The sequence below is a fragment of the Strongylocentrotus purpuratus genome, unplaced genomic scaffold (genome assembly GCF_000002235.5).
Source record: "Strongylocentrotus purpuratus isolate Spur 01 unplaced genomic scaffold, Spur_5.0 spur5_scaffold_9, whole genome shotgun sequence".
Lineage (NCBI taxonomy): Eukaryota > Metazoa > Echinodermata > Echinoidea > Camarodonta > Strongylocentrotidae > Strongylocentrotus > Strongylocentrotus purpuratus.
The window spans coordinates 16,002,202-16,275,825 of record NW_022145615.1 but is presented as its reverse complement, the minus strand read 5'-3'; the positions used below and the strand labels follow the sequence as shown (position 1 = coordinate 16,275,825).

Below are 273,624 nucleotides of genomic sequence, written 5' to 3'. Positions count from 1 at the left end.
AAAGATATGTTTTATTATATATACACTTTAGTTGCATTCCATCTGTTTGTTCATCAAGCTGCTTCCCCCTCCTACATTATAACGGGAAGTTTAGACCTCTTCTGTATTTTGCCCATACACATTGCTACACACACTAACTTAAGTTTTATGTTAATATTTTAATGTGATTATTAGCATACAATGTTTTTTGAAGTTCCAGGCAAACATTTACAGGAAGAGAATGATGATGACAAGGGCGTTACATCACTTGTAACTCTAAAATACAGTTATCAGTTATGTGGCAAAAGTTAAATCATAAAACCGATGCACATGTATTGCATAATTGCACAGTTGTTCAGGTCAAGACCTAGACCTCTATAGTCAATACCTTTGCATTAAATTTTTATCATTGCAAAATGTGACTGCTACAGCGTCGGGTGTTACCTTTGTTAAATTAAAATCAGAAAAGTGAAATTAGTGTGCACAGCTTTTGAATTGGCAACAGAACGAAAAGGTCTCAATTTCTCCATCACCTCGAAAGGAAGAGGTTTTTGTTGAGATCGCATTGGCATCTTAAGTATGTTTCATACATAAAGTGATGACTGCTATTGCTCATGAACTCTGTGTGACATGTATATGGTTTAGGCCTGTGTACTAATTTATGCATACTTCTTGAATAATAGTTCCTCTAGACAACTCAAAAGCTTGCCCAACATTGCAACAACTAAATGTAAACAAAGTGCATACCATCCGTAGAGATGCCATTCTGCATGGCAGGTGAATGAAATGGAATGAAATAGTTGGCATCAGATGAGATGGCTCTAAGAAAAACCCGCATAAAATGAAATACATGTAATAAAGTACCGTAAACAAGTCTATTGAGCATAATTGCTAGAGTGTGCCACATTTTTCCATAAATAGGCCATTTTCATAATGTAACTAAATTTATACAAGAGTGCCTTTGATACAAATCATTTCATTCACATAATTGTAATTCAATAGTCCGAATGAAAATTGCATTTATTACGTGTTGCTAGGTAGGAAAATCTATAATGTTTGTTTTACATAGCAACAACTAACGTATGCAATTTGCATGCTGACTATTGAGATACAAGGTGTATGGATTAATTTGTATTGAGGCTCTTCACAAAGGCATATATATGCATAAATTTGGTTATTGCCAGAGAAAAGAGACATCTACTACAATGGCATTACATACAAGTATACTTCAAGCTACTTGGGATGAGTAATTGCATGTCTTTCAATCATTATTGTACTTTCTGATCATCAGTATAAAAAATGGGAATTTCAAAATGATTTTGAAGCATTAGCATTAGCATTGAAAAGAAACTCGTTTAGGATCTCTTAAAAATAAAAAGTTTAGCAATAAAGGTTTCAACTCAAAGTAAATGCAATATAAATAATAATGATAATAATATTAAATTTGTATAGCGCATAATAAATTGCAATTTAATTCTCTATGAACTGTACATTACAAACTTGGAGACAAATATTTGTATGTAATACAGAAAATGATTAACTAATTTAAGAAAAGATGGGTCTTAACTCTTGAGGGCTTTCTCAAAAACATAAAGATAAGATATATTCCTAACTGTTATGGTTAGGAGAATTCCAGAAAGCTGGAGCTGATGCCATGAAGGATTGGTTTTCATATGTATTCATGATTATGGGGTGTACAACTGGAATTTGTTCATGAATAAAGCAGAAGGCTACCTTGTTGTATAAACTTTGTTATACTTCTGTGAGGAGCTAAGGTATATAAATTCCTTTTCTCAACTTTCAAAATATCCCTCGTCAATTCAACAAACGAAAAATATTGTACATTTCTTGTTACAAAAACTTCCTGGTCCCCATATAGTGTATACAGTTGTATATGCAATACCTGTACATGTATATATGGTGTCTTTACACGTTCCAAGTTTATTGCTAATTTTGCTTTGAAAGATTTCTATTAATTACTATAAATATTGCTCAATTTTCTCCACGGATTACTTATTTTACAATACTACCCTAATGCTTTAGCAAAATTATGAGAACTCCAAAACTTTCAATACAATATGTTACCTCCTTGAACTATTTGTTGTAATCTACAAAATTTACCCATCTAATAATTATTTCATAACTTGGCGTCTCCTTTTCTACTTTCCTTTCAAGCCTAATTTGGGATAGAAACATTTTTTCCTGTTCTAACGTAATAATCCTATAATTATTATGAGGTAATATTTGCTGTTTATAATTAATTAAGTTCATGCACTTTTTATTGTAAAATCATTTGTAATTCAGCTCTTTAGCTGAGATGATGATTATTGAATATATACCATTATATATGTGCTTGCCATATCCTTACGGTACTCTACTCACTCCAATTTGTCTATTTATTCCCAAACAATGAAGAAAGAAGAAAAAAAAATAGTGTTATTTCCTCCTCTTTCTCATCTTTAAATCTCAGTTTGGCAACTATAAATCAAACTAGCTAATATTTTCTTTTCTAAAATAACAATTCATTTCGAAATTTGTGTCTACAAAATAACTGATAAAACATCTGTTAAATCTCAAACTACCTTTCGATGGAATAGCTAAGTATACACATTTTTTTTGTTCAGGATTAAAATAAAACATGCTCAAGCATATATAAAAACACATGAAAATTTACTAACTGCAATTTACAGGAATATTATATTTCACTGTAAGACATATGCCATGAAGTGTGACAGGATGAAGTGTGACAGGATGCATGATTTTAAACATTTAAAATCAACTAAAAGAACATTAAAATTATATAAAAAAATAAAAATGAAGAAAAAAAAACAAGCTTAAGATTTTTGAAGTATGAATTACTAGATGGAACTTCGACTGCGCGCAGTCGAAAATGATGCCTCTGTCATAAAGCAATTTTACAAACCAAAACAGAAGAAATTTTTAAAATTCAAGTTCAATTGTATTCCATTAACAGGTTCTCAGAATATCGTGATTACAAGCAATTTCTCATAAACATATATGACCCTTTGATCTTTGACCTCATGACCCTAAAATCTACTCAGTTCATGGGCTCTGCAAGATGTCCCGAGTTAAATAGTGATCCATCTGTCAGTTCTATTGAGAACGCGTTCACAAGCTATTTTTGCATACATGAGCCCATGACCTTTGACCTCATGACCCAAGAATCTACTCAGTTCATTGGCTCTGCAAGATACATACATGATCTAAGTTTGGCAGGAATCCATCAATCTGTTCTGATGATAATGCGATCACAAACTATTTTTGCATACATAATGACCCACATGACCTTTGACCTTGACCTCATGACCCCAAAATCTAATCAGTTCAACGGCTCTGCAAGATACATACATGACTTAAGTTTGGCAGGAATCCATCAATTGGTTCTTCAGATAACGCGATCACGAGAACGGGACGTACGGACGTACGGACGGACGGACAACCCGAAAACATAATGCCTCCAACTACTTCGTAACGGAGGCATAAAAAATAGGCAAGGTTGAATATATTTCATTACATACCGCATGTGTAGATTCTAGGCCTCTGATTGGTCAAATTTGCGGGCATGAAATTCGCTACAGACTGCCGGGCGGTATGGTGAAAAATCGACCGGGCATAGTATTATGTCTTTGTATGCGCGCGTAGCTATGGCAATTCAGATACGCACCATATCATAAATGTATACCCAACAAAATTTTGAAAGAGCGATCGATGAGAATTACATTATGGTACCATATTTCATCTGTCTATGAAATTAATTTCTGAGCTAACGAAGGATGCGGTATGTAAAAAAAATAGTGAGTGCCTTTTAGTCTGCGTTACGTTAAAAACCGTGGCCCTTGGTGATCTCGCAACTGCGTTATGCATAACACAGTTGCGAGCTCACCTCGGGCCATAGTTTTTTACCGTGCCCCTCAAAGCGGTCAACATTTGTATAATATATATGTGTATAACCTGCACTTTAGAAAATCTTGATAATGGTTCCATATTTCTTTTGCAGCCAGGTTAGTTTTAATAACACTTCACTTATTTTCCAATCTCTTCTATTCTATTTCATCTGTCTATCATGACGACATATTGATTACAAGACAGTCCAACTGTGGTCATGATTAGGGCCATCTTATGTAACAACTTTTTTCTGTAGGCATGTTGATATGTAGTACAACTAAGATGGTCCAAAAATAAAAATTAAAACATGTAAATTTGTGACTTTCGGAGGGAGTTTGAACTGATGTGTACAACACGCAGAGTCTCTTGCATTCTAAGATGCTCTTTGGTACAATCTGAGCCATTCTTTGAACCATTTCAAACAAAATTAATGATTACAATATAAAATGAAACAAGATAATGGAGTGAAGTGTCATTGGTGTCATAAAAATACTCTCCCACATTCTATGTAATTGTTCTCTGAACATCTTCAAGACCTGCTGTCACGAAAATCTTCTGTCAACATAGGAAGAACCCTGTCAACATCACTCCAATTATCTTCTGTCCATATCAATGTCGACAAAAGGCCTCTCAACGATGGCCGTAGTCAGAATAAGGCTCTTTTTCATGAGTGACTCCAAAGGTCTATGTGCAAACAGGCCTTTCCATCTGTCTGAATCTATGCATGCGGTTCTCGATCAAGAATTGACATATCGTCGCCACATACTTTGAAATGATCTGGAGTTAAAGAAACTGACAAAGATAAGCACTATGATGTATCCCACCAGGAGAAGAGAGAAGAGGTTTTCTCGTATCCATCTCTGACGATGTGAAACCCTTGAAGATGCCCTGGATAAATGACAAAATACATTAGACAATAACCGTCTTTGTGTCACTTTCATGATTGAAACAAAAAAGCAATAGGCCTATTTATCCAATTTTAATGGGGAATCCAACCTTTATAGCAAACTACTCTAGAGGGAGGCAACACAAATCAGAGAAGTAGACTAATCAATGTTTGAAAGAAATCAGATAAAATATAAGAAAGTTATGAATGTTTGAGCGTTGTAATCACTATAGGTTTGGACTCTTCAAATTGACTGAATCATTAATATCTCTGTGATGTAGTGACGGACAACTTTTTCTTTTGTTCCAACATACAAAATGATTAAAATTTCAATTTTTCAAAATTGTATGATTCAAGAGGAACTTTTATAGAGAACCTACAATGATAAGCTATCCTTAACATATTTTGAGTAGTACCCCCAAAGGGAGAAGCACGTAAGAGGAAAACAGCAATTAATAAAATGTTTGTGCTGATAAACGGGAGAGTTGTCTGTGACTACCTGTATGTCATAATCCAACTAGCCTATTTGAGATTTGCACTTATTTAGTGAAATCATATTTCAAACATTCATAACTCTTAAAATTATTGGTCAGATTTGTTTTAAACTTTCGCCACTATTCTGTTTTGTCTGCCTTCATATAAATGAACTTATTACAAGGGTTGGATTGCCCTTTAAAATATATATCATTCCTAAGCCTCATACATATCAAAGATTTTCTTCCTGAGGGCCCTTGCATTTATTATTACCCCAGCAATTGCCAGGTGCCCATTTCAACCTGGGTGGAGAGTGGCAAACGTGGATTCATGTCTTGCCAAAGGACATTAGTGCTTGGCTGGGATTTGAACCCCAACTTTAGGATTGAGAGTCTTGAAGTGAATGATCCACTTTGCAGTGAGACCTCCACTCAATAATAACAATGACATGGATTTGCATACTACTACAAGCTTACACTTCTTTAGCATAATCTATTACCTTTGTGATATCTTCTTGTCAACAAAGATGAGTAAATACTTGATCTGAACTGCTTCACTGTTAGTCACAACATAATATCTTTCAGGTACAGCGCCTCCCATACTGTCTGGGGCATGAGATCTGGAAGGAGATGGATGGCTCTGTGCATCTGGAATCAAAACACAAAATATTCAATCATGAAGGCCACTTTGTTCAAAGGCTCAAATCTTTGTCTTTTTCTTCATTCATTCATTTTAATCTGAATCTAATTTTTTTAAAGGACATATATTGAAGTAAAAAAAGATACAGGTGACTGTTTGATTTTTCAAATTACTGCATGGGGTGGATCTGAAGAAGTCTTTCGGGTAGAAATTTATAAAAGAATCAAGTGTGAAAAAACCCTGCAATTTCTACATCAAACAGTTTGTCTCTTTCATCATAAAGACATTGATCATATGAACATTAGTTTCTTTATAAGAATCATTCATATGAAAATTTCATATATGCCCACCTAATGCTGAATGTTTAGATTTTAGTTTATTGGACTGTAACTGGGAAATTATTTCAAACTAGTTGGAACAAGCTAGGTTTAGTGTTTACCCACACCATACTGACCATAGCAATATTATATTGAAAAGCATCAAAAGCTTGAAACACAACCTTTCTGAATAATTTCCCACTCGCAGGACATCATGATCATAATCTTTTTCCTTTCTCCCTGCAACATTTTTATAATGTTACAATGTACATGTAACAATGATTAATCAGTTGATTTCCACCAAAGTCTTCCAGATTTGATTCACAGACCACTGACCTTTGACCTGACATTTGACATCAGGATGATCCAGCATTGCACAGACAGCAACACAGCTCAGTGTGCTACCTATTAGACTCCGGGTCCAGCCTCTGCCTGCAGGGCTGTATGGTAACGATACTGCCAGGTCACTTGATAAATATGTGCCCTCACCATACAGAGTGTTCTGGGTAAGATGTCAAAGTCAAAAATCTTTTAAAAGTACACATGTATAAATTTACAACTACAAGGATAACAAAAATCTTTTTTTTTTTTGTTAAAGATATTAAAATTGCATTCATTGTGTTAACTGAACTGAGTTGTATTCACTGAACTTCATGATATAAAAGAAATTATATACCTCTCTTTAATATGTTGAATAAATATAGTCATCTGATTGGTCAAAATTGGAGTTGTGATTTGAGCCATGCCCGCCTACTGGTCAATAGCTTTTTTTAAAGATGCCTGTTGCCCTGGGTAACAGGCCACATAAATTGTGCTGAGATCCCCATTGGTTTAGGTGTAAAAAGTTTCTTTGTGCGAGCGCGGATACTGCATGTATACAGTGATTTTTGTCTGCGATTCCCAAATGATCGCTACATTCAGGTAATTTTCAAGTGAAGATTTACAGACAGTGTCTCAGATTTTCTGTGATGTTTTAATGGATAAGGTAAGAATTCTTTGTAGATTTGTTTGTGAATTCGGTATATATCTATACTATTCAATACTTTTTGACATTTTTGTTTAAAGTCATTGCATTGCTTATTTATTTGTTTATAAATCTTCCTAAGACTGTAATAAACCTTAGAAAAGCCATGCCTGAATGAATTTGAATAACACTGATTATATTCATACCGCTGTTTGAATAGCCCTAAAATAGCAGATTTCAATTCAAGGTTTATTAAAATATATTTTTGCAGCCGTTGATGCCTGAAAACATGTAAAATTACAAAATATACATATCAATATATTACAATGAACTTAGATTGGCATAAATTAAAAATAAAATAAAATATAAAATATATACCGGTAAACAGAATACCAAAGAGTTCAAATGTGATTTTCAGAAAAACAGGTTGTTCAAATTACATCAGGAGTTTAGTGATTAGATCATCATAACCAATCAATAAGTTATTTAAGAGGATTCCAATATTGTCACCACCTACATAATGTTGCTCTTTATCATCTTTTGGAATGCTCTTTTAACAAAGTCAAATTAAATAACTTTAAGCCTTTAGCAACTAGTGCTGTAGTCAAACGTTTAACCGTCCGGTATCCGACTGCCCATGGCGGATTCCGTTTTCAATTGGACGGTTTCGTTTTCCCGTTTTGTTTTGTTTTTGTTTTTGTTTTTTAAAAAAATTTTAAATTTTTTTTTCTTAATAATTTAAAAAAAAATTCTTTTTAAAGTTTTGATTTATGCCCCTCCACCTGGCACTATGCCTGGCAATGGGCCGTATGCATAAAAAGTAGCAATTGCTTGCAAGCAATTGCTTCAAGCACAAGCAATTGCTTGTCAAGCAAAAGATCAAGCTCAAGCAATTGCTTAAATCCGTATGCATAACATTTTGCTTGTGCTCAAACCTTTTGCTTGCCTCCAGCAAGCAATTGCTTACGATCTCAACAATAGCGACGTCACGCCGGTGCGAACATCATTCATGGGAGAACAAAGGCGGGTTTCGCCAAGTAGTGGAGAGTGGCCTCCATGCTCTCCACCGTTGTCAGACATCCTCCCCGTTTTTCATCATGTTCAGGTATGAACCTGTGTGCTAACCACTCAACGTTCTCTTTGTCGAAACAGAATAGTTTCCGATAGGTCTCGGGAGCAATTTCTTCTCGATTTATTCTACTCCTGTACAACTTTGGTTTTTCTCTAACGAGCATAAACATGATGCTTAACCGCGAACGTCCCGATTAAGCAAGAGCTCAAGCTGATATGACGGAGCTTGAAAAAACGTAAGCAATTGCTTATAAGAACAAGCAAAAGGTTCGTTTTATGCATACGTTTTTAAGCAATTGCTTGATCTTTAAGCAATTGCTTGCGGACATCAAGCAATTGCTTGTGCTTGCTAGCAAAAGCATTTGCTTGCAAGCAATTGATTATGTTTATGCATACGGATTCAATTAAAAGGCTAGCACAAGCAATTGCTACTTTTTATGCATACGGCCCAATGTCTCCCAGCTCAATAATCTGTGTGTTGACTCACCACTCCAAAACTAGAACAACACTCCAATTTGTCTGTCATCTTGGTTTGAAAGTAATCTTTGTAATAGATCTCAATATGTAGTTTATAATAATAATTCATCCAATTTTTACACAAGGTGTACCACAAGGTTCTATCCTAGGTCCTCTCCTGTTTTTAATTAACATTAATGATCTTACACATTCTTCTAAAAATGACATTGTTAGTTTTATTTGTGACAAGTTCACAAGCACAAATCGGCACTTTAACTGCATCTCGCGGTTAAATGAAAGTCCTTCCCGCTTTTCACACGGACCTGGCTTGTTGCCGACAGAGTCGGCCACAAAAAAAAAAAAAAAAAAAAATTAAATAGTTTAACCGAAAACCGTCCGGTTTTGACTGGCGGTTAAACGGAATTGGAGATATCCGTGATGTTACAGCACTATTAACAACTAAACTGCCCGAAACCGCCCCTCCTTTTACTCACTGAACCCGCCCGAATACGCCCTTCTGTTTTTGTCCGTTTTCAACAAGCTGTAGTATCCTTCTACAGCACAGGGTCTACCGTGATAATGTTATACATGCGTAATCCTTACAATGTCTACAGTAGGATTCTGCATTAAAAAATAGTGCATGTTTTATATTGTTCAGAACAATGTAAAAATGAGAGTAATATTGCAAGTTTTGCAACATCTTCCAGTGAGAAATGGGCCATTTTTTTCTCAAAATCTCTAGTTGCTAATGGGTTAAGGTACAATAACATTTCAAATCATGATCATTATTCCTAATACCAATAAATTAGACTAAGTAGAAAGGAGCTTCTATGTTCAATCAATCTCACCTTGCTCATGTGTGCATGAAGGCCATTGTTGGTGATGGAATGAAAGTTGTCCCATCTACTGCCATGGTAGGCATACAACACATCATATTGTTCACTCAGGGTCTTGAACCTCTCACCTGCAGCAGAATGGTACTCCACTTCAAAAATGAAGCTTGGTTTCACTTCATAGCTAGCTGCTCCAGTTAGCTCCTGAATAGCATGGTACTGTAACAAAGATGTTTATAATATTTATTTTAAAAAAAAATCTGACTCATCATCTTCTTCCTAAAAGCTATCTTTTTTCTTGAAAAAAAAAGAACTTGGAATAATCAAACCACACTCAGAATTTTGGGTGATAAAGCCACTAAATCTCTGATCAGTCTGATGTGCACTTATCAAAAAATTGAAATTTGCAAGTACACTATATTCATGAAGAGAGAAAAAATTGAGTAGTTGACAGTAGTGTGGTAATTATTGTTAATAACTTAATACCTTCAAAATCAATGCTGATACAGATGTTTCATGGCAAAATAGTATTCTGATAAAATGAGAATTGTGAAAGAGAAACTTTGGAGGTTTGTTGTGTCATTGAATGATGAATGGCCTAGTAAATGGTGCTGGCCAAAATGTAAGGAAAAGTTTGGTGTTCATTATCTATCCCATTAGATCATAGGAAACTGTATGATGCCCAGCATTGAGTTTCAGCAATTTTTTATGAGCTGCAGATCTACTTGCCTTCTTGTCTTCATTGACTGATTTGACAGTAAAGATGTTTGGTTCTAGGACCCACTTTAGAAGATCCCATTCATGCTGCTGCATTCCACTAGATCCTTTACCCTCTGATATCATCTTCATGTTAGGAATCCTCCCTGCTACAGATTCCTGATAAAAATAATCAGAGGTACCAACATATCAACATTACCGATGTCAACCATCATCTACACAAATACTCCAAATAGCATTCCAGACAACAGAAGGTATTTTAACTACCCGGTAGTCATATTTATAAGATGATGAAGCGGATCCTAATCAAATGATTGGTTGAGAGCGTACACATGACCAAGCATTTATTTTGCCTAACACATAATTTTACTAATGACCGGTCATTAGTAAAAATCATGTTATAAAATGAATAATACACATCATTTTGTTTGGGCATTAGTAAAATTACCAACACTCGGTACCTTTGAAACAGTCCACACACCCTTGACTATCGCCTCAGGCGTGTTAGACTTTTCCAAAGGTACCTTGTGTGGTTAATTCTTACTAATGCCCTAACTGCTGTGTATTATTTGTATATTAATAACCCAGTGTTAGATCTTGATATATGGTCAACATCCTCTGATTAAGAACTTTTAATGAATGTAAAAAATAAAATCAAAGATTAGAGAAGGGAGTCATGGACAGTCAAAAGTTGACAATAACCAGAATACCTTGATCTAACCCCAAACATGATGTCAAATACACAGGAATATACTATATTACAATACTAATCTGGCTTAATAATGTAAGAATAAAAAAATAATTTTTGGATTTATTGCCTTATCACTGGCACTGTTGCCACTGTCAAATTTTTCAGCTCGAAGTTCATGTTTTGGGAAAGATTCCGAGCAAAGCTAGTAAATTTAATGTCATTCTTACATACACTGTACTGATTAAAACAAAAAACTAATCATCAGAATATAAATCCTAAAAAGGTACCAGTCATGGGTTTACACTTTTTACAGGATTGGTGTGCATGCATGCCATCATTGATGTGTGTACTTTATTTTCCGATAGTAATCACATTGATTTATAAACTTTTTTGAGCGATTTCAAGCGTGGATCATTACAAAACATATGAAAATATTGTTAAACATACTAAAAATAAGATAAATGTATTTGGATGTGTGATAGGCAAGAGCAAGAAGAAGCATAGAAGTAATAACGTAAATTACTGGTAGTTTTTCTTTGGTTGTGTTCGTTCGCAAATGCGAAAACTAATCTAAAAAAAGACTAAAATACTTAAGGACGGGACTGCAATAAAGTGTCTTTTAGCTCGTTGGATGATCAACGGACAAACTGCATTTTGGTGGGATGTCCTAATGTTAAGCATGTACATGTATCATTTTCTCAAACTTTTGAGAGGGGTCTTCCATTGTTCCAATCTAGTCGTTTATGATTTGGACTACCTTTCTCTTTTTTTTCACTGCTGACAATAATTAAGGAACCTAGAAATAGCCTCCGGACACCTAAATATGTACATACATTAAGCATGCATAATACTTGTGCACGCGCATGCTGTGGTACACCGGAAGTACATAAGTCTCAGAAGTGGCCCGAAATTACATCCAGAGGCTACAAGTTACAATTTTACATAGAACTGTTATTATCTCCAAGAATGTGACTACAGTACTGAAGTAGCTTTAGAGATCCTGGAAGAATGAACCCATCAAATTTTACTATGAATCTCCTGTAGGTCTACCAGGAAATGATCCAGCCAGCTTGAACAGGAAACAAATTTTGGAACTGAATACAGAGGCAAGATATTCCTACGTTCACAGTTCAGTATCTTTTTTTAGGATGCTCTAATTTTAAATAAAAGAAAAAGGTTTATAAACTCTAAACCTGACCCTAACCCTAGGTCGTTGACGTTTATGTATATTAACCCTATTGGTGGGGTATTCTAAAGTTAAGCCGAAATGTGGTCATCTTTTATTTTTTTTACCAATGCAGAAAAGTCCTTCTCCCCGTCTGCTGTCAGTAGATGAGGGCCAGGCGGATATGGTCTCAGTACACTGTCATGTCTGTAGCTATCCAACGCTCCAATGAATAAGCTCCATCGCAGATCTGCTGCAAGAAAATCACTTTTCACAAGTTCAATTACAGTGGTTTGTATATCCTCCATTGTCCAGACTTCTTATCTATATCCATAAGGCACACAACTAATAAATCGTAAAAGCATTCACGCAGCACTACATCATAACACTGCACGTAGTCTACAGCTAGCTGCACTGGGAGCGAGATTTGCCGGTAATTAAATTACACGTCACAGTATTTTGGCGTAGCACTAGCTACATGTAGCAGACGGATAGCAGACAGACTGCGCAGCTTGCAGCATGCAGTGCAGTGCTGACAACTAATAATAGGGTCTATGCACTATAAATACAACGTTCAAGTCTGCAGAACCGCATTTGAATTCGATTCGAATTCCCATGCATCACGCGTCGTACTCTATTTCTCAACTGTACAGTGTATGTTAATTATTGCACCTCCACTTCGCGTAATTTAATTTGCATAATTTAGGGGATTTCCCCGGAAAGTTTTTCTAGTGGGCTACTTTTGGCGACCAATAACCGCGACCATGAATGATTCGGGCGAAGTTAGCCCGTTAAACAATAGAAATCGCGCTACGGTGTCTTCAAAAAGGGAAACAAAAAATTAATGTGTAACATAGATGATAAAGAGAAAATGAATTAGATAAAATCTTTTACGGGAGTCTTGAATGAAAATAAAACGTGGCATATTATATCAGAGCAAATACCATATAGACTGGCACATTTCAAGTGTTGAAAAGTTTAGATTATAAAACCAGTGGCGGATCCAGGGGGCACAGGGGGCACGTGCCCCCCCCCCCGCCAAAAAAATATGTTAAAATCAGCCCTAAATTCGCCCAAAATGTACTGAAAAAAAGGGACGTGCCCCCCCCCCGCCAAAAAAATTATTAACAATTTTATTTAAAAAAATGAAAAAAATGTCAATGGCTGACCTAAAAAGGTGACCTTTCCCCCTCCCCCCCCCCCTCCCCAACGGAGCATAATGTCAAATTTAAAAATTTCGTGACCAAAAAAAAAAAAAGTGTTCTCTTTGCAATTTTAGAACCACATTAGGCGCATTTTAAGGCACTATCCGGAGTAATATGACGTAAAATTGCTTTCTCCTACGTCGAGTAGGGATCTTTTGCAATTTCAGAACCCCATTTTGCGCATTAATGTCCACCGGCACTTCCTAGAAAGAAAAATGAGGCCTTCTTAGAATTTAGAGAAAAGTGATGTTTCACGTCGCGAAATGTTGTTGCGTTGTATATGCTTCGTTGCTGCACAATGCACAAAGACGGTGGTCTGGTACTTTATTAGTAGTACTTGCAAAAATTGTCTCGAGTGTAAAACTGTGTTGTTAATTATCAGAGGCGTCGCTAGAGGCCACCGATTACCGACAAAACTAGCCACCTATTACCGACGTAATATATTAATGCTAATGTCCCAATGTCTACAAATTTACTTAGTAATCCTATTAACACGGGCCACGGAACTAAGTTATTGTTTTCAGTCCCCCCCCCCCCCCCACCCTCCCGCGCGAAAGCTTTGACATTTCATTAAATTATTAGAGAAAGAAGACGATTCATTGTACTTTTCCTCGACTCTTAATTCTTGTTTCGCCCCCCCCCCCATCCCCAGCGCGAAGCGCAGAAGATATGTCGTTTCATTTAATTATAAGAGAAAGAAGACAATTCGTTGTACCGTTTTTGACTCTTAATTCTTGTCTGAATTCAGCCCCCCCCCCCCCGCGAAGTGCGGAAGCTTTGACGTTTCATTAAATCCTTGGAGAAAGAAGACGATTCGTTGTACTGTCTTCGACTCTTAATCCTTGTCTGAATTGAATCCCCCCCCCCTCCCGCGCGAAGCGAGGAAGCTTTCACGTTTCATTAAATTATTAGAGAAAGAAGACGATTCGTTGTATCGTGTCCTTGTCTGAATTCCACCCCCCAGGCGCGGATCCAGGATTTCTTAGGGGGGGCCCAAATTTTAAATTATGCGAGCCAAATATTGGTACGTAACGATGACCAACAGTGACGTAATGCGGAGGGGGGGGGGGTCGGTGCAGAGAGGGGCGAGTTTTCCCCCACCCTCCTCCACGAAACGCGGAAGCTTAGACGTTTCATTCAATTATTAGAGAAAGAAGACGATTCGTTGTACCGTTCTCGACTCAAAATCTTCGTCTGAATTTAGTTTTTCCGCTCCCGCGCGAAGCGCGAAAAATTTTACGACTTATTAAATTATTAGAGAAAGAAGACGATTTGTTGTAGAGTTCTCGACTCTTAATCCTTGTCGTAATTCAGCCCCCCCCCCCCGTCCTGCGCGAAGCGCGGAAGCTTTTACGTTTTATTAAATTATTAGAGAAAGAAGACGATTCGTTGTACCGTTCTCGACTCAAAATCTTCGTCTGAATTTAGTTTTTCCGCTCCCCCCGTCCTGCGCGAAGCGCGGAAGCTTTTACGTTTTATTAAATTATTAGCGAAAGAAGACGATTCATTGTAGAGTTCTCGACTCTTAATCCTTGTCTAAATTCAGCCCCCCTCCCCCTCCTGCGCGAAGCGCGGAAGCTTTGACGCTTCGTTAAACTATTAAAGAAAGAAGACGATTCGTTGTACCTTTCTCGACTCTTAATCCGCGTCTGAATTTAGTTTTTCCCCTCCCGTGCGAAGCGCGGAAGCTTTGAAGTTTCATTAAAACTATTAAAGAAATGTAGTATTTTCCTCATTTCATCTTTCTTTATTTCCCAATTTCATTTGTCACTTTGCTAACCCAATTTGGGATGACATTGCCCTCTGACTTATGCCAGGCACTGCCACCCCTATATATGTATCAACAAGTGTCAGCATAATGGCTTCAATGTCCCTGTACCTGGTTATCACCAGTGACTCACTCTCCCTTCCCAGAATTTCGTATAGTACCCTCTTTGTTTTATCCTGCCTCCCAAGAAGGATGAAAACAACATTTACTTTCTCCACTCCTACACTTCTCATAGTTCTTCGATGAAGTAACACGTCAATATGAGAATGTCACCTCTACCATCACAATTTGCTTCATGCATACACAAGGAGCAAATCCTTCTACAATTCTAACCTCCTGCATTTCAATTGGAGAATTCTCTTCCGTGCCTATCACCTCTTGTATGGCACATAAACTCTTTATCCTGCCGTCTTCAAAGGACTGGCAGTCTTGCAGTGGAACGCTTAAATCGGGAACCTACATGGCTCCTGATTCTCCGCTGGGAGCTGCTAGCTGCTTCGTTCCGGTAGCTCTCTTCACACCCGAGCTCGATTCACTGTAGCTCGTCTGAACTTTCATCAACGAGTCCATCTCACTGCAACTCTGATGATTTTCACTTCAAAGTCCGGCTCATCGATCCAGCATCGAGCGACTCATTGCTCTTCACGATCACCACTTTACCGCTTTGATGTCTACATTTCAACCTGGGCCTCCGACATCGAGCGACTCACTGCCTCGTCGTCGAGCGCCACATCTCTTCTCTTTTCTTCTCGCCCGGCCGATCGAGCGCTACATTCATCATCATCATGAGCGTCGGCATCGACATCGCGTTCTTCTCGGCTCTTCAGCCACGTCAATGAAGTCGCGTTTCCATCATCAAGCCTCCGCACAATCATCGCGTGAGCCCCTTTCTTCGTTTCATCCGTCATCATCTTCATGGACTTTCGACGTCATTTCTACCATTGTCGTAAGCTCTATTCATTCATCGCATTCAATTTATTCATGTCCATCTCATACACGACCATTTAAACTCCGTGCAATATCCACGATCCTCATTAATGTGATTCTCATTCTGAATCATTTATTTGCTTGTGTCTGCAAATCAGTACCCAATAAAATAACGAAAAGGGAATACAGTTTATCATGTATTTTATTGCCAGTGCAACCTTGTTTCCTCGTAGTTAAATTAAAAAGAGAGTTATGTTGTGTGATCAGTAAACACGCCTTTACAATTTCCATTCACAATTCATCCACACACTAATAATTCTTTAGAAATAATACGATTCGTTGTAGAGTTCCCGACTCTTAATCCTCATCTGAATTCAGGTCCCCCCCCCTAGCTTTTAAGTTTTATAAGATTATGAGAGAAAGAAGACGATTCGTTGTAGAGTTCTCGACTCTTAATCCTCGTCTGAATTCAGGTTCCCCCCCCCTCCCGCGCGAAGCGCGGAAGCTTTTACGTTTCATTAAATCATTAGAGAAAGAAGACGATTCGTTGTACCGTTCTCGACTCTTAATCCTCGTCTAAATTCAGTTCCCCCCTCCCCCTCCTGCGCGAAGCGCGGAAGCTTTTACGTGTCATTAAATCATTAGAGAAAGAAGACGATTCGTTGTACCGTTCTCGACTCAAATCTTCATCTGAATTTAGTTTTTCCCCTCCCGTGCGAAGCGCGGAAGCTTTGACGTTTCATTAAACTATTAAAGAAAGAATACGATTCGTTGTAGGGTTCTCGACTCTTAATCCTCGTCAGAATTCAGGTTCCTCCCCCTCCTGCGCGAAGCGCGGAAGCTTTTCATTTAATCATTAGAGAAAGAAGACGATTCGATGTACCGTTCTCGACTCTTAATCCTCGCCTGAATTCAGGTCCCCCCCCCCCCCTCCCGCGCGAAGCGCGGAAGCTTTTAAGTTTCATAAGATTATGAGAGAAAGAAGACGATTGGCTGTACAGTTCTCGAATCTTAATCCTCGTCTGAATTCAGGTTCCCCCCCGCGCGGAAGCTTTTAATTTTCATTAAATCAATAGAGAAAAAAGAAGATTTGTTGTACCGTTCTCGAAAATAATCCTCGTCGGAATTTAGTTCCCCCTCCAACCTCGCGCAAAACGCGGAAGCTTTGACGTTTCATTAAATTATTAGAGAAAGAAGACGATACGTTGTACCGTTCTCTATACTCTTAATCCTTATCTGAATTTCAAAGATTTTCTTTGTCTGCTCCTTTTACTTTCTACGTCCTCTTCCGATTTGGGGGACCGCCCCCCCCCCCCCCCCCCCTGGCTGGCTACGCGCCTGCGGTCAGATAAACACATTTTGATAACTTGTCCTGTTCCGGAAGCTCAGGGGTTTTAGGCGTTTAATTAAGGTCAGATGATCATTTTTTTTAGATACCTATTATTTTGTGACACTGGCAGGTCATTATTTGGCGTGGGGTCCAGGGGGCGGATCCCCCCAAAAGCGGGGTTTTAGGCATTAAATTACCGTCAGATGAGCATCTAAGGGCCCGCCGTAGCGCCCTAGGTGGAATCCAGGGGGGCAGAGCCCCGGAAGCTTAAGGGTTTTAGGCATTTAATCACGGTCAGATGAGCATATTTTGATGACTCATTTTTTAACACTGGCAGTTAACTATTCGTTCTTTCTTGCGCTCATTCTATTTTTTTCCTCTTTAATATACTTTTTCAAATAAAGTGGGGGGGGGGGGGGGAGGGAGCTCGAGGCTCCCGATCCCTGCCGTACCTCGGGCCCTGACATGTAGGAATCTCAAGAATCATATTTCGTGCCTGGCTGTAAATTTAGGAATATGTCATTTTCCAACAAACACATATACAAACGTATAATTTACTAAAAAGTGAGGACAAATCTCGGAAATTATGTCATTTCAGCATTATTTGTAATCCACCGTTGTGGAATTATAAATAAACCACGTTTGAATTTGATTTCCCAAAGCCCCCCCCCCCCCCCCCCATTAGTACGCCAGTATCTCCTCTTTTCCTTTTTTCTTTCCCTTTCCTTCCTTCTCTCTTATTTTTTTGATTGGAGGGGGGGGGGGGGGGGGGGGGGGGGGGGGGGGGGGGGGGGGGGTCAACAGCCTGGGAGGAAAGGCCCTTTCGGTCCCCCCGATCTCCTTCTTCCCCCTTTTCTTTTATTCTTCTTCTTCTTCTTCTTTCTTTCCCTTTCTCTCCTCTTTCCCTTTCCCTTCTTTTCCTTTCTTCTCTCTCTTTTTTTTTTTTTTTTTTTTTTGCGGGGGGGGGGGGGGCCAAGGCCCGCTCGGCCCCCCTGGATCCGCGCCTGCCACCCCCCCTCCCCCTCACGCGCAGAGCGCGGAAGCTTTCACGTTTCATTTAATTATTAATCTTAATCATTGTCACGTTTCATGAAATTATTAGAGAAATAAGACGATTCGTTGTACCATTCTCTACTCATAATCCTTGTTCTGAATTCAGTTTCCCCCCTCACACGCGAAGCGCGGAAGCTTCGACGTTTCTTTAAATTATTAGAGAAAGAAGACGGTCCGTTAGACTGTTTTCGTTTCTTAATCCATATCTGAATTCAGTTCCCCACCCTTGCGCGGAAGCTTTGATGTTACATTAAATCATTACTCTTAATCCTTGTCTGAATTCAGTTTTTCCCCTCCCGCCGAAAATACGGAAGCTTTGACGATTCATTAAGTTATTAATAATAGAGAAAGAAGACGATTCGTTGTACCATTCTCTACTCTTAATCCTTGTTTGAATTCAGTTTCCCCATCCTGCGCGAAGCCTGAAGGCTTTGACGTTTCATTGAATTGTTACTCTTAATCCTTGTCTGAATTCAGGTGGGGGTGTCGCACCCCCCACCCCCTTTAGCGATGCCCCCGGTTGTTATCCTATAATTCTTTTAAAAGAAATGCAATTTCTCATGCTCTCGCACATCTCTTCTATCTTTGTTAAAATTTCTTTTATTTGGTTCCCGTTCTCCTTTATTAAACTCACAAATTTTCTCTTTCCCTCCTTTTTCCATATTTTTTTTTTTTTTTTTTGGGGGGGGGGTTACGCCTGGCAAGAGGGACCCCATATTATGCATACTGCAAAATTGCGTGTTTCCCCCCGCCCCTTTCCCGGTAAAAAACCCCGACCTTATTATAATATCATCCCCCTTTCTTTCTTTTCTCTTCTCATTATTCTCCTTTTCCCCCTTTTCTCTCCTCTGCCTGGGGGAACCCTTTCTTCCTTTTCCGCCTTTCTTCTCCTCTCTCTTCACCTTTCTTTCTCTCCCCCTCCTTTTTCTCCGCTCCGGCCTTTTCTCTCCTCCCTCTTTTCTTTTCCTTTCTCTCTTCCCTTTGCTTTCTTTTCCCCCTCCTTTCTCTCCTTTTCTCCCTTTTTCTTTTTCCTCTTCCCCCTTTCCCCCCTTTTTTTAACCAGGGGCACGTGCCCCCTGTGCCCCCTGCAAGCGCGTAGCCAGGATTTCATTTTAGGGGGGGGGGGCGGTAGTGAGCACGCAAAGCGTGCGAATCACATAAAGAGCGCGCGTAGCGCGCTCCCTAGGTGGGTGGGTGCAGGGAGGGGGGATTCGCGCGGAAGCTTTGAAAGAAGACGATTCGTTGTACCTTTCTCGACTCATAATCCTTGTCTGAATTCAGTCCGCCCCTTCTGCGCATAGCGCGGAAGCTTTGACGTATTATTAGACAAAGAAGACGATTCGTTGTAGAGTTCTCGACTCTTAATCCTCGTCTGAATTCAGGTTCCCCTCACGAGCGAAGCGCGGAAGCTTTTACGTTTCATTAAATCATTAGAGAAAGAAGACGATTCGATGTACCGTTCTCGACTCTTAATCCTTATCTGAAGTCAGTTTCCTCCCCTCCCGCGCAAAGCGCGGAAGCTTTGACGTTTCATTAAATTATTAGAGAAAGAAGACGATTCGTTGTACCGTTCTCGACTCCTTTCCCTTTTTCTTCCTACGTCTTTTTACTTTTTTTCTTCTCATTCTCTCTCTTTTTTTTTTTGGCCGGCGTTTTTTTTTTTTTTTTTTTTTTTTTTTTTTTGGGGGGGGGGGGGGGGGGGGGGGGGCGACCGCCCCATCGCCCCCCCTGGCTACGCGCCTGCCCGCGAATTTTTTTTCCGTACTCGAGAGAGCAAAAATCCCATGTGCGCATGCGCGTGGACTTATGATTTCTCTGCTACTTCCCATACGAAATGTACATGTATTCGCATGTACTGTGCACGATTCGCGTTCTACGAGTAAACGATGGCATAGTAGTCTTCAAACACAGACTCTGATTTGCCAGTTTGACAAATCAATATGCGTATGTGTCGCGATGTGCTTATTCAAGTCTGTGTAGTTGTATGATTCAGACCCAGTAGTGCATATGGAAATACATTGCAACTTGTATAGAATGGTATAGTAGTCTGCAAGCACAGACGCTAATCTGACAGTTTGACAACATACTAGTAGTGTGCTGAGAAGTACTTTATTCAAGTCTGCGTAGATGTATGATTCAGACCCTACTGGTGCGTGCGTTAGAAATGCATCTCAATGTGTAGAGTGTAGTATAGTAGTCTGCAAGGACATAATAATATATTGTGTATTGATGAGTAATGATTTTATGCAAGTTTGTGTAGTTTAATGATTCCAGACCCCATGGTAGGCCTATGTATTGTGCCACTGCTCTCTCACACTCTTTCTCTCTCTCTCTCTCTCTCTCTCTCCATATCTCTCTCTCTTTCTCTCTCTCTCTCTCTCACGCACCAGTAGGGTCTGAATCATAAAACTACTCAGACTTGAATAACACTATTTTGTCAAACTGTCAGATTAGCGTCTGTGCTTGCAGACTACTATGCCACTCTGCAAGTTGAGATGCCTTTCCAATACACGCACCAGTAGGGTCTGAATCATAAAACTACACATATTTGAATATAAAGCACTACTCAAGACACTATGTTGTCAAACTGTCCGATTGGCGTCTGTGCTTGCAGACTACTATACCATGCTATTCAATTTGGGATGCATTTCTGTAAGCACTAAAATGTCTGAATCATACAACTACTCAGACTTGAATACTAGTACTATTGCTACGCACGATATATGCGTAATTGTTTTGTCAAACTGGCAAATCAGAGTCTGTGTTTGAAGACTACTATGCCATCGTTTACTCGTAGAACGCGAATCGTGCACAGTACATGCGAATACAATACATTTCGTATGGGAAGTAGCAGAGAAATCACAAGTCCACGCGCATGCGCACATGGGGTATTTGCCCTCTCGAGTACGGAAAAAAATGCGCCGCCTGCCCCCCCCCCCCCCCCCCCCTGAATCCGCCACTGGTCACACGCCGAAGCAATTTGTCTGGCCATGATCTTACTGTTTCAGATTGAAATTAGGGCTCAAACCGGCATATACGCGGGTCTATCCGGATATTGCGAGTATCATATTGGACTAATGCGTTTTTATACATTGAAGGCATTTTAAAACTATTATTGTATGAAATTTTAACTAAATAATGCTAAACACCCTGCTTAAGGTGAGATCTTACTCTTTACTCCCATATATATATTATGTCACATGTCGAAGCAATCATTGTCTGGATCTTACTGTTTCAGATTGAAATAAGGGCTCAAACCGGCAAAATATAGTTTACCCGCACTATCAGAAATAATTAGACATAAATCCGTTTTAAAATTTGAAAGCTTTTAAAACTATCTCATGACATTTTAACTAAATAATACATAACACCCTGTTAAAGCTAGTGAGATCTTACTCTTAACACCCATACACTGTTTCAGATTGAAATTAGGGCTCAAACCGGCATATACGTGGTTTACCAGCCCTACCGATTAGCTACTCCCGTTTGAAAATTATATATCACAACTATAATCTGAGATTTTCATGGTCGCAGCTATTTGAAATTTATCAAAACTAACCGGGATCACCGGTAAATTTTTATATTTAAATTTTCTCGAAAGCAGAAGTGTTTTGATTTTCTAGTGCTTATATTAATACATCCACAAAATATATCAAAATTGTAAAAAATCAATATCCACCCAATTGTCAAACTTTCCGAAAACTTTGTATTACCTTTGAGCCAGAGGTCCCTTCTGTCGAAACCAGCGGTGGCATGCGGAGCCAGGAACTTGTTCTGCGGAAGAGTATAGCTATTAGAAATCGATTTTGTTTCTGCATGCTACAACTTAAGTCATATTCCGCCACACCGCCAACAAACAAGACAATCACGATTACTACAACAACACAGAACATTATTATGACACACTAACATAAAACATTGAGAATAGATACCGAAATATCTGTTCAAATAGTTTACCAATATAGGCCTACACTGTGAAAAGGTTGGGCAATATTTTTTCAACACTTTGCGCCCAACGTTGCGGCCAATAGTCAACCTAACCATCTATTGACATTTTGGAATTCTTCCGATACGCCAGTTTGAGCCCTATAATTCAATCTAAAACAATAAAACATAAAGTTTCGACATGTGACCTGTATGAGAGTAAAGAGTAAGATCTCAGCTTTACATTGGTGTAGGCCATTATTTAATTAATTGTTATCAATTTGTTTTGTTTAAACATCAAAATATTTTTCTTTTACTCGATCTTGTGGCCGTTACCGTCAGCGCATATTTTTTTTTACACAACTGTTTAGCCATTTTCGCGAAAAAATTCCAAGAAGTGCTCTGGTGAAAGAGTTTAGTCGTCAGCGCACTTATTGTGCAAGCACGTATACGTACACCCATGCAGGGAAGGGAAAATGATAGAAAGGGGAAAACAAGGATGGTGGAGAGGATATGGAGAAGGAAAAACGAGGCAATACATAAGGAAAGAAAATAAGTCAAAGGAAGAACATAGAAATACATAATTGAAGAGCTATAAGAGGATCATAGATCTAGATCGACTAAGCTAGAAAAACAGGGACATATAAAGAAGGAGAATTAAAGGAAATCTATCAGATTATGACGAAGGAGAAAAGGATAGATTGAAAGAGAAACAAAAGAAATACATAAAACAAAAGAGAAGAGGTTAGAATGAAGGAGAACAAAAGAACAACAGAACGAAGGAGAACTGCTGGGGGATAGATTGCCTGTGGAAAAACAAAGAAATATATAACGAAGGAAAAAAAGGATAGATTGGAGAAAAAAGAAAGAAATACGTGACAAAAGAGAAGAGGATAGATTGAAGGAGAACACAGAAATAAATAATGAAAGAGAAGAACGGATAGATTTAACCCGAAACAAATAACGAGTATGTCATTATTATATGTGCAGCTCCAGCAATCCAACACTGCTAAGGGTAATGCTAGACGCTGTCTCTAGTCGTTTGCACATTTGACTGAAGTGGTTAAACAGTTGTGTAAAAAAAATATGCGCTTACCGTCAGCCGTGGTGCGTAATTTTTTTTCCTTTTCGGATGTACGATTTGGAGACACTGTAGTTCGAATATTTGGTCGCTAGCCTCCTCCTTATGAGCGCGTGTTAAAGATAAACAACTTTAGTAGACTCTACTGGTAATGCGATTGAATTGTGAAGGAAAATGTGTGGAAAGGATCAGAAACAGTTGATCATGTAGCATGTAAGTATTGGTGTGCACTGCAAGGTTCTGGAGTCATCAAAATCATAATAAATTTGACCGAGTCTTGGTAAAGTAACAAGCACTCACATAGAAAGCTATATATGGGACAACACACATGGTGTCGGGGCTAGTACTACCTTGATTTCCTTGTCTTTCTATGCTCATTACTCAGCCAGTATACATTTTCTTCCAAAATTGTTTGGCACATGTCATTTATTTGTAATCATGAACATTCAGTGTAAGTTTCGTTTGATTCTGTGAGATTTTTTTTTTTTTTTTTTACCATTAGAGGTCTAGATTGTTAGATCTAGACCCTCTACTGCCTACTGGCACTGGAGTTTAGACCCTATCTGATTGTGCATGTAATCATCAAGGCCTAGAATCTAGACCTTGACCTATTTCAGCATTTGCCCGATACCAGATGACTAGCTCGTTGACTATGTTCACGAAGAACCTTATTAAAGGCCCACTTAGCTACTTGCTTCCTATATATAGAAAACAATGCCTAATCGGTGACCATTGGTCCCCCATCGATCAGAGCTGAATTAATCAGCCACCTCCCAGAATCTTCCTAGCCAAGGCAAAATAGGACAGACGGCCTTCAGTTTACACCAAGAAAGTGGCAGGTAGCCTAATCATGACTTTTATAATTTGTACCTTGTACCTTATTTTCGTCTCTTCCGAAAGGTCCGCTAGGAACTATAACTGAAAGTAGATCTAGTCTATAACTTGGCGTGACGAGAGTAGAAATTTGTGTATTTCATTTGCCTTTGGTTTACTTTTTGTGAAGACTTAAAACCAAATTTTCTGTCTCTTTCGTTCGTTAGCCTCTTATTGGGGTAGGGTCGGCTCTCTCTTTAGAGACGGAAACCGTCTATACACATTCCCTTGATAACGCCACGGCCATTTCAGGTCGTATTGTTATGCCCCCAAAATCCCCCAAAATGTCATTTTACCTCGTGCATATCCAATTGTAAATTAGGCCTAGGCTATAATACATCGGTTCCACTTACTAACTTGACTGAAATAATCCGTTTAATGGTACCTTTTAAGGAAATTATGGGTCAAAATCGACATCCATGTTGAAAATCTTGCAAGCTGTGTTAAACTTTCGCTGCGCATGGAGTCATCTAAATCAATCTCATCCCTTCTAGTCTACGCCAAAGGCAAAATGATTATGAAGGAAAAACTGTGCGCCATCTACACGTTCGTAATGGCCTTATCACAGTTTTTCCTTCATTAAAGTTTAACACAGCTTGCAAGATTTTCAACATGGATGTCGATTTTGACCCATAATTTCCTTAAAAGGTACCATTAAACGGATTATTTCAGTCAAGTTAGTAAGTGGAACCGATGTATTATAGCCTAGGCCTAATTTACAATTGGATATGCACGAGGTAAAATGACATTTTGGGGGATTTTGGGGGCATAACAATACGACCTGAAATGGCCATGGCGTTATCAAGGGAATGTGTATAGACGGTTTCCGTCACTAAAGAGAGAGCCGACCCTACCCCAATAAGAGGCTAACGAACGAAAGAGATGGAAAATTTGGTCTAGTGAAGACTGTGCTGGATTTGATGTCCACGTTTGGTTGAGGTAGCTTGTAGCTAGGTCATTCCAGAGTTTTACAACTTCAGGGAAGAAGGATTCTGTGAATGGTGTTGATGAGCACTGAAAGACGGTCAACTGTTTATCATGTGTCAGTCTACTCCTTGATCCTTTCCTCTGGAGATAATCTTCTAGTGGGATATCTAGTTCGAGTTCTGCATTATAATCATTTTGTGGAGTGTAGTTGGCCTTTGGATTCGTTCGTTCGTTCGTGTCTCCTTAGATCAAGATTACTGTAATCTTGATCTTCGGAGTAGTTGCTACAACCGGCCGTGTCAGACACGTTGCCCCGGGGTGCGAGATAGGACTCTTGTAGCGTGCCCCCATTTAAAACAATTATACAGTTACAGTTAACAATACATTTAATTAATAGTATGAAACTATTAAAATTACTCTCACGTTACGGGAAAAAATATTGCATATACATATATTATGAATCAATTGATTTGGTCGATCCAGTTAGATGGCACAAACACGGCACTACTGGACAGAGATCCTAATAATTACAGAGCTTGGTCTTGTTGCTTTGGATTAGGCGTCTTCTCTCTACTTGAACCTTGAACCTTGAAGAATTACTCTCTTTAAAGCGTGAACGCTGTCCTGGAGAGGGCTGTGCTGTGTTGCGTGCTGTTGGTGATGTGCTGTTGGTGAAGTGATGGTGGTTGTTCTCCGTGCACTATATACAATGTGCAGGGTGCAGTGTGCAGGTGGTGCAGGTGTGTCTCTCGTTAAAACATCTTCAGGGGCAGGGGCGGCGCCATAGTCTGTATGATGGGTAGTGCCGCTCCCCTAAAGCCAAGAATTGTATTTGCAGTGACAGCGTTGCTTGGGAGAGTGTTCCAGACCCGGACTGCTCTGAGAAACATGCTGTACATGTAGCAGTTAACTCTGCAAAATGGTTGGGTGAATCTGAAGTTGTGGCTTTGATGTTGTGCTTGTTGCGGTCTGGTGATGCCTGTGATAAGTCGGATGTCAGGAGGCAAGGAGATCTGGACAAGTTTGTGGTGTACATGTACTTTGAAGAGCATTTCGCGTTGATTGAGCAAGCGGCGGTGTTGTAGCGTGTCCCAGCCAAGAGATGACAGCATGGTGGTAACACTAGATTCTCTGCTATAGTCCTGGAGGACGAATCTGGCAGCTTGTCTCTGTATGCTGTCTATGAGTTTGATCTCCTTCTGGGTGTGTGGATTCCATGCACTTGAAGCATATTTCAACTGGGGTCGTACAAGCTGCTTGTATGCAATTTCCTTGACTTTCTGCTCACATTTCCCAAGGGCTCGACGTACAACACCAAGAATTCTTGCAGCTTTCGCTTGGATCTTCTGTGCATGGGTGTTCCAGCTCAGATTGTTTGCCACTGTGACTCCGAGGTATTTATAGGAAGTAGCTTTGGGAACTGCTTTCCCATTGATGTTGAAGTCAAATGTCAAGGGATGCCGCTTCAAAGAGATGCACATGTGGGCACATTTCTTCACATTGAATGACATATCCCAAAGGTCTGCCCATTTCTTCTTTTATGTTTTCTATTTCTTGAATTTTATGTGTATTATTCATAGTAGTTAAATCCTTTTATTCTAGAACTTCAAGTCGTTTCTGCAGATCAATTTTGATTTTACAAGTTTCTAATGATTTGAGTGTAGATTAAGCCAAATTTTAAAGCAATCAGAATGCTTTGAGCTATGTTTCTCCATTTCCTTTAACAGTCGATAGGTTTCTAAAGAAAATCTTCACAAGATGCCAAAGCGGACTCCGAAGGGTATCTTTGGTCTTCCAAGTAGAAACATGCTCTTCTCCTTCACACCTCGTGTGGGTGATGAATGGCCTGATGAGCAGGACGATGATGGTGATGACTCGGACTACGAGCCTGGACGAGATCTCAACCTATGGTAGAAGACATACCCAGAAGCTCTGATAGGTAATTATTCTCATATCTTCCAAACTTTACTGCAGTGCGTAATCTTTGTTGTATGAAGTAGCATTTACCAAGGAAGAAGAAGAAGAAGAAAAGCATCTTCTTAAATGACATTCTTGTTTTATTTTTCATCATTGGAAACTTGGTTGAAAAAAAATCTTTTTTTTTTTTAGATCCTCATAGCTGTCAGGCATGATTTATTCTGTCTTTAGGTCCATGTCCATTTCCATTTCTTGTGTGTAATAAAGTTATTTTATACTCTCTTCTTTCTTGATGATGGCAGTGACGTGTCAGAAGAAGGGACATCCTTAGGAAAACGTAAGAGGAAATCAAAGACACCTAAGATCAACGAGAGAGAGAAGCCCAAGAAATCAAAATCACACATGAAAAAGAAAAAGAAAGCATCTGAAAGGACATCTGAAGGGAGAGCAAGTGTTGAAAAGACTGTGAAGAGAAGAACAATTGTTGAATCCGGTAGGGATATTACTGCAGTGGGTGAAGGGGATGATCTATGGGGCCAGAGACTGCCTGTGATTGTGTTAGAGAGGGTTATATTCTTTGCTGTATGTGAGACGGGTGTCGTTCCACTTCTCTGCAGGTAGGTGTAGGTACTTTAAGGGTTCTAGCCATTACATTATACACTAGATGCTCATACCAAGAATTTCCTCAGAAGCAAAATACAAAGGCGAAAACCTACCAGACGGTAAATTTTACCTCATAATTAAGGGACTAATAAAGTAATCACAGGAAATATATGTCAATACATACTTTAAAGAAGAGATGCATGATATTGCATTTGATTTTTACCTACTAAATTATTAAAATACCTACTGTATTATATTATTAAAAAGTTGTAATGTGGCCAGTATGGCACATCAATATTTCTAAAAATACTATTCCAGTCCCCTAAAAAGACCTCTAAATGGGCACAGGGAGATCAGCTCACTTGCTCTGCTGTAGAATTCATGCTGCCAGCACCAGTACAGAGGTGTACTTCACTTGCCTTGTTAATTATTAAATCACGGCAAACTATGTCGAAGTAGTGTGATTTTTCATATATTTAGGGCCCTTTCTTTGTCAAAACACAAAGCTCATTTCATTAATCACTTCCAAATCTTACTTACATAGGAATATTGACAATATAACCTTGACCCTTTTCCTCTTAGAGTTTCCAAAGTGTGTCGTTTGTGGAGAGAAGCAGCCAAGGCATCCTGCTTGTGGCATCATGTTGCCCTTGACAACGGACGGGTGAAAGCAACCGATGCAACCCTAGAATGGTTAACTGCAAACCGAATCCCACCACAGCTCAAAACAATCAACCTCAATTCATGGACCAAACTAACTGACAGGAGTTTTGTGGTAAAACATTTCTCTTATAGTTCAGACTGACCTACATATTCTTTTAAAATTGCCATTTAAATTTGTGCGTAACTAGACAGTTGAGAAAGATTTTTTTAAAAATATTGATTCTAGTAGCATACATTATTGTAAAATGTGAAAAGTTGTATTTCTATTCATGGCTCAACTGTACTTTTTTCTTTTAGTACCAGTTAAATTAATACAGATTCACCTTTTAACATTCTTTTTTTCCAAAGTTATTTTTGAACGCAGCATGCTTGAAGATTGCTTGTCATATCTAAAAAAAACTGGTGGGACTATGGAGCTCAAAATTGAGATTTCAGCTTTATAAGCCACAATTACGACATACAGTATACCAAATTTGGCCAATTTGAGGGGAAAATGTTTATCTCATTTGGCGGCCTACATACATGTATTAACATATAGGTGAATCATGTAGCTGTCATTTCTTCATAAGCTTCAAACTTTGACCCTTTCTATTCAGGCTCTGGTTGAAGCGTGTTCAAACATCCAGAATATCAGCGTTCAAAAGTGTGCCAAACTGACCAACCGCTCAATATATGCCATCAAAGATCACTGTCCGAATCTCAAAGAACTTGATCTGGGTTTCAGTGGGGTAAGTTTTGCCATATAACATATGAGTACATTACAGATGATGATCAATTATGTTAGTGAATTTTAACAGAGTTTTGTAAAAGATACCAAAAGGAATTAATACAAGTTTTGACTAAAATCTAAATGTTATCAAGCCACCTATTGTTTAACTAATTATCAAACTTATTTGATGAATATTGCATTTTTATTTTTTCAGAGTTCCTTGGCTTCTTCCCCCAGTGTAAGGGATTTATTAAAGGAGAGAGGAGGGACATTAGAGGGGCTTCAATTAGCTGGATGTTCTATCATAAGTTCAGCTCATCTTATGAGCTCTATCAAGGTAAGTCTACAAAGCATTTTTATATGGAATTTTCAGTGCTGTAAACTCCAATCCTGCCCAAATTAAACAGGTTTTCGGTTTGTTTTGATTTTAAGTTTTCTTTTCTAGTTTAAAATAAAGATATAGATACATTATTTTGATATCCTTAAACTAAAAGTGTTCCTTAGTAGAGGGAAATGGTAGAAGCATGTTTTTAGCAATTTTTGGTATTTGGCATCTCTTTTTCTTCCCCTTCTAGTCGTTCTGTCACAATCTTCGTCTGCTAGATCTGTCAAATTGTCATGTGACCATTGACTGTTTGATGCTGCCAATAGAAGAGATGCAGAAAGGATGTCCTCTCTTAGAGATCTTAAGATTAGCAGGGATTAGGGTTCAACCTGCTAATGCATCAGCTAAAGCACAGGTATATATATGTCTTGTTCATGAACTCAATAACTTCATTATATTGTCTGTTTGGAGCCAGTAAGGTTTTCACTGGTGTTGTTATCTTGAATTTCAATCCCATCTCGGACCGTCATGTAATATTTGTACTTTTTATAAAATGGGATCCCGGATCGTCCAGATTCCCAAAATTGAAAATACGGATATCTGTTTAAGGCCTACCTCCCCAATAAATATCCCTAGCCTTCAAATTGTCAAAGCCGGCACGCCTAGGGGTAACTAGTTCACAAAGTCTTTATTGCTGTTTAAACTTATACCAAAATTACTTTGTAAAAGACAGTAATTGTCCTAAAAATCCCTAAAATATCTGACCTGGCTTTTATGTCATGAAAGAATAAAGGTCAACAGCTTAAAAAGCGGAGAAACCCGATTATGCTATTTTTATTGCTCTAGAAATGCATCTACCAAATACAATATTACAAGTCTTCTAAAAAGAAGTAAATAAGTATCTACAAAATCAGTCAACTGTAAAGAGCTTGTAAAATTGTAGACATATTTTTAGGTATGAGCAGAAGCAAAGGTTCATTAATGGAATTATACTGGTATTTTAGAAAGAGGTCAATAAGTATGATAATAATTATATATCCATTTATATAGTGCAGCTACTATATGAATATATGCTAAGGTATTTATCACCCTGGCTGTGGCTGAGCTGCCTTGATAAGGTGCTAAAGCATTCAAGGAAATGCCTCCTTCACAGGGGCAATTGTAGATGAATGTCTTGCCAAAGGACATTAGTATCGCTGCGGGACTCGAATATGAACCCTAGTCCGCTGAAGTATCTATGACACCTCTACGTATTAAAAATCAATCAATTGTAAACAAATTGTAAGATTGTAGAGGTACAGTGTATATTACTAAATACAAAGTAGACGTGTCATAGTCGAGTGGTTTAAGCACTTGACTTGTCGTGGTTCGATTCCCGACATGGCAATAATGTCCTTTGGCAAGGCATTAATCTTCATTTGCAACACTCGACCCAGGTGAGGTATGTGGGTACCTGGCAGGAATTAATTCCTTGAAATGCTAGAGCGCTGTAGTGGCAGCTAGGCTAAAGCCGGGATAATAATAAGTGCGCCTCGGAATAGAATTTTTAGATAGACGGGGCTATAGAAATGCCTATTATTATTATTATTATTACAAATAGAAATAATACATGATAATCAGTCAATGTCATGCAATATTACAAGTCTTTTAGAAAGCATCAGTGCCTGCCCTATTTTTCAAGAAGATGTACTAGTCTATAACATGAAGCAACTTATAATGTCAGTTAATCACCTAAAGTGAATTTTTGTTTACAAATGAATCAAGATAATGATCTATATGCTACCTTTTACCTAATCTTCACATTCCCAAGAACATTCAGATCTGAAAATGCCTCTTTCATGAAATGAACAGAAGCTTTCTGTATTTTAATAATGATCCCAAACAGAACAAATGATGAAGTTTAATGTTTATGGTAGTTCCTTTTCATTGAATATTATTAAATGCTTTTTTTTTTTACTCAGAGGGAAGCAGAAGGATTCAGTAAACTCAAAGAGCTGAGTTTAGCAGTAGCCGATAATGTTGCCTGGCAGGTAGTATTACCTACTAACCTAGGCATCAGTGATGATTTCCTACGCAGAGTTCTCAGGAATTCACCATATCTCAAGCTACTTGACCTCAGAGGATGTACTTTGATTAAAGTGGAAACATTACAGGTACACATCTAAACGGATTTTACTGCACTTCAAGATAAAGACCAGTTACATGTATGATCATACGATTGCATTGTGAAAGAAACGTTGTGGAATGGATCAGAAAAGGTTGATCATCTAGCATATAAGTACCTTATTGGTACTGCAAGGTTCTGGAATCATCAAAATGATAAGAAATTTAGCCCAGTCTTTGTAAAGTTAAAAGCACTGTACACAGAAAGATGTATATGGGACCATGCACACATGCGCGACACGTGCATTTATCTCTCACAGTCCAATAGATAAACTAATTTACCAAATACATCAATTAGTAGGCGGTTTCCTGGCAAAAATTTTACCATCATGTATTAGTCAAAACATATTCTTTCACATGATTGGTAATAAAGAGCTTCCATTTCATTTTTTGAAATTGGGGCGTAACCAATACTGGTCTTTACCTTTAAATGTTAATTACAGGCATTATTCACTATCTAGGGTAATATAATATAATGCATTGGAAGTGTGTCGCGGTGGTTGTAAGTTTCGTTTCAATGAATTCCTTTTTTGCCTGAAATTCCTTATCTTTGGCCATCATGGTACCTTTTTTTGGTTGCACAAGGTTGGCAGCTCAGATGTAGCACCTCCATGACTTTGTGATTGTTCTAAGATGCACAAACTCTTACTTCTCCATGTTTAAAATATCTGTGGATATTTGGGGTCATTTGAACCATGTGCTACTTATAAACTGGTCCAACCCCCCTCCCCCCCCCCCCCCAAAAAAAGGGGGGGGGGGCCTGGTCAAATGTTTATAGCATAAAGGTCCAAATGTTAGTAGGTCAGTGGTTTTAATTTTTTTTTTTTTGGGGGGGGGGGAGGGGCTGGATGCATTACTTGGGAATTTCTTCTCATTATTATATATTTTTTATTTTTTTATTTCACAGGACCTGAATGTTGAAAACCTTGAGCAGTTGTACATATCTCGCTGTTCCTTCACAAGATCTCAAGGATTTGATGGCATGATCTCCTCTAAGGTATGCTTCTTTTTATATTGTTTATGCTTCTAGACAAATAAAAGATTATATGACATATTTTACAGTCAATTTATAACACTGACTTGTTTTCAAACATTACTTCTAAATACTACACTGTACATAACTCTAGGCCTAATCCAAAACTAATCTATTCCCAATCGCAACCAAGACCTTATCTTAAATTTTTGACAAAGCATCTTGTCAGGTCTCCAAATAGTAATTATAGCTTTGGTGAGATGTTAAATAGTTCAAGTTTGGAGAAAGTAACCTGGAAGTGTATTACTGCATTAATATTTAAATTAACTTTGAAAGAGTACATTGATTTAATCATTCAAATAATTTTATTTCCCCTGTCTTTTTGGTCTGTTTTATAGTGGAGTCACAGTCTAATTGAGCTGGACATATCTTGGAACAACTATTTCGAATCTTGCCGTGATGAATTCATGAAGTCTTTATCCTCAGCTCATCATCTTAGAACCCTAGACCTTAGTGGAACCAGTGTAACAGTCAATGGTGTCAGGTAAACACCACTTAATCTATTATCTCAATATTGCAAGGCCTAATTACCCTAGGAGATAGGGGGCTTTAATCCAAGATATCCCGGTAGGATGTGAACGTTCATGTGGTTGGACGAGCAAGTGTGCACTTGTAAAATGGCCACTGGATGGTATGCTCCCCAGGGAGTGGAAAATGTGCATACATTGTGTGCGGGTAAGCCTGAATCCGATGACCGGGGTAATAATATATCTGTAAAGTGCTTAGGCACATCGTCGAATTGATGTATTGAGCGCTATATAAACACAGAATATTATTATTATTATTATTAATCAAAAATTTTGGCGGGGGAGGATTGAAAAGCTTATCCGGGGTAAAATTTTGTACTGATTAAAAATGATTGATGCCATTCACAACATGTTGGTCAGCCTCAGGGGTAATTTTTCCAATGGTTATTATTAGTAAAAGAGATCTGATAGGCCTGAAAAAAATGTGCCCTGGTGCTAGAAAAATTAGTAGTCCAATTAACCACCATCAACAACAATGTCAATTTCGTCACTTTTTGACCCGAATTGACCATTTACGCAATTTCTGTAATTAACAAGAAATTTCACTGAGCAGGGAGGAATTTTATTGGTTTAAATCGAGCAGACTTTATAATTGGAATGATGGGAGAGATTGATCCTAGGTAATTTTTTTTACGGATTCCAAGAATATTATAGTATTAATGACTGCTTTGAGAGAAATAGTTGTTTTTATACGCTCTCGGGAAGGTTACAATTGTGCTATTGCCCGAGGCGTGCCGAGGGCAATAGCACAATTGTAACCTTCCCGAGAGCGTATAAAAACAACTATTTCCGAATATCGAAGCAGTCATTAATACTTTTATATACCGAAGAGTCAACGTACCAATCAACTGGTAGAACAGGTAGAACTCCGTAACTCAGCTGGTAGAACAGGAAGAACTCCGTAGAAAATAACTCAACTGGTAGAACTCCGTAGAAAATAACTCTATTTGTTAAAAATGTTTACAGTACAGTTGTTAAAATGATATGTGGGGGCTTGCACCTGCTGACTAGAAACATGGGCATGGCTACTTGTAGTCATGTTGCATGTGCGTGGGAAGTTCTCTGGGTTATTTGTGATCTCATTGAAAACGTCATTTAGTTCCCGCAGTTCCTGGCTTTCACTACGCTGACCACCAGTAGATGTTGATGACGATGGTACTGATTTCGGATCAACAGCTGCCGCGATACCATGACCTATGTTTGATGACGATGGTACTGATTTCGGATCAACGGCTGCCGCGATAGCATGACTCGTGTTTTCTTTTGCTGTACTGCTGGTCATAGCATAGTGTTTGAGACTGGTCTCCGCCTTGTGTCAGGAGACACTCATGATTTCTCTGTCTCTGAACCCAGCATTTTGTAGGGTACTGATGCTGGTTGCCCTTAGGCAATGGTTGGTGTAAGCCTTGGTACCTGCATGAGATGAAATTGTTTTCATTTTGTCTCCGATGCTGTTTTTCCCTAGGGGTGCATTACAGTACCATTGATCGGAAGAAGATGGATTGGATTTCAACTCACGCTTGGCCTGTGCATTTGCCGGTCTCTGCCAAAACTCTTACATTGTGGATTCAATTTATAGCGTAAGAAGGAGGCAACAGGACATCGTGGACCATTAGTTGGAATCATGACACCACCTTGGCTTTTCTGTAGTTTATCTGCACGGTTGTTTTTTGTGAGTGTATCTTTCAGAGTTATTGAGCATTTTCCCCCTTCATCACAAATGTCAAAGCTGTCAAGTGTCATTTCACGCAAATTCTCTCTACCTCTATTACAAAAATACAACATGACGTTCATAAATACCTTGTCTTGTAGACCTACAGGATCATCCAAATCAAGCGAACCTTGGATTTTGTCCATGTCTTCTGCTGAGATAGCTGGTTTGTGAGTTACAACACCCTTTCCTTCCTGTTTAAGCATTGCTGAAAAACACTTACAAACTCTCGTCGAGTTGGAAAAATCTTCATGCTTGATGATATCTATCTTGTTACAATTGAGGAAATGACGCTGAAGTCCGAATCTAATAGCTAACATTGACTTCTTCATGTAATAACTTCCGTTCTTCCGTCTAGCACCAGCGTAAAACTTTTGCAGTACATTGTCCAGCTCCGAATTTGAAAGTTTGTTTACGCTATCGAGGTCTGTGTTGATAACTTGCAGGAAGTCTTTGAATATTTTCATGGAGAATTTAACAGAATTTTTTGTGTTCTTGCTGTCAGCAGAATCAATCAAGTCTCGCATTTGATCTTAATCAAGAAGCTGAAATCTTGGGAGCGTTTCTTTAGCCATTTTGGCCTAGTACAGTCGGTCGTCTACGCTGTCCGCTACTAGGGAGTCGGGCTAACTCGCCCCACGGGACATCTCGCCCCAGCGAGATATCCCGACATGATTTATCGATCGAGAGATACCAGTAGTCTGCTAATTTACGGCCAGGACAAAAGAATGTGAACATACATCAGCCATCTCGTCTAAAATGTATAATGAGCACAAACATATACACATTGGTATCTCTTGATCGATGAATCGTGTCGGGACATCTCGCCCCAGTCTTTGAGGTTGGGGCGAGATGTCCCGTGGGGCGAGTTAGCCCGGATTCGCTGCTAGTTGTATTACAAAATTGGTAAAATATAGCGACCAATTCTTCGCACACGTACGGTATCCGCAATCGCTCAAACCATTTTCTAACATGTAAACCTATGGGTATTTCACCAAGACTGAACTATTTTCCCAGTAACCATGGTTACTGGGATTTTAGAACTATTACATGGGTTTGGAATTTGATCGGGGATTTTACAGGAATAGTTAAAGTTTATGAATGCGATTTCGACCAATCAGATGGCTGGATTTCTTAAGTGAGGTATATAAGAGGTCATATCGACCTCAATCTTTACCTTTAGGTCACTTACATGTAAATAGTTATTGGGGATTCAAAATCGAGGGTAAATGCACTCAGAACTATTAATGGATATATTGGTTTGTCACCAAATTTTTATGTTGAAATATGCACTGATTCCAGAAAAATCCATTCTGTGAATTTATTTACACCATTTTGACCACTCTTGCCATTTTGGAGTCACAATACAAACAATTTGAAAGAGGGATTTACATATCTCAGATATTTTGACAAAGACTATGCATCCTTAGGAAATAAAAGACATGCCTGGTGGACATTGGTAACTGTTTAGATCCCTTACATAAAACCCACCCTTGAATATGCTTCCATCATTTAGCAATTAGCACACTTCAATTACCTGCAATATGAGACCAATAAATTAGAATTCGTTCAAAAACGGGTACTCAAAATAATTGTAGGATATGTGCATTATACAAGCCCTTGCCACGACTAATCTTCCTACCCTCTCTTCTCAAAGAGATCCACTTTTGTTAAGTTTTGGACAAAATTTCTTGAAAATCAGATCATCACAAGCACCTAATCCCCCTTTGTAAGTCTGTTCTTAAGCACAAGACCATTGCGTATTTAAACATGGCTGGTTTTCCGACAACTAAATGCTACGTTTAGTATCTCATTCTCACTCTCTCCCTCTCCTCAGGTACCTCCCCCTGTAACTTTATATCTCTTTATCTCTTTGATATCATGTGTGTAGGCCTACTGATGCAGTGTATTTTCTTTGTATTTTTCATTTCTTTTGTACATTATTTTATATATTGTATTATTCTAGTTGTAAACTGGTCCATTCAGCATGTGCTGCCGGTCATTTCTTGAAACTTCTTATATACAAATAGATAATTCAATGAATAAATAAATAAACCCCCAATAATGACAAAACCCACCTATCCCTGGATTCTCACTTCAATGATGAGAGTGTGTGGCTATGTCAGCTACATCAATGTCATTTGGCTGACCATTATTTTATATTTGCCACTTTAGACCCAGGTGTAGTAAGTAGGTACCTAGCTGTTTTTATTTTTGAAATACACTGTGCACAGCCTAGGCAATAGGCAACAAAATCAAAGTACTATGGAAAAGATTTTATAATATATTGTGTCTTATTATCTTCATTAGATCCATCCTAAAGGGCTGCACAGCTCTGGTGTCATTGAAGCTTACATCGTGTCGAAGTCTGCCTAGAGGATGCAAGCGCTGCTATGAAGGAAAAAGCCTCAGGAAATTACTCAAAGAACTTCAGAATGTCAATGATGCAGATGGAGATGATTAGAATGATTTCTGTAATAGTGTGGTAGACTTCTCAGGGAGACAAAGTGTTTATATAGAAGTCACGTTCATGTATCTTGTGACAATGATGTAAGCATCAACAAATTATGCCAGGAACTTCAGAAAGCTCCTGAAAGCAGGCTTACCTGCTGCTAGAGAGTAGAGACACATGTAGGGGATTAAAGGTAAAGACCAGTTATGGTCATGCGATTGCATTGTGAAAGAAACGTTGTGAAATCAATCAGAAAAGGTTGATCATCTAGCATCTAGCATCTGCAAGGTTCTGGAATCATCAAAATGATAAGAAATTTGGCCCATTCTTCGTAAAGTTACAAGCACTATACACAGAAAGATGTATATGGGACTACCCTATATCTCTCACAGACCATGAGAGAAACAAATTTACCAAATATATGAATTAGTAGGTGGTTTCCCGGCAAATTTTTTATCATCATGTATTAGTCAAAACATATTCTTTCACATGATTGGTAATGAGAGCTTCCATTTCATTTTTTGAAATTGGGGCGTATCCAATACTGGTCTTTACCTTTAAGCATGGTCTACGAGGATAACTTCCTCAAGAAGTTATTAAAGGAAAAATCCTCTAGAAATAAAAAGATGATTAGAAACATTCAAGTAATTTGGGGTCTCCAAGGGGTAATCAATGACTGATGCAAGGGTATAAAAGCTTCAAGAAATTATTAAATGATCTTCAATGTGTTTAATAAGGTAGATGAAGATGATATGTAGAAAGCTCATACAGGGATTCTAATCAGTGATAGAAACAAACAGTCCTCGGTAAATTAGTCGAGTTGAAAGTGATGATGATGAGGATGGAAATGATTATATAATAGAGATGTTCACTTAATTTCATAACAATTCGAAGAAACTCTTTAAAATCTACTTGGTGGTCTTAACAATGTCAATGGCATTGTTTTAATCCTTTAATAAAACAAACAAATTCTGACTATTTATTGCATAACTGGTAATTTTTGGATATTGCTATTGATGCTTGGTGCTCTTATAAACCAGTGGACTAACTTTAATGACTAAGTAATGTTCAATCATAAACTTGTATGCCTTCATCAATACTGGCTTAAGCCTTTCAAATGTGTGTTAGGAATCTCAGGGTCATTTGATAAGCTGCTTTTTTCATGATGGCGTAACAACCTATTTTGGATATAAACACCAGATTGCATTTTATTTTCATTTTCTATAAGGTAATATTATATACATTGTAGATATTGACAAAATTTGTTTGTTGTTCTGTTTGTAAAAAGTTTAGGTGAGTTGTATCAAATTTTTCAAATAACACTATGTGACTGCATCATTCCTACTGTAAAATGTGCTAACCTGCATGGCTAAGATGCACATACCGTTATGCATGTCTTTGGTGCATACAAAGTTAAGCCATGATGAAATGCACATAGTTTCATATTTCAAGGACATAGGTTTTAGATGTGCAATCCGCCCACTGGAATGTGCATTATGCTGTTGGACTGTGTGATTCTTCTCTTTTTGATCAAGTTACGGTAGTTGCTTATTTCTCAACTTGATATTCATATTATAGACCTGTTTTTGTAAAAGAAATACATGTAATACATGCTCATGCATAGTGATATGCACTCCACTCGGTTTAATAAGTCGCAATGAGCCGAATAATGAACTTGAAAAATATTATGCGTTATCTGATTTAATCTGTGCAGATGGGATGCTGTACAGCTTTGTTGATGCTGATACAGCTTTGTTGAGAGTGTATTAAATGGGCATGTAGATGCTTTATAGGCTTTCTTGTACCAACAGAAATAATTTTATGTTTATTAGACAAATGATATGACAAATTATCCATGTATTGGTGTTTTTAATCGACAACAAAACAACATGGAACATTTGTTGCAATAAATGTTACAATTTAATAAATCTGAATTATAAACTTATTAAAATAAATGCAAAGCTTATTATGGGCAATGTTATATGCAGTCTTCTGTTTATCCACAATAAAGAAACGGATTACAGACCGTCAGAAATTTAGGATAGATTTATTCAAAAAAAGTGATTTCTACCAATTAATTTTTGGAGATCGTGACATTTTTTTCCCCTTTAGTTTCAAACTTGAAAATTTGGACCCAATAGCTTTGTTTAAAAAAAAATTAAAATAAAAGAATTTCAATTGCGAGACTGGGATAATAATCTGACATTATACCAGGAAATAATGAATCGCGTCAAAAAAATACACAGTGAATTATATGTCACAATATAGCTTTGTGTAAAACTTTGATATGGAAAGATTTAAATTGCATTCTACTATATTTATATGTATGCATAAGAGATCATTCCTCTGGATCTCTTTTAAGTTCAAATAACTTATTATAATAGACCATTTTTTGTAATGTTTTTACCAAATCTAACGCATACGTCTTTGTGAAGTGCCTCTATACAAATTATTTCATTTATCTGTTACAAATAATTGTATGTCAATAGTCAGAATATGAATTCCATAAATTAGCTACTGCTAGGTAGGACAAACATGGCAGGACCGAAGGCCCGCAAGACCAAATATGAACGAAATCTTTCTTTTTTTAAGTAAAGAAGTTTATATCGAGGAGTTGTTTCATACAAAATATGGCATTGTCATTGTTTGTAATTAGTGTGTTATATTTGTTGTATTTACACGGTTTGTATATTATATAATTATATCTTTATGGTTAAAAATGAGATGTCTGCTTCTGCTACGCGTCCTTTGTCTGCATATTAAAGGGAATGTACCGTGACGAGACTACGTGTCTTTCCTGACTCAGGGCCAATCGGGTATATTAGTGCTTTCCATTTAGGCACCCGACGTGGGCTACAATGTGTAACATCATATTTATTCCCTGCGCAGCTTCTGGGCCCACGTTCCCTTCCAAATCACATGACAGGAGTTGAGGGCAATTTCTGTGAATCCCCGCCACGTCGTGAAAACGGCAACGTGCAGTTTCCTCGATATCCCTGTTATCATTCTATTATTTTTTTCTTTCTATCTTTCCTATCATGTTCATCTTTGTTTTTTCCTTGTTTCACCTTCTCTTATTTTATTCCTTGTTTTTATTATTCTATTTTTTCCTCTTGCTATCCTTTCTTTCTTCCTTCTCTTATGTTATTCTTTGTTTTTATCATTCTATTTATTTGTTTGTTTTATATCCGTATAAAAAGACATCATGCATTCAGTAAAATAATAACAAATAAAATAATGAATTACAAGATAAAAATAAACCAGCTGGATAGCCCATAGAATGTTGTTTTTTATGTTTTTCTTTGTTTCTTCCTTCTATCACCTTCTCTTATGTTATACTTTGTTTTTATCATTCTATCACTTTCTCTTTCTGTCTTTCCTTTATGTTTTCTTTGTTTCTTCCTTCTATCACCTTCTCTTATTTTATTCTTTGTTTGTATCATTCTATCATTTTCTCTTTCTGTCTTTCCTTTATGTTTTCTTTGTTTCTTCCTTCTATTACCTTCTCTTATGTTATTCTTTGTTTGTATCATTCTATCACTTTCTCTTTCTGTCTTTCCTTATGTTTTTCTTAGTTTTTTCCTTGTATCACCTTCTCTTATGTTATTCCTTGTTTTTATCATTCTATCCCTTTGTCTTTCTGTCTTTGTTTTTCTTTGTTTCTTCCTCGTATCACCTTCTCTTATGTTATTCTTTGTTTTTATCATTCTATCACTTTCTCTTTCTGTCTTTGTTTTTCTTAGTTTCTTCCTTGTATCACCTTCTCTTATGTTATTCTTTGTTTTTATCATCCTATCACTTTCTCTTTCTGTCTTTCCTTTATGTTTTCTTTGTTTCTTCCTTCTATCACCTTCTCTTATGTTATTCTTTGTTTGTATCATTCTATCACTTTCTCTTTCTGTCTTTCCTTATGTTTTTCTTAGTTTTTTCCTTGTATCACCTTCTCTTATGTTATTCCTTGTTTTTATCATTCTATCACTTTCTCTTTCTGTCTTTGTTTTTCTTTGTTTCTTCCTCGTATCACCTTCTCTTATGTTATTCTTTGTTTTTATCATTCTATCACTTTCTCTTTCTGTCTTTGTTTTTCTTAGTTTCTTCCTTGTATCACCTTCTCTTATGTTATTCTTTGTTTTTATCATCCTATCACTTTCTCTTTCTGTCTTTCTGTATGTTATTCTTGTTACTTCCTTGTATCACCTTCCCTTATGTTATTATTTGTTTTTTATCATTCTATCTGCTTCTGTTATCCTGAGTGAATCTACCATCACAGCAGACCACCCACCACAAGGATAGAGAGAGTATTAAAGAGATGTAGAAAGAGGGGACAAAGGGGGCATGAAAACCAAAATCGATGTTTGTAATACTAACGTGGCATTTTACTTCTTACCCCCATTCTCTCTCTCTTCCTCTCACCCTTTTTTCTCTCTTTTTCTTCTTTCTCTAGCTTACTTTTTCAATCACTCCACTAATATAAGAAGAGTTGGGTACTTTTTTAAAATGTGATATTATAGGAATGTTTAATACTGGTTGATTATATTTCCACACACATGCAAGGTCACATCACAACAGTATTAACTGAAAAGCAAGGATATGACAAGGCAAAAAAAAAAAGCATTTCAAATCAACTTCAGGTTCTGAAGATTTTAATTAGGAACATATACTAGTAAATAACCAATTACTCTTAAAACATTTTAGTTCAATGAAAGCAAAGTGAATAATCATAACATTCTTTTTTTCCTCATCTTATTGCTGAAATCATTTTCAACCATTTTATTTTTTGTTCAAATATAATTCACTGCTGCTATTAATAGGTTGGTAAGACTAGATATTCTTTTTCTTGACTGGCATCAATCATAACTGCATAAAAAACATAAATGCAAAATCTATTTGCAGGAAGTTCAATGAAATATAACTGTGAAATTTACATTCTATACAAACTGTTACAATTTAAATTCATATCTTCTTTTCCTCAAGTGATGTTCATGACTTGTTTAATACAAGTTGAAATATACACAATTACATGTTTCTCAATTATTTTCACCGGCTTGTAATGATCACTCACATCATCACGTTATCAAATTTGTGAGTACTTTCATAGAACATGCTATCTGATCTACGAAGTGTTAGTATTTCAATGAAATGTTGGGTCACGTAACAGAACAGTGATGGTAATTGATGTAGATGATCACTGAGAAGAGACTAACGCAAAAGAATCATGCATGATTATCTGGACATGATTTTGGGTGCTTTCATAAAGGTTGCCTCTGTCTGAAAGTGAGAAAATACTGTAAACTAGACCAACAATACGTAAACTTTCAGAGTTACTTCCTCCATTTGTTACCGTACGTGCAGCAAGCATGGATATGGCTATATGTCTATATGCAGGCGCGGATCCAGGATTTCTTAGGGGGGGGGCCCAGATTTGAAATTATGCGAGCCAAATATTGGTACGTTATGGTGACCAACAGTGACGTAATGGGGGGGGGGGGGGGGGGCGAGTTCCCCCCTCCCAGGCTTTGACGTTTCATTATATTATTAGAGAAAGAAGACAATTCGTTGTACCGTTCTCGAAAATAATTTTCGTCTGAATTTAGTTTTTCTCCTCCCGCGCGAAGCGCGGAAAATTTTACGACTTATTAAATTATTAGAGAAAGAAGACGATTTGTTGTACAGTTCTCGACTCTTAATCCTTGTCTAAATTCAGTCCCCCCCCCCCTCCCCCTCCTGCGCGAAGCGCGGAAGCTTCGACGTTTTATTAAACTATTAAAGGAAGAAGACGATTCGTTGTACCTTTCTCGAAAATAATTCTCGTTTGAATTTAGTTTTTCCCTCCCGCGCGAAGCGCGGAAGCTTTGACGTTTTATTAAACTATTAAAGAAATAAGACGATTCGTTGTACCGTTCTCGACCCTTTATCCTCGTCTGATTTCAGTTCCCCCCCCCCCCCCCTCTCGCGCGAAGCGCGGAAGCTTTTACATTTCATTAAATCATTAGAGAAAGAAAACGATTCGTTGTACAGTTCCCGACTCTTAATCCATGTCTAAATTCAGTTCTTCCCCCTCCCCCTCCTGCGCGAAGCGCGGAAGCTTCTACGTTTCATTAAATCATTAGAGAAAGAAGACGATTTGTTGTACAGTTCTCGACTCTTAATCCTCGTCTGAATTCAGGTTCCCCCCTCCCGCGCAAAGCGCGGAAACTTTTAATCTTCATTTAATCATTAGAGAGGAAGACGATTCATTGTACCGTTCTCGAAAATAATCCTCATCGGAATTTAGTTCCCCCCCATCCCGCGCGAAGCGCATAAGCTTTTACGTTTCATTAAATAATTAATGATTCGTATTAACGTTCTCGCCTCTGAATCTGAATCCTCGTCTCGATTCAGCCCCCCCCCTCCTCCCCTCCTGCGCGAGAAAGAAAACGATGCGTTGTACCGTTCTCTATACTCTTAATCCTTGTCTGAATTTCAAAGAGGTGGGGTCGAGGCGGCGGAGCCGGCCCCCGGAAGCCCAGCGGTTTTAGGCGTTTAATTAAGGTCAGATGAGCATATTTTTGTGTATACCTTATTATTTTGTGACACTGGCAAGTCACTATTTGGCGTGGGGTCCAGGGGGCGGAGCCCCAAAAAATCCGGGGTTTTAGGCATTAAATTACCGTCAGATGATCATCTAAGAGGCCGCCGTAGGGCCCTAGGTGGAATCCAGGGGGCAAAGCCCCCGGAAGCTTAGGGGTTTTAGGCATTTAATCACGGTCAGATGAGCATATTTTGATGTCTCGAGGCTCTTGATCCCCGCCGTACCTCGGGCCCTGACATGTAGGAATCTCAAGAATCATATTTTTTGCCTGGTTGTAAATTTAGGAATTTTTTTAATTTTCCAACAAACACGTACAAACGTATAATTTACTAAAAAGTGAGGAAAAATTTCGGAAATTATGTCATTTCAGCATTATTTGTAATACACCATTGTGGAATCAGAAATAAACCACGTTCGAATTTGATTTCCCCCAAGCCCCCCCCCCCCCCCTCTATCAGTACGCCAGTATCTCCTCTTTTCCTTTTTTTTTCTTTCCCTTTCCTTCCTTCTCTCTTATTTTTTTTTTTGATTTGGGGGGGGGGGGGGGGGGGGGTTAACAGCCTGGGAGGCAAGGCCCTTTCGGCCCCCCCCCCCCCCGATTTCCTTCTTCCCCCTTTACTTTTCTTCTTCCTCTTCTTTCTTTCCCTTTTCCCTTTCTCCCTTCTTTTCCTTCTTCTCTCTTTTTTTTTTTTTTTTTGCGGGGGGGGGGGGGGGCCAAGGCCCGCTCGGCCCCCCCCCTGGATCCGCGCCTGTCTATATGTCTGTATACATTGCATGTCTATGTTATGACTAGTCTCAATAACAAGCACTTATCATTTTTTATTAAGTGGTAAAAATCGAATAGCTTGTATCTAGAAAAGTACTCAAACAATAACGTGATCACATGAGTGATCGTTAAGAACCATGATAATCTACAATGCCCTATATACATATAAAGAGTCTCCATACACTATTTACGTCCATTAGTATAATACATCTGATACTTCATTACACGAGATAGAAGGAAAACAATTCAAATGGATAAGAATAATTGATGGTATGTCCTACCTTTTCACAAATTAGCCATGATATACCCAGTATGCAGTACTGATAACTGGCTGTCATACAAGTTGTGATCATTATCATCTTTTCAAATCTAGACAAACTTTAGATTTGTCAAAATTATACTTACAATTCATTCATAAAAAATACACAGTTCAGTGTGAGTAATGCCTCTACATATAACAATGTCATATTTCATATAAAACTGCAATATTACACCTGTTGAAGTATTACTTAGATAAAAGTATTGTCTTTTAAAAGTCCACTTCTCTTTAGCATACACATTTCAGATATTTAAAAAAAATACACAGTTCAGTGTGAGTAATGCTTCTACATAAAATAATGTCATTAATATAAAACTACAATAGTACACCTGCGAAGTATTACTTTGAAAAAAATATTGTGTCTTTTAAAAGTCCACTTCTCTTTAGCATACACATGTTAGATATTAATAATCGGGTCTATCTAAAAGAGTAAACAATAGGCCTATTTGTTGAATAAAGAGCTCCATCAAGTACCATAATGATAATTCTATGATATGTAACTATGCTAAATGATTTCTGCAATGTGAAGAGAAAAAAAAAGAGTTGTAACTAAAAGTTGTACTACAAGTTCTTAATTTGATTTGTAATTGTATTGAGATTGCACATATTCCCTTATAGCAGGGCAGCTTTCATTTTATATCGAGTTATATTTTGATCCAGAACTACATGATAATAACGATGGTGGCGATGATGATGATGATGATATGGTAGTAGTGGCGATGATGATGATGATGATAATGTATGATCACAACGATTGAGACTAATGATTGTTCACACATTGTCAGTACAGCGGTCCATACATACATGTACAAATGTCTAGGACCATGATAATCTACAATGTAACTTGTAACTTCTATAGTTTGCATGTACAGGTACACATTAAAATATATCTATTCATTTACATGTACATACAACACTGTCATTCAAGCGGTCATCTTAAAGCATTCATTCAAGTCTTAATGTCAAATGGTGATTAGTCTTGTTTTCAAATATATAGGCTCTAAATACCAAGACAAGGAGTAAAATTGTTATTACATTACATTATCTGAGTCAAGATATTACTGAGATATAAAAAAAGAAATCTGAGACTGAGACTGGTATTGCCATATCACTACTAAACAGGTTATGGTCAGCTATGGTACGACATCAGACATCAGACAACAGAAAAAACATGAAATATAGAGAGTTGATTTCTAAATTCTAACAAACTACTTTGGCAAAAGTTCCAGGAAGACGGTGATGAACATATGGTGGGAATGAACAAGTGACCTCAGTCAGTCACAACAACTCTGAACAAATGATCCCCATCATTTATATCCGTTTTACTTTAGAACTGAAATATAGACATTTGTGGTTACACATTCAGATAAGTGTATATGTATATGAAATTTCTGTCCAACCTCAATCTTGCATAAAATATGCTAAGTAAATATTTGTTTTTATCTTTTCAACTCTTGATTAATTTTTAAAGAAGTAATAGCTGATATCTGCAAACAACTTTTATCAACATAAACAGTGAGGGATCATAACTTGACCCCCCTAAAAAAGGGTTCATTTTTACATATGAATGCCCTGAAAATTTACTTATTATTTCCTAGCCGTTTTATAAGGAAATAATATCAACCTTTGAACCATTTAAATATGATGCAAATTCTATGTGAACCATACATTCTCGTCCATGGTTCCAAGTTACATTTTCCTGGAAGTTGAAAGTGCCTTGAAAGGGGGAAAATCATTCCAACAAAATTGTTTTGATGATATAGGGCGTTTCATTTCAAAATTTTAATACATTTGTGAAAAAACAACACAGGGAGAAATCTATTAGTAGTGACTAAAAAGGTAATCATATTTAAATCTCTAAAGTTGTGTGAAAAGTGAAGTATTCTACATAAGAATAACTACACACTCATATTGGCAAGAGAAATCACATGAAAATAAATATGACATACATGTACCGGTATGTGCCTGACTATTGGATACATTACATTATGTAAAGGATATGTTCTTAGAGTTTTGCATACACATACTTGATTATTATTTGTCTGCTGAGGTTTTTAAAAGATAACATCCATTCTTCCTCTCAGCAGATGCTGTTTGAAAGAAATGTGCATAAATATATCATAATAATACTGCGAGTGCACTGTGCACAGCTACATATAAATATACATGTACATGTATGTCTGCTGTTCATTGCACTTCTGTTCCTTTCCAACAGCTCTTTTAAAAAATACGGCTGTCTGACTATCCATAGGCATAGCTCATAGCATTGTTCAATGAAAACAAAACTGATTGACAGGGTATATAGTGTTCAGTGAACAATAAATCTTTTTTTTTTTAGCAGATCATTTTGATTGAACACTGAGTTTCTCAGGATTTTTCTCTACGAATGTATAATCCTGAAATTTGAGTGGAAAATAGTTGGAGGAAGGCTTCATGAGTCCAAATCAACATGAGCTGGGTTGGTTTTTAGAAAAAGCATTGTTATACAAAAGCTTCAGCGCTAGTCTTGGTTTAAACTTTCCTTTAAAACAAAAAAAAAAACTTTCTGACTGGGGGCCCTTTAAGACAGTATTTGAAACAGATTTCTTCTGCTTTGTATGTTCCAAACAACCTTCTTTTTCATTCAACTCTTTCATCTATCTGAGTATGACTATTAAAATGGACTTTTAGCATGGGGGAATATTACAAATGAATGTTTGATCTGTTGGTTGGACTAGCTATGACTACTGTATTCACTAATCAACCTGCCGACAACTTTATTTACATGTAATGTACATGTATTTGTCTTTGTTAACAGCCGGTTTGGTTTAGCTATTTAAAGAGACACAAGTTTGAATTATAGAGCATATATTATGTGCATCTCTGAAGCTAGCAGTCAAGTAGTTCACATCATCACTTTCAATTTCATGTGATTGGGACTTTATATCTAATGCTGTTTTTAACTGCAGTGAGAGAGAAAAAAAAAATTGTGACAAATTGTATGTATGTCCCGTGTATAACAATTATAGTTCACAATAATATTGCTGCAGATGAAATATTTTTAACATAAGAGAGGAGAAGTAAGATGAAGAGAGAGAGAGACAGCGAGAAAGAGAGAGAGAGGGGGGGGGGCTGGGAGACAGAACAGGGGGATGAAAATAAAGATACAAATAGAAAAATAGACGTACAAAAGAGAGAGAAAAAAAAAGACCTCAATAATGTCATGACATTTCTGCTGCATTATACTGTGCACAAATCAAAGGCATATTCTTGGCAATAATGGCACACCCTGCACAAATCAAAGAAATTCAAAATCTATAATGTACCTTGTATATGATAAAGGCAAAACTTTGCAAAGTTTGAAAATCGGACGTCATGAAAATCGCTTGATATACATATAGATTTCAAAATGTACATGGTTTGCAATGGATTTTCTGACAATACTCTCTAGTTTACGTGTAATGACTGTCAAATACCTAACTCACTTTTACGTTCAAATGCAAAATTAGGTCATGGAACTTCATGTTAATGAACATGTATGTCAAAGCTCCATATACTACATGTATTCAAAAAGGTTACAAGATATTAGTCATTATAAACAAGATAAAATACATGTAGAAGAATAGAATAAGTTACATTTTCTCTAATAGATTACATGTACAAAGGACATAACTTTCTAAACTCCTAGCTGAAAATCACTGATCGACTGTTTCAGCATAGAAGATACATGTGGGAAAAGCTTCAATCCAATCATTTTGGGCTTTTGTTTAGATGACGCCTGAACAAAGTAATTAAATGTTAATTCATTTATTCAAGCATTTGAAACAAAGGCATCAGCATTGCCATTTGCAACCATTCTAAACGAGTTAAATCATCTGTTGGTATCTTCTATAATACTGATACAGCATGGGTACATGTAGTTCATCTGAGTTGGAATATACTTCACACCTCGCATCAATATATTAAGAAGACAAAAAGAAGAAAATATAATCAATACATGTATCCTCATTCTCTCTCCTGGAGATGTAGAATGGAATCACATTCACAAGACAGAAACAAGACATATATTTGGCTCGAGGGTAAATGAGTTGCAGTAACTTGAGATATATACAAATCTGCAGAAACTACACAAGACTGTCAAATAAGATGGGCAGAATACTCTGTGTATCAGTCCTCACGTACATCTTTCACACACTCAAATCAATCTGATGAAACTATGACATCACAAAGCATGTCGTATCCTTAACAACATCTTGTAAATTAATAACATTCTTCATACTTCCACGACCGAATCGTCCAGTTTAGCATCAGTTTTCTTGTTATATTTTCCCTTTTTCTTTGGTTTCTTTTCCTTTGATCCTCGTTTCTTTTTAATCTTCTCTTGAGGAGCCTGTGCCTCTGGTGTCGCTGAGGATGGTGATGAGGATGATGCTAGTGCTGCGTCGGCCTCATCTTGGCCCAGAAGCATAGAATAGCGTGCTGGAGGACGTTTCTTCTGCTTCGGTGCCCGATTCTTGTTCAGATGGCTTAGTTTAGAAGGTGAGGCAGGTGTGTCAAAGGTCACTCGTTCCTGATGAACGATGGAGTCCAGGTCATCAACACTGGAAGCATCCAGGTCATCTGCACTTAAATTATCGTCTTCGCTGGCTATCGGACAAACGTTCAGAGTTGAAAGGTCAGCTGTCAGATCATGCCTAGTGGAGAGAGTAAAGATATTTGTTTAAAAAAGGAACAACAAATGCAACCCTTAAATTATCCTCTTGGAATACATGCAATTCTTTAACATCTACTTCAAAATAGAGCATATTATATTTCAACAAAATCTATTCTAAAAATATTGCTTTAATTAAAACGATTTCTGTTAGCTGTGAACCAATCACTCTAGAAATACATGTGTATAAAGGTACATGTATACATGTATCACCCTCTACCATAACATACATCACACCCATGGGAATTGATTTGTATAACTTTAATGAAATGAAACTTACATTTTACATGTGACAGATTTAGTGAAGCAAACAACAAATGTCATTATGAGTCACAAACAGAAAGAAAAGTGAAAGTTAATTACAACTTTATATCACTTCCTTTCCGTCAAACAACATGCACAAAATAGATCAACTCAAACACCAATGCTTCTCCGCAAAAAAACAAAAAAATCCTCCAAAATGAGAACACATTTGGTATACAAGCATCTGAAACTAGAATTTGACTTTTGTATTAAAAGCACAACCTATTGCATGAATGAACTTTCACAAATATTGCAAGGGATTGACATAAGACTGAATACCATTCGCTATAAAATATTCCATATCATGACATGATCGTTTCTGTTTTACGGTACTACTTTGCTGTGCTAATGATACAGCTTGAGCAATGGATGATTTTTAAAACTTTTTATCAGCTTAACCCTATCTAGCTTGGGGGGAGGGCTTCTAAAGCCCCCCCCCCCCCCTCCCCTCTACATTTTTTGCAATAATTTTTCAACGCAAACAAATATTGCGCTGAAGTTGTAATACTTTTTTTCTTTAACGTCTTGCGCATCTTTTGAAACAAATTTTTCAAAAATCGGACCTACCGTTACAAAGTCACGTGACCTTTTGTCTTTGCATGTCAGCCCCAAAATCACTCAAATATACTTTGCAATGGGAGAAAAGAATAAATTATAGCCTTTGTTGTTTTTCCCCCTACTTAAGCCTCCTGATTATGGCTGGATTTTGTGCAACTATGCATTTCTAAAACCTTGGCCTAAACCCTACATAACCTTTACAGTAGATTGTATGAAAATGAGAAGATAATAACAATAATTATCAAGTTAGGCATCTGTGGAACCATTAGATGGTCTTGGTCTACTAGTCTGCTTCAGGATTTCCTATCAACACCATGTAGGGCTATCGCATCGACTAGGTGTGAGAGACGCTTAATTTCCAGGGTTACCTGCGCAAATGCATGCCCGCCATCATCCTCTTTAACGGGCCGCCTAAGACAACACTTACATGTTGCTGGGCAAGGAGAGGGGACGGAGGAAGGGACATAGATAGATAGATACATAGCTTTATATAGAATAAAATCAATTTAATGATTTACCACAATAAATCAATGTATCTACCTATTATTTGCTAGACCAGCACATATAAGAACGGGTGGCATGTCCCAAGTGAAAGGGGATAAATGGCAGACAATGCTGCTCTCAGGGATAAAGTCGTGAACAGTAAATCCCCAGAAGAAACGTCCCCAAGATAAAGAAACGTCCCCGAGATGAAAAGAAGTGAAAGGCGACCCTCAAAAAATCTTCAAGACCGATATCTTGAAAAAGAAAGGTTCTCGGGTGAGGAGGAAGAGCTTGTCGTCCGTACGAAAACTCTTGTTCCTGTCCAAGTACCATTTCAATGCTGTCACCGGGCAACAGACCTTGTCCTCCTTGACCAAAGAGAAGTCAGAGAGAGGGCTGAGGAAAACCACATTTTCCATGGGTTGTCAAAAAGTACAAAAGTTAAAAGTTCCATTCAAAGAAGCCATTATATACATGTATCAGGGATTATCTGGACTTTGATAACGATTTTCATTGTGAAAGTACAGCCAACATGGGTCACTTCCATTTCCAAATGAAAAGGATTTGACATATTTCCTCTTCATAATCAGTGCCACTCAGAAAGACCCTTTGGCAATCACAGTCAGATATCAGTGGTCTGGAGATGAAATCATTTCAAATTAATATAAAGTGGTGGCTAATTCAAAATTCTAAAAAATAGGGATATAGAGTCAATAATAGAGTCAATAATGTGATTTTCCTCTAATAATAATTTATAACAATTGCAAAAGGAATAATTTATATCTCTTTGAAAGACATGGAGAAATAATAACAGAGGGGAGGGGCGAGTGTACACCCAGCTCGAAGACAATCACTTTTGCATTTTTGTCTGCTCAGCACTGGACTTGAACCCACGGGCATGACGATTGTCACGAGAGTCAGACCAACTCCGCCCCCTCCTACACCAAAAGTGAAGTTTAGTATCTTCAAATATCTTATAACATGCGTCACTGAAGAAACAACAATAAAGATAGGCTACCAGCCACAGTAATTTAGAGTTTTCTAGTCTATTTATCAAGATATGCTTACACGACAAATTCCCGCAAAAAGGGACGGAAGGTTGCCAAACAAGACAGTAACATAATAAAATTGTATTTTTTTATTTAAAAAGTCCATCAACCCTTATCATTATCTGAATTAATCGTGCATTAGTGATGTTATCGTATCTGAATGCAAGGGTGATCCCTCAGACTGCAATCTTTGTGATATTCTGCAATGTTTGTGAAAAGTGTATCGACCAAATACGGAAGCATCGTCTGCAAACTTCAAGATGATGCATACAAGATCATCCGGAGCCCGGATGATCTCTTTGAACTCGGAGTTGACAATGTCCAATACGGCGATTTTAAGCTCCATTTCCTTGCCTAGTATGTTTCACTCAATTTTAAGGCTATGTTAGATTCCCGAATATTTCATTATGTTCGATATTAACGAAGACATTAATTTGTTTGATATTGACTCTTTTGAATTAACCCCATTCGAATTTGATAACAGATTATGTTCAAAGTTCCCAAAAGCTTTTACGATTTCTCATATAAATATTAGATCTTTAAATAAGAATATTGATGCCTTAAGATTATTGTATGAAGAATGCATAAAATCAAAATTTCATTTAATTGGATTGTCTGAAGTCTGGAATGTATCTTGTGCAGATATCCTTGGGATAGATGGTTATACTTTGGAAGTGAATTGCCGGGACCCTGGTTTAAGGGGAGGAGGTGTTGGAGTCTATGTTCATTCTTCTTTGAAATATAAAATGTTAAAATATGATATTGACTTTGCTGAATCACTATGGCTTGAGGTTCAGATCGGTGATCGTTCCGTTGTTGTAGGTGTCATTTATAGAAAACCAAACACTGATATTTTCCAGTTTCAAGGGAGTTTATTGTCTGTGTTAGAAAGGATTAAAGTTGATAAAAAGTTGTGTATTTTAATGGGTGATTTCAATATTGATTTGTATAATCCCAGCGTAAATGCTGAAATGTTAGTTACTTCCTTAGTGTGTTTGGGGATACATCAATTAATTAAGACCCTTACGAGGGTAACACCCATGTCAGGTTCCTTAATTGATCATATTTACACAAATATGGGTGCAGATCGCATATGTGCTGGTACAATTGTAACTGACGTTTCTGATCATTTCCCTATATTTGCTATTTTTGAAGATAGCTCAGTAAAATTACAACCACAAGGAGAAGTACGGTATAGAAGTTATAAAAACTATGAGAAAGAACAGTTTTGGGATAGTCTACTCTTGGAATCATGGGAAAATGTATATGAATGTACTGATGTTAATAAAGCATATGATATATTTGTACAATCATTCATAGGTATATGTGATCAATATGCTCCGATTGTTCATCGTCACTCTTCCAGGAGGAAAAATGATAAACCATGGCTGACTAGAGCTATTAAGAAGTCAATTAAAAAGAAACATAAATTGTATGGTAAAGTATTAAAATCAAACTATAGTGAAGATAATTTGAAAAAATATAGGACGTATAGAAATGTTTTAACTACAGTTTTGAGGAATGCGAAGAGGAAATATTATAGTGATGTATTTGAAATGTATAAAGGTGACACAGCGCAAACATGGAAGTCAATAAATAAGCTATTGAAGAGTGGAAACAGTAAAGTAAAAACGTCACATGTAGATAAGCTCTGTGTTGATGATAATGGTAGTAAGAAAGTTGTAACCTCAGGGAAAGAAATATCAGAAGGCTTTAATGATTTTTTTGTGAACGTTGGGCCTAACCTTGCTAAATCTATTAATGGTAATGTTGACGATGTTATTACATTTAAAGGTTATCTTAGTGATGGAATAATTGACTCCATGTTTTGGGAACCAGTTACTCATTATGAGGTACGGGACTATTTATTAACTTTAAATGTAAAGAAAGCTTGCGGCTTTGATGATATTCCAGCCCGATTACTGAAGGATGCTGCTGAAGTAATTGCAAAACCACTATCTTATATTTATAATCAGTCATTATTGAACGGTGTGTTCCCAGATGCAATGAAAGTAGCCAAAGTTACACCAATTTTTAAAAAGGGAGATAAAAATGTCCCAGGCAATTACAGACCTATTTCAGTTTTGCCTCTTTTGGCCAAAATATTTGAGAAATTAGTAAACAAGAGGCTACTTGATTATTTTGAAAGAAATGATGTCTTGTATAAGCACCAGTATGGCTTTCGTAAACATTATAGTACTAAGTTGTCTTTAATTAATTTGGTTAATGATGTGCTTAAATCACTGGATAAGGGCAGTGTAACACTAGGTGTATTCCTAGATTTCCAGAAAGCTTTTGATACAATTGATCACGCAATATTGGCTGGAAAATTAGAACATTATGGAATAAGGGGCCTTCCTCTCCAGTGGTTTAAAGATTATCTTTGTAATAGATTTCAGTTTGTGAACTATGATGGACATAGCTCATTGAAGCAGATAATAACATGTGGTGTTCCTCAGGGTTCTGTGTTGGGACCTACACTGTTTTTGTTGTACATAAACGATTTACCAAACTCAACAAATTATTTTAATTTTAGACTTTTTGCCGATGATTCTAACTTGTTTCATACGTTTCCACCGAGACAGAATTCAATTGATATGGATAATATAGTTAATATGCATCTTGATAAGGTGACCATATGGTGTAAGGTGAATAAACTTACAGTCAATCTATTAAAGACTAATTATTTGTTAATAAGAGGGAGTAGGCAATCAGTAGTGACTCAAGGGGTGCTAAAAATAGCAGAGACTGAAATAACCCAGGTTGATGTTGCATCATTTGTAGGAATTTATATAGGAAACCTCATATCCAAAGGGTTAATAAGTTTATTAGGAAAAGGGTTGGTGTTTTATATAGATTAAGACAGTTTGTGCCAAGGCGTGTTTTGTTGTTACTGTATAAGACGTTAATCCAACCGCATATGACCTACGGAATTGAGGTTTGGGGAAGTAATTATGAAATGAACATGAAGTGTTTATTATTAAGCCAAAAGATGGCACTAAGAGTAATAACGTTTAGTCCAATTAGGACTCATTCACAACCGATATTCCAGGAGCTAAAATTATTGAATGTGTATCAACTCTATAAATTATCTGTTTGTGTTTTTATGTATCAATTATTGAATGATAAATTGCCACAGTCTCTAATTCAGTATTGCTGTTTCATAGAGCACAACTATGAAACTAGACAAAGAGAAAGTAAGAAGTTAAGTGTGCCTAAAGTAAGGACAACGCAAGGTAAATTTTCAATGTCATTCAGAGGCACATGCTATTGGAATGATCTACCCCTTTCTGTAAGGGAGAAAGCATCAGTGTCTTGCTTTCGTAGAACTCTTATATCACAAATGTTAATAGAATAGTTGTTTATAACTTAGAACCAAGGCTCTTGCCTTTTTGTAAATGTTTTGTTATATAATTCTTCATCTTTTATTTAGTGTAAAATACCATAGCTTTGTAAATAAGCACAGAACACATTTACCCTAGATGTAGAATAGTTTGTAGCTTAGGTATGAATTCAATAGTTATTCATATTTATTCATTACATTCTCATTTATTGCTGTGATACTTTTTGTGTGTTAGTGGTACTAGACACGATTAGCATTAAATGCTATTTTCTGGTCCCATTTATCCTTTCAATGTTAATTAATCATTCACATTTGATTGTTATATTGATGTACTTTTTGTTTTGGATAATAAACTTCAAACTCAAACTCAAACTCAAACTCAAACTCAAACTTATATAAACCATGCCTTTTATGCCTTCAACATGTTGTTACATGTATATTGCAGCAATTATTGCAATGGTAGTGGGTTTTTTTACCATTTAAAAAAAAAGTGACATGTTAATTTATGTAATAATTGCAAAATGACTTGGTGAATGGTGAGTATATTATTATCAAGTTAAACACATTTTAATAATAACACAGAAAATAATTGTATATGTAAATCATACTTGTACAAATAATCCCAAAAGAAAGATAACTTACTTTTCTCTTTCTAATGTCCTCATCTGTTCTGTGAGTGCATTCTCTAGCTCATGACTTCCCTCTGATGAGTTTATACTCTGAGCTGCTACCGAGTCTGTGGAGGGCAGATGTCCTGAATCAGCTGATGAGTCTACAGGAGCTTTGATCTGTGTTTCAGGAGAGGGGGGAGGGATAGAATGCGTAGAACCATGATGTTTAGTTTGTTGGCGTTGTTTACATTTATTGCCTTTGTTCATCTTTCGATTGCCACCTTTGTTTTGGGCCTTCTTGAGGGCCTTTGTGTCTGTCTTCTCATTATCAGATTCATGGATCTCCTCACAATTGTTGATATGTTCGTTGACCTTCTCATCAACCTTGCCATTGACCTGGTTGTTGACCTCCTCAGTGACCTGTTCGTTGACCTTCTTTTCGACCTTGCCGTTGACCTGTTTGTTGACCTCCTCAGTGACCTTTGCACTTGACTTCTTTGAAGATTTTTTGTATTTACTACCAGAAGAACCCATGGTTAAAGATCAATCCAGTCTCTTTACTGCACTTGATCAATGTAAAGAAATTGGACACTGCTTAATTGATTGCAACCTCAAAACATTAAGCACCAAGACATACATGTAGATGATTCGCTTTTTACCCATTCCATTTCAAGTTATACAGGAAGAAAGGATACACATGCATATGAATTCACTTGTAGAGCCAAAGCGATAGAGAAACAACACGCTGTAAAATTTCCATTTATCTCCTTTATCCATTTAATGTGACACGAGTGAAATCATTGATGAGTCTAATGAGCATGATATATTCCAAGATCATTATCACCCATGCATAGAAAGAAAATCATTCCACCATAAGGCTCAGATAGAAACAGATAGACACAGACAAACATATATGTAGAACAAGCAAAGAAGAGCTCCTCACATCTGAAACCATCCACTACATATTACATGATGGATAGTGTTCTAAACAGCAGCGATACCAAGCACAGTGAGATATATGGTAAATCAGCCACCCACTCTTTACTACCACTGCTTTATCTATCACTGATGACCCTGCCTACACTCAATCATATGGAATACTGTCTCCTCAACACCTTGTCCTACTACCAGATATTTCCTCTCTCACGCATAACACATCCTTCCTAGAGTGAAGGTCACATGATCAACTATTTGTACATTTTCTTTCTGTCATTGGTTAGGTCCTATATCACATTATGATAGTGCACACATCCTTTTCCTGTTGTTGGTGCATCAACTGGTAGCAGTATTAAACACCTACATATACCGGTACGTGCAAGGTAGAGCCTAGCTGTCTTGAATTCACAGTATTGTCATGACTCATATATAGGGACATGGGGGCATCCCCCTCCCATCCTAAGAGCAACATCCATCTCCATAGATAATCATTGCTGTTCATTGGAATATAATAGAGAAAGCTTTAAACAGTTCCTTTCTCTCTTTGCCCCTCTTCCTATAATCTCTCTCATTTTATCTTCTAATCTCTTTCTTTTATTCCTTTCTTCTCCTCTCTTCCCCTCTATCTCACCTTCCACCCCTTCTCTCTATATCCCCCTCCCTCCCTTTCCTTTCTCTTCTTCTCTTCATTATCTTTCCCCCATGCACTCATCTAGTTAATACATGTACAAAAAGCTTGTACCAACTTCATGTCAAATGAATCTAAAAGTTAAAACATGTTTCCTTCTTATGATTCTTCATTTTACCGTCCCAGTTTGGATTGGATCATTTTAACCCAACATACTTTAGGTACAGTATTGTGAATTTCTTTCCCCTTTGCCTACATCCACTACCATTCCATGTTATGCCCCTTTCTTTTGTTGATGTGCTAACAAGGAAATTACTGTTTCTTTCTATTTTAGACCCATACCCTAACCACTGCTAGACAATAGCGATACAGCATCGTTCACACTTAACACATATTCCGAAGTCTAACTGCACTTTCATAACATTTGAGAAAACTCAGCTAAATAGATATTGTGTAAACATGCTGTTAAAAAAGGATATACACGTAAGGTCCTCTGCCAAATGAATTTTAATTTTCAAGGAATAAATTTCATGCAAGAAATTTTTGTTCTTTTCAGGAGATGCATATATTGGATGTCTTGATGTTAACAGGCCTGATATGTATCACAGTACTGGGAAGACTGTTCTAAAATACAACCTGTCTGACAACTTGTTATTTTTTCTAACTGAATAAAGCATGTTTTTCCTTTATATTAAAGTATCTATGGAATCATAGCCAACCTTGGGTAAGTCGACCTTGACTGAACTGAGTGAAATGTGTCCACTAAGGCACTGAATCTTGGACTTGTGTGTAATGCTACGGTCACAAAGGTTCGTGCGACCGATAATTTCGTACGAATCTCCCTAGCAGTTCGTAATGGCATTTGTGACCGAGGCATAAGTTGCAGAAATATGATTTACACATTTATATGTAATGTACTACATGTACATGTACATGTATGTTGTCCCTAGGCCTAGCATAATTGCCTCGTAGCCCTCAGACACCTTTCCCAGCCGTAAGCGCATGCGTAAAGTCTTGATCACAGCCCCTAACAGCTTGTGTCTGATTTCCAGATCATAATGCAATAATTGAACAAATTTGAAACATAAGGTTATCCTTCTAAACATCAGGGCAATGAAATATCTACCCTACTTACTTTTATGGACATTGAAAAGAGGAATTCTAGGTCATATGAAGCAAAATAGATCGTCCCTCTCTCCCTCTTATCTTCGTAATTGCCATAATCATGAATTTCAGTGGTTCACTAGTCCCCCGCCCCCCCCCCCCCCCCACTCAGTGTTATTTAGGGTACGCATATGCATGTTCCCTCCTTTTGAAAACACCCCCTAATTCCGGTGTGTAAAACGGGCTTTTGTGTAATACGAGCCAGACTTTGGTGCGTGAAAAGTACCCCTTTACCGGACATTTTGGTAACACGCATGGTATCCCTCCGATCACGGAGTGGGGGGGGGGGGATTAGTCTCCGCGTGGTAGCAGTTGTACCAGGAAGTACAGATGAGCTTTTGAGCATCTTATCCAAATTCATCTTTTCCCTTTCAAAAAACGTGTATGGATAAGTTATTCAGTTTCCAATCCCCCAAAAATGACTCCACGGGCATGCCTCATTCCCAACAAACAAGCACACGTTTACAAGTATGAAGTGTTCAGTCGGTGTTCTTTTAAAGGTAATGCAAAGTTTTGGGAAATTTTGAAAATTGGATGGATAGTAACTCTTTAAAATGTTGATATATTTGGATGCCCCTATGGTAGTATTAAGCACTATAGAATTTAACCCCCTGAAATACTTCGGCTTTCGAGATATTGAATAATCAAAATTTACCCCTGCTAAAATTTCAAATATTTCAAATAGTGCCTAAAGCCATTCCATGGTAGCTGCGACCATAACAATCTCAGAATATGCAGTTCTAATATATAATTTCCAAGCGGGAATAGCAAATTGGACGATTGTAAGGAAGGAAAAAAATGTTAAAACTAAAGTAATATCAGTCTCGAGAGGGACTGAAATATTTTGGCAGTTTGTTGTGTTAAGTTTGATTTCAATCATTTTTTTCCTTCAGTTTTCAATATCGAGAGGGAGCTAGACAACAGAGTTTATTATTTACATATTCATTACTTCAGGGGTGATTTTTTTCCCCCTCAACCACGGCCCCCTTGAGTAAAAAAGAAAGAAGAGGATTCGGGGGGGGGGGGGAATGGCATCTAACAACATTCCCCCTTTTGAGTAAGAAAAATTGGGAAATAATAGGGGAAAATAGGGAAGAATAGAGAAAATAAGGGGAAAATTGGGAAAATCAGGATAAAATCAGGGGGGGGGGGGGGGGGGAAAGTGGGTAAAAAAAAAATTATAAACAAAAAAATCAGGAAAAATAAATAAATTGGGAAACCGATTTAAATCGGGTTTTATCAGGCCTGTTACTTAAGACTCTATTTCAACCGCGACAACGATCATTGAATATTGTAAAATCGCTTATGCTTCCAACATGTTTATTTGAACCAAATTCATGACCCCATACCAAAACTTTGTAATACCTTCAAGTTTTAATTTCTTCTTCCATTAGTATCATTGAACTATTTTGGCAGTTTGTTGTGCTAAGTTTGATTTCAATCAATTGTTTTCCTCCTGTTTTCAATATCAGTACTTGAGAGATCTAGGCTGGTACAACAGAGAGAGAGAGAGATGCTGGAGAGAGAGATGCTGGAGAGAGAGAGAGAGAGAAGAACGGAGGAGCATGCGCCGCAAATCTGGAGTACAAAGGTGTATTGTGTAATCAAAATCATGGCATGGCATGTGATCGATTGTACATTACTGTCTTACTTGACTTTCCGAATTCCAATATGCTTTCTCTTTGTAACTGTTTTGGGAATTGGGTTGATTATTCCTCTATAAAAAAATATTTGTATTAACTTCTTCTGATCTAATAGATGAATACAGGTCTAATTTCACACAATTATCACTCAAGACAGAAATACTATGAATTAAAAATAATTCATCAATATCTATGGTATTAATTGGGTAAATTCTCCATCATTTGATATCAGTTTTCTAAATATCTGCACTTCCAATTCAAAAGCCATTATTTTATATTGTTGTTGATTTATTTATTTCCATTGGGAAGGCTGAATAGAATCCCAACAGAATACAGGGCTTATATAGATATATCAATATCTCTCTACAAACAATAATTTATTGATCTTATTTGCAAAATATTAATACAATTTTCTTTTTTTTTAAAGGGTAAAACGTACCTGTCTATAGATACATTTACATACATATGTATTAGCTGCCATGTGTGCACATGTCATGCTATTGTGAAATCTGGAAATATAATTATATTCATGGCCTTTGCAATCCAGAAAACTTGCAAATGCTAGTTCAGAAACTGTGCTTTAATGGCAGTGTCTTAACATAGAGTGATCTCATGAAACTCTTCAGCTCTCCTTACATGAACAAAGCTGGAAAAGGCTGGCAAGTAAGAGATACAATGATAACAAGGCAATTCTGAAATCGTATACTATTAGCCTACTAAGCCTCATATATAATTATTTTTTCACTATGATGACATAGAGGGTAGCTACAAGTTTTTCTCTCTAAGAAATAACAGCTGGACAAACAACTATTTCCTTCATTAGAGTGACAAAGAGCGTGTTGAAATGACGATTTGGGCTGAAAAAACCTTGTACAACTTTTGGTTTGTATTACACTCAGGAAATCGCACTGTCAGACCAGATCTATACAACAGAGCAAGGCCTCCATTTCTCTTGGAATTGGTGCAGGAAAATGTTTTAGTGTTTATCCTATTGGGGTAATATTATACAAACAACGCACGGCCCAGCGTGCGATAGGGGTAAATGCATGCACGCGAGGTTTCTTTAGATTGATGCCACCTCTGTGCACGAGGCGATTCTACCTTAGCTTTTTTGTAGCTTCCTTAGGGGGGGAACTTGAATTCATGTCGGGCAGAAGAAAAGAGGAAGTACATGTATTTGCGCGGGCATGGTCATATATAGGGGATTAGGTGAGGAGTTTTGCAGCTGTTGCAGGGGCAACAAAGGTCCAAAGAACTTTTTTCAGTTACTGGGGACAATTCTAATTGGCATTAGAATAGCAATTATGAAATACATAGCTAAGTAAAGAGATAATTTGTCAATTCTATTTTAAAGTAGATATTCATTGAATTTAATAACTAATTTTATGTTCATTATTGCAAAGTTGAAACTTTGATTCGACAAGGTTATCAAAATTCAATGCTTGGAAACATTTGAAGTAATGATTATTATAAATTACAAAACGCTTAAATACAGCCACGGCATAGCACCTGAAGAGCTCTCCGAATGCTGCTGAGATGTGTGAGATCACAGTATGGACATGATTTGCACAAGCAGACGATGTCCCATGACATCTCACACATTTTCAGAGCCTGTGTTTTCATCTTTTCTTGAGTTCTTTCTCTTACTTCAGTACCGTCGGGCTAAATTTATAATCTATTGCCTCACTCTAAACCCCGCGCATGGTTTTATTTTGATCACAAATGCAGCGATACAAAAATAAAGGAATCTGTCGCTTGTAAACAAAATAAGACACCACTGTATATTCAGCTGCACCCACCGTGGTATGTTCGGCGTTCCAAGAGGGAACAAATGCCGCCCTTAGTATCATTCCGGGGGTTTTTCAATTTGAAAGTCTGGTTTCTTTGATTGTTAATTAACCCCTATCCTGTGTATTTACAGGCAAAAGATTTTAGTTATCAGAATCGGGTCATATCCCCTTTTGAATGGTTTGACATGCCATTACATTTATATACACTAAACTCATACATGCCAACATTTGAAAATCAGAAATCTGTACAAATTATGCTATTTTCAAAAAAAAAGAGGAACAATCCTAACTCTCCTATTCAATACTACAGACAAATTTGTACAGGAAGAGGAACACCTGCATTAAAATGATAATTATCTTCTCCCAAAAAGAGGAATGTTCCTCTTTAATCTGAACAGTTGGCATGTATGTAAACTCACTATAATTTTGACAAATAATAGCTTTGCAATTATGTTCATTCTTTATGGGATGTCGTCTGCTTGGGCAGTATTGGTCCATATAGTGACGTCATTAAAACATCATTATTTTCCGGCGAATCTCTCGTATATCCCAGCTGCTATGGAGGTGGTTGTATTTGTATTTTTATAAATCACCCGATATGTAGTTGACCTAAAACTTGTACGATGGCCATCGGTTAGCTTACCAGTTTCTAGGGATACATTAGTTGACATATTTGTGATTTTCTTTGAATTTCACCTTTAAACATCCCCTCACCATGTAGAATCATACTAGTACATTAACACATCATTGCTAGTACCATAACTAACGTTGTATAAACCGCCCTCGTGTATTAACCGCACCCCTTTTTTTCGCCCTTAAAAAAAAAAAATAATAATGTAAGATCATTGATGTAAATTAAAAAACAGTAGGGGACCTAGGATAGAACCTTATGGTACACCATGTAATAGAAGAAAAATTGGAGGAATTATTATAAACTACATATTGAGAGCTATCAGAAAGATTACTTTCAAACCAAGATGACAGACAAACTTGAGTGTTGTTCTAGTTTCCGAATGGTGAGTCAACACACCGATTACCGAGCCGGGAGACATTGCCAGGCATAGCGTCAGGTGGAGGGGCATAAATTGAAACTTAAAAAAAAAAAAAAAATTGGTGTACCGTGTATAATCCGCACCCCGACTTTGAATTTTATTGGCAGCAAATAGGTGCGGTTAATACACCGTTAATTACGGTATTACATAAATTAGGCAGAAGATGAATCAGTTGATAAGACCAAATAGTAATTCCACTAGCCTTTACCCAATTAACTGGAAAAGGGACCCAGATGTTTCGGAGTCCCATGTAATGAAGCCTGAAAAGCAGAAAGAGACTAAGATTGAGGCAAAATCCTGTTATTTTTATCAGTACAAATCAGATGAACCAGGCAGGATGGGCAATACTTTATACAAAGCCAGGAAAAGGAAACATTGTTATCAGGTAGGTCCACAACTATGCAACAATGTTGATCAAAGAATGACACAATATTGTTCCATTGAAAAGAGACTAAAGATTCATATACACTGTACTTCATTCAATCAATCTCTAATTTCTCTTTGTTGCCCCCTCCCCCCCCCCCCCCATCACGCATACAAATTATCAGTCAATTTTACATCCACCTAATAAATATCGTTTGTAGACAATCTTTATTGCCTCAATCAAGATATTTTATGCTAAATATATTACTCATTGCGGATATACATGAAGTATCGAAAATAATAGGCCTTGTCCGTTATTGTTCTGATTATTTGATCGGTCCACCCGTAGAGTATAAAACACGCTTGCTTACAAAAATATTTATCACCTGACGAAGTATAGCAGTGGCACACGAAACGTCGTGATCTTTCAGATCCCTTGTTGACCATACATTGCGAGACAAACGAATGTCACTAGCGATATTATTTTCAATAAGATATTTTATGTTCAGCCTTTTCAATTTGTTCCAAGCAAAATGCCAAAATGCCCATCACTATCACACTATGCCACACTCAATCTTTGATATCACTTTCAAATAACATTGCATGTAATGCAAGGCAAAAGCAAAAGGAATAATGATTTAGAACTTTTAACCACCAATTGCAGGAAATGAGCGTCAACTGATTTTCAAAAAAACTGATGATCTCATGCTGCAATCCATTATGCTAACCACAAAGTCATTGTCTTTCTTCATGAAGTACAATAATGAAGTTCATTCTATTACTTTGTTACAAAGATATTTCAAGCACAGGCAGAGTATTCAATTCTATCTGACCACAAAATACGTCATCAGTCACATGCTTGATACACAATCAATCACAATGGTTGAGCTGATAAAAAATTCTAATATTGGAAAAGTCTTCATAACCGTGTGGCCCATGTGTATTTCTCTGAATCTGAACCACAACATGAAGTAACCACAACAATCCTGCCAAACTGGATAACCATTCTCATGTATCAGTTAAAATATAAAAAACACCATGTTCTTTACACTATTACATCATTCTCTATTATATCACTATTTATCACTTCATTACATGTCATTTATACATGACTAATATGAAAGACAATTTTTTTCCCCTTCCATATCTGTTTAATCTCACACATTTATACATATAAATAAGAATTTTCTTAAATTAATTTTGTATGTACTGTACAAGTGTACATGTAAGTGTCTGTAAGATAAGTATATGAAATATGTCTCAAAAAGCTATCTACCGGTAACATAAAAATAGATGTTTATTAAAAACAATTTTACACTAAATACCAAGAATTAAATTGATGGAATGAAAATAATAAAACAATGACATTACTTCTACCACTGTAATCATAGTTCATATACAATACAAAGTACAATTACAAATAATGATTGTGTACTTACCAATGAGTTACGTATATCTGTTAAATGCAGTGAGGCTGAGTTAAAAGCTCGTTCTATAGTTGATATATCATGCAAGGCTCTCTTCATCTTTAACATCTTCTCATGGATAATGATCTCAAGACATCTACCAATAAAATCAAAGAAAATGGTCAGTTTGGTTTCGACAATGCAGATACCATATTTGTGAATATTTAATTTCAAAGTATTTTCTAAACAACCTCACAAAAACTAGAAATCATCTTCAATAAAAACCAGAACTCTCATTTGCACAAAGTGACCTGTGTTATATAAAGCACACATGGTGCCATTCTTTCTATGCCCCTATACAATTTCCTCCAAAATCGTTTGGCACATGTCATTTATTTGTAATCTTGAACATTCATTGTAAGTTTTGTTGGATTCTGTGAGAATTTGTTTTCTATCATTACTAGAAGTCAAACTAATCTTTAAGGCTTGTTAAGAATGTGACACAGCAAAACTACTGCGTTTTTTTAATGATGGCGTAAATTTTAATACTATGGAGCCTAGTGAATAAGAGCAAGTCCTTTGTTGCACACAATTACACATGCTAAAAAATGTGGCTTTTTGTGTCGGTTTACCGCGCCATATCTGACAAGCCTTTATGAACCAGAGAATCAAACACCCTAAAATACAACCCCTAGATTTTTAATTTTTAATCAGTGATTGAATTTTTACATAAAACTAGTTTTGTCACTGATCATATTGAAATATTATCACAAATATGTATTCGATTTTTGCTCTATTGATTTAAAAAAAAACATTTCAATATCTACTGGTATGTTATTTGAATATGAATACACAGTGTCACTCAAAACTCTTATTACATACAATACATGATATGAACTCCTCTAAAAATGTAATTATGTACAGGGGAAATTTCCCCATTTCTCATTTCATTAGGCTGACCATAAACCCTCAGATGATATAGAATTTATTTTTAAAAATTAGGCCTGAGTCAAACCGTTTAACCGACGGTTAAACGACCGCATTCATCAAAACCGTTTGGCATTTCTCGCTCCGTTTAACCGTTATTTGTTTACATTTTGGAATGTGCTAATAGCCGATAATAAAGATAATCAAAGGAACCACAGTGTAATGTTACACCCTGGCAGCTGGGCGCCAGTTGTCTGGCAGCAGTAATCTCTATTCTATGAATGAATTTGTAACCAACCATGCGCCCTTCTCTCTTAATCTCACCCTCTTTATTTCCCTTCTCTCTGTGTTCATCGCTCATGTACCTTTTCTTATTGTTGCACTTTCAGACAGTCAGTTCCTCTCACTTCCCTTCTCTCCGAGTCTCTTTCTCTCTCTCTCAATATTAATATCAATCCCTTGCCGACTCGGCCCCCCTTAAAATTGTATAAATAAAATACAAAAATAATGATAACAATAATAATTGCATTTTTAGAAATATTAATCAACAAATCAACAAAGTCTTGGACATTGTGAGTAATTTAAGTTTTTGATCATTCTTCAATTCACAGCCACCCTTTCTCTAGCCTTTTGACAAGGCCTCGTGACTCTGGCTAACCGGCTGAGATGAGTCTAGATACCCGGAGTGAACGCGCGACCGAGTGACGAATGTCACGAGGCCTTTTGGAAATTAGGTTTCACTGCTCTGCATGAATTATTCATAGACACATATTAGCATGCCAATACACCTACTTTGGATTTATTGACCAATCATAACGGCGATCTCCCAGTTGGCTTCGTTCGTGATTCGTTCCATGTAGAGGTCAGTGGTCTTAGCACGTACGTAATAGTTAATAGTAGGTCCATGTTCGTACTACGTAGAGTTTACTGTGTGAGTGTGTGTGTGTGTGTGTGTGTGTGTGTGTGTGTGTGATGGATACTATATGCTGACGTCGTGCGAGGATACGTTCGCTGATTGGACGTTCCATTTTCTGAAGCGATTTCCAGTCGGAAACAATGGTTAACATAAGAAATCCAAACCAGATTGATAAAGGCTACATGTACTTGGAAGGGCTTCTCGCTCTCTCGTTCACTCAGGTTTTCGCGATTAGTCTCGTACCCTTTCTCATGTTCTATCTCACTTGTCTTACTTCTTCACTCTCTCCATGGTCCATGCAGGGACATGCTCTGTCACACACACACGTACACACAACACAATCCACCTCAAACATCGGCGCCCAAATACACTGTACAAACTTTCATCATACACACACACATATGGCGAACATGTGGCTTTTTGACCTCGCACTGAACTGGGTCCATGACTCCATGCACTTCGGTCACCAACCTGTAATTTATGCTGGTATCAAACTCCACCCACATACCTAGAGATGCTTCCTGATTGGTCACTAACATTGATCAGCTCATTGCTGGGTGTATCTTGGGTGTGTGTGATCAAGGAGGATACACAAGCTGGTATCTCTTTGGTGTGATACACACATCCACATTCATACAGCAATGATACATGCAAACATGATTGCAGAGGCATATATAAACACATCACAGATCAAGCCATCTTCACATCGACTTTACCTCAATATTATTGTTTAAGGTAACTTTGCAAGGCTTATCATGATATCAGATGACGAATAATAAGATATGTTTATGTTGTTTGTTATGGTCTCTGTTTACTGGGTTGACCCAGTTTGTGATGCTCAGCCCAACGGGCTGAAGACCAGCAGGTGTTCCATTCAGCTACAGCACTATTACAAATTCATGTATTTTCATAACGGTTAAACGAAACCGCCCATATACTTTTAACGGTTAGACGTTTAGCACAAACATCGTAATGACTCAGGCTTAAAACAAGGGAAACGCTCTCGGCGGTCTCGCCTGCATAACGCAATTCAATATGATAAACCAGAACGTCAATGACGTAGCGCTCATCCTCATCTCTCAACAACAAATATTGTAAATTTTATGTGGTATACTTTTGAACTGGTCAAAAAATAAAAATTTGATGCCCTGGAAGGGACATAATTTCATTTCATTTGCATAAAGTACCATAAATAATCAATGGAGCAAAATCTCACAATTCTGTGTAGAACTTTAGTGAACCAAAGTTAGCTCTAGGATATAAAGCAAACCAAATCAAAATCGGTCGAGAAATGAAGGAGAAGAAGCCTTTTTTGTGATTTTGAATAAATTTGCATAAATTAGCATAGATAATGAATTTCACGATTCTGTGTAGAAATTTTAAATCCCCCTCCTAGCCCTATCATATGAAAAAATCAGAATCAAAATTGGTTGAAAAATAACGAAGAAGAAGCATTTTGAAAATCTTAATGTTGATGCCACAACAAAGTCTAAGTTTGTTAACCTTAAATGACCTTTGACCTTAACTTAGTGACCTGAAATTCTACTCACATGATTGGGGAGACTTGATAACCCTATAGTCCAAGTTTCATTGACTAAGAACTTATACTTTCAAAATTATATCAAAAATTCAAAAACTTAACCTTATGGCCCGGTCCCACTGCACTTACGGATGCAAAGAGGATGTAAAACGTAAACAAAATCTTGCCATCCGTTGGAAAACGCTATGCATCCGTTGTGTACTCATTGCATACGTGTTTCATACGCTCTATCCATCGGGCATCCGTCCACTGTAATTTCATCCGCGCAAAAAGTTTTGAGCTGCACAAAACTTTTAGAACGGAGGAACTTTCCGCCGTGTACGATGTAAATCCGCGACAAATACGAGCAACAAACGTTCTATGTCCGTTATCATCCGTTCAACGTCCGCTGTATCCTCTCTGCATCCTCGCAACTCACATCCGCTGCAGCTGTAAACGGAAAGAGGGAGTAAAGATAAGGTACGTGGAACGTCTATACATCGTTAGTAGCACGGAAATAGAAAGGATGTAAGCGTATGCATCTCGTATAGAAAGTATTCAAAACGGACAAAGCGTTTGTATCTGGGATGTATCTCGTATATTTAGGATGTCTAGAGTATGTAGAAGGACACCTAGCGGACAACCGATATTTTGTATGAAAAGGGGGAGAAAATCATCTGGATCTTGGTATGAGTCGAGCAGCCGTGGTGTACAGACCTCATCACCCTTGGTCTTGGTCTTCAACATCATCATCAATTGTTCTCCACCATGGATGATCAAAGATTCCATATGATAGCTGCACTCATTCAACAGCAGAACCACAACCTGTTCAGACTGTATCAAACAAAAAAATGCAAAGTTTTAACCATTTTTTCAAAGTTTTTACCAACACTTTATTGAGTAAACAAAAAAATGCAAAGTTTTAACCATTTTTTCAAAGTTTTTACCAACACTTTATTAAGTAAACAAAACATTTGTATAAGTAAACAATTCTGCTCACAAGTGTTCACAACAAGTGTTTCAAAGTTTTTACCAACACTTTATTAAGTAAACAAAAAGGTATGCAAAGTTTTAGCAATTTTTTCAAAGTTTTTATCAACACTTTACAAAGTAAAAAACATTTTTATAAGTAAACAATGCTGCTCACAACAAGTGTTTCAAAGTTTTTACCAACACTTTATTAAGTAAAAAAATAAAAAAATGCAAAGCTTTAGCCAATTTTTCTAAATGTTTACCAACACTTTATTAAGTAAACAAAACATTTGTATAAGTAAACAATGCTGCTCACAAGTGTTCACAACAAGTGTTTCAAAGTTTTTACCAACACTTTATTAAGTAAACAAAAAGGTATGCAAACTTTTAGCCATTTTTTCAAAGTTTTTATCAACACTTTACAAAGTAAAAAACAATTTTATAAGTAAACAATGCTGCTCACAACAAGTGTTTCAAAGTTTTTACCAACACTTTATTAAGTCAACAAAAAAATGCAAAGTTTTAGCCAATTTTTCAAAGTTTTTGCCAACACTTTATTAAGTAAACAAAACATTTTTATAAGTAAACAATGCTGCTCACAAGTGTTCACAACAAGTGTTCACAAGTACAACTCGGTCTCTCAAACTATTCTGAGTCACTCTGAGTCATGTCCATGGTCTCAGCTGTGAGGCGTAAGGCAGTGACTGTGGCTGTGCTTGGCCTCGAGGGTACAGCAGGTGGTGGTGTGGTCAGGAGTGGCTCTAGGGTGGAGGAAGGGTTGGGATGAGTGTGCTGGGGCTGTCTGGTCTGCAGCTGGGTGAGGAGTGGCGTCTGTGGCGTCCGATGAACATGGGCCTGGACTGGAAAGTTCTGCTTCTGCTGTGGGAAGTCGTGGTAGTCGTAGCCTTGGTAGGTGAGGGGCTGTTGAAAGCCGTGGAAGGGCTGTGACGTCGCCTGGGGTAGAGGAGCAGACCTGTACTGGGTAGGACAAACTTCAGCTGGGCCTTGAGGGTTGTGGAAAAGTGCTGTGATCTTCTGCTTCATCACCTGGTACTCGGCCTCGGGCAGGTCCCTCAGGGTCTGGCTCACGTAGGTGATGAAGGGCTTCCGGGCCGAGGATGCTCTGTCCAAGTCGACCAGCTGAGAGAGAAGTTCTGTGCTGGTCTTCATTGTGTCCCTGATCTCCAACAGCACACTGTCGTCCTGTCCCTCCAGTCTATCTCTCTGCCTGCGTCCTCTGGATCTGGTGGTGGAGGTGGAGGTGGGTTGGCCTCTGGTGGCTGCCGCTTGTTCCTCCATTTGTGACAGCACGGCGTCATCCTCCACGGGATCCTCCAAGTTCGGCACCATGGGGAGTTCAGCTGTCGAGGGCTCCTGGCTTGAAGATGCCTGGCTGTCTGTGGGCTGTCTGAGGGAAAGGGGTCTCAGAGGGGCTGCTCCTCGGTGGCGGATCTCACCCTCCAGGAATCTGCACTTGGCCATGACGTACTTCTCCCGGTCAGTGAGCTTGACGGCGGCCTGCCCGGATTTCTTGAGGTGTAGCTTCCCATACCAGGAGTGCATGTGCTTCCACCATCCAAGGAGTACTTCTGCAGTGTACCCCAGGCTCTCTGCCTTGTCTCTCCAAGCTGCCTGCTTCTTCTTGGTATCCCGATACAGTCTGTGGCCCTTTCTCCAGAGGTACTCGTTCTCCCTCAGCCATTCCAGCACATCGTCCTCATGCTCCTCGGAAACGGTGTACTGTTTCCTCTCTCCCTTCTTCTCTAATTGCCTCTTCCTCCCTCTGGCTGGAGCTTGTTCAGGGCCTTCAGGGGCTTCAGCAGGGCCTTCATGTGCTTGAACAACAGGGCCTTCAGGGGCTTGGACATCAGGGCCTTCTGGGGCTTGAACATCAGGGCCTTGAGCAGCAGGGCTTTGAGGGGCTTGAGGGCCTTGGGGCTGGTCCACCACAGCAGCAGCAGCTTCACCATCAGAGTCAGTGTCAGGGGGTAGGGTGCTGGTTCTGGCCTTCTTCACCTTGCCAGGGCTTGAACGAGTAGGCACGGACTTCCTTTTCTTGCCTGACTGACGCACCATGGTGTTGATACAAGAGGTAGTATAGAGATGTATCAATGTAGCCTTCTTCAATAACGAGATGTAGTAGAGATGTATCAATGTAGCCGCCAGCACGTCTTTCCGCTTTATGCTGACTGCGTGTATGTGTGTGACCATGGACGTAAATCTGTAATTGAAACCTATTGTTCAGGGGGATGATCTATTCATTCATCCCCCCTGAACAATAGGTATTACGTAAGGATTGAGGCCCATGTGTGTAATTGGGTTTTTACGGACGTGTATCAATCAGATATGATTATTTGCGTCTGGGGACCGACCTTTTGTGCGTGCTGCATCCCTTTATATCCACAGAGTGGACGCAATTCATACTCCCCGCATGCGCAGTGAACGGTTTGCATCCTATATACATCCGCTCGGCATCCCCTTTGTTTCCGTTAGGCGTACGTGATGCATCCGCTTTATCCGCTATGCATCCGCTCTTTCCGCTATGCGTCTGCTTCGTAATTATCTCCGGTAACCCCTTCGGAGCTGTCATCCACTTCCATCCGCTTTCATCCGCTAGGCTTCCGATGAACATTCGTTCAACATCCCCGCTACATACTACCCACGTCCGTTCTTTTCCGTTCTGTTTTCGCAAATTTTCGCAAATTTTGTCCATTTCTGGAGCGGATGAAAACGGATGGAGCCTCCCCTGAAATTTTGCTCGTCCGCTGTGTCCGTTATGCATACATTTTGTGTCCATCGGCCAGTGGGACCGGGCCTTTAGGTTAAGTTTTCGATGATGATGCTACAACATAGTCCAAGTCTGTTGACCTGAAATGACCTTTGACCTTGACTTTGTGATCTGAATTTCTACTCACATGATTGGGGATACTTGATTACCCTATAGTCAAAGTTTCATTGACTAAGAACTTATACTTTCAAAATTATATCAAAAATTCAAAAACTTAACCTTAGTTTTTGATGTTGACGCCGCCGTCACCGCCATCGCCGTCACCGGAAAAGCGGCGCCTATGTCTCGCTTTTTGCTACGCAGGCGAGACAAAAAATAGATGGATCCTTGACTGCATGCAGTCGAAAATGATGCCTCCACCATAGAGCGATTTTACAAACCAAAACAGGAACAATTATACAAATTCAAGTTTGATTTTAATCCATTAACATGTATGACCTTTTGATATTTGACCTCATGACCTTAGATCTAATCAGTTCATTGGCTCTGCAAGATACATACATGTCCATATATCTTGCGATGACGCAATCATGAGAATGGGACTTACGAACAGAGGGACAACCAGAAAACATAATGCCTCCAGCTAATTTGTAGCAGAGGCATAACCTGTCTACAGGGACCGCCCAAGGAAGTGGTCTTTGTAGACAGGTTCCTTTAGTACATGTTTCAATGTGAAACCAATTTCAAGGAAACAAAAAATGTGCTCGTTGTAGACAGGTGGTCACTAAAGCAGGTTTGACTGTATATTACATTTTTACATACCAACATCACACATTGCTAGTAATGACCATTTAATACAAAACACAAATATATAAGATTTATAAAAGAGACAATGTTCTTGTTCCTCTTTCTACTGTGCATATAATTAAAACATGTATATGACAAAGAGGCAGTAAATATAAGAAAAAGATTGTTACTCACTGTGCTTGTTTCTCAACGTCTTGTAATGATTCCCAGGCATTACCAACTTTATTACTCTTCAAGATACATGGAGCAAAGACTATGGCAAGGTTACTAGCAGACATCTTATTAGTATTCTCATTTTCTGCAATCCTGCAAGAAGAATTAAGAAGTTGCAATTAAATCTGGGATACATCTACACATACTATTACTATCAAAAGAGTTTGAAATAAATCAGTATTTTCAAAGGGTAATAAAGCCTGTGTTAGTTAAACTCTTGGAATTTTTAAAAGACATGTTTTTCTCTCTGCATCTCTTCATAGAAATGATCTCAGAACCAAATCAATAACCTTCTCTATTAAAGTAGCCATACAAGCCAAAATGATAGAACTGACCAAAGAGACCACCTAAATAGATAACTTTCCTTGACAGCTAAAATAGTAGAATTAACCTCCTTTAGAGTTGCCAACCTGTCACTTTAAAGAAAGTATCACTTAGTTTCAAAAAGCACATTTTAATAGGAAAGAAGTTTTTTTGTCTTGCGGCACTTAATGTCAGTTTTTTTCCCCATATAACCTGTCTTGCGACATGGTCCGAGAGCTTTGTTTTACTTCAAATAAATTTAAAGTTAATAAACCTGTAACAAATCCCCAAAAAGTTTTAAGTTCAATGTTTTCTCCTCAGAGGTACAAAGATGCATATATACATTGTAGCATTACATCCATTGCTAATACTTTTGAACCGCTTCCCTCCTCCCTGCACCCTGCATTGAAAAAGCCTTCATACGAATGAGGTTAAGCAATCACACTTTGCCATACTTTTCTATCTTTTTGCTTTTTCTACATACAGCAAATTTAAATAACGATCATAATATTAATGACAGTTCATTATAAAGCATTTTACTGACCAATGTGCTTACTGTATTATTTTGACCCCAATTGCTGGATTAAATTATGATTCTAGAGTACAAACTCTCCACTCCACTGGGGAGCATTCTAGCTACCATATCAAGAGATGTCATATCTCACCTGGCTAGATGGAAGATAAGTCTCTCTAGAGCATCATAATTCTCAAGAGGCAGCTTCTCAATACTACTCTGTAATGACTGTAGCTTCTCATGTTTATCAACAATCTCTGTAGCCCTCAGGAACTCCTCATACAGCTGATATGTCAGGAGAGGCTCTGGCATTTCCCTGAAGAAGGACTTTAATACCTGGGCAATCACTAGCACACTGTAGCTGCCAAAGTCTATGTTATCAACATCTAAACAGATAGAAAAGATAGAGTTTAATAGTTAATCCAGCCTATATACAGTTTACATGAACATGTATTGTGCTGTCATGATAATATAGTATTAATGACTGCTTTGAGAGAAATAGTTGTTTTTATACGCTCAAGGGAAGGTTAGAATTGTGCTATTGCCCGAGGCGTGCCGAGGGCAATAGCCCAATTGTAACCTTCCCGAGAGCATATAAAAACAACTATTTCTCAAATATTAAAGCAGTCATTAATACTTTTATATGCCGAAAACAAAAGAGTCAACTAATGACACCACCTTGGCCTTTCTCTAGTTTATCTGCACGGTTGTTCTTTATGAGTGTATCTTTGAGAGTAGACTAGATCTAGATTCTAGTCTAAGCAAGATATTTTTACAATTTTGGGGGTGGGCCGGCCCTGTGGGGAATATGGAGAAGAACCTGCGGTTTCATATGACACCTCGCTTATTGAGTATCACCTTCAGGATCACAACAGATTATAAAGGTTTGAATCTCGAATTGAAAAAAAAACTTGACTTTTTTTGCATGGTCGCGCAATGCACGTAGACTGCATAGAGACTGCATTGCATGCAATCTCTATGGGAAGAATTTTCTCACACAACATCGGGTGCGCGATCAGACACCCTGACTACTAGATCTATTTTTCGTCTACGTCTATGCTTTTTCAGCAACTAAACGAACATGTTTATGGATAATTTCATGTACCCTTTTTCTTACCGACCAATTCTTCGCACACATACGGTATCCTCGATCGCTCAAACCATTTTTTAACATGTAAACCTACGGGTAACCATGGTTACTGGGATTTTAGAACTATTTTTTAGGACTATTACATGGGTTTGGAATTTTACCGGGAATTTTACAGGAATAGTTAAAGTTTATGAATGCAATTTCGACCAATCAGATGGCTGGATTTCTTAAGTGAGGTATATAACATATGATATATGTAGCGTAAGAGATTACTGATAAAAATACGACTACTAGTATTAGGACTAGTAATAGGGATGGAGGCAGTGATAAATCTCAAATGTAACCAGCATTCAAATGATGATGTTAGCCTTAAAGCCACACTGTCCTACTTGTATCTACTTGCTCCCTCTATATAGAAAACAATGCCTAATCGGTGACCATTGGTCCCCCATGAACCTCTTTTTCTTATGTTAATTGAGAGCTGAGTTGATGAGATAACCACCTGTCCAGTGACCTTGCAGGGCGGTCTAATCCCTCCTATAAACTAGTACAGATAAGCTTTAAAGCCCATCTGCACTAGTTTGGTCAGGAGCCTGGGATTAGGCCTCCCTGCATGGTCACTGGCAGGTGTTTATCTCATCAAATCAGCTCTCAATTAACAAAAGAAAAAGGGGACCATGGGGGACCAATGGTCACCGATTAGGCATTGTTTGCTATATAGAGGGTTAAAGTAGCTATAAGTAGTGCAGTGGGGCTTTAAAGAAATATCCCTAAACAGGTCTGCTACTTATTCCTTTGCTATCAGCAACCCTTTTATAAATATACTTTGCCCGGTGTTTCCATTACAACCAAATATAAACACTCATCATGTGACTAAACAGCTACAATTTTCACTTTCTCCGCAGAGCAAACAAGTAAACTATTCATCCTAGTACAGTCAATCCTGCCTTAGTGGCCACCTCTCTATAAAAGCCACCTGTCTGTAGTGGCCATGCATTTTGTCTCCCTCAAGAGAGAAATGTATGTTGAAGAACCTGTCTAGAAAGGCCACCCGTCTTCAGTGGTCACCTTTTCTGTTTCCCTTGGGTGGCCTTAATAGACAGGTTTGACTGTATTTATTATACATGGAATACAGAGATTTACACCCCATGAAAAAAATATTTTCCTTAATACCTGGTTCGCTGTTAATGAGATGTTTGATTTCCCTGACCTTGGCAGCGGGACCAGGTTTACGATAGATACCCTCCGTATAGAGGCCGTTGACCTCCACTGCAGTGATGAGGCGCTCAAGGACGATGGGGATACGAATCTCCTCATTGACAAGGTCTTCTAACCTAGCACCAATAACCATCCCTTTCACTCCCTGAGGCTTACCACGGCAGATCTGAACTGACTTTGAGCAACACTTCTTGTGACAGGTGTACTTGCAGACTGAGGGGAAAAAATATGGAGTCATACTTAAGTTCTGGTAAACCACTCTTTCTCGTTTTCTTTATTACTTTTTTTTTGGGGGGGGGGGACTTTAGATCAGCTAAAAAATAACCCATGGTCTTACATGCTACAGTACATTGCCAATGTGTTGGCTTTACATTATTTTCATATCAGGTTTACAATTTATCTTTGACAGGCTTACATTAGGTGAAAATATTTGACAGATTAGGAAATATATATGCAGATCAATACCATAAATCTCTCTGTATACGATACATCTGTGTGTAAGATGCACCCCCGTTTATAAACACAGCCAAAAAACAAAAAAATTGTTGTAAAACTAATACCTAGCCATTTTTGGTGATTTTACTCACATAAAGTTGCTAGATATTGATATCAAAACACATCAGTTTTCCATGAAAAATTGGCTTCTATTATTAAAAGAGAATACTTGATACTTTTCCGTCTTTCTCAGCGAGTGTTGGATGGCCGCCATACTGCACAGCACTCGCTACGATAAATCATATTTACGCCAAGAGATGGCGCTGCTCAGTAATAATTTTTTTTGTGTGTGACTCCGTTGGCACCAAGCCAGGTTTGTGTTTGAAAACCCATGCAGGGAGCACCAATTTGTGCTTGTGAACTTGTCACAAATAATAGTAAAAATGTTGATTTTAAAACTAAAGATGACTGACAAATTTCCTCCAGAGTCCAAACAGAAATCCAGACATTGGCAGCTAGTGTGGTTCTAGTTTCCGAGTGGTGAGTCGACACCTGTGTGTGACTGAGCTGGGAGACACTTTTACTCATGGTACCATGCTGGTGTGTTCCGGGCAGGAGTAAGCATCGCTCAGCACAGTGCTAGGTGGAGGGGCATATATTGACACTAAAAAAAAGTTTATTACTGAGCAGCGCCATTTCTTGGCGTAAATATGATTCCCCTTCAACTTAGAAACGCAGGTTAACTTTAAATAGTATTCTTTATTTGCATTATGTAATTCACGTTGAGACACAGAGATGGTCGTAAACCACTGAAAAATAGCATTTTGAGGACTCAAAATGTCTTGTGCCTGTATATTAACGCATCCCCGACCTTATAATTTTTCGGGCCGAAAAAAAGATGTGTGTTATACACAGAGATTTAGTATTTAGGACTCAGTATTTTTTTTTAATAACAATAATTTGTTTCTATCAAATAATAGTTATTGAAATAGATTCAATGTAATATTAAAATCTATTTCATGGCTGACATGAAGGTCTTTAAGCAAATTATGATAAGTTTCCAAAGGTATACGTCCCAAATTGCAAGGTTTAGACCTGTTTTTTTTATGTGATATTGTTCTTCTCACCTTGACATACATAGCCTTTCTCCATGAGCCACAAGAAGTTCCCACACAATTCACATGCTGTGTGAATACCTAACTGAATGCTTAGGAACTTATGGCCCAAGTGTTCAAAGGTTTCCTCCTTCTTCTCCTTTTTTCTCTTTGGTTCTTTCACCTTTATAGTGGAATCAAAAGCATAAGAATTTTACCATAATTGAAAGTTTATTCCAATGTACATTTCATAACACAATATTATTCTCTTTCCTTTTTTCTCATTCCTCTATCACAGGTCTTGACCAATTAAGTTGATAACAATTTATCAAATTTCTTGATGAGCAGCATAGTCCATGTAATTGTTTTCAGGTACATTCATGTACATCATATAGTTGTATTGAATATTGAATAACTTCCACTAAATAAACTCTGAAGCAGATTTCTTCATAATTGACTACAATGCTCATATTTACCTGGCTTAAAATTGAATTTTTTTTAATTATTTATTTTTATCAAAGAATTCTCTGTCTGAAAGGTTTTTTGTGTGTGCATGTAATATATCCACGTTCGGCGAATGAATGTACAAAAACACACATGCAATTCCAATGCATACACGCACGCGATCCCAATGCACACACACACACACACATACTTGTAGATGCCCTCGAATGAGGACCTATGAAATAACTCTCGCAAACATGGACTTTTTAAATTCCTTGTAAATGCCTTCAAACATGGACTCATGAATAAGGCCGTCAAACATGGACTTGTTAAATTCCTTGTTAATTAGGCGTTTTAACATGAACGTATTAAATCCCTTGTAAAGTCCTTTGAAAATGGACTTGATAACTTTAACCCAATGAAATGGACCTTTGACATTTATTATTTATACACATACATATGTACCTCCGAATGTGGACGTACTAGTTTGGCTAGGAGGAATTAGACCACCCAGGGTGGTCATGACAGGTGGCTATCTCATCAACTCAGCTCTCGATCAATTAACATAAGAAAAAGAGGATCATGGGGGACCAATAGTCACCGATTAGGCATTGTATTCTATAAATGGGGAGCAAGTAGATACAAGTAGTACGATGGGGCTTTAAACGCCTTCAAGAATGGACTCAGTAAATAAACAGTACAAGCATGGACCTTTGACATTCCTTCTTATACATAACTTCAAACGTGGACTTGGTAAACTAGCATATTGAACGTGGACTTGGTAAACTAGCATATTGAACGTGGACTTGGTAAACTAGCATATTGAACGTGGACGTTTGACATTAGATAACATACCGGTACTGTCAAATGTGGATTTTTTAAATTAATCCAGCAACTATGGACTGCTTACTTTCCTTGTTGTTTGTTGTACATGGTACCAGAACAAAAGCAAATTATTCATAAATAACTATGTGAGCGTTATAGATGTGAAAATATATATTACTGGTATATACATTCTACTACGTTTGTCATGAAACCATTTCCGAACATATCATATTCTGCATGTTATACTACTCTACAACATAATGGACAACACGAAAGATTAAGGGTAGGCAACAATAATGGCAAATGCCATTTTTTAATCAAACAAAATATGCTTACGTTTTCATACACATAATCGTATGAAGTACATGGTCACAAGCTGGAGTACGTGATATAAAACTATCAAACACAATGATCCAAGTAGGGAACCAAATGTCAAGTTCAAAAATTTTAAACAAATTACAAAAACATGTTTTAGTAAGAGAAAAAGTGACTTGCATAACAAACATATATATAGAACTCATAATACATGTATGGAATTTCAACACAATTAAAGTGTTCCTTTGACGTAGCGTAATAGATGCCAACGTCACAAATATGCTGTCACAATTAAGACTGTTTAACAGGTGCAATGAAAGATATAAAAAATTGTAGGTGACATACAATAAATCATGTACATCTTCATAATATTTCACAGGCTTCAAGGTCTGTGTGAATGGAAATTTATCTAGCATTACAAGAAATTCCTTTAAGAGCAAAATATCTTTAACAGGATTCAAGCTGAACACTAACTCGCTAGCAAATGGCTATAAAAGGCATATAACTATCGGTACAACTGAAATAATTAAGTGTGACCTCCGTTTAAAGCTGTAATTTGCATTTAGGACAATTCGTATTAATTTTCTATTTCTATTTTTTCTTGCCAAACTGCATGGATCTGATTTTGTGCGGCTGATTGACCGTTTGCAGCTATAAAACTCACCAAAGAAAATTTGTTTTCTGCCCCCAAGCCAAAACAGTCTGTCCCTGAAAGGTTCAATTTAAAGTTATATTTCAGATATCTCCATGAAAAGCATGGTCTTGCTGGGCGCTTGCAGCCCTGAGTTATTGCACTATATAGGCTTACATAGTTCTCCGTTATGGGTTATAAACTCGAAGGGTTTGATTCTTTTCTTTTTGTTAAATCCTATGAACACGATCCCAATAGTTCATGAAAATTTACCTATATTTACGGATGTGCACCCTGAACCTTAATGATACCAATGACAAGGTTCAATAGTAGTAGACCAGTATACATTAACTCATAACAAGTGAATACAATAGTTCATCACTAGGTGGGAGAAGAGGCCATCAATATGAATACATTTGTGGACTGGTGTATGGTTAAATGACAACAAATTACAAACCTTACAAATCACATACTCCTAATTTTCTTCTTCACAAAACACTTTTAAGGAACAACTGGAGTTTTTACATTGTTGTACTTATACAAAAGAACTTAAACTACACATCAATGTACCACAGGTATAACTCGCTAAACTGCTCATTGGGTAGCTAGTAACAAGTAAATATTTCATTTGGTGGCCTCAAGAATTTCATACTGTTTTTTTAGACTCGAGATAGGTTGTGACTACAAGCCTTCAAAGTAATTGTCCATCAATAGAAACTTATAAATACAAATAACAAATATGCCTAACCATTTTTCAAAATATACTGTTAACACATAACCTTTTTTGTAAATACAAACATAACACTGACAGTGGCAGATTCAGGAGTGGGTTTGGCACCCCCCCCCCCCCCCCCTCAGAAAAAATTGTGTTTTTCAATCTTGTCTGTGTGTGGTTACAAGAATATTTTGTGTGAGCCTGAATTACACCCTTGTTGTTGTTGAAAATGTAAGAACCTTTGTATTAAATTGTTAACCCCCCCCCCCCCAACCCCCACCCTAGCTAAGCAGGGTTAGGACTATACAGACAGAAACAAGTTCATTTGTTCCGTGTAAATCAGTCTGAATCTGTCACTGCCATTATATTTTTAGTAAAAAGAACTACATAACACATAAAAATTTTAGCCCAAAATTCTAACGTTGAAAGTGCAATAACAAACTGTATGACTTGAGTCATAGAGCATATATTGAACTACAAAATAAATGTGGGATTCACACTTAAAAAGTCAAGGAACCAACTGTTTCCTTTCATACTGAACTGAAAGATAACATATCTCTAACAATTTTAAAGTTATTCTAGACTTATAAAATAATCTCTTTTACTCAAAATTATGGCTTTTTTATCATTAAATATATCAATTACCAAGAGATGTAGATTAGATCTGTCAATCAGAGTGAAGTAATTTTGTTACTATCAAGTTGTTAGCATTTTATCTCACTCCACAACTGTAGTATAAAGGACGTCCATATTTGTTGTAATATTTCTAAAAGCCCCAGTGCATATGAGAACCTCTTTAACAAACTTAAGATGATTATTTTCATATATATAAACGTTATAATGCGTTGACATACAGGTACTGTACATGTTTATTCTTTGCCCCTAAATCCTGGTCAGCATACTGATAAAGCTGAAAACTAGTTTACTGATTAAAAAGAAATTAAACATATATGATCCATGTGCTTTAAGTAATATAAAACGATACTTGTGACATAATTTATGTCTTTAAATTCCTTGCTCATACACAGTATACATACAGTCTTCATTTATACCATATTACATCTTTGAAATCTACAGTGCTTAAATCAATTGCATCAATTAAATGAGGTGAATTGCTATTAAACGCATTTATCTACACAAAATAATGTTGAAGTCGTACATATATTATGTGGAGAGGATTTATATAACTTTCATTAAAAACCAAATGATGAAACTGTTAGGGAACATTTGTTTCTTTCATACTGATCTAGAACAAATGAAACCATAATATATAAATTTAGATTTCAAGTGAAGAGCATGAAATATTCTATATACCTATAATTATTGCTTCTCTTATATGAAGTTCCCATCCATCACCCTTCATATAATGAATGGGCAAAGTCATGTCACCAAGTTGCTGAATTAACAGTTTTTCACTCGATAGCTTTTTACTTCAATAGAGCTACACTACATGAACTTCCATACCGACTGTAGATATTTTACATAAACAAAAGGAAATCTATTTGTTGGTGCAACATTTCTCGAAACCTAATTAAATGTGACTACACATTTTCAAAGTCTCAACTTTAAATAGAATCACAAAAGAAACAGGACATACAGCTACTTCCATAATATGAATCTTTCACGTATGAACTAAAGTAATCAATGAAATCAACTGAGGGTATCCCACATTTAACTAGTGACTGCATTATCTACTCCAAAAAAATCAACAATAAATTTTGTCTTTAGGGTTTGATAAAATCTCATAATGCATACATGAGCAGCATTACAATACATTACACATTTCTCCTGTACATGTATATCATCAGTTCTGAACCTAAACCTTCATGTATGAACTTAACAAATCAATTCCAAAAGGGAGGAGGGAGAAGGGATCTTGCCGAATTTCAAGTCAGGCAACAAACATATCTTTTTTCTGTCTAACTTAAGTGCCCCAATTATTTTGCATATATGTACAAGCACACAATGATAACAAATCATTTGGCAACAGCCTGACACGATAAGTCCATTGCCACATCCCCCTCCCCTCCCCTTTTGGGAGAAATGTCACAATGTCTACAGGTATATATAATATGTATCATGATGAGCATTCATAAATGTACTTTACATCTTCAAGAATCCCATTACATCCTTCTTCCGAATCTGGTTTCGAACGAAATCTTTCACGTTGGTCCAAGATCGATCCCGAAAGGTTTGTGGCTCTGCATTGAAGAGTTTCAAAATATGTGCCTTTCCTGGTAGGGTACGTCTTAGGAGAAATGAGCCCAAATGGTCTGCGACAGTTGTCTTCTCTTTCAAAGTCCAGACTTTCCTGATTGGATGATTCTCAGAAGGACTTTTTGATTTCCCAGAGTAGGCACTACAGTCTGTTTACCAAGGAGAATATATATCTTTTAAACCTTCAATCAGAAAATATATTTCATTTTGAGACAAAACAGCACATATAGCCCTACGTCCATGCCTTTGGCTCCCAGATAGAATAGAGTGAAACTGTCATGAAACATAAAACTAGAACTACATGTATACATTATTCAAGTGAAAATACCCAGTACCATTTTTTGGTGGAAAATAATATAACCCTACATGTTGTATTAACAGGAAATCTCTCTCTCTCTCTCTCTCTCTCTCTATATATATATATGTGAAGTATATGTGAAGAAAATATGCTTCGGTCGATTCATCAAGTACTGGGTGTTCTATTTTTGTTAGGACAAATAATGAAACGTTCAAATAGTGCAACTGCATTCTAACAATCATAATTCAATCAATTAAAGCAGCCCTGACTCAAAGAAACTATATGCACCACTGGCTTTCAGCTACTGACTAGGATTTGACTTTCTCTTGTTTAACATACCTTCTGTCCTCACAGTCACCAAAGGTGAATCATCAGACTGCACATCTTCACCCTCAGAATCTGACTCGGCATCAGTGATGTACTCTACAAAAAATCAAAAGAAATATTTATAATTAGCATAAGTTATGTTATATCAGGCCCTTAACAGTGTTTTTATGTGTATACAAATATTCTGAAAAAGTATTTTTCTACATGAAAGGAATTAGCCTCATAGAATTATTTAGGACAAACTAACAACAGGAATGAAATTCATGCATGTCTTATATATAATTAATTTATAGTTTCAGTAATAAACATTTTAATTCATTATGAACACAACATGGTTCGACATGATTACAATGCTTAGCTCACGACAGATGCATGCAGATTTCTCTCTCTTTCAATCTTTTGGACATCTATCAAACAGTCTTGCACAAAATCGCCAATTATGCACCCCCAAAAATATCTTAATTATTCATCTACTTTTTTTCTTTGTTAAGGGTCCTACGGTTCTGTATCCCTTTTTATAAAGATATATTGAATATGAAAAAGAAAATCAAATTTATTAGTTTGAAATTGCTGGAATATACATGTTTATGTTCAATACATTGTTGTTGTGTTTTTTCTGTTACTTTGATTGCTACTATTATGTACATGTATTCATGAAGGACACCATGGAAGAACAGCGGTATTATATTGATACTCAGCTGGAATGGGCCATCCGCCATATTTTTTATTCAATTTACACTATGTATTATGTATTATTGATTTATGAAAATAAAAGCAAACAAAACCTGCACGTTTTTCTACTCTAGTTGTTCTTTGCAGTTTGCATGAAGAATTCAAAAGAAAATATTATGCACTTTACCTTCACTGGGATCCAACTGCACTTCCTCTAGTCCTTTATTGGCAAGACCTTCAAGATCTCCCCTCTCCATCTTCAGAAGAACTTTTGAAACCTTCGCCAGTTGCACTGTTGAATCTGGGAGTCTATAGTATTCCCGATGCGTTCTGATGTCATGCCCAAGGAAATTAGCTAAGACATCTAGCTCATTTTCCTTTAAATTCATAATCTGGGCTACAGTGGCAATTTGCTTTCTCAGATGTGTTGCTCTGAGATGTTCTGGATGTTCAGCATTACATTTGGTGGAATGAACACGGATAGCATCGCATGCTCTCCGGTGCCCTTCCCCTGATCCAGCAAACACATATGTGTTGCTCTCCTCGATGCCAGCCTCACATCTCCTCTCTTTCAACAAGTCCATTGCCCTCTTCATTGTCGTTGTCAAAAGTACAGGCACCGTCCTCAAACGTTTTCCCACGATTTCGACTCTCCATAGAACTCGACAAAGTGCTCTCTCCCACTTGCTGAGAGCACCATCAATTATACCACCTTCTCCTTGCGAGCAATTTTCATAATCTTGCATGGTCATTTTTGAGACCTCTCCAGGTCTTTTCCTGTTGAAGACAACAATATGTGCCAGCAGTACTTCAGAAAGATTATGCCATTCATGTGCAATTCTGTTGGTGTTGCTCTCTTTCTCAAGCCCATTCAATTTTGCATGCATTTCTCCCTTGAGATGTTTCGCAAATTTGACTACATCTTCGGTAAGTGGCAACAACTTTGGGTTATTTCTTCTTCCTTCTTGAAGACTTCTTAGTGCATGGTGAGTTACATAGCTCCCCCATTGAAGGTCATACAGGGTCAAGAATGCCTTGCAACTTTTCTTGATGGCAGAGTTCTGCGTCATAATGGCTTTTCCTTGTAGAATCTCGCAACAAGTCTTCAGACCGTGTCCGATCTTTAATGCAAGACTGGGGGTTTTGTAGACATTGTTTTCAGCACAAAATCCTGCAGCCAGTTTTGTAGCAGACGTCACTGCAACAAACTTCTCAGGACGTATGAGACTTGCAAGATCGACATTGGTCTCCCCTGTCATTGATCTGTACTCGAGGACCATTCTTCCTAGCTCCCTTGACCGTTGCCTGATATAGTTCTCTTGGTCTCTGCTATGTCCATGTTTCATGGTTAACTTCTCAGCAAATTTTGTTATTAGGTCATCCGACCTGACCACAGCGGCTATATTGTCATCGATCATGTTCGACAGGATTTCAATGGTTCTCGTATCCACCCCAGGAGTATTTGGTAGCAGCATTTTGGCAGCACGCACTTTTCCTCGTTTCTTTGTTTTCCCAGATGGTATACTATCAAGTATCTGGCTGCACTTGTGTTTCCACAATTCTGTCTTCGTGATAAAACCATAACAGTTTGAGCAGGGAACGTAATCTGATGGATCTGACTTGTCTGCTGGCCTATGAACAACAATGAGTTCTCCAACTCCCTTCTTCAGGACAGAGATATTGTGTAGGTAGTTTCCATAATTGCGCATTAGTGTCAATTGTCTCACTTTATCCTTTTGGTCTTCACTAGAAAGCCATTTCTGCACCTGTGGTTCGTTTCTGTGTTTGGGAGTTTGTAAATGGCGAGGTAATTTCTTCTGAGGTTCCATGCAGAAAGGACAATATTGGACTTTATCCCAGCTTTTACTTCTTCCATTTGCTGTGGCATTCACTTGTATCCCTGAAGACCTACTGCAGGCATGCAATACTGCTTTTGAGGTGCTGTCTACATGATTCTCACTGGTTGATGCTTCATCTTCATGAGTGGGTAGACAACCACGATGAATATTAAAAGATCCAGGGATAGGAACGACAGGACTCATCTCCCTTTCCCCAACATCATCATCAGATTCCGGTATGTAATCCGGGTCAGAATCATCTGTTAGATCTGTAGTAGTTTCCGACAGGTCTGACACCTCTGACATGGCCTGAAAAAAAAACAGTAAGAGAAACTGAAATTAGAGTCCATATAGAAAGCAAACATCAAATATCTCCTGCTGAATTGGTCAAATGTAAGTACACTATTAAGGCAAATTATGTTTTATAGGTCCCCTGACATGCATGTTTACTTCTATGCTGGGTCTGCATGATAGATCAACAAACCATTAACTGTTTTATCTTAATGTGTATTATGTATGTTTTTAAAGATTTTTTGTGTGCATTTTTCTAGACCCTAATTGTTAAAGTCCCACCCTGCAAAATCCTCCAGATCAAACTGTGCCTATTGTGAAGTTTTCTGCCAGCTTAGATAAAAGAGTACAATATTATACACCAATAATACCATAGGTGCATCATCAACTGGTTCTTGAGATAATGTGATCACAAGCTATTTTTGCATACAGAATGAGCCCTGTGACCTTTGACCTTGTGACCCCAAAATATAATCAGTTATTGATTTTGCGAGATACATACATTGATTTTGCAAGATACATACATGAATTAAGTTTGGCGGGAACCCATCAATCGGTTCTCGAGATAATGCGATCACAAGCTTTGTATGCATACATAATGAGCCCTGTGACCTGTGACCTTGTGACCCCCAAATCTAATCAGTTAATTGGCCTTGCAAGATACATACATGACCCAAGTTTGGAGAAAATCCATCAATCGGTTCTTGAGATAACGCGATCATGAGAACGGACGTACAGACGGGCGGACAGACGGACAACCCAAAAACATAACGCCTCCGAAAACAGTTATTAATGCATTGATCTATAAACCTATTAATCACCACACCCAAAATAAAGGGGATTGATTTTCCTCAAACAACACATGTGTTGGTGTACTGGTGAAAAAAAACCTTCAAGTATGGACTTGCTGAATTAATACGACAAACATGGACCTAGCTATTTAAAACTGTTAAATTTCAATTGGTGTGATTTAAAACCTTCAAATGTGGACTTGCTAATTTAAGCAAACAAACATGGACTTTCACATTCCTGGATATTTATTACTGTATACAATTGCTAATTATGGTAGAGAATGTATTTGTAGTGTATAGGCAAGTAAATATTTGTCCTAAGTATGTTTACATCATTGCCCACATGCAAGGAAATTTATTAAAAACATTCTTCTTAATTAACAAAACATTTTAGAAATACATACATCTAGGCCTTCTGGTCCCTCTTCACTTCCATCTATGACACCTGGGGAATCTGAGTCCGGGTTATAGCAGGCATCAACCTGGCTGCAAGACATGCTGTTACTCAGGGAGTGTACCTCTTGCCTAGCTGTCCCATTATCATCGGATGTTGGTGTGCCACCCTCTTGAGAGTGGGGTAGTAGTTGACTGGTGGATGGTGTTCCTTGGATAGGACACTGGTGAGAGCTTTGGTTGCTGATGTTGTTCATGATTGGTTGTGATGCTGGCTTGGATGTTGCATCTGGCATATAGGGCAGCTTATTGGTGGTAGTGGAGGTGACAATGTCCATGCTGTTGGGTGTCGGCAGCTTGTTTATAGCCGTTTCCTGCATGTTACTGGAGGTGTGCTCCACAATTGGTGTGTGCAATTGGGTCTGAAATTTAAATTAATATTTGAGTTGAGTTTCTGATACACTCTGAAGTAAAACATTTATTGTGACAACTACATAACATTTTGTCTTAAGGCTGCTGCATGCCGAAAACCTATATGAAACATATGAAAAGCATTAATGGCTATATCGCAATATCATCAGCATACCTGCAGTACTCCAGATTTTGTACATGTATGGTGAAAGCCTAAAATCATCAAGAATAATTGGCACAATAGTTTTTTATTTCCTTATAGCCCCAGAAAAGTTAACAAATTTCCAATGGTCCACCTAATTTTATTTCAAACAACACATTTGTTTGTGTACTGGTGAAAAAAAACCTTCAAGTATGGACTTGCTAAATTAATACGACAAACATGGACTCATTTACATGTATTCTAAACTGTTAAATTTCAATTAGTGCGATTTAAAATCTTCAAATGTGGACTTGCTAATTTAAGTAAACAAACATGGACTTTCACATTCCTGGATATTTATTACTGTATCAATATTGCTCATTATGGTAAAGAATGTATTTGTAGTGTATAGGCAAGTAAATATTTGCCCTAAGTATGTTTACATCATTGCCCACATGCAAGGAAATTTATTAAAAACATTCTTCTTAATAAACAAAACATTTTAGAAATACATACATCTAGGCCTTCTGGTCCCTCTTCATTTCCATCTATGACACCTGGGGAATCTGAGTCCGGGTTATAGCAGGCATCAACCTGGCTGCAAGACATGCTGTTACTCAGGGAGTGTACCTCTTGCCTAGCTGTCCCATTATCATCGGATGTTGGTGTGCCACCCTCTTGAGAGTGGGGTAGTAGTTGACTGGTGGATGGTGTTCCTTGGATAGGACACTGGTGAGAGCTTTGGTTGCTGATGTTGTTCATGATTGGCTGTGATGCTGGCTTGGATGTTGCATCTGGCATATAGGGCAGCTTATTGGTGGTAGTAGAGGTGACAATGTCCATGCTGTGGGGTGTCGGCAGCTTCTTGCTAGGCGTTTCCTGCACGTTGATGTTAGTGTGTGGCATGACGTTTGGTGTGGGAGGCTGCAATTTAAATCAATACATGAGTCTGATTTTGGATACACTATGAAGCAAATGTTTATCATGAGAGCGATGTGACGTTTTCTGTATAGTTGTTTGTATATTCCATTATATCATTATTTGCAAAATCTCAATATCGTATAAGAAAAATTATAGTGCTGGAGAATCTACAGTCACCTAAAGCGTACATTTAAATTATCGACTCTAGAGTTGTATGATATTATTGACATAAATATTTGAATACCACTTGTACAAAGTAATTATATAATATTCTTTTTCATCATCTTTTTTTGAAAGTTTTTGAAGTGCTCTCCTTAAAAGGCCCAAGGATTGATAGAGTATAGGGCAGCGTGGAATAAGGGCATCAAGGAAAACTAATGTCCAACATTGTGCGATAGTAAATGGAAAGAACAATAATGATGGAGGTGGTAAATTAGCTTTTGCAAAAACTGGATAATGTTCATATTTCACCAGTAAATACAAAATAAAACAAAGTGTAATATCGTACCTGCCGCCATGGCAAATCCTTAGTGCCGTAATCGTATCGTATTTCCTCCCCCACCTGAATATCGTCACATGCAAACAGACACAGATGTGGACTTGAGTCATGCAGGATGATTTTCTTCATTACAGAATTTGGTGCCTTATGATCATCATTAATCCAACGGCCTAACCCCGCCTCTGGATCAGATGCATCAATGCTGCAGTCGCAAGATAAATGAAAAAAGATTGCATGCTTAGAGGTAGCATGAAACTATACTGAACAAAATACAGCTCAAATAGACCTGTGTACAAATGTTAGAGTTAAGGCTCATATTTCAAAATAAAAGTTATAACTAATACATACCAGTATTTTTGTTGTTGTAAATATTTGCAAGCCCTGGCATTTCCAGCCCTAATTGGCAAGTACAATTAATGAAGAATGGCATGAAATTTATAAGTGACCTATTTTATCAATAGAACGTCGGAATTTAATGATGAGAGGGGGAAATGAAAAGATTTTTGGTTAATCGATACAAAACTATGACCCCCACTATTTTCAGTACCAGGGTGATTTTTTTGCCCAAATTTGAACCCTCTTCTGAAAATACTTGAGAATAACATACAAAATGCAAGTAAATCATTATTCCACCAAATTATAGCTACATATTACCCTTCGTGATCACATGCATGGTCTAGCTCATTTTCATCATTGCAGAAAAGGTTTTAAATACTTTGATAAGGCACACAGGCCACACCTATTCCATCATATCTTCTTAAAAAAAACTCTACAAATGTTTATGGTATCATTGCAGAAATCATGAACACAAATAATTCAAGTCACTATAATTGATCTGAAATATAAATAGCAGCATACAGTATGGTAACAAATTGATGAAATAACATAGTTGTAGTTTTCTTTATTTTCATTTTTCTTGAAACAGAAATTAAAGAAACTTTACTAACCTGTAGTTCACACCTGTATGAAGAAAATGAAATGTGTAGTCATTGTCTTCATCTGCATCTAATGTCTCACTGAAAATCCCTCTGTATTCTAGAAGAAAATCACCTTTCTGGAAGTGTTTGCATGTGAAAAGTCCATGACCTGAAGTGGAGTACACATGATATTTTACATTCTAAAGCTTACAAAAATATTCCTTACAATAGTCTGGAAAGTTCGGCTTCGTAAGGCATTAGCTGTTAAAATGGTTCAACAAAGTTTTATGAATTAAATGCGTAATTTGGGTGGCATAAGCATTCCACATAAAGCCATCTATGCCCTCTAATATCCACTACATTTGTCTTCACTCTGCTGCTCTGAAGTTTAAATCTACTAACTTATGAACCATAATTTTGTGAAATCAAAGCTTTGCATTTAATAATTGTACTGGCTTATAATTAATTGCAATTAAGGTACATGTACATGTATCACAAATAGTTAAAACTGTTATAGAAATCGTTCCAATCTACTTTATCCCAGCTCCAAATTACAGTTAATTCGTTGATCACTTGTAAAACATGTACATATATATGCATGTCTAATAAAAATAAAATCGTCTCTGGGAGTTAATGCAATCAAATATTTTGATTTCACCCACCTATTGTCTCATTCACAAACTTTATTTCAAAGCCATCTGGGTCTTTTTCAGCCCTGCACCATTTCTCTACCTGTTGATGCGGTGCAACACGGCGGCGTCTGGTTGTCATCTAATGATAAAAAGAAGACAAGAGAAGGTGATGCATGTAAATCATAAGTTGGGTCTGGTCTAAGGACCATTCGCAATTTTCAAGACTATCTTTCCTTGATATTCTTTCTTGCATGTAGGCCTAAGTCAAGTCTATATATCTAGCCCGAGACAGTTATACTGTGGAAGCAGGATTGCTCTGCTAATTCTAACCAGCCAGCTTGCATGCATGGACTTATGACAGACCTTGCAAAGAGTTCAGATGCTCTTTTGATGACCAGAATGAGATCCAAATCCTAACTGGGATTACCTTTAATTTAGTTTGTTACTGTCAACAAAAGGAACATAAAATACATGTACAAGAAGCATTTTACAAGCTTTAATTTGTAAATTAATATTTTGTAATGATTTTGTACATATAAATCTAGGAAATGTTCTTAAATCACATTGTAGTGTCCTCTATTCTTCTTCACAAACTAGTCAATAAAAATGTGTACATGATGTGAATGCAGAAACTTAATGAGGTATGTAATATTGCAATTACTGTCCAAATGAGGATAACTTCATTAACTTAATAGCTCACCTCAACATATTTTCTTTTGGAGAGAAGAAAATGGATAGCTAGTATAGCAGGGATAGAAACATTACGTTCAGAACATGCATACACAGACAAAGAAGATGAAGACAAACATTTAAAGAAAAAGATACGATACGACCATGATAATGTAAAGAAAACAAAGAATGATCAAGAGATGGAGAAAAAAGAAGACAAAGCACTGACAAGACAATCCATGTAGTGGATCATCATTTGCAGAAGAAGAAGCATGCAGGGGCAGAGAAGATGGAGGATGACAGGGATGAAAAGATGGAGGATGACAGGGATGAAAAGATGGAGGGTGACAGGGATGAAAAGATGGAGTAGGGCAAAGACCAATGCTGGGGAGAGTAGAAGAAGGCAGATCAGAGATAGAAAGTTCAAGAAGTGAGGGCAGTGACTGAGTAGACTGATGAAGAGATGGATCGGAAGGTTTTGAACTGCTTGATGTAACAGACGGAATAGAAGACAACGAAGAAGAACGAGAAGGAGGAGGAGGAGGGGGAGGAAGATCATCCATAGTCATTGTTTTAGCTGTGGAAAATAAAGAGGGTGAAAATTTGAAGAAAAAAAACAATAAAAACCTAAATTTGACTGTTATGATTTAGGGTTGATTCTAAAGTTAAATAAATGCTTAAGACTAGTATTAAGTTAAGCCAAACAAACTCTAAACAACAGAAACTAGACTAGGTTTATAGATCTATCTCAACCTTTTCTAGTGATTGTTAGGTGGGCATCAAATATCGTGCAGTCTTTCGCTTCAATAAGGATCTAGATTCTACTGGTCTATAAGTGATGTTCCTTCTAAGCTCTTACATCTGTAAAAGTTCATTTTTCATCATTGTCAGATTGAAGATAAACACACTGCAGATATCAGAGTGGTGTGCAACGTAGTCAATAATGCTAATGGCGAAAACAGACTTCAATTCAAATGCAGAAATTAATAATAATAATAATAATAATAGTTTGTCCTTATATAGCGCATTTCAGGACCACAGGCTCTCTCAATGTGCTTTACAGATATATATTAATACCCGGGTCACACTTTGTATGCATATTCTCCGCTCCCTGGGGAGCATTCCAGCCAGTCGCCATTTTACAAGCGCCACTTGCTAATCAAACCACATTAACTTTTGCATCCTACTGGGTACTCATTTAACACCTGGGTGGAGAGTGGCAAATGTAGATCAATGTCTTGCCAAAGGACATTAGTGCCGCGGCAGGACTTGAACCGCGGACCTTGTGATCCACAGCCCGGTGACATATTCACTCGACCAAGACACCTCAAATTAAGGTAGAGGTCTAGCTGGTAAAGATGAAAAATAAAGAGCCTATATCTGAGGTGAGGGGGATTTATTATTACAGGTTTAGATCGATCTAGATCATGTTTATTTTTTTATCTCACTGGATCATTATCAGTTCAATTCATAGTCGGATAGAAATGTGTCTAGTCTAACTTTAACTAACGTACTGGTACGTGCGATGACATTATTGCCTAAGAAAAGTTAGATTCAATCCAATTTAGATATGATTATGAACACCTTTTTTACTTATTTTTCAGTCAGTTTCTCCAATTTATACATTTACAGTGCATATAAAAAAAAGCCGATTATACTCCCATTCAAATCAATTCCAGACTAAGTAGATCTCGACTCAATCTACTTTAGATATGAACACCCTTTTTTACTTATTTTTCAGTCAGTTTCTCCAATTTATACAGTTACAGTGCATATAAACATAAGCCGATTATACTCCCATTCAAATCAATTCCTGACTAAATAGATCTAGATCTAGATCTCGACTCAATCTACTTTAGATATGAACACCCTTTTTTACTCATTTTTCAGTCAGTTTCTCTAATACAGTAACAGTGCATTTAAAAAAAAAAGGCTGATTATACTCCCATTCAAATCAATTGCTCTTTTGCATGCATACAAAAGATAGAAGAAAACCGTGGACGTCCACCTTTCCCGGGCGTCCATGGTTAGAAGGTATGTATTCCTGCAAATGTCCACGTTCGCAAAGAGGCCTACTTAAAATCATATTGCTGATTTTATTTCCCCTCTTCTTTTAATTTGGCGCAAGCCATTTTTGGCACTATGGACAAAAAAGGTCAATGTTAACTCAAGCGAGAAGAAATATTTGTTATTTTAGTGGCATTTTATAGAAAAAAAAACTAGGCTTTACTCTATGGCTAGGTCTCGAGCACGTTTAAAAATGCCCTTCCTAGACTATTTTGAAAAGTAATTTTGACAGATTTGTCAAAAGTGTTTTAAAAATACGTACTGTATTGTCCCAGATTAAGACCTAGCTCTATACTTTTCTTCCATCAAATATATAATTTTACTTACTTTAATTAAAGATATTTGTTGACCATCCGTTTCGGCATCGCCATCAATCAGCATGCAGCTAGCGACTCGAAATGTTACTTGTAGAAGACGGGCACCGCGCCGTTAAGCCGCGGGGCGCGTCCCGTGCAGCTCAGGCCAGAGTACCCGGAAGTCCGACGTCCCCGTCAAGACCTCGCTAACGCGCGTTATCTGAAATCACAAGGTAAAACAGGGACTCCCCTAAACTGATCCAAAGCTGGCAGCAGACGGAAATGAAATCCGCCGATCGAGTAATTTTGTCCCACCGATCATTAATCCTAGTCGGTCGTAATGATATGCACACCGGTGTATCAGATTTGTTAACGGTTATCGTGGACCTAGCTCCAATCGAGTCTCCTATTTGATATGGTACTTGTTTAGCCGTAAAAAGTCATATTAAAGATAAAAGAGAACCGTGGACGTCCACCTTCGCCGGGCGTCCATGGTTAGAAGGTGTGTATTCCTACAAAGGTCCACGTTCGCGGCCATTTACAAACGCACACACACACACACACGATCTGAATGCCCACACACAGTATATAGTGTGTACGAAGGCTTGCAAGATAGGTAGCATTCACAAACTATGATTTGCACTGCTAAACGTCATGTGAGCTACCGAGCGTGAAATACATATATGTATATGCAGATTATCCATGGATTTAGGCTGAGAAGAGTCACGCCTCCCTAATTAGCCGAGTCAAAAAGTGGGGGAAGGATATTTTCAAAATGTAATCGTATGTGATCCCTGGGAGCTAGCGAAAAATAAGCACATGGATATATTCCTTACGTCTGGCCCAACTTAAGCCTTAGGGGCTCAATTCATGAAAGTGGTAATTCTCGGAGCTATGATGGAAACAATGTTTAAATCGCTGTTTTTTATTGAGATATTTTTAGAGTTCTGAGTTGAGCCTTTTGGGGCATATCGATAAAAACCTGCCCTTTATATGACACCTCTTTTTTTAGCATCACATTCACGATCTCGAGTGATAAAAGTTTGAATCTCAATTTGGTAGTAAAAACATTGCCCTATTTTGCATGATCGCGCAATGCACATAGACTGCATAGGGATGCGTGCAATCTCTATGGGAAGGGCTTTTAGCACACCAAACCGAGTGCACAATCAGAAACACTACCCTAATAGTAAGAGGTGCTTCTCAAATCTTACATTGCAGCAAAACAGAATTGAGATTGGACTGGAATTCAAGTATGCTCAGCTAGAATACCTTTTTGCGATTGTCTGATGGTTTATACTGATGCATGAACTCATCTAAGAAACCCCTGAAGGCATTGATACCCAATGTGAGAGGGAAGGTGGTGTTGTTAGCTTCTTCATACTGCTTGGCTACTATGCTCAGGACCTTCTCAAAGTTGGACATCAGATGTCTGTACTGCAAGTTTACAGCATTACCATCCTACAGAGATGACAACAAAGTGATAGGGTTATAGACGAAATGACGAATAGATTGAATACATGACTAGCATATGATTGAATGAGGGATAAAGAATGGAGGCATGAAGTCAGAAGTGAACCCCATTTGTAGCGACGTATGTGATGAGATCAACATATATTTCAGGACAGTAGTCCATAGATATTTTAAAATGCACACTTGAGTTATAGACTCCTGGTAACACTATTAATACAAGGCTACAACATAACTTTACAAGGACTAAACATAAAAATTATGCCATTGGTGTTGCCTACAATAAGCATCTAATCAAATTGAAATGGTATAAGGAGACAGATATGATGATACTCACATGTAAGGTAACTGAGTATGTACTGATGAGGTTTTCCCTGAATTTCTTGAGCGCTTTCTTGAAGACGACATCCACCTGACTGTACGTTTGGCCCATCTCATTTACCTGCCATCAAATGTGAAAAATAGTTCAAATAACCTACAACACAATTTAAAAACTTCACAGTGACATCTAACATCAGATGCCTGTCTCTAACCTTGCAAGGATAAACCATCAAAGTATACTATGGACCCTCATTCCTTTAACTGCACTAAGAATAAAAACAAAGCATACAATGCATATTTTTTGTAAGCAGCGATAAACTGTTGAAATAGAATGAAAAGAAATGAGAATAAGTATGCAAAAACAGGACAAATTTGAGGGCTACATGTACATATTTTGTACAACAATTTCTTATCATTAATTACTATTTTGTTATGTTTACTGCTAGTACAGATCTGCTGTAAAGAATATCAAACTTTGAAATCATATGCCATCATTCAATAATGGTCCTCTATGAAGTATATTTTACCTTAGATTGGATGAAGACATTCATCTGTTCCAGAGCCTGAGCATCATTGATGAGTTGATCTGTAGGATACCTCCACTGTGACATCCCTTGAAAATTAATATTACCCTGATTAGTACGAGTTCTTTTAGGAAGGGGTGAATTCACTGTTCCAGAATTCTTCCTCCCTGAAGGGGGTTTCTGTTGCTGTGGTGGTGTCCTCTCACCAGTTAACTGCTTCTCGTTGGTCTTGTCATTGAGGACACCAGACTTGGAGCTGGAGTTACTCTTGATGCTACTCTGCTCCTCGATGAGTAGAGTCTGGTCCGATGGTGATCGTCTGAACCGTCGCTTAAACTTAAAGTTGTGCTTGTAACGTTTGAAGAGATTCTTTGGGGGTGCGCTTGGTGATTCTGGAGTTCGTGGAAGACTGCTATCCTGGTCAGACAACAGTGGAGATCTAGGTGAGGTAGGAACCACCTCATCTTCAGTGGCTGATGAATCTGAGATTACAGATGAAGGCCTGCCTACAACAAAATCAACCTAAACACAAACAAATAACACACATCACAAGGTTTCTTGGTTTAAACAAAATATCTTGATCTTGAGAAGCTAGCTCATGACTTTCACTCTTAAATCAGATTGAATGGAATTTATTTCCACATTTGCATTAAAAATACAGAACGGTATATATAAAGTAAACAAACATCAAATACATGCAAATTAAGAAGATAAAAGGGATAATTTACACGATTGGGAAAACATACAATGTAAATGTGGCGGGATCAAAATAAGTTTGTGTAAAACTTATGTCCATGATCCCCTACTGTTAAGAAGCATTTATACAAGTCTAAAGACTAGAACTCAAGTATTTACAAACCAAAAAGACTTATCTGTTTTCTGTTGTTTACTGACATTTCAAATACAGGCTCAACATGTTATATCATAAAAATATAAGCTTTGAAATAAATTAACAAGGTATTTCTACTAATGCTTTGGGATCCACACTGATGTCACAATCTGTTATATAAGAAATATAAAGCTCTAGCATTACTAGTTTTCCTTACTCTCAATGACAATGTGTTGTGCAAAGACTTGTGTGGGTGGAGTAGTTCTTACTGTCCAACCAGGTCTTTCCTGGAATTAGTCTACCTCCTCATGTCTGCGTACAACACAGTATCCGTGAGAGCAAGGCGTTCCCTGGCATTGACAAAGGATAATAAAATGGAATCTCATGCTCACCTTTCCCTTTGGACTAAGTGGTGGTGATGGTCTAATGGGTTGAACCTTATCCCTTTCTTCCATCTGCATCTCCTCCGCATCATCATCTTCTTCCAAGATGATGTCATCTGTTGCTAAGACAACCAACTCTTCTCCATTAACCTCAGCTGCCTTAACTGTCGCCTTCTCCTCCCCTGCTGTATCCTCCTCCTCCTCGTCTCTTCCAAATGGTGTCTCTTCTAGAGAGTCAATGACGCTCTGTAGATCAGCCAGCTGATCTACTAACTGCATTGATTCTGTCCGTGAGACTACGTTACCACCCTGCATAGGCTTCTTGATGGCAAGTGCTTTAATATCAAGCTTGTTTACAACAGTTTGAGGAGTTCTATTTGGACTTGTATTGCTCTCCATGGAGGAGTCTGACGATGTTTGTTTGTTGGGGCGTTCACTGGAGGAGTCTCTATCACTCTTACGATCCTGGGAAGATGAGCGTGAGCTTGAGGTTGCCCTTGCCATGTAATCACGGGCCATGTCCCTCACCTTAGTTTGTCTGGCACAATAAACAATAACAAATAAAAAAACTTTATATGTTACCATACCTTTCACAGCAAAAATGAAGAATCTATCAAGGCAAAATTAGGAATACAGTCTTATTTTGTATATATAAATAAGAATTATTCCTCCAAAATAGGATTGGCAGCTATGTGTTACTCACATTGTACATTATAGTTAGAGTTGCTGTACTTTTTTTTTATCATTACACCTTACTATCTTCCTTGCATGATACAAAAACCTTCACAAAAAGATATAATTCAAATATAAACTATTAAGGCATTGACTTCTGAATTCTCTCTCATTCCTAAAGGCCTTAAATAAAGGGGTCACCTCGTTCCTCTGCCATAAATTAAAGTTATAAACAGCAGTATTACTTAATTTGAGATTATCACACTATAATTTATATAATATTCAAAACATACATGAAAACAATACATGAATCTCAATTAATGACGAGACAATTTTGTAACTATTCTTTCTTGTGATTAAAAACCTGATTAGTGAAGGGGTGACTACCTTGCAAGAGATCTTCTGAGAGGGGACACATCTGGAATGGGACTAATAGGTGGTCCTACTTCAACGTTGACACCATCATTGAATGACGGTGAGAGCAGTGCATTGGGACTTGTAGGACTTGTCAAACTAGTAGAAGAGGGATGCAGGCCACCGGTAAGGGTGAGGGAGGGACCAGGTGAAGTGGTTGGTTCATCTAATAGGAGCTCATCTGAACCCAAGGATCCCTCATGGACTCCACTGCTCCTATAGTGTTAGAGTAACAGGAGGAAATTACTGCTACAATGTAGGAGAAGCTTGTACAATCTTTTGGATTATTTACCCATTCTGACCAGAAAAGTGGACTGACATGATTATCTATTGGAATTTAAAACTCATTTGAACCAACATAACTAAAATGGTACATCATTTGCAATTATATAGTTTTCAAACAAAATGCAAATTTCACTATTCTTTGCAAAAGGTTCCTGACAAAGCAGGATGAATCTAAATCCTGCAATATATGTACACTGGAACTTGCTAAACATCTACAGGTACATGTACGCTGTTAATCATATAGGTCAAATTCAAGTCTCAAATTAATTTTTTGTCCACGGGGGCTGTTTTAGTACTCACGGGGCTCTTTTTTAATATAAATTTCCATTGAATTTGTACCCATGATGCTCCTAAATTCTTGCTATTCCATCATAATCATTTATTTAAGTCGGCATTTTCCCTCTTACAAATTTACAAGTAACATAGGGGTTACTGACTTTCATCCCGTGATGACATTCTCCCCATTTCTTCCCGTTTTGCACATTATTTCCTTCTCATCATTCAGAGCAACCTTATTTTCATTCATTTTTTAGTCTTTACCATATCGTTCCACAACAACTTTGGTCTTCCTCTACTTCTCAATATTGATTTACTGGTCGAGGTTCATTATTTGCCCATCGCCCTCGTGTATTTTGAGCCTTGGTCAAATTGCACAACTACATGTAGATGTACTGAACTAAATGAATTACAATGTAATTATCAGGGAGGGGGGATGTGAAGGTAACTACTCTAAAAACTACATGATGATACTACTTACTTTTTTAGACAATGGATCATGCAAGCACAGCGTTAATGTACATGTTAAAGAACTTTCACGATTAAATAACAACTATTCAGCTGAACTTTTAAAATCTACTTTTTATAGATTTATAGAGAAATAAAAACAAATTTTTATCCCACAAAGCAGTAGATAGTAAATTAGTCACAAGAACTTACTCTTCTGATTCCATTGTGGTTGTTCTGTTCCTCTCATAGAGATCGTCCTCGATATCATCTGTTGTCAAGATTCCCTCATCACTGATAGCAGAATGGACATCATCAGTCCTCCTAACACGATTCTTGACTTGCGAAGATGACTCATCATCGTCTCCTCTTCTCAAGCGAGTCTTCACAGGTGTAGGCTTCACGCTTTGCTCCTTTCTCAGTAATATACATCTGTCATGATATGAAGAAGACTTAGTCTATACTCATTCAAATTTAAAATGCATGCCATTTAACTCTAGATTAGACAATTTTTTTAAGCGCCAGGAACGTCACGGCGTGACACACATGTGCGCTATATAAGAAGTCCCCGTTATTATGTCATTTGGTAACCATAATGCAGTTTGAATATTCCTACAAAGACAATTATTTGTCATAAATTTATTTCAAAAAATGATTGTGTTACTTTAAAGACTTTTTCTTATGTAATGACATTAAAACAGATTTTTTTTATTGTACAATATAAGTATGTAAAGACCCTGCATGTATATCTAACCTACACAATTTCTCTTACCCAATAATCCATAACGATTTTCATCAAAGCACAGACCAGTAGATTAACATTGTATTACAAAGTGCCATCTGCTCAATATAAGATGTACCTACATCGCATCATCACCTGTCTGTCCTACATGTACCTCCCACATGTATCTTACTTAAATGTTTAATGACAGGCTATGGACTTACCTCTTTCTTGTCTTCATGCCCCTTGTTCTTGACCTACACATGTATCTTACTTGAATGTTTAATGACAGGCTATGGACTTACCTCTTTCTTGCCTTCATGCCCCTTGTTCTTGACCTACACATGTATCTTACTTGAATGTTTAATGACAGGCTATGGACTTACCTCTTTCTTGCCTTCATGCCCCTTGTTCTTGACTGCAACAGGAGGATACCCCTCCTTAGTTTCTGGTACTGTCTCTGTTCTAGTACCATTCTCCACAATGCTTGAATGGTAATTGCGGCCTTCCTCTGCTCAAAGTATATCCTTCTATCAAGATAACCTCGCCAATTTGCCTACAAAATAGGACAATAATATAAATGTTAGAAAACCTCTATTTTTTTTTCTATCTAAATTCTTTTCAACATCTTACACTTTTTAAGCCCCAAAGCCTGAATAAGAGGTCTTGTAGAGAGTACTTAAATCATCAAAATGATCCATTACATGCATGTACATATGTCACACAGCTGAGTGTCATATAACCCTGAATATCAAAGAGCGACTTCTGACATAACCAATGGATACAGTTTATTGTAACATTGTCATCAGAGGACTTGCAATTCATTTAGATCAGTCAAATTAATACAAAAACAGAGTGCAGGAAATAAAAGCAAATAATTATCTTGGAGATATATTGCCAAAGAGATATCTTGAACAGTGTGAATGGCATGCATCATTGTGTGGAAAGCTCTCGCCATCGATCAACTCCTCACCTGTAGTTTGATAATGGATTCTCTTGTCTCCCTGTAGCGTCTCCTAGCTAGGAGCCCTCTGTACCACCACTGGATCTTACAGATACGCTGGAGCACATGGGCATGGAGTGCTTCCTGGAGCTTTACTCTCTCACTTTCTCTCAAGAACACCTGGAGAAATAGTTAGAGCACAATAACATGTGACAATATACTTTATATTGTACACATCAAAATGTTCACATACAAGATTTGTTGGTAGATAACAGGGACATATACACTTTTTTGTGAGATATTGTTTTTGCAATAATTAACACAAGCTATTCACACTATATATTTCACATGCTTTGCCAGCTCACTTTATCATGACCCTACAAAATTTTACAAAATTCAAGAAAATAAACCCTCATGAAAAAACAACTCCTTAATTTAAACAGCATGTGGTTTTGTTTAAAGGCATTGTTTAACAACGTTAAATCTGAGATACACGGCCCTACGTGTTATCAGTGTCTGTGATATGGTGTAATATTGAAGCCCTAAAAAAATTGCGCTTCAAAATGATCAAGAAGTGTCTCCAAAAAGTAAAAATCTTTGAGTGACCGGTTTTACCATACTCGTTTTCCCCAATAAACTGTAGTGTTGTGAAAAACGTTTTGCAAACGCAAAATTTGGTTTCGATTACCAATCATAAATATCATGATAATCAGACAGGCGATCGGCTTGTAAAAGTCATGGGGTTCCTGACTGACCTAAAGGTTTATAATTATCATTGCAGCATGAGCTAAATCCAGGATTTTGTTTCAGAATCTGAGACAAAGTTACCGGATCCCTTTAAGTCACAAATGTATGTAAAAACTTGTGATAATGATTTGTTTAAAATCCATCACCTCCTTGCACAATAGATTATGAAGGCCTACGCTTTGATGGAATATGATCATAACAGAATATATATATTTTGAATGACTTTTTCAACCTTTCAGAATAAAACATTGAAGAATGGTTTAACATCCAGCTTGTCTACCTGACAAGATAATGTTATTGAGTGATAATGATTATACTAACCTTTGACTTGCCAATCTGATAGTTGGTAGCATCCAGGTCCATAGATACAAGGAATGTCTTTATCTCTCTGGCTGAAGCCTTCATCTGCTTTGGTAGCAACACTTTGTACTTATGACAGAATTCCTACACAGGAAGATTATTTCAAAGAACATACATGTATGTTTCTGGTATATTTTGTTATTACAAATCTGCCTAAAATTCACTTCAGTTTGTCTCTAAGTCTGGTTTATTTTATAGTCTCTAAAACCTTTTCTATATTTCTCTCTTAGAATTTCTTCTGTCTGAATTTTATATTTTACATGGCAGTTTCAAATATCTGCCTTAAGTTTTGCCTGACTGTTTTGGTAGTAACACTTTGTACTTATGACCGAATTCCTAGATAAGGCAATCAATAAACAATATATCAAAGTACATTTCAAGGTACATTTTGTTTACATTATTCTGGCATTAGATGTCTTCAATCTGTTTGTATATCTATGATTTCTCTCACAGTCTCCTACTTTTCAGTAATTCTCTATCTTTTCCTTGACTATTTGGTTTCATTTACTATTCAGTACTAAATATGTTCATATGATTTGCTAATTATGTCCTGAAAGTGCAAAATTAAGCAGAGGTTCTTAACATATGTTCAGATATCTGGAACAACTTGAAGAGATCAACATTATATACACATGAACTTGACAATGTTCAACGTGAGCAGAGGAACTTTTTTCAAGAGGCCTGAATCAAAAACTTTTTTAGCATGAATTTTGACAATTTCAATGAGTTTGGAATTCAAACATATGAATATCTGTAACGGTCTACATACCTCAAATTTGAGTCTGACATTATATCCAGACTGTCTTATCCTGACAGTCTCCAGCATACCAGTATATCGTAGCTGTCTCATGATGAGTTCTTCATCCAGACGACATGGCTCTTTCTGTGAGTTGGACTTGATGCACCGAACAAAGAACGGATTGGCTTGGTTCAAGGTATCCATCAACTTACTCAATGAAGACTGCCAAATACAGACAAGTTAATGGAAGGTAATATTAGTCATGTTCATGGATTTGGTGAAATGTGTTTCCTCTTTAGCTAGGCTAAGAAGGGAACAATAACAGAATATTTAGTGCTATTCAATTTCATAGATTTTCTTCTAGCTGGTACAGGACTTGTTTAAGACTTTTCTAAGACTATAACAAGAGCAAATATTCTTGAAATAAAATAAATTGTTTTTCAATAGCTTTTAAAGCTTCATGAGTACCAATTTCACTCAAATATATGTACACCTATTCCTGTTCCTGCTTACTTCCCACACATATAATTCAATTTGGATTCTTTTACACACTAACCCTTTTGTGACAAGGAGTTTAGAACTATTATTCATAAGTGAACATTTAAGATTGAAATATAGACATCTATGAGTAGTTTATTAGTCAATTGGACCTAAAGTATATTGCAATAAAATACACTTTACAATAACTCTTGGGCTGGATTAAAGGGGTTACAGCATCTGAGGGGTTACAGTGTAAGTGGTTGACTGTGATAATATGTTTACCTGGAACTGTGCACACACTGTGGGGGGATGTTTCTTGGATTTCCTACGGTTTGGAGAGTACCGTCCAGCAATCTTCTTCACTGACTTCAGATCTCTTAGACTCTGCTTAGCAATGGTTAATAAATCATCAATCAAATACACATACAAGATAGAGATGATATACACTGTAAACTATGGAACAGTGATGGTCATAAGAAAAGATTATAATCTTTAAAAAGGGGTACAAAATCAATATATAAATATTTCTACATATCAGGAATTTGCTATTAAACAGTCACAGACATGCATCTACAATAATTATACTTATTACTGGCATCTATTCCATTCATAACATTTGCAAATTTAGATATGCAAAGAAAATTTGTTACATTTCTGTACTTTTGACATGGCTTACATGCATGTGATTCATTATAATGCCTTTTGATGTTCAATCTACTGTCCATTCAATATGCGATGTTAAGTAAGTAAAATATATAGAGATGAATCATTATTTCAAAGATGTCTGCCTTCAATCATCACTTCGTAATAACTAAATACACCAGTTTACGGTTACTTCAGTGCGCATGCATAGACATGGACGCCATTTTAATTGGCTTTTAAACAAAGTCAATGACCTAGAGTACAGTGGTTTATGCGTACATTAAGATTGCGCCCATGCAAATTATGATTTGAGCGTACAACACAGCGCGCAGACAGTGATGTCATCATTATTTGCATGGGCGCAATCTTTAGGCATAAACCACTGACCTCTAGAGGTCATTTGTAAATTAAGATGGCGCCCACAACCGTAAACTGGTGTATTGATTTTGCTTACCTTAGAGGGCTGGACTTGAGCTCCACGGAATGATCGATTTCTTCTGCTCATTGGAGAGAAAGGGATCAAAGAATGAGTCATAGCATTTACAGACACAAAGCAGATAATTATCATTTTATACAGCATTCCTATCAGAATAGTGCTTCAACCAGACACCCTACATGTATGTACTATATAAAATTGTCATGCTTTTGTTCTCAGGAAAGAGACACAAATTTAAGGTAACAAAATGTGATGCATTATGAGATGATATTGGGTGAATAATTCAATGCAAAATTACTTCTAGGCTCCAGTATTTATTTCTGAGCATAAAGTTGTTTTCTTCCTTCTCTCAACCTAATGGATACCACGCAATAATGGATAAAGCACATATTTTCAAAGGCTACAGCCGGCATTTTCTCAGACTATCAAAGAGCCTTATGCCAGCCTTCAATTTTTTCCCTCAAAATATCTCCTCTGCTTTTAAAGGACTCTAGCGTCCAATTACTATACTATAACTCCAACTTTTAGTATCCCTACCAATTTCCTAGTTATTTTGCAAGATGTTTTTTAACCAATCACAAAGTCTCAACACATTGTCCATATACATGTGCACATAATTGTGTATTTCAGATGAAATCAAGATTTTCTTTAGCAGAGCAACAGCAAATAACTAAAAGCTCTATGTAGTGAATAAAGTATTTTTTTCTTTCAGTTTGGCAAGTGCAGAGTTAGTTATTTCAGTTAGTCAGACACTAAATTGCAGGTGTTTGTTGCAAAAGTCCTCGGCTGGTAAAAAAAGTGTTTTTCTATTCTAACCTTTGAGTGCTTAATAAAGTAAAGCGAAAGCACCGACATGAAATTTTCCTCCCTTTTTTAATGTTTCAAAATTGAAAGGGATCTATGTACATTACTTGATTTATACATTGGGAATGAATGGATAGGTTGACTATAAGTATATCAGTACACAGGAACGGTTCTGATTATGTATGATTTGTAATGACAAAGGGCGTTTTTACACATGTTCAATACTCAGCCAAGATGCATTAATATACTACCTTGTATGCAACATGTATATTGCACAACTGTATGCATTCCAGGAATGTCAGGCACATGCCATATCACTCGATATTCATTCATGGTTTTTTTTTCTTCAAATGAGAACAGATGTTGGCATGCTACCACAATATATATATACAATTTTCATTCTACAAACACATTTTGGACAAGGAGAGGATTAATATAATTAATACTTACAATCACAAGACTGATTTCAAACTACCATATAAGATACATGTATGTGTAAAATATATTTCTATGATATTTGAACCGATTTGGACTATCTAATGTGTTGATCGACAAGTCAAAATATGGTTGGACTAGGTAACAGACAATATTTTCATGGATGTTTAAAATAATGTTTTTCATGGGAGATTTGAAGAAGAAATATTCGCTCAAAATAGAAATGAAATAGTCTCCAACCTGGTAACCAGTATTGATGTATTGTAAATGTATGTACATGTAGGTATGTACATGTATGTAGGTATGTATGATTTAAATGACTGGATGTATGATGTTGAAGAGGGAGAATGGTAAGCAGGGAAGATTTTATTTTGAATTGCCATGCTTATTTTGTCAACTTCAGAGGTAGCCATTTGTCCCCAAACTATGAAGAAAAAAATAAAACTGTAAATCATCTCTATTCATTTGTGAATTGTGTAATTACGGTTGGCATCATGCAATGCAGCAACACACAAAACTACCCACAAAAATCATATACATGTAGTTCCTAAATTGTTAAAGGAACATTATTTAAAATCAAGGTTAAATAAAGTGTGAATGTCATAAAATGCACATATCCTAGTTTTAGAGGATTTTTCTTTGTTTCGTAGAAAATATACATTTCCATAAAAGCAATTTCATCTGTTTCCAAAAGAAGATTTCCTGCTATGTCACAATAATTTCTCCTGCTGGTATTTATTTCAATAGCACAAGAATAAACCCTACGTAAAATATGCCTTTGTCAACTAAAGCTGAATTTGAGGTATTTCATGCTCATTTGTTGGAGACCATTTTTCTAGTGTAGCAGACCGGGAGGGATTGAGAAGACTGAGATGAAACCAATGACGTACTTGACCACTTTGGAGGCCCTGAGATAATTCTCCCGGTAGAGTAGATTTGGCTTCAGTGTACCCAGGCTCAGATGAGATGTAGGACTAAACAACATTGGGCTGGTTAGTAGGGGGGATACCCCACGCGTCGTCAGGCTGCAAGGCAGATGATAGGCCGGCAGGGTGGGTAGGCAGGAGGGTGGGGTGTGGCACACATGTTGATGACGATGAGGCAGCCCGGAAGTGGCAGGGGAATGGGTGGGGTATGGGTTGAGGTTGGTAATACAGATGGGGGAGGGGGAGAGGAGATGGTAAATATATGTTTTTAAACATTATCATTTCATGCCAGTCATGCAACTCAAATATGTAAAGCCAGGGTGCGCTCTTGACAATGACACACACACACATAACACATTTCAGTGGCGCTCATTGATTTTTATCGGGTGCAGGGTTCAACATTTTCTGTACTATCTAATGGTGCAATTATTTGTAAGCAAATATTTCAGGAATGTGCTGTGGCAGGCAAGTGTGATTTTATCACATAAATCACCAAAATAACTGAAATTGACTGTGCAGAGCATGCATTTTCAAGTTACATCGCACCCTGTCTTCCATGTACATAAAACAAATTTTATAACAATCACTTTCTGATGTAACGTTATCACAATCAATTATATAATACAATACTTGGATATACAGATAATTATAAATTGTCACACAACCATACACAGGATAGATGCAACAGAGAAAGGAATAGGAAGGATACAGCAGGATCTATGTAGAGCAATGTATGTATGCTTCAAGGGAATGGACAGGTATATAATGTGGAAACAAGTACATTTTTGTGGGACTAATTTCATTGTATGCAAGTTTTTATTGGGAGAATGGTAAACATAGTTTTATTTCAGGTGTTTGCATATAATGTATCAATCTTTGGAGGTGTAAATATGTGTGTGATGTAGAATTATGGTAACACTGATTCTTTTAATCACTGGGAAAAAAAAGCAACTACCTTTTTTTTTTACATTAATAAGTACAGGTATGATATGGCCCTAACAAAAAGATAATTAGCTTCATGCCAAACACTTTTTCTTTAATATAACATGCTTTTTGCCCACTTCAATATGATTAATCAGGGAATGGATAAAAATGGAAAGATTGTTCTCCATGCAAAATTAATTGCTTTACTTCAATGCTTTATAAATAATATACATGTACTCCTAAGGAATATACAACAGGACTTTAATATGTTGCATAGCATACAGAAAATCCATAATTTGATGCATAAAAATAACATTATAAAAAAAATGATGTGATGCTGCTGGGCACTGCACCAAACAATCCTACTACATAACTAGATCTACGACTGTGCGCAATCGAAAATGATGCCTCAGCCAGAGCTATTTTACAAACCTTACACATTTTTGTAATTTATGTTTGATTGTAATCCATTTATAACAGGTTCTCATAATATCATGATTACATGTACAAGCTAGTTTTTCATATACATGTATGACCCTTTTATCTTTGACCTCATGAACCTAAAATCTAATCAGTTTATTGGCTCTGCAAGATACATACATGTCCCGAGCTTGATAATAATCCATCCGTTGGTTCTAATGATAATGCGTTCACAAGCTATTTTTGCATACGTAATGAGCCCCATGACCTTTGACCTCATGAACCCAAATCTAATCAGTTCATTGGCTTAGCAAGATACATACATGTCCTGAGTTTGATGGTAATCTGTCTATTGGTTCTAATGATGTCATCACAAGCTATTTTCGCATACAAAATGAACCCTGTGACCTTTGACCATGTGACCCCAAAATCTAATCAGTTCATTGGCTCTGCACGATACATATATGACCTAAGTTTGGCAGGAATCCATCATTTGGTTCATGAGATAACGCGATCACGAGAACAGGATGTACAGTCGTACGTACAGACGGACAACCCGAAAACATAATGCCTCCGGCTAGTTAGTTGCAGAGGCATAAGAATGGAAATATCAACTCTGAATCAAATATTTTAGAGAACATTTTGATAATACTGGTTAACGTTTTGTAATGGGGGAGGATATATTTGCACATTCATAGTCAAGCAAAACGCGAGCAATAGTGTCTGAAGGGTGTTGTGAATATATATAAGGGATGAGTGAGGGATAGGAGTGCATGCCTAGTCTCTTTCTCAACTCACTTGATGAGCGCCATTATGCGGTAACACCTAGAAGCTGTGTACAGGTTTCTGGGAGACAGAAACAAGTGACTGGGGATAAGAGTCTAATCATCAAAGTCAGGTGAGCGGACCGATGTGTGCCTTTAAAGCGTGCGACTTTTAATTTTTTCTCATTACCTATAACTATTAAATCTTGTGAGATATTCTTCACACTATCAAAGCATTGGACTAAAAACTCATACAGCTTTGCATAAAGATCTACAGGTAATACATAATTGTATATGAGATAACATGAGGCAACTTGAGATCTCTTTAGTTTAAAAGCAGCTTGGGACAAACTAATATTATAGGACTTTATTTCTTTAATGAACCACATCTAAAAATACTATATATCTGATCGGACTAAAAAAAGGTTTTGAGTCTGAAATCAAAAGAAAATAGTTAATTGATAAGCCCATATTTTTATTCTTTTCATTTTAATAACAAATAAGGCTGCCTGAATTTAAAAAAACAAAGAAAAACATCTATTAATTATGTCCTTTTTAATAAAAATATCTTGATTCCCAAATATCTATCTAAGGACTACTCCGATATGCCATTTTTTGATAAATCGGTCTTCCCTTTGTATAATTGCAATTGCTCTTCAAATGAAGCAATTATCTTCTCCTTTAAGAGTGCATGGTTAACATGGTGATGAGTAATCTCTGTGAAGTACTTACATAGAAGCACAATGGTGCGCACATCTATTGACAGGGGATTCAAATAATTCATTTTAAAAAGTTTCACAAAATTTCTTTTTGAGGGGCAAGGGAAATATTCACATTTGAAGAGACGCAGGTCATGAAAAAATACAATAAACAGATCACGACAACAACATTAACAGGAGGACAAGATTTTGGCGGCTTTGGTCTTTATATATCTATGCATATTTTTTTTAGAGGAAAGATAATACCAAAAATTCTACAAATCAATTTGGAAAGGAAAGATAGTTTTTATAAATTGTGTGAGTAGCATAAATCTATAAACCTAATTTAAAGAAATTGTATCAAGAAAGATAGAAAGGAAATAGACGAGAATCGAAATAACATACACACATATTTAACACTAAATTAATATCATTTAAAGTGTCTGAACAAAACATGATAACAATTCGAAAGTACCATTTTCAACGAATATAAAATTTATCAAACATTTCATCACAAATATCAGGACCATTGACAGAAAAAAGCAAGCCCATAAGGACAATTTGGGAGAACCAACAGGAGTTAAATAATGGACCAACAAAATGGATGTATACATTTTCTGCAGGAATTTGGATATTCACATGTTTCACTGACATTCCATTTGTATAACTGTTCACATCACCAAGGAGAGATTATAGTTGGGGCTCAATGTAATAATGCATTCATTCATTCATAACCAAAGTTATATCATTCTGGGCTAATGATGATTTTTTTTTTTTTTTTTTTTAAATTTTTAATCCAGAATATTACTCCAATGTTATTACGGAAGGGGACATAATTTAGGTGTATCAGGGTAGTTCTGCTCTTTATAACCCGATACTGATAGGGATTATGATTTATTGCTTCTGAACATATTGTTGACAGAGAATGAATAAGTAAACATATAGCCTCTGTGATGCATACCTGAGAACATTTTCATCCTTTCCATCAATGCTTAGGCTGAGGTTGGGTGGTCGCTTCTTCCCTCTTATAGCTGCAAAGATTTCAAAGAATAAAGGAAAAAAGACATTAAAAAAAGAGAATCAAATAAAAAGTGACAAAAAAGAGAATTAAAGATTACATGTCTATCATCAATAAACAAGTTACTAATACTTTCAAATGATCAAAATATGTCACCATCATTACAATTTTCTTCTCAAAATATCAATAATATCACATTGTGAAATAATTGCTGAAAGAAACTGGGATATAGCATTCAAGCTATAAAATGAAAATCCAGAGATGTAAACCATGCCTTAACCCTATATAGCCTGGTTGGGGCTAATCCCCCCCCCCCCTCCCCCCTCAAATCTCGGCCGTTGATTGACCGATTTCGACGGAACTTGGCATGTCTGTGTCCCATCATGTATTTCACAAGAATGCATAGTCAAATCTATGATATCTATTGTTATTCTTAATTTTTGCCTAATTAATGATGCAAATATGCACAATTTTTCTAGAACCTCATTTTTCCAGTCCCCCCCCCCCCCCATTAATGGAGAAAATGCAATCAAATTTTGCATGTTTGTAGCTTTTCATAGAATCTAAAAGACAGCTTACCGGTCGTCAGATTAATGACATGTATAGAAATTCCATATTTATAATTGTAATCAATTATGCAAATATGCTAATTTTTCTTGAAATTCTTATTTTCTGATTCTGATTACCAATTCAGGGCAGAAATCTTTTTTCTAGTTATAAAATGAAGAAAAGGTGATGTTTAGTGTATGTTTTAACAATCTATGATTGAAATATGGGAAGTGATTATGCAAATTAGATATGTGTTTCTGAATTCTTATGTTTTCTTCTTTTTAATTTCTTATGTATTTCTTTTTTTTTAAATCTTGTGTTTTTCATTTTTTTATTATCTAGAATACTAAAGTAGTTGATGATGACCCAAAAAAGGGTTGTTACACTGTATCTGAGGAAATACAGAAAAAAAACATTCTTCTAACAACACTTCTTGTAAAAACCCATCCGTTGTACACACAAGATCATTGGACTCCGCCTTTTTTTAGTGACATTGGTCACGAATATGTGCTATATCTCTGCAACCGTACCCCCGATTTCCGCGAACAGGGTCGTAAAATGTGTTCGAGATGTGGACAAAATAGTCATGCTATTGAGGGTTAAATAACATATAATGTTCATATCTTTATATCAAATTAATAACTTGTTGGATAATAGATGTAGAGTTGTCACACTCTTCAGCTTCGGAAAAGACAAATATGTATTGAAAAAATTATATTGAACAAAGATATGCGGAAGCGTTTCATCCTGCATTCAACAGAGTCGAGATACAAAAGATGTACACAAAAATCAAATCAAACTCTACAAATGCAAACTAAATTATGGATGTGATCTACATTTATTTACTCACTTGCATCTTTACTGTGGCTTGACCCTGCGATCTTGAACGCACTAACCGATCTGAAGAATGCTCTGAGTATAGCCCATCTGAACACAGCTACAGGATTCTTGCCTACAAGCTCTCCAACGAATGCCAGTCTACTGTTCTTCAACACTGACACAATGTCAATCCTCATCAGGTCAGTGTTCTTTTCTCGGAAATCCTGTGCAGGTCAATGGTTAAAATGAAAATATGTATCAAATACAAGCCTTCTAAGCTTCATATGCTTGGTTCTTTTCTAGCTGAAAAGCTTTATGATATCAAAATACAGAGAATATCGTGATTTCATTGGCAAGTTAATTATAGAGGTATTAAGAATGTCAAAGTTTACTTTTTTCTCTTAGTTTCTCTTAATGACAAAATAAATTTTCTGATACTTTCCTGACATAGCAAAAACTAATGCCTTGATGTTGTAATTGACTTTCCCAGCATGGTGTTGAATAATGAAGGTATGTTCTTGCAGGGGTACTGGAAGTATTTGTTACCACAGTGCATGTATGCTTAAACCTTAAATCTACTGATTGTGATACATGAGGTACAACTATTGAATCTACCTTGTTATGGTGTTAGCCTTACCAGCATAGTCCTAAATGATGACAGCATTTTCTGGATGGTACTTACTGCATAAGATCTTATGCCTTTGTATGCATGAACCCTCAACCCACTGATTGTGATACATGGGGTAGAACCACAGTACCTATCCTGATGTTGTCTTTGACCTTCCCTGCATATCGTTGAAAGATGAAAGCATGTTATTGGATGGGTACCTGCTAAAAGAATCTGATGCCTTTACATGCTTGAACTCTAAACTCACAGATTGTGATACATGGGGTAGAACCATGGAACCTACCTTGATGTTGTATTTGACCTTGCCAGCGTAGTGTTGAATGATGAAAGCATGTTCTTGGATGGGTACTTGCTGGAAGTATTCATTACAAGAATGTTCTTTCACAAACTTATTCAGTAGGTTGCTACCATCTGTGTCTTTGGCTGGGAAACTGGGAAAATATTAAGATATTGCAAAATTATATATCAAAAGGAAATCAATAAGTTACATTACAATCAATTTGTATATAAAAATTTGAATGCTGTCCCTCTCTTATATATATGTTAGGTTTGGGCTTATTGTTGGCTATACCTGTTATTATTTGTATAACTAGTAACACATAGATATAAACTGTCATCTAATATGATCTGGATTCTGATCATGTTTCATATCAATGATCTCTGTGCATGTACAGTAGATCATTTGTATTTACAAGAATGTGTTTGCTTTTTTTTACCCCAGCCTTAAAATGCCTCTAAACGATAGTTACTGCCAAAAATATACCTCACATCTTATGACTGCATAACCTCGTTATCTCGTAATATTGCCATAACTAGCAGGACCCGCGGAAATCCGCTGGATTCTAGAGGGGGGCGGGGTGTAAATAGATATATGGAGACTCTCTAAATTAGAACCACCAAGAACTTTATTTGCCATTTATAAAAAATTAAAAAAACCGATCCAACTGTACCGGTAGTTATTCTTTAAGCCACTGGAAATGCAGAGAGTTCCGTAGTGTGGCGTACCAACTACGCAGAAATTAGGCTGCGTATTAATGGGAAAATAGTCCCTGCGTAGGTTATGCGTAGGCTGGCGTACAGGTTTGCTTATGGTTGCTTATTGTGTGGAAAGCTTTTACTGCTATGTCGATCTGGCGTAGGGTAGCGTACTGTTGCGTAGACATGTAGCGTAGTGTTGCGTAAAAAGGCATACTTTCTGCGTCAAGTTTCTACGCCAAAAGTACGCGAAAAAAATTAAACATGTTGAATTGCTTTCGTTCATCTTGCGTACCCCTTTCCGTCCCTCAGCATATAGTAACGTAGGCCAGCGTAGTTGGTACGCAATACTATGCAACTCTACGTATTGACCCCATGCCAATTAGTGACCTGCCAGTGTCACAAATAAAGTATTAAAAATATGCTCATCTGACCCTAATTAAATGCCTAAAACTCCCGAGCTTTCGGGGGTTTATGGCCCTTCGAAACCCGTGGACCCCTATATTGTATATACACTCAACTCGCTGGGAGCTGATCTCCCCCCCCCCCCCCCCCGACTTTGAAGAACGTAACCCCCGAGCTTTCGGGGGTTTATGGCCCCTTGAAACCCGTGGACCCCACGCCTATATTATATATACACTCAACTCGCTGCGATCTGATCTCTCCCCCCTCCCCCCCCCCCCACTTTGAAGAATGTTTCTTGGAGCCTGCATGTAACATGCAAGAATGGTGCATGGTGATGCAGATTTACTTTTTCCACCCCCCCCCCCCCCCCCCCCAAGGATTTTACTCATTACGCAACTGGCCGTTTTGCAATGCATGAAGTCACATACTTCTGTCTGGTTGATATTGAACTATTAATATGTAAATGTACAATTCATAACCTTATTTAATGCTTTCTTTTAATTTACTGTAGAGTAAAGACAATAATAGTCTCCGATGGCTGAGTAGACGTAGAGTCGTACAGTTTTATAGCTGTATATAGGTGGACAAAATTATGGCACTTCGGCCCGCACGCTGTTGTGTTGACGGGTTCTTCGATGGATGGATAGACGTATGGGTAGTTGTATAGTTGTACGAATATTGGCCTGCTTGGCCCCAGTCAAAGTCCAGGCCGCGCGACAGCAGCAGCACTGCACTGTGTGTACTGTACGTGTGTTGACTGAAGGCAGCTTGCGACTGAACTGTCAGTCCAATGATTTTCTTGTGAAAACTTTCCTTTAGAATATGATAATCAAAATTCAGTAAACATGGCCGAAATAATCACAAAATAAGCTTTGATTTCATACCTCCATTCACGAAAACTATATAAAAATCGCGGCAATCATGATGGAAATAGGTCTCTAAGTTTGAACGTCGACGGGAAGCCCCGTGTATCTCTCTGGCTTGTGCAGCTACTACAAAGCACACCCTATAGAAAGATGCTTTACTCTGGGTAATCCCGACGCTTTGCATTGTGCATTTCATACGCAACATAATGTGAGTTGAGCGTCATCTGTCGTGTGTCTCTTTGATACAAATGTAATGTTGAATATGCATGAGGTATCTCTGTCGTCACATATATCATGCATTATGCATATCGCGACCTCGGGTGGAGTACAGCCAATTCCACAGAGTAGACTCTCCCGTGGACGATGGCACCGGTACCCCGAGGGGAGGGTTCAGGAGGAGATAGCTGCACCAACTTCGGTCAGCGATCTCATTAAAAAACAATAGAATACAAAGGCTCGCGGAGACGTCATGCCCCCCCCCCCCCCCCCCCCCCCCCCCCCGCGGAGTCTTAGCGTATTACTTATAGTGATTAGTGTAGTTTACAGTATCCAATGAACATTTTGAGTTTTTAGCATACTTACTTGCAGTCATCATCCAAAATGTGCATAATGCCTGTAGGTCTCTTCTCAATGAGCAACAGACATCCTGTGTTGTCTATAAATTCTATGTCCTTCCATGCAATGCCTTCTCGCTTGTACTCCTCCTACATTTAAACAATGAACACCACAGAGGCAAGTTAAATCCATGCTCAATAGGGTACATACAAGTATGGTCAACGGAAGAAAACAAACGTCTGAAGGTATTAATGGTGAGGAGTTCATGCTACATGTACATGACTTGTCCTGCTTCTTCCTTTTCCCCCCTTTTCCTTCTTCTTTTATCTGTTTTCCTTTTCGTTTATTATTATTAATATTATCATTTATTTGACCATTCATAAAAAAGCACAAATACAATACAGCATGGCAAGAGACAAGTACATATTAAGAATGAACAAACACATGCACAGAGATATGGGAGCAGCAAGTGGGTCAGGGTGCATAGAAGTGCAGTTCAACACTGCTGCCCGGAGGCATGTGCCCCCACAAATGCTACTACCAGTACATAATTAAACATTATACATACACCCCCTATACATGTATAATATTGCACATGTTAAAAGTGGAAAAAATATACAAAAAACAAAAAACAAATTACTATAAAAAAGATTAGAGGAATTAAGATTGAATATCGGAAAGTTGATTTACAAGTTGATTTAAAATTCCTTGTCTCTTCATGGTTGTTTGTAGTTTTGTAATACGGTACTGTTTTGTGTTTTCCAAGTCTTCATAAGCACAATTTAAAACAATTTTATTTTTTCAAGGGGATCCACAAACTACAAGCACTGCTTTTTAGGGGATCCACCCCCCCCCCCCCAATTTCCTCAGAAATAAAGAATGTCTTGTAAAAAAAAATTATTTTAATAATTTATTTATGTGTACAGTGTATACTTATCAAGATAAAAAAAATGAATATGTACATATATGTTTTCATATTTTCTGTAATAATATCTGTAATGCCTTTGTTTACCTTTCTGTTGGGAATCAAATGAATACGATTTGAAACGAATTGAAAATTGAAACATCATGTAGAGACATTCTTGAATGACTCTGTCGTATAAAACCTTGAAAGAACCACTTCTTTGTTTAAAAATCCCTAAGTTTGGAGTTGGATAGAAAGACAATTTAATAAGTAATAATCAAAATCTTACTTCCAGGTGTCAATATTGTAGTTTATAATAGAAGTGTACCCTTTGGTTTATGTATGGAAATAATAGCATGCAGGGGGCAACTTGATGGTACTTATCTTCCTTAATAATATCTGAACCTGTGTATTAAAAAAAAGTATAGAAAACTTACTGAACCCTTAAGGTCCTTCATCATTTTCTAACGATAAAACTTTAAAAGTCACTGTATAAAATTGTCCTGAGTATTTGCCTTAGACATCATGACTCAGATTTGTAACCAACAAGTTATTTCAACCAATTGTGGTCCTTGCCTGTTCTAGCTTGAAGACATGTTGGTTAAAGTAGTACTGGAGATGCTCGTTGGCAAAGTTGATACAGAACTGTTCAAAGCTGTTCCTCTGAAAGTCCTCAAAGCCAAAGATATCTAGCACACCGATGGAGTTACCCTACAAATCATCACAGATAATAAGAAACAAACACTTTCAATTATTTAAACATATTTGTGGCTTACACCCAGTAAATAAGATCGATTGATCGATCTGTATTGAAAAACAAGTCAGAAACAAGTACTGGGTGTTAAGCTATGGTCACAAATTAGAGCAGCGACCGACCGATCAGTAGCCTGCTCGGTCGCTGCTGGAATTAGGCATCGCCCAGCGATTAGTTCGGTGCCCGGGCGGCGACCGCCCAGGCACCGAGCGTATTTTGGGCGGCGAGTGAAAAGTGGGCAGGCGCCGCCCAAATTTTAACTCCGCGCTAAAACTTCAGCGGCGACCGAGCGATGCCCTAACAACGAGCGGTGACTGGCCGGTCGCCGCTCGGTGGCCGGGCAGCCGCCGGGCAGAATTGGTTAAAAACTCGCCGCTCGGCCGCCGAGCAGGCTACTTTTGGGTAATGTGACCATAGCATAAGCCACAAATATGTTTAAATTATTGAAATTTCACCCAGGAAGCATTACATTTATAAAACACTTTCAAGTAAAGCAAAAAAGATAGGATCCCCTACATTGATTGTCAATATCATATCTGACTTTCCAATTCCATTTGAAGGTCTGTTTGATAATTTTAATCAGTTCCTATAAGTGCGAGAAGTCAGAAGTCAGAAAGAGGAAGTTAATGAATGGATATATCACTTTATGTAATGCATCAAATGCCTTTGAAATAAATTATAACGTATGAATGTATGAAATAGAACATACATCGCTGCATTTATTGAAAAGGTGCAGACAACAGTGCAAAATTAATAAATAAGACTTCTGTTAAAATTTTTTGTTACATCATGTGAATAGTATTAAGTCCTTGTAAACCCACACATATAAGATACCTTACCAATTCAGCAACTGATTGATTCATATTTCCAATTGATTTTCTAATTTGCCTTTGAAGAGATTGACAAGCTTTGACAAACTATCACCATATCCCATCCCTCAAACATCCAATCAGCCATGTTCCCCTTCCCTCTTCTCTACACCAAAAGACATGAACTTACTTGATGTTCACCTTTGACCTCATACTTAGACAGGAGAGCATAGTTGACCTGAAGTACGATCCACTCAAACAATGCACAGTATAAACCCTTCGCTAGTGCATTACGAGTCGCTATGGCCTGAATAAACATATGGAAATAATCATCAAAAGAATGAATTGATGCTTCAATAGATGTAAATGTACATCACAAAGGAAAGGAAATTCTTAAATTCAAAATAACATAAAATCCCATTGAAAAGAAGAAAAAAAGCATGTTGGGAGTCGTACACATACATGTATCACTAAGGTAAAAAGGCACATATTCTAAAAAGATCATTTTTTATTAAAAAATAATGTACAATCCTTTTTTAAATAACACAAAATTATACCTCCTTCATGTGCACTTGGAATTCTGTTTATTCTGCAAAGAACAACTTTCCTAACAATAATTCAACATAAACCACAAATATTAAATAATGGACCAAGCCATCCTATAGTACAAATAACTGTCTTAGAAAATAATATCGCTAGTGACATTCGTTTGTCTCGCAATGTATGGTCAACAACTACAAGAGATCTAAAAGATCATAATGTTTTGTGTGCCGCTGCTTGCATATAGGACATGTTGTACTCTGCACATACCTCAGCCATCCTATATTGCACAAAGAACTGCTCTCCCCTTGCCACAGATTTCCTCTTGGTGAGTGCTAACATCAAAGTCTCTGTCTTTACTTTGAGTAGGTCTGAAACCACCTTCACTGTAGCAATGTTCTTCACTGTCACGTAGTCCTGCTCACTAGCCTTGCGGAAATTGATGTTGCCAATGTGAAGAACAGCAGAGAGCACTGAGAATATTCTATCAAAAAAATGCAGGGGGAGGATAAGGAATGTCATATAGAATATCACATAGGATGCTAGAATGCTGTATTAGTCAATGCAATTTAAATTATAACAGAATTAGATTTGTTGATCAATCAAACACAAATTAATTTTTACTGATATTTTTATATGTAAACATAGAATTCAATGTGGTTTTTAACGTAATTGTTGGCCATAAACACAAGTAAAGGCTTTCATCATAAAAGGAAGACACTGTTTTGTTTCACTGAAATGACAAAAAGATATGACAAAGTGGAGGTACAGACTTTCATTTTCAATCAAAAGTTTCACTGCATCAAATTAACGACTGCCTGCCGGAGTTTGATAGCTCCGTAGTGTATTTAGACACAAGCGGAATCCTATACAAAACTTCAAATCATTTTTTTCATTATTGGGTGCCTTTTTGTTTCAATTGCTTATTTTGTGAAAGTACAGTTTAAAAAGATTGTGTCTTGTAATGTTTACATTGCAAATGATAGACTGTTTGACATTACTAAAGTCAGTGGATTCCTATCCCCGCTTCCCCTCCCCCTCCTACAAGCCAAGTCTGAGCCTCCTTACCTCTTCATAGTCCCTTTAGAAAAGCCCACCATCTTCATACTGACTCTGTTTGAGACGACCAAACTCAAACGGTTCCTCTCACTCTGTCCCAAATCCCTTTCACAAACCCGCGCTGAGCCCTCCTTACCTCTTAACAGTCTCCTTCGAGAAGCCCACCATCTCCATAGACTGCATGAGACAACAAAACTCCTGCAATTCCTCTTCCTGTTCCCCAACCCCCTTCATCAAGCCCAGCCTGAGCACTCCTTACCTCTTAACAGTCTCCTTCGAGAAGCCCACCATCTCCATAGACTGGATGAGACAACAAAACTCCTGCAATTCCTCTCCCTGTTCCCCAACCCCCTTCATCAAGCCCAGCCTGAGCACTCCTTACCTCTTAACAGTCTCCTTCGAGAAGCCCACCATCGCCATAGACCGCATGAGACAACAAAACTCCTGGATTCCTCTCCCTGTTCCCCAACCCCCTTCATCAAGCCCAGCCTGAGCCCTCCTTACCTCTTAACAGTCTCCTTCGAGAAGCCCACCATCTCCATAGACTGGATGAGACAACAAAACTCCTGCAATTCCTCTCCCTGTTCCCCAACCCCCTTCATCAAGCCCAGCCTGAGCCCTCCTTACCTCTTAACAGTCTCCTTCGAGAAGCCCACAATCTCCATAGACCGCATGAGACAACAAAACTCCTGCAATTCCTCTCCCTGTTCCCCAACCCCCTTCATCAAGCCCAGCCTGAGCCCTCCTTACCTCTTAACAGTCTCCTTCGAGAAGCCCACCATCTCCATAGACTGGATGAGACAACAAAACTCCTGCAATTCCTCTCCCTGTTCCCCAACCCCCTTCATCAAGCCCAGCCTGAGCACTCCTTACCTCTTAACAGTCTCCTTAGAAAAACCCACAATCTTCATACTGACTCTGTTTGAGACGACCAAACTCAAACGATTCCTCTCACTCTGTCCCAAATCCCTTTCACAAACCCGCGCTGAGCCCTCCTTACCTCTTAACAGTCTCCTTCGAGAAGCCCACCATCTCCATAGACTGCTTGAGACGACCAAACTCATATGATTCATCCACTCCTTCTTGACTGTAACAGTTACTCTGAAAAAAACATAAAATAAAAAGAAAGACCCTAATGTATTCATTCTGGCTTATATTCTTGAAACAACATAGAGTTGGTGCATGCAAGACGTGTTTCTGTGGAGCTCCGTTTTTAGACATTTTTAACATAGCTTTTTAATCAAATTATTTTGTTATTTTTAAGTATTCCACGTTTTATTGGAGTTTACAATCGTTGGAGTGATTGTGGAATACATTTTCATGACTTTTCATGACGAAATAAAGCTTTTACAGCGTTGGATTTTTAAGTCGTCGCGGTCGCCTACTGAGCGGTACGTCGCCTAGTGAGCAAGTAGCGGGTACGGCGTTAATTCATCGGCAGACTTCAGCGAGACTGGGCGACGGGGTTCCGCCCATAGTCATACCGCACGGCAACTTGGACAATCTTTGTGTGCAATTTTTTACATTAATTCTTAGCCATCCGTTTTAAATCGTGCATGGATCAAGGTAGTGAAGTAGTTTTTAGACTTTTCGTGTATTTTTAACTTGTGATTGGAGACATTTTGGCACGATTTTATCAACTTTCGATTTGGCGGGAAAACGGCGGCCATCTTGGATTTTCAGCTTGAGGTTACCGAGTGAGATAGCTTACTACTAGAAACGTGATCAAGAGCCTACCATTGATGATTTCAATTGGAGATTAGCACTGGAGACAAGACATCTTAAAGGGAAGTAAACTCTAGACTTTCTTATATTACTTCTACCTGTTTAGACTAGGTCTAGGCCTAGAACTTTATATCATCATGATGAACACTATTTTGATAACAAGTGTAAACCTTCTGTTTTGTTGCCTTGTCCTGAAACAGACAACTACATGTACTACTGCAAAGAAGATTGAATTCTCTTCTCCATATGGAAACCAATTGGGCAATGGGTTTTCATACTCGATTCAGAGAGAAGACTGTACGTCAAATCCTGCAATTTATTTCAAGGTCTCTAGGATCTTGTCTCGTCCAACTTTCCTCAATATTGAATTAAGACCAAACAAATACATTGGATTTTGTCTCATCCTACTACTGTCTGGTGACGTGAGCCTGAACCTAGGCCCTCGTAGAGTGGATTTAAGCCTGTCTAAGTGTGAAGCTTGTAAGACTCTTGTGAGGAAAAATCGTAGACAAGTAAAGTGCTCGGATTGTGAGGATACTTATCACGCAACATGTGCAAACATTAGTTCGAAAGAGTATAATAATGTGGTGAAACATAAACTGATATGGTACTGCCCCGCATGTAAACCTGAACCTTGTGGCATGTGTGAGGAGCTAGTTACAAGGCATCAGAAAGGAGTGGAATGTGACAGATGTTTAAAGTGGGTCCATGCTTCTTGTGGAGGGGTGAATGATGCGGAGTACTCCAATTTGGAAGGGAAAAACTGTACCTGGGTGTGCCCTATGTGTGACTTTATGAACTTTTCAGATACTCTGTTTAATACTTCCATAGATAGTACTTCTAGTAATCAATTTTCTGTTCTGAATGACAATGATGAGGGAAACACCAGTTACACTTCTGATTCCCAAGTTCCATCTCAAAATCAGAATCCTAAAAGGACATCAAAGAAAAATACAAAGAAATGTAAGAACAGCAGGGATTCATTGCGAATTATGATGGTCAACTATCAAAGCATCAGAAATAAGACGGCTGACACAAAAGTACTGATAGATGAATACGATCCAGATATAGTGCAAGGTGTAGAGACATGGCTCTCAGAGGATATAAGTAGTGCCGAGGTTTTTTCCGACTCTTATGATGTTTTCAGGAAGGATCGGCAAGTAGGAATACATGGCGGAATACTAGTGGCATGTAAGAAAGATCTCATTCTGACAAGGAAGGAAGAGTTTGAGGTGGAATCTGAACTTCTGTGGAGCCAGCTTGAATTAAAGGGGCGCCACTCACTATTGATTGGCACTGCCTACAAACCCAGGCATGATGACAAAAATTTTGTTAGCGAGCTTGAAAATTCCCTTCGAAAAATCAGCAGAAAAGGGAGAGAAACCACCATCACTTAATAGAAATCCCCTTTGCCAGAAAGGACGTATACAAATACTCCTTTTTTCCAAGAACTGGACGAGCATGGAATACCCACGACCAGCAGTCTGTAATACATGTAGCTACATCAGTTGATAATTTCAGAAACACACTCTAGCATGCATCACCTGCCATACAAGTTAGCGACATGCGGAATACCGCCCTGCTGACTCCAATTTCAGAAGGTTCAGAAGGTTACTACTTTGAGCTCTGATGTTGCAAAGTAAATTACTTCACAATATGTCCATATAAAAGAATGGTATATAGATTAATGATTTTGAGTTAATGAGCAATCAGTTAACCTGGAAATGTATGTTAATGACCGAACATTTTATCTCTATGAGTGAGCTTTACTTATTTAATGCCTAATTGCCCCTGGTAGCTGAAAAAGTGGTCAAACCTTTGTTGCCCTTTGCATCAGCTGGCAAACCTCTGCTCTAATACCCTATGCTTGCGCATATACTTCCTCTTTTTTGAAGAGGGCATGCAGGTCAGATCCGCAGAGTGGGGTAGGTAGGAGGGGCTCATAGGTAAGTAAAGTCCATTCATAGATAAAACGTTCAGTCACAAACATAAGCATCTACTTTATTTCGCTTCGCTTACCTGTACTTATTCCAAAAATAAGAAAGTGCTATTCACCCTCTTACATTCCATCACAGATGAGAGTTTCTTTAAAATGTGTCCTTTAAAGTAGGTCTACATTAAAGCTACCAAAGGTCAATATCCCCTAATGACATCAACTACATGTATGTTGACTTTATATTCTATTTTCATAAATGTTAATTTACACTGCATTTTATATTAAAGCCTCTTCTATATTTTCATCTTTCTTTCTTTCTTCCACATTAAATCCCCTTTAAGACCCAACGCTTAATTTGTTGGGTCTATCTGATCCCCCATGTCATGACAATTTGATCCCAGGAAGCGCATGATTAGACGCTAATGCACTGAAGAAAAATTAGCCCTGTTAAAAGAGTCTCTTTCAATCCCTTATGTGAGGGATTAAGGCTATGTTATCTCTCACTCTCAGCTCATGTCCAAAAAAAGACACCTTGGATGATGTGGTCAGATAGGCTGACCTGTCACTCTCCTTCACTCTTAGAGGAGAGAGAGAGAGAAAGAAAGAGAGGTAACGAACAGGCGATTGTTTTTCACATACACTATTGTGTACTTCACAGTTCTTGAATAGCATATCTGCTGAAATAGAGTGCAAACAGAAAAAAACTGTATTCACCACAGTATTTTGTTCTTTCTTACAGCGGTTCAAGACTAGATCAACGCTATGTGGTGGCTTGACACCAAAATGCAGGTCTGTAATCTGTAATAAAATGGATTTTTTTTTTTTTTTTTTTTTTTTTTTTTTTTTTTTTTTTTTTTTTTTTACCACCAAACTGGAAATTGTTATGTTCATCAAAAGGAACTTCATCAGGTTTCAGTTCTTGCACAAACTGGAATAATATATCACAAATTATTGCTTGATTTCATTCCAGTATCCAATTTTTTAAAGAATATGCCCATTTGCACAACAATGTAAACACATTATGAAATAAAAATTCAAAGGAAATTACCCACTTCTGTTCTGCTGTGCATGGCTGTGATAGTGTTTCTGATCAACTGATTAATTAGCTTTTAACCAGCATGGATGTAGAATTGTAGATGACTTCTTGTATTGCCTATAAAATCACTATGACAAGGTCAGGTTCAGTTTGAGCTCAGTTACCTTGCTATTCCTAGAAATCATGCTTTACTGGAGGTGTGAATTAAATGTAGATCTCATCTTTATCTCAATTGTAACTAAAAAGGATAGTTCAGTATACATGTAAAACCTTTATATTCTATTCATACCGCATAGTGTGTTTTCACCCTATCTGTAATATTAGGCTTCCTGATCATTGTGAACTTTCTAGAGGGAGTTTAGGGTGTGTTTATGCTTAATTTTGAAGGCAGAATTAGCGTTTTGAAACGCTCATCGTAAACCACGGGGTACTGCTTATGATTCTCTTATCCAGGCGAATTCGGGCTCTGTATCTGGATTTGCAAACCTGCACTGCGCATGCTACGTTGACCCCGGGAGGGCAGGTCAAGCTTGGGCACGCGCTTTTTCGAAACTCCTTCAATTTATCTTGTATTTAGGGTTCGGATTAAGCGAGGAGAAGGGCCCTCAGTTCCTCTTCGCTGTACTTTGATATCATGACACTCATTTCAACACACTGATATAACTATGGAAGAAGTACTTAGTATTAAGTTAACAGGTTACAAATGATCTTGCTTGGATGACTCTGCTTGTACCTGTTTATGCGCATTCCTTGAGAAGAAAAAAAATGTAATACCGGTATATATATAGTGTGCACTAAATAAGGCTGTGCACAACAGTGTAATGAGGTACCCGAGTACATTCCCAGGCTTACAAGCGAATACTTGAATATTAGAACGCCATGTTTTTTTATAATTTTTTTGAAATTTTGTTGGATTTTTTGATTTTTTTGATTTTTTTGATTTTTTTGCCACCACCATACCACTGGTGCAGTATCCCAGTATCGCCGAAAACACATGCAATTTTACTTCGAGTTACAGTTGAAGGCGCCGATCTAATAATAATAATAACAGTAAACAATGCTGTTTTAAAAACCAAGGATGGCACAATAATCCATTGTCCTCCGAGTCCAAACAGAAATCCGGACATTTGGTCCCAGTTTCTGAGTGGTGAGTTTGACAGTGTTCGAGTTGGGAAACATTTTTACCGACGGTACCATGCCAACAGCCGCCGCTCTCCCTGGCACGGGTAAGCGTCAGCCTGGACAGTTTTTTTTTTTTTTTTTTTTTTTTTTCCGGCCGAATATTCGGATACGAGAAATCGTACCCGAGTAGTTGTCAACCGTGCGGGTACTCGAGCATTCGACAACCCGTCGCAGCCTTAGTGTGCACCATATTAGTGGCGCCCGGAAACAAGATTATTATGACGTCATTTAAATGCGTTTTCAAATGATTGTGCGTTAGTCTTCCCCAGAAGAGAAACGCCGATCCACAACGCACTTTTGTGTGAGTTTACGATCAGCGTTTACGATAAACGTTTACACGAAAATGAGAAAGGATGCAAACATGTTTTGAACTAAACACATAACAAAAGCCTCATTCTGGCCTTCAAAAAGTTGAGCATTAACGCACCCTTAGGTGGATTGGGCATGAAATACCTATTATGGGAACACTTTTTTTTTTGGATAAGGACTGCCTTTTCTAATGCCAAAAATGAACCTCATCATTGGCAGTTCTTCAGATTTCACCTTTTATAGTTTTATTAATTCATTCATTTCTATTTTTTTTTCATACAGGGTAATTGTACTTCACCATATGCTTTTTTTAAGTGCCCTGAACTTCACCTGATCTTTTTTCAATTCTATTTGCAAATTTGAGGACACCATCAATCCCGACTTAATGGACAACTATATTTTCCGACATTAATCACAGTGATGTATCACAATTTTCAAGTAAATTAAATGGTGGATCACTACAATGAATGTATGAAAACACTCTTACACATACAAGTAACAAAGACATGTCAGACAGTTTGATGTGTCGAGGGCAAGAGTATGTAGTAGTATAGTATTAATGACTGCTTTGACAGAAATAGTTGTTTTTATACGCTCAAGGGAAGGTTACAATTGTGCTATTGCCCGAGGCGTGCCGAGGGCAATAGCCCAATTGTAACCTTCCCGAGAGCCTATAAAAACAACTATTTCTCGAATATTATAGCAGTCATTAATACTTTTATATGCCAAAAAAAAAGAGTCAACTTATGACACCACCTTGGCCTTTATCTGCACGGTTGTTTTTTATGAGTGTATCTTTGAGAGTAGACTTTTTTTTTTTTTTTTTTTGTCGAAGATGGGATTCGATCTCTTACGTAATAACGATGATGTGACTAAAATCACCACCGTAGACCGCTCGGCCATCGCACACTGATACCATATTAAGCAGTTTTCTCTGATTTATACATTAAAATAGATTGGAAAGGGCTTCGCGTGCTGGATGCTTCGCAGCAGCTCCATTTAACGGGCCCTTCTTTTACTTTTGCAATGCATTGGCACGAACTTAGATCAAGATCTATCGGCAGATGTTGTTTTTGGAAGTTTATTTTCGTCTTCATGTCAACAATGCAAGATAAAATTGTCGGTAAGATCGATCGAGATTCAATTGTATTGAAATTACTGACCAATTCTTCGCACACGTACGGTATCCGCAGTCGCTCAAACCATTTTTTAACATGTAAACCTATGGGTATTTCACCAAGACTGAACTATTTTCCTGGTAACCATGGTTACTGGGATTTTAGAACTATTTTTTAGAACTATTACATGGGTTCGGAATTTTATCGGGAATTTTACAGGAATAGTTAAAGTTTATGAATACAATTTCGACCAATCAGATGGCTGGATTTTTTAAGTGAGGTATATAACATAAAATAATAACATACACTCTCTATACCTATGATTGTGTTCATTGGCATGTGCAAAAACTCCTTACGGTACACATGGGACCACAATCTCAGGCATCAGTATTACATCAATTAGTTTTCTTTTTTGTATAGCTAGTGCATTTGTTGCTTCATAGTTTTTCAATACACGGATGATGATAATCATACAATCATTTAATATGCTAAAAAGTAGTAACCACTCAATTCAAAAAGCATAGTAAATTATGTTATCCTTATACTGAGAATAGTATCTTCACTAGCAGGACCCGTGGAAAATCCACGGGATTCTAGGGGAGGGGGCCAAATAGATAGATAGAGGCCTATGTGCTATCCCAAAAAAATTTAGATTATCTTTATATAGAGAATTTTTATAATATATGCTGTTTGACCATGAATGGCGCATCGTAAAACAAACTATGTCAGATAGGATCTCGATAATTACTATTTATTTGCATTATTATTGTTGTGATTTCAATGTAGTTTCATGAAAAGACTACATATGCAGAGGCTTGGATTATGATTATGTTGGCATTGTTCACAAAATGTGTATAATTATTTTCAAAGTAAAGATTTTACGCGAAAAATCGGACGGTTTGTGCACAAATTGACTCGACTGTGTGTGGGACTGTGAGCGTAGAATCCAGTGAAAGAATTTTTTTTCGGGGACTCGATCTATATCAAATTTTGGGAAAATTTTTGGGGGCTACTTTTTTTTATCTTTCGGGGGTCATTTTTCTTGGGCTAATTTTTCATTAATTCATTTAAAGATGCAGTTTGTTTAGTTTAGTAGCGTAGTGTTACGTAAAAAAAGGCGTACTTTCTGCGTCAAGTTTCTACGCCGAAAGTACGCGAATTTTGTTAAACATATTAAATTGTTTGCGTCCATCTTGCGTTCTTTTTTGCGTCCCTCAGGGTATAGTAACGTAGGCCAGCGTACTCTCAGTTCAGCGTAGTTGGTACGCAACTCTACTATGGACCCCACGCCAATTAGTGATTGACCTGCCAGTGTCACAAATAAGGCATTAAAGATATGCTCATCTGACCGTAATTAAATGCCTAAAACCCCTGAGCTTTCGGGGGTTCAGCCCTTTGTACCCGTGGACACCACGCCTGCACTCAAATCGCTTTGAGTTACCTGACCCCCCCCCCCCCCCCATACTTTAAAAATTGATTTGATGCAAGAACTGTATCATACTAAAAGTATTATCATGTTTTTAAACGACCATGACGACCGTCTGATTTTCTTGTGAAAAATGATTATCGAAATTCAGTATACAACTATACATGGCCAGAATAATCACAATCCAAGCCCAGGTTTCATACATCTATTCACGAAACTATATTGAAATCGGGGCAATAATAGCAATTTCAAAGTGTTGTTTAGACTCTCCTCACACCCACGGACAGACCTGGCTACTCCAGTCACCGCTACTCCATGCTCACACACTCAGCTCCGACAGCACCGCCGACAGCACCGCCGACAGCGGCGCTCAGCTGCCGTGGCAATACACTGTGGACTCAAGGCAGTTTGCAACTGAACTGTCACATGAAGGCGTACTATCACAGATCTATTTGCGCTATTCTTGTTGTGATTTCGATGTAGTTTTCATGAAAAGACCAATAAAACAGAAGCTTGGACTATGATTATGTTGGCATAGATCACAGAATTTGTATAATTATTTTCAGAGTAAAGATTTTACGTGAAAATAGGTCCATGGTTTGCGCCAGTTGTCGCAATCGCCTCGACTCGAATCGACTGTGGTGTGTGCATGTGTGTGACCTGAGAGAGTGTAATACACGTACACTGTGGGCGCCTGGCCTACAAAGCATATCCTATAGTAAGACGCATAACACGGGTAAGCTCAACCCGTTGAGCGTACATATTGGCTACATCCCATCACTCAGGTGAGTCGTCTGTTGATGTGTATTTCTCTTACATGCTTCAAAGCAAATCCTATAGCAAGAGGTCTTACTCTGGATACGCCGCAGCCTTTTACAATAAGACTTGCTACACCCGTTGACGCGAGTGGATTCTCGTCTATCGTGTGTCTCTTCGTCTCTCTTTGATAATTAGACAGAGGGCGGGTGCACGCCTTGCGGACTCGCTCTCGCGGGTTCGTCGCCTCCTCGCAATCCACGACGCCCGCCGTGCTCTCGTCCGCCCGTCCTCCCCGGCACCCCGAAACCGCGTTTAACGGCGTGGACGTCGATCGCGGGGTCGAGGAGGCACGCGGGTTACGGGAGACAGGCCTCGTGGAATTGTGCCGCCCTCCCCGCGCCACGGCGGAGGCGGGCGGGGTCGGGGAAAGACGTTTTTGAGGAACCGTTTTGGCCCGTGTTGGACCCCCCGCGGCGATTTTGCGTATTAGTAATATAGATGAACACAATGGGAAAATGACGTAATGCTCCAAAGTGAATGTCATGTTTCTCGTCCAATCAGTGTATATTAATCAGCATGTAGGCGGGTTTCCATTCCAGAAGATTTTTAGGGAACTGGCAAATTCGACTGAACTGTTTGCGAGGGTAAAAATAAATGATAGGACTGTCTTCGTTTTAGCATTGAGGGTGGGGGGGGGGGGGGGTTCTCACCTGATTGGGCGCGCGATTGGGATACAAAAACAGTCCACACAGTAGACTACAGCATGTTCCCTTAAAGGTAATGCAAAGTTTTGGGAAATTTGGAATATTGGATGGATAGTAATTCTTTACAATTTTGATATATTTGGATGGCCCTGTGGATGTATTATAAGCACTAGAAAATGCAGCCCCTAAAACAGTTCTGCTTTCGAGAAATTGAATAATCAAAAATTTCCTGGTGCTCCTGATAAATTTCATGGTAGCTTCGACCGACCATGAAAATCTCAGAATATGCAGTTCTGAAATATAATTTCCAAACAGGAATAGCAAATCGGTTGAAAGTAGTCAAGAAAAATTGTTTTAGAGATAAAGTAATATCAGTCTTGAGAGGGCGTTATACAATTTCATCACTTTAAACTCTATTTCCACCGCGACAACGATCATTGAAATATTGTAAAATCGCGTGCTTGCAATATGTTCATCTGAACCAAATTCATGACCCCATACCCAAACTTTGTATTACCTTTAAACAGCTCTTCTGTCTTCATAAAAGTGGACTTCGCACAAGTACATGTACATCTATTCATCTTCCAGAATCCCTTTATCTCCTTTTTTCTTGCATAGTATAAATGGTAGGGCAAGATCATATGTAATTAATCTAATGAAGGTAATGTTGATGATATTCATTGAATACATCAATATTTCAAAACTTTGAACTTGAAATTCTCCAAGACAAGTTTTCTTATTATGATCTTACCTGGTTAAGATAGAAGTATTCCTGTGGTTTATCCAACCAGAATGCTTGTTTCTCTGCATCACTAGCACCTTTGAGTAAGTAATAGAAGACATGGTAGTTACGCTCATTGGCCGCCTGCGACACAATGCGTGATTTCTCCAGCAAGTACTGCTCAACAATGGCACTGGATGGTGAAAACAAACACACAAAACAAAAACAAATCATTGCTCTGTAGATAGACTATCAATTGAACATTCTTACTTCTAATGCACCGAATAGTAAATGTGACCAAATCAAACAAATATTTCTATTAATGTGAAAAAACGTAGGAAGAAAATCAAGATTAGAAAAATCTATGCTTCCTGTTGGGGTGACCAAATATGGAACTAAAAGCTTATCTGATCAAATGGAAGCTTGGCAAAAAGTCAATGTGTCTGTAGAAGTCAAATAACATTTTATAAAATTCATAAAATGGGGGCAAAATGTACTAATTTAATTCTGATATATGTCACATTTGTGATATACTCCTCCTGTTCCATTCATGCATACAATATCACATAAACACATGGTAATTCATGTATTCAAGTATTCATGTACCATGGTCCATAAATTATACAGGGCTCAACACTATCCCGTGCCCAGTACACCTGGGTGCCTAATGTCTAACTCCTGACTCATTCCCCCCCCCCCCCCCCTCTAATTTATATATACGACTGAAGCATACACACTCAAAAGTTCAATCTGCACTCCCTTCTAAAAACAGATTAGTGGGGAACCCTGCATTGTACATGATGATCTCACATTAAAAGTTAATTTACACATGTTAAATAACATTCAAAGTCAATATATAATCACATGATAAATGTCATTTTAATACGTTCTCTTAATAAAGCATGTTTGGTAATGTGCCAAGAAAAATATAAATGTAGATATTTGGGCACAATGTCAGCATATTAGTAATCAACGAGACAATACTATCATTGTCTTAGCATTTTTGGCATGACAGAGAATCAAGAGGCTTTACATGTAATTAATAGACAGATATTTCAATTCTTCTTTCCTCAAAATTCAATTTATTGAAAGGAAGTCATGTGGCATCCCAATAACGACTACTGCTGCATCACAATTCTCAATACTACAAGTGTATGTACACATTAAGTGTGTTCAAATTAGTCTCAGATTGGCAACTACAAATAATTCTGACCTAATGATACACAAAGAAAAGAGAGAATGCTCAGAGAATAGGCATTCAAACGCAAATACTTATGTTTTTATAGTTTTACTTGCACATAATTTCTAGACAATACAAGTAAATATTTACGAGCCATATTCCTTGCAATATATATATATATAATAATAAACGAGAAATATAAATGCTGTAAATCATTAAAATCAATACATACATTCATTCATGAATTGAAACATGTAAAGATGAACTTACAAATAAAAACAAATAAAAAATTACATTTGAGTATACACTGGATTACTGATATAAACAAATCTAATGAATATAGCCATAGGGCATGCTCATAAACAGAGAAGGATGTAAATGTAATGTAGTGACAATTAAAAAAGAAAGAGAAAATATGATTAGACCTGAATCAAAGTGCATGCATGATCATGATGACAGAAATTTGTTTACAAATCGCTTAATGTAGTGTACATGTATTGTAAACAGGTTCAGGTTAAAATCTTCTTTTTGGGGGGAGGGGGAGGAGGGGGAGGAGGGGGAGGGGGGAGGGGGAGGGAGGGGGGAGGGGGAGGGGAGGAGGGGGAGGAGGAGGGGGAGGGGGAGGGGAGGAGGAGGAGGGGGGGGGCTTTCTAAAAGGCTTAAACAAGATGAATCTTAGAAGCTGCATAAAACACATCTACAAGTACAAAATTGTCTGATTCATAGATTCAAATGATGTACATGCACATGCACGTCTGCAGTTTTGATACAATACTGTACAATTGTTGTCTCCTGTAATTTTCTACACCATTTGTCTAAGTACCCTTTACAATGGAGTGTTTACAAGATTTATTCAGATTGGCATTTCCCATCCTCTTTAAAGCGAGCGATCAATTAATCAATAAAGTTTGTTGAGCTACTGACTACTCTGTGCTATGAATCAGACTGTCCATACTAGCAGACTAATCCTTAATCAACTAAACAGCGATGAAAATATACACTGTACCACATATCTGTATTGATTTATGGTAGAATGGGATAGTATCAGAGAGAGTAGTTTTGTCAGATATGTTCTATGAAGACTCTTCTTCATTTAGGTATTCACTATTGATTAGTATGTATAATAGTTGCATCTAAAAACCGGTATACCTTGAATAACCTTTCAAGCTTTCCCTGGCCCTGCTCACATGTAAAATTCAAAAGTGTGAAATTTATGCAGAGAAACATGTACTCTTCTAAAACTGACAGCATTTGACAACCATAGCTTTCTATCATTCTATCTCATCTTCTCTGGCCCTCTAATAAACTCCTCCTCCTTTCACTTCTTCCTCAATAGTATACTTCTTCAGCTGCTTCTTTTTCAAATCTACTTCATGATTTTTCTCTATTTCCATGATCTAATTGTATTTCTTTTTTAAAAAATCAGTTGTTTTCTCCTCCATTGTCATCTTGTTCTTCACAGACCTGTCGGCTCTTTCTTATTTTGACATTTATCTGAAATATTGTTAACACAAAGTTTCCTGATATATCCAACCAAAATCTATACCTTAATTAAAACAAGGGAAACGCTCTCGGCGGTCTCGCCTGCATTACGCAATTCGATATGATGAAAAATTGAGGTTGAAACATTATTTATAGGCAGGGTGGCCCATTAGCAGGCCCCCAAAAATGAAATCCTCTGAATATAGTCAGCATTTTGAAGTGAATATTGACCAAGAATCATCAGAAGAATATTTATTATATACCTCACTTAAGAAATCCAGCCATCTGATTGGTCGAATTGCATTCATAAACTTCAACTGTTCCTGTAAAATTCTCGGTAACCATGCATAAAACATTTCAATATTTTTAATAACCATGGTTATTAAAAACAGTTGGTCAGCCTCCATGGTTACCCCATAGGTTTACATGTTAAAAAATGGTTTGAGCGATGGAGGATGCCGTATGTGTGCGAAGGATTGGTCGGTAATTTCAATACAATTGAATCTCGATCGATCTTACCGACAATTTTATCTTGCATTGTTGACATGAAGACGAAAATAAACTTCCAAAAACAAAAAAACAACATCTGCCGATAGATCTTGATCTAAGTTCGTGCCAATATGCATTGCAAAAGTAAAAGAAGAGTCCGTATATGGAGCTTTTGCGAAGCATTCATCACACGCGAAGCCGGTTTCAATCCATTTTAATGTATATATTGGAGAAAACTGCCAGGCATTTTAACGGCGGGCCATAGCCGAGTGGTCTAAGCGTTGGTTTTCGGTACACCTCTTGTTGTACGCAAGGGTTCGAATCCCGTCTTCGACAAAATGATAAATATTTTTAATTTTTCATTTTTTAGTCTATTTTTTTTCGGCATATAAAAGTATTAATGACTGCTTTAATATTCGAGAAATAGTTGTTTTCATACGCTCTCGGGAAGGTTACAATTGGGCTATTCCCCTCGGCAAGCCTCGGGGAATAGCACAATTCTAACCTTCCCTTGAGCGTAATAAAACAACTATTTCTCTCAAAGCAGTCATTAATACTATACTATTAACTATACCAGGATCGATAACTTGAATGAAATATGAACAAATTAATTTTTTTTAAATGATTTATTAATTCTCATATTAAGTTGTGAAAACATAATTCAAGTCTACTGACCTAAAATGACCTTTGACCTTTTGACCTGGAATTTGTGTCATATGATTGTGATACTTGATAACCCTTGGGTACAAATTTCATGGAATTTGAACAAACAATCTTGAAAATATGCTAAAAATGACTTTTGACCTTTACTTAGTGACCTGAAATTCTATTCACATGATTGGGGATACTTGATAACCATATAGTCCAAGTTTCATTGACTAAGAACTTATACTTTAACAATTATATCAAAAATTCAAAAACTTAACCTTAGGTTAAGTTCTTTGATGATGATGCCACGACATAGTCCAAGTCTGTTGACCTGAAATGAACTTTGACCTTGACTTTGTGACCTGAAATTCTACTCACATAATTGGGGATACTTGATAACCCTATAGTCCAAGTTTCATTGACTAAGAACTTATGCTGTAAAATTATATCAAAAATTCAAAAACTTAACCTTAGGTTAAGTTTTTGATGTTGACGCCGTCGTAGTCGCCGCCACCGCTGTCACCGAAAAAGGGGCGCCTATGTCTCGCTTTTTGCTACGCAGGCGAGACAAAAACTTACTGGTTTTTTTTCAGAGCGCCAGCATGTATTTCAACATCATTGAGGCAGCAAAACTTTTGATACTCTCTCTACAAAAACATGCATTTAGATTTTATCCATTGAGCGCCAAAAGGGCATTCACCTTTAATATACAAAATGATAAACACCCTCCTGGCTCCAATAGGTCTGCCTTCACCAGCTCGAGTTGGCCCAATAGCCTGCTATTTTGTGATCCGGGAAATTAGCCCGAAGTTACAAATCAAGTCTTCATCAGCTCAAAACTAGAGCTCGATGGAATTTGCTCAGTGTTCCTGCATAGTGCGAGTCTTCGGACTGGTGAAGACGGACCACAAATAGGGGGCTATTTTGCAAACTAGCCCAAGATATCTCTCGAGGAAATTTCCCGAGCAAATAGCCCGCTATTTGCATCTTCCCCTGCCAAATAAGCTGCTATTTCATGAGTGGGTTAATTTCCCAGATCAGATATAGCGGGCTATTTGACCAACTCAAACTGATGAAGGCAGGTCTAATTATATTTTATTATAATTGGAGCAAGGTCCTTTCCTGCGCTACTTGATGCAAGCGTAATCATGTTAAGCTAATACGGTAAATGGTATTATTAAGAAGATGATAGGAATTTACCTAACCACATGTATCAATCATTGTCGGACTTGTTTACTGTAAGGTTTAGATTAACACAATTAATGAAAGCATTGTGTGACTTTGTAAGGCAAACTCAATCAATCACTTCGACAGCAAACCTTTATTCCATGCAATCAAATCAAACATTCTTGAGTCTTGACTTCAGATTTGACATGGATTGAATGTTAAATAAAGTCATCCTCTCATTAAAGGTACATTACATGCACATGTACACATAGTACAATTAACAATAGTATCAAGTCAGTCTGAGGTAAACTAACATGAACGAGTTTCATCAGGATGGTTGTAATAAAATAAAATAACTCTAAAATTATTACACTGTATTAGAACTCTCCAAAGTCTGGTAGAATAGGATCAAAATGGTATCATCTACATTAAACTTTCCCTTTTCCTGAGAAAAAACATCCACTAATTTGCCTTTTGTACAAAATAAATGAGTATATTTGTTTCATTCTAGTTGGTCATCGATGATTATGATACTTGTATCAGATACCTGTATACTCGCCTGAAATTATTTTCCAATTAATTCTTTTTTTCACACCTCTTCCTCACTTTAAAATACAAAAATCATCTTAATACATCTCTCTCTGTCTCTCTCTCCCTCATAGTTATTCCAAGGAACTAACCATGGGAGTGGAGGAGGCTCACATCGGTAACATAGAGATGTCTTAATTACGTCAGGGTATGGCCAAGTGACAGTAACTTTGGAATTCTACTTTCTATGCAATAAGGTACCCACCTTCTTCATATGATATACACATAGTCTTAATTGCTAGAAAATGGTTACATATCTGAATAAAATAGACAAAAATCCATTGTAAAGTCAAGAGGGCATTGAATCTGCTATCAAAGTACAGTACAGTAATAGGCCTACACATTAATGACCTTCTGGCTCTCAGCAGATAACATATCTTAATGAACACGGATTTGATAGATTGATATACATGTGAATACATATACATGGCGATGTTTGTAGGTTTTTGTGGTAAACTAAATTGTTAAAATACATTTGGAGAAATATCACTCTGATACGTCTTTATACAGTTCTTGTATTCTGCAATGACTGAATGTGCAACAGTAATATAAAAACATTCGTTTGTTTTTGCTTTTACATATTTATTATGCAAACTTATGTAAAACATCAACAATCTCAAAATGCTAATAAAAATAATAAATCACAATTAGTGGGCAATATTAAACCACACATTCGCCTAAAATGCAAATACTTTGAAACATCAACTTGGATGTCTATTTCTTTAAATGTGATGCAAGGATGTTGTTCTTCTCTGCTTTCTTCATTTTTCTTCACATTTACAAAGGATGTCATGTGAATACTTTAAAATCTGGATTGGACTGCTGGAACTTACATCTTGCAACATGACATTTTAAACAATACCATAATCAACAACGGTAGTTAATAAATCAAGGAAGTAATGCTGACATATAAGTCTTGGCAGTCATTATGGCAGATCATGTCAAATTCAAGTTATTAATGCATGCTTTAGACAAACATTACATTAGAATGAAACACATACCGTGTACAATGTAAATGAGGCAATCTAGACAAATAACAAACTTCAAAGTTCAACCCCATTTTCTGCATCACATTCTTCTTCAGCAAGCAGAGCATTTTCTGAATAAAGTATCTAATTGCAAGCAGGATGAAATACATCTATGATAAATTACCACATCAAATTTAAACAGCATATATCAGTACAAATATCAGTTGCAAAGAAATGATTATAACCATAACACACATGTTTTAATTCTGACAAGTTATTTAAAGAATTGTTTTGATCAATTCATCTTTCTCTCTCTCTACCTCTCTGCCTCTCTCTTTCTTGCTATCTCTCTCTACCCCCCCCCCCCCCTTATTCTCTAGTCCTCACATGGTAAAAGCCATGCTGGTTATTATGAACATGGTGCATTCCATTCCACACACAAGGGTGTGCAGCTTACCCATCACTCTTAACATTATCTGTGTTTATTGAGCATCTGGAGAGGGCATAAAAAATAAAACATATTTCATACATGCTTTAGCCATACTTTTAAAAAATAAAAATAAAAGATCAAGTTTTAGTTTTTAAACAAGAGTAAATAGAATTCTCACAGAATAAATAAGAAAGTACCATTGGTTTTCGGTGATATTTTAGAAATAGCCTACCGGTATTAATAAGCAGGGAGAGACTAGGAGACCATACAATAGGCCTGTCTTCACTATCTCGAGATTGTTTGTATAGTGGGGTGCAATATGTACAGAAACGCTAATTCTGAGTGGCAAAGCACAATAAACGCACCCTATGTTGAATGCTGGGGGGGGGGGGGTTGCCATATTTGCAACCAAGACAGTTGATAATATTGCAATAAAAATTTGTATTTAATTTTAAGTCCTCATATTTTCAATGTATTGAGAAGGGAACAAAAACAAAGATTTTTCAATATGCCATCACATTTTAAATAGGCTATAAATATTCCTGATATGGCAACAAGGCTCTTTTTTTCAATAATTTTTTTTAATATTTTGTTTAAGTCCTCAAATTTGCTTATGAGGGAAAAAATATGATTTTCCAGTTTGCTGACCAGTGATCCAAAACTTTTTCCAACAAGAAAGATTTGAAATAGGCTATATTTCTGATTTGGCAACAAGGCTCCTAAAATTTAAATGAGGTGTTACATCAGCCTCCTCCCCCCCCCCCCCCCCCTCCCCAAACCCTCTAGCGACATCTCTTAGTCTATGCCTGTCTATTACATTCAGGACTACAATTTTGCCTTATCCAATTATGTATGTCATTTCCTTTCAAATTAATCCTTCTTCATCTGTGCTAGAACCATTCAAACCATTTTCTGCAAATTGTAACCCATTTGTGATGAATGCTAGAATTTGTCGGGGTTGAAGTCATTTTCAAAGATAATCTGAAGCTTGTTTCATTTTCTTTAAAGGGACTTGTAACATTGTTCAGATGAGAGAAAATGGTGCGAGGGCTGATATTAACCTGCACTTGCTACTCTCCACCCAGGTGTCAAATGGGTACCCGGTAGGATGCGGCCGTCATTGTTGGTCAAACAGCTTGTGAGCGTCAAGTAACGCCCGGCTGGAATGCTCCCCAGGGAGTGGAGATTGTGAATGTGCACACAGTGTGTGCGGGCAAGCACTGAATCCAATGACCGGGGTATTAGTATATTTGTAAAGTGCTTAGAGACATATGTATTAAGCGCTATATAAAAATTAAATATTATTATTATTTAGTGACTTAAATGCTAGATGTACTGTGCAATTAAAGATTTGTATCTGAAAGTTAGAGTGAAAACAGACCATTATTCATGATAAAAATTGGAAAAACTGATCTGATCGATTCCTTAATTCTCCCAACTATATTACAGTATTACAATTTAATTACATTTTAGGTGAATGTAAATCATCACAAAGCAATGAATTGGCGCTATATATATATACTATTCCAGACATTTGAAAGATTTCTAAAAGCCTGTCTCATGTCTTATTTTCAAGGGAAAAAAACAGTTGGGAGAATTTACTGTTAATCACTGTTAGAGGGTGTTGCACAGTGACTCCTTCAAAGAAAACCATAAATATCTTTGTGGTTTGAGAATTTTCTCAGGATTTGTTGCCTGTTAGACTTTAAAGACTAAGTCTACTCCAAAAATAATTTGCTTTTAATAGATGCAGAAAAACAAGAGAAACAAAGCAAAGAAAATTGAGTAAAATCAGATAACTAATACAAAAGTTATAAAAAAAATTAAAAGTATGAACAACAATGGAACTTAGAAAATCATTACACAAATTGCCAATTTGGTTATCAGTTGTGACGTCACTGCCTCACTATTTATTGATTGCTTTATATATTTTTATCTCATTAATTTCCTTTTTTTATACCCATTCCTTTCCACAGGTTATATGATTTGTTTCATATCGCATGCATGACATTTCACAAAATAAAGCTATCTTTTAAAAGTAGTTTCAAAGAAGAAAAAAAAAATTCCGATAGCCTCTTAAAATTTAATTAATCTTATAGGTATTCATGTAGGTATAAAGATTACAAATTTGACAGTTCGGGTAGTTTGTGAGAGTATAATCTAAACAAATTGGAAGTTCAGAAAATAAATTCATAACTTTCCTGGATTCAATGAAGGTATTCCTAAATTGAAGTATTTGTAACGTAAAATATGCAGGAGAATACTATCTAACAAGTACTTCAGATATAGACTTGAACCTTAAAAATTAAAAATGCAAAATCGCTCAACTAAATAAGGACAATAATATCTAATAGTAGAAGGAGGAAGGAACATGGGTTTAGGGTAACTATTAAATACATTATTGTGAATCACATGCTTGTTAATAAACAGTGAAATTGCTATTTTAGCTTTATTTTCTGATGACAACACAGATTACTGGTAGTTTGCTTTGCAAATAATAAAGGGCACAAATATATGTCTGGAAAAAATATTGCATTCACAATACTTCTATTAACGTATGTAAGCTAGAAAGGCTCTTAGAAGTTGAGATGTACTTTATCATTAAACAGATGAATACACTCAAACTTAAAGGCACAAATTAAATTCATGAAAAGGTATGAGTGAAGAAAAACATAAATGACTGTTAATATATACATACTGTATGCATTAATATAATACATACTTGAGTAAAAAAAAAAATTCACCACTAATGATATTCTAAGATATAAAATGGACATGTTTCAGCAGTACATGTTTAATTTGTATTTCTATAATCTAGTGCCTATTCTGCTTGTCAATATAAAAGTGCAAGACATACAACATGTAGGTGTTTTAACGTTTAGTCTTCTACAAAAATTTAAGTATAATACAAATTTGCATATCATGAACACAAATTTGCATATCATGAACACAAATTTGCATATTATGAACACAAGGCCCATTGCATGTACATGTACCAACTTGACCATATTTCCATATAAACATGCACTTGAATCACCATAAGTTATATGCTCTCCATCTTATCAAACAAAAAGCTTTTAGGCTCAGATGAACTTTCAGATAATGTTATACTACATGTACATGTAAACAGCATTGTAAATGTATGAGTGGAGAAAAATGAAAGCATCTGGAAACATTTAAGTTAGAAACATTGTGATACACAATATTAATATTCATCAGAGAAAAATAGAATATATGTAGATGGTTATCTTACCCATGAACAGTGCCATTTTCTCTGTAGTTGATTTGTATGAATTTCCCAAAGCGACTGCTGTTGTTGTTTACAACTGTTTTTGCATTCCCAAATGCCTGATGATGTAGGGGTAAAAAAAATAAAGAGTATTACAATTAGCGTATGAATATACACAAAACTGAACATGTATTATATTCATCAGAGGGCTCTATTATAGAATCATAATTATTTAGACTTCAAATAACACCAAAAAAAATCATTAACGGTGAAACAAAATATTCTGAGTCATGCCGACTTCCAGAAGTCTAATAACACAAAATAAAGATACCACAAGTTACATGTACCACATTAACTTTTTTCATTGAAAAAAAATTCTTCATATATCAAATCCCTGGAAGGAAACCTCAACCTAAAAAAATAAGTTTAGGAGTGTAGGTCTGCTGAAATATGAGATTTTATTCCTGCTTATTGATATACAATATTCCTTACAAAATGCAACACAGGTAATAGGTATAATGTATAAACAAAGATATTCTTGGTACATGGCGCAGCCATTTTCTTGATAATGTGATGTACCAGACAAACTTGTACATGTATCCTGTATCAAGTTCTAGTTGGAAAGACCTCTCAATTCAATAACAAAACCTTTACTTTTTAAAAGGGGAAAAATCATAACTAAGATGGTAAAAATTATATTCAGGGAAAAATATATGAAAGGGGAACAATTCTAACTCATTTATTCAAAAATATTAAAATATAGCTTGCTTGTCTAGAGGACTAAGCAATAATAGGTAGATACATTTATTTATTGTTGTAAATATGTATCTTTTTGTCTCATCACCTTCAGCTTTACAAATAAACCTGGAAAAAATACTCCAAAATAAATTGGGTGCATCTAAAAATTCTAATCCCATTGAAACAAGAAACAAAAACATTCACTAGAAGCCTGTCTCCATCAGCACGAGTTGGCCGAATAGCCCGCTATTAATGATTCAGGGAATTAGCAAGAAGTTACAAATCGCGTCATCATCAGCTTACTTGAGTTTCGAGCTCGAGAAATTTACTCAGTCTTTGCGCATAGTGCGAGTCTTCAGGCTGGTGAAGACGAACTGGACAAATAGCGGGCTATTTTGTAAACTAGCCCAAGATATCTTGGGGGGGGGGGGGGGGTAATGAGTTAAATAAAATATTTTTAAAAAGGGATTTTATTTATAGTGCTCACAACCCACCCCACCCCCCCCCCCTCCCCCCTTTGAGCAAAAAAGGGTAAACTGTGGTTACCATGTTTGGCGGGAGGTTTTTTCATAAACCCAAAGATTCTACATCGAAGCGGGAGTAAATGGCGTGGTGCCGGGAGTTTCCCGCTACGAGCTAGTGAGACAGCGGGGGAATGAGCTTGGTGGTGTGAGACTCCCTCCAAATGCAGGAGGGTTGACAACCTTGGTTTTCTTCTTCTCTTTGCCTTTCCCTCCCAATGTTAATTCTTGCTACGTTTAGAGGCAGAATGAATGCTCTAGCAAACAAGATGAGATGGTTCCAAGCAGTCTTGGAGAAAATATTTGAGTTTGAGCCCATTTTCTCAAAATAGTCTCACAGTGACAACAGCAACGCTACCCAAGTATGACAGTGCAAATCAATTTATTTGCTTGCAATAGACATTTTCTTCCCTATTTTGGGCACAGCCTACCCATTTCTTGTAATGAAATACTACTTATTGAATGATATTACAGATCCAAATAATTGTTTGTGTTTTGGTTGAAGGTATTAGAATGCTTTTGTAGACATTTTTCTAATCATAGATTTGGCAATATTTGCCACTGTTGAACATTCATCAATGCCTGAAGGACATGGAGAATAAATCTTGTTTCATTGCATGCTGTATGATGTCTTTGTCAATTCACAATTCAGGAAATTGACAAATGGAGGAAAATTTAGGTCATTCTTCCACTTTAATCCAAATAATTGATGAATGCCAATAACCACCCAATAAATATATAATACCAGCCTGAATTCCTAATTAATTGAATACTCCTTGTTATAGACATGCCAAAATACAGGTAAATTGCAATGCTGGCTCATACATGTATACTGTACAGTACACTACACATTGTAAAGTTATGAGAAGAAGAACAAATCAGTCACTAAGTGACTAGTATTTACAATTCTAGGTATGTTTTTGAAACCGATTTTAAGCCTACTGTACATGTACTATATTTGCAAATGGGATTGCAAGTAAATGTACACACAAAAAATCCCTATTTTCATGCCATGTATATGTTATGTTTCAATAGTTAATGTCCCATATTTGGAGTCCACATTAACAAATTTAACAAGGACTTTGAAAACAGTATACAAATATTGATTGATTCATAATCTTGAAAAAACAACTTCTAGCACTTATGTAGAAGTGACTAGCCTGTTTCTTGATATTAAACTCATTTTACTTTCATATCAAACCCTTCTTCTTTTCTACTGAGTTGATGCATAACTACTAAGAATGGAGTTGACATATTACTTTCAATATACAATGTACATGTATGTATCATTAGATACAGGGTATAACTGCAATAAACACAAATACATATTTTCCCAAATGACTAGAGCAATAATATTGAGTGATCACCCATAATTCCATCTACTAAAGAGATAAGGAGGTATATCATTTCCAGGATGGAGGCATCAGACAATACATTAAACTGTATGTTATGAGTCATCAACATTACTAGGTAATGATGTCTCCCGATCCATTAACTCAGGCTGTGTTTAGATGATTTTTTTTAAAAGCCCAAATCAGAACAGAAACATGAAACACAGATCGAAATAACAATAAAAAAAAAAAACTGTGCATTGTCCTGTGTTCAGAAAACTAGAAGGTAGGGGGGGGGGCTGGGGAGGGAGCAGTGGCGGATGTATCAGGTTGTACCTCACTCGCTATGTGATGGTCTGTATATTGTGCAGATTCTAATTATATGCTCATGGCTCAGGCTGCCTAATCAACAATATTTTGTGGTACACTGTATACCCATTGAGTTATGTCAATCTCTCCCCTACTGTAAAAGTAGAAATATTTGTGGTACATTATTTTTCAGAATTTTGCGCTAAGATCGGTAAGCGCCAATTTTAGAACTCGCAAAAATATATGCATGACTTCGTATGCGTGTTCTGAACAGGCTGAATTGCATGCAAATCAAATTCAAGAACCAGGGGAAAATGTTTTGGGGTCACTCAGCGCGAAGAATTAATCAAGCGAAAGTAACAGCGTTTACAGTATATGAATAAACATAATTTTGTAAATAAATGAAGAAAAAAAACAGAAAATATAACATGAAATGAAATTTAATTCTCTGATACATTTAATGATTACTTTTACAATCATTTCATAATTTTGTCACAGAATTACAGGTAATTCTATGGAGGTTTTGGCAATCCATAAACAGTGAGCTAAGTTTAGCCAGTTTAAACTTATTCTGCATTTAAGAATAAGGACATCATTAATTATAATACCTCTAGCACAGGGCCTGCTCCTAGAAGAGTCTGTTCTACACCACTGGCATATCCTTTCTGGCTGAGTGCTGTCAGATGATGTATCAACAATGTAGTACTCTCTGTCTTCCCTGATCCACTCTCTCCTGATATCACAATACATTGATTCTGTTTCTCCTGGAGCATAGTATGAAACGCTGCATCTGCAATTGCAAAGATGTGCGGGGGAAGCTCCCCAAATCTGTGGTTCTGATACAAGTTGACATACTTTGGGTTGTAGATAGGGAAGAACTTGAATGGGTTCAATGCTATTAGTATAGATCCAACATATGTGTAGATCTTGCCCTTGCGGAACCTTGCTGACAGGTTGTCCAGGAGTGTTTTTTCATTGAGATCGGGCAGTTTGCATAGGTCATGGCAGTCACCAGATGCAGAGGGTTGCAGGAAGTACCCGCTCACAAAGGAGTCTATACTCTTCATGTCAGACATGTCTGGGAGTGCTCCTGGAGTCTCGTTTATGCCACGTAAGAAGAAACGATAGTTTGTCTGGAAGGTGCCTGAATCAGTGGAGTCACCAACTTTACTGTCCACCACAATCTTTGGCCAGAGTAATTGCACTTTGACAGGAAACTCGACCAGACCAAGCCGGCGCTCCTTGCAGCTCTGTCCTGAATCTTGGCAGACCTCAGATAGACAGTATTCCTCAGGTTTGGAAAGGGCGAGCTTACAGCACAATGCTTCTAAAAGCTCTGTGGTACTAGTCTGCTTGGTGGCCTGGATGACTACGTAATGCCTGTCAGGATCAACGGAACCGGGGTGAACCCTCACAGCATAGACAGTGTCGTCCACCCCATCCCCCTCCGCCATGGTTGAACCTCTAGTCTGCACCTTCAAGTGAATAAAGAACAATCAAATAACACTTGGTTAGCTATCAATATAGACAATTCTATCTACAGTATACAAGGATAAGGATATTTATCACAATGATTCAATACTACTAAACCATATGTTACATACAACAAGTGATTATTTGATAAACAAACAAATTACAATTCTTCTGTGTACCAGTACATCTGGCAAAATTTAGGTCACCTGAATAAGCTTTCAAAGTGTGTTTTTCTCTTACATGTCAGATTTATGTGCTTTACAAAACCAGAAGATGACAAGAAAAATGTCATAAAATTACATCATCAAGAATGTAAGCTTCAGCCTGCGATAACATCAATGTACAAGAAGTGATGCACAAAAAAAGCAATACCGATATGCACTTTACCTGTACAACTTCAAAACATTGTTGGGTTCAATCAAACATCAACCACAAAACACAAGAAGAGAATATTTGCATGAAAAAATCAACACAGTATTCAAGATATGTACTTTGTTAAATCACTTTATAACTCCAATATTTTCCTCAATGAGTTTCCTTTCTTGCACAAGAGATTAACTTTCCAAGATGCATGATCCACGAGCATTGTATCTTTTCAGGCACTACACATTTTTCACAGGTAGCAGGAACACAGTAGATCATAGTCCACTTGCTACTTCAAAACTGTATTTTTATGTGACTCAGGTAGCCTCAACCTTTGAGGGAACTCCTTCTATTGTTGAATCAACTCATTGATTACTGGGTTAGCTCAGTCAAATTTATGTTATTGCTTTACAATGCAACCACAATCAATGTTTGCTCACGCTTTGTCATAAGTGAGGTTGAATAAAAAGCAGTGGAATCTTTGTTCTTTCATCAATGGACCCATTTGCCTTGACACTGAGCTGCTAAACCATGCATGCTATATTTACATGCCTGTGGTCTCTCTCTCTTTCTCTCTCTTTCTCTCTCTTTTTCTCTCTCTTTCTCTCTCTCTCTCTCTCTCTGTACATGTACCTCTTCCTCTTTCATACTGGTCGTAAAGTAAAGGAATAAAAATCCTAAAAGGGGGTTAAAAGATAAAGTTGAGTTATAGTCATGCGATTGCATTGTGAAAGAAACGTTGTGGATTCGATCAGAAAAGGTTGATCATCTAGCATTGGTGTGTACTGCAAGGTTCTGGAATTATCAAAATGATAAGAAATTTGGCCCAGTCTTGATAGAGTTACAAGCACTGTACACAGAAAGATATCTATGGAACTTCACAAACACATGGCATAAAAAATCTGTCCGATTTTTAAGATGGTACATGTCATATTTAGAATATTAAGGCATTTGAAGAGCCATGCTTTTCAGAGAACATTTTTGATCTTATGTTCTTCCACACTTGCATATTAATGCAATGATAATGCTCTCAAATTATTTGTCACCTCTCTCGAGAACTCAACCTTCTCAGATCTCAGCCTTCTCTTTAAAGGGGAAGTCCACCCTGATATTTAGTTAGTTTTAATAGAAGCAGAAAAATAAGAGAAACATAAAGATCAGAACTTAAAGGTAATGCAAAGTTTCGAGAAATTTTGAAAAGTGGATGGAGAGTAATTCCTTAAAATTTTAAAATATTGGAATGCTCCTGTGGATGCATTATACACACCAGAAAATTTAGCCCCTAAAACTCTTCTGCTTTCGAGCAAATTGAATAATCAAAATTTACCTGTGCTCCCTGTAAATTTCAAATATTTCAAATACGGTAGCGCCTAAGGCCTTTCCATGGTAGCTGCAACCATGAAAACCTCAGAATATGCAGTTCTGATATAATTTTCAAACAGGAATAGCAAATTGGTCCATTGTAGTCAAGAAATAGTGTTTTAAAGCTAAAGTAATGTCGGTCTTTAGAGGGAGCTATACAACATAAAGAGTTTGTTATTTACAATTTCATTGCTTTAGACTCGATTTCAACCGCAACAACAATCATTGAATATTGTAAAATCGCATATGCTTCCAATATGTTCTTTTGAACCAAATTCATGACCCCATACCAAAACTTTGTATTAGCTTTAAGATATATAAAATACCCAATTTTTGACCAAATCACTTGATATGACCTGGGCATATCTCCCACTATTCCCATTCAAGGAAACAATATGAAAATATGGAAATATTGAGAGGCATTTACTGCTTGGGAACAAACCTTTCCTACTGAACGCATTTATAATGATTGTTGATGACAGACGGAATAAAACAAAACCACAATGCCAGATGCAATCTATTCTCCTGATAGGCCAGTAGTCTTAAACTCCAGACTGAAACCTTTCATTTTTTTCCTCAACAATTCACCATGGGTATTAAACATACAAACTAACTGCACTGAGTAAGGAAATGGTGCAGCATGAAATGATCAACTACAGGCCTACATGAATATGTGCAGCTCAGGCCTTAAATTAATCGACGGCCATCGACGGCCAGGCCGTCGATGCCCCTATGACTGGCCGCGGTGCCCTCCCAAAAAAAGATAAATTCACGGCCAAAAAGGCCGTGCCCTTTTTTTTCAAACTGGCCGACATGCCTTTTTTTCCAACTGGACGTGCCCTTTTTTTTTAAATTTGCGCACATAAAACCACCAATTGCGCCCATAATCATCTAGAACTAGACGGCAAGGCGCAAGTGTTTTCCGTGAAAATGCGCCCATAAATTATTAGAACAGTAAAAATACACGAATCACGAACAGTCTGCCGCCCACGAGCTCTCTTCTAGCTTCGTATTTAGTGCTTTAATAAGGCGCAAGTGCCGTGAAAATGCGCGATCGCATGATATGCATATGGTGCATGCTGTTGACGCACGCGCGTACGTACGTACAAATCGAAGGCCAGGATCAAGAAAACAAATCGTCGAATGGAGAAATAAACAGCATTCAAATAGTCATTAGAGATCTGTCGAGGTTTGTTTGTAGGTCTAGTTTATTATTTTATCTCAAATAGAATTTAGAATTATCTTATTAATAAGTTAAGAACACCTACGATGTTCTCGATCGTAGTTACTCTCATTTTGCCACCAGCCGACCTCGCTTCAAAAAGCTACCCCGCCAGCTTCCCAAGACCAACGTTTCGAGTCCCGGTAAAATTACGCGCTGCGAATCTCCGAGGGTGCATCGGTTTCGCTGGCAAACTTCCAGCCCGACAGCTTCCCACCAAAAGTGGCGAGAGTGTGTGTGCGAGGAACGATTTTGGTTTCGTGAATGCACGTTACGCAACTGAGCTGAGCGTGTCACTTTCAGCTGTCGAATATCTATAAGGACATTTTTAACATCTTATTTCATTAGTTAGACCCAAGGCCTATCTAGACCTTTCTATACAACAGTTAAAAAGATAATTTCTTCAAATTTGCTCCTACTACCATACCGAGAGAGTGGCGGAAGGTTTGTGTGTGAGGTGCGATTTTGATTTGGGATACCCGGCCCGGTAAACTTGCCAAGTCCTTCTGACTTTCGATGTTTGTGAAATTGACAATTGATTTATTCATTTGCTCATCAATATTTTTAGTTACTTTAAAATACTGTTTAATGTGCAAGTTTGATGTTCTTAATCAATCTTTCCTGTTCATATTGTTAAGATTAAAAAGTTATTAAATTGATCGTTTGATCTATTCACATTATGAAATTAACATTTGTAGACTCTCTTTGAACTTATGATTAGATAAGGGGCCTATCTGTTTTTTGGAAAATTGCCCCTTGCTCTGGTAAATTCCCGTGGCAAAGGGCAACTTAAAAAAAAAATTGCCCCTTGCTCCTGGCTGCTAAATCTAAGGCTTGCGGGCCGCCGCCTTGTTTGTATGTACCGTAGACCTCTATACATTCTGTGAAGAAGCTGGTGCTAAAAGTCATGGGAAATTGATCCCGCACAAGTTTCATAAAATACACATGACATCTAACAAAAATAGAATCAATTTTTTTGGCCTCATACTCGATGCCCTTTTTGTAAAATATTTTGGCCTCGATGCCCTTTTTGTAAAAATATTTTGGCCTTGGTGCCCTTAAAAATATGAGGTACTCAAGGCCAAACTGGCCTTGCCCTAAAAATGACGAAATTTAAGGCCTGGCAGCTTATACACTTCAAAAGTTATATACTTGAAAATACTTACAAGGGAGCTGAATATGAGAACTATACTATACTGTACATGTAAATACATCACTATCATGGCAGTTACTGCACAAAGTTCAAGAATTTGACTGTATGTGCAATACGTCATAATTCACATTGAGCTTGCAATGGGAAAAATTATAAATTAGTGCAAGTACAAATCTCACATCACAACAAAATAACATCTTGGGACACCCCATTCAGGATCCGCAACAAAAAGGTTTGCAATCGATTGCGAAATGGCAATGTCCAATCAAGATCATTCATTAATGCATGTGCATATTGTTAACAAGGCTAACTAACTACCAATCAGAATCATTAATTCAAATTTGCAACTGATCATATACCTTTGTGTTAAAGGGCCGGGAATCACTCTGAGCATGGTCAAACAGAGATTGGAAAGCATTCAGTTCAGGAGAACAAACTATCTTGATGAATGCCCCTCATGGCAGTGGATCTTTAAGAAGTCTTAAAGGGATTGGGTATCTTTGCCTCAGATTGTAAACAAAATCCTGGCTTTAGCTCATGCTGCAATCATAATTATAAATCTTTAGGTCAGTCAGGAATCCCATGACTTTAACAAGCCAATAGCCTGTCTGATTATCAAGATATTTATGATTGGAATTTGAAATTTCAAAAAACTTTTTTTACTTTTTTGAGGCACTTCATGATCATTTTGAAGCACAATTTTTTTTAGGGCTTCAATATTACGCCATATTACAGACACTGATAACATGTAGGGCCATGCATATCAACTGGAAACATTGTTAAACCATCCAGTTATGTAAGTGAACATTTCAGAGGTGGATAACTTGTAGATCTGTATTATGTGGATAACATACAGTTGCAGTAATGTTTCATTCCCTTGAGAACCCAAATTATGAATCTTTAGTACATGTACATTGTTTGTCAATATTTACTAACTAATATATACATCAGTTCTGAAATGATGATTCATTCCATATACGGTAGCATTAAATGCAATATTTTCTTTTTCCTTGAGTCACGATGCTTAACAGATATTATGCAGCCCAAATGATAAATTGCAATAAAATGTGATAAAATCTGAGTCAGCTAATAAAGTTACAATCAACTTTAATTTGCAAAATTTTAAACCACCAAGATATTCAGCATATATACATAATACATGTATTATACAAGTACCGGTACATGGAAAATCTCTGGATATTTAAAACTTTTTACAGACTGTGTTATGACGGTGCAATATTACTAGTGTGAAACTACTAGGGGTGCGTTCAAGCGATTTTTTGAAGCTAAAATCACAAACATGAATCACAAATCAAAACGCCGTTAAAAAACATGGTTACTGCGGGAGAGCGTTCAAGCGATTTTTCATCAACGCTGATTCTAGCTCATTTCAAGTCCAGCCACTGCTCATCACACTGTGCAGTTTGACCCAGGAAGTATAGATGTAGGTCAAATTCGCTGCATGCTTTCTGAATTTGTTTACGGTCGACTGTCGGCCAAACCGGAAGCAGGCCACGATAATGACGTTATAGAATCATGATTGAGATCTCCGTTCCTTCAGGCGATTTAATAGCGACCGTGATTCTGCAGAATCACAATACAAAACGTTTCACGTTTGCGTTTTTAAACACGTTTATTTTTACGACCGACAGAAAATCGCTTGAATGCAACTGTGTTTTAAACTAAACATCTTTGAAAACCGTGTTTCTAGGTTAAAAAAGTGTCGCTTGAACGCACCCTAGGTATTGTGAAAAGTGAGGAATGAATCAATAAAAGGTCTGTATACAATTACAAACTACAATTGAATGGATTTTCTACTATGTAAAATGTAATGTGACCCAATGTGCCATTAAAATCTAGTAATTATAATTGAAGGCATAGAATACGCTCTTCCTCCTTCATCATCCATTATTCAATGATACATGTAAAAAGTATGGTAAATGATATATTCTGGAAGTCGACAGACGACTAAACTCATTCTACTAAAATGTAATGATTCATACCAGCAGTCTATATCTATTTTTTGAAAATTCTTACAAACAATATCAATCATTCACTTTAAAAGCATCGTTTAACAATGTTAAATCTGAGATCCACTGCCCTACGTATTATCAGTGTCTGTGATATGGTGTAATATTGAAGCCCTAAAAAATTGCGCTTCAAAATGATCAAGAAGTGCCTCAAAAAAGTAAAAATCTTTGAATGACTGGTTTTACCATACTCGTTTCCCCCAATAGACTGTAGTGTTATGAAAACTGGTATTCAAAATTTGTAATTCCAATTATAAATATCTTGATAATCAGACAGGCGATCGGCTTGTAAAAGTCATGGGGTTCCTGACTGACCTAAAGGTTAATAATTGCCATTGCAACACGAGCTAAATCCATGATTTTGTTTCAGAATCTGAGACAAAGTTACTGGATCCCTTTAAGAACAGCTATCATACATTACTTTAATAGAGACTATACACAAGAGGTCAAGCCATGACCTGATCTATGCCATGCAAATTGTCTCATATTATGAAATATAAAATAATATCTAACTTTATCTGTTGATATTCCATCTGAAGTTTGATAATGCTGAATGACTTCATACAATTAAGTTAATCCCATAGATTCTTGACGTGCACATTTTTAATTGTTTGCTTACTCGGTCTCTAACACTTGAGTAACCATAAAAATATGGTTTGTATGTAGATAACTGTCAGCTTTGACAAAAGCACACACAAAAGTCTTTCATACAATTGTTTTGTTCTCCAGAGAATGCATGTATAATAAAGGCGGCCAAATAAGGGCTCTTCATAAAATAATTAACCTACATGTATACAAAATATGTCATTAAATACAATATTCTTGATGATTTATCTTCCAATATATGTAACATCTTAATGGGGCCATTCCTATGTATTGTAAATATATCATTACATGAATAACAAAACACACTTTTTAAATGCCAATGTATTAGTTTTGTAGTAAAGATGTAAAGAAGAAAATGCTAACCACATTGCCAGGTTGTAGACAGCGGCAAACAGGATTCCTTTGTATACACTTGCCAAAATCCATAGAGCACTACACAACTAATGCTCATACAAAAGCCTAAATCTTACTTCTACTGGGCCTGGCTAGCCTAATATAATACCGGTACTTGCCCTCAGCAATCAACGTATTTCATGATGATCAGAATAACGTCCAGACTGGTTATGCATACTGTGGTTGGGATAACAAATTAAGCACTTGCCAGCCTGCCTTGTGAGGTTTCCTAGTTTTGAGTTTGGATTCTGTGTGGTAAACTGGTAATTAGTCATTCGTCTTTGTTTTTTCATTCATGCTATCAATTTAAATTGATTGATAATCATGTATACAAATGTAGTTCCAGGTGAACATTGAAATGTTATATTGCCATCAAACATTCATTCATGACATTCATATATTTCCAGCATGTTATATCTGTCATATAAATGACGATCATAATAATAATGGCATTTTTATGGAGCACTCATGTTGTTGGCTACAACAATAAGGAAGTAAATGCATATTATATTTCAACAAACCAGGAACACTTATCAGTTTGCAGTGTTTACCATTTAACCACACTTTGCATACAATTGTTAGATCTAGTATTACAGTGTACAGGAAGTATAAATCCTGTATCATCTTTGATCGATGTATTCCATTGTCTACAATGCTTTCTTGTTCACTATAGTCTATTAAGGCGGCAATTTTCATCTTCCATTCCTTTATTTCTTTACCAGAGCTAAACTGCTCGCTGATCCTACATGTATGTATAATGTTTTGTAAATGGTTCATGATGGTAAATGAAATCCACCCTCCCCTCCTTGGAAAAAAAATCAGAATTTAAAAGACATCTACATGAATCCCATTATCCTAGAAAAGCTCCCCTGAACAATACAGAAATTGTTTACACTGCTGTAATAAATAGTAAGGCCTGCATGTCATGACTGATACATTTAGACTACAAGTAGTAGTACCCTACATGTATATAACAGGCAGTACCTGCCAATATCTGTACAACTATAGAGTACAGAAGCTGTGACGTCATAAAAATCTATTTTTAGGTTTCTCAATTTTTTTCTTCATTTTCCGAAAGAGCATAACAAATTATGTCCAAATGTCGAAAACCAATTGAATATGTTAAGTATTGGCTGAGATATGACTATCTGAATAAATATATGTCCTATGGGAACTCAGTGTTATATACCCTGGCTCCTAGTGGTTAGGAGCCAGAGCATGCAACACTGAGCTCCTATGGGGAGTATATTTCATCAGATTGTCATATCTCAGACGGTACTTAACATATTCAATTGGTTTTCGACATTTGGACATTATTTGTTATGCTCTTTCGGAAAATGAAGAAAAAATTGAGAAATTCTAAAATTAGATTTTTGACGACGTCACACTTCACCACTCTATACATCTATCTAATAGAATTCAATAGTTTGAAGTTAGTTTGAACCATGCAATCAGAATGCAGGAAACTTTATCTATACAACTATGCGACTATACAGCTACGCATCCATCAAAGTAATCGTGAACGCATGTATAGTTTCCAGCTTGCAAGCCGAAGTGCTTTAATTCTGTACAACATATATACGACTATACAGCCATCGAATAGACGTATAGTTTTAACCAATCAGAACGCAGGAAACTGTACGACTACAGTTTGTATGGATACATGATTTATTTAATTAAATGAGGGATTACCGCTGCAAAATAAGCGTTGGTCGCCTGGCTGGTTTGGCTGAAATAAGCACATTTGACCCTGAATTACTTTAACTTTTTCTGCATAAAAGAGAAATTTAGGGTCAAATGTGCTTAATCCAGCCAAAGCCGCCTGCGCTTATCTCACAGTGGTAATCCTGTTTGAATCATACGTCCATTCGATGGCTGTAGTCGTATAGTTGTACAGAATTTTGGCTCTTCGGCCTGCATGCTGGAAACTATACATGCGCTCACGAGTCCTTTGATGGATGCTTATAGCTGTATAGTTGCATAGTTGTATAGATGTACAGTTTCCTGCATTAAAACTAAATACATGTACATCCATTCGATAGCTGTATACCGGTAGTTGTACGAATATTGGCCTGTTTTAACCCGTCATACATGTAACCCTACATGTAAGCATACATTCTTGTGTGATGTAAGACTTATAAAGCACAGCTAGCTATAGGGTTCATCACTCCATCCAATAGACCTCATGCACCCTGAAAGCTAAGTATGTTCATAATTCACTTACTTGAACCAGCTCTTGAGAGCACTGATGCCAACATGACAAACACTGACATCCATCCTCATACACATTCTCCCTCTGCTTCACAAGCATCATTTATAAGCCATTTAATAGTTAAAGCCTTCCAAATGGGATGAAGTCATTTTCCCACCATCAGGATCACATACACTTCCACTGACTATAGACTATCACACCGTCTACCAATAATACCCCTACTCCACCACTCTCTCTCACTGGTTCAATTTGAAGCAACGCAGTGCTGTAGGATGCTGTGTGTGGGAGCATGGACCTAGTACATGGTTGGAGCATGATAATGAACCTGGCAGACAGCTCGACACAGCACTCTATTACTATTCTATGGGGGAAGTATATATTTCACACAGAATATTGATCCACTCACATTTCTCATCAATGAGATTCATGGCAATAGGATTTTGTTCTCATCTCTTCCACGTATGCGCAAGTGCACACATAGAATTTGGTTCAACTGATTATAATTTAACTATTAGATAATTTAAATATATCAATTTGCATTTTGACAATAGTAATCACTGACGAGCTGAAAATGATGAAATCAATTCTCTTTTCTTTCTTATTCCTTTCACCTCAATCTCTCCCCTTCTCTCTTTCTCTCTCTCTCTCTCTCTCTGCATTATCTCTCTTTTCTTTTTTGGTACTGCAATAATAATAATAATATTCAGCTTTTATATAGCGCTTAATTCATCCTGACGTCTCTGAGCGCTTTACAGATATACCGTGTGAGTCCAAAAAAAAGTTTACACGTAGAAAATTGCTAATTATTTAAAAAAATAATCTATGAACAGTAAATTTGTATACATCTTATGAAAGAGCGTTTTTTATCCCAAATCATTTGGTATCATTTTTGCGTGGTATGTGTTCACGCTTTGGATGAACAGGAGGCATTGTATGTGAGAGTGCAAAAATCTACAAATATTGAGCATATAATAATAAAAACGGTGGTTATAAAGCTCTTACCACCGAAGTCTCTAAGCGCTATAACAAACAAAATACAATAATAAACAGTTACATTTTTTTGAAATAAATTTCAAATAAACCTATAAATTACAATACGAACTGTACTACTTGTGTATCGAGCGTATGAGGTGTCAAAGGAGACCAATGCATGTGTTGCAATGAAGCCCTGCTGTGCGGGTAATGCCTGATTCTCATATGTTCACACAATTTCTCACCGAGAGAAGAAAAAAAAGGAGAGGGTGCTGTTTCAATGTATAATGGCAATATTTCCATCAGAAAACTCATGCAATGATTACTTTTTTTTAACCAAACTGCTTCTGGGAGGTACATGAAGATCAATTATGGTGTAGACTTCTATAACAGGTTTAATTAGAATGAAGTGTGATATTTTTTCAGCCCCCAAAATACATGCAAATAATATAGGCCTAACATTTGGGAGGGTGAGTAAAGACATCACTTCAAGTTAATTGTCTGTTTAAATTTGCTCCAAGCAAGGCCCATAGTAGTCCAGATTATGTCCGTTTTTAAATTTGTATCTGTTATTCTTCAATCATCTCTGTCCTCCTTCCTAAGACTTACACAGCATAATAAAATCATCCCACACAGAGTGCAGTATGTGTCTCCACTCATCGCTCAATTGTTATCAGGGTAGAGACTCTCTCTCTGGTTCAGCATTGACTAGGCCCATAGTAACATGAGGAAATACCATATGCTATACATGGAGCCACCCTGGAGTACACTCTTACTTTTCTCACTACAACCCCCCCCCCCCCCCCCACCCTCAAAAATAATAAAAAATAAAATTGGATCTGTTACATGATTCAGTGGTTTGGGGTTAAAGATAAAGACCAGTTATGGTCATGCGATTGCATTGTGAAAGAAACGTTGTGGAATCGATCAGAAAAGGTTGATCATCTAGCATAAAGTATTGGTGTGTACTGCAAGGTTCTGGAATCATCAAAATGATAAGAAATTTGGCCCAGTCTTTGTAAAGTCACAAGCACTGTACACAAAGAGATGTATATGGGACTACGCACACGTGCGCGACACGTGCGTTTATCTCTCACAGTCCAATAGATAAACTAATTTACCAAATATATCAATTAGTAGGCGGTTTCCCGGCAAACACGTTATCATCATGTATTTAGTCAAAACATATTCTTTCACATGATTGGTAATAAAGAGCTTCTATTTCATTTTTTGAAATTGGGGCGTTTCCAATACTGGTCTTTACCTTTAAGACCTTGAAACAGATCATGAAAATGATTAGTGGATGCTTTGTTTTTACAAGTCTCTTCTTTCAGGCTTCATAGCGTAAAAGTACCGTTATGTCAGGCCTCTGTCGTGTTTGATTGAAACATGTTTTACATATCAAAATGATTAATTAAACAATGCATAAAATGTTTTGGCTATCTAATTTATTTAATAAACATGAAGTGATTGTAGAATTCTTTTGTTAATTTTTTTGTTCTCCAAAACATGTTGTTCCTTCTACTTATTTGTCTGCAGAGGAACTCAATAAGATACACTGGTTGAATCACTTATCTGCAAGATTTTAATTCATGCAAATTGAACGCAATTATAGGCAACCCTAAAACATGCCAGATATCGTCACTATCCATTCTTATTACCTATCTCATATTTTATAAATCCAATCATTCAGATAAATACTAAGAATGGTAAAGATCGAGTACCCATAATTCCTTTAGAAATTGAAAGTGCTTCAAGAATAATAGGGACTTTTAGATTTGCATGGACTGATACGTGTGACGTCCTTTCAAGGCAGTGCATTAAAAGGACTTCGATCGTAGGAGTCCACATTGTCTTCGTGCAAATCTAAAAGTCCCTAATAGTTGATGACAACCTAGTGATGGGAAACTTTAAACTTTAGGATAAAGGTTAATTAAATTTAATGTTTTGCACGACATTGTATTGTCCCCAGTCATTCTCAAGTACAAATAATGGTTGTGTTTATAGACTACACTTATTATCATATTGTGATCACACTCTCTAAACCAGCTTTCTGAGAGAGATTAAATGTCAGGTCATGATACCACCAAGTTTGATGAAAATACAGAACTGTCGCATGTCATCAGTATTCATTTTCCACTGGAAAAAATGAGTGAATACAGCAGTGAAAAATTAGAGGTGGAGATTAACTGCATTTGAAAATAAAACCATCCATTAACTTGAAGAAACTATCACATTTAATGTTATAGGTAAAGTCATGAAGCATCAGACAGATAAAAAGCAAAGTGCTATTGAACAATCTTGAAATATGTATCATTTTCTTTAAATTGTATTACTTCTGGCTAATTATTAGCATTGGAATGAAGAATAATTAATTTTTTAATATAAGAAAAATAAATCCATTATTCCTCTTTTTTATATTTCAGCAGAAAGTAACATCAGATGATTATATTCACATATTGTATAAACTATAAAGTTACATGAGAGAATTTGAAGCTGTGCTTGCATCCTAATTGAAAAAGTGAACGGAAAACATCTCTAAAGGAAGTTGCTTTGATAATGTCTTTCCTGTATAAACTCTTGCTTCCTGTATATATATATTCACAGAAATGTTGTAAAGCTTTCCTTTCAGATCAAAATCATATTTCCTCATATCTGGAATTCATGAAAATAAAATAGATTAATAAAGCGCATGAGGAGATATTTGTGATATGCGATATATATATATACCAAGTATAGTATATTTTTATTATAATTATTATGATCACATCCATGAATGCCAAAATTCCCATTACATTCACAGAGGCTCTTTGAAAATTTTCTTTAGAAAAAGTGTACGCTTTACACAATTTTATCTCATTTTCATAGAGCACAGTTAAGCTTCCAGAGCAAAAATACTCTCTACCCAATTGAGGCGTGATGGCTCACTGGTAGACCAGAGGTCTCGTAACAGAGAGGTCCCAGGTTCAAAACCAAATCGATGAGCTGGTGCCCTTTAGTTAGGCAATAATCTTTATTACAGAGTCCCCTGGTTGCTAATACTTTTACAAAATTGTTTTCATTTCCCAGCTTGTTTCTCATCTTGACTGATGCATGTTCCCTAAAGAATCAGAAAACAAAAATTAAGTTCTGAAAAAAGGAGAAGATAGTTTAGCGCTTATTCCAAGAATTCATATCAGAAATTGTATGCTACCATGCCTAGGTGTAGTGATAGCTAGGAGGGAAGACTGGGCATTACTAAAGACATGCCACGGCCCTCTGGTATCACAGTGATAAGATTACTAACCAGGAAACCTTTCATTTAATTCAGTTAGAATCACTTAAATGTTATTGCTGAGGGGGACGGGTGGGACCACAAAAACCATCTGACAGCAGGAGGGCTTGGATGCTAGACAGCATGTTCCAGTCTATCTCATCCAAAAGATAGAGACAACCTACAGTTGCAGTATTATATGAAACAGATTTCAGTTATCCAGAGATATGATACAAAATCAAACAAACATTTGTAGAAAGTGTTATTTATTTGGTGTATCTCATTTAAAGTGCCAAAAATAAAGGAAATATCACCACTGGCGGTAAATATACGAACAACGTTAAACCCATATCTAAAAATTACAATGGGCATCCAACATTGTCCCGAATGTGTGATGTAGGGTAGTTCACACCGTGACATCACCATTAACACATTTTATCGCCGTCATTTCACTTTGAGAGTGGGTTCTGTAAAGGGTCTCAAAATTGCATTTAATTAATCCCTCACACTAGTGAGGGCTTCAAAAGTACTACACACATATTCTTAAGGCTCTTAACAATCTGTAGAGGTATAATTTACCTATTTTTCAATACTTTAATGAAGCCTTCTCTTTAAGCCATCTTGATACATGTACAACGTAGGTTTAAATTAATATGTACCTCCTAATTTGCCTTTGTTTTTCTCTCAACACCATGTTCATACCCTTAATATAAGTTAGTACCAGGTGAATTCTTTCAAGGCCATGGGTTTGTGAATTTCCTACTTGACCTTTAGGTTCTTTGACACTGGACAGTGTACTCCCTCCAAGACATAACTTGACCTTTATGAGATGGAATTTCAAGCCATTGAAGATTACTCTACAGACTGTGGCTTACGGTACTGTTGTGGTATCATAGGGTGCGTTTATCATCTTTTGCCACTCAGAAACAATGTTTCTATACATACGTATCGAACCCTACTACATGTATACGAATGTGACTTGCGGGATATCGCGTTTATCAACTCGTCACGATTCAAAATAAAGGCCTTGTCTCTGCGCCATTTGACCCGGGAAGCAGAGAGTTGCTCAGAGGTCAACTAGGGCGTGCGCTTTGGGGGGGGGGGATTTAACTACTAGTAAACGAGATGACAAAACAATAGTTAAAGCATGCAATCACACAATATATAAAAAATGAACAATGCAATGAACGATGGACAAGCACGTGTACGCAGGCATACTTGTACAACATCATGACACAGCACATGGCGCGCTATTTCTCTGAACCGGAGATTAGCCTTGGAAGGTCCGATATGTATGTGTGTTTCAAAACAGCTTCAGTGTATCATCACTCAGAAACATATTTCTGGCATCCTCACATTTAAAACACACTTTTTTTGCATTTCAAAAAACCCACATCTAAAGACAGGCTTGCGTTTATCGATCACCATGCAAATTTGCCTGAAACACGTTTGAAAACGCTGATTCTATGCCAGAAATGGGATGATAAACACATCCATGGATGGAAGAGAAACCCTAGTTCATTAATAAGCTCCCCTGGGGTCAAAAATATAATCTACAGACGGGGACATCTGAAAATCCTTTCCCCCTTAATTTTTTATCATAAAATAACAAACTCTCCAAAATGGGGTAAATTGTTAAATGGGCTGTCTAATGTGTGTAATTATAACGATTGTTATGGCCAGAATAAATGTCATTTCTATTCATTAGCTTGAATAGAATAATGATAATGTATGGAGCTGTTGTAACACTAATAATACCCCTTTCAAACTGGCCCGATTTTCATTGGATGCATCTGGACGCATCCGATGAAACGGCCACTATGAATGGTACAGAGGAGAAAAAGCAGATGAAAAGAAAATAAATAGGTGATTAAATTCTCCCGCTCAAGAGCAGGAGAAATTCACTTCCTATCGGTGTGACACCGATGAAACGGCCACTATTGAATTCATTCGGGAGAAGAAAAAAAGTCTGATGAAAATGGTCAAAGGTCGCAGTGTATACTAGGTTTATCGTAACTAGCTGTGTTTATTGACTTTTTGTTGAACATGCTGCATGCTAGCTAGATGGGGCGCAGGCTTAAAGGTAATACAAAGTTTTGGTATAGGGTCATGAATTTTGTTCATATGAATATATTGGAAGCACCCGCGATCCTATAATATTCATTGATCGTTGTGGCTGTTGAAATCGGGTCTAAAGTTATGAAATTGTAAATAATAAACTCTTCATGTTGTATAGCTCCCTCTCAAGGTCAAGATATTAATTAAGCTATATAACAATGTTTCTTGACTAAAATAAACCGATTAGCTATTCCCGTTTGGAAATTATATATCACAACTACAAATTCTGAAATTTTCATGGTCGCAGCTACCATTGTACGGCCGTAGGCGCTATTTGAAATTTATCAAAATTTACCGGGAGCACCGGTAAATTTTTATATTCAATTTTTCTCGAAATCAGTAGTGTTTTAGGGGCTAAATTTTCTAGTGCTTATAATACATCCACATGGGCATCCAAATATATCAAAATTGTAAAGAATCACTATCCACCCAATTTTCATTATTACTTTGTATTACCTTTAATAATTGCGCAATAATTCTTCACTTCACTTCTGGCAAGGGGTCGCCACAGCAGTTTGAAAAGGACCCGCAGTATGAAAAGGACTGTGGGAAAGGGAAAGCGGCGGCTTCACCTTTGTTTACATAAGGAAAATTCAATCAGTATTTTCATCGGGGTGACTCCGATAGAACCACTATGAAAGGGGTATCAGTCAGATTAATAAATTAAGAAAAACAGATGTCTGAATAAAATAATTTTTTCCACATGCATGTACCTCCTGTCCATGTAAGAATGTAGATTCATACAGCAATATCATGCCAAGAAAATAAAATTTACCCTAAATTCCAAGTAAATTAGAAACACATTTAAATATCAAATTCACATCTTCATTATTATAAATGATGAATGACCTATCACCAAATCCAAACAAAATATTTTGTATATCATAGTATACAACTATACACACAGATGTTTTCAAGAGAGTGAAGAGACTAGATCAAACCTATCAACACTTTCAAGCAATTACCACCCCTTAGCATCCATCCCTGTAGTCTACAGCTATCTTGAAGACATCAAAACCTTGGCATCAGAAGGTAAAAGCTAAACATTCTGGCACTAAGTACTCTATAACATAGCCAGCCTGCATTTTCTATCTCGGGCTAGACACGTTGCAGATGTCCACTCAAACCAGGAAAAAGGTCTAATTTAATTGTTGGAAAGCAGATGCACGCTCAGGGAGTTATCCTGCAAAATTGAAATGAAAATGAACAAATAGCCCACTCTGCCCCTAGAGCTAGAGACACTGAGAGTTATCTCTGACAAAATAAGTAATCGTCAGATCATTCAATCTAAAAGCCTGTGCACACTTTTCATTCGTTCCTATAAAAAAGGTATGATTGATGTTTTCTTTGATCTGAGACCTGTAACATAATGAGTTGTAGCAATTAGGCGTATCTTACCACAAATCGTTTATATTTGTATCATAAAATTAAGTGTGCTGCTATTTGGTATAACTTACAGGAAAATATAACTCAATCGTGTTTCATGGTCTTTATTATCTGATATGTTCTATGTAGCAAGATAAGTGAAATGATATAAAGCAGGTTGAATGATTTAATATTTGGGTGGAGTAATTTCATTCACATGAAATTTGTTTTCCCTTATAAATGGATACAACTTCTATTGTCATCTTCTATTAAAGAGATCCGGTATCTTTGTCTCAGATCTTTTAAAAAAATCCCTGATTTAACTCATGCTGCAATGATAATTATAAACCTTTAGGTCAGTCAGGAATCCCAAGACTTTTACAAACCGATCGCCTGTCTGATTATCAAGATATTTATGATTGAAAATCGAAATCAAATTTTGCATTTGCTAAACAGTTTTCATTCATAACACAACAGTGGGGGAAAAAAGTGGTAAAACGGGTCACTCAAAGGCTTTTACTTTTTTGAGGCACTTCTCGATCATTTTAAAGTGCAATTTTTTTTTAGGGTCGTGCATCTCATATTTAACATTGTTAAACGATCCCTTTAATTTGAAGGGGAAAAAAATACTACCAAATACATGTAAGTACGTGAAATAGGGGGGGGGGGAAATGTCAAACGCGTCTGCACCCTCTATTAAACTACATGTCTTCGTTTATACCCCCTTCACATACACAGATTCCTTACAGATCGCCTACTTGTAGTCAATCGCAAGCAAAAACTGATGAGTTTTCAAAATGTGCGGGATGTGTAAATAAGCCTAAAGAATGGTTATCATTTAGGGCACAAAAAAGTGTTTCCTTGGTCAGGATGGTAAAATTTTAGTTTCCAGCATTACCTGAAAGAGTATACTTTTTACCTACCGGTAATTTCAAAATTTGGAAGCACAAAACATTTTAGAAGTGGTATTTTGGCAGCATTTTGTATTTCTGATTTTGAGTTTGTTGTAGTAGCTTTAATTTATTTATGACCCTTGGTACTGGTCTCATTTTGATCTATAATAATTAAACACAGAGTAAGCTATTACTTTGATTCCTTGAAAAAATACAAAACAGGATGTGCTTGATTACCAGTAGTCATGTACATGTATGTAATGAGTTTAAGGGCAATCTGACTACGGTATCCCTTCGCAGAAATGTCTATAGAGTTTCAATCCTCCTTTTGTCACCTTGCACAAGACCTTGGAAGTCAGAGTGCTTAAAGAGAAGGTCGAGTTCTGGGAAGAGGTAAAAAAATAATTTGTGAGCTTTATCATTTTTATTATGCAAGGGTGGAAGTACATCAGACTGTACATGTTCCCTGAAAAGCATGGCTCTTCAAATGCCTTCATATTCTAAATATGACATGAAACATCGTAAAAATCCGGGTAGGATTTTTTCGCCAAGATTTGGCCAAATTTCTTATCATTTTGATGATTCCAAAACCTTGCAATACACACAAATACTTGTATACTAGATGATCAACCTTTTCTGATAGATTTCACACCGTTTCTTTCAAAATGCAATCACATGACCAGAACTCAACTTTATCTTTAAAAGAAATCCGACCATAATAGCAAACAATTCTACAAGAAAGCGGACAAATTAGAGAAGCAGACTGGTGAAAATTGGAATAAAATTGGACAAAAAATGAAAAGGTTACACATTTTTAAAAGTTGGAATCACTATGTAGTATTAGGTATGGCTAGGCACTTTCAATTAGCTGAATCGGTAATGTCTCTGTGATGTAGTGGTGAACAACTTTCCCATCTGTTTAAACAACAAACATGATTAAATTTCAATATTTGGAATTGCAAATGTATGACTTTGGAGAGGACCTGTAATAATATACTCTACATTAGTGCCCAAAGGGTAATGGTACTTGGGAGGAATACAGAATTTAGCCATATTTTTGTACACGATAAACAGGAGAGCTACATGTATCCGTCACTACCTCACAATCAACTTTTGTGGTACAGGATCAGAAATATAAATGTTTATTTAACACTCTTTTTTAATTACAAAATTGAGGTTAATGTTGCAGGACAGAACTGTGTCCTGGAATATAGCTGAACTTAGGGTACATTGACACACACAAAATTCTTTAATAAAGACTCCAATTGATACCTCTGGATCTGTTGAAATAGAGTTATTCAAGACTTTCAAGTTATATCCATACAGATGTTGGACACACTTCAAATGCCAACATTTTCAAGAGCTTGACAACTTTATATCCCAGAGGATTCAATGTAAGATGTCATTATGCCACACAAATATCCAATAATAAAATCACAAATTAAACAAGTCACTTACAGTGGCATCAGTGGTGAAATAATGAATCATAGAGGAACATTTGGATTTCACAAAGCAAAGAATAATATCATGCAGCTACTCCCACTCAAAACACACTTCTTCCCAAAGTACTCTGGAATGAACGGTTCAATTCAACACAGGCCAACAGGGTGGTTAGTTTGGGTATTTTGAATCCGGACTAAAGGAAAAGAATAGATGTGGTCAGCACTTGGGCTATAGCAGATGACAAATTTAATCAGGAAACTACAATAAGGCAGTGCAAAAAATGTGGGTGCGTGTGCGTACCTCCCCTAAATTAATTTCAGGCTATATATATTGTGTGTGAGGGGAGACTGGGAGGGGGTGGGGTGATGATGATAGATTGTTTTGTGATTCATTTGGTATTTATGGGTCCACTTCCTGTAGCTAATAGAGCTGGAAATATATCTCTTCATATGAGTTATGATAATCTGTCCCTTGTGAATAATGCTACTGATCTGTCAAGTTGTTTCCAGAGTTAAAAAATTAAATGCTATCTCAACCACATCTATGAATTGGACAGCCAAAAGCTTCTGAGGTATAATTTAAGGAGGTGGTGGGAAATGATTTGTCTATATTTTCTCAGAAAAGCAAAAACTCTACTTTGAAAAACACCAACAAAACTGATTTGTTCAAAGTTAGAATACATACATGTATGCCACCATGAAAACAACATAATTATCCCCTAAAATTGTTGATGTAGTTTTCAAGAGAATTATTTGATTCAGTTAATAAAATTTTCCCCTACTCAACCACATCTGGATATCCTCTTTAAAAATGATCATATTAAGAAACCTAATTATGTATGCAATCATACTGCACTAAAACAAGACATAATTTCTGTGACCTTTAGAGCAATACTTGAAGATGCATCAGTCCAAACATAATCATGGCAATGGAGGTAAGAAAAATTAAAATCATTTCTGTTTAGACAGAGAAGGACTACAATGAAGAAAATATAAAAACAGGAACCATCCACAAACCATGGGATCAATTTTCCATAATAAACTTCAGTTTGCCAGACACAAGGTGTAAAATGGTATGAACACATGGTAATAATGGTAATGGTATGTAATTATTAGTGTGCATCACTGGCAAGTAAATGTTTGAGCATACTGGGATAAGGCCAAACAAATAAAAATCATTTGGTTGTCCTTGATTGCTTTTCTGGAGTAGGGGCGGGCGGGCGGATTTTTTTGTGTGTGTCTTTCGTTTTTTGTTAATGTTTTTTATATTTTGTATGCACAATGAATATCAAGACCAACACAGAAAGTATTTTTGGCTTTAAAATACAGCACTTTTTAAAATGAGTTTAAAGAATGCTCAGAACCTGATTTAAATGAACGGCATTATGACATACACGTAGAGAAATAAAAATGGCAATTTAAAGGTACTATGTCCCATTTGCATGCAAAAAAAATGAAAAAGTTAAATTCCAACTACATTTGAAAGATAATACTAATTTAGAACTTCCCTAAATAGGTGGGGCTTGAAAATGTCTTCAAGTGGGAAAAATAACGACTATTAGTTGTCAAATCGACTTTAGGGCTATAGAGCCCAAATGTAATAGTCTTGATTTTCAGACAATTGTACCGAACGGTCATACGTTTTATGCTGCGCAAAGATTCAATCAATTTAATCTTGGCCATCACAAGAAGTGGGTTACTGATGTAGACAAATGCTCATGTACCCTTTACAACTCTTTTCATGTATGTTATTACCAAAGAAGAAAAAAAGCCAGTCAGTCACTCAATAGTGTCTGACAGTGAAGTCTAGCAAGTAAACGGGTTTCCTTGCATAATTTGAATATGAGGACACTGCTAACGTTTAAATCTCACAGATAGGACATACATGACATATTCATAATTCCTGCAAAGTTCTACAGCATTTGAGGTTGGCTGCAAAAGGGACATAGTACCTTTAATAAATACAGAATTGCATACTGAAAGACAAAAATGGCAACGGGACGTATTTTGATCCTTACAAAATGCATAAAATGGTATTTTAGGCATTTAAAATTGCCCCTCCCAAAAAAAAAAAATAATAATAATAAATTAAACTTTAAAAAAAAAATTCGAGCTGGCCGAGAATGACGAGCAAGCGATCAAAGAGGACAAAATGATTTTTTTTTTGGGGGGGGGGGGGGCTTAAGAGTACAGCTACAAATTCTGAGAGGATTTGGATGGGTTAACACTCTCTCATTAGATGCAGGATAGCTGTTAAAATTTGTAGGGGAGGATAGTGTCAAGAAGGGTGTAGCCACTTGCCAACCAAGTAGATTGATAGATTCACAATTAAGACCGCCCTCACCGGCAAGCTGTGACAAGCTAATTTTGTCCAGCTCGCAGGTTGACATCTTTCAACGAGTGCAGCGCAGCAAAACGGCAGCCACCGAAAGAAATGACCAAAGTGGTCCAAACTATATTGTAAATTCATTCAATGAGATTGATTTTTCTCATATATAGGCACAAGTGACCAAAATGAATCAGCGCAAAATGTACCTAGGCTGAGCAATTCAAACTTTCCCCACCAAAGACTTTGATTGAACCTCCTTATCTCCCAGGGTTATAACAAAGCTACAACTGATATTTATGTGGACTTTTACCCATAATACATCACATGAAATCGACTATACAGTTGTCGGTAGATGGCGTTGTGGATTATGAATCCCCCCGTATATATTGCATCACAATATAGATACCACATTTTAGATAGGCCTCCTGAAACCCAACTTGAATACTTGCAATGTTATAAATCCTTCATATTATTCCAATGCACTTTTTAAAGTTACGATTCCAAATTCAATATATCAAATTATTAATTAATTATACAACAATCACAAAAATACACCCCCTTCAACAACAAACTTAATGAATGATTGGGTCCCACTTTATCTCCTCCCCCTCAAAAATAAAAAAGCAGCGCTTGAAATGGAGTTTAGATCATTTCCAATAATTGATTCTGAAAATTTGAATTTATTCATTTCTATGCATAAAATATGCCCCTCATAAAAACTCAACAGCAACAGTAAACTACCGGTATTTTCATGTTGTGAAATGAATCCCTTCCTTTCCAAAACAACTTTTGAAACAACACAACACATTGACTTTAGTTTCAAAATCTAATTCTGTTTGATTAGGGCTACTTTTCAGTCCTACTTAGCCATCCAGAGAATTAAAGCAATAAAACCCACTGACAGAAATATACTTAACCAGGGTAACTTCGACATTTCCTTGAATTAACAGTGGAAATTTTAAAAGATGGATTCTTCAAGAGTTTGGGTAAGATATCATCTGTAGCCCTGTCTATTTGCTTTTTCACTGACTCCCACTTGCATCTAGTAAGCTCTTATCTCCATTAGAAGGTATGTGCATGTGTTACTAATTGGTACTGATGACAGCATGTTAGCAAATTATGCCTCCTTAAATAACAAATGTCAGCTAAGCATGAATGTGCTGTATTTCATCTACCTAAAAATTATGTGCAAGAAATAATCTTCAACTCAGACCCAATAGGCTTCCATCTAAAGTCAGCTCTAGCCTTTCGGAAAATACATATTCAGGTTAATATAACAGGAAAATATTGAGAAAAAAACATTCTGAGAGAAAGAAAGAAATAATATGCATGCCATCTATCTAAAGATCTATATCTGATGAATGTGGGTTTTTTGTTGTTGTTAGCTTGAAAACATAAACATTCTATTTTTCAGCAACTCCATAGATTTCCTATTTGAGTTTATTCCCCAAACTATGTTGTAATGGTAACAGGATATGAAAGTAGATTATGTAGAATTGTGTATCACAGTAATCTATTTCACTATCTACTTTCTTATTCATACTAAATCACGACTTATTTGGTTAATTCCTGTAGAATTTATTCATTTGCCTGAATAAATATATAGTTATTATGTATTGCAATGAACTTATGAACACACATTCAATGCTGAATATTCTTACATAGCTATTTAACTATATGAATGCCCTACTACTGCAGGCAAAATCATCCCACCCCTCCTTTCCTACATGCTACATGTATAATAGACATGAAGCCTCAGATACAATACGTTTTGTTAATGCATCACAACTTAAAGTTGAAATTCAAAGAAAACCCCAAATATGTCAACTAATGTATGACTAGAAACTGGTAATCTAACAGATGGCCATCGTACAAGTTATAGGTCAACTACATATCGGGTGATTTATAAAAAATACAAATACAACCACCTCCATAGCAGCTGGGATATACCAGAGATTCGCCGGAAAAATAACAATGTTTTAATGACGTCACTATATGGACCAACACTGCCCAAGCAGACGACATCCCATAGAGAATGAACATAACTGCAAAGCTATTATTTGTCAAATTATAATGAGTTTAGTGTATATAAATGTAATGGCATGTCAAACCATTCAAAAGGGGATATGACCCAATTCTGATAACTAAAATCTTTTGCTTGTAAATACACAGGATTGGGGTTAATTAACAATCAAAGAAACCAGACTTTCAAATTGAAAACCCCCTGGAATGATATTAAGGACGGCATTTGTTCCCTCTTGAAACGCCGAACATACCCCGATGTGTGCAGCTGAATATACAATGGCGTCTAATTTTGTTTACAAGCGACAGATTCCTTTATTTTTGTATCGCTGGATTTGTCATCAAAATAAAACCATGCGCGGGGTTAAGAGTGAGGCAATAAATTATACATTTAGCCTGACGGTAGTGAAGTAAGAGAAAGGACTCAAGAAAAGATGAAAACACCGGCACTGAAAATGTGTGAGATGTCATGGGGCATCGTCTGCTTGTGCAAGTCATGTCCATACTGTGATCTCACACATCTCAGTAGCGTTCGGAGAGCTCTTCCGGTGCTATGCCGGGGCTGTATTTAAGCGTTTTGTAATTTATAATAATCGTTACTTCGAATATTTCCAAGCATTGAATTTTGATAACCTTGTCGAATCAAAGTTTCAACTTTGCAATAATGAAAATAAATTTAGTTTTAAAATCAATGAATATCAACTTTAAAGGGATAGTTGAGTTTTGTTGCAGAGGGCACTACACATATATTTTTGTGAGATAATTAAAAACTGAGTGTCAAATTTGAAAGAATATTCAATTTAAGTGACAAAATCATCTTTGTTTGATCAAAATCGGTTCAGAGACGGCTTAAATATCCATAAATACATGTATATCCATTTTTTATATTTGTGGTGCCCCACAAATATTTGGTAATTTTGGACCAGCCGTTGAAAAACAAGATAGCGCCTTATACGTTTTATTCCAGCCAGTGCCAATATTGGCTTTGTGTTGGTTATGAAATGCACAACCAGCCGGCCTGTGTATTTTTTTTAAAGTGGAGCTGAATTGGTATGATCGTATTCAATCTAAATTCACACATTTTGGGGTCTAAAATTACCTTCATAGCAATTTTAGGTTCTAAAAGGGCACTAGAAATTAAAAAAGAATAAGAGCAATAACCATGCACTTTGAAGGCATTTGCGGTCTTAAACAAGAACTCAACTATTGTTCAGGTTTCATGAACTCACCATAAGCAGAATATTCTGCTTGTCAACAACACATACAAAAACATCAAAAACACACATCGATCTTTTCCCACCATGGTAGGAAGTACATGGACGTAAATAAATAACCGTAAATCGAGACCGAGAATTAGAAAGGTGATGGTCGAGATCGCGACACATACATGTACACAAAAATATCATAGTATACATTTTCAAAAAAGCGCATGTCCCAACTTGACTTGTCCTCCCGGGGTCAACGTAGCATGCGCCTGAATTAGCCTGTGGAACTGTGTTTACAATGAGCATTTACGATGAGCATTTCAAAACGCTCATTCTGCTTTCATAAGTGAGCATAATCACCCCCCTATGACAGCTCATACATGTATGGAGACTTACATGTAGGTAGAGAATGGTCATACGTGCAAAAGCCTAGCAGTTATAAAAAAAAGTTTCTTAACAAAAGCTCTTCACAAAAGCTCTTCAATAAAGCATTTTTCATCAAATCTCTTTTAAAGTTTATCACAGCTCTTTTGGAGCTTTTCAGTACAAACCCTCTCTCCCAGTCCTTTTATTTCCACTGTTGCCTAGATCCCAAAGGAAGAGTATAGGACCTACACAGCTTATCATTTTTTATATAAAAGCAAAAAAATACCCTATTTGTTTTTTTACATTTGTTTACAAGAACATTAAGAAACATTACATACATGTAGTTGAATTCTGCCCAAGATTTAGTTATGTTATTGGATAGCATTGACTGAATATAAGAAATACATTGCTTGAGCTAAAATCACATCTCCATGAAGAGCCAGCCAAGATTATGATTATCATCATAGCATCATTTCAGGTCAAACTTGTTTCAAATTCTTTATTATTATCATAATCATCATTCATATCAGACACAAGTTCCTGGATTCAAGACAAGTGTACCTAATGTAAGAATACAACTTCCTTGATATGTATTTTCTTCCTTGTGCACTAATCCCAATATTTCAGTTCATGTACTATCATGAGTTCAAGTGGGCACATTTCATTTTTTTCTAAACAAATTTACACAACAAAGTCTCTTAATTATTTTTCAGTTTCATGCAGGCTCGCCCAAATTGATTTTAAATTTAGATTAGATTAAACATACATGTATTAAGCAGACTAATTGTTAAGTGTATCAAGATACATGAATGTTATCGGGTGAAGTAGACCCACAAAAATAATCATTTTTTTCATTTTTGTTTTCATTACAAAAAAAAGATCTACCACCAGTAATCTATGGGGACAAATATTGTTTTTCACTTTAAAACTGATTTCATGCTAGGAATAACATTACGCAAATTGAATAAAAACAACTAAATATCAGGATATTGCATATGTTTTCCTTCCTATTTGCAAAGTAAAGCCTGTATCACAAAGTAAAATGGTCATCAACTGACTTCACTTTACATTTTCCCTTATATTGCATGACTAATAAAAATCATGAATTAGCTATGCCTTGAGAAAGTTGAAGCAATCTTGTAAATTGTTTATTTGGGTGAAAACTGTATTAACACAATGCAGGTGCTCCATCACTGTAATTGTTTATTCAAATGTGAATTAATTCATGTTAATCTTCTTCCCACTAGCTCACAACGAAGCATGCATGTAATGAGATTTGTCAGCATGCACTATATCAGTACTAGCATCTTTACACTGAGTGAGAGTCTCATCTCCTCTCTTGAAAACTTATTTCTGTTATCTATTCTGCAAGCCATGACGACAAGAATATGAGTCAGAAAATATAATTCACATACATTACACATGCATGATGCATATAAATATTGCATATGTACAGTATGTCAAAATAATATAGTTCTGCTTGTCTTATGAATAGAAAATTTTATGAAAACTAAGACTGTTCATTTGAATCGCAGATAATTGTTTATCATCCAGTGACCTACAACATAAACCTAACACACATTTCTTTTCTACATATTACTAAAATAACCAATAGACTTTGATTGATATTTAAAATGCACTATAAACAAAGCATGCCTTTAATTTAATCAAGGTGATTCTGTTCACAACTACCATTTTTTTTAAATATCCTTGTCAGTCTTTTCATGACCAATGACTAAAAGCTCGTATGAATGAACTTGCAACGAAATTTTATCACTTTCTTTTATGTAAAACAAAAAAGAAAATATGTGAGCAACAGAAAATAGAATATATCTGTGAAATGGTCCTTCTTAAGGAATTTACATCCTTTCATTTCAAAGAACCCCTACAACTATTTATTTTTAGTTTTGCCATTTCAAGAAAGCCTTTTTAGGTCCCACGTCCATCAAACAAACTTCAGAAGGCTTGAAAATGATAGCTTGGTAAACAAACATTCATCTTAGGTTCACATAAATTGATCCAATATAATTGAGAATCATCTGCGCAGCTTCATTCCAAAGGCACATGACATCGCAGAAGAAAAAAAGCTGTGAAGATGGCTGACCACTAAAAAATCCCACAAGCTATGAGAGAGTTTCTTCACAGCAGGTCCAATTGCATGCATGTCTGTCTGCCTACATATAGGAATGCATGTACATGGACATACTCCATAAGTCCTTATAGTTATACATGTAGATACCATGATGAATGATTGTATTATAATCATTCATATTGTTCTATCATCCCTATATAGGAACACAGTGAGAATGACTTATGAAATATGATTCAGTGTGTCCAGCCCAACGAACAGACGACAATGTAAGGGAAAAACTGAAAAGTGTAATTCATCCCTAAGAATCACAATGAGCACAGTACTTTAGGTTTGTTGTACTCACCTGAGACCGGCCATGCTTAGTGCTGTATAACTTCCTGGTAGCTAAAAATGGGGGGAAAGTGTTCAATTATAGCCAGAGGGAGTGTGTGTCTGCTGGTATAGAGATGAAGAATGAAGCACCATCTGGTTGTGTGCATGTGAGGTATAAAAGATAAGGCTGGTTAACTAGCTATAGCACTGGCTGGATGCTGGCTGGCTGGCTTGATAGGATGTTTCAGCTAGGATGGGTGTTTTCTGACCTTGTTGGTGAATGTGTCACTCTCCTTCCTCAGTCTGACCTTACATGACCTCTCATGACCGTACCAGGTCACCACAGATGGTGGAACACTTCCTCTTTCCACAGACAACAAAAGCAGCCAGAAGAAAAATCTTGGGAAATCACTTTTCCACCTAAGCTTGATGTGTGTGTGTGCTAGGGAGTGTGTATTATGCGAAGGCAGGGTAGGAGTGTGAGAGAAGATTAGACAAGCATACTCGCGGTTCTCCACCCTTCTTAGATTAGGCAAGACATGCTCCCAGCTCATACACTCAAAACCATTCCTCAATCCTTAAAAAGTCTGACTGATATAACATCAAATAATCCAAATCTCTACACGGTGACAGAGTTGACAAATAGATCCTCATACAGGCAACGAAACAACTCCAATTCCATGTACCAAACAGTACATTATACATGTAGGTATCATTTTTCCTGTGAATCAAATGCTGGTGATTATACATGTATAGTGGAAAGCAGCACCTAAAGGAAAGTGAAAGTCTACCTGACCTTGCAAACATGCTGGTATAATCAAGGAGGATATTCCTTGGTATAATGGTATCATATGAAAAACAGACTACAGAGGTACTGGGTCAGTCTATAAGACATGGGGTGGGGTGGTAAATGGAAAATCAACTTTACAGATAAAAGATATTAAAGTACATGAACCGAAAGAATGTTAAGTTTGGAGGGAACAAAACCTTAGAAGGGGGACGGAAGAGGAATAGACAATCTGAAGTAGACATCTGAAGACTAGAAGATATCTAAAGTATATTACATGTGTATATAAATCCAATTATTATATTGACCGAACTGTAAACAATAATCTTCCTAGACTTCCACAACTCACAAAGAATAAATCAGATAATCAGATGAACTAATGCAGGATGGCAGTTTGTTTCTAGATGTATTATCATTACCAGTAGTTAATTGTTTAGAAATTAATGTTGAATATCTACTGCTGAGAGCCAGAGGGTGTTAATTCTGTATTCAAGTTTAAAGTCCTTCTGACTCTTAACAGGGTATGTTTGCTGTTAATTAACCTTTCTAATTGTCCAAGTAACTTATTTCCATAATATTAGAATAGATAAACTAAGTAATGTCTGATTTCAATATAGTACAAATATTGATTTTAAACAGTTCTATTAGGGCGAACAAAAAGAACTGTCCTGTTACTAATTTCATGGTGTAGGTTATTTACACACAGTAATCATGAATTCCACTAAATATGCTAAATATTCATTTTTTACTATTTCTAAGAAATTTCATAACGAAAACTGAATGTTAAAGAAAAAGATTATCTGATCTCAGACTGTGACTCAACTTACATTCAGCCTTTTCTATATTTATGCATCAAAGAGTAAGGAAGGCATTTCCTCCTAATCAATGTTTTGATGATAGATTCTTACAAAACGTCTTCAGTTAAGACAGGGCTCCGTTCACACTAATGTTTTGGGAAGGGGGTCAGGATTGAACTTTTTAGAGTCTTTATGCATGAGCCTTTTTTTTTCTTCTTTTTCTTTAAATGTTGGGATCCAGACTAATTTTGGGTGTGAATGTTGCATGTGCCTGTAAGTGTTGAGCCCTGCTTAAATTTTCAATTGCATTTTCTGATATGTATGCATGATGGGACGGCAGTGTTATCAATAAGATTAATTTCAAACAAAAAAAACTATTCAGATCTCTGTTTTCAGAGAAATACTTTCTCAAATTTGTTTTCACATGAGCACTAAAACAGTAAAATAAAAATCCTGTGTCATTTATAGGTATTATTTGCAGCTTAAACTTTCAGAAATTTATTATTTTGTAAGGTTCAGCTAATTCCTTGTTAAAAAAAGGTTCAAATTATCAATATGAAGCTCTGACTTTATGAAACCTTACAACATCCCTTAATAGATATTTTTCTCAAATTTAAATGTACACATATACACATAAGTTTCTTTGAGATATTTGAGTCCAAATTTAACATGCTTTTGAATTCACAATATAACTACATGTACATCGTCAGCCTTATGCCAAAAGGGCCTTAACCATTTTTGGCCATTCCGAGATAATCACATTTTAAGTTTTGGCCTCTTTAAAAATCGATAGTTTGTGGTAATTTTTTTGTTTTTGAAGTCAGTTTTGATAAATATGTTCAGTCATTAAGTTTTTCATGAAATGTGTTAAATTTCTTTTTAAATATTCAGAAGTTTTCATGCTATGTGCAAAAAACATGTTAGGGGCTTTTTGGCATATAGCTTGAATGTAGCGTATTTATGCCAGGATTAAGGCCGTAACCTACACGGCATTATGCTAAAAGGGCCCTTACCCGCCGTTATAGTAGTGAGCGCCCTTCTGGCATAGAGAAATTTTCTTGTTTCGCGACACCTTTGGTTTGCCAGAAAGCCCCTGCTATGGCTACTGGTAAAACTGATTTAACGTGATATCTGAGTATTTTTATTAATATAATGCAGCTTTCAGTGAAGTACTTTTTTAGAGATCGTACATTTAGGACACCTTTTTTGTTGTTTATTTTCATTACAGTCCCATATGTTGACATCTGCGTAATCCATGAGTCAGTCGCATTTCATGCATCCACATCTTACTTAGATCTCACTCAGAATTCATGAGCTAAATTCACGATATATACTTACAGTGATTATTTTAAGTATATTGTGTCTTTTGTAGACTAATTGTATTTTCAAATGGTGTTTTTACTTTCTATTGATATTTATTGAATCAAATAGAAATAACTAAATAATCTGTCATTGATACAATAATGTTGTATATTTGCCGTGTAGGTTAATGCCCTTTTTTGCGTAAGGAAAAAGATGAGATACGCGTTAGGGCCTTTTTAAATTCATATTTATCTTAATAAATAAATCGAACTTCACCAAGTGAAGCACATCATTTTAAAGAGAATGTTGAAATCTACAAGGTGATGTTAATAACTCAATAACCCCAAAATCAGGTTAAGGCCCTTTTGGCATAAGGCCAACGACATGTAAATTGTAATTGGCCGTATTATCATCTCTATTTGTACGTAGGCATGCATGACAAAAATGAAAGTGTATACATGTATCTCTATCCTCTTTTACCCAAAATTATGCAGGTAGTTTGAGCAAACTCTTGGAGCCAGAAAAACACTACAAGTACCACAGCATAAGCATTAGAAGTTAGACAGTAAAAGAAATAATGATGGGGGATAAGGGTATGGCTCCTAAACTCGAAAAATGCCTCTGTAAACAGAAAACAAGCCACCATGAACAAATAAATCAACTTAAAAAGCCCTCTCTTTTCTTTTTTTCTTTATTCTGGTAGAAATTGATAGCCTGCATCAGAATCCGTACTATAATTCTATACATTTTTAGAGTTATCTTATTTTTAGCTGGATCTTTCTACACCAAAAAATTCATTAAGGGGGCCTGTCTGGTAAAAAAAAACAGAATCTCATTTTTAGTTTTTAATATTTAAGTGATACTTGTAAAATTGTTTTAAAAAACAGTCAACATTTTACCACTTTTTAGTGTTGCGATGGACCTCTGGATGTAACTGACAGGTTACTAATGTGTTTGCTGCCATCTATTTGCCTAGTAGGGTCCAGGCATTTGTGTACAGATGGAGGCACTCTAGTGCAACTGAACTGGTGATTGCAGGTCAATTTATCCCTTTTTGGATCAAATTTATTGTTGGAAACTGTGTTAGAATTTTTGACAAAAATTGCTATAACTTGAAAAATATTCATGAGAATTACTTCAAAATTGGCAGGAACATTTGTTTTCATACATCAAATAATCCTATGATGGTTTTTGCACATACAATCATACATACCTCACAAGCAAAATTATTTCCAAAAATCATTCTAACTTCTGTTTTTTCTTTGAAATATTATAATTGCATGTAAATGATGAAAATTATGGACACGGTTTAATATGATTTTTTGTGCATACCATGTTCTATCAAAATCACATCAAAGTGCCTTGATATTGTAATTACAATTACAATTACAATTACAATTACAGTAGTAGTTGTACAAAGAACGAGGACTAAAATATTTTTTGAATATATTCAAAAAATATTTTTGAATATATGCATGTCTTGAGGAGTATGCATATAATTTGCATATTACCGTAAATGAGATAAATAAATTTCTCAAAAATATTTTGATTCTCCACTGTCTCAGCTTTCCAGAAATGCATGGTGTACATGTATAGGAGCTTACTTAATCAAGTAATGATTTATTCAGAATTCTTTGTCAACTTGCATTTCACTGTATTTTACCAGACTGGCCCCCTTAAACAATTCACAATGTGCACTCATTATAGTTCCAACACAGTAATCATTGGCAAGCTAATTTAAACTTGCCCTAAGTCACAATATAGTGAATTTCAGTTTCAAATGAAAGTCCATGCTTGTGGACAAATGGCTGAATCACTATGGTAAATGCCTGGCCCCCCCACCCCGAGAACGGACGGACCCCATGCGTGTTGCCAAAATGTCCTTTTCGTAACAAAAGAAAAAGGTCGACCCGTATTGACTTTACACACCGGACTTTTGCTGAAAAGGGGGGGAGGGGGGTGCTGAAAAAGGCTTGTATACAAAAGAAAAAGGTCAAGCCGTATTGACTTTACACACCGGACTTTTGCTGAAAAGGGGGGGTCGGTTGGGGGTAAATGTAGAGGGTGTGTATGAGTGTATGACTGAGAAGACTCCTGTTACATTATACCGGTAAGTGTTCCAAGAGCACCAGAAGAATATTTAGGGTCACTTTATATTTGCAAGAAAAAAACGAGACTTGATGTACTTTTGAAATAAAGGTAGTCTCTGGTCAAAAGTGCTATCAAAATGCACATAACTCTAATGTCATGTCTAGCAGGACACTGCAATTGGATCATAGGTTCGATACATCGCAATGATGACAATTTTCAAATATTATATTAGACAAACTACAAAGTGAAATACATGTACAGATGTTTTAGATTGATAATGCTATTTGAAAATGAAGTTTTATATATCATGACAATTTTTGTGAATACAAATGTTATGTTAATTGTTTTATATGATGATATATATTTCTGTACAATGTAAAAAAATGCACAATTCAGCAAATGGCTGCTATGCATTATCTTTTTAATTCAATGCAATTCATTTTATTTTCACATTTTAATGAAGGCAATTATTGAATTGAATGAATTCAAAAGGAGAATTTGGTAATGATGAAACTGAATTGCAACAGATACATCAAACTAGTCAGCCTCCAGGTAACACATTTGAGGGCACTTTTTTTAATGAAATCGTTCATCTGGAGAACAAAAGAGTCATGATATAGTGAGTATAACATTAATGTATTTTTGAGAGAGAGACAAGGGGTTGAGAGGGGGGTGAGAGGGGGGGGGGGGTGAGAGAGTATGAGTATTCCTTGGATCAATGTGTGCGTTCAACCAGCAAATGAGAAGGCTCTTCAGTGTGCCAAGGCCTGGCAGAGTATTTAAGGACACGAAAGAAGAATACAAAGTGTATATATCCTTTTCTTGAACATGATATTATTTATTTTTGGTGCTTGATAATCTTTATAGATATTTATCACAACTATGAAATTTTAGATGGTTACCATTTCGTGTTTTTTCTTTTCTTTTTACTTTCTTCTTTTTTTTCTTCTTCATTTTCATTTTTTTAAATTCAGTTATGAGTTATGAGTTTTTGATCGATCGGGTGGGTGGTACATGCACGACGTTACTTTTTATAGGCTCTAGTAAGCTTGGCTTGTTAGAACTCTTGTGAGTAATGTGCCGCGGGATTCCATATCCTTAAACTGCTGGCGAACAGAGCAACAAGACCAAGCTCTGTAATTATTAGGATCTCTATCCAGTAGTGCTGTGTTTGTGCCATCTAACTGGATCGACCAAATCAATTGATTCATAATATATATATATGCAATATTTTTTCCCGTAACATGAGAGTAATTTTAATAGTTTCATACTATTAATTAAATGTAATGTTAACTGTAATTGTATAATTGTTTTAAATGGGGGCACGCTACAAGAGTCCTATCTTGCACTTGGGGCAACGTGTCTGACACGGCCGGTTGTAGCAACTACTCCGAAGATCAAGATTACATTAATCTTGATCTAAGGAGACACGAACGAACGAATGTGTGCGTATGTTACATGTGAGAAAGACACACATCCAAATAATACAAGTACTGTACAATTACACCATGGAGCCCTTCATGCAGGAATACATGTATACATGTACATGTACATGTACATGTATTACTAAGCTCAGCCTGTTATCAATCTAATGTAAGGTGCTGTTGGGTTTTGGGAACAAAATTGCACTTCAGGAAATTATCTTATCAAAAAAAGTGAGTACATCCTTAAAAACAGTTAAATATCTCAAACTAACTTATTACAAAGTTGCATTGAAGAAAAAAAAACTTTTTAAAAACAAAAGAGTTAATATTCTTTGCTCCATTTGTACTTAAGAAATATATTGCATGAAAACAGTGTAACTTACAATAGATATTTGTGAAAAGAATGGCAACATAGGTGAGTATTGTACTTAGTTACTGAAAATGTTTGTACAAAGTAGTCCTAAAATACTGAAGAAAAAAAAAAAAGATATCCACCACAATAAAGAACTTTTTTTTATTTGTCTAACCATGAAATGACTCAACACATTTTTGCAAACTTCATTATGATTGATAACACTAATAATAATAATAATAATATTTAATTTTTATATAGCGCTTAATACAAATGTCTCTAAGCGCTTTACAAATATACTATTACCCCGGTCATTGGATTTAGTGCTTGCCTGCACACACTGTGTGCACAATCTCCACTCCCTGGGGAGCATTCCAGCTGGGCGTTACTTGACGCTCACAAGCTGTTTGACCACTATACGCTCACAGTTCAAATGAATGACTAACACTCAGGGAGTCACCAAATGAAGAAGAAAAAAATTATGAGATCACATGGAGTGATTGTGCTTCCTGAACTATGACAGTAGATCATTTTATAGGTCTATCTATAGCCAGTAAACCATGAGAGCAAACAATTATTTATTGTTCAAACACATTGCAGCTTCCAGTCAACTTGTGGTTGTGAAAGGTGAAAAATGAGAGGAGGGGAATACTGTTAACGATTGCTGGTGATATGTGGTACAGATTTCTCAAATAAGACAGTTCAATATCATACAATTAATACTTCCATTATGAAGCACAATGAATAGAATCTAGATAACACAGTTTTGGAATACCCAAATTGAATCCAGGAAAATATTATCAATATGGTTTTGATTTTGTCAAGCTTCTTCAAGAGTAAAAACAAATGATGTCTCTGTAATGAGATACACTGGACATGTAGAACAATCTAGAGGAGGTAGAGAGTTGCATAAGTTGTGAAAAAACGTTGATATTATTTGCTTGATTACATAGATTAAGGCTTAGCTCAGGTGGTAGTGTAGAGCTTTTTTCCATTTTTTTTTCATACTGACGATTTTCCGCAATTGTCGATTTGCGCCTCAAAATTTCATGCGATACTCTCCTTTCGAGTAGGTGGCTGGTATCACTACCGTCGTGAAATGCATGTTGACGATCTTGAATCATGGTCTTAATCTTGTCCGTAATACATGGCTTATCACGGGCTGAACGTTTCATAGTAATCATGGAAAATGCTTGTGGTAAGCATCCAGTATGACACACATCAGATTCTGAAGCATCTCAGCCATAGACTATACCTGATTCAACAAACTGAAGTCATAGGACGTAACCGAAAGCCCAAACGACCTCATACTAGAGTCACATAGAGGGTGGTATTGTCATTTTAACAATGTCAGTTTGGAGAGATTGGAGACAGGTACGTCATGACAGAATAGTGGTCTGACTGACCAATCAGAGCTGTGACCACTGCTTCCAAGAAATTGCCAGTCAGTAAAGATCCTGTCCCAGATTCAGTCTTGCCGGGTAGGCAACTTAACTACCTGCTCCAAGTTGACCCTTTGCCTTCAGGAACCTGGTGGTCCCCGTATTAAAGCCTATAGGACTTTCACGATGCAGTAGTCAATGTGTTAAGATGTCTTGCAAAATCATCCGTTTCTAAATGATTGATGTCCCCTAAAATCATTAGTGAGGGGTTTGCACAAGAAGTACAGATGTAATCCCTAGCATACGGTACATGATTTACAATATCATTCTTGAGTGGTGTATCAGAGGAGAGAGTTCAAATGACACACGTAAATAAAACAATATTATATGCAACATACCGTTTCAGGTCCATTTTAATCCACAGAACTTCAGAGTCATCATAAAACATCTTATCAGGGAGGATGACAAGGAAGACGACAGGTACAGCGTGTAGATCATTTTTTCTCACATATAAGGCTAGTCCTCCACCATGCCTCTCACTTCTGTCCTTGCAGTATAAGTGATAACCTTGAAACTGGTTAGAGATAGCAGGATTTATGACAGAAAACCTGTAACAGCTACAATACAGGCCTTGTGAGATTCAACCATTGCCAGTAAGTTAATTTTTGGGTGATCTAATGTTTGTTAATAATACCAAAGGATATCTCTGCTTACGTTTTCGGCTTCCATTCGCTGTCAAACAAGGCACTTGAGTACAAAATGAGGGGTCTTGTAGAGGTTCCTGTAGTTGATGAGGCCGAGATGCGAAAACCCAGATAGGGCCTTTTTTTCTGCCTCCTTGACATACCTGCTTTTTTGTGATTTCCAGCTCATGAATGTTGACAAACACATCCCAGGGAGCTGTACCTTTCATAGGCATTTAAGGCAATGTTACGTAGTATGTAATTCATCTCTTGAATAGTGAATGAGATTTGTGTCCGTCCCCATGGCCAACGCTACAAAAGAAAAATTCGGCAAAAAAGACGGCAAGAAGTAGCAATACCAGGGGTCCCCAGTAAAAGCTGTGGCGAGTCCACTCCACACTGCATGAACGTGAGCAACAGTACACTTGCTCACGTTTGAGCATGATAAAGACAATGATAGTCACTATGGATACGTTTATCATCTTTTGCCACTCAGAAACAGTGTTTCTATACATACATATCGAACCCCACTATAGGAACGTGATTTGCAGATGTAGCGTTTATCAACTTGTTACGAATCAAAACTAGAAATATTGCAATCTGTATTGCCGCGCAATGCAAATGTATCCCCCGGCAGTGGCAGCGATTTTGTGTCATCCCTATGTTCGAAGGAGGGACAAAGATCTCCTCTCCCCTCCCTGAAACAAAAGGATGATGTAGAGATCGCCACTAGTGGCTCGGACTATTGTCAAGACTAGGATAGGAGCAGCATGACCAAACCAATATGTGTGTAGATTAGAGTATAATGCATCTCTGTAGAAAATTTGAAAAAAATATTTTAAGAAATGTGGCAGTTAGAGCGCACAAAAGACAGCCACTTTGACCCTATAACAGACGGAACACAGGTGGCAGCATCATCAAACACTAAAGATGTGTAGAATGTACTACACACCTCCATACAACATTTGAAAGAAATCTGTCAAGAAATGTGGCAGTTAGAGCGCATAAAAGACACATGACCTTTGACCATATAAAAGATGGAACAATGAGGGCAGCATCGCAGTGGGGATGTGTAGATTGTACCAAGATACATCTCATTTCAAAATTTGAAAGGTATCTGTCATGAAATATGACCTGCAGAGCGCACACTAGACACCCACCAGAATATGACCTTTGACCTTATAAAACATCGGACACTCGTGGCAGCATCACCAAAAACTATAGGTGCGTAGATTTTACCAACATACTGTACACTTCCATACTCAATTTGAAAGAAATCTGTTAAGAAATGATGCAGTTAGACCACACACTAGAGTGCACACAAGACATCTATCAAAATATGACCTTTGACCCTATAAAGACGGAACACTGGAGGCAGCATCACTAAAATTTGTAGGCTTCTAGATTATACCAAGATACACATTCGTTGAAAATTTCAACAAAATCCCTCGAGAAATGTGGCCTATAGAGCGCACACAAACCATCCACAAAAATATGGCATTTTACCCTATAGAAGACAGAGCACTGAGGGCAGCATCACACGAAGTTACATGTGTGTAGATTATACCAAGATACACCTCCATACAAAATTTGAAAGAAATCCGTTAAGGAATGTGGCAGTTAGAGTGCACACAAGAATATGACGCGGCGGACGGGGTGGCTGAAGCGGCGGCGTAACGCTACTAACCAGGGAAAAAAATACACAGGGACTCGGGGCGAATTAGCACCCGATATCTTTTGATACAAGGAGAATGACATACTGTAATTATCATGTTCCCTTCCAATTTCCTTTTTTGTTAACAAATTTGTACATGAAAGTATCCAACCCAGTTTTCACAATTGTAATTTTTACTCCCTTTTGATTAGTATTATATCTTTTGAAAGGGGCTAATATAAGAGGGTGTGATACGATATTCTTAGAGGAGCATTTCAACTCTGGGTTCATTTCCATAGCACCAATTCATGTTTTGTATGGTTAGCGTGAGAAGATCATGAGGGCTGCTGATTGCTGAAACAAGCACATGCACTCATCTGTCCATTGCGCCGGGTATAAATAACTCTGACCTTTTCAGAATTCTCGTTCTGGCGAGGCCATTCTTGGGTAAAAATAAGGTTTCTGGAGAAAAAACACAATCCATGGGCAGTTTGAGTCTGAGCATGGATACACGAACAAATATGCACATCATATCTGGATAGACTGCTTTTTAAGAGAAAAAATAATGTGAATTTTTATGATCAAATAGTCAAATACTATGCATCTTTACTTGGATTTATCATATTTGTGTACAAATTGAATGTTATTATACATTTTTCCTGGCTTTCATGTTAAAAACAATCCAGTCAATACAAAATGTAAATTCACGAAGACATCTAAAAATGTACAAGTACACCACATGTTAAAGATTAAATATAAAAGTGTGTTTGACAAAAATCCAGGGAACTGTACATGTAGCTAAGAAAAAAGTAATAGAAAGATGAGAACTAATCATGACAATAACTGATCTACTACAAGATAAACTATTCATAATTGAAACTGACAAAATTGGCAATTTTATACTCGGATAGCTGTATTGATCTCATATTCCAAACATTCACAACTTTCTTATTATAGATCCGATTTATTCAATAATAAAAAGAATAATAATAAGAAATTTGTAAGGCTGCCATATCCACTTGAAATCCAATGCTTAAGGCATACGTCTTAAACAAAAACAAACAAAAAAAGCGAACACAAAAAGCAACTGCATTATAAACAAAGGAAGTCTTTTGCCATTCGTTTGACCTTTGCAAAAATTTCCACTCTGATTTAAGCTACGCAACCATTACTTTTCACGCAACAAAGTCTGGCTCGTAAGACACACAAAATCGGCCCGTATTGACTTTACACACCAGACTTAAGGGGGTGTTTTCAAAGGGAGGAAACATGCATACGCGTACCCGAAATAACACTGAGTGGGGTCAGGGGTCATTGGGTAAGGTCACTGTTTGGACATGCGCAGTACGGACATTCAAACCCGATTTTTGGATGCGCACCAAAATTCACTATTTGCTGAGTGTGATCGCACCTAGTGTCATAAGCAATCAATAGCTGATGATCAGTATGGAATTAGAGTTGTAACACAATTCTTAATTGTTCTGGAAAATACATTTCTTCCTTGTTTAATTAAACTCCATGGCATAGGTAGGCTTACTTGGGGAAAAGGGCGCATCATATTGAATCTGTGAAAATCACCTCATTCTCATCACAAATGTGCATCATGTATCCTGCAACCAAAGGCGCATGCCAAGAAGAATCAAAGGTGTATGCCAAAAATAACCACTGTGCATTCCTCAGAAGGCAATGTGAATTGGACGTGATTTCCTGAAATCATCACATTCAAGCCAATATAAAATGGAGATGCAAACTTACGCATCAAAATCACAAACCCATATTAAAGAGCTGGCCTCAGTGGCCTGTCATATAAAATTAATTTATGTAGAAACACAACAAATACGACTGCGTCTCATATAAGCCTCCACCCTAAATTCTGTATAAGAAATGGATGAAACTGTTCACGACATATCATGATGAAAACAAAAGCCTATACCCCCGGTACTCAAATGTCAACTAACGACTATGATCTTGACCTACTAGCCCCAAAATTTAATTGGATCATCTTCCTATAATAATACTGTCACCATGATTAGATATTGCGATAGCAAGCCTATAAAAAACCAGAATTGATCTCTGTGACCTTTGACCTATTTTACCTTTTTCTAATGAGACTGTCATCCTATGTTGATACATATACCTTGTAATATTATCACAAAATTTGAACATCATACATCTCTAGTGGTTCTTGAGATAACAAGGCTTACATATAGAATTTCAGAAATTGACCTCTGTGACTTTTGACATTTGACCTATAAACCCAAAATCTGATCAGATCATCTTCCTATGGAGTACATGTAATTACCAAGTTTGATTCTCATATCTCTAGTGGTTCTACCATTCTAAAGATTTTGCGATAACGAGGCTAATAGAGGGAATTTCAGAAGTTTAACCTCTGTGACCTTTAACCTACTAACCCAAAATCGAATCAGATTGTCTTCCTATGGCTATGGTGATACATACTATCAACAAGTTTGAGCCTCAACATATCTCTAGTGGTTCTTGAGATATAGTGATAACGAGGCCTATACCGGTACCTGGAATTTCATAAGTTGACCCGTGACCATTCACATTTGACCTAATTACTCTGGAATCTAATCAGTCTAGCTTGTCTTCCTATGGTGATACATATTATCATGATATCATCAAGTTTGAAAATCATAACTTCAGTAGTTCTTGAGATATTGCGATATTTAACAATAAATAATAATAATAATAAAAACGTTACTTACTGTATAAAGCGCTTACCACCGAAGTCTCTAAGCGCTATACACACAAAATAGACTGATATACAATTACATCTTATACAAAACTAAGAATGCAAATAAACAACAAGAAAGTAGGACTGGCAACCCGAAAACATAAATACCGTAATGCATATCATGTTGTTGCTCACCCTTTCATGCTGATACATGCTGTCTCAATACCTTTTCTACATGGACCAATTTCATAGCTACAGTTAATAGGATACATTAAACCTCTGTGCAATGTAATGCTCTACATTGTAAATGTACAGTCAGTTGCAATTCATAGGCATGTACAATGTAATGAGTGATATAATGCGCAGGGCAATATACATGTAACAGGTGCTTGGAAACACAACAAATAAGTGATATGATGATATGAGGTCAATAGAACCTGTCCAAGTGCTGCAATTGACTATCATAAATTCTCCACATTACTTTATACCATGCTGTGTATCGATCTGTACTACATGGTATTTGTACTCGGCAAAATCAGAAGAGATGGCTGAATAAGGGGCAAAAGGTTCAAGCTTAATTTTTCACAAACATAGGCCTATATATGCCTCCTATATAATGATGTAAAACTGTACATGTACTAGCCTAACATACGTAAGCCAGGATTGATATTCCCCGGTCCTTTCAAGTTTCAGACAATAACAATTTCATGCCCTTCTGAGGGCATGTAGCCAGTTGAAGAAAAAAAAACATTTATACCTGGAATACTGTTTTCTAGCTTAGTATCTAAACAAATGCAGTGAATGCACAAGGATTTTTTGTAAAGCCTACCTTTAAATTTTATCAGTAAAGTTACAATTATGATTAAAGGTACTATGTCCCTTTTGCAGCCAACCTCAAATTCTGTAGAACTTTGCAGGAATTATGAATATGTCATGTATGTCCTATCTGTGAAATTTGAACGTTAGCAGTGTCCTCATATTCAAATTATGCAAGAAAACCCGTTTACTTGCTAGACTTCACTGTCAGACACTATTGAGTGACTGACTGGCTTTTTCTTCTTCTTTGGTAATAACATACATGACAAGAGTTGCAAAGGGTACATGAGCATTTGTCTACATCAATAACCCACTTCTTGTGATGGCCAAGATTAAACTGATTGAATCTTTGCGCAGCATAAAACGTATGACCATTAGGTACAATTGTCTGAAAATCAAGACTATTACTTTTGGGCTCTATAGCCCTAAAGTCGATTTGACAACAATCATTATTTTCCCACTTGAAGACATTTTCAAGCCCCACCTTTTTTAGGGAAGTTCTAAATAAGTATTATCTTTCAAATGCAGTTGGAATTTAACTTTTTCATTTTTTGGGCCTGCAAATGGGACATACTGTAGTACCTTTAAAGGGCAATCCCACCCTCGTAATAAGTTCCTTTGTATATAAGCGGAAAAGAGAAGATAAAAAGAATGGCGAAAGTTTGAAGTAAATTGGAACTATAATAAGAAAATTATGAATGTTTAAAACATGTGATCACTAAGGCTGGGTTTCCCTTTAATTTAAATGATAGGACTGGAGCTTCAAACAGTTATGGCTCTTTCAATAAGAGTTTTGTTCGAAAGTATCTTCACCGATGATGTTCATTGGGTGGTCTACACAATAACAGTTATACCGAGTACTTTCACTTCTGATATTGAAACACAATTGGAAACATACATTATGTTGATTAGGCCTCCATGCATTATGCAAATATGAATAGTACAGACATGTGTAATATACATAGTCTGCTTTGATTCCTATCAAATGTCAGAGAAAATTTGGAGAGTAAACTAGTCATAAAACCTAACCATGCCACTGCCAAGCCTTATAATACCCGGTAAACACTGGATAACCTTTGATGCTCTCATATTTTTTATAATTGTCACTATTTAAAATTTTAAAAAAATGATTTATATCATTACATGTACATGAAGCCTACATGCAGACAGAAGAGAATAAATGCCTTGTGAATGCTGAACATACATGTACAGTACAGTGTACTACATGCCGAAATGAAATTTTCTATAATATGTATTGAAACTAACATACCAGTACCAGCAATTAAAAGTTCACTTTTATGAAAAATTAAAAAAATGTCATGCAACTTTGTTTATACACCTCTTTATTTATACGGTTGATGTAGTCTGTCACAGACCTATATCACAAAGCTCCTTGATTTGAGTTGCTTTAAGTTATTTTTTGTAGAGCAATGGTGGCAAAATATATTTTGTGAGCATTGTCTATTTGTTAAGAACAACAAAATATATACATGTATATATTTTACACTGCATCACACTAACCTCAATGTCTGAAGCACTCATCTCATCTCATCTCATCTCACCATGTCATACTTGCGGCCTTTTCACACACAGCTAAAATTCATTGTATCTAGAGTTGATTAGTTTAAAGCTTTTTAACTCAACAGTTTTAAACAGTTTTAAAGATAAAGACCAGTTATGGTCATGCAATGGCATTGTGAACGAAACTTTGTGGAATCGATCAGAAAAGGTTGATCATCTAGCATATAAGTATTGGTGTGTACTGCAAGGTTCTGGAATCATCAAAACGATTTGGCCCAGTCTACGTAAAGTACAAGCACTGTACACAGAAAGATGTATATGGGACTACGCACACGTGCGCGACACATGTGTTTATCTCTCACATAACAATAGATAAACTAATTTACCCAATATATCAACTAGTAGGCAGTTTCCCTGCAAAATTTTTATCATCATGTATTAGTCAAAACATATTCTTTCACATGATTGGTAATAAGAGCTTCCATTTCATTTTTTGAAATTGGGGCGTTTCCAATACTGGTCTTTACCTTTAAAAAAAAATTTCCGTGTGAAGGTCATTTATACGATGTTCGGATAGATACAAAGTCGCGATTCATACGCCGTTCAAAGCAGGCTGCAGATACGAAGCCAGTATCTAGAGAGCTTGACATTTTGTGTGTGAACGGTTATACATGTTTAAAGGCACACTGCCATACTTGTAGCTACTTGCTCCCTCTATATAGAAAACTTCCCCAATCGGTGCCTGTTGGTCCCCCATGATCCTCTTTTTCTTATGTTAAATGAGAGCTGAGTTAATGAGATAGCCGCCTGTCATACTGACCTCGCTGACTCGCTGTGTGGTCTAATCCCTTCTTGCCCAGTAGTGGTGACGGTCTTTAAACTGGATGGAGAGCGCGCTTTGTTTGATATGACCTGACCTTCAATGCGCAATGGCACTACTGCGCATTTTAAGAGCAGTTAATCACAAATGATTGCACCGAAATTTCTGTGTGTGAAAGGTGTCGTATGTAAAGCTGATTAGTTTAAACTAATCAGCTTTCAAGAATGTTACCCGCGTGTGAAAAGGCTGTCAGTCTCCGTAACTACTTCTCAAGGACTAGAAATTGGTAGTCAAGTAAACTGACCTTGGCTTAAAGCTAAGACATACCTCCCTCCAAGAGTCAATTAGGGGTGCTTTTTGAAGCTAGAATCACAAATCAAAACGCTGTTAAAAAAGTTACTGCGGAACAGCGTTCAAGCAATTTTTCATCAATGCTGATTCATGCTCATTTCAAGCCCAGCCACTGCTCATCACACTGCGCAGTTTGACCCAGGAAGTATAGGTCAACTTCGCCGCGCCGTGCTTTCTGAATTTGTTTACGGTCGACTGTCTACCAAACTGGAAGCAGGCCATGATGACGTTATATAACCATGATTGAGAACCTGTTGCATTCAAGTGATTTTTAGCGATACAAAATGCATCTTTGCAGTGAAAAAAATACACGGGGCTCGGGGCAAATTAGCCCCCAAAATGCTAAAAAGAGCCCCCGAATGTCATAAAAGAGCCCCCAAAATTTGCATAGAGTTCAATGCAAAACAAATTAAAGAGTCTTATTTTCATGCAAGCAAGCTTGAAAAGTAGCCCCCGAATTGTTTAAAGTATTTTTTTCCCTGCATCTTTGTCAGCATTTAATGTTTGAATTTTGAAACATGTTTATTTTTACGACTGACAAAAAAAATCGCTTCAAATTGCTTGAATGCAAAATAAACGTCTTTGAAAAACGTGTTTCTAGGGTGAAAAAGTTACGCTTAAACGCACCCTTAGAATCACTTTTCAAGCTCAATAGGTTTATGGTTCCCATGGTAATGCATCTTGTACATTTATCTCATCTCTGAAAATAAATAACACTGCTGAAGTACCTGCATCCATGCATGGGTGGTAGTCAGGCTGCAAAGTTTGATTTGGTCATCTCTTTAAGATAAAGATCAGTTCTGGTCATGCGATTTAAGCATTCTATCACTTTCTCTTTCTGTCCTTCCTTATGTTATTCTTTGTTTCTTCCTTCTATCTCCTTCTCTTATGTTACTCTATGTTTTAATCATTCCATCACTTTCTCTTTCTGTCTTTCCTTATGTTATTAATTGCTTCTTCCTTCTATCACCTTCTCTTATGTTATTCTTTGTTTTATTATTGCGATCTATGCTCAAAACAGCAGCCGACAGTCGGCCATAAACCATTCCATAAAGTGCGCGCCGAAGTTGACTTATACTTCCTGGGTCAAACTGCACAGTGTGATGCGCAGTGGCTGGGCTCGAAATGAGCTAGAATCAGCGTTGATGAAAAAACTCTTGAACGCTCTCCCGCAGTAACCGTGTTTTGTAACGGCATTTTGATTTGTGATTCATGTTTGTGATTCTAGCCTTGAGAAATCGCTTTAAAGGTAAAGACCAGTATTGGAAACGCCCCAACTTCAAAAAATGAAATGGAAGCTCTCATTACCAATCATGTGAAATAATATGTTTTGATATCTTTTGACTAATACATTACATGATGATAAAAAATTTGCCGGGAAACCGCCCACTAATTCATATATTTGGTAAATTTGTTTCTCTCATGGTCTGTGAGAGATATAGGGTAGTCCCATATACATCTTTCTGTGTATAGTGCTTGTAACTTTACGAAGAATGGGCCAAATTTCTTATCATTTTGATGATTCCAGAACCTTGCAGATGCTATATGCCGGATGATCAACCTTTTCTGATCGATTCCACAACGTTTCTTTCACAATGCAATCGCATGACCATTACTGGTCTTTACCTTTAACGCACCCCACGCTCTCCATCATGGTTAGTATCAATGGCAAGAAGGATAGAACATGATTTATTACCTACCTTACCTACTACATGACCTTAGTGAGGTATAAAGGTCTGTATCTATTTGTGACAATTTCAGTATAAACTAGACATATAATACTTGTTTGGAACAAGTATAGGTGGGCTGGTCAAACTGAACTTTGAGACAAAATAGAGCAAAAATAAGCGAGATACTGCTAAAAAAAACAATGTCATGTAGATTAAAGATGTACGAAATTCACCTTCAATAGGCATAACACGCTACTTAAGACATTTCTGATATGTGCCCTTTAATCGTAATTTTCACTATGATGACGTCATCAAAATGAAAAATGGTGATGACTAAGCTTGTAGAAAATTGTCTAAGCTACATCATATCGAAATTTGGAAGAAAATCGATAAATATTTCCAGAGATACAATCAATTTTACATAAATATGCTGACTTCATAATATGCAAATTCCTATTTTGAGATCCAAGGCCATTATGATGATGTCACGATACACTTAATGGCCAAATGAGACATGGAATCATATCTTCGACTCATACTCTATCTAAATATGAAAAAAATTGAAGGTCACGGTTCATTCCAAAGAGCTATAATGGATTTTGTATAGGCATGTTTTTGCCCATATATGCTATGTATTAAAAGAGCTCGCGCGCACGGGCATTTTTCTTGAATTGACGCTCATCTTGTTGTTAATGGACATAAAGAGATAAACATGGTATCAAATTCCTCGAAAAAATATGAGAAATATCATGAAAGAAAAAAAAATGGCGATTCTATGTTGTGTAATGGTGTAACGCGCGAAAACGCGCGCGCATGCTCGTGCGCGCGATTTTTTTATAAAATGCTTAAAATGACCTGAAACGTATGCAAAAAAAATTTAAGACGATTTCGAGCATTTAAAATTTTTGCGCGCGTAATGACGCGCGGACGTACGCGCACGCGCGCGTTTTTTGACCTGAATTTGACCGGACTGATATTGACCTTGATCATGATAAATATGAATGAGATATTACTTTTGGTTATGAAGATATGATCATAAGTTGATTTTCAAAATTTTTCACAAAATGGCGCCTAGATGACGTCATCAGTCAAGGTCAAGGTCGAAAAATTTGCTGTGTTTTGTGAATATGCCTATACATATGTGTGTTAAATTTTAAGATATTTGATTGAGCCATTTTCAAATTATCTTGAACACAAAAAAGTGGGTCGAAATAAGAAAAATAAATAATAAATAATAATAATAATAATAAAGGCAATTTTAACAAAATTATAAGGTGGTCTGTATTAGATACAGCCCACCTAATAATAATAATAATAATAAAGGCAATTTTAACAAAATTATAAGGTGGTCTGTATTAGATACAGCCCACCTAAAAAGTGAGCACTGAAGTAATCGCATCTGTAGAGTTATCCCAAAAATAGGCGCTTCAGTCAATTTTCATAAATCATCAATAGAGCTTTCAATGATGGAGGTACAATGAGTACCTGTAAACAAATTGTGTACTTGTGTAATTGTGTAATGTCAGTATGTCTGACATTAAGTATCCTCTTGTTTCTGTGAAAATTGGTAACAGTATCCAGCTGAGAATCCAAATTTATCCTTTGTCAAAGCAACACAGCTCTAAACATTTCTGTATTTCGAGCATCATGTCAATGGCAGCTAATTAAAACAAACGAACAATCCTCTACTATTACATCCATTCATTTCATGACTGTAATATATTGTATGGCATCCAAAGCGAAGAAACAGGATGGATGTACTTCCACATGATCATATGCAGGCTTTACTTCAGTACCAGTAAAGCAATCTCCAATTCTCCATTTAGTAGTTTAATAATTGTGACTTTAATTTCTCTTTTCAATTACAGCTCTCAACTCCAGCTCAAAACTGTCCACAGACCCCTCAGCGGCAAACTGAATGCTGGTAGTCACCTCCAAACAATGTGACACATGTGATTCCCGCTCACAAGGGTTTTTCTCATAAATGATCCCCACTGACTTGCCATAGATCAGATCACCCTACCAGTTATCTATGTAACACACCCATAGTCCCATACCAAGTAATTTCGGCAGACCCAGGTCTTACATCCTAAGCGTCATACAATGACATACCCTGGAGTCTTGTGACATCACTACCAACTTTTTATTGTGTATTTTTTGCTTTGGCTCCTCGATCCGTGAATGTAAATGTAACATTTTAGCTAGGCAGGACTTGGAGTTGATCCCTGGCTTGTACACCTGTGATGTGTGGGCATGTAATATGAGAATGTGGAGCTATGTATCTCACATCAACTAGTCTTGCACCCCTACTCTGATCTTCAAATGTTTTCTTTGTGCTGTCATGATGCAATAAATGTATTGTTTACATTTGTGAACTTTTACGCAAAGAGACACTAATTATAGACAGTTTATATATGTTGACAGGGTTTAATTGTTACCTGTGTAAAGATGTATCTTCAAACGTAAACATTCTGCAGAAGAAACAATCTACATTTCATGGAATTATAAATATTCACAAAGCAAAATGTGAGTACCGTAATTAACGGTGTATTAACCACACTTTTTTACCGCCGGTAAACCTCAAAAGTCAGGGTGCGGTTTAAACACGTTACAGACATGCATCATGCTGCAAATTCCAGGTATGTTACAATCTCCGCGTGTCACCGAGAGTGCTCGCACGCTTAGGAGAGGATTGGGGGATGTCCCCAAAATCATATGCGATAAATATCCTGAAGTTCTTGGCTTAGTTAGGTACCATCGTCCCGAAAGTGACACTCGTTTTCAATGCTTTTTAAATTTTAAATCATCCATCGGAAGTTCTGACATCAGAAAAAATATATCTAATGTGAATGTTATATTATAATCTTGTATCTGATAAATTTTCATGTAATTCCTATGATGCAAAATATGAAATTTTGGGACCGGAATTGTGCTCTGTCACTGCCGAGTCAAACATAATTGTGTTTGATTGTTGACGTCGGGGTTGACGTACATGTACTAGCGGTAGATATGTATGTGCATTGCCTCACGTGTTATAATACAAGAGATGAAGAAATATGTGACAATGAAAGAAAAAAAAATTTCTAGCGAGATTTTGCGCGTAAATACTTGAACCTAAAAAAATGCAATAATTTAGTTTTTGAACTATTGCTATTGTTATATTTCTGGTTGATTGATGATTTTAACTATCATGAAGAAAGATGTTTGTCAATTCTTAATATTTGTCGAGTGGTGGGCATTGGGAATTTGAGTGTATTTTGTATTCTGAGTGTGTTACGTGTGATGCATATTGTCGTCTTCAGAGCTGTTTCAATAATTGAATAAAATTATAATCATGAATCAACCTCCTTTCTTAAAAAATAAAGGGGCAATAAATGGTTTTTTAATATAAAAAGATAGATTTGATGATTTATAATTATAATTTTATTCAGAGACTTCTCGAAAAGGGGGATTATGTTGTAAATTTTTAAATACTATTATTAATTCAATGAATCGTATTGTCGTAAGCCTAGGTCATTTTAATAAGTATTAAACCAAAACAACAACAACAACAAGTGTAACAATTTCGGAAAAATTTTACAATATAAATAATGAAATAAATATATATCATAGTATTTTTATTTATTTATTCAGGAAAATTACGAAAAAAATTATTCAACCTTGTTACCTATTAAAAATATATATAAGATCAGAAATGGAACGAGCCTCCAATATGGCGGCTTTCATGAATTTCAACTTTAGACAACAACACTCAGAAAATCTTTAGAAAATAATCATTAAATGTAAAATTGAAATCATGATTCTTGTACAATCTCAAATAAAACACGATTAAAGACGGAAATATAAATGTACCCGTAAGTACTACTTTTCTTCAAGAATATTTATGTTTTCATGTGAAATTAGTGCCGGTCGACAGCAGTCCCTCGTGCTGGTCGGCCCTGTGCCCGCCCAGTGTCTTGTCGACCACCACTATTCTTACTATTATCAATTTCAGGCAACCTTGGCAAAAGTGATTAATTTAATAATTTTTGTTTAACCGAAAACCATCCGGTTTCGACTAGCCTTTGGATGGAATTGGAAATATCCATGATGTTACAACACTAATTTTAACATTTTTTTCTTCTTCCACTGGGCAAAAAAAGAGGGGTGCGTTTAAACAACGTAAATTATGGTATAACATGTTTTTAAAAGATGACAGAAGTCTTTTTCATGACTGTCTACCTATATGCTTTAATTTTAAAAAATAGCACCTCTAAATGACAGGTTCATTCAAAATTAAGCTAACAGCAAAAAATCGGATCAGATAAAGTCTTTGACAAGGATACTTCACATCTATTCTAGTCATTTCTTGTTGCCATGGTATAAGAGTGCTGTAGGTCAACTTGCTGATCTTTCAAAGTTTGTTTCATTGTGTAGACTAGCAAGCAGACATAGAAATGGGATTGAAGGGGAAGATCATTGCAGAGAGATTACAAGGAGCATTTGGCCGATGATGAACTTACCAGGCCTCGGTTTAGAAGAGATGGGAATACCATGAGTAGCATTACAGTGACCAATGTCATAAAAATTACTCTGCAATATATATATATGGGTGCGTTTATCAACTTGTGCCACTCAAAAACAGAGTTTCTATACATATAGAAACACAGTATATGAAAGTGATTTGCGGGATGTCGCGTTTATCAACTCGTCACGATTCAAAATGAAGGCCTATCTCTGCACAGCTGCTTTGCGCCGTTAGACTTGGGAAGCAGAGAGTTGCTCAGAGGTCAACTACAGCACTTTTTTTTTTCTGATTGCCCCGCCGGTGCTGCCCACAGAAGCAGCAAACACCCGAGTTCATCGGAATCCCAGTTCAAAACCTTTTGCCTTTGAACTCGCAAACATGATTATATGATACAACGTCAAATACGATAATAAATAGTGATAAGTTGTCAATCTTCTTGTAGTTTAGCATGTACACGCGATGACAATACACTCAAATATAGTTGAAGTACATAATGGCATGATACGTAAACAAACGTAAACAATGAACAAGTACGTAGGCATGCTTGTACAACATGTAACACAGCAATTTAAATCGCTCCAACCCTGGCTTGAACAATTTGAAATAGGAAGTTTGCCCCATGTACATAGCAGAGTGATTATAGAAGGATGACCCTTTGAAAATTATGATTTGTACAATTATCGGTCTAACATGTAAATGTATTAATTTGCCATCATAGATTAATTACACTTCATAGAGAGCAAACAGTATGGATGACAGCAATGCAAATCAAGGAAGCACTAGAGTAGTGCACTCAAATCAAAATGGCCATAGCCATTGGTAATAATGTGTAGGCTTACACTAATCGCTTTTTTAATGTACAGTATGCTTTTAACAGCGTGTCCACACACAAAACAATTTATCCAAAAACTCTATAATGAAATGTCGTATAAACTATAAAGAATCATCGTATTAATTCCAGGGTGTCCACACACACAAGAAAGTATTCCCGAAACTCTACAGTGAAACGTAGTATACTGTAGGTGCGCAGTTTGCTACTGCGTTCATGAAATGGAAGCGGAAATGAGAGGTCAGGTCTCCTTTTGCCCGAGGTCACGTTAAGCCCCGCCCAGTTATACCGTTGTAGTTCGACTAGTTATACTAGTTACGTCCACACCCAACACATTCCGTGATTAGGCGTGATTAGGCATTATTCTTTATTGAGTTCTAGTTCGAAACGATGCCCAAATCCGCGTTTCGTTATATGACGTATCGTTAGTAAACAAGTAGACCCCGGCTAAGATAATACTAATTTAGAACTTCCCTCACAAGGGAAGGGCGTGAAAATGGCTTTTAGTGGGAAAATAACAACCATTAGTTGTCAATTCAACTTAAGTGATTGCAATTACCTAAGTAATAGTCAGATTTTCAGACCCTTTTACCGAATGGTTGGACGTTTTGTGCTGCACAATGATTGAACCAGTTTAATTTTTGCCATTACAAGTAGTGGGTTATTGATGTACCCGGTAGACAAATGCTCATGTACTGTACCTGTTACACTTACAGCTCATTTTATGTATGTTATTACCAAAGAAAAAAAAGATGTCAGTCAGTCACTCAATAGTGTCTGACAGTGAAGTCTAGAAGGTAATCAGGGTTCCTTGCATAATCTGAATACTAGGTACTGCTAATGTTTAAATTTAACAGATACCGTATTTGCCTCAGTATTTTCAGAAGAGACTTGCGCAACAACTAAAAATTCAGTGGTCAAAACAGCACGTCCATTCGGACATATGGGACTACAATAACTATACCATGGTACAGGGCATTTCTTGAATAACTCCACACATCTTACCGACAATTTTATTGTATTTCATTGTTGACATGAAGACTAAAAATAAACTTCACTTATTTTTCTAACAAATCTACCGGTAGATCTAGATCTAAGTTCGTGCCATTGCATCACTAACAAGTAAAAGAAGGGACAGACCGTTACTTATGGAGCTAGCTGCCGCGCAATGCAAATGCGCAGATCGAAGTCGCAATTCCGGATTACACCGCATATCGTGCTAGGGGTAAATGTAGGATACCAAATATGCCTGTGATACAGCACTAGCTTAAAAATCAATGACGATCTGCTAAATTACAATCATTTCCGGAGGTAAACTTCCTGTAAATTTATAAGAATATTTTCCCTCTACGAAATGTCAAAGTTGGGGGTGCGAGCCCATGCGGCACTGCAGCCTTTGAGCCGGCAAAAAACGGTAGGACATACATGACATATTCATAATTCCTGTAAAGTTCTACAGAATTCGATGTTGGCTGCAAAAGGGACAATAGTATCTTAAGGATATTAGGACTCCATAGATCACAAATGTCTAGTGAAAAAGCTCTTACTGTTTGATATGTACACACTCAAAATGATACTTTGAAGTACTGAATATGGTATTGCAAGGATTTGCGTCATTTGTGAGCTCAAGTGCTTTTACTTGTAAAGATGTTTTGGTACATCAAAAATAATGATTTGTGAAAACTCTGGTAGAATCTCAGCAAATAAAAATAAATATATATTTAATTAGACTGGATGTAGCAATATGAAAGTTTTTCACCATTGTTTTAAGTTTTGGAGCCAGCCCAGGCCAGGGTACAATCATGGTGAATTGCTCACATCAATATTTGGGTTTAGGCCTATAAATAAAAGAATCCCTGCAATAATCAATAGTCTAATAAAAGATCTGTTGCGGGCCAAAACAAAATCCTTGTAATCCTATCTATGCACTATTTAACTAGCCACACACTTTGCTGTACTAATCAATATTTCACAAGGTCATTTTCAAGGTGACAAACCATCTGTGGTTCATCAATATGTCATGTTACATGTATAACTCAAGTTGTCATTAACGAATGAAATACTGTCAACATCCAGACTCAGTATTCCATACAGTAAATATTGTATTCCATACTAAATCTAAGTCATGTGATTATGTGGTAGTGTAGAAATTTTATTGTAAACCAAAGTATTTAGAGATACCATACGTGTGAAAGTTGTAAACATGTAGTCAGAGATCTGATTGGGGGTCACATGTTTGTATTCACTGACCGCAATCCCTTGGCCCACCTACAGACTGCAAATCTGGGAGATACCGAACAACGATGGATGGCTCAGACATGATTTCACTATCAAAAACCCACCAGAGTTCTGGCAAGCACCTTGTTATCATGAGACAGATAAGTCATGAAGTGAATGACAGCGACCAGAATGACGATGATCGAAGTCCATTTCTGCTTCCTTCATCTCTTCCTCTATCAGAGAGAGAGATACAGTAGTCCCAAACCCATAGTATTTGTGGACCCTTCAAGACAATCTTCATGACTGACAAAAGGAATGCATAGTAACCCTAATAGATTGCCTAAATCAATAGTGAAATAGAAAGATCTCCCTATAGTTGTGAACTCATCTTAAATGATAGTCATCAGGATATGTGATGTGTGTACACTGTTTTTGCTTTAAGATATGTTTTTGTTTTGATTATATCTTTGTGTCAGTAGTGCATCAACATTTGAGGTCAAATGATGGTAGTCGTGGTAAGGCCCTCTGTTGTTTACATTGTATACAAGCAGACTCCTTACAAATATCCATAGAGTTTCCTAGTATAAGTTGTCACTGCTACGCAGACGACACACAACTATACTTGTCTTTCTATCCTAACACACAGGCTGAAGATCATCGTAATTTTGAATTAGGAACATGTGTTGTTTATATTAAAATTTGCATGTTGCAAACCAAGTTGATGTTAAATGATAACAAAACGGAACTTTTGGTCATTGGTACTCCACACCAGGTTTCTAAATTAAGGTTGCATAATGTATCAGTTGGTGACTCCACCATAACCCCATCTGATACTGTTAGAAACTTAGGTGTGTCCTTTGATACCCGCCTGAATATGGATTCACATATTACTAAAATACGCACATCAGCCTATTTCATGATTTATAATTTGAGACGCATTCGTAAATACTTTGATCAGGACAGAATGAAAATTATCATGCATGCATGTGTCACTAGTAAACTAGATTACTGTAATATTTTATTGTATGGATTGCCAGACTCACAAATTTCCAAGTTGCAGCGGGTTCAAAATACATGTGCACGACTAATTTGCTGCCTCCCAAAATTCTCTTGAATAACCCCACTTCTAAATGAACTACACTGGTTGCCAGTTCGCCAGAGAATCACATTTAAAATATTAATGATAGTCTACAAAGCTCTAAAAGGTCAAACTCCTAGTTACGTTACTGAATTATTCTACTGGTATATCAATTCTCAAACTCATGGTTGTAACCTTTGTAGTACACAAGACACATTTATGTTGCAAATACCCCCGTATAAAACCAAAGTAACCCTCGGGGACCGGCCATTTCTTTGTGCTGCCCCTAGATTATGGAACAAATTACCACTAGAAATAAGGAAAGCCCCCATCACTAGATAATTTTAAATAAAAACTGAAAACTCACTTGTTTGTAAAGTAGAGTACAGCATTTACGAGCTCTAGCAACGCAGTAGAATATATCCACATACATGTAGTTATTGCGCTTTACAAATGAATATTTTTATTGTGGTAATGTAGAAATTTCCTTTTTGATTGTAAACCATAGTATTTAGAGCTACCATACGTGTGAAAGTTGTAAACATATACTAATTCAGAGACTGCATCACTGAAAAGGTCTAAGTTGTTGCAGCTAGCTATACATTTGCTGAGTTTACAAATGTAGGGTCTATGTTACTATGTAGACTCTACTAGTACTAGTAGACTAGTTCTCCCAATCTCGATACTTTGTTTACCTTTTATTTGTTTTAATTATACAGTGCGTCCCGGAAAAACGAAATTTTAAAGGAAAAATATAGCTTTATAAATCAATGAATAAATAAAAAATAAAAAAACACACACATTAACGCACAGTCATACAATACATAATGAAAAATTGAACGCTGTAGTCACACTCACACTGTCACAGCTCAGACACAGCCTAGGCCTAGGTTAAACATGACAGTAATTTAGATATGTGGGACCAGAATCACGGCAGCGCCAGAAAATGCATGAACATACTTACTGGTTTCAAAAACTGAATGAAAGACGTAAAACCAGGTATATTTTCCTCCTCATTCTTTCTGTCGACTTAGATATGGTAAAGTTACTATAGAAACTTGAAATGAAAGATAGAACTGTCCGAAATTAGAAATTCCGCTTTCTGACTCTCGAAAAGCCGGACGATTCGAGGGTAACGTACCAATCCAGCAAAGTATAGAGTCAATGCAAATTGAACAACAACTCCAGCTAGCTGCTAGCGCTTTGCGCACGCTAGCATTAGCACTGCAAAGTTTTGGAATACCGGGTCATGAATTTGGTTCAAACGGAAGCATATATCCTACAATATTCAGTGATCGTTGTCGCGGTTGAAATCGAGTCTAAAGTTATGAAATTGTAAATAATTAAATTTGTATAGAATAGAATAGAATAGAATAGAACAGGGGCGAATCCAGTTCAGTTCTCCCCCCTCCCCCCCCCCCCCCCCCAATCCGCGCGCGCAAGGCGCGGAAGCTATTACATTTCATTAAAAAAGACGATTCGTTGTACCGTTCTCGACTCTTAAAGGTATTACAAAGTTTTGGTATGGGGTCATGAATTTGGTTCAAATTAACATATTAGAAGCGTACGCGTTCCTACAATATTCATTGATCGTTGTCGCGGTTGAAATCGAGTCTAAAATTATGAAATTGTAAATAATAAACTTCTTATGTCGTATAGCTCCCTCTCAAGGTCAAGATATTAATTAAGCTATAAAAACAATGTTTTTTAACTAAAATCGACCGATTAGCTATTCCCATTTGGAAATTATATATCATAACTACATATTCTGAGATTTTCATGGTCGCAGCTACCATTGTACGACCATAGGCGCTATTTGAAATTTATCAAAATTTACCGGGAGCACCGGTAAATTTTTATATTCAATTTTTCTCGAAAACAGAAGTGTTTTAGGGGCTAATTTTTTTAGTGCTTATAATACATCCACAGGGGCATCCAAATATATCAAAATTGTAAAGATTCACTATCCACCCAATTTTCAAAATTTCCCAAAACTTTGTATTACCTTTAATCCTCGTCTGAATTCAGTTTTCCCCCTCCCGCGCGCGTTATTTTTTTATGCGGCACAGATTGGGGCATGGTACGTGTTGAGCCTATGGGAAGTACGTTCTTTCCCTTCTGAATAATGTCTGCACGTACGTGAGACTAGGCATGTTCGCTAGCGCATTAGCGCTGCGAAGAAGTTTGAATATCCATCGCGAACTATGTGTTTAGATAACATTCCTCTTCGTTTAAGTTAATTAAGTTTTATTGACTAATTATTGTGACGTTCTCCTTGTTGACGTGCTGCCTCCTCTTCAGATTTTCAATTGCATTTTAATTGTTGATGTAATGATTTTCCATACGGTAGTGGATTACATGTAACACTATTAAAAACAGACCTCTACAACTAGTACGCACACGACCACTATTAGTCTGTAAATCAAGACCCCTTTTACAAAAAAGCCCCAATCTGTGCCGCATAAAAAAATAACGCCTCCCGCGCGAAACGCGGAAGCTTTTACGTTTCATTAAATCATTAGAGAAAGAAGACGATTCGTTGTATGAGGCGCCGTTTGTAAAACAATTATATAGACAAATTATATGTTATATAATCATTATTTAACAAATAATAACCATTATTTACATATAATGCAAGAAAATGTACATTTTTATTTGTATATAATTCTGAACACATTTTTATTATTTATAAATAATGACAAAGAACGTTTCATTATTTATATATAATTGCCATTATTTATAAATAATTACAATTCACACTTTCATTATTTATATATAATAAAAAGCGTATTTCAATTATATAATATATAATGAAAAGCACATTTCCATTATATAATATATAATGAAAAGCCATTTCCATTATATAATATATAATGAAAAGCGTATTTCCATTATATAATATATAATGAAACGCACATGTCCATTATATAATATATAATGAAAAGCGTATTTCCATTATATAATATATAATGAAAAGCACATTTCCATTATATAATATATAATGAAAAGCGTATTTCCATTATATAATATATAATGAAAAGCACATTCCATTATATAATATATAATGAAAAGCACATTTCAATTATATAATATATAATGAGAGGCGTATTTCCATTATATAATATATAATGAAAAGCACATTTCCATTATATAATATATAATGAACAGCGCATTTCCATTATATAATATATAATGAAAAGCGCATTTCCATTATATATTAAATAACGATTGTGTATGCAAATGTCAATGGTTGGTAACGCCCATAATATGAATATTCATGAGCTTGACTGATATTATTATCCTCTATTCCAGGCACCTTTCCATTTTGTGTTCTTTGTGCATTCTTATCAGAAATCCTACGTGCGGTAAATAAGTCTCTGTATCACCATTCTCCTTCTTATTTGTATGCAGATTCGGTTATAATGATTGATAACTGTAATCATCCTTATTATTTTAATAAGAAATTTTTCTATCTGTGATGGAAGTTTTTATGTACGATTGCCTGATCTGAAGACAAGACTTTCGCTGCATGCATATTTAATGTATGACGTCACCCACACAGAGTGAGAGCTCGAGGTTTTCTTTGAAAGTTTGATGGTGAGTACAGCTGTAATTACGTTCAAATCTCGTAAATTGAATCATATTTATAAACATATCTGCTGTAGGTATGAATCTGCTGATTTGTCTGTACATTGTGAAGTGGTTTAAAATGGTTATATCTGATGAATTTAGGAGTAATCTACACTCGAACTTTTGATTCGTTATTTATCGTCGTGAGAATATTTCAGCTCGATTGCCATCGTCACTCCTTGATCCTTGGCCCAAACTTTCGGGCGAGACCCTCTCTGAAAATTAGATACGAGTATAGGGTCTATAGGCAGATCACTTCACTAGCGCTAGCTGCATCAATGATCCAAGCTTTTTGTTACTTTTAGGTCCAACTGTTGAAAAACTACTTTCATAGTTGGGTCAGAAGAAAGTTAATAGCTAACACTAAAAAGCATGGTCACAGTTGACATGAGTTGTGAACAAGCGCCAAAATTTGGACCAGATACCGAGTAGTTAGACGAGTACGAGAGTAGAAAATGTGAGGCCTAGGCCTACAGACCAGTAAATAATTGGACTACCTGTGAACAGGCGCGGATCCAGGATTTCTTAGGGGGGGGGGGCCCAAATTTGAAATTATGCAAGCCAAATATTGGTACGTAATAGTGACACCGGCAGTGGCGAAATGAGCAAAAACCGGGGGGGGGGGTAGACAAAAAAATCTGCACCACCCCACTCTTTCATGCAGGTTCCGCTAAACGTTTCTCTAAGTAGGTGAAGGGGGGGGGGGGGAGGTATTTACGATCAAGTAGAGCGTTGTGAAATTGGCGTGGTGTCTAAGGGCAAAGAACGTGCGGGGGTCAAGGGGTGGAACCCCCAGAAGCTCAGGGTATAGGCATTTAATTGCGGTCAGATGAGCATATTAGCATAACTTATTTGTGACACTGGCAGGACACTAATTGGCGTCACTATTCTTTCTTTATGAATTTGCCATTGTCCCACAAACGCATTAATAAGTATAATTTATTAAACATTAAGGAAAAATCTCGGAAAATTATGTCATTTCAGCAACATTTGTAAATCACCGGTAATCACCAGTATCGAATTAGAAATAAACCATGTTTGAATTATATTTGGGGGGCATCTGTCACCCCCCCCCCCAAGTCCCCTTCCCCATCAGTACGCCAGTGCCCCTCCCCCCGATCTACACGTAACTGATCTCCCCTACCTTTCTTCTTTCTCTTTTTTTCTTTCCCTTTCTCTCCTATTTTCCTTTCCTTTCCCTTCCTACTCTCTGTTTTAGGTTTGCTAGGGGGAGGCAAGGGCCTTTTGGCCCCCCCCTCCCCGATCCACACATTGTTGGCGGGATTAATCGCAACTGTTCTCCCCTTCTTATCACCCTTTTCTTTTCTTCTTCCTCTTTTTTGTTCCCCGTTAGCTCTCCTCTATCCCTTTCCCTTCCTTCTCCTTTTTTTTTTGGGGGGGGGGGGGAGGGAGGAGGAGGCAAGGGCCTTTGCCCCCCCCCCCCCCGAACTACAACTTGTTGGCGGGAAAATTGCAACTGATTTCCCCCTTCTTTTCTTCTTCCTCTTTTTTCCTTCTCTTTATCCCCTCTTTACTTTTTTTCTTTCCCTTTCCTTCCTTCTCTTTTATTTTTTGAGGGGGAGAGGTTACAGCTGGGAGGCAAGGCTCATTCGGCCCCCCGATCTCCTTCTTTTCCCCCTTTTCTTTTCCCCTTCCTCTTCTTTCTTTCCCTTTCTCCCCTTTTTCCCTTCTTTTCCTTCTATCTCTCTCTTTTTATTTTTTTCGGGTGGGGGGGGGGGGCGGCCCCCCTGGATCCGTGCCTGCCTGTGAATGTGATACTCTTAGTCGTACAGAGTCTCATAGCTGTCTAACAAATTAAAACACGATCCCCCCAAATTAGACTACACTGTATACAGGGGTACGTATAGTGGTGCCTGTGTGTTTCTTAAACTCTTTGTTGGCTTAGCCTAATTTGCCTCTGCTCTAGGCTCTATCTTTGAATTTTTGTTTGCTGTAAACACGATTAAGTTTTCTCTGTCATATATAGATCTAGGTCCATATCTATTTTGCGTTTTTTCAATTTGATAGAATGAACAGTTACGAGACATGCATCTAGATCATCTAGAGACTGTAGATCAACTAGATCTGGATCAAGGAATTGAATATAAATTTCAATGTTATATAATGAAGGAGGGCTTTTTTGGTAAAGAGAAAATCCAAAAGAGAACAGTTAATTCTGCAAATGCTCATCAATGTTTTAATGATCATGCTCATTTCCTTTTATTCTAAGAATTAAATCCCCCCCCCCTCTCTTTTACAGGAAAATGTACAGAGACTTGTCGCAGTTAATGCAGTACCAAATGCTTGCTTTCTTGGAGTATGTGCTTGAAACAAGAATGTCCTGGAGAAAACAGACCACCACAAGAGAAGGTAAACATATTTACTTTTGATCTAACTTGTTCTGTTTAGTTTTTTCAAGTAAAACAAAATTTTGAATAGGTGAGGTCAAGGTCAAACTGAAGGGGATGCAAAGGGCTGGTTTGAGAAGTATGTATTCATGGGATGGCTATGTATGAATCCACATGTCTACTAACACGTTGCTGAAGTGTTTCTCTTTTTAGAATTAACATTTTAAGCTCATGTGCAGGGGGAAAAGGGGGGGGGGGTCCAATACATGAAAAGGAACGACAAGCAAAAAAAAAAAAAATGGACCTTCAAATTTTGCTGAAAAAGTAATTGTTAAAGACAACTAAAATATTAAATAGTGCTATTTATTTCAAATTTGGTTAATATTTATTGAATTGTTTATAATTCTGTTCCAGGGATTGAGAAGGAGGGCTTCCTGTTGACAGATCAGGGGGTGCCTTGAGGTTCCACTCTTGATGTTCTGCCCCTTACCTGAAAGCGATGGCCTCTTGTGCCTGACATATTAGGAGCAAAGCACAATGGACTGGTAATTAATAATGAATATTACAATGTTTTTTTTTTAATCTGGTAAAGAAACAGATAAAGTCATAGCAACTGAGCCTGTCATGGCATTTCGAGTGACCAAACATTTGCTCCTGCAACGACTGCTCAAGGCTTTATTTGTCAAATGTGTAGGGTTAGGCCGAGGGTTGTAATTGGGATTGAGGTTAGGTGTAGGGTAAGGTCTAGTGTTGGATCCCGGGATGAAGTTCAGTATTTGGATAATAGTGTAGGAAATTGATGTTGAGCAAATGTCTTGAGGAACAAGTGTCATACAATCAGATTTTCCAGGTGCTGGTGGAGCTGTATGTATTGATACTCATCATTGGCAGTTTAAAAATCTTCCTTTGTATTAGTAAACTAAAAATACGCTGATCCCCAGTTTGTGAAACGTGTATCTGATTTTTACGACCTGCTCTATTGTTTAGTGGTTATGGTGTAACACAAAATGAATTCTTAATCTTAATCCTGGATCCATAGCTAAACGTAATATTAACCCTAAAGCTAATCTAAAACCCTATCACAACTTGAGCAATAACCATATATCTTGATGAAATAAAGCTTGTGTTAAGCATTGGCAGACCCAAAGTCCGGTTATCCTAAATTCCTTTCTATATACTGCTATTGTACAAAGTTGATATTTAAGTACATCCCATTGCAAGTTCTAAAATTTCTGTAAAAACCTTACCCTGCTGCAAGATGATAGTGTGTGAAGTAAGTTGGCTCATAGTAGAGCATGAATTATTACCTGCAATTCTCAACCAATACACCCTTGCCACCTGCAATCCATCTCACTTTCATAATATATTCTTTAAACAACATTAACTGAAGTTCAAAATTTTGATTAGTGATTAAGAAAGGCTACAAAGAATTGTATTCTTTTTTCACACTCGTATAATAGAGGGGGAGGGGGGGGGGGCAGCCTAGCAGTATAAGATCAAATTATCTTATATGATTATATCCTGCAAGTGTGATAAAGAAAAATATGTTTGTGTACTAAAAGTGAAACAAGAACAAATCACTTTAAACTTTTGGTTGTTAATAACTCAAATCAAGTTACAAGTTACAAGTTACACTCAAATCAAAACGAGGTTTTCAAAGCTTAAAGTTTAAGGATGTAAATTCTATGCCATTTCTATGAATGCTACTTGCTATTCTTAAAGCCCCACTGTCCTACTTGCTCTCTCTATATAGAAAACTTCCCCAATCGGTGTCTGTTGGTCCCCCATGATCCTCTCTTTCTTATGTTAGTTGAGAACTGAGTTGATGAGATAGCCACCTGTCAGTGACCTGGCTGGGTGGTCTAATCCCTTCTGGCCCAGTAGTATTGACGGTCTTTAAAACAATGATCGGAATGTTTGATTAGATCTTTTACTCAGACATGTAGTATATTAGTAATAAAATACATGTTTGGCAATATGGTATTTCATTTCAGACCATAATGAGATCTGGGATCTCTCGTTGGCACGGAAAATAAGGAATGTACTCCTGTTGAGCAAACAGTGAATTTATATAAAACTAATAGCCCTTTGAAGATTACTAGAAGAAGAAAAACAACAAGAAAGAAGAAAAAGAAATATACTTGTGATGTCAGCTTTAGATCTTAAAGTGCTTGTAACAATATTGGATTTTTTTTTCTTCTTTCAATTAACATTTTATTCATGAACAGCTGGCTTATTGGAATTGGTTACAAAGATACAAGTGGACTTGTCTGTAGTAGTTGCTGAAGAGGAGCAGTCAGCACAAGGAGCGTGTGCCTCCAAAACAACGTGGGAACTTCTCCCAAGTTCATCTCAAATCACAAGGCTCTTCAGGAATCAAGATGTAACAATGGAGGTTGAGAAGGAGTTTGCGACCCTCCTGATTTGGACTACTCGCTATATACATTCTCAAACAATGGATTGTAGCACTTCTGCACAAAACTCAACAAGTCATGATTGAGGAAAATGCAACAAATACTCAGTTGAGTATTGATTTATGTGACTGGTATTAGGGTAGGATTCAGCTTGGTAATTTTATATAAACTATGTCCCAAAAGAACCTCATTGGTCCTTATGGTTCCACGCCACAAGCTGCTCCCTCCCCTGTTTCGGTATACCGAACCCAGACTATCAAGGGATCAAATGAATTAAAATCCACACTTGATTACAAATGAATTGATCTTTTGAATATTGTCATCATTTCAGGGTGGTTTTGGTTACGGGTTAGTGTGAGCTTTCTGTGCGTAAAAGTGAGGGTACTTCGTGCAGAGATCAGTGAATGGATATTTCATGTACAATGCAAAAGAGATGTCTATCTTCATTGGAATTCAGGATGTGAATTCCAATGAAGATGGCTTGTTTATAAGGAGAGAAGCAAGATAGATTGATGTAAACTTAATGACATCAGCGAATGTTTGCCTGTATTGTTTGAATGACACGGATATTGAATAACATGAAGTTAAGTGGAAAGAATGGCATAATATATTCGATTTGTACACCATCCTATTGAATTTTTTTTAAATAGCATTATATGATAACATTTGTGCACAGGTCTATGGAAAACCAGTAAGTGGCATATACAATAAGATCATTTACCGCAGCTCAAGGAATACCGTAGATATCACTTACCGTAGTTGCTGCTATTTGTGCCCACATGCATATTAATATCAAACAGTTGAAGCTAAAACTAATATAATCTAATTAACAGGTTTTTTTTTCTCCAATTATCATAACAAGAGAGAAAAACATACTTTTATAATAACTTCCATTATTTCTTTATTTGATCCACGAGACCGAGTAGTCCAGCCTTTGTGAATCTGTATGTTCTCCAGATTTCATTGTCAGGGCCTATTGGGGGGGGGGGGGGGCGGATCTAGCTTTTTGCTAAGGGGGGGGGGGTTGTCCCTATGACGATGCAGAGCATCGCCCACGAGCCGCATAGCGGCGAGGCGATTAACGCATTTATAAGATGGATTTTTAAATTTTTTTTTCTCTCTCGCTGTCTCACTGCATTATAAATTTTTCATTTTCACGACATCAACATCTCTCACCATTAAACAGTTCTCTCATTTCCTTTCCTTTCTCTTTTGCTCTCTCTCTCTCTCTGAACTCTCACGTTCTGTTTCCAGATTTTTTCCACATATGATTCCATTTATCCAACCATATATGCACACTAAAAAGAAAAGATATGAAGGGAATACTGTATATAAGATAATAAACATGTTTAATTTATTCATTTTATTACAACAAACTAATATGTTTACAGATTATAACATTGATGGTCAAATATTAAGCACAAATGACCTCATCTGCTACTTCCATTTGTAGATTACTTTTTTCTTTAAAAATTCAACAAAGCATACTTAGGCTAAATCTGAGCACTGTTTTTTTCTCCAGGGAATGTATTGTATCATGACCTGCACCCTTATTATAAAACACATTATAAAAACATGCTGATTTCTTTAAAAAAAAAAAAAATACCTATGACTCAATGATTGCAATTTTTTCCAGAGAAACAATAATACTGTACAATAGTATATAACATCCTTTAGTGTGATGGTTACTCCGTGGTCCACACACGCACCAAGGTATATCAGACCTTTTATTAACAGTTGCTTGTTTTATACAATATATAAATCATACTCATAGGCCCATTCCCAAATGTTATAATTATTATCAATAAACAGAAATTGATAAAAGATGACCCCTCCCCAAAACTCTTATATTCCAAAAGTTTGATCTTGTCTGACAGGTGGTAACTTGAGTACTTGACTACATCTTATTTGCCCTATAGACACATACTTAAAATGGATGCCTTGGCAAAGCCTCAGTTTTATAAATGATTGACTTAGACTGCCGATGAACATATTTCTTGTGTATTTATCTACACCATTAACTTTTCTCCACATCGTGCTGTCAGATTGAGATGCTTTGGTGTGATATACTTAATGTTTTACATCATGTTTTTAATGAACTCCTACCTTGCTTAGTTATGCAGACATTGGGCCCTTTTTTTAAAACTTGCGATAGCAGTGGAAAGGATGTGCATAAAAGAAGAGGCGGGATATCCATAGTTACTACTACCATGTACTACTACAACATGGGTAAAATTGCATCATTGTATTATACCTTGGTTCCTGGTTACCTCTCCTTGGTAGTTTGAAAACTATGTTTCAGTACCGGTAATCATTGTAATAGTGTTTCTGTTTCATGGTGTCACTGGTGTGGTTGTGTGTATGAAGGCCAAATTTTCTACTTTCCTGCTTCGCCTGTCCACAATCACTAAACAATTTGAGCTGAAATACAGGGCCTTATATACAAGGTGATTAAAAAATTAAACATACTGCTTGCAAGGTGAAGTTACACGTACTGCTTGAAGAGAATTGTGAATGATATTTATCTATTGGGAGTTTGACCAAATCCAGGTTAAAAAATTTCAGCTTCAGAGGGGGGGCATTACCCCTCAACCCCCCCCCCCCCCCCCCCCCCCCCTGTGCGCGCTTTTGACTGATGTGTCCCCCCAGGAGTGGTGGAGCGTCTTCCAAAGTGGGGGGGGGCACCAACAAAATAGGCACTTTCTGGAAAAAAAGGGAATCTCAAAGCGAAAATATCCATTTTTTTAGACAATGGTATATACCCCTACATTGTGATTACATTATCAGGGACGATTTCAACATTTGTTTCTCTTTATACACCATACAAGATATTGCTTAAGTATCAGTTTGGTGTGATGGTATGCAAATTGATTTGCGAGCGAGGAAAATTTTATGTTTTGTGAGGTCGCAGTACAAAAAATTGCATCTTATTAAGAGGGAAAAACCCAATCCTGATGGGGTTATAAGCACATTCTCACAATAGAAGACTGAAAAGACCTTTAATAAGTAACGTAATTATATCATCTATAAATGCGAGCGAGCTTTGGGGGAACTTACTCTTAGTCGCTTGAAATTAGGGGCGCGTTTAATGATGAGAGGAAAAGGGGACACTACAGGGATAAGGGGAAAAGGAGCATGTGTCAGGTAAAAAGGGTAATTATCAGAGGTGAAAATGGGGCACTTCTTAGACCTACAGAAAGAGGCACTCACCAGGAATGAAAAAAGGCACTTATCAGAATGGGAATTCTCACGTGATTGGGAATACTTGATAACCCTATAGTCTAAGTTTCATTGACTAAAAACTTAAACTTTGAAAATTATATCAAAAATTCAAAAACTTAACCTTAGGTTAAGTTTTTGATGTTGACGCCGTCGCCGCCGCCGTCACCGGAAAAGCAGCGCCTATGTCTCACTTTTTGCTCGTAGGCGAGACAAAAAGGGAGGTGCAGATCAGATTTTAATAGGGGCATTTAATGGAGGTGAAAGGGGGCTATTATGAGAATGGGGAAGTGGCTCTTATTAAAAAGAAAAAGAGGCACATGTTAAAGTAAACAAGGCACTTATGAGAGATGAAAAGGGGTAATTATGAGAAGGGTAAGGGGTACTTATGATCAGAAAAAAGAGCATTTATTAGGAAGGAAAAGGGGGCGTGTCAAATAAAAGTGGCAGCTATTAGAGACAAAATGGGACACTCATCCAGTGGCGGATCCAGGGGGGCTGGCCCGGCCCCCCCTTGAGGAAAAAATCATGTAAAATCACGTGATTTTTACCTTTTTGGGGGGGTGCAAATTGAAATTTTTTTGAGGATCAAAAGAAAAAAAATGTGCTCACTCCCCCCGCCCCCCCACTGAGCGATTTTTTGGCCGGCGCGTTTTTCAAATTTTCGGGAGCAAAAAACAAAATTGTGCTCTGTACCCCCCCCCCCCCCCCCCCACTGAGCGACTTTTCGGCTGGCGCGATTTTCAAATTTTCGGGAGCAAAAAAAAAAAAGTTGGGCCCCCCCCCTAAGAAATCCTGGATCCGCGCCTGCACTCATCAGAGATGAAAAGAGCACTAATCAGGAGATGGAGGGGGCACTTATCAAAAGTGAAAGGGGCATTTCTCGTAGTTGAAAAGGGGCACTTACTAGAGATTAAAAAGGGCAGTTATGAGAATAGTAATGAACACTTATTGCATAGAATAATGGGAACTTGTCGAAGGATAAGGGGCACTTATCAGAGGTGAAATGGGGAAGGGGCAATTTTACAAATTAATAGGGGAACTTGTCAAAGTAATATGGCACTTTACCTATGTGAAAAGGCCATAAAAGGGGCATACTGGGGGTACTTGAAAAAGTGGGGGGGGGGGGCACTGACCCCTCCCCCCTGGCTAACAACATATCTCCGCCACTGGTTATGAAGTTTATAATACCAAGGTTTTGATACCCAGTCGCAGCTACAGCAGTTCATTGAAGAGGCTAAGTAGAACTTCATAGTCCATACTGTACATGTATGTCTGTTGAATGAAAAGAGAAGAGAATGAAAGTTAAACATTGATACCTACATCATACATGTATCTCTGTTGTAACATAAAAATGTCTTGCATGTACATTGTAGGCCTAGGCCTCAAATTTTTTCATGTGGAATCATACATAGCCATCCCATTAATACATACTCTGTACTTCTCAAACCAGCCCTTCGCATCCCCTCCAGCTTGGCCTTGACCTCACTCATTTCAAAATGTTGTTTTACTTGAAAAAAAATAAACAGATCAAGTTAGATCAAAAGTAAATATGTTTACCTTCTCTTGTGGTGGTCTGTTTTCTCCAGGACATTCTTGTTTCAAGCACATACTCCAAGAAAGCAAGCATTTGGTACTGCATGCATTAACTGCGACAAGTGTCTCTGTACATTTTCCTGTAAAAGAGAGGGGGGGGGATTTAATTCTTAGAATAAAAGGAAATGAGCATGATCATTTAAACATTGATGAGCATTTGCAGAATTAACTGTTCTATTTTAATTTGGATTTTCTCTTTACCAAAAAAGCCCTCCTTCATTATCTAACATTGAAATTTATATTCAATTCCTTGATCCAGATCTAGTTGATCTACAGTCTCTAGATGATCTAGATGCATGTCTTGTAACTGTTCATTCTATCAAATTGAAAAAACGCAAAATAGATATGGACCTAGATCTATATATGACAGAGAAAAAAAGAGAGAGAGAGAGAGAAGGAAAAGAAGGAAAAAAGGAGAGAAAGGGAAAGAAAGAAGAGGAAGAAGAAAAGAAAATGGGGAAAAGGAGATCGGGGGGCCGAAAGGGCCTTGCCTCCCAGCTGTAACCTCTCCCCCTCCCCCCATCAAAAAATAAAAGAGAAGGAAGGAAAGGGAAAGAAAAAAAGTAAAGAGGGGATAAAGAGAAGGAAAAAAGAGGAAGAAGAAAAGAAGGGGGAAATCAGTTGCAATTTTCCCGCCAACAAGTTGTAGTTCGGGGGGGGGGGGGGCAAAGGCCCTTGCCTCCTCCTCCTCCCCCCCCCCCCCCCAAAAAAAAAAGGAGAAGGAAGGGAAAGGGAAAGGGATAGAGAGCTAAAAGGGAACAAAAAAGAGGAAAAAGAAAAGAAAAGAGAGATAAGAAGGGGAGAACAGTTGCGATTAATCCCGCCAACAATGTGTGGATCGGGGAGGGGGGGGGCCAAAAGGCCCTTGCCTCCCCCTAGCAAACCTAAAACAGAGAGTAGGAAGGGAAAGGAAAGGGAAATAGGAGAGAAAGGGAAAGAAAAAAAGAGAAAGAAGAAAGGTAGGGGAGATCAGTTACGTGTAGATTGGGGGGGGGGGAGGGGCACTGGCGTACTGATGGGGAAGGGGACTTGGGGGGGGGGGGTTGACAGATGCCCCCCAAATATAATTCAAACGTGGTTTATTTCTAATTCGATACCGGTGATTACCGGTGATTTACAAATGTTGCTGAAATGACATAATTTTCCGAGATTTTTCCTTAATGTTTAATAAATTATACTTATTAATGCGTTTGTGGGACAATGGCAAATTCATAAAGAAAGAATAGTGACGCCAATTAGTGTCCTGCCAGTGTCACAAATAAGTTATGCTAATATGCTCATCTGACCGCAATTAAATGCCTATACCCCTGAGCTTCTGGGGGTTCCACCCCTTGACCCCCGCACGTTCTTTGCCCTTAGACACCACGCCAATTTCACAACGCTCTACTTGATCGTAAATACCTCCCCCCCCCCCCCCTTCACCTACTTAGAGAAACGTTTAGCGGAACCTGCATGAAAGAGTGGGGTGGTGCAGATTTTTTTGTCTACCCCCCCCCCCCCCCCCCCCGGTTTTTGCTCATTTCGCCACTGCCGTGTCACTATTACGTACCAATATTTGGCTTGCATAATTTCAAATTTGGGCCCCCCCCCCTAAGAAATCCTGGATCCGCGCCTGTTCACAGGTAGTCCAATTATTTACTGGTCTGTAGGCCTAGGCCTCACATTTTCTACTCTCGTACTCGTCTAACTACTCGGTATCTGGTCCAAATTTTGGCGCTTGTTCACAACTCATGTCAACTGTGACCATGCTTTTTAGTGTTAGCTATTAACTTTCTTCTGACCCAACTATGAAAGTAGTTTTTCAACAGTTGGACCTAAAAGTAACAAAAAGCTTGGATCATTGATGCAGCTAGCGCTAGTGAAGTGATCTGCCTATAGACCCTATACTCGTATCTAATTTTCAGAGAGGGTCTCGCCCGAAAGTTTGGGCCAAGGATCAAGGAGTGACGATGGCAATCGAGCTGAAATATTCTCACGACGATAAATAACGAATCAAAAGTTCGAGTGTAGATTACTCCTAAATTCATCAGATATAACCATTTTAAACCACTTCACAATGTACAGACAAATCAGCAGATTCATACCTACAGCAGATATGTTTATAAATATGATTCAATTTACGAGATTTGAACGTAATTACAGCTGTACTCACCATCAAACTTTCAAAGAAAACCTCGAGCTCTCACTCTGTGTGGGTGACGTCATACATTAAATATGCATGCAGCGAAAGTCTTGTCTTCAGATCAGGCAATCGTACATAAAAACTTCCATCACAGATAGAAAAATTTCTTATTAAAATAATAAGGATGATTACAGTTATCAATCATTATAACCGAATCTGCATACAAATAAGAAGGAGAATGGTGATACAGAGACTTATTTACCGCACGTAGGATTTCTGATAAGAATGCACAAAGAACACAAAATGGAAAGGTGCCTGGAATAGAGGATAATAATATCAGTCAAGCTCATGAATATTCATATTATGGGCGTTACCAACCATTGTTACCAATGCCATTGCACATATTGCATTACACAATCGTTATTTAATTATATAATGGAAATGCGCTTTTCATTATATATTATATAATGGAAATGCGCTGTTCATTATATATTATATAATGGAAATGTGCTTTTCATTATATATTATATAATGGAAATACGCTTTTCATTATATATTATATAATTGAAATGTGCTTTTCATTATATATTATATAATGGAATGTGCTTTTCATTATATATTATATAATGGAAATACGCTTTTCATTATATATTATATAATGGAAATGTGCTTTTCATTATATATTATATAATGGAAATACGCTTTTCATTATATATTATATAATGGACATGTGCGTTTCATTATATATTATATAATGGAAATACGCTTTTCATTATATATTATATAATGGAAATGGCTTTTCATTATATATTATATAATGGAAATGTGCTTTTCATTATATATTATATAATTGAAATACGCTTTTTATTATATATAAATAATGAAAGTGTGAATTGTAATTATTTATAAATAATGGCAATTATATATAAATAATGAAACGTTCTTTGTCATTATTTATAAATAATAAAAATGTGTTCAGAATTATATACAAATAAAAATGTACATTTTCTTGCATTATATGTAAATAATTGTTATTATTTGTTAAATAATGATTATATAACATATAATTTGTCTATATAATTGTTTTACAAACGGCGCCTCATATCGTTGTACCGTTCTCGACTCTTAATCCTTGTCTGAATTTCAAAAATGTTTTTTTTGTCTGCTCCTTTTTCTTCATACGTCCTCTTCCTTTTCTCTCCCCTCTTTTTTCGGCTTTTTTTTTTGGGGGGCGCCCCCACTGCATCTTTTGAACATCTTTTGATACCTTGTCCGCCCCCGGAAACCCGGGTTGAAGGCAAATTACGGTCAGATAAGCATTCAGGGGCCCACCTCAGGGCCCCTGGTGGAGTCGAGGGTGCAGAAACCCCTGAATTTCACGGGTTTCAGGCATTTGTTTACGGTCAGATAAACATATTTTTATACCTTATTTGTGACACTGGCAGGATACTGATTGGCGTGAGGTCTAGCGAGCGGAGCCCCCAGAAACCCATGGGTTTTAAGCATTACATTACCGTCAGATTCGCCCCCGGAAGCTCAGGGGTATAAACATTTTGATTACGGTCAGATGAACATATTTTTATACTTTATTTGTGACACTGGCAGGACATTGATTGGCGTGAGGTCCAGCGGGCGGAGCCCCCAGAAGATCAAGGGTTTTAGGCACTAAATTGCAGTCAGATGAGTATCAAGGGGCCTGCCAAAGGGCCCTTGGTTGGGTCCGGGGGGCAGAGCCCACGGAAGCTCAGGGGTTTAAGGCGTTTAATTACGGTCAGATGAGCAATTTTTGATACCTTATTTTGTTGAGAAACTGGTAGTTAACTATTTTTTCTTTCTTGCTCTCTTTCTTTCTATTTCTCTTTTCTCGTTCCGCGGGCCCAGAGCCCCCTCCCCTATCAATACGCCAGTGCCCCCGCCCCCCCCCCCCCCCCGATCTACACTTTGTTGGCGGAAAAATCACAACTGATCTCCCCTACCAAGGGTGTCGATTTGTATCCGTGGCGGGGGGGATGATAGGTGCCAAAATATTTTCGGCAATGGATCAAAGCAACCAAGAGGTAGAAGCGTGTGGCAGGTTGCACCCCATCCCCAAGCGCGTAGCATGCTCCCTAGGGGGTTGTGAGGAGTGAGGAGTTCCCCCCCCCCTCCCCCGAGAAGCGCGGAAGCTTTGACGTTTCATTAAATTATTAGAGAAAGAAGACGATTCGTTGGAACGTTTTCAACTCTTAATCCTTGTTTGAATCAAATGCCCCTTCCTCCGCGCGTAGCGCAGAAGCTCTGATGTTTATTTAGATTATTAAAGAAAGAAGACGATTTGATGTACCATTCTCGACTCTTAATCCGTAATGTTTGAACTAAGTTCCCCTTCCTCCGCGCGTAGCGCGGAAGCTCTGACGTTTCATTAAATTATTAAAGAAAGAAGACGATTCGATGTACCATTCTCTTGTCTGATTTCAGTTCCCCCCTCCCGCGCAAAGCGCGGAAGCTTTGACGTTTCATTAGATTATTAGAGAAAGAAGACGATTCGTTGGAACGTTCTCGACTCTAAATCCTTGTTTGAATCAAGTTCCCCTTCCTCCGCGCGTAGCGGGGAAGCTCTGACGTTTCATTAGATTATTAAAGAAAGAAGACGATTCGATGTACCATTCTCGACTCTTAATCCTTATTGCTTAAACCAAGTTTCCCCTTCCTCCGCGCATAGCGCGGAAGCTCTGACGTTTCATTAGATTATCAAAGAAAAAAGACGATGCAATGTACCATTCTCGACTCTTAATCCTTAATGTTTAAATCAAGTTCCCCAGCGCGGAAGCTCTGACGTTTCATTAGATTATTAGAGAAAGCAGTCGATTCGTTGTATCGTGTCCTTATCTGAGTGCAATCCCCCCCCCCCCCGGCCCTCCCGCGCAAAGCGCGGAGGCTTTGACGTTCCATTTAATTATTACTCTTAATTCTTGTCTGAATTCATTTTCGCCCATTCCTGCGCGGAGCGCGGAAGCTTCCACATTTCATTACATTATTGGAGAAAGAAGACGGTTCGTTGTATCGTGTCATTGTCTTAATTCAGTTTCCCCCCTACCCCGTGCGAAGCGCGGAAGCTTTGACGATTTAATAAATTATTACTCTTAATCCTTGTCTATATTCATTTTCGCCCATCCCGCGCAAAGCGCGGAAGCTTTCACGTTTCATTAAATTATTAGAGAAGGAAGACGATTCGTTGTATCGTGTCCTTGTTTGAATCCGGTTTCCCCCCATATACGCTTGTCTCATTTATTTCGTATATAATGTATATATTATGCAAATGAGATAGTAAAATGTATATATTGATGGTCATCTTGCGAGTAATAACCATTAACTACTCTCATCGGGCTCTTATCATTAATTTTTCTCTTTATTATTTTTTTTTATGGTGAATTATTGGGGGGGGGTATGATTGTACAGGCCATCCCCCCACCTGAAATATTGGGGGGGGGGGATATATCCCCCCCATCCCCCCCACCCCCCCCCCCCCGGGATCGACACCCATGTCCTCTACCTTTCTTCTTTCTCTGTTTTTCTTCCCCTTTCTCTCCTCTTACCCTTTCCCTTCCTTTACTTCTCTATCTTTTAGGTTTGATTGGGGGGGGGGGGGTGGAGGTGGAGGCATGGTCCCCACCCATTACCTTTTTTTCGGTCCCTTCTATAGCTCTCCTTTTTCTCTTTTCCTTCTTTCTCTCTTTTTTTTAGCGGGGCGGGGGAGACAAGGGCATTTTGCCTCACCCCCACCGCAATCCACAACTTGTTGGCGAAAAAATTGCAACTGATACCCCCTTCATTCTATTTCTTTCCTCCTCTCTAATTTTTTTGATTGGGGCCCTTTCGACCCCCCCCCCCCGATCACTTCCCTCTTTTCTTTTCTTCTTCCTCTTCTTTCTTTCCCTTTCTCTCCTTTTTCCCTTCTTTTCCTTCTCTCTCTCTCTCTCTCTCTCTTTTTCCTCCTTTTTTTTTTCCCTCCTTTTTTTTTACTCCTTTTTTTTTTCCCTTCTTTTTTTTCCCTTTTTTTTTTTCCTTCTTTTTTTCCTTCTTTTTTGTTTCCCTTTTTTCCCCTTTTTTTTTCCTTCTTTTTTTCCCCCTTTTTTTTCCCAGGGGGGGGGGGGGGGCCGGGCCCCCGGGCTCCCCTGGATCCGCGCCTGGAATAGAATATAATTTATTGACTCATTCGATCCCCTTCTGGGGTATGAGAGTACAACACATGTACATGTCATGATAATGATACATAATAAAGAATACAAACATAGCTTAAAGGTAAAGACCAGTATTGGAAACGCCCCAATTTCAAAAAATGAAATGGAAGCTCTTATTACCAATCATGTGAAAGAATATGTTTTGACTAATACATGATGATAAAAAATTTGCCGGGAAACTGCCTACTAATTCATATATTTGGTAAATTTGTTTCTCTCATGGTCTGTGAGAGATATAGGGTAGTCCCATATACATCTTTCTGTGTATAGTGCTTGTAACTTTACAAAGAATGGGCCAAATTTCTTATCATTTTGATGATTCCAGAACCTTGCAGATGCTAGATGCTAGATGATCAACCTTTTCTGATCGATTCCACAACGTTTCTTCCACAATGCAATCGCATGACCATAACTGGTCTTTACCTTTAATAATACAAAGAATACAGAATACAACATAACAACAATATAAAAAGTATAACGATAAATAGGAATAACCAAACCTAGCCTATGCTAAACATAAATACAATATTATACAATATGGCAAGCATACATGAAAAGTGGAGAATACCACATGAACAATCTAAATACAAACATGAAGAAAAAAGAAAGATTTTTTAAAAAATACATTATTGTCTTAACTATATAAGAATTATAAGTTTCATTTTTGTACATGTAAGTGAGTTGTGATTGGATTGTTAAGATTTATGCAGACTAACAAAATATGGCATAATCGTCCATTGGACAAACAAAAACATAATGGAAAATAATTTAATAAGACAAACAAAAACAAAAAGTATACTAACAAAAAAAATGAACAAAAGAACAAACAAACCATGAAAACTATACTTGACCTAAAGAAAGACTGTTTTAAAGAAAATAGTTCCTTTTCATTCTCATAAGTGCCCATTTTCATCTCTGGTAAATTACCCTATTAAATTCTGAGAGATACTCGTTTTATTTTGTCAAGTGCCCCTTTTCCTCCTGATAAGTGCTCTTTTCATCTCTAATAACTGCTCCTTTCATTTTGACACGTGTCCCATTTCCTTCCTAATAAATGCTCTTTTTCCTTTTTTTAAGTGCCCCTTCCCCTTCTCATAATTACCTCTTTTCATCTCTGATAAGTGTCCCGTTTATTTTAACATGTGCCTCTTAGTCTTTTTAATAAAAGCCACTTCCCCTTCTCATAAAATCCCCCTTTCACCTACGATAAATGCCCCTATTAAAATCTGAAAGGTGCCCCTTTGCTTTCAACAAATGCACGTTTACCTTTATTATTATACCGTACCCCTTTTTCATTCTCATAAGTGTCCCTTTTTAGATGCGATAAGTGTCCCCTTTCACCTCTGATAATTACCCTTTTAACAATGATACGTGCCCCTTTTCCTTTCTTATAAGGAACATATCCCTTTTTAAAATTTTTTATAAATGCCCTTTTTCACTTCTTATAAATGCCCCTATCAATTATGATGGGTGCCTTTTTTCCGTCGACAAATGCTCATTTCTCATTCTCATAAGTGCCTATTTCATCCCAAGTGAGTGCCCCTTTTTAAAAGAAGGTTGAGTTCTGGGAAGAGGTGAAAATAATTTGTGAGCGTTACTCATTCTTATTATGCAAGTGTGGAAGAACATCAGATAAGACATGTTCCCTGAAAAGCATGGCTCTTCAAATGCCTTCATATTCTAAATATGCATGTAGCCTAACATCGTAAAAATCGGTGGGGGGGGGGGGGCGGCTTTTTACGCCACGTGTTCGTGTAGTCCCATATACATCTTTCTTTGTACAGTGTTTGTAACTTTACCAAGACTTGGCCAAATTTCTTATCATTTTGATGATTCCAGAACCTTGCAATACACACAAATTCTTATATGCTAGATGATCAACCTTTTCTGATCGATTCCACACCCGTTTCTTTCACAATGCAATCGCATGACAAGAACTCAACTTCATCTTTAAGGTGAAGGAGGTGCCCCATTTCACCTCTGATAATTACCCGTTGTAATTTGACACGAGCTCCTTTTCTTTTCTAATAAGTGTCATCCCTTACAATAAGTGTCCCCTGTTCCTCTCATCATTAAACGTGCCCCTAATTTCAAGCGACTAAGAGCAATATCCCCAAAAGCTCGCTCGCTACGCTCTCGCTCGAATTTATAGATGTTATAGATGGTTCTTACCAAAGGTCTTTTCAGTCTTCTGTTATAAGAATGTGCTTTGGGATTGGGTTTTTCCTCTTTGGAGGATGTAATTTTTCGCACTGCGACTTCACAAATCTTAAATTTTTTCCTCGCTCGCAAATTAATTTTAAGACCATCACCTAACTGCAAGGTATCTTATACGATGTATAAAGAGAAACAAATATTGAAATCAGAACAAACAAAATGTAATCACAATATAGGGATATATACCGATGTCTAAAAAATGTAAATTTTCGCTTAGAGATTTCCGTTCATAGGTGCCCTTTTTTCCAGAAAGTGCCCTTTTTTGTTGGTGCCCCCCCCCTTCCCCCACTTTGAAAGTCGCTCCGCCGCCTCTGATTTGGTTACATCTTTCTCCACGGGGATTCGAACCAATTTCTCCCCGAGATCTTCGGCTTAGCTCCCAAGCATCTTCACTAGTCTGTCTGGGCAGGTTCACTCAGGCGCGGATCCAGGGGTGGGGGGGGGGGTAGAGCGGGCCTTGCCTCCCCCCTCCGCAATAAAAAAATAAATAAATAAAAAAGGAGAGAGAGAGAAGGAAAAGAAGGGATCCGGAAAGAGGAGAGAAAGGGAAAAAAGAAGAGGAAGAAGAAAAGAAAGGAGGGAAGAAGGAGATGGTGGGGGGGGGGGGGCAAAAGTACTTGCCTCCCAGGCTGTTGCCCCCCCCCCCCCCCAATCAAAGAAAGAAAAGAAAAGGAAGGAAAGCGAAAGAAAAAAAGGAAAAGAGGGTTAAAGAGGAAGAAGATAAGAAAAGAAGGGGGATATCAGTTGCAATTTTCCCGCCAACAAGTTGTGGATCGGGGGGGGGGGGGAGGCACTTGCCTCCCCCACTCCCCGTCCCCGTTTAAAAAAGAGAGAGAAGGAAGGAAAAGGAAAGAGGAGAGCTAAAGGGGAACACAAAAGAGGAAGAAGAAAAGAAAAGGAGAAAGAAGGGGCGATCAGTTGCGGTTAATCCCGCCAACAATGTGTGGAGCGGGTTAGGGCCAAAATGACCTCCTCCCCCCAACCCCCCCCCCCCCCCCAGCAAACCTTAAAGAGAGAGAAGGAAGTGGCAATTTTCCCGCCAACAAGATGTAGATCGGGGGGGGGGGCTGGCGTACTGACAGGGGAGGGGGTACTTGAGGAAATAAAATTCAAACGTGGTTTATTTCTAATTTCATAACGGTGGTTTACAAATAATTCTGAAATGGCATCATTTTCCGAGATTTTTCCTCAATTTTAAGTAAATTAGACATTTTTTAATGCGTTTGTTGGAAAATGACAAATTCCTAAATTTACAGCCAGGCAAGAAAATGCTTTTTGAGATGCCTACATGTCAGGGCCCGCGGAACGGCGAGGATCGGGATCCTTGGCCCCCCCCCCCCCCCCCCCTCCCCCATACTTTTTTGAAAAAGTATATTAAAGAGAAATAAAAAGAAAGAGAGCAAGAAAGAAAAAATAGTTAACTGCTAGTGTCACATTATAATGAGGTATCAAAATATGCTCATCTGACCATGATTAAATGCCTAAAAACGAAGGGCTCTGCCCCCTGGATTCCACCTAGGGCCCTTAGGTGCTCTTCTGACGATAATTTTATGCCTAAAACCCCTGATTTCTGGGGGCTCTGCCCCCAGAACCCCACACCAAATAGTGTCCTGCAAGTGTCACAAATAATAAGGTATCGAAAAATGCTCATCTGACCGTAATTAAAGGCCTTAAACCCCTGAGCTTCCGGGGCTCTGCCCCCTCAGAAGCGGATCTAGAGGGGGGGTGGGGGGGGGGGGTTGCAACCCCCCCAAAAAAAATCCGGGGACCATTTTTTTAAATCTTATCTTTTTTTTAAAACTTGTAATTTTATTTTATTCTATTTCTATGTATTTATTTCATTTACTATTATTATTATTATATTATTATTATTATTATTATTATTATTATTTCTTTTTGGGGGGAGAGGGGGGGGGTTGGGCGAACAAATGTCACAGAGTCCCTTGCCCCCCCCCCCCCCATCAGCTTTTTTGAGGACACGGGCCACCGCCGAAGTGCAAGCTAGGCCAGCGTTGCCGATTCTCATCCCCCAAAATCCCCACATTAAAAAAAAAAAAAAAAAAAAAGGAAAAAAAAAAATAAAAAAAATAACGCACGCTGGAGAGAAACCCTTTCAAGTGCAAATATTGTGAGAAGATATTCAACTCATCTGGTAACTTAACCAAACACATGATAACTCTGGATATAACTGTGTATTTAACTGTTACTTGATTTAAAAAGACGTTATCATGCACTGCTTTTTATGGTCTCCATTGTGTTAATAGATGCCAGGAAAACATCACTTACGGGGTTCAAATAACACCCCAAAAAAATCGGCTCGCCGCTTCGCGGCTCGTGGACGATGCTCCGCATCGTCATTATTGGTCACCCCCCCCCCCTGAGCAAAAAGCTAGATCCGCCCCTGCCCCTGGACCCAACAAAGAGCCCTAAGGCGGGACCCTTGATACTCATCTGACCGTAATTGAGTGCCTAAAACCCTGGAGCTCGCGGGGGCTCCGCCCCTGAACCCCACGCCAATTAGTGACCTGCCAGTGTCACAATCTGACCGTAATTAAATGCCTAAAACCCCTGAACTTCCGGGGCTCTACCCCTGGACCCCGCCTAGGACCCTAAGGCTGACCCCTGATTGCTAATCTGACCGTCAATTATTGCCTTAAACCCCTGAGCTTCTGGGGGCGGACAAGGTATCAACATATATTCATCTGACCGCAGGTGCGTAGCCAGGGGGCAATGGGGGGGGGGGGTCCCCCAAAAAACGCCGGCCAAAAAAAAGAGAGGAGTGAAAAAGAAGAGGACGTAGGAAGAAAAGGGAGTAGACAAAGAACATTTTTGAAATTCAGACAAGGATTAAGAGTCTAGAACGGTACAAGGAATCGTTTTCTTTCTCTAAAATTTTAATAAAACGTCAAAACTTCCGCGCTTCGCGCAGGAGGGGGGGGGGGTGGAACTGAATTCAGACAAGGATTAAGAGTCGAGAATGGTAATGAGAATCGTCTTCTTTCTCTAATAAATTAATGAAACGTTGAAGCTTCAGCGCTTCGCGCGGGAGGGGGGGGGGGGGGGAATGACTTTAGACAAGGATTAAGTGTCGAGAACGGTAAAAAAAAAAACGTTTTCTTTCTCTAGTGATTTAATGAAACTTAAAAGCTTCCGCGATTCGAGCGGGAGGGGGAAACTGAATTTAGAAGAGGATTAAAAGTCATAACGGTACAACGAATCGTCTTTTTTTGCTAATGATTTAATGAAACGTAAAAGATTCCGCGCTTTGCGCGGGAGAGGGAAAAAAATTCAGACAAGGATTAAGAGTCTAGAACGGTAATAAGAATCGTCTTCTTTCTGTAATGAATTAATGAAACGTCAAAGCTTCCGCGCTTCGAGCGGGAGAGGGGAGGGGAAACTGAATTCCGACGAGGATATTTTTTGAAATCGGTACAACGAATCGTCTTCTTTCTCTTATAATTTAATGAAACGTTGAAGCTTCAGCGCTTCGCGCGGGAGGGGGGGGAATGAATTTAGACAAGGATTAAGTGTCGAGAACGGTACAATGAATCGTCTTCTTTCTCTAGTGATTTAATGAAACTTAAAAGCTTCCGCGCTTCGAGCGGGAGGGGGAAAACTGAATTTAGACGAGGATTAAAAGTCATAAACGGTAGGCTACAACGAATCGTCTTCCTTCGCTAATGATTTAATAAAACGTAAAAGATTCCGCGCTTCGCGCGAGAGGGAGAAACTCAATTCAGATGAATAGGGCTTAATAAGAGTCGAAAACGGTACGTCGAATCGTTTTTCTTTCTCTATATTGTGATGAACAACGTCATTTAGAAGAGTCGAGAACGGTACAACGAATTATCGTCTTCTTTCCTAATAATATAAGGAAACGTCAAAGCTTCCGCGCTTCGCGCTAACGTGGGAAACTGAATTCAGACAATCAGGGCTTATTAAGAGTCGAAAACGGTACAACGTATCGTCTTCTATCTCTAATAGTTTAATGAAGCGGGAGGGGGAAGCTTCAATCAGACAAGAATTAAGGGATCCCACTGGAAATAAGCTCTCGAGCTTTCGTGGGTTATCCTGTTCAAGCTGACTGAATTCAGACAAGGATTAAGAGTCGAGAACTGTACACCGAATCGTCTACTTTTTCTCATAATTTAATGAAACGTCAAAGCTTCCGCGCTTCGCGCGATAGGGGGAGAAACTGAATTCAGACAAGGATTAAGAGTCGAGAACAGACCCCGAATCGTCTGCTTTTCTCATAATTTAATGAAACGTCTAAGCTTCAGCGCTTCGCGCGATAGGGGGAGAAACTGAATTCAGACAAGGATTAAGAGTCGAGAACAGAACACCGAATCGTCTGCTTTTTCTCATAATTTAATGAAACGTCAAAGCTTCCGCGCTTCGCGCGAGAGGGGGGGGGGGGGGGGACTTCATTCAGACTCAAGGATTAACAGTCGATCGAGAACGGTACAATAAATCTTCTTCTTTTCCTAATAATTTAAGGAAACGTCTAAGCTTCCGCGCTTTGCGCGCTCTTTAAGTGATTCGCCTGTTCACTACCGCCTCTTCTTAAAATAAGATCCTAGCTCCGCGCCTGCATAAAAATATATAGCTATGATGCAATTAAGTTGACGAAATAATTCGTATATTTATGTCGTCGAAGAAAATGACCATTTGCGCATACGCAAATACTAATAGTCCATAGAAAAAGGAATTTAGCCTTCGGCCCTAGGTTTATAGGGTTAAATTTGTAGATATTGGACATTTAATTTTATCGGTAATTGGTGGCTAGTTTTGTCGGTAATCGTTGGCCTCTACACGCCCCCCCCCCCCCTCCTACTGAAAAAGGTCTAGCGACGCCCCTGCAAGTTATGAGTCGTACGCCGCTTCGGTTTGTCCAAAATAGATTCTTGTTGCGGGTCTTGTTGCAAGCGCAAGGAAAATCATCTTTATTCTTTAGAACGGCTCTCAAAATACTCACAATTTCCATGTTTACTGTCATGACTGTGTTTATAAAAGAATAATGAATACATAAAATGACAATTTCATCTAAGATGAGGGATTTTAGATCTAGAAATCATGAGGGGAAAAAAGTGTGGCGAGCTGTCCGAAAAGGCACCCACCTGCACCCTGGACAACTCGACCGTGGCGAGTTGTCCAGGGTATTGTGTCGAGTTGTCTAGGGCGAGCTGTCTTTGGGGCGAGTTGTCTGGAATTCGTAGATGTGTGTTTGTTTTTCCCTTCTCAAATTTTGAAGTAGCGGGTATACGGTAGACTATCATGTTTGGAGGTCAGCTCAGACAGGATTTCCTTGTTTGTGAACTTGGACAACAACATCGATCTATAGTTTGTTGTCGAGATATTCATGAACACTGACTGTTTGTTCGTTAATGCTCAGTTTCGGAGTAGATCTAGGGCAAGGCCTAGCCTCATCATCTGATCATCTGTAGATCTAATTTCATTTCAGCTGAAACTTGTGATATCAACCGGATGGACAGACGGGTACGTACAATACAGCACTAGACTCTAGCTCTAGATCCACAACATAAGCCTAGAAGGCTAGAGGGGTCAATGCTAACGCGTATCGACCTCTATAGCTCCACACAATAGCTGCATCCAACAGGCTAAACCTAACTTTGTTAGAAGCAGTGACCGGGAATTACAGGCCAACGCCTTCTTCCCGTATGATGATTACTAAATACTAGGCCTAGACCCTAGTACTAGATCTAGATCTAGGTCTACTAGATCTAGAGAGACTGAAGCTTTTGGTCTAGACCCTAGCCTAGAACGAATTTTCCGTCTCTTTCGTTTGTTAGCCTCTTATTGGGGTAGGGTCGGCTCTCTCTTTAGAGACGGAAACCGTCTATACACATTCCCTTGATAACGCCACGGCCATTTCAGGTCGTATTGTTATGCCCCCAAAATCCCCCAAAATGTCATTTTACCTCGTGTAGACCTAGACCCTAGACTATATCCAATTGTAAATTAGTCTAGGCCTAGGCTATAATATATCGGTTCCACTTAGACTCTACTAACTTGACTGAAATAATCCGTTTAATGGTCCCTTTTAAGGAAATTATGGGTCAAAATCGACATCCATGTTGAAAATCTTGCAAGCCGTGTTAAACTCTCGCTGCGCATGGAGTCGTCTAAATCAATCTCATCCCTTCTAGTCTACGCCGAAGGCAAAATGATTATGAAGGAAAAACTGCTCCATCTACACGTTCGTAATGGCGTTATCACAGTTTTTCCTTCATTATCATTTTGCCTTCGGCGTAGACTAGAAGGGATGAGATTGATTGATTCCCGGGAATCCAAATTTGGCATTGCCAGCGGGCGGTTTGGTAACCTGAAACCCGCAGAGCGCCGATGAAAAAAAAAGTCTGCGAAAATGCAGATGATCCTTGTTTATGAGAACGCATTTTTTCCGCGTTTATGAGGACGATCCTCATTCTCGGACCAGCACCCCTACTGTCTCTATCGTTGGTTGTTCCACTGAGACTACGTCTGGCTCCACTGCACTAGACCTCCGATTATAGAGACTGAATGATCGCCTATGATCGTACATGTATGATGAAGTACGTGGAAGATACAGTCTAGATCTACAGCTAGGCCTACAGGTGTACGATAAGACGATACTGCCCTGACGTTGATAAGTTTGATCCTTTTTTGTCATAATCGCAGGCACAAACACACAAACGAAAACACACAAATGTGATGCAATTTTGAATGAAATGTTAAAAGCAGGATTATACGATTTTTCACCAGCTTTAGCACAAATATTTAATATAATTCTGATTGATAATAATATTATAATTATTTATAAAGCGCACTTTCCTAATTGTTTACTCAAGGTACTGTAAAAAACAAAATACACAAATCTCTCTCCAGAATTTTAACGACATAGATCTAATATAACATATCATTTGTAACTCTGAGTAGACCTACTGGTAAATACAACCGTTTTAACATGTTTCTGCTTAGTGGAAAGTTTCCCCAAAAGTGGTCTGAAAGCTATATAATTCCATTGTTTAAAGGAGGTTTTAAAACCAACCAAGCCAACTATCGAGGAATATGTCTCCCGAGCTCAGTTGGAAAGTTATTTTGCCATATTTTAAACAGACATTTGGTCAAATACCTAATGGATAATGATATAAAATTATGTCCAGAACCAAATAGGTTTCAGGGAAGGACATAGACAGAAATAACTGTCTGATATGGGTCATTTCTTTAATAAAACTGACATTTGTTGACATTCCCCATATACAGACGCAGCGCCCTCACGTACACAGAGAACGCGTGGCGCGTGCGCCACGTCTTCTTATTCGTAAGGGTTGGCAGGTATGGCATTGTGTGCACATAGAATATAAATTAAAATATAAAATAATTACAGCTTTAAATACATGACTTGGTCTATCCCGATCAAAATTCAAACAACTAGGATCATTCTCATTTTGTTTTCTTTGTAACATTTCACAAATTCCACCATTGACTACTGACTACTATAACATTGATGATTTCGATTATTTAGTGCAAGGGTAAATATGACAATGACCCAGAATATAATATAGGAATAAACATTAATCAGATTACTTGTAATACTTGTAAACTTTAAAAAAAAATTATTAAAAAAGAAAAAAAAAAAAAAAAAAAGATTTTTACCTTTTTTTTTTTTTTTAAATTTTTTTTTGTTTGTTTTTTGGGGGGGTCAAATTTTCCCTCGGGTCGCCACGCCTTTTTAATTTCTTGGCGAGAGGCCTGTACAGACGGTACTACAGAGGTCTCGCACTGAGGGGGTAATCTGGCCAACTATTCATACCACTTTGTGACAGAAACTTTCTCCCCCGATTTTCACTATTTAATCTAATTTTCTGATTTATAAATCAGATATAAAATAGGTATATATCTATGTATTGTTCTCCTATTTACACTAAATATTTTTATATGACCCATTATACAAATGCGAAATTTACGGACTTACTTATATGAGTTATCCAATTTTTTTTCTCCGAACCGTGAAACATATGTTCATCCATTCAAACTAGTAATCTATGACCTGACCCGGCCGATATATTTCCGGGTCAACCTACCAAAGCATAGCAAATGGCCAACCAGAGCACTCGTTTTGTATTGGGTTTATGAATATTCATATATCACTGGGTTGACTCGTACGTAGCTATTGGACATTCGAAAATAAAAAATGAATATTCATCAACTAAAACCAAGATGGATGACAATAAATCATGTCGACTACGAGACTTTCTCGGATTAATCATTAATTTAGGATCTAAATGAGCAAGCTATCGTAAGTCAAAGCCATGTTTGTTTGTTATTTTTTATATTTTAATAATCCTATTGTAATATTGCAGCAAAAGTGCATTTATGAGGATGTAAAGAGTGAAAATCTTGTTACATATCTCATTCATCACGGTCCGGCCGAACCGAACCAAACCATTTGTTCCACTCAGTCCCCATAGGCATAGGCCGTACTTAAGTCTTATGTATAGAGGCGGTCAGAGGAGCCAGATGCAATCTCAGCAGAACAACTGTCGATATCAGAGACTGAAGCTTTCGGTCTAGGAAGGACAAAGAACATCAGACCATATATTTACACTTAAATACATGAAAACAAACAAGGCTGGTGACAAGAGTCATGTATATTTGTGCTTTGTCGATCTGTGGAAAGCCTTCCATAGTGTTTGGAGGAAAGATCTGTTTTATAAATGTTGACATGTGGAATCGGAGGCCAGTTTTTACAAATTATTTCTAACATGTATAAAAACTTAAAACTGAGTGTATGTAAAGCTGAATGAAGTGATTACCCAGTATTTTGAAGCCAATTGTGCCTTGTGGTATAAAACAAGACTGTACAGTCCCACCCAGTTTAATCTATATATAAATGACCTGCCCAATGAGTTGGGAACTAAATCCTGTGGAACTGAATGGAAAATTCCAATGGTTGAGAAATGTTTTAGGTGGTAATAAAAAAGCTGCCATCTGACAATACTAGCCGAAGTTGGATCGTACCCTTTAAAGGTAAAGACCAGTTTTGGAAACACCCCCCTCTCAAAAAATAAAATGGAAGCTCTTATTAATACCAATCATGTGAAAGAATATGTTTTGACTAATACGTGATCATACAAATTTTGCCGAGAAACCACCTACTAATTGATATATTTGGTAAATTATTATATTTATTTGGACCTGATAGATATAACGCATGTGTCGCGCAGGTGTGCGTACAGGTAGTCCCATATACATCTTTCTGTGTACAGGGCTTGTAACTTTACCAAGACTGAGCCAAATTTCTTATCATTTTGATGATTCCAGAACCTTGCAGTACACACCAATACTTACATGTACATGTATATGCTAGATGATCAACCTTTACTGATCCGATTCCACAGTGCTTCTTTCACAATGCAATCGCATGACCATAATTGGTCTTTATCTTTGACTTTTAATTATACAAATTTGTCGAAACTTGGGGAAAGTATTATGCACGAATGAGAAATTACTGATTCATTATTATACCACTCTTTCCAAGAAAACAAAAAGTTGATTGAAAATAATTGTGATTTTTTTTTTTCTTCTTTTTTTCTTCCCCTCCTACAGGTTTCTTTATTTTCATAACAAATTCCATCATATACAGTATATCCATATATCATATACAAATATATTATATACAAATAATTAAAGAAATAATTTCCATACATAATGGCTTGTCACAGATAATAATCATCACGGCCGAAAACTTTTGTGGCAGATAAAAAAAACATTTATAACAAAATTAGTACTTTAAATATATAATTAAAAAATACCAAACATAAAATACATGATCATGTTTATGTTAGCACATTTCCAACACTCTCAAAATATTTTCTAAAGTGAAACTATTTCTTTTTCAATTTATAATTCTCTCTGAGATTTGTTTGGTATATATATTTTCCATTTCATAATAACGTTTTACAGCTGATAAAATTATATCAAATGATGGTAGTTGATTTCGTAATTTAGCTGAAAATATTTCTTGTCTTACAACCATCAGAACACAGTTGAGTGCATTATTATTGCTACCGCAAAATCTAAACAATTGATTTTGATTTGTAATTTGATCCTTTCCCCCGTATAACGAAATATTAGAATTATGGTTAGGAAATAAGCACCAGCTTCTCAGGGGATTTACATGTAAGTTATTTGTGGATGAAAATGATGATTGTTTAGAATTGGATGACATTATCGATAGTGATAGAGTAGTTGGAGAAGAAATAGAAACCAAAATGGAAGACTTTTACCACTACCAGCTCTTGATGGATTTATGTAGTGATTGTGTAAATGGCAATGAACAAAATAAATCGAGAACATATCTATTTAAGCAGAGTTTACAAACAGAGAAATATTTATTAACTGTTAAAAACCGTAGACTACGAACAAATATCTGTCGATTTAGAATTAGTTCACATAACCTACCGATGATTCTAGGCAAAAAAATGGTGATAAACACAAAGCCTTTCCAAACGTCTTTAGAAATGGGCATATTGTAATGCTGAAAAAAAGTGCATTTTTAATGTGACATACAGCCAGAATCACGTTATTGAGAGATGATAAACGAAAAACTGTTATGAACCCCACATACAAATTGGACCTTCCCAGGCTAATTTCTGGTTCCAAGAAATAGCGCGCGCCATGTACTGTGTCATGTTGTACAAGCATGTGTGTGTGTACTCGCTCTAGTTGACCTCCGAGAAACTGTTTGCTTCCCGAGTCAAGTGGCGCAAAGCAGCTGCGCAGAGACAAGGCCTTTATTTTGAATCTTGAAGAGACGATAAACGTGACATCCCGCATATCACGTTCGTATAATGGGGTTCAATATGTACATATAGAAACGCTGATTATGAGAGGCAAGGCATGATAAACACACCCTATACCTTCACATTTAAGAACTTGTAATGACTGTAATTTGGGAAGGGTTGGGGATGAATTACCAATTGCCAAAGGGCACTGATTCCAACACTTAAATTATTATTGCACATATTTTTTATATGTTGCCCTGCATTTTTGTCATTGAAACATGTTTGGTGGTGACAGGCATTGTGACAAACAAAACAAAACAAAACAACAACAAACAAATTTTGCTAAAGGGTGAAGAAAAAAAGAAGACCTTTTTATACTTTTATAGTGCTTCATAGCAATGTAAAATAAGTGGTTGTGAATTGATTAAGTGATATTATGATTCAGTTTTAAATTGGTATTATACTTTTCCTCTTTATAAAGGCTGTTGACAAGATGACATCTGGAATAGTTGGTGGTCTTCAACTGAGTGATATAATGGCTGCCTTTGATATACAAGATGCTGGAGACTTGCCCTGTCAGAGCCTTCCACCAGTCCCTTCAGCACCAGAGAGTTTAGTTCCAGCCCCATCCCTTCCAGTCTTGGAAACTGCAACCCCCAACATGGATGTCAATGCCTCCACTCTCCTTGCGTCTATTGCATCTATGGTATCGCCTGCATCATCCATTGACCAACCTACCGGTAGACTAGGCACATATGTCAAGCAGCGTCCCCATGTTACAGGTCAACAATCTGATAGACAGTCACTAGAGATCAAGCTGAATACTACTTTCAGAGGCCCATCATCATCCCAATCCCTTGGGCTACCTGCCACAGATTTCAAGCAAGCTACCCATTTTTGTGATCCAGTGTCATCTATGGCAAATGGCATGAAGACATCAATGGAGTTCCGTCATCAGCATGAAGCAGCCATAGAGTTTGATCAGCTTCAGGAACACTCTCAACCAGTGCTTGTCTACTCAAAAGAAGGTATCTTCATTAGGAGATCAATGTAATTTTGCTGTTGAGAGCCATATAGGTAGTCATTTACTCTATGCTAAAGAATTGCTTTTAGCATCTTAGCAGGCTTTCTGCCCTATGTGATTTACTTTTCCTTCAATTAAGGAATTTGTTTTTGCTCAGAGCTTTGTTTGATGTAAAATGATTAATAGTGCTATGTCTTTCAATAGTAATTAGTTTGGGGTTGATACATTTTTAGTTGATCATATTATCCTTAAGCTATTAAAGTCTCTTGAATCTATTTAGCAATGTTTTCTGTTTCAACTTCAATTGATTAGTAATTTGAATACAAATGACCATATATTATTCTTGGCTAGTTGATTTTTATGCCTCCGCTACAAAGTAGCCGGAGGCATTATGTTTTCGGGTTGTCCGTCCGTGATCGCGTTATCTCAAGAACCGATTGATGGATTCCCGCCAAACTTTGGTCATGTATGTATCTTGCAGAGCCAATGAACTGATTAGATTTTGGGGTCGCGAGATCCAAGGTCAAAGGTCACAGGGCTCATTATTTATGCAAAAATAGCTCATTTCTGTTTTGGTTTATAAAATTGCTCCATGGCGGAGGCATCATTTTCGACTGTGCGCGGTCGAAGGTCCATCTAGTTAGATTTTTTTTTGGTGGTATCTGTTGCAATATATATGTTTTTTTTTTCCTTCTTACCGTATGTTCTATTTCTTAGACTGGCCCTCTCCAGACACAAATTTGCAGACTAACATTTACTCAGGTATGTTCCATCCACTAAATTGGTCTTTTTCATGATCAATCATTACCATAAAGCAAAGAAAAAAGTTTACATGTATAAAAATAGAATAATATTGTAGCCATTGTTCTCCATACTGTTTAAAACAATATCTTCATCATGTTTGATGTTAGATTGAATGTTAGATTGAATTATGATATCACAGAATTACCCAGTGGATGTTTTTAAACTTAAACATTTAGTATTGATTGGCATTGATATACAATAAAGTGTTAAAGCCCCAAATCGAAGATAAATATTCATAAAAGAATATATAATTTGGGTTTTCTGTTGTATGCAGAAAACCTCAATCTCGTATTCTTTCATCAATATTTGACTTCAAACACATTTGTTTTGAAAATCCTTGCAGAAATGTGTCTTAAATGACATCCCCTTTCACATTATGATACAATTGAAGTGAAATTTTGCCATCAAATTGTTGGGGCTCCCAACACTATAGAGGGGCTTTAACTCATCTTCTTTTACAAGCTTTTATAATTCCTTTTTGATTTCTTCAACCAATCCAGATACAGCTAATATAGCATTTCAAAATCCTGAAACCCCTGAGATGGCCCCATCAAGTTCTAAGGGAAACTCACATGCCTCAACCATAGGTGAATATTATTGTTGATGACTGTACTGATGTTATAATCCTTGTGTTGACTATTCATACAGAAGGTGAAATACATGTACATGTACACTGTATATGAACTGTTGCAGAAATTTAAAATCCCCTACTGCAGAAAATAAGATGTTCACAGAAAACATGTTCATCAAATTCTGTGAAGTATTGTCGCATAAAAATGAATACTGGTTGAATCTAGTTGAAATTTGTTTCAAATAGCGATATAAAATTGCATATATCATCAATATAGAATTGTATTATTTCTTTTTTTTTTTAAATGATACTTTGGATAATGACTTTTTTATGTTTTGAACTTTTTATTTCCTTTCAGGTATCACACATCGGATTCGGGCAAGAAAAACAAGGTCAGAAGGTTTAAGAGCATTTCCTCAAAAATCTCAAAGGCAGGTTAGAGAAAGAAATAATCAACAGACATTGAAACCAAGTATTCCATACAGGGGGAAAAAGCAAAATGAACCTACCCTCAAAAGTGATTCATTTAAACCATTCCATTCTGTAATGACACTTGAACACAGAAGCTTGATATCAAAAGGCTTGTCAGATTCAGATATGATAGAACTGTTCGTAGAACTGCAAGAGTTGCTTAGAGCTAAGCATCGTGATTCCAAGAGACTTCGGAGGGCACGCTTAAACCATGAGCAGTTGGAGGAAGAGAGACGTAGGAATCGTGAGAGAAAACGTAGATCAAGGCAGGATCCTTTCATTGAGTTTCGTCACATCATGACTGAAGAGCAGAGAAAGCTACTGTTACAGCCTGACCTTGATCCTACTATGAGAGATACTATCATGACAGAGTTCATTGCTATTAGAAAGTGGATTAATAGGGAACAAAAGAGGAAAAGGAGATCTCAAATGACAGAAGAGCGGAAGGCAGAGGAAAGGAGGAAAAGCAGAGAGTACAAGAGAAGAGCTCGAAGCAACCCCTTGCGGGCATTCAGGTCAGTGATTACAGAGAGACACAATGAGCTGTTGCATAAAGATTTAAATCGTGAACAGAGAGAGAACTTGGTGGAGGAGCTAATTGAGCTAAGGAAAGCAAAGCAAAGAGATGAAATGAGGAAGAGGAGAGCTAGTTTTTCATCAGAGCAGAGGGACAGAGAGAGAAGCTACAGCAGGGAGTATCAGCGAAAGCGACATCAGAGGACTCAAATTTTGTATGAATGGGACTCTAGTTCAGTAGGTATTACTAATACTGATGTGAATGAAAGAATACAACTAATGCCACAACCAGAACTCCTGATCAAGGATAGTACAGCTCGTGTGAATGAAGAAGCCAATCCAGTACAGGATCCTGGACTATCAGTGGTGGATGATGCCCAAGTGGATGAACAGGCTAATCCAATGCCAGATCCTGGACTTACTGCCAGGTCCGTGGAGGGATCTATTAGCTGTGAGACTGTGAATATGCCAACTGAATCTAGTGATCTGCTGGGAGAAGAGTCTACTTACAGTAAGCTGGAGCAAGAGAAGCTTAAAAATAAAATCAGGCAGCGTAGAAGGAGGGCAAGGCAGACAGAGAGGAAAGAGAGGAAGAAAAAAGAAAAAACCGTGAGCGAAGTAGAATGAGAAGGAAGAGGCTTGCCGAAATAGAGAAGGTTGTTGCCAGAGGGAGGTCACAAACTAAGGACTCGCTTTCTAACCCTGCAAGTGACACTGGCCTTCAGGAAAGCATGGGATATGATCATTGGAAAGCTGTAAATATTAAGACTGAAACAGATTTTCATCAAAGACAGGTCACTGAAACCCCAAACAATTCATGTCCCTCTGCTGATCAAACTCCGGATGCAAGTCCTCAGTCAGAATTACTCACAGACCAACCAGTCCCTTGGTTCACTAAACAATTCATGGATCAGTTACGGAAGCGAAACAGAGAATGCACTCAGAGAGCCAGATCCAATATGACAGAAGAACAAAGGGAGCAGGAGAGGGAACGTAACCGAGAACGTCAGCGATTGCGCCGCCTCTTGCAGACCCCAGAGGAGAGAACAGTGTACATCGAGAAACAGAGAAATATACGTCGACTTCAGAGGCAAGACTCTGTGTACAGAGAGAATGAGCGAGAGAGACAGAGGTTGAGGAAGAAGGAACTGCGAGAATCACCTTCATACAGAATTCATGAAAACACTCTCTATCACTTACGTAAAGCAAGGAAGATTAATTCTCCTAAAATGTACATGCCACTTGAAGACAATGAGCTCCAGGAGGTTATGGGTGATAATGTTAGTCAGGAGCAGGAATGTAGCAGTAAAAATTCAGATGATATGATTCACTCATGTGAATATGATGAACTAGAGAAAGAACTGAACAAGAGTGATAGCAAATATGAAGGAGAGGAATCATTGGAGGAGTTTTCTGTAAATGATGATGAGGATGAGGATGAGGAAGAGGATGAAAGTGACAGTGATTTTGAAATCATGTATCAAAGATCCGTTAAAGTTACAAAACCGGACACAAGAGAAGGATTAGAGAAAGAAGCCAGAAAAGATAAAGAAGATTTGAGAGTAAAGATATCCACAAGTATTTTTGGCTTGCATAAGATCGTACCATTGAACCATTAAAATTGTATGATTTATGCCTAGATGTGTATTATGCACTTAAATGAAATACGTGTACATGTATTGCTTAACAATTTTATTTTTTACTACATCTCATACATACTGTAATATTTATCAAATTAAAACACATGACAATAACATTTAATAAAGAAATATTGTACATCTCACATTGGATATTTAAAAAATATAATATCAGATTATTTCATCTTCACAGAAACTCAGATAACAAAGTGCCCTTGTATTTGTAGTTGTTATATTGTTTTTTAAACCCAAGAGAATATCATTTGCAGATGAGTGTTTTCCATGTCTTAGTATAGCTATAGAAATACACAAAGGTGTGTGCCAATGAAAGTAGGATATTGTTTCCTTCAATATAGATGAATCACAGTACCGGTATAACACCTCTCTTTGTGTATCTTTAGAAGTACATGATACGAAGATGATCAGTTATAATGCCAGTTTGTAGTTACAGTCTGTGCATGTGTGGAGAAAGGTAATTTTCATTAAATTGTGAAATCCACCTAATACTGGAAATACTCATGAAATCAATGTTTGTCATTATTATTCATAAACAGATGTACAGGTAGAAGTATTTCAAGGTAATACAAAAGCACCTCGGTCACTGTGGAAGTGATTGATCTGAATTAGACTTTTCCATGTTTTACAGATTGATGTTAAATTGGGGTCATTTGGGACAAATACCCACTCCAAACTGGCCTGATATTACGGTAATGCAATGTAGAAAATGTGCTTAATACCTAATGAGGTGATGCTGCACTATATTTATCACAAAGATCAAAACATTTGATTTCAGTAAATGTCACAGGCTAAAATTGGGAAATTCACAATAGGCCTACTAATCCATGCCATGCAAAAGTATTGTGAAAATGCTTTGAATTATGTTCCAGCACATTGAATCATGTAGCAAAGCAGCAGAGTGTCAGAAGAATATATGCATAGGTGTAAGGCCAAGTAAATTAATTTGAAATTGCTAATGGGTTAAAAGTGTACGGTATCTCAATGTTTCTACACTTACTTTACTTTACAGATTGTTCTTGGTCATATTTGCTAGGTGATGGAATGATTTACTTGTATGTGGAATCTAAAGGCGGCGCTCCCGAGGGGAGGGGGTGGGGGCTAGAGGGGCACAATGCCCCCGCCCCCACACACACTTTTTTGAGTACCCTAAAAGTGCCCCTGTTTACTTCAGATAAGTGCCCCTTTCCCCTTCTCATAACTTTGCCCCTTTTATCCTCTGAAAAGTCCTATTCTAATCTGATAGGTCCCCCTTTTACTTTGACAAGTGACCTTTTTCTTTGTAATAAATGCCCCTATTCCCTTCTTGTAAGTGCCCCATTTCAGGTTGGAGAAGTACTTCTGTTTACGTCTGATAAGTCCCCTTTTCCCTTTCTAACAAGCGCCCTTTTTCCTTCTGATAAGTACCCCTTCTCCTTTCTTATAAATGTCCCTATTCACCTTTGATAATTGCCCCTATCCAATTCTGACAAGTGTCCCTTTTCCTTTGTAATAAGTGCATTTTTCGGTGATCTAAAGATCCATATAAGTTTTATAGAATCGGAGGAGTTCGTTTAGTAACAAGAACCTTTTTTCTACCACAGCAATAAAAGGAGTTGGAGCTAGGGGGCAGGGGGCACAATGTCTCAAAGTTCATAAGAACGGAATCATGCTCGTTTTCAAAGCTATCAAATGTCCATCTCTAGATATATATGAAGTGTGCCCTTTTTATGCCTCCGTTACGAAGTAGCCGGAGGCATTATGTTTTCGGGTTGTCCGTCCGTACGTCCCGTTTTTGTGATCGCGTTATCTGAAGAACCGATTGATGGATTCCTGCCAAACTTTGGTCATGTATGTATCTTGCAAAGCCAATGAACTGATAATATTTTGGGGTTACGAGGTCAAAGGTCACAGGGCTCATTATGTATGCAAAAACAGCTTGTGATCGCGTTATCTGAAGAACCAATTGATGGATTCCTGCCAAACTTTGGTCATGTATGTATCTTGCAGAGCCAATGAACTGATTAGATTTTGGGTTCACAAGGTCAAAGGTCACAGGGCTCATTATGTATGCAAAAACAGCTTGTGATCGCGTTATCTGAAGAACCGAGAGATGGATTCCTGCCAAACTTTGGTCATGTATGTATCTTGCAGAGCCTATGAACTGATCAGATTTTGAGGTCATGAGGTCAAGGTCAAAGGTCATGCGGCTCATTATGTATGCAAAAATAGCTTGTGATCGGATTATCATTAGAACAGATTGATGGATTCCTGCCAAACTTAGATCATTTTTGTATCTTGCAGAGCCAATGAACTGAGTAGATTTTTGGTTCATAAGGTCAAAGGTCATGGGCTCATTATGTATGCAAAAATAGTTTGTGAACGCATTCTCATTAGAACTGACAGATAGATTACTATTTAACTTGGGACATCTTGCAGAGCCAATGAACTGAGTAGATTTTAGGGTCACGAGGTCAAAGATCAAAGGGACATATATGTATATGAGAAATTGCTTGTAATCACGATATTCTGAGAACCTGTTAATGGATTACAATTGAACTTTAATTTGAAAATTTCTTCTGTTTTGGTTTGTAAAATTGCTCTATGACGGAGGCATCATTTTCGACTGCGCGCAGTCGAAGTTCCGTCTAGTTACACTATAACTTTAGCCCCTTCAAACTATAAGGACATTATTCTATTCAAAGGACGAAAGAGGTATCTTCCAACTAATCACAGTTTCTAAACCCCATGCCCATTTGAACTTCATGGGATGCCCTATGTTTAAAGATAAAGACCAGTTATGGTCATGCGATTGCATTGTGAAAGAAACGCTGTGGAATCGATCAGAAAAGTTTGATCATCTAGCATATAAGTATTGGTGTGTACTGCAAGGTTCTGGAATCATCAAAATGATAAGAAATTTGGCCCAGTCTTGGTAAAGTTACAAGCACCATAGACAGAAAGATGTATATGGGACTGCGTGACACATGCGCGATATCTATCAGGTCCAAATAGATATAATAATTTACCAAATATATCAATTAGTACTGGTAGGCGGTTTCTCGGCAAAATTTGTATAGTCAAAACATATTCTTTCACAGGATTGGTAATAAGAGCTTCCATTTCATTTTTTGAGAGGGGGGCGTTTCCAAAACTGATCTTTACCTTTAAGATCATAAAAGTTTACACAAGGTAGGAATTTTCAAACTCAAGGTAACTGCATAATGTACACTACATTCATGTTAAAAAGACAAACATTATTACCCTACGTACTATGATAAGATGTTATCACCCTTAATATCCCAAGAAACAATGGATTTCTCGTAGCCTCCCTAATAATTATGTTCCCCCTAATATAAAGCGACCAAGGGCATTTTTTCTTTAAATTTCCCCCAAAACTGGCTCGCTACGCTCCCTCGCACTTATAATTGTCTTGTTTGCTACTAGATGTTCAGACAAAACACAACAGCAAACTAGAATTTAATTCGTCACGAGGACGAATAAGGTGGTCTGTCTTCAAGTCTTATGATAGATTATAATATTTACTATATTGAGAAAGGGAGAAGTTATATAAACATGTAAACAATGATGATCATCATGATGATCATGATGATGATCTTGATAGTATAATGGTGATGATGATGATGATGATGTCGATGATTATCATCAACAGACCATGATGACATCAGACTGAAAAAAATGAGAGAACATTTAGATAGTATATAGTCTCGGCTACAACATACTCAAAAATCAACAAAAATCAAGCCGAAATAACGGCGATATTGCTCGCAAAAGACAAGAATGTAGAATCCAGATTTGAGAAAAAGTCATGTCCCATAGAGAATATATGCAAAATGTGAAAAATTGACATGCCTCCTTTAATCGCAAAAATACGCCATGATGCCATTGTCAAAATGAAATATCGTGGTGACCGCATTTGTAGAGAATATTCTCAGCTAAAACATATCAAAATTTGAAAGAAAATTGGTCAATATTTACAGAGATACAATCAATTTTCCAAAAATCTGCTAACGTCATAATATGCAAATTGAAATTTTGAGTTCGGAGGCCATTATGATAATGTCATGAGTTAATTGAGGGTCAAATGAGACATGAAATCATATCTCCGACTCGTAATCTATCTAAATATGAAAAAAAATTGGGGGTATCTATCCATTCTGAAGAGTTAAAATGAATTTTGTATAGGCTTGTTTTTGCACATGTAATGTGGATAAGAATAGCGCAGATCCACGCGTGCTGTTAACTTTGACGGACGCTCATTGCGTTATCACTGGTCAGAAAAAGATGAACAAGGTATCAAAATGCTTGGAAAATGTGGTAAATATGATAGAGGACATTTGGCGTTTCTATGTTGCGAAATGTCAGTACGCGCGGTTATGCGCGGAAACGCGCACACATAATTAGTGCTCTCGTGCAAAATTTTGAAAATGCTTACAATGGCCTGAAACGTGTGCAAAAAAAATTTGGAACGAATTTTAGCATTTTAAAATTTTGATGCGCGCGTTCGTGTGCGTCGAGGAGCACGCGCGGAATTTGTTGACATTTTTAGTTGACCTTTGACCTGAAGTTGATGTATACCAAATATGGTTTATTTTTGAGGACTCGTTATCGAGATATGATAATGACCTGATTTTTACAAAATGGCGCCTGGATGACGTCACGATGACCTAATGACCTTGAAAAAGTTGATTAGACTTGAAATTATAGGGCCTGATGACTGACAGAAATTCGAAGAAAATTGACTGTGTCGATTTCGAGTAAACGTGTGCCCAAAAAAGTGTACGGAAGAAATAAAAATAAATAAAGAATAAATAAATAAATAAAGAGAGAAAATTCTAACGAAATCAATAGGTGATCTGTCATCGACAGACCACCTAATTATGCTGCTGAAGCAGTTTCTTAGACAACATAAAGAGGAAATCTTGATGATCACCCCTGATATGTATTCATTATAACGTAGGGATATGTACAATGTCTAAAGATCGTAAGTTATTACTTTGAGGTCACCCTTTGTAGGTGCTACCTTTTTTTCTCCAGAAAGTGGCATTTTTTGCTAAGATGCATGCTTCACTGCCCCTCATGGTATTGAGTTACATATGTATTGAAATATTTAAAGGTGTAAGAATCATTTGATCTCAGTACATGTACATGTATATTGAATGAAACTAATGCTTAAAACAGAATTAATGTTTTATGTTAGTATAATGAACCATTAAATTGAACCGTATTATTTCTAATCTTTTGACAGGGTAGCCCATTCACCAACAAGTAGTGGTCTTTCATGGGGCCCTGAATGAACATATTTACGTATGGTTGAACCTGGCAGCTTGCAGGTTGAATCACCTTCAGTTTCCATGATAAAACATCTTCACTTGCACAGTTCTCAAACCAGGTCTCAAATGTATTCACTCTTCTTAATGTACCCTCTCTAAAATGGATTTTTGAATGACCCAAAAATGTTGATTGTTTTGGGGGTGAAACTTTATTCATTCCATAACAGTGGCATTCATTTTGTGCAATATGACATGTAATGATTACATATAAAATCTTATGAAAGTATTGATGAATAGTGTGTGTGTGTGTTACACCAACCAATGACAATTTTCTGTAAATTGTTGTTATATGATTACAACAAGAAAGAATGAAAAAATGAAAATATTACATTGATTATTGTACGATGTTGATCAGAAGCAGCAAATCACTACAGTATCATATGATTTCGTCATTCAAAATGTTTCTCTATATAAGGGCACTACAAAATTAACAGTATGTATTATTTCACCCCACTCCTATTCTTTCTTGTGCTCTCTCTCTCTCTCTCTCTCTCCCTCTCTCCCTCCCTCCATCTCTCTTTTCATCTCTCTTTCAATTCAATTCAATTTCAATTTTATTTATTTCCACAGATTCATAAAACACAATATAAATTGCAATCAAATATATAAGCATTGAAACAAAAGATGAACCTGCAGAGGGGGTGATCAAAAGCCACAAAGCTTTATCAGGATCATCCCCTGCTTAAAATTACAATATGAAAATACAATCATTTTTTTAATATTAAATAATAAACACCTACAAAAACATATATAAATATTACAAGCAAATCTATGTGTGGAGTGAATAGTAGTGGAGTGGTGGTACCAATAAATACAATATATAGAGGAAATGAATGATACAAAGAAAAAAATTGTGAGAAAAATAGTTAAAAAACACCATACAAACTAAATCTTTTAAGAGTTGGATACGAAATCAAATATTGTTTCAACTTTGAAGTGATTTCATATTCATTCCATATAGCCCATCCTTGCAAAGTGTTATTTGCCTTTCCTCTACAACTCTCAAAGCTATGTAGTAATCGGCATACTCATCCACTCTACTTTCTCCACTTTCTCCACCCCCCCCCCCCCCCTCTCTCTCTCTCTCTCTCTCTCTCTATATATGTATACCTGTTGAAGAAGATAAGTTTTATTTGGGGGGGGGGGGGAAGAGCACATATATTTTTTTAAGGTCCGATTTTGAGGAAATATTATGCAGCGAATCATCAAGCTGGTGAATAAGCAGGGGGTGGAGGGAAGGTAACACTTATAAAATGTAAAAAGTGGGGGCGAAAAAATAAACTTTTTTTTTTGCTAAGGGGGGGGGGGGCGCTTTAATTTTTGTGTTTAAAGAAGGTACAATTTACGATTTCTGAGGGGGGGGCAACTTTGAAACCATGGTACATAATGGTATCTAGCAGTGGCGTTATAAGCAAAAATGTTTGAGGGGGGGGGGGGGCAAAGAAAAAATCTGCATCACGTACCACCACTCTTGGATGCATGCCCCGATCAACATTTTTCAAAGTGGGTGAGAGGAAGCTTAAGTATTTACGATCAGGTAGTGCGTAGTATTAAGTGGCGTGGGGTCTAGGGACGGAGCCCACAGAAGAATTCATGGGGCATTCATTACGGTCAGATGAGCATTTTTGTTACCTCATTATTTTGTGACACTGGTAGGTCACTCTTTTTTTTCTCTCTTTCTATTGTCTCTTGAATATACTTTTTCAAAAAAAGTGTGGGGGAGGAGGTAATTTGAGCCCCCAAAGCCCCGCCGTTCCCCAGGCCCTGACATGTCAACCTCTAAATAGCATATTTCTTGCGTAACTATAAATTTGGGAATTGTCATTTTCCGACAAACGTATAATTTACTAAAAAGCGAAGAAACTACCGGAAAATTATCCCGGTGGGGTCACTCAATGTGACTTCCGGACCGCATGACCGTTACCAAAATCGTAGAAAAAGGGGTCAATTTCAAGCAATGTCCGCCGAAAAAATATTCCTCGAAATAAAGAAAATAGGGGTGCACAGGTGTCCCCAAAATTGATAAATAGGGGTCAGGAAAAGGGAAAAGAGAAAACCGAGAAGAAAATTCTCGGAGCCGAGTCTTGTCCTTGAAATATGGTAAAATAGGGGTATATTTGCGAAAGTGTCCTTACAATTTTATAAATAGGGGTATTCCAAAGTACGATTTTGTCCTTGTTTTGACGTAAAAAGGGGGTTAAATTTCACAAAATGTCCTTGAAATTGACCGCAAAAGGGGTTATATGCATTGGTGGTAACAGTCATACGTGTCACTCTTTGCAGGGAATGACCCCACCGGGAAAATTATGTAATGTTACATCTGTAAATCACTGAAAATCAAATTAGAAATAAACCATGGTTGAATTTTTTTCTTTCAGGGGGGGGGGGGGGCATTTTCTTCTTTCTCTTTTTTACCTTCCCTTTATCTCTTTTCCTTTTTTCTTTCCCTTTCCTTCCTTCCATTTTTTTTTTTTTTTGGGGGGGGGGGGGGGGGGGGGGAGGGGTTGGGGCAATAGCCTAGGAAGCAAGGTATTTTTGCTCTCACCCCCCCCCCCCCCCCCCCAAAAAAAAATCTCCTTTTCTTTTCTTCCTCTTCTTTCTTTCTTTCCTTTCTCTCCTCTTTCCCTTTCTCTTCTTTTCCTTCTCTCTCTCTCTTTTTTTTTTGGGGGGGGGGGCAAGGCCCCCTCAGCTGCCCCCCCCCCCCCACCCCTGGATCCATGCCTGAGAGAGAGAGAGAGAGAGAGTCAGAGAAAGGTTGAGGAGGGACACTGGTGGTAAGGGAGAGAGAGAGAGAAAAAAAAAGGTTGGGGAGGAAGAAGGATTGAGGAGGAACACTGGTGGTAAGGGAAAGAGATAGTCAGAGAAAGGTCGGGGAGGGAGAAGGGTTGAGGAGGAACACTGGTGGAATGGCCCCTAGGTCGAAAATCCCATAGAGACCATTAGAAAAATTCTATTGGTCTCTATTGGAGTCTATTGGTTTTTGTTAGACCCATAGAATTGAATCCCATATCAGATCTAGATCTAGGCCTAGAATAGTCTAGTTTGTTTATTTCTTTTTCTCAGTTTTAACTTTTCGCTGTCTTCAAACCCATCCTGTTGGATAAATAACATTACCTCACCTGATAATATAATATAAAAACAATATGTGGTGCTTATCTGTTCGGTATACAATTTGAAAACAATGATATTAAAGGCGTGAGCACTACCGGTATTTAATGTTTTTAACATTGAAGGCCGACTTATTTTCCATCTGCTTTGTTTTTTTTGTGTGTGTGTGTGTGTGTGTGTGTGATGAGGGAATTGATGTACGCAAGAACAACCAATATACAAATTTTCAAATTAAAAAGTTCATCTACATTTACTTTAAAAGTCACACATTACAAATAAAATCATGCCAGTCTATTAAAGCAATAGTAGGCACTTAAATATATATATATATATATATTTATACACAATGTCATAGTAAAAACCATTGATCATAATAGTATGACTAGGAGAATACATTATTCATTATTTCAGTATCACACTAACAGAATTTCAAATACCATATAGAACAGTTTCTTCACAATAGTACAATGTAAACATCAAGTGAGGAAATGGTATGAATTCTGTTTTAAAAGTACATGTATAATTTAAAAGTTTATGCATAATGGGACGGAAATTGCTGTTCACAACAAAAATACACTCAAAAGAGGCAGAAAGACGATGGGCATATAGAAAGATAAATATAATACATAAAGGGCAGGTATATATATATATATATATATATACACTATGCAAAAAAAGAATGTAGACACTATTTAAAGTTATTTTCAAATAAAGGAATATAAACTTATCTTTCAGATATCTAAATAAACATAAATGAATCATCTCTAAGATGATATGCAACTGGAAGCATACCATTCTTGCACGATTGTGCAGAGCCTTTTAACAATAACAGAGTCCCTGCAAGAAAATTGCAAAAAAGGGGCATCTGACCATTGAAATGTTGATGAGCCATGGAGCTTTCCTATGGCTTGTCCACGATTTTGGGTGGAAAGGAGAGTCATTGTTGAAGAAGAAGGTCTCACAGATGCTCATGTTCATTAACATTTGAATGGCTAATTGACCTATTTTCGCAATTTTCTTAATCAGACCCTCTAACAATTAAAAAAGAATGTGCCCATCCAAGCGTAAACGTTCAAAACTTGATCTTATCTGATGTTGGTAGAGTATTACTTTTTTTCAATTTGATATGTATTCTATTATATTTCATTGACACTTAATATGAAAATGTTGGACACAAGAGTGTCCATTTTCTTCTTTTTGCTGAGTGTACATATATGTATGTACATGTATGTACATATATGTACACTCAGCAAAAAGAAAAAATGGAGGTGAAAAAACAGAACTAATCGCAACAAAAACAAAAACTAATGGCAATCATCACCAAGTTAAATTACTTACCTGTGTGATATAAGATACAGATATATGAAGTTTACTACACTTTTTGGTTTCATTTTGCTATTATGGTATTTTTACCGAGTCTATGTATTTTCAGAAGGTCTACAAGACCTACATGCTGTTCTACAGGCTGTTCTGTCATAGGGCTGCATGCCACTATTATATATAGGAACCTTTCAGAATTTGGTATAGAATAGCAAATATTTATGGCTTATTGAGTGCATGCTGAATGAGTGGAAATTGAGATTCTTTTTCCTGCTCTTGATTTAAAAGGAATCATCATTTTCTCTGTATGGAAAATCAAATCAAAATTGAAAAGGAGCATCATTTCTTTAAAGTTAAGTGCTTTCAAATTAAGATCTGTACTAGTTTACAGGAGGAATTAGACCACCCTGCAAGGTCACTGACAGGGGGTTATCTCATCAAATCAGCTCTCAATTAACATAAGAAAAAGGGGATCATGGTGGGACCAATGGTCACCGATTAGGTATTGTTTGCTATATAGAGGGCGCAAGTAGCTACAAGTAGTGCAGTGGGGCTTTAAAACATTAACAAATATGTACAAAACATAAATATCAACTATATTTCTAATTTCATATTTACAAAGAAAATCAAACAGCTGAACATACATTTGTGTCAGCATGTAGTCTATATAATATACAAATAATACACAGCAGTCGGGGCATTAGTAAGAATTACCCACACAAGGTACCTTTGGAACAGTCTAACATGCCCGAGGCGGTAGCCAAGGGTGTTTGGACTGTTTTGAAGGTACCGAGTGTGGGTAATTTTACTAATGCCCGAACAAAATGATGTAAATCATTTGTTTTATAAGATTATGTTTTATTTGTTTTATGGAAACTATGTTTTATAGCATGATTTTACTAATGACCAGTCATTAGAATTGGATAATGACCGGTCATTATCCAAATTAAAGAAATGCCTGGTCACGTGTACGCTTTCAACCAATCATTTGATTAGGATCCACGTCATCATCTTATAAAATGTATCTACGGGTATACCCTTTCATTGGTATTTACTATTGCACTATTTAAATAGGTCTACACTCAGACATTTTCACATATATATAAAGAATGTTCCTATATTTTTACATTAAATGCAACCTTTCCAAATGTACATCCTAATCAACATCATGGATGGAATATTCACAGAATGTTGTGGATAACTGCTCTCTCTGCAACTCGCAATATACATTATCTTCTAGGTATATAATACTCTCAGGCGGGAAAAAAAATGTTTTACATTGTAATTATTACACCAAGTTTATACACTGATGTCAGTTATTTCTTTATTCTGATTTAAGAGATTCAATTAGTACTCTTTGTTCTTGTCTAGTCCCAATCTTCAACTTTCCAAAAACAGCGAGTAAGTCCCAAACTTATGTTTCGAGGGTAACAAGCACAAAAGAACTGTGCCTACTCCCATACAGGATTGAACCCTGACCCCGATGGAGGCATGAAGGGTGTGTCCTGCGTGATGGCTCGGTTAGTCCTTGGAATGGCTCCCTCACCCTCAACCAGGGCAGTGTAGATGCCAGGATCACTGTCCACTCCAGTCAGTGCCATGTTACGCATGTTAGGCATCTCACTAAATGGAAGATAGTCTTGGCCTGTAGAAAAGTAGATTCAATTGTATGAATGGTCAGGTGGGGGCATACAAAGTTAATACATCAAAAACATATGAAGATTTAAAAAAGTACATGTACATTCTAAAATACTATTTTATAAGTGAGAAAAACATGCTTCGATTGGCTGTAAGATCATAATGGAAATGGTTACGATTGATATTGTTTCATAGTTTCATAGTTGCACACTTTATATGCTGCTTCTATTCAATCATTATTCTAAGACAAGGGAAACGCTCTCGGCGGTCTCGCCTGCATCACGCAATTCGATATGATGAAAAATTGAAATTGGGACATTATTTATAGGCAGAGCGGCCCATTAACAGGTCCCCAAAATGAAATCCTCTGAATATAATCAGCATTTTGAAGTGAATATTGACTAAGAATCATCAAAAGAATTATTTGTATCAAGATTGATAACTTTCATGAAATATGAATAAATAACAAAAATTGATTTATTAATTCTCACAATAGGGTTGTGAAAAACATCATCCAAGTCTACTGACCTAAAATGACCTTTGACCCTGACTTTGTCACTTAAAAAATAATCACATGATTTGTGATACTTGATAACCCTTATGTTCAAGTTTCATGGAATAGGAATGTATACTTTTAAATTATGATAAAAATTCAAAATCTTAACCTCATGCCACAACATAGTCTTAGTTTGTTGACCGAAAATGACCTTTGACCTTCACTTAGTGACCAGAGATTCTGCTCACATGATTGGGGATACTTGATAACTCTTTAGTCTAAGTTTCATTGAATAATAGTTTATACTTTCAAAATTATATTTAAACTAGATGGAACTTCGACTGCACGCAGTCATAAATGATTCCTTCATCGTAGAGCAATTTTACAAACCAAAACAGAAGCAATTTTTTAAATTCAAGTTCGATTGTAATCCATAACAGGTTCTCAGAATATCGTGATTACAAGCTATTTTTTTTATATTCATGTATGACCCTTTAATCTGTGACCTTTGAGATAACGTGATCACGGGAACAGGACGTAAGGACAGATCAAAACAACAACAAATCAAAACTTAACCTCAGGTTAAGTTTTTGATGATGATGCCTCAACATAGTCTAAGTTTGTTGACCTGAAATGACCTTTCAGTTTCAGTTTCAGTTTATTAAAAAAAAAAAAACACAGGGCATAGTAATCATGACGAACAAACATGATCCAATCGAGACCCCAAAAAGCAATGCTTGTGAGTGGGGCCCCTTTGGAGGATGGACATCTCAATCCCAGCGGATTGGCAAAGAGACCAACGTGTTTCAAGGATCTGCGCAATTCAAAACATGAAAGATGGTAGGATACAATCGATCATGGATACGATACAGTCTCACGCGCGCAGAGCCCTTAAAACAAGCAGGTCCCAGAGTCCGCCAACCGAGATCAAGAAATTCATTTACAACAAAAAGAAAACATGGTAATTTACACAAATTATTACAAGGAAATGGCAAGGTTGTGTAACTTAAAAACATATTTACAAGGAAAAAAACATGTATTAACAATAACTGATTACTAGGTTATATAAATTTAAAACATTTACAAGGAAAAAAGCTGAATCACTGACAACATCATGGACACCCTTAACCCCCCCCCCCCCCCCAGCCGTATACCGGCTTATCATGCTGTACGCATTAAGTTCACACACACACACACGCATACAGAGGCTGACTGGCTAATCCTTGCTATAATATAGTACAGTCAGTACTAGCGGCAATCTATTTCAATCTATCTAACAGATATGATACCTTTGACCTTGACTTTGTGACCTGAAATTCTCCTCACATCATTAGGGATACTTGATAACCCTTTAGTCCAAGTTTCATTGAATATGAATTTATACTTTTATAACTTTTATAATTATACTAAAAATTTAAAAACTTAACCTTGGTTAAGATTTTGATGTTGATGCTACCGCCGTCACCGGAAAAGTGGCGCCTACATGTATGTCTCGCTTTTTGCTACGCAGGCGAGACAAATACGATCCCCTAGATCAGGGCTTCTCAAAGTCCGGACTGGGGTCTGCATCCGGACCGCAGGGCATATCAATCCGAACCGGTCGGGAGGCTCTGCTTTTTTTTAATTATTTTTTTATTGTAACAATTCCCCTTAGATCAGATAAAGACTTAAACAAGCGTCATTTTCTACAGTTTCCAACTTACAAGTGTCATTAATGTAAATTTTAGGAGATTGTCCGGGTCTGAATCGAGATTGAGGAATATTCAAGGGTGTCCAGCTTTTCAGCAATTAATAGCAACGTTACTGGTTGTTCTACTTCATCTGCAGTATACAGTATGAATTACCAGAAGAATTTTCATGAAAATGGCATCCCATGTGTCAGACCTTTAGCTTTCATGGAAATCACGTCCGGACCGTCAAGGAAAAATTTTGAGAGTTTATGAGATACTTGTTCACCCTATTGCAGAAATTTTTCTAATGGCCTCCTATACCGGGAGCTAGGGGTATATATACAGACCCCCCTACCATAAGATGGCGCTCTCCCAAACTTCGGACAGGCAACATTGAGTGTCATTTTTACTACAAAAAAATAGCGCTTTCGTAAGATTTCAGCACCACAATATTGTGTGAGTGTTGTAAAAAACACCTTTCTTATAGTTCTACCTAACTTAAATCTACCCAAAAAGAGAAAATGATATTTTTTTCATGAAATCAACCTAGTAGTCAAACTTTCCCCCGTCTTATGATCTTTGATCCGGTTTCATGCCTCCGATGAATGCGTATTATCCACGCTATATGTGCGCTATACATGAACGTCCGAAATTTGGCAAGTGCGTCCGAAGTTTGGAATGAAAAAAAGATTCTGCAGGTAAGTAAATAATTCTAGTTTTCCATTTTCTTTACTAATTTTCTTTTACATGACATACATAAACAGTATTTGCACAATAATAGTGTATTTGATCTTTCAATAATTAAAAGAGAATTTTATGTTTTCCCCCCTTATGTCTTAAGTGTCCAAACTTCCGAAGTTTGGCGGTCTCACTCTAGATACCGTAATTGACGGTGTATTAACCGCACCTTTTTGCCGCTGAAAAAAATTCAAAGTCGGGGGTGCGGTTTATACACGGTACACACAAAACTAGATGGAAATCGACTGCGCGCAGTCGAAAATGATGCCTCCGTCATAGAGCAATTTTACAAACCAAAACAGAACACATTTTTCGAATTCAAGTTCAATTGTAATCCATTAACAGGTTCTCAGAATATCGTGATTACAAGCAATTTCTCATATACATATATGACCCTTTGATCTTTGACCTCATGACCCTAAAATCTACTCAGTTCATTGGCTCTGCAAGATGTCCTGAGTTAAATAGTAATCCATCTGTCAGTTCTAATGAGAATGTGTTCACAAGCTATTTCTGCATACAAAATGAGCCCATGACCTTTGACCTTATGAACCAAGAATCTACTCAGTGCTTGGCTCTGCAAGTAACATACATGACCTAATTTTGGCAGGAATCCATCAATCGGTTCTTGAGAACGCGATCACGAGCTGTTTTTGCATACATAATGTGCGTTGTGGCCTTTGACCTTTGACCTCGTGACCCCAAAATCTAATCAGTTCATCGGTTCTGCAAGTAACATACATGACCTAAGTTTAGCAGCAATCGATCAATCGGTTCTTGAGATAACGCAATCACGAGCTGTTTTTGCATACATAATGTGCGCTGTGGTCTTTGACCTTTGACCTCGTGACCCCAAAATCTAATCACTTCATCGGTTCTGCAAGTAACATACATGACCTAAGTTTGGCAGCAATCCATCACTCGGTTCTTGAGATAACGCGATCACGAGCTGTTTTTGCATACATAATGAGCCCTGTGACCTTTGACCTTTAACCTCATGACACCAAAATCTAATCAGTTCTTTGACTCTGCAAGATACATACATGACCAAAGTTTGGCAGGAATCCATCAATCGGTTCTTCAGATAACGCGATCACGAGCTGTTTTTGCATACATAATGAGTCCTGTGACCTTTGACCTTTGACCTCGTAACCCCAAAATCTAATCAGTTCATCGGCTCTGCAAGATACATACATGACCAAAGTTTGGCAGGAATCCATCAATCGGTTCTTCAGATAACGCGATCACGAGAACGGGACGTACGTACGTACGTACGTACAGACGTACGTACGTACAGACGGACAACCCGAAAACATAATGCCTCCGGCTACTTCGTAACGGAGGCATAAAAACAAAAAAAATAATAATATTAAAGTTTCGATTTATGCCCCTCCATCTGGCGCTATGCCTTGCAATGTCTCCCAGCTCAGTAATCGGTGTGTTGACTCACCACTCGGAAACTAGAACAACACTCAAATTTATCTGTCAGCTTGGTTTGAAAGTAATCTTTCTGATAGATTTCAATATGTAGTTTATAATAATAATTCCTCCAATTTTTCTTCTATTACATGGCGTACCACAAGGTTCTATCCTAGGTCCTCTACTGTTTTTTAAGTCGGCAAAGGACGAAAAAGAGGGGTGCGGTTAATACACGAGGGCGGTTTATACAACGTTAATTACCGTATGATAAAAATCAAATTAAATTTGCATTCCATTCATTTATTTTCAGCTCATCCCTAAATTTCTTACCACATGGAATGTTTTTCTTCATTCTTTCTGTCTCAGTCTCAAACACTGTTTCATGATCCTCCCAATGCCGATCACATGCAGCACATAGGAAGTTAGAATGGAAAGCCCCACAGCCACAGCCTGTTCCAAATAAACATCATAACAAACCTTTATCTTATGCTTTAAGCACTTATATTTTCTTTCGTTATTAACAGCTACATTTATATGATAATGAAGCTGTCGTTACTGTTAAACAAATAAAGCTGATGCATTACAAGATAGTTTGGGACTTGGAAAGGGAGACAATAAACTTAACTTCTGGTGATCTTGATAGGAAAGTTGGATATTAAAAAAATAACTGTATTTTTTCACAAGATTTTCAATCTGATATAAATATTTTTTATTAAAAAAAAATCATTGAATTGATAATTGGTAACATTGATAAATCAAACATCAAAGTAGCGGCATGATACATCAAATACTGCAATGCTGGAAAAGAAAGTGAACTTAATAAAACTAATCTCCACACACTGCTCAGCAGCCTAACCAGAGCTGCCAACCTCCAGAACAGAAAATCAGTAATCACAAGGCTCAAAATCAGTAATTTGGGGTATAAATCAGTAATTTCTTATGCGGCGCTATGAATCTAAAAAAACGACACGCCAACACTGCGCGGACGCATGATTATCTGAAATTTTTGGTGATTTTACTCACACAAAGATGTTAAGTATTGAATTTCAGGTCATCACAACACAGTTTATCATGAAAAATGGCTCCTATTCACAGCACTCGCTACGATAAATCATATTTAATTCATTAAAAAAAAATTTTAAAAAAAAAAATAAAAAAAAAAAAAAAACTTTTTTTTTTTTTTTTTTTTTAAATCCGTAATTTGAGACAACATTCCGTAATGGTCGTTAATTTCCGTACCAATTACGGAAAATCCGTACTAGTTGGCAGCTCTGCCTAACCTACCCCCAATTTTGCATCTTCTTAATCCAGTCACATCATGTTGCTCATGGGTGTGTTTACACTTGCATTTTGCTCTCCATGTGGAGGGGTCAAAGTTCCTTCTGCGCTGAAACCAGAATTCTCCAATGTCTTCTGGACGGCCTGGTATGAACGCAAAGGCTTTACAGCGACAGACATCTTGCTTGCAAGGTACACGGACACTATGACCTAAAATAAATATAAAGGAGAGTAGACTTCTTGTCAGGGTTATAATTACAATTCAAATCGATCATTTTAAATCCACTGCAATATAACCAACAACAACAACAAAAAATCAAACTTGATTAGCAATTAAAAACTAGATGAAACTTCGACTGCGCGCAGTCGAAAATGATGCCTCCGTCATAGAGCAATTTTACAAACCAAAACAGAAGAAATTTTCAAATTAAAGTTCAATTGTAATCCATTAACAGGTTCTCAGAATATCGTGATTACAAGCAATTTCTCATATACAACCCTTTGATCTTTGACCTCATGACCCTAAAATCTACTCAGTTCATTGGCTCTGCAAGATGTCCTGAGTTAAATAGTAATCCATCTGTCAGTTCTAATGAGAATTCGTTCACAAGCTATTTTTGCATACGTAATGAGCCCATGACCTTTGACCTTTGACCTCATAACTCAAGAATCTACTCAGTTCATTGGCTCTGCAAGATACATACATGATCTAAGTTTGGCAGGAATCCATCAATCTGTTCTAATGATAAGGCGATCATGAACAAGCTATTTTTGCATACATAATGAGCCGCAAGACCTTTGACCTTGACCTCATGACCCCAAAATCTAATCAGTTCATCGGCTCTGCAAGTAACACACATGACCGAAGTTTGGCAGGAATCCATCAATCGGTTCTTGAGATAACGCGATCACGAGCTGTTTTTGCATACATAATGAGTCCTGTGACCTTTGACCTTTGACCTCGTTACCCCAAAATCTAATCAGTTCATCGGCTCTGCAAGATACATACATGACTAAAGTTTGTCAGGAATCCATCAATTGGTTCTATGTTTTAATCATAATGTTGACTCCCATGGGGAAAATGGCTGGCAAGGAAACTGCAAACTTTGGAGAGATTGTTTTCCTTGCTAAGTAATCAAATATGAGTAATATGTAATTTCAAGATATTTTTAACTGGTTCACAATTTTTAAAAAGGCTGTCAGCTATAGTTTGATGGATTTCATTTTTCTTAAACTAAATATCAAGCGGTCTCTCTCATTTAATACATTATATATTCAAGTATCAACACTGCTCAAAATACATGGAGAGCATTGGATGAGTTTGTGTAGAATTACTGAAATAGCCACTGTAGCCCTTCCCAAAGATTATACTTTTCTTCTTGGGAGAAGTATTTCCCATTTACAGCATTTTTAAAAATATATTAAAGTTGATATTCATTAAAAAGCACAAATATGGCAAATAATATATTAATGGAAAGCGAAAAGCATCTAGATTACCATGATATTCACAACATATCGTATCAATATATTGAAATCCTCTAAAACACAATTTAGAAACACCTCTCAGATTCTTAGAACACGGAAGTTGACTTATAGCGTGAGACGCTGTTTTAGTGACGTAGTTATATGGACCCAGCTGGCGCGCCGTTAACAGTACAGCTACATACAACGCGTAAAACAACATCTTTTACCAATATATTCCGTCCAATTTTACATGTTATTTTTTCACATTAACGTATGCAAAGAAACATGACACACATATAGAATAACAAGATTGATGTTTTTTTGTTCGGATATTCCTCATCGGTTTTGTAAGCCTGTTAAATTAGCGTTAAATCAGACCATAGCTTCGACGAAGTTGTTGATCTCGACAGGCGGACCTGCATGGTCGATGGTGCATATACATATAAGCTCAAATTTGTAAATTAAAACGAACGAACGAGTTGAAGATACAAGCTGAATGAGTACCATTACAAAAAAAAACAAACTTGAATCTAATTATACATACAAGAAATGGCATTTTCTGCAAAATCTCGAGCCCTAAAGTCCGAAAGTAAAAAAAAGTGACCGGTTTGTTTACAGATCAGCAGAATTAGATTTCACGCATTGAAGCTATGAGTATATGAGTATAGACCGCCGCACCTAAGTCTTTATCAACGCAGTGATTTACTGTGATTTCCAATACAGATATGTTGAAAATACTGTTATCTTATACATGATTTTTAAATGAAGGATATGAATAAGAAATAAATTAGAGTATGAGAATAGAAACTGAACTGAAGACTGCACTGCACTGATCTTCGCAGCGGCAGATAGCCTTGCGGTGCTCCCTTTGCTGGCCGGTCCGTCGCGTCAGCTACTAGGCTAGCCGGCCGGCCTTGTTATAGAGCTAAGCTAAGTCGTCAAGTGAATAACACGCGTCAGCGGAGCTGAGCAGTATGTGAGGCTGAGCTGGCTGACTCGGACGGTGGTATGCTCTGGTATGCTCTGGCAACAATCAGGCAATTATTCATATAGGCCTACCGATATATCATTATTGGTCATTCTTTTGTCATTGTGAGAGTGCTATTTGTGACTGTGTCTGTGACGTGTAGGTATGCTTGAGCTCCGGCTCTAACTAGCACGGCCGCGGCGGCATCACCAGCAGTAGCATCTGCACCTGCAACTTGACGAGCAGCCTCATTTAAATCGTCATCTATTTCACCAATTTCGCCCTGGTCATCGTTACTACTCATAAAACTATATGAGCTCACAGTGTCCTCATTATCCTCCTCCTGAACACTGTTGACTTCAAAATCTAATTCTAAGTCAAGATCGGCCATAATCGTAATATAGAGAGTACATTCATAGAGATAGCAAAGTGAATTGAAGAAGCACAGCGATATGTTTTGCACGCAAGCGATCAATAGTCTTGTGCGCTCGTTATCATAGTGGTCCATATAGTGACGTCACTCGATAACGTGACTCCGGGACCCCAATCAGGGGCGTATACCGGGGTGGATGTTTATCAACATTGGATTTGCGATTTCTGCGTTCTGTTTGCCTCTTGGATGCTGGAATTAGTCCAATATTGATGTAGACATATAACCTTTGCATTGATATGAGATTTAACCACATTGATAAGCAATGAATATCAACTTTAACCATCGGACCTTGCATTAGCACAATCTACACTATTATATAACTACTGCCCCTGGATGTCATACATAGTACAAATCTGTGAATCAATATAAGAATGGTTATCTTACCATTGTATGGTGTATGTTCTTGAAGGAGATGACCACAGAAGCACCTTGATAGACGACCTACTCTGATGCAATCCCATGTAAACTCTGGACAACGCCAACCAATGTACACACCTGTCAAACAAAGCAAGATAATCTCCTTCAAACTCAATATGATCAAACTGTCACTTGCCTCTTCAAGGTTTACACAATTCAACTGTTCATCAAATTGTAAATAATTATGTTTTTAATAATTTTCTATGAGAAGTAAGAAAATTCTTTTCAAACAAGGAGTACAGATGTAGTTTTAAAATAAGTTTTTCAAGATCCTTACCAAGAAACCAGAGACTGCATGAATATCAACACAGACTTAGTCTGAAAAGTTTAAGATTTAACAAGTCAAAAACATCACAGCATGTATCATAGGAATCATAATAAGTTTTATCATGAGAAGAGAGTCATCTATATAAAACATCTCAATAAATTTTGAACTACTATAACAATTTGAAAGTAAACCAAAAACAAATTTTTAAACAAGAAATGAGTTGTTTAATTGAAACAGAGCCAAGCAGATAATAGTCATTAATATCTAAGGAGTTTTGAATTCAGAGTTAGCTTTCATCTCAAATTAATTTGCTTGTTAACTCATATCCTGCCATGAGACTGCTAGCGCGCTATTGTTATAGTGCTCTGTGCATGCGAGCGCGCTATCGATTGAATGCCACGTTCATGCTAGCGAGCCACCGCTACTCTGCTTTGTGCACGCAAGGGCGCATATGTAATAACAGTCATTGTTCATGCCCATTGTACCGTGCTGAGTACTTTTGCAGCGCTATTGAAAGTACCATCGCGTGCATCAGATTATCGGCTTTGGATTACGCGTCTATGGGCGCGTTCATGCTTGATTTTGAAGGCAGAATGAGCGATTTGTAACGCTCATCGTAATCGCTCATCGTAATCGCAGTTCCACGGTGCACTGTTCATGCTCACTTCTCCAGGCAATTCTCCTTGGGTGGCCTTCAGCTGGATTCGCAAACCTGTGTGCGCATGCTACGTAGACCCACTAGAGGTCAGTGCGTTGACCCCATTTAAACGCGTTTACAAATTGTAAACGCATCTTTTTGTGAGTTTACGATCGGCGATCGTGATCGCCGTTTTTCGGTGATTCTACAAAAGTGAGCATGAACGCAAGCGTGTTTTAAAGGTAAAGACCAGTTATGGTCATGCAATTGCATTGTGAAAGAAACGTTGTGGAATCGATCAGAAAAGGTTGATCATCTAGCATCTAGCATCTGCAAGGTTCTGGAATCATCAAAATGATAAGAAATTTGGCCCATTCTTTGTAAAGTTACAAGCACTATACACAGAAAGATGTATATGGGACTACCCTATATCTCTCACAGACCATGAGAGAAACAAATTTACCAAATATATGAATTAGTAGGCGGTTTCCCGGCAAATTTTTAATCATCATGTATTAGTCAAAACATATTCTTTCACATGATTGGTAATGAGAGCTTCCATTTCATTTTTTGAAATTGGGGCGTTTCCAATACTGGTCTTTACCTTTAAACTAAACGCGTAACAGATGCCTGATTCTGGCCGTCAAAATCAAGCATGAACGCGCCCTTTGTATACAACAGTCAGATTGGATTTTCTCGAGTAATTTAGCGATTTGTTTTTGTAAAGATTTAAATAACACGCGCTTGAACCAACCTTAAAATTAACTTGGCACACAGGAGATTTGTGGCTGGCACAATAGGGATTAGCACTGTGGCATTGGGTGCATTGTATGGGTGGCAGCTTAAGAGTTAAATACTAGTTAAATGCTATTTTTGCATACACAATGACCCCCTTTGACCTTTAACCTCGTGACCCAAAACTCTACTCAGTTCATTGGCTCAGCAAGATACATACATGAAATAAGTTTGGCGGGAATCCATCAATCGGTTCTTAAGATAACGCGATCATGAGCTATTTTTGTATACATAATGAGCCCTCTGACCTTTTACCTTTGACCTTGTGACCCCAAAATTTGATTATTTCATTGGCTCTGCAGGATACATACATGACCCAAGTTTGGCCAGAATCCATCAACCGGTTTTTGAGATAACGCGATCACAAGATTTTTTTGCATACACAATGAGCCCTGTTGACCTTGGACCGTGGACCTTGTGACCCCAAAATCTAATCAGTTCATTGGCTCTGCAAGATACATACACGACACTAGTTTGGCGGGAATCCTTCCATAGGTTCTTGAGCACATTTTTTTTTTGGTCCTGAAAATTGGACAATTAGGCCTACCGATATTTTGTTCAGTGGGGGGGGGGGGGGGGGGGGGGTGTGCTTTTGTTTCACCCTTTACCACACACATTTAAAATAAAAAACAAGAAATGTAATTCGTCATTTGGACGAATTAGGTGGTCTGTTATTAAATCTGGTGGACGTTGATCTTGTTAAGAATTGTCACAGCTACAACTTATCAAATTTTTGAAGAAAATCGATCAATATTTACAGAATTACAATCCTTTTTCCATAAATATGGTGACGTCATAATATGCAAATTCTTATTTGAGTTCCAAGGAATTATAATGATGTTACAATAAACTTAGAGGACAAATGAGACATGAAACCATATCTACAATTCATAATCTATTCAAATATGAAAAGAAAGTTGGTGGTCAAAGGGCACCCTAAAGAGCTATAATGGATTTTGTATATGCATGTTTTTGCCCATATATCCTATGCATTACAAGAGCTCGCACGCACGGACATTGATCTTGAATGGACCCTCATTCCGTTATTAATGGTCATTAAGAGATAAACTTAGTATCAAATTGTTTGAAAAAAAATAGGGAATAAGATGACAGAAAACAATGGCGATTGTATATTGCGTACGGCCATGACGAACGAATACGCGCACGTGTGCGTGATTTAAAAAAAAAAAAAGATGCTCAAAATGGCCTGAAACGTATGCAAATTAATTTAAGACGAATTAAAGCATTTCTTATTGACTTGAAATTGACCGGGCGGATATCACATCATTTCCTTTTTCCATTACACGCAATCAATTGGAGCAATGATGGCCTTTTTCCACTGAGATGGTACGAGAGCTAGTGAATATGAATTTTCAAAATTTTGCACAGAGTGGACAGCTCAAGTGCAAATTCTCGAAAAAAAGATGCGCAGGGATTCCATCAGGTCCGCCTGACTTCCCTGGATTGATTTTTTCAGCTCCTTGTAGATTTCTTATGGTTGGATCATTGGAGGAGGTGTTGGCGAGGGAAGGTATTTAAGAGGGCAATTTGCTCAAAGTTCAAGTATAACAGCACTAACATTAGCAAAGAAATTGTATCTCACTATTCTGACATTTGATTTCCCAGTCATCGTTTTGATGTTTTTGTGCCAGTTAGAAAGATTATTGCGTTTAAACTGTTGAACTATGTTAACATAAAATTTGCCTTACAGAGATTAAAATTGAATGAGCCACTTTGTTTTAAAGATCTCTCCAGCTTGCAGTTGACGGATAAGAGATTTTAAGTACGGAGTTTATCCATGGCATGTCAGTTTGATGTTGCTTTATCATCTTTAAAAGAAAGTGTTCGTTTATTTTTTCATGAATAGTGTCATAGAAGTTATCCCATATCACCTGTAAACTATCTGTGCAGATGACTTCAAACCAGTGATGGTGGCAAATCGATTAACGAAATGATCAAATTTCAGAATCTCTCATTAGTCGGACAGTTTTATTTGATGATGATTTGCCTTCGACAACCATAAGACAGTATTGTGATCACTGTACAAACAGTCCAATCGGTGGTAAAATGAGAGAACAACTTTATAGATATTTGAAACCTTTACAAATACAATGTTAACAGGGCTGATACATACCCGATTTAATAGCTTCAGTAGCAGCTACAGTCTCAGGATCAAACAGTTTCTTTACTCTTGGACCAAACTCCTCTCTGTTCATTGCTCGTGCTACGTCGATCAGCTCAGCTTTTTGAGCAGGAATGATGGGACGACAGGTGTATCCTGTGTAATGTAAATAATCAATGAAAAATGGCTGAAAACCCAACTGCCATATAATCCAAGGTTTCTAATGTGGCATAACCATTTATTGTCAAAATTCATTCCATATGCATAGTGCCACATTTAACATACTTGTGAATTGATCCATTATGGGGCATTGTAATTAAACAAAACAAAAATTGGTTGAAAATATAAAAATATACATACATACATACATACATACATATTGATATTTATATAGCGCCTGGCGCCTTTACAAAAACATGCTCAATGCGCTTTACAGTAGTAAATAAAACAGAATAATCATTTAGCTCTCCGAGTGCATACACTGTAAATTTGTTGTGTAAAGCTGTGTAAAGTAATTCAAAAAATTTGTTCACAACATGAACCAAGCCTGGTTCATACAGTACACAACCTCGTTCACATCCCACACAACTCCATACAACGTCTTCTCAAAAAACAAATAAGTTTTGAGATTTCTCTTAAAAGATCCAACTGAGGAGCAGGAACAAATGCTTAATGGGAGACTATTCCAAATAGTAGGACCAGAAAAAGTTATATTTTGTTGACCCTTCTTCGAATCGATGCGGGGCATTTATAGAAAGAGGTTCTGACCTTGAGCGTAATGAATATTTTGATTATCCCAAAAAGTATAAACTTTTTATTTATAGCTAATGATCTAATTATCAACATTAAACTCTAGAAATTTACTAAAAACCAACACATAATGTTATGTCTAATGTTCATTACAAGAAATCATGTTTTAATGAGATTAATTGTCAAATTATGAGCTTCCTTCTCCAACATTGTCTTTCACCACCTCCCTGGCACACAGAAGCAATGCACTGACCTTTAGGGAAATACATGCCATCCTTCTTAACCATGGGCAGAGCTTCTTTGGCTGCCTTGAGAGAGGCGATGGCTCCTGTAGACTTTGGCACCAGAGCCCTCGTCCCCGACTTCTGTCTTGGGGAAACCTGCTTTGAAGATTTCTTCTTGATGGAAGGAGACACAGGTGGTAGTCTGGGCTTGTTACTCTTGTCATCTAAACCACTAGGACCCCTTTCTAGCTGGTCCAATGGTGATCCTCTGTCAAGACAGAGTGGTGTTACCCTGCCATTGATCTGAGGTGAAGGTGATCTATTGAGATGTGTTTGGTTACCAGTTTGTAGGTCCAACGATATCCTGGGAGACAAATCTTTGTTTCCATGGTACAGAGATGAGGAACCTTGTCTTGGACTCCTGTTTGATGATGAGAGTGCCTTGGACCTTACTCCTGACTTTGACGGAGCTCTATCAGAAGACATCTTCCAAAGTCTTTCTTGGGCTACATTTGAAGATACATCATGAAGAAGAAAAAATATTTAGGGAGAGAAATACATATGAATTTATTTCATTTCTAGTTTTTTCTCTCGGAAGATTTAATGAAAATTGAAAAAGATATAGGAAATTTATGGAATTCTAAAGTTTCGCATAATTTCAAGGAACAGTGATAGCTGTATGCAAACTAGCGAGGTTTTGATATCATCCCCTCACTATTCCTGGAATAATTTGATTACCGGTATGAAATTTCAAGTTTTTCTTCTTTTTTACCCTAACTCTAACCCACACATAGGAGCATCACTATCCTGGCTGTGTAGTAAAAGCTTTGCTTTTGATTCTCAACATTTCAAACACCACTGTACAAAACTCAACTGATTTCACTCAAAATCGGTACTTTAGTGACAATTGATGACACCTAAATAGCCATAAAATACATTATTATCTATATAAGGCTTCCAAGTGGTACAATAAATCAGTGTATTAAATATCTTTAGCGCAGTGCCCGGATGACCGACCAATATTGTTTTCGTAATGCTCAGTCATCCAGGAACTTCCAACTATTGATATTAATGTCATATCGATGTCACACGAAAACAAATCAATATTTACCAAGGTAAGTTAAATTTTGTTATTTTGCTAGTCAGAATAATACAGATAATAATAATAATATCGTATGGCTTTGTTTTTGTGTGATAAAAGAATATATTGCTCTCGCTAAGACAATATTAGACTCATCCAATATTGTGATAGCTTGAGCAATATACTCTTGTATCACACTCAAAGCCATCCAATATTACATAAATCTTTTCAACTTACCGATGTTAGAAAGAATATTTAGAAAATTCAAATCGTGAGTCTACTGTCAAACTCAGTGGTGGATCCAGGGAGGGGGGGGGGGGGCAGGCCCCCACCCCTGGGGAAAAAACGTGTAAAAACATGATAATTTTACCTTTGTTTGGAGATGGGCCCCCTCCCCTGGAGCTCAAGGGGGGGGGGGGGGGGTGCAATTCAATTTTTGAGGGCCAAAACAAAATTTAGTGCTCATTTCCTTATCCTAGATCTAGATTCTAGGCCTTAACAAACTTGTTTAGTCTAGTCTAGATCTACTCATAAATTAAAATGGCACCCATATTTGCGAATGCGCACTCTTGTAACCATAAAGCGGTGTATTGAAGCCAAGGGAAAGATATGTAAAATAATTGGACCTGAAACAAGTGAAAAGCTAAGTAGGTCTAGATCATAGAGCTATATACTACTAACACTAGAGGGCGTACTCGCTCAAATTGCTGTGCCGACCTGGAGCTTTGGCCGCCATTACTAAGAATAGAAAAACGAATGACCCAACAAGATACTGTGCACAACATACGTGGACAAATTTGGAGAAGCCAGGTTCGTGCGTTGCATTTGGTTGTTCGAACCGAAGAAAGAAAGGGAGCTGCATAATCTTTCACAAGTAAGTTCTTCTTAATGTTATGTTGATTAATAAGGAGATTCTAGAGCTAAAAATGTAGTTTATGCAGTGACTGTACTCGGGTATTGTCTCATGACAAGCCACCGCAGCTAACGTTCCTGCAGCAGCGGAGCGCGCCAGTCCATGGGTTAAGGTTCTGGGGACGGTGATGGGAAAATTCTGCTGCGCTTGAGTCGCAATTCCAAGAGTCAGAGAGTCCAACTCGGAAATATTAACTCCATGAGCTTGATTCTATTAACGAAAAGTCTAGAATATATAATTAATGTTATCTTATCTTAATTTTATCTTATAATGTCAACTTCTTTATACTAGATCTAGATCTAGACTCTACTACTAGACCTCTAGTCTTGATCTAGATAGATCTAGTCTAGATCTAAACTCTAATTTCTAAAGCCCGAAAAGCAAAGCTAGGCTAGCCTGCCATATTTCACATCACAGAGTTATCCAACTAGGCTAGGCTAGCCTATAAAGCCCACCGCACACTACAATATTTCTATCAAATTTGCTTATGACTTGTTGACATCATTATTAAATACTGCTTCGCGATTGGCTGAAAGCTGCTTTCAGTTTCAGTCTTAAAAATCATATGAAATAGCATGAATGGTAGAACAATTGTCATATTATGAGAAAAAACTCATTATTGTTTCCATTTGCTTTTATTGTAATGCAGGAATCCACCCAAGAGAGGAAAAGGATGTTACACACCACTATCTCCTTCCTGAGTGCTGTGCCTACTGTCTTTCCTGGACATCCTCCCTATAAACAGACCTATGGCTCAAGACTCCCAGCAAAACCATGTACAACATCCGAAAGTGTTCTTGTGCCTCCAAAGAAACCCTATGACATTACAAAAGAACATGACTATTCTTTTTCTGGTCTGAGTTGATCAGAAACTGAAGATAACCAGACAGCAACTGCAGGATGCCAAGAAACAGCTTAAAGTGGTGAAACAGAAGACAGGAGAGATGGGAAAACCAGGACTCTCTGCAGTCTCTTGCAGGAAGTCCACGAAAGCAAGCTCATTAGCCAGGATCAGCTTGACCTACTTCGACACAAATTTTGAGAGAACGCATTTACAGAAAACCCCAACTTTGTCTTATTTCATCAATATTTGTTTTCAAACATATTTGTTTATAAAAACCTACAGAATTGTATGTTAAATGGCATCCTATTTCACATTATACAATTTAAGTGAAATTTTGCCATCAAATTTGTGGGGCTCCAAACACTTTAGAGGGGCTTCAATACACATGTTCCAGCATTTTACAAGTTTCAAGTAGTTGTTGGACATGACATCTAAATTCACATCACAGGGATTGTGTCTGGTGTGGATTGGCTACGATGTAAATAGGCTTTCTTGATCTGGAGAATGATACTATATAGTGACATCTTGTGTTTTACAATTACAACTGTTCTGTAGCTAGTCTATACACTGTTGCAAATGTTGGGGAGACCAGGGCTTAAAGCCCTCCTTGAAGTCAGGAAAAACCTGTTTTTTCTCTTTTTATAGTGAGCAAACTTCAAGGAGAAAATTCCTCAGTCTATGCAAAAAAGAAAACAGAACTTCATACGTACAAACTACAAAGACAGATCAGTCTTTTATATTTTGCCTCTTGTCTGCATTGCTTATCCAATGGATGATTGACTGTGAAGCCGTTTAAAACTGGAGAGAGCTTTCAAAAATCTTCAAGAAAAACAGAACAATCTGAGACTTTTGTTCTGTGTAATGAAATAAAATTCTTGGGACACATTGTGACAGTTGCACAACTTAACTATAATGTTCTGTTCGTTAACTTTACACGAAGGCAAACTAAAAGTGGAACTTAATGCACTTGAATTTTGAATTGTTGTGAGGTACACTGTATTTGAATATTTACTCTATAAGCTTCATAATTGTACCTGCTGTATCTGATTCAGTTGCTCTATTTTTTTGCAAATTATTTGCACTCTACATGTGCTTTGATTCTGCAGGTATAAATAACCAGAGATAAACATGTAGACCTTTTTTATAACATTGTCTGGATTGCTCTCAACCAAGTGATTTGCATCATTAACGATGAAAAGCAAGAAATTCACATCAAGTGAGCCACGTTTTCAATAAACGAGAAGAATTCACAGATGTGTGGCAATTGAAAAGCTTTGTGTAATGCACAGTTGCACACCTTATACACACCCATAGATCTGTTTTGTACATAGGTTTGAATTTTGGCCCAAAATGGAAAACTGCTTTTGAAGATTTTTGATAACAGAACAACTATATGGAATAATGTCACTAGATGTAAACCCATAAGATTGTGCAATCTTTGGCTGTCTAGTATATCTACTGTGTACATTTGAGGGTAATCAGTTTCAAAACTATTATTATACCTGATGAATAATGATGTCAAAAGGCCTTGTTACTATGAGGTTTCACTGAATAGTGTATTGCAGTATCCTGAGATGTAAGTCTCTGCAATTATAGTTCTTCATAGCAATACAGGTGACTTGAAATATATATGCTCAATTACTATTTCTGGTTTGCATTTATTACTCGATGAAATGTCTTTGTAATTAGTAAATCTGGGGCTAAAATCTGAGATGTTGTTTGTGCAATGTCTGTCCTTTCAATTGTGATGTATTATAATACAATAAAATGTCAATACTTAAATGCCTATGCTGTAGAATATTCAACACATGTGTGGTAATAAAAGGTTCATTTATTCATTTTTTTTCTTCAAATCAAATTATCATAAGTTTATTCTCTAAAAACTGGTTGATGAAGAAAATAAGAAATACACTGTATCAAGGAGAATATGTTTTATGGAGAAAAAAAGTGGTGTGAATAAATAATTATTACATCAATGATCAGCTGTTTTTAAAGAATATTTATATATATTTCTAGTGAACTGTAAAGAATTGAATTATTCTTTCAGACATATAGAGATGTTCTAGAGAATAGGTGAAAGACATAAGGTGTGAATTTGATATAAAATGAGTGAGAGAAGAAGAAAAAGAATGTTTGGATGGATTGATGAATGAATGATTGAATGAATGATTGGATGAGTAAATAACATAATTTTTTTAAATAAATGTGTATAATTCTTTCCTTCCCCCTACATGTAATAATAATAATAATAATAATAATAATAATAATAGCCTAATAGTCCACTCCAAATTTTATTAAACCGAAACGGAAATTCTTTTTGCCCAATTGATCGTGAGCCCGGCAGCCACTGAGCAGCGCCAGATCGACGTTGCTCTATCCCTTACTGTTCCTATCTTCAGTATCGTCCTATATCTGCATTTCCGTTATCTACCTATCCTTCTATATTATATCTATCTATCCATCTATTTATGTGTCTAGCTATCTAGGTACCCATCTCTATCCCAAATCTATAAGTATCAATCTGTTTATAATAGCCATAAACATAAAATGAATTTATTACCTTTAAGGCATTTTAAATCAATAAACCCTGGCTCTCTTGTTCCTGTTAGTCCCAATAACTGAATTAGAAAGACATTGGCCCTATAGCATAAAACTGTGTTTAATATCATGACATAAATATCAAATACAAGTCCCAAATGATTGATTCTGATTGGTTGAAAGCCAAGTAATATTTGATGTCAAAATATCAGTTTTATATGCAACCGTGACGTTCTGCTAGGTCTAATTCTGAGTTTAAATTATTCAAAAATATTTCTTGACTCGTATAAAATAAAACACCATTTTCTTTGCATGAAATTAAGAACCGATGTAGGTCTAGATTGACAAAGAGGAAGACAAATTGAAGATATAGACCCTACTGAAATATAAATAGCTTTTTGTATCCCTTTTACCTCACCATAACACCTGTAATTAATCTTGACCTACACCAGATACCATGACTGAGGCATGAGTAGGGTTCATGCAGTATGAAAAATAGCACAAATATAACGTTTCATACTCAAAAACCGATAAATCAACCCAAAAAATGAAGCTTCACATTGCATATCAATAGCACAGTTTCAAAGGAACATCCGGGTATTTCTCTAAGTTTTGCCCTTCTTAGTAATGGCGGACCGTGCTCCATGCGCGCACAGAGCTTTGAACGGGCGCGTATGGCGAGTCCGCTCTCTAGTCTTATTTATATTTATCTCTATGAACTAGATCATGGGTGGCCGTCCCGCGGCCGCATGCGGCCGGCGGAGCTTTGAAAAAGTAATTGTTAAAATAGCTCATAAATGAAATGCGGCCTGCCGGCCCACATAGCAGCGATGAAATAGGGTAAAACATTTACACACAGCTATCTCTATTTCCATAATTTGTTTTCATCATTCACAACATATTGACTCGTCATTTGGTTGATACAAAACTCCTCCAATTCCAGCCTCATTACTTTACATTAACTTGCCGTGTTAATTTCAGTTTGCAATTTCCGCATGCAGTAATGTTTGTAAATATACAAATGTTGTGTATCGAGAAATATGTTTGAAATGCCATATTTATACAACCCTTTTCTCCCGCCCTTGAATTTTCTCATGAATCTTAATCGTAAACTTGTCCCCTTTCGCCGCGTTCAATGAGATGTACAGTGTAACTAATAAAGTTAGGATATTCTTTCTGATGTGTCCTTGAACATGGCATCGACTTTGAGACCTGCGAAGAGAAGGAAAGTTTCTGATGAAGTCAGAAACTTTAAATCATATTGGTCTCTAAAGTATTTCTTCATAGAAGAACACAATTTTCAGCACAAGTTTTTGTTTTGTCCTCCAATATTTAAACCCCCCCCCCCCCTTGAGCACCAGAGGAGGGGGCCCGTTTCCAAATAAAGGTAAAATTAACGTGTTTTACCTGTTTTTTCCAAGGGGAGGGGCCGGCCCCCCCCCCCCTCCCCTGGATCCGTCACTGGTGTGGGGGAGAGGAGGGGGGGGGAGACTACCAACGGTCCGCCAAGTTATGCCAATCATTAGCTGTGGCCCGCGAGCTTTAAAAGGTTGGCCATCCGTGGTCTAGATCTACCAGCGCTGCGACCCACACATAGGAGCATCACTATCCTGGCTGTGTAGTAAAAGCTGTGCTTTTGATTTCAAACACCACGGTACAAAACCCAATTGATTTCACTAAAAATCGGTACTTTAGTGACAATTGATAATAGCAGTAAAATACATTTTTTTTAAACTTAGTCTAGGCCTAGTCCTAGATCTACTGATGTTAAAAAGAATAATTTAAAAATTCAAATTGTAAGTCTAGTGTCAAACTTTGCTTACAGCTGCATTGACATGATTGTGTAGAGTCTATGCGATATTGTGTGGTGTGTGTATTTGTGTATGGGTATAATAATACTTGCCTCACAGCATGTATGCAGTGCTAGAGGTCAATACGCATTAGCATTGACTCTCTATGTAGGGAGGCCAATGCCCGGGCGTAAGGCTTCTACACCTACGATTTGTGCGCTTGTCGTCCAAGTCAGAAAATTACCAGAAGAAAAAAAAAGCGGGAAAAAAAAAGAAAACAAATAGAGTAAAGGAGCCGGTTTTCGGCAACTTAAGACAAAATCCTATTTTTTGGACCCTTTACTTCCTATTTATTATCATTTTTTGTTCAAATCGTGAAGCAAATATTATCATTATTTAAACAAAACAAGAATCCCAGAAAAAAATCACGAATTGCCATGACAATATTCATTTCAATTTTCATTGTTTCGGAGTCAGTTTTCGGCATAGCGTACCAGTTTTCGGCCGCATGTACAAAGTCAATAGGAAGCGCGCGCACGCGTCGTGCGTTTCCGCGCTGATCTATAGCACTAGCGGGCGGAGCAGATATCCCACGCCGGAGCTCCCCGGAGCTCGCCAGGCCAAAAACTAGTACTGCGGTGATCAGATATTGGATTCTGAATTAGACAGAGATATCGTGTGTGCGTTGCGGTGTGCGGCTGCATTGATTTAATACATGCGATGAGATACTTTTGAGCTTGCGACTAGCACAAAATCGGGCTCTAAATCTGAAAAATACTTGAAATAAAGCTCATTTTATGGTACCCATATTTCTTACAGACACGCGTAAGATACTTGATTTTTCAGATTCGGGTAGCGGGACCGCCGATAACATCGCTAAAATGTGATATTTTAGGATATATTTTTCATTGCAAATGTGGTTCTTCAGTGACACTGGCATGGTATGGTATGTGTGGGATATGTGTTATGCTATTATGCGATGTATTTTAGAGGGATTTTACCTTCATCCAACCTATCGGCCGAAAACTGGAGCTGGCCGATAACCGGCTCCTTTACTCTATCTATGGAATAAAATCTATAACAAATGCACAATTGTACAATTGTACACTCCACAACATATACCTACAATCACGGATCTGTAATGGTCTTTCACCATTTGTTGACGATCTTGCAGATTTTGACGTATTTGAATTAATAATAATAATAATAAACAATATTTATAAGGCGCTTAATACTGGTGTCTCTAAGCGCACCATATTCTGACTTAACAATTATTTACCAAAACTTATAATAAACACACAACTTATACATCTGTTCTTTATTCAATAAATCATGCATATATAATAATAAAAAATAAGATAAGAGTGAGATCAAACAAACATACATACAAGAGGTCAAACATAGGATCAAAAAAAAAAAAAATAAGACGGTGTGCACCTCCTTTGACCGACTCACAACTGCAGAATATTATTTATGAATTAAAAAGGTGCGTTTTCAGCAAGGACTTGAATTGGTCAAGAGAATGAATATTATGAAAGTGCGCTGGTAATTTGTTCCAAAGGATAGGGGCATTTACTGAGAAAGCTCGGTCGCCATATTTTGTAGCGGTACGAGGTCCGAGGGTTAACTGCAAGGTTGATGATGATCGAAGAGGTCTTAAAGAACTAGAAGAACGAAAGGAAATCAAATCTGAAAGATATTTAGGGGCTTGGCCATGGAGAATTCAATAATTATGTTAGCAGACGAACATTAAAGTGCACACAAGAGAAACTAGAGGGGTCCTAGAGCTAGAGGGCGCGGAGTTTAGCTCACTAAAATCCTTCTCGATGGCAGAAGGTAGACCCTAAAAATATGGAATCCATTTTAAATGAAATAACTTTCGATAACTTTTAACAACTAGAAAATATAACGAAAAAAGATTATATCTTTTTAATTGCAGATTTGTAAAAACTGCACATTCGAAGGTAGATAGAGTACGATGTTTTTGTCAATCTTGCGTTGGTTTGAGGCCGATAGCTATAGCCATCTCAAATTGAGAAGAAAAACTGTGAACAGTGATGTCATTGTTCTAGCCAAATATGGAGGTATTGCAACATCATAATATGAATATGTATGAGCTCCGGTCAGAACACCCACCAAACAAATTTGGCTAGTCTCAAACACAGTACCTTATTCTCAGCAGTAGACACCAGTGTCGTGCAGTAATGTATCAGAAATGTTAAAAAAGACATTTCAGTAAAAAAAAAAAAAAAGTCTACGTGAGCAGTCTATACTCCAATTGAGAAGTGTAATGAATGCCATGATTTGAATGTGTGTGTTTTAGTGTATGATATGGTTAGTGAGAGAGAGAGAGGGAGAGAAATATATCTGTCAGTACACGTCTATCATATGTCTGCGTACGTTGGATGCGTGCAGTCCTATCGACTATGTTTGATTCCGTATTGTGTTTGCTGCAAGTTGGATTTATCGATCGTTGATAATGCAGTGTCAGATTGATCTTTACTCGTGAGGAAATAGTAATCGGAATACATCTCAAAACTAAGGTAGACCTACGCCTATTTATTTATTTCAATCACTTTCTTAGTTTACAATGAGTGGCTTTCGAGCTTTCTCTCTATTATGTTTTGACCCTCCATGCCATGGCTATTTCATTTCAGGATTTCAGGATTTCAGGATTGCGGCTTGCATGCAATTACCGTACCTGGCCTGTAGTAATGTGTCGGTGTGTGCGACCGATTCAAGGCTAGCCGGATGATGAATGTACTTTCGCGCGAAGTTTTGAACTTGTTGTTCAGGCAATGACACGCCTATTCCCTCAGGCCTCTCTAGACTAATTCTCGACGTAATTTTCGGGGACATGAAATTGATTGTTTCAAGGGCTCTTATGTACGGCCAGGGCCTAGCCCTAGGCGCGGCATAGAACTAGAAGGAAAGGCCTAGAAAATAGCTGGATATCTCCTATTCTATGGAACTTCTGGAGTCGGCAGATGGGCGAGTTGTCTTAGCCTAGAGGTCTATAATACTAATAGACTAGACCCTACTTGAAAGAAAATGCTTTCTTTTAATCTTTGTTTTATTGTAAACAAATTAGTAATTGAAAAGTTAGATTTGGGCATTGGCCTCCCTCCCCCACCTCCAGTCAAAACTCTTCTTCGGAGTAGACCTATTTAGGAGGAGAAGAATCCAAGATCCAAGATCCCTACACTATGCTGCGACCGAATGGTCGAGTTACATCCAACAATACTCAATAGGCCTAACTTTTTTTACATCATGAATGTCAACACATTGGACAATGCGAATGCGAAGGCCCATTTTAAAATCAACTAAATTGCCTTAATGTATAGAAATTTGTCGAAGAGAGTGCAGCTTACTGCATTTACTATTTCTAAGTGCGTTGATATTACTTACACGATTATATATAAAAGGATATGGAAATACCAGGCATTTTCTCAGGTTTCTAGGTAGGCCTACGCCATTTCACAGGATAAACACTTTCTTTCTTATCTAGCGCCCCCATCGGCCATACAGCAAATTCTTCTTCTTCTTCTTGTTTTCTTCTTCTTCTTTTTCCGAGTTCTTCTTTTTCCGAGTTCTTCTTCTTCTATTGATTCTTTTCCCCTGATCATTTCCCTTTCCCTCTCCTTTTGTTTCTCCTTTTTCTTAATGGTACTAGACCTATGTCCCATTTGCGGGCCCAAAAAATTCCAACCGCATTTGAAAGATAATACTAATTTAGAAATTCCCTTCCCTTTAAAAAAAAGGAGGGCTTGAAAATGTCTTTAAGTGGGAAAATAAGGATTAGTTGTCGAATCGACTTAAGAGCTATAGAGCCAGTAAGTAATAGTCTGATTTTCAGACCAGTGTACCGAATGGTCGTACGTTTTATGCTTCGCAAAGATTCAATCAGTTTAATTTTGGCATTCACAAGAAGTGGGTTATTGATGTAGACAAATGCTCATGTGCCCTTTACAGCTCATTTCATGTATATTACCAAAGAAGAAAAAAAGCCAGTCAGTCACTCAATAGTGTCTGACAGTAAAGTCTAGCAAGTTAACGGGTTACCTTGCATGATTTGAA

At 37.3% G+C, this 273,624-nt stretch overlaps 7 protein-coding genes and 3 long non-coding RNA genes across 18 annotated transcripts; 4 read left to right on the top strand and 6 right to left on the bottom strand.

Moving 5' to 3' along the window:
* Positions 1 to 4,043: 4,043 nt before the first annotated feature.
* Positions 4,044 to 12,429, bottom strand: LOC582226 (protein mono-ADP-ribosyltransferase PARP16). Its single transcript, XM_782186.5, has 6 exons — positions 12,227 to 12,429; positions 10,255 to 10,401; positions 9,541 to 9,744; positions 6,538 to 6,703; positions 5,745 to 5,892; positions 4,044 to 4,773 (listed from the first exon to the last, which is right to left on the bottom strand). The coding sequence occupies exons 1-6, from the start codon at positions 12,404 to 12,406 to the stop codon at positions 4,623 to 4,625; spliced, it is 996 nt and encodes a 331-aa protein (XP_787279.3). The 5' UTR covers positions 12,407 to 12,429; the 3' UTR covers positions 4,044 to 4,622.
* A 10,946-nt stretch (positions 12,430 to 23,375) lies between these two features.
* Positions 23,376 to 37,487, top strand: LOC100890222 (F-box/LRR-repeat protein 6). Of its 2 annotated transcripts, none has more exons than XM_030976859.1 (11): positions 23,376 to 23,599; positions 26,914 to 27,125; positions 27,406 to 27,720; positions 28,289 to 28,481; positions 28,966 to 29,097; positions 29,293 to 29,415; positions 29,654 to 29,818; positions 31,365 to 31,556; positions 32,474 to 32,563; positions 32,938 to 33,083; positions 37,148 to 37,487. In XM_030976859.1, exons 2-11 carry the CDS (start codon positions 27,094 to 27,096, stop codon positions 37,299 to 37,301), a joined length of 1,542 nt encoding a protein of 513 aa, XP_030832719.1. In that variant the 5' UTR covers positions 23,376 to 23,599; positions 26,914 to 27,093; the 3' UTR covers positions 37,302 to 37,487. The 2 variants fall into 2 exon arrangements, with proteins under 2 accessions (XP_030832719.1, XP_030832720.1); XM_030976860.1 differs by lacking the exon at positions 23,376 to 23,599 and adding an exon at positions 23,950 to 24,225.
* A 7,819-nt stretch (positions 37,488 to 45,306) lies between these two features.
* LOC590989 (unconventional myosin-IXAa) lies at positions 45,307 to 173,670 on the bottom strand. Of its 7 annotated transcripts, none has more exons than XM_030976739.1 (32): positions 172,763 to 173,670; positions 144,157 to 145,023; positions 140,674 to 140,768; positions 130,499 to 130,661; positions 120,553 to 120,653; positions 118,764 to 118,977; positions 118,144 to 118,260; positions 116,967 to 117,101; positions 115,514 to 115,635; positions 112,969 to 113,116; positions 112,089 to 112,281; positions 110,633 to 110,702; positions 106,830 to 106,964; positions 104,719 to 104,761; positions 103,905 to 104,006; positions 103,173 to 103,364; positions 102,365 to 102,487; positions 101,327 to 101,476; positions 100,740 to 100,909; positions 99,846 to 100,064; positions 98,598 to 98,840; positions 97,548 to 98,076; positions 96,330 to 96,848; positions 95,819 to 95,923; positions 95,284 to 95,472; positions 77,734 to 77,884; positions 76,127 to 76,384; positions 74,015 to 74,249; positions 73,008 to 73,139; positions 64,998 to 65,121; positions 56,014 to 56,159; positions 45,307 to 49,618 (listed from the first exon to the last, which is right to left on the bottom strand). In XM_030976739.1, the coding sequence occupies exons 2-32, from the start codon at positions 145,000 to 145,002 to the stop codon at positions 49,198 to 49,200; spliced, it is 6,390 nt and encodes a 2,129-aa protein (XP_030832599.1). In that variant the 5' UTR covers positions 145,003 to 145,023; positions 172,763 to 173,670; the 3' UTR covers positions 45,307 to 49,197. The 7 variants fall into 7 exon arrangements, with proteins under 7 accessions (XP_030832599.1, XP_030832597.1, XP_030832596.1 ...); XM_030976737.1 differs by lacking the exons at positions 106,830 to 106,964; positions 172,763 to 173,670 and adding exons at positions 109,008 to 109,055; positions 154,375 to 154,548; XM_030976736.1 differs by lacking the exon at positions 172,763 to 173,670 and adding an exon at positions 154,375 to 154,548.
* Positions 80,972 to 88,236, bottom strand: LOC105445802. Its single transcript, XM_030976744.1, has 4 exons — positions 87,469 to 88,236; positions 84,332 to 86,291; positions 83,485 to 83,568; positions 80,972 to 82,996 (listed from the first exon to the last, which is right to left on the bottom strand). Exons 1-4 carry the CDS (start codon positions 87,835 to 87,837, stop codon positions 82,734 to 82,736), a joined length of 2,676 nt encoding a protein of 891 aa, XP_030832604.1. The 5' UTR covers positions 87,838 to 88,236; the 3' UTR covers positions 80,972 to 82,733.
* Positions 173,671 to 203,178: 29,508 nt separating the features above from the next.
* On the top strand, positions 203,179 to 208,406 carry LOC115920714. The gene is made up of 4 exons (XR_004062483.1): positions 203,179 to 203,310; positions 205,604 to 205,713; positions 206,106 to 206,236; positions 207,920 to 208,406. It is a non-coding gene; the product is annotated as an uncharacterized LOC115920714 (long non-coding RNA).
* Positions 208,407 to 209,437: 1,031 nt separating this feature from the next.
* On the bottom strand, positions 209,438 to 210,713 carry LOC115920728. Its single transcript, XR_004062498.1, has 2 exons — positions 209,874 to 210,713; positions 209,438 to 209,829 (listed from the first exon to the last, which is right to left on the bottom strand). It is a non-coding gene; the product is annotated as an uncharacterized LOC115920728 (long non-coding RNA).
* Positions 210,714 to 212,162: 1,449 nt separating this feature from the next.
* LOC115920773 lies at positions 212,163 to 215,213 on the bottom strand. The gene is made up of 3 exons (XR_004062538.1): positions 215,073 to 215,213; positions 212,885 to 213,000; positions 212,163 to 212,599 (listed from the first exon to the last, which is right to left on the bottom strand). It is a non-coding gene; the product is annotated as an uncharacterized LOC115920773 (long non-coding RNA).
* An 11,487-nt stretch (positions 215,214 to 226,700) lies between these two features.
* Positions 226,701 to 237,802, top strand: LOC100890167 (trichohyalin). Of its 2 annotated transcripts, XM_003730262.3 has the most exons (5): positions 226,702 to 226,975; positions 232,748 to 233,294; positions 234,008 to 234,052; positions 234,595 to 234,681; positions 235,024 to 237,802. In XM_003730262.3, exons 1-5 carry the CDS (start codon positions 226,964 to 226,966, stop codon positions 236,277 to 236,279), a joined length of 1,947 nt encoding a protein of 648 aa, XP_003730310.2. In that variant the 5' UTR covers positions 226,702 to 226,963; the 3' UTR covers positions 236,280 to 237,802. The 2 variants fall into 2 exon arrangements, with proteins under 2 accessions (XP_011668402.2, XP_003730310.2); XM_011670100.2 differs by lacking the exon at positions 234,595 to 234,681 and having other exon boundaries at positions 226,701 to 226,975.
* Positions 236,612 to 237,271, top strand: LOC115920516 (eukaryotic translation initiation factor 5B-like). Its single transcript, XM_030976349.1, has one exon. It carries the CDS (start codon positions 236,612 to 236,614, stop codon positions 237,269 to 237,271), a length of 660 nt encoding a protein of 219 aa, XP_030832209.1.
* A 10,183-nt stretch (positions 237,803 to 247,985) lies between the features above and the next one.
* LOC576199 (protein FAM221B) lies at positions 247,986 to 273,061 on the bottom strand. The gene is made up of 7 exons (XM_030976704.1): positions 272,956 to 273,061; positions 262,411 to 262,887; positions 261,420 to 261,563; positions 257,553 to 257,663; positions 254,311 to 254,514; positions 253,357 to 253,476; positions 247,986 to 248,710 (listed from the first exon to the last, which is right to left on the bottom strand). Exons 2-7 carry the CDS (start codon positions 262,865 to 262,867, stop codon positions 248,517 to 248,519), a joined length of 1,230 nt encoding a protein of 409 aa, XP_030832564.1. The 5' UTR covers positions 262,868 to 262,887; positions 272,956 to 273,061; the 3' UTR covers positions 247,986 to 248,516.
* Positions 273,062 to 273,624: the final 563 nt, after the last annotated feature.

Coding starts and splice junctions, on each gene's coding strand:
- LOC576199 (XM_030976704.1), bottom strand. CDS start 262,867: ATGTCTTCTGATAGAGCTCCGTCAAAGTCAGGAGTAAGGTCCAAGGCA. Junction 257,664..261,419: donor TACTGAAGCTATTAAATCGG/GTATGTATCAGC, acceptor TTTGTTTGACAG/GTGTGTACATTGGTTGGCGT. Junction 248,711..253,356: donor GAAGAAAAACATTCCATGTG/GTAAGAAATTTA, acceptor ACTTTTCTACAG/GCCAAGACTATCTTCCATTT.
- LOC105445802 (XM_030976744.1), bottom strand. CDS start 87,837: ATGCAGGAAACGGCTATAAACAAGCTGCCGACACCCAACAGCATGGAC. Junction 86,292..87,468: donor AGGGACCAGAAGGCCTAGAT/GTATGTATTTCT, acceptor TTTTTTTTTCAG/GCCATGTCAGAGGTGTCAGA. Junction 83,569..84,331: donor GCAGTTGGATCCCAGTGAAG/GTAAAGTGCATA, acceptor GATTTTTTGTAG/AGTACATCACTGATGCCGAG.
- LOC590989 (XM_030976736.1), bottom strand. CDS start 154,464: ATGATGCTTGTGAAGCAGAGGGAGAATGTGTATGAGGATGGATGTCAG. Junction 77,885..95,283: donor CATCAGACAATCGCAAAAAG/GTATTCTAGCTG, acceptor TCCACTATAAAG/GTGAAAGAACCAAAGAGAAA. Junction 49,619..56,013: donor AGGACATTAGAAAGAGAAAA/GTAAGTTATCTT, acceptor TCTCTCCACTAG/GCATGATCTGACAGCTGACC.
- LOC115920516 (XM_030976349.1), top strand. CDS start 236,612: ATGACAGAAGAACAAAGGGAGCAGGAGAGGGAACGTAACCGAGAACGT.
- LOC100890167 (XM_003730262.3), top strand. Junction 233,295..234,007: donor GCTTGTCTACTCAAAAGAAG/GTATCTTCATTA, acceptor TCTATTTCTTAG/ACTGGCCCTCTCCAGACACA. Junction 234,682..235,023: donor CTCACATGCCTCAACCATAG/GTGAATATTATT, acceptor ATTTCCTTTCAG/GTATCACACATCGGATTCGG.
- LOC100890222 (XM_030976859.1), top strand. CDS start 27,094: ATGGTAGAAGACATACCCAGAAGCTCTGATAG. Junction 27,126..27,405: donor ATACCCAGAAGCTCTGATAG/GTAATTATTCTC, acceptor TGATGATGGCAG/TGACGTGTCAGAAGAAGGGA. Junction 31,557..32,473: donor TTAAAGTGGAAACATTACAG/GTACACATCTAA, acceptor TTTATTTCACAG/GACCTGAATGTTGAAAACCT.
- LOC582226 (XM_782186.5), bottom strand. CDS start 12,406: ATGGAGGATATACAAACCACTGTAATTGAACTTGTGAAAAGTGATTTT. Junction 6,704..9,540: donor TTCATGCACACATGAGCAAG/GTGAGATTGATT, acceptor CATCTTACCCAG/AACACTCTGTATGGTGAGGG. Junction 5,893..6,537: donor TGTCAAATGTCAGGTCAAAG/GTCAGTGGTCTG, acceptor TTTTGATTCCAG/ATGCACAGAGCCATCCATCT.